The sequence below is a fragment of the Heloderma suspectum genome, chromosome 1 (genome assembly GCF_057233095.1).
Source record: "Heloderma suspectum isolate Gila_16-S chromosome 1, 16-S_ref, whole genome shotgun sequence".
NCBI classification, from domain to species: domain Eukaryota; kingdom Metazoa; phylum Chordata; class Lepidosauria; order Squamata; family Helodermatidae; genus Heloderma; species Heloderma suspectum.
Genome location: NC_139458.1, coordinates 6,778,754 through 7,019,278, shown reverse-complemented (window position 1 = coordinate 7,019,278; position 240,525 = coordinate 6,778,754). Strand labels below are relative to the sequence as shown.

General features: G+C 48.7%; 3 protein-coding genes across 11 annotated transcripts; 2 read left to right on the top strand and 1 right to left on the bottom strand.

Annotated features, from left to right (window-relative positions):
- The first annotated feature begins 32,658 nt into the window (after positions 1 to 32,658).
- TRIM9 (tripartite motif containing 9) lies at positions 32,659 to 122,986 on the top strand. Of its 4 annotated transcripts, XM_084834539.1 has the most exons (14): positions 32,659 to 33,657; positions 76,169 to 76,264; positions 80,133 to 80,255; positions 91,023 to 91,133; positions 93,161 to 93,314; positions 95,865 to 96,022; positions 97,545 to 97,683; positions 101,243 to 101,431; positions 104,889 to 104,894; positions 105,831 to 105,866; positions 110,167 to 110,190; positions 111,773 to 112,076; positions 114,882 to 115,044; positions 115,591 to 122,986. In XM_084834539.1, exons 1-14 carry the CDS (start codon positions 32,791 to 32,793, stop codon positions 115,651 to 115,653), a joined length of 2,433 nt encoding a protein of 810 aa, XP_084690665.1. In that variant the 5' UTR covers positions 32,659 to 32,790; the 3' UTR covers positions 115,654 to 122,986. The 4 variants fall into 4 exon arrangements, 3 of the variants coding, with proteins under 3 accessions (XP_084690665.1, XP_084690657.1, XP_084690644.1); XR_014787799.1 differs by lacking the exons at positions 101,243 to 101,431; positions 104,889 to 104,894; positions 105,831 to 105,866; positions 110,167 to 110,190 and having other exon boundaries at positions 115,591 to 116,600; positions 122,466 to 122,985; XM_084834531.1 differs by lacking the exons at positions 101,243 to 101,431; positions 104,889 to 104,894; positions 105,831 to 105,866; positions 110,167 to 110,190 and having other exon boundaries at positions 95,877 to 96,022.
- Positions 122,987 to 136,391: 13,405 nt separating this feature from the next.
- Positions 136,392 to 179,472, top strand: PYGL (glycogen phosphorylase L). Of its 3 annotated transcripts, XM_084834505.1 has the most exons (22): positions 136,392 to 136,484; positions 136,813 to 136,864; positions 139,106 to 139,366; positions 145,184 to 145,285; positions 146,333 to 146,411; positions 147,132 to 147,235; positions 150,240 to 150,371; positions 151,323 to 151,434; positions 152,398 to 152,480; positions 155,884 to 156,027; positions 156,505 to 156,597; positions 159,361 to 159,507; positions 161,784 to 161,947; positions 162,896 to 163,010; positions 163,561 to 163,662; positions 164,193 to 164,340; positions 167,377 to 167,435; positions 168,429 to 168,570; positions 169,703 to 169,910; positions 176,190 to 176,324; positions 177,110 to 177,176; positions 179,155 to 179,472. In XM_084834505.1, the coding sequence occupies exons 3-22, from the start codon at positions 139,124 to 139,126 to the stop codon at positions 179,353 to 179,355; spliced, it is 2,580 nt and encodes an 859-aa protein (XP_084690631.1). In that variant the 5' UTR covers positions 136,392 to 136,484; positions 136,813 to 136,864; positions 139,106 to 139,123; the 3' UTR covers positions 179,356 to 179,472. The 3 variants fall into 3 exon arrangements, with proteins under 3 accessions (XP_084690631.1, XP_084690620.1, XP_084690608.1); XM_084834494.1 differs by lacking the exon at positions 136,813 to 136,864; XM_084834482.1 differs by lacking the exons at positions 136,392 to 136,484; positions 136,813 to 136,864 and having other exon boundaries at positions 138,992 to 139,366.
- On the bottom strand, positions 178,883 to 211,152 carry ABHD12B (abhydrolase domain containing 12B). 4 transcript variants are annotated; one of them, XR_014787805.1, is made up of 14 exons: positions 211,021 to 211,152; positions 201,572 to 201,705; positions 199,421 to 199,523; positions 198,595 to 198,714; positions 192,785 to 192,815; positions 191,423 to 191,468; positions 191,211 to 191,340; positions 190,121 to 190,158; positions 188,552 to 188,634; positions 187,840 to 187,922; positions 185,588 to 185,666; positions 183,111 to 183,235; positions 180,250 to 180,625; positions 178,883 to 180,142 (listed from the first exon to the last, which is right to left on the bottom strand). XR_014787805.1 is itself a non-coding variant. In XM_084834569.1 (13 exons), the coding sequence occupies exons 1-13, from the start codon at positions 211,134 to 211,136 to the stop codon at positions 180,601 to 180,603; spliced, it is 1,113 nt and encodes a 370-aa protein (XP_084690695.1). In that variant the 5' UTR covers positions 211,137 to 211,152; the 3' UTR covers positions 179,467 to 180,600. The 4 variants fall into 4 exon arrangements, 2 of the variants coding, with proteins under 2 accessions (XP_084690695.1, XP_084690681.1); XR_014787804.1 differs by having other exon boundaries at positions 178,883 to 180,134; positions 180,272 to 180,625; XM_084834569.1 differs by having other exon boundaries at positions 179,467 to 180,625.
- Between the last annotated feature and the right edge of the window lie 29,373 nt (positions 211,153 to 240,525).

Here is a 240,525-nt window from a genome sequence, read left to right as displayed (position 1 = left end):
CGTCCTACGCTGTCCTGGCAGCAAAGCCAAAAGCACCACGATCCAAACGAGAGCTAAGATAGCGGCAAAGCCATGTGCCACAACAGTGTCCCCGGCACCGTCCCGCCTCACGCAATGATGCTCTTGGATGACTCCTCCATGTTAGCCATGTATGGAAGGCACCAATCCACACACGGTGACAGCAAGAGTGCCAGGATGGCATGACTTGATCCCTTCCATAAGGCCTCCCACACCACGGGGCGGTAGGTCAGCTGGACAGGAAGCAGCTGGTGCGCAAAGCAAGCAGCGCACGAGGGTGCAATGCAAGAGCTGCCCACATCTCACTCTGCTGGCAGAGCTGTGTGGCTGGTCTGAGTTGTGTCCTTTGGGAGGCAGGCCACGCCGGGTATTTAGCTGTTCATTACTGCTGCCTGTGATGCTGTGGGTTAGTTGTTTTGCATTTTATAATTAAATAAGGCTGTCAGTTGCTTAGTAACAGTGAGTAAGTTTTTCTAAGAGCTTCTAGTTGCTGATTATTATCTTATTAAGTCGGCCATTTGGAGGTGGGAGGAAACACTGGTGCTTGAATGATGAATAAAAAGTTAGGGGGCCTGTCATGAAACCCTCTCCTACTTTTCTCCCCCCTGCCCCAGTTTTAGCCATATCATGGCCTCTTTGTAGCCTACTGAACCAAAAGTTAAGGTGGGCACAAAAGGTAAGAGGGTCCCTACAAACCATACTTTTAAAGACATTGAATTGTATAATTTCTGTCACACTGTTCAGTGTATTCTGCAATGCAGAAAAGCCCAAGTGCAAGGAGAATGTTCTGCACTGTGGGTGGCAAAGGATGGCAGTGATGATGATGTTGATGATGTTTGGCTGTGTGAATTTTCCCTGCCCTCCTTGTTTTGCACTCATGATCTTAAAGTCATTTGATTATCTGTGCAATGGGAGTTGTTGCTGGAGCAGGAGAATGTGGGTCCAAAGGAGTGCTTTTGTGAGGCTGTGTGGTTCCCCCCCCCAACACTTTGCACTCATGATCTTAAAGTGCCTCAGTTTCCCTTTTCTGTGGTATTCTTTCATTTATTTATTACATTTTGTGAAGGAAAAGGATCCCGCCACCGGGACCAGCCCCAACCTCCCTACGAGGGGAGACCACCCAGGACCTGATCCCAGGGTCCCCTTCCCAAACCCAGCCTTTCAGCCCCCCAAAATACCCAGTAGCCACCCTCGTAAGCCAAGAGGGGCACTGAAATTAGCACTGAGGTTATGCAGAGAGATCACACCAACTAAAGGTTGGATAAAGGTTTATTAAGATCAAAATGAAGGGGTCGAGGGAAAGGGAAGAATGGAAGTAGCAAGTTAAACAGAGGGTACAAAGCTAAATCACTTTGTGATTTATAAATATACAAGGAGCTTCATGAACGCACACCCAAGCCAAAATAATAAATCTACCTGGCCTGTCCATACATACCTAAGCATGGATCTCCCCGGATAGCAAGCAGCCATCTGCAGGTCCAGGACCACCAGGAAGAAGGGAGACCCTGCCTCGACCTCAGCCCACTTTTAAACCCAGGGCAGATTTTCCTCCAGCCAATCATTGGTTCAGCCCCTGGGTGGGCCGCTCTGGCCTCCGAGAGGCTGGAACTCCCCACCACCTCCAGCCGTTGGCACTTTCTAGGTAGCAGGGGCTGCACCTAGCCTTGGGCAAAGGGCCGAGGAGCCTCTAGATTACAAACAATTCCAGGTGGTTACCTCCGACGTGACAGCCTGACCCGATCTTATGGCGGAAGCAGGCTGTTATCCTTGACACATTTCGATACTGCCCATTAGCCAAAGTCCTCTGGGACTGTTCACAAAACAATACTTAAAACCATAAAATACAATAGCATAGTACAATTTAATTTTATGACAGCCACATGGGGTAGGTGAAGCTGAGAGGCACATGGACACAGTCACACAAATTGCTTCCACGCTAGCTGTTTAGTCTGGAGTTGCTATGCTTTGTTCACTCACTTTTTACAGAGGATCCAAACAAGTTGTTGCCCACAGTACTCCAGTGTTTTCTGTGTTACGCTCCCATCTTTTTAAAGCCTGGCTTTGAGGGGTCACACATTTCCAACACCTAACCTGTTTTGTCCTCAATTCCATTTTGACAAAGCTTCTCCGTCTTCCTTCTCTTTCTTTTTAAAAAGAGTTTTCTTTTTGCAAATAAATAAGAATTGCTCTGCTGGGTCACAAAGACAAGGTCCAAGCAGTAAGGATGTAATAATAGGTAGAGATTATACTCAAGAGCTTTGGATCTGGGTCTTTTTGAGCTTTACCTCAAATTAAGCTCTGATTCTGAAGTTTGTTTGCAGGCCTGATTGAATTCATTATCCTGCGCTAGTCCCAAGGCTCAGCTATATGGTTGATAACAGGCATTCAAATGATCCCCTTTCTGGTTAAGCACTTCTGTCTATTTTGACTTGCTGAAAAGAGGAGGCTGCTGCACACCAGAGCATCATGGGAAGAAAGCTTCCTTCTTCAGCCCATCAAGATGTCATAATTCCATCCTCAACTGTGTGATTTAGCCATTCAGGTGTGAATTACGGAGGAAATGAAGATGAATCGAAATAAATTACAGACAAAATGAATTCCATTTCAGGCAACATACATCTCATTGAGAAAGCTGACTAGCTGAAAAGGGCTGGATTCAGTCAAAGTCAGCAGACCTACAAAGATTCCAAAAGGTCTCTAGGGAGGGTAAAAAGTGCACTGGAGGCAATGATGTGACCCAGAAGCCGGCCCTGGGAGGGGCAGAGCCAACAGGATCTCTCCCCGCCCCACGGAATGTCACCCATCAGCCTCATGCACAGGCAGGAAGTGAGGCCGGAACCCAAATGTTTGGAGCCAAATCATAATTTCACCCTCTGGGAGACCAAATGAGACACCTGCCAGTAGTGCTGCCAGCTATATAATTTTGCCTGTTTCTTCACAGCATGCAGTGTGTCTCTTCTCTGTACTTGGGGGGGAAGCCTCTAAGCGAAAAGGAAGAAACTCAGAGAAGAATCTTCCCATGAGGCGGCATTTCAATGGGCTTTCCGCAGCCCTGCTCAAAAGCAGGATACTGGTGGCACCTGGCCACGTACCCTGCCCAGCCTTCCCTGGGCTGGCGCCCTCCAGGTGTCTTGGACTACAACTCCCAGAATCCCCCAGCTGGAGCTGGCTTGGGGATTCTGGGAGTTGTAGCCCAACCAGTGGAGGCGGGTGGCACCAGTGTCAGTAGGGCAATGCATCCGCTCCGGGTTTCAGTCAGAACCACTCAGAAGTCTAAAGGAGCTCTCCGAGGTGAAAAGCTCCCCACTGACATTGAAGCCACCAGGGGCCCAACATATCTGGAGGGCGCCAGGTTGGAAAGGCTGCCCTCCACTATTTACAAGATGGAAGGGCCCCCTGCTTTGACATGTGGCTCATGAGGGTGAAAATGTGCACCCCTGGTCTCTAAAGGCTGCAATTCCTTGAGATCCATGTTGTCAACATTTGCTTCAGCATTGTTGTTTTGTGCTTTCTCCTCATTTCTACACTTACTTGTAAATATAAGCTCCCCCCAAAGGCTGTGTCCTACAGAGCAAATGCCAGAGTACTTGTCTGTGGTGGAAAGTTTGGTTCTGTGTAAACTGCTTAGAATTTTCCTGAGTCTTAGTGACAACCAAAGTGTCTTCTGCAAAAGTGCAAATTCAAACTCAGTTCAGACTGTAGTTTTGGTTTCCTGACAGGGAAGCCCAGTTAGGAACTCTGTGGGACAGTTGACCAGTGGGGGAGTAACAGGCAAATGGTCTGAGTTAAATCTTGAGTGTATGGTCTTTTACACTGGTCGTGCTTTACCCTCTGACCACTGGGTTGCAAAGGTGCACATTCAAACTCTGATCAGACCACCACATTAACAGCCCAGATTCTCCCACTTTGTGGGACAGATGGATAGAGCTCCTTGTACAAAACTGGTAACACAGGGTACTCCAGACATGATGTGACTAGAGCCTGGATAAGGGTTTTAGCTAGGGATTGGCTAAGTAGTGAGAGGAGGATTTAGGACAGCTTTGCACTGCCCTAGTCACCATGGGCGACCAGGAATTCCATGCAGGCGAGTGAGTGTAGAGGTGGAGAAGGGATGGCGTAGGATCTGACCCTCCTCTGTGCCCAGTGTACAAATCAAGCAGGCTACCAGAGGAGAGAAACCCCTTCCTCCCATTGCAGGATGTTGCCTTGGGAAATAGCAGCATGGAAAATACACCCCAAAGCCAAGGACCATAAAGGGAAGAAGAAGTAAAAAAGGACGGGTATGTGCTTCAACTTTTATTCCAGCAACATCTCGCTCACAGCACAGGGTGGATATTTATATCTCTACAGTTTAGAGAGAGCAGAAGAGCTCATTGCTTGGAGATCTTCAGTGCGTATTTTGAGTCTGTTATATAACCATCTAAGAAAAGCAGAAAGACGCGCTTCTCTTGATGTCTTATCCCGAGGGGGGTGTGTGTCTCAAAGTGGATAGCATCATTCAAAGTATTTGAATACAAATTACATGTTAAAATGTTGAATGCACAAATAAATATTCTATGACAAGCATATTCGAATCACTAAACTTGTTGCTCACAGGAGGTACCCTTGTAGAACAGCTGGGCTTTCTTGGACATTTGGAAGGGGAGAAGGTGCTGATAAGAGGGCGCGCCCACCAAGAACTCACTTAGATCGGTTTTCTCTGTTTGCACCAGGTGTGTCATGGAGGTGGTGGGTGGGTGGGGTGTATTGTCGCAGAGGTACTGCTGTCCCTGGGGGTTTGCTCGACCTTCTGGGGCTACCATTGCCCCTGTGTCATGTCCATGGGACTTTTAATGGAGATGTTTCCCATTGCTAAAGGAGTTGCCCTGTGACCCCAGTGAGCATATGTCTCAGGTTACCCACCTGGACTTCACTACGGTGGCCTGGTGTCCTACTTTACAGAAGACAGTCCTCTATTTGAAGCGCTGCCAGAGGACAGTCTTCTTTTCAGCCTTCCCCAAAGGTGCTCTCCAAATTTGTTGGGCCTCAGCTCTCAGAATCCCCCAGCAGGCTTATAGGAGTTGTAGTTCAACACATCTGGAGGGCCCCAGGTTGGGGAAGTCTGCTCTTTGTGAAGGTGTCTTGCATTGAAGGGCTGTCCAGTTCATGCGCTGTGCAAAGATACAGAACCTTAAGAAAGGAGAGCGGGAAACGGCCTTGAAGTTGCCCAACAACTGTTAGAAGTACCTGACTGAGCCTCAGAGACAGAGGTCGCTTGCTCACAGTCGTCCCTACTCTGGTGAGTTGGATGCACTGCTATCTGTACTTACAAATTAACACATGCATATTTTATGCAAATCTGTCCCCTCTTCTGTCCTCTTTTTGGGTGATGCGCAAGCAGCCAGCATAACTTTCAGGCTTTGTGTGCAGAAAGGACCAGAAAGCCAGTGTGATGGAGCACCTCTTCTCAAAGTTCTGGTCTTCAAGACAGGCTCTGCAACCCCATAGTTCTAGGAGGTGGGTGGCATCTGCTGGGTTGGGCCTTTTCTATAGCGCTGCTACAAGCATGGAATGCCCCCCCCCCCCGGGAAAGGCAGCCAAGCAGCACGGGATGCTGAGAAGACCCCATCTCACATGCAAAAGAGGGGTTGGGATAGATTACAGTTCTTGATATGTTCTGAGTTTTCCATTTCGAAAGCATTGACCTCATTCTGTATTGACTTTGTCTGCCCTCAGGGATGACAGCATATCGACAATTCTGACTGGCTACATAGCACAATGGATCACTGTGGGAGGGGCTACTTGAGTGGGTGCAAAGCTGGTCATGTGGCACACACCCTGTCCTCCAAAGCCTCGCTGCCACTCCCTGCCTCCCAGTATCTCCCAAGATTTGCCCAGTTCGCACCATCTGTACCGAACCCGGACTCAGACACAATCTGCAGTTGAAGTCCTGACATTTCTGAGCTTGCAGTGTGATTTGCAGACCCCCCAAAATGCATTCAACAGCATGCGTACATTTGAAAAATGCACATGAAAAATGCATACTTCTGAAAAATGCACACAAATACACTTTAATCAATGGGAGATGAATGCATATATTTCAAAGATGTGCACAACTGATGCATACATTTGGAAAAAGACGCATGACAATATGCGTGGATTTTCATGCAAAAAGAAAAAGCAAAGCTCGCAAGCCAATACATGTTTGAGTTAGAACAAACATTGAGATGGAATTTGGAGTATGTCAGCTAGCTCTGGTTTGCTGATTCACACATCTCTAAATGAAAGCTGAGGTTCTGCTCCTTGGAGGCCTGAGTTCTGTTCCCAAGTACCATTCTCCCTCACGTGTTACCCACAACTGGACCATTCACAACTATTTGCTTCAGTGTTCTGTTTCATTCCCATATAAGGGGGCCCTCTGAAATGACCAAAAAACCTTGGGTTGTTTTTTTTCTTTTTTTGTACCTGATTCCACATTTGGTCTGTTCCAGCAAGATGTTCCAGGGCCCACGGCCATCTGTCTGTCAGTTTGTTTAGGAGAAATGATCTACTCCTGTTGGCTTTGGCTTATGAATTAATTGCCTGTTTACTTAGATTTCAGGAGGTAGGAAGTAACCCCCACAAACAGATCGCCTCATCTCTGGGCCATGCAGCAAAGCTGCCCAGAACCTGTAATGGAGGGGAAAGTGTCATTACAGGTAATCAAATTTATTAAGTAACCTGATAAATTCAAAAACACCCAACTCACAGCTAAGGCTGTGGGGAGCAGGCACAGGGATAACTGAGCCCCTGCTGAAAGAGGAAGCCAATCAGGTGGGAAGGAATAGATCAGTCTTCCCCAACCACCTGCCTTCCAGACTACAGCTCCCATCATTCCTGATCCCTGGCTGTGCTGGCAGGGTATTCTGAGAGTTGAGGTCAAACACCTGGAGATATACCTTCTGCCCACCCCTGCTCTACACAATAGACCTGGGCTGGTTTAATAGTCACTGCCTCTCACCAGAGAACAGGGGAAACTGTCATTTTGTGCTGTGGGGTGGTGGATCTCTCACTGAGAAGTCTCAGCACCCTCCCCAAACAATTAGTGGTATGAAATAGTCTGAAGTTGCAGCACTTGGCTCCACAGCCTTAACCTGAATTATCTTTGTACTCCCCTCCCCCCAACATCCCTCAGCCAAATAACTATTTTCGGACTTTGCAACAGGAGTTACATCGGATGGAAGGTAGAGACCCCTCTCCACTCTGGAGAGTACCTCAGCAGGGTTAAGAATATAAAAGCCCTGCTGGATCAGACCCAGGGTCCATCTAGTCCAGTATTCTGTTCACCCAGTGGCCAACCAGATGCCCCTGGGAAACCCACAAGCAGGACATGAGTGCAACAGCACCCCTCCTGCCCATGTTCCCCAGCAACTGGTGCCCATAGGCACACTACCTCAGATATTAGAGGTCGCATATAGCCATCAGGACTAGTAGCCATCGATAGCCTTTTTTCCCATGAATTTGTTCCATCCCCTTTTAAAGCCACCCAAATTGGTGGCCATCACTATATCTTAAGGTAGTGAATCCCATAGTTTGACTATGTGCTGTGTCAAGAGGTCCTTCCTTTAACTGTCCTGAATCTTCAACCAATCATAGAATAGAATAGTAGGGTTGGAAGGGGCCTACAAGGCCCTCGAATCCAACCCCCTGCTCAATGCAGGAATCCAGGTCAGAGCATCTCTGACAGATGGCTGTCCAGCCTCGTCTTGAACACCTCCAGTGTCGGAGAGCCCACCACCTCCCCAGGTAATTGGTTCCATTGTCGTATTGCTCTAACAGCCAGGAAGTTTTTCCTGATGTTCAGCCGGAATCTGGCTTCCTGTCACTTGAGCCCATTATTCCCTGTCCTGCATTCTGGGATGATGGAGAAGAGATCCTGGCCTTCTTCTCTGTGACAACCTTTCAACTACTTCAAGAGCGCTATCTCTCCCCTCAGTCTTCTCTTCTCAAGGCTAAACATGCTCAGTTCTTTCAGCCTCAATCAGCTTCATAGGACGACCTCAGGGTCTAGTATTATGTGAGAGGAAGAAAAAGTCTCACTATCCATATTCTCCATGCCATGCACAAGTTTGTACACCTCTATGAATCCCAGCTGTTATAATCTTCTCTCATAGGGGAGATGCTCCAGCCTGTTGATCATTTTAGGGCGCAATCCTATGGGATCTGCCCAGGTTACTTGTAAGCCTCTGAACTCAGGGGCTTACAAGTATCCAATGCAGAGTATCTCCTGCTCTGCATTTAAGCTAGCCAGCCCATCTAGCTGGCTTCATGGAGGAGGAGGGAAGGAGGCTGTGGTGGCCATAGGGTTTGTCATACGGCTGTTGCTTGGCTGCTCTCCCCACCCCCCTTGAGAACACCGCCTTTCCCCTGTCTCTGCACTCTGTCTTCTGAGCATGGAGAGGTAGCCAGCAGGGTTCTCTCCACACCAGCTATGAGGGGGAAGGGGAGGGTGCGGGGAGTTAGGTTTCCTGGCTCCGAGCTCAGAGCCAGGAAACTGAACAATCCTATGTCCCCCAGACACTGTCTAGGGGACATTGGATTGCTCCTTCCATTGCCCTGTTCTGCACTTTTTCCAATTCTACAATATCCTTTTTTAGGTGTGGTGACCAGAACTGTACATGGTATTCCAAGTGTGGCCGCACCCTAGATTTCTATAAGGGCAGTATGAAATTGGCTGTTTTATTCTCAGTTGCTTTCCTAATTATGCCTAACATAGAGTTTGCCTTTTTTACAGCAGGGTTATTGTTATTTTTCCAGAAAGGGGGCTTTTAAATCTGGGCTTTTCTAAGATGTCTTTGTTTTTCAGGTTGCAACCCTCTATTGTTAGACGGGGGGATAAAAAAAATTAAGCCTTATACGATGACTAGTCTACGCCTCCCCTTCTGGCTGCAAATGACTTCATAAGCACTCTCCCACTCACCTTCAATGCAGATTTTGACAAGTCATTTTCCACCCACATGCTGCACATCAGTGAAGCTGGAGAACTGTGTGTGCGCGTGCGTGTGTAGGGTAGGATGACAGAAAAGGCATTCTTGGTAGATGAAGGTAGCCCAGAGCTCAGCCACCCTCCCAGCCATAACCAGGGCATTCCGCTGCTGGTCTTGGACCAGCTGCCGGTATCTAGGATTCCAGCGATGTCACAGTAATCCAGTAGGTTAGATTTCCGATGCAGACGTTCTGCTGGTGCAGATAATTAGCCCAAACCCACCTTCTATCCAAGTTGCTTTCTGTCGGGGGGGGGGGAGTGGCTGGACATGAACATTCTTGTGCAAGCTAGCTGGAGAGTTTAGGACGAGGAGTGCACATCCCACTGAATGTTGCTGCCATTGGGTGTGCATCTGATGTCCACCCACATTTCCTGCTACACCAGAAGCTGCTTTAGACCAGCTCAGACTCTTTGTTCATCCAGCCTGGAATAATCTGCTCTGACTGTCAGCAACAGCGGTTCTCCAGGAACTCAGGCACAAAGCAGCTTTCCTAGGACCTGCTATTTGACAAATCTGGGGGTCATCCTTAGAGCCTAAAAATTGTATTGTGACATGGCCTGGCATGTCAGATGCATGCAAAGTGACTCCCTCCTTTAGGCTTTTGGTCATTGATGGGAGACAGAGGGCACTGATGGGCCAGTGATGGTTCCAGGCATCAGAAATGTGAGTTCTGCCTACATAGGAACATCAGAAGCTGCCTTATACTGAGCCAGACCCTTGCTCCATCTAGCCCAGTATTCTCGACACTGGCAGCAATGGCTCTCCAGGGCTTCAGAGGCAGAGCCGCCAAGGGCCCTCTGAGTGACAGGGGGATTGAGACTGGCCCCTCCCACTGCGCAGAGGGGGATCTGCCAGTGACACAGAGCCAGGATTAGCTGGCCTGTGAATGATGGGGGGGACACATGAACTCATTGGTGCAGTAAGTACCCAGTGTGGTGTAGTGGCTAGAGTGCTGGACTGGGAGCCAGGAGATCCGGGTTCTAGTCCCCACTCAGCCATGGAAGCTCGCTGGGTGACTTTGGGCCAGTCACATACTCTCAGCCCAACCTACCTCACAGCGTTGTTGTTGTGAGGCTAAAATGGAAGGATTATGTAAGCCGCCTTTTTTCCTGAAAGAGGAAAAAAGGCGGGATATAAATGTACTACTACTACTAATAATAAAAAAACCCGTTCACCCCAGTAGCTCCGTCTCATTCAGCTGCCACTTTGGGAGTTTGAGGTCAAGGGAAGTATAGAAGTGGGGAAGGAAACTGACAAGTGTCAGTTCAAGACATTATACAGAGAGAGGATGAAATTGACAAGCAGGATTTCAACATGTACAGTTTGGATATTGATCTGTATTGCTGATAAGACAAAAGAAAGTAAAAAGTGGACAGGTGAATGTGCACACTTGCACAGTTGTGAATGACAGAAAAAACATTGAACCCATTTGCATATTTCCAACGCATGGGGGGGGGGAGTTTGCGATCGACTTACGGACATTCCCAAGGGTAATATTTGTATCAATGGAGGACAGACAGCAGTGACAAGGGAGGAGGTAGTAATGACATGGTGAGGAACAGGAGTGTTTTTCCACCACTCTCGCCAGGCAGCTCTGTAGCCGCTTGGGACAAATCACTCACAAGCCACCGAGTCGGGTTCACATGTCATGACAAGCCACGCTGAAACAAGCCACCCTGAACAACTCAACAAGGCATGTGTTCTCAGGGTGGCTTTTGCATGGTTAACAAACCACATTGAAGAAAATGTGCTGGGTGCAGACGTCTCAACAAGCCACCCGGAAACAAGCAAGGGTGACGATGACCCATTGTGGCTTATCGTGTTGTGCGAACAAGGTCACAGACAAGCGTGCTAGGCTCCCTGCCCTAGCACCACTCAGAGCTGTCCATGGTCCTGCTCCTGCCTTCCTGGAAACCTGACTTGCTCCCAACCCTGTAAAAATACAATCCATAGTGGCACCCTGTAACCCAGGCCTCATTGGCACTCAGAGAGTCTCAGCCCTCACCACAACAGAAGCAGAACAGAACAAAGATGGGAAAACCCTGAACCCAGCGTGGAGATGTAACTGTAGGCTGGCAAGAGAAAAAAGGGGAGGAAAACATTATACTGACCTGAATCCCAATAAACTGATTCACATTGCTATTCTGTTTCTCATTCTTCTGTAAGTAAGTTGGTTGTGGAGTTTGAGGACCAAACTATCCATATCTTTAGGTGTAGGCCTGTCTCTGTCCCAAAATCATGTGTGAGTTTTGGTGTGTATAATATTTACAGCACAAATGGGGCGTGTAGTTTGGGATGCTGAGCCCATCTGCAGCCCCTCTCCCCACAGATCTCCCCCAGCCCAAGGACATTCTCCCTTGAAGCCCCCCCAACTTCTGAATCAGGCTGATGTCTGAGGTTACCTGGGAGGGGGATAAATCACTTGGGGGGGTGGTTGGGGGAAGTAATTGACCGAGGGAGAGTACAGCACCCCCAGTTATGAAGCCCTTGCACTTTAAATGGTACCCCACTCTTTGCTTTACATGTGATTTTGGGAAGACACAGACCCGTCTTTAAAAACCCAAGCCTGGTCTACATGAGCAGCAGAATCCTGAGGTGGGAGGGGTGTGCCACTCAGACTGGGAGATGTGGGTGCCATTTTGGAATGCTCCTCCGTGTACAAAAATTCCTGCAAGTAAAAAACTTGCACAACAAAAAGTTTCTAGTTTTGTTTGCACCCTGCTGTGCTAGTTTTCTACTTGCAAGGTGACAGGTTGGTTGTTGTTGTTTTTGCACAGGGGACCACTGGAAAAATGTGATCCCCTGGAGTCTGACATGGTACAGCTCAGTGTACTGACTCTTGTCACCTTATTATGCTGCGTGTACAGGCCAGTCGGCCATGGTCACAAGTTGCTTGGCGCTATAGAGCTAGATGGTCCCAGCCTGCTGGAGCCATAAACTGGGAGCATGAGAAACCCCACCCCCATGCAACATGCTCTTAAAGCAGCATCCGACATGAGCCATACATGCAAGTACAGGAAGCTGGAGTTACTCCTTGCGCTTCTGGTATTTGTGCATATCGATAAAGGTTGCTATTGCCACTCTTGGATTCATCTTCCTGACCTGGAAATCCCCTTCCATCCCATTAAATGCTCCAAATCCATGTTGAAAAAGCAAAGCCCGTTAAAAACTAGGTCGGGTATTTTAATAGTCTTCATTCATCCCGCTTACATTGCTGAATGGATGTTAGAAGTCAAAGCATTGATAATCCATCATGTGGTGCTTTAAGGCCAAACAGTAGATTTAAGCTTCAGACGTCTTCTTTTTTAAAGAAAAAATATTATGCTAATCTTAGGCGACTTCCAGTGATTTTTTTTTTTTTTTAAGAAGAAGCGTGTCTACTGTGTCTTTATTAATTTGGAGAGGAGCAGAGCTTTGTAGCAATCCCAAACCTCATCATTTAGTTTGTTGATATGTTCAGGAATCAGCATTTGCATTGACAGGAAAGAGAGAGAACTGCTCATGGCATGATCCGGGGCCCTTGACTCACCTCACTTCTGTACTGGGCCAATGGTTTCTCACAGTTCCTCAGTGGAGGCTGGTGGCTACAATGTCAGTGGGGTAGTAAATCCGCTCCAGGTTTCAGTCAGAACCAGTCAGAACTCTAAAGTGTGGTGTAGTGGCTAGAGTGTTGGACTGGGAGTTGGGAGATCCGGGTTCTAGTCCCCACTCAGCCATGGAAGCTCACTGGGTGACTCTGGGCCAGTCACAGACTCTCAGCCCAACCCACCTCACAGGGTTGTTGTTGTGAGGATACAATAGAGGAGGAGGGGGAAAAAAGGTGGGATATAAATGTGATAAATAAATAAATGAGGTTAGAGTTCTGACTGGTTCTGACTGAAACCCAAAAGGTTTCACTGTCCCACTGTCATCGCAGCCACCAGCCTGCACTGCAGTTCCTAGAAAGAGGCAGGGAAACTTCTTTTCTGTTGAGGGCAGCACCCGTTTGGACATAATTTGCTGGGAGCCATATGCTGGCAGCACTGGACACAGGCAGAGCCAAAAGGGGCAGGGGCAGCCCTTTCCCCTCTCTCCTTCTGACAACCCCTTCTCTCCCCCACCTTTCCTCCCCAGTGGGCTGCTAGGGGAGGGACAGAGTGCTCTTGTCAGAGGTCTGAACGGTCTGCTTGCAGAAGGCTTTTGGAATGAGGCCGAGGGCTGCATGCATGTTGCCCACCCTTGCCCTAGAGGAACGCTGATTTGCAAGTGGCCAATGCTGGTCAGCAAAGGATGGGGAACAGCCAAGTGCCCAGACAGAGAACGCTAGTAAGTAAAGCGGCATCAGTAGCCTTACTACTGAAGATCTCTGGTACCCCATTGAACCTGGGCCTTCTGCGGACCGTGGAGGAATTTAAAACATGTCCCTCCGATTCTCTCTCAAGGCCTGGTTTATTCCCCAAATGACATAGCTGCGTGGCGGTCTCAGAGAATGCACCCCACTGCCACATTCTATGATGTTATACACTTTTCTTTACGTAGCCTAAGTAGATCTGCACATGCCCAGAGGTTAAGACTGCACAGGAAAGGAAAGGTTCCTCCTATGCAAGCACCGAGTAACTGCTGACTCCTAGAGGGATGCCGCTTTTGCTGGCGTTTTCATGGCAGACTGTAGCGGGGTGGTTTGCCATTGCCTTCCCCAGCCGTGACTACCTTTCCCCCAGCAACCTGGGTGCTCATTTTGCCGAACTCGGAAGGATGGAGGGCTGAGTCGACCTGAGCCGGCTACCCGAGACCCGGCTTCCGCTGGGATCGAACTCAGGTCGTGGGGAGAGTTTCAGCTGTAATACTGCCACCTACCACTCTGCGCCACACGAGGCTCATGACTGCACAACAACAGCATAAATAAGGTAAGCATTTTGGTGAACACTTTGACACTTCCTGTTAATCCTTATCTTAGTCTTTATCTTAGACAAAGCAGCTGCAACGGTCTCCAGCTGGCTCAGCAAGAATGCTGTTGCCTGTAGCACTTCTTGGTCTGGACCTTCGTCATTCCTCAATACTGCTGACGGATAGTCACTTATCTCGTCTTGGCTTAAGGCCTTAGTTCCTGTTACCTATCACATACGGCCTTCTCAGTATTTTTCCCTCTCAGGTATTTTCCGTACTCCGACAATACAGCGCAGGTGTCCTACTGCTGAGCGAGGGACCGGAGGCGGTGCACCATCGGAAGGAGGACAGGCTTTTGCCTAGGAGCTCTTATGCCCGCACTAAAGCCAGGCAGGCAAAAGCTTTCCGCACCTGAGAACATCTTGATATTGTCAAGGGCTCCTTGGCGGCCTCTCTCAGTCTAATCCAGTAGCCAAGTCCAGACACAGACAAAGGGATTTTTTTCAAAGCTTTATTCCTCTTTTACAACTTAACTCTACTGTTAGCAACTAGATATGAGCAGCAGAGTACCTATGCCCTAAGTTGGAACAGTTGGTCCCACTTTGAAGGAGAATCACTGGCAGACCCTGAACTTATGGGCTAGGGAGAGTCCCTCCCCTTTTCCCTTGGATCCTCTGGGCGCAACTGTTGCTTGCGTGCCAACCAGGCACTATGCCTCCTTTCCGCGCCCTCCATTTGGCGCCGCTCCTTGCGTCAGCGTCGCGCGTCCGGCAACTCTGCTTCCCGCACTCTCTCACTCCCGGGACTGCTGTCTATGCCAGGAATGCCGGTGGGAGGAATCTCTGCCAGCTGTTGGCCCTGGGAAGGATGAGCGTGCTCCTTTCCCAGGAGCGGCTGCTCTTCCTCAGAATCAGAACTATGGGATTCTATGGGCTCAGTGTCCACCCTGACAGATATTTTCCACACCCTGCTTTCTTTGTCTGGCAGTGAGACACGCACAAAAGCATCACATCCTGTGCAATTAATCAGGCTCTGGGTTTTGCTGCAAGTACCACTTTCACATAGAGACCACTTATCAATCCCCCTTTTCTCCCCTATTCATTCTGCTAACAATAACAACGAGGAGATCCCTTGCTCTTCCTTGAGAGGTAATGGGCAACTCAATGGCACCAAAGGATGTTGCTGGTGGCTATTAATCATGTCACAAAAGAACCAGCAATGGCTTCCTGGTCCATTCTGAAGCACCCTGCAGTTCAGCTAAGCCTGGCCTGGTTATGCAATACAACAAAGCAGGAGGTGTGTGCGTGAGTGTATGTGCATCTGTGTTTTAAATGGATTTTGCCAAATGAATTGAGCCTCTTTCCTTGGGCCAGCTGAGAATGCAGAGCAGCTTGGCATGGCCACATCAGCTAATTGTCCTATGGCTGGCTTTGTTAGGGTTCTGAAATGCCTGACAACCGAGACACACCTTTTTCCCCTTGTTCTAAATTGGGAGCCCACTTCACTCTTACAGCTGCAAAGTCTTCCTTTTAGAGCATGGACCTCCAGCCCATGGGCCTAAAGTGGCCCATACAGCCTTCCTGGATTCCTCTAGGGGCCAGATCTCAAATCGGGGGGGGGGGTTGGGCAGGGGCCTCACTCCTGTAACGTGGTTCCCATAAGGGAAGCCCCCCCCCCATGGGCAGAGCATCTGCAAAGCATCCGCCACTGGCTCAGTCCTGGTTGCTTTACCCAGATGCAGTGGCTTCACCTGCCCCACATCCTCTCCCCAATGGGAAAAGGGCCATGCACAGTGGAGCTGGTTCCCAGTGGATGTGCTGTGAGGATTATCTCCTAAAATTTAGAGTGTGCAAGAGTCAGCATTATCAGAGGAGCATGTATTAGATTCACCTGAGAAGGAGTGGGAAGGCATCCCTCCCACCCCACGTTGATCACTGATATGCCCAGTATAGGGCGGTATAGCAATGTAATAAATAAATAAATAAATAAATAAATAAATAAATGCCTTGTAGAATAGAAAATTACAAGTAGGTACTGCATTTCCATTTGGAGATGGACCTGGGTTAGAAAAACTAAAGAGACTAAAGACACTAAGGACCAGTTACATGTTATGCATAACAGATAGAAGTTGACTGAAACAGCCTCCTTGTGGCAGATTCTTCCCCAGAAGTCATTCTGTACAGGGCATTTCATGGCATAGATCATCCCTATAATGTTAAGCAGCCTGCCCCAAACTGGTGTCCTCCAGATGTTGTCAGGCTCGGCTTTTTGACACTCTATAGGATATCGAGACAGATCACAGTAGATCAGGTTACACAGATCAGCTTTCCAGAGCTCTTAGTAGAACATGCAGCAGTTATAATCCTCAATAAAGCAAGCAGCCTGGGCAGAGGCTATTGGTACATTGCTTCATTCAAGTGACAGTCCCAAGGCTAGAATCCATGCAGAGTCAGTCTCCCAGCAATAAATTGCAAGGAGAGTCTTAGTGATACAAGACTCAAGGCAGGCAAGCACTCAAGAGTTACCAAGGAAGTATTCTGAGCAATTAAGAAGACATTGTTCTCAGCAAAGGCTTTCCAGCCTGAGCACCACCTTAAGTACAGAGGAGGTGCTGCTAAAGGTTCCCTTCTGACAATCTCTCCCGACAGAGGGATCTGGCCCATAAATGATCACTGCGTCTGATTGGGTATCTCTGTTCCACCCTTTTAAGTTGTCATTGTAACCTGGGTGACATCCCTGAGCTCCCCTGTCCTGTGGAGTCTTCCTCCTGCATGGTCCCCACATTCCCAGGAGGTAAATCAGAGGCCTCCTTCAAGGCTGCATCTTGCAGCTGTGGCTGATGGGGGGTATCACCCTTCTTCAGCCTGCAATGAGATGGGGACCAAAGCAGAGCTAAGTTTCCAGGCCCTGAGCTTCCTATGATTGGACTGGATTCCCAGTCATCCTGCTCAAAGTCCGAATTGGATTCTGGCTCTAAAGCCCTAGGGCCCACAGCACTGCTGGTTGAGAATTATGAGAGCTGTAGTCCAGTTCAGTCATGGGAGGGGGCAATGTTGGAGAAAGCTGACATAGCGGGCTGCTGTTCCACGGCTGATCACATTTGGCAGTGGCACAGGAACTGACCATCTGACGGCGTGAACTGTGTAAAAGTTACTGCACATAAAATGGCAGCCACCTGGAGATGGCTGGTTGACCTGCCACACCATCTGTTGCTTTTGTGCTTCTTGAACCAGAGCTCCCAGCTGTCAAGTTCCGGCACCTTCCTTCCTGGACCACAGCACGCTTGTTTGCTTTGCAGCCAGCAGACAGAGCTCTGTGCTCCAAGGGCAACACTTGGGATGCAGTAGCAGCCTGCTGGAAAGCTTTGTCATATAGAATCATAGAATAGCAGGGTTGGAAGGGGCCTACAAGGCCATCGAGTCCAACCCCCTGCTCAATGCAGGAATCCAAGCCAGAGCATCCCTGACAGATGGCTGTCCAGCCTCGTCTTGAACGCCTCCAGTGTGGGAGAGCCCACCGCCTCCCTAGGGAATTGGTTCCATTGTCGTATTGTTCTCACAGTCAGAACGTTTCTCCTGATGTTCAGCCAGAATCTGGCTTCCTGTCACTTGAGCCCATTATTCCACGTCCTGCACTCTGGGATGATGGAGAAGAGATGCTGGCCTTCCTCTCTGTGACAACCTTTCAAGTACTTGAAGAGAGCTATCATATCTCCCCTCAGTCTTCTCTTCTCAAGGCTAAACATGCCCAGTTCTTTCAGTCTCTCTTCATAGGGCTTTGTTTCCACGCCCCTGATCATCATTGTTGCCCTCCTCTGAACCCTCTCCAGTTTGTCTGCATCCTTTTTAAAGTGTGGTGCCCAGAACTGGACACAGTACTCCAGATGAGGCCTAACCAGTGCTGAGTAGAGGGGAACTAGTACTTCCCAGGATTTGGAAGTGATGCTTCTATTAATGCAGCCCAAAATGGCATTTGCCTGTTTTGCAGCCACATCACATTGTTGGCTCATATCCAGCTTGTGATTGACAACAGTTCCAAGATCCTTCTCGCTTGTAGTGTTGTTGAGCCACGTATCCCCCATCTTGTAACTGCATTTGGTTTCTTTTTCCTAGGTGCAGAACTTGGCATTTATCCCTATTAAATGTCATTCTGTTGTTTTCTGCCCAGCGCTCCAGTCTGTCAAGATCACTTTGAATTTTGTTTCTGTCTTCCAAAGTATTAGCTATCCCGCCCAATTCCGTGTCATCTGCAAATTTGATCAGCATTCCCTGTACCTCCTCCTCCAAGTAACTAATAAGAATGTTGGAGAGCACTGGGCCCACTCATTACCTCTCCCCAGTTTGAGAAGGTCCCATTGATATGCACTCTTTTGAGTCTGTTTCTGTAGCCAACTGTGGATCCACCGGATCGTTGTTTCATCTAGCCCACTTTGAGCTAGTTTGCTCATCAGGAGATCATGGGGCACTTTGTCGAAAGCTTTGCTGAAGTCGAGGTATATGATGTCTACAGCATTCCCACAGCCCACAAGGGAGGTTACTTGATCAAAAAATGAGATCAGATTTGTCTGGCAGGGCTTGTTTTTGACAAATCCACGTTGGCTTCGAGTAATCACAGCATTGTTTTCAAGGTGCTTCCAGATGGATTGCTTTATCATCTGCTCCAGAATTTTCCCAGGGATTGATGTCAGACTGACTGGTCTGTTGTTCCCAGGTTCCTCCTTTTTACCCTTTTTGAAGATAGGGACAACGTTAGCCCTCCTCCAGTCATCTGGCACTTCCCCCGTCCTCCATGATTTCTCAAAGAGAATAGACAGCGGTTCTGAGAGTTCTTCTGCCAGGACCATTCCCCAGCCACCAAGCTGTATATCATGCCCTCTCCTGAGAAAGCTTTTTTCTCAATCTGAGCAGCTTCTCTTGTGTGTAAAGTGCTGCCCGAGTGCCTGCGCTGGCTTCCGATTACTCCTTTCATAGAATCATAGAATAGTAGGGTTGGAAGGGGCCTACAAGGCCATCGAGTCCAACCCCCTGCTCAATGCAGGAATCCAAGTCAGAGCATCCCTGACAAATGGCTGTCCAGCCTCGTCTTAAAGGCCTCCAGTGTGGGAGAGCCCACCACCTCCCCAGGTAATTGGTTCCATTGCCGTATTGCTCTGACACTCAGGAAGTTTTTCCTGATGTTCAGCCGGAATCTGGCTTCCTGTAACTTGAGCCCATTATTCCGTGTCCTGCACTCTGGGATGATCAAGAAGAGATCCTGGCCTTCTTCTCTGTGACAACCTTTCAAGTACTTGAAGAGTGCTATCATATCTCCCCTCAGTCTTCTCTTCTCAAGGCTAAACATGCCCAGTTCTTTCAGTCTCTCTTCATAGGGCTTTGTTTCCAGTCCCCTGATCCTTTGGAGCATGGCCCCTGCCTGTCCTGTGCTCCTCCTAGACTCGCTTATTAGCATGTGTCCTTGACTCCTACCTGTTTTGGACCACTTGGACTGAGAGCTCCCTTGTAGGCCCCAGGACTTGGAGTTCGACATGTGCCCAGGCCTGGCACCTGTGTCAAAAATGGCAGCTCTAATTTATATCCCACTCCTAATTCAACGAGTCCGGTTTGCCACTTCTGCCCCTGCTTTAAATCCCTCATGACTTAATTATTCTATATCTGAACTTCTGTTTGCAGCCAACCAGTTTTCTTCTTCTTTGGGTAGCAGTGGTATGGTGGTAAATGCTGAGGTGCAGGCGCTCCTCAGGACAGCCGCCATAGAGATGACCCCAAGGGGAGTCCAAAAATTCCATGGTGTTGATCCAGATCAACAAGCCAGTTTTCATCTCCTCCAGTAGGTCTTTTGTAAAGTGAATCGGTCTTAATTCCCCATCCAAGGCCAAGCCACCCCAAAATGCTTTGCATTGCAACAGGGAACAATATATTGTTGCTGGGAAAATTCATCCCCTCCCCCCGCTACTGTGAAGATTGCAGCTAAGCTCAGAGAGAATGGAAAAACCTGGGGGGGGGGGAAGGGGTGTGTGTGGGACACACACACAGAATCATAGAATCATGGGGTTGGAAGGGGCCTACAAGACCATCGAGTCCAACCCCCTGCTCAATGCAGGAAGCCTGATTCCCAGATGGTCTCCCATCCCAGTACTAACCAGGGCTGACCCTGTGTAGCTTCTGAGATCAGAAGCCCCTACCAATAAACATAATCCATTATGATAAAATGAATAAAAGTAAAATCCAGAGTTCAAGACAGACCTATGTGAATCCCATAGGTCACTATAAGGAGCCATTAAAACAAACAGGGACTGCATAAGAGGGCCACAGTTGCACCCCATGTTAAATAGCGCCTAAAAGTGGTGCCATTGGGGTTTTCCGCCTCAAGTAACGGCATCTCTCGGCCCAGCCTGGCCCTCTTTCCAAGACTGCCGGTACCACATTCGCCAAGGGAAAGGAAGGCCCTCATCCCATAAATAAATGCAAAGATACGGCAAGGTGCCTCTTTCCCTGGCTGTACACAAATGCCTTTTCTTTTTTACTGCTACTGCAAATCTGTCCTGGAGCACGCAGACTCCCAGGGGGAGAGGGAGAGAGCATTAGATGAGCAGCCATTCTCCTGCAGGTTTTGCCTTGGTAACCGGCATGTTTATAGGCCGCCCCAAGCTGGTCTCCAAAGCTTTTTGTGGTGCTGCTGCTGCCATGGCAACCTCTATAGATTCTGGTCACGGTGTCAGCCTCTCCCGGCCACCAAACCAGGATCTACATCAACCACCGCTCTGCAGAGCAGCCGGCAGGCATGAGCAGCCACGGGGAAAGCTGGCTGGGGGAGTGTCTGGAGATTCCCCCGTCCTCTAGCCCAAGGAACAGGAGCCGGAGAACGCGTCGTTTCGTGCTCCCCGCGCTGGAGGAAGTTCCAGGTCAGCCTTTTAGAGGAGCAGCCATTTCCTTTTGAGGAGAGAGCCACTGAGACTGGCAGTGTCCTGGCAAGATCTGTTTATTCACAAATGTATAGGCAGGCCAGGGAGGGAGAAGAAGCAAACCCCGTCACACACGGTGTGTGTCACCACAGCCAGAGGAACATGGGAAGCTGCCTTCTACTGAGTCAGGCCCTGGGTCCATCTAGTCCGGTATTGCCAACACCGACTGGCAGCCTCTCTCCAGGCTTCCAGGCACAATTCCTTCCTAGTTCTACCTGGAGAAGCCGGGGGTCGAACCTGGGACCTTCGGCATGCAAAGCAGGGGCTCTGCCACAGAGCCATGATCTCTCTCCAAATCAAATAATCTGCTTAGCTCACTCCCCCAAGCAAACAATTTGCCCTTAGAGACCTCAAGGCTTCTTCTTGCCAGCTGGCAGCAAAAACATTACCTTTGCTGGCTACCTTCAAAACTGCCAAAGCATTTTTCTCCAGTCTTCTTCCACTCCAAGCAGGTGGGTTGTGTTTAATACTTATTAGAAGCCAGCAGCCATCAAAGGCCATCCCTGCTCATTGAAGGAAGGATCTTCCAGCTGATTAAGCAATGACCTTTAGCTTCTAGCTGTACAAAATTCTAGGGAGAAGGCCATCTGCTTACTTTAGCAGGACATAAGATACATAAGGTGGCCTTGTTTAAAACAATACATGAAAATGGAATAAGAACATAACAATTACAGAACAAATATTATTAAAAACAGGACCCAATCCACCAGACCCACTTACAGGTTAAAGGCCTTTTTAAATAAAGCGGGTTTTGCCTGCCAGGGGAAGGACATCAAAGGGGGAGCAAAGTTAGCCTCCCTTGGAAGAAAGTTCCACAGCCTGGGAGCAACCACCAAAAAGGCTCTCTCTCGGGTCTCACTCAAATGTGTCTCTGAAGGGAGCAGTCCTGAAAGAAAGGCCTCCCTAGATCTCAGGATCCAGGCTGGCTCACATGGGAGAAGGCGGCCTTTCAGATGGTCTGGTCCCACACCCTTGATTGATTGATTGATTGACCTATTTAACAAGTTAAATAGTTAACCTGCCTTTCCCAAGGCTGGGCACTGTGTAATACAATTTAAAAGCAATGACATAAATAGCCAATCAAAATACAATTTGAATCCAGGACGGAGCAATGGGAGAAGTACTCAGCCTTCCCTGGCATCCTCCTGATGTGTTGGACTACAGCTCCCAGCATGCCCCAGCCAGGGCTGCCCAAGGCCTTCAGAAACAGGTGGGCCTTACCCAAGCGCCTAAAACCCCCGTCAGAGAGGAGCGTACTGCCTGGGGGAGGTCCATGCTGGCTGGGAATGATGGGAGTGGTAGTCTAACTCATCTGGAGGGCACCAGGTCGGAGAAGACTGCTAGAGACGAACCTACATGCAGTGCAAGTTACCAGAGCATGCTGCATCCTTCGCATCCCCCAAGAGCCATCTTTTCTCACCTGCACTGAACACTCTGCCAGCCTCTCCCCTTCCCGGAGGGTATCGAGGAGGTGCAGTGCAGCCCACCTTCGGCTCCTTCTCCTGCAGTGGGGTTGAAAGACACCACACTGGACAACAGGGAGGGTAAAATCTGGCTTTTTCTGTCATGAAATAGGTACAAACCAGCAGCGGCCATTCCAGCAGGCTGTACTGAGGGAGATGAGAGTCAGTGGAGGCTGGTGGCTCTGATGCCAGTGAGGCGGTAAATCCACTTCAGGTTTCAGTTAGAACTCTAAAGAAGCTTGGAGAGCTCCTTGAGATTTCTGACTGAAACCCAGAGCAGATCTACCGCCCCACCGGCATTGGAACCACCAGCCTTCACTAATGAAAGGGGAAGCAGGAACATTCCACCAGCCCTGCTAAAAGACTGCTTCGGATTTTCCTCTTCCTTCCCCATCCCTTCTTCCTTGTGTGTCGTGTCATTTGAGATTGTACACCTGCAGACAGGGGCCCTCTTGTTTTACTGATTGCATGTAAGCCGCTCCGGGTGCCTTTTTGGCTGCGGAGAGGGTTAAAATACTGTAAATAAATGAAAAAACCCAAGAGGAGTCCTGCTGGATCAGGCCAAAGGTCCACCTAGTCCAGCATCTTGCTACTTACGATGACCAACAAGATGCCTTCCAGGAAGCCCCTGAGTGAGTGGAGCCTGAAGGAAAGGGCCCTCTCCCATCCTTGGTCCCTGGTGACTGGCATTCAGCGGCAAACTGGCCCTGATCCTGGAAGTTCTATAGAGCCATATACGACAAGGAAAACTTTTGCACCAATCTTAGCAGTGTATGGTTCATTCTCCTTTGCCTGCAGGGCAGTTAATAAAAAATTAATCATTGTTATCAGTCCCAAAATACTGAAAGAAGCAGAAGTATTCCCAAAGGGTGAGGCATTCAGAGGGAAGGAGACATGTAGCAGCTTAAGCACAACAACGACCCAGACGCGCCTGTCCAAACTAGCTGCCAGCCATGGCAATTATCTGACATGGAGCAAGTCCAACCTGCATTCACCATGACCCCAAAGAGGCTGCCAAGGTGCGTAAGTGATCAGAGCTGCCAACTGCTTAAAAAACAGCATGTTTTGGATAGGCAGCTTCTGTTTGGACAGGCAGATCAAGGAAGATTCGCCCTTCCCTCCAGATGGTCAGATGAGCTTAATTCCAAGCTCCAATCTGTTCTGAAGAGCAGAGGTCTTCAAAGCGGTACTAGTTCAAAGATGGGGATTCAAGTTCCGCTGGAATGATGGAAGCTGCAGTCCAACTCGTCTACAAGGCTCCAGATTGGGGAAAGCTGCTTTAAAGATACTGTCTGCCAGAGATTCCACAGTGTCCCAAGGCAAATTTTTATTCAACGTAATAGGGGATTTAAGGCACCATGAAGGAGCTACAGCAAATGCCTACTTGTAGTGCCGCTGATTTCAAGGCAGATAGGCAGAGTGGCTGGAAACCCCCTGCTCAGAGATAAACTCCTCTGCTAATTAACTACTTGCACCTTTGAATACCTCCAGCGAGCCACGATGATACATTTCGAGTTGGGAATGTTCGACGTCAGAGGAAGCATGCCGAGATTTGCCATTTAAAGTAGTGCTTTTTTATTTTTAGCTAATTTGGTTGCTATGGCAGCAACAAAATTTCAGCACTGGGATACAAGATAAAACTAACTTCTTTCTTTATTTTACTTGGTTGGCCCCCTACTCAATGCATCCTAAAACCCCCACTGTGGAACAGATTGCACAGAATTAGGCAGCCTGTATTTCCTACCTACAGAATAACATGCTGACCCACTTTTCCTTCATTTGTTTCATTTTGTCCACTTTCTCCAGAGTTTCTGGCCCAGCCAGAAGCTCCGATGGAAGCAGAAGATTAAAGCTGTGCTTCAGCATGGTTCAGAGGTGCCTGTGACAGAGGCAGAATACTGCGTACGGCTGTCCATTGGTCAATATGGCAGGAGTGCATCCGCAGTTACCTTTGTTTTCCAGGAACAGCTGTTCCCTGGATTACACCAGTGGTAATAGCTGAACTTCTCTTCTAGCTGTATAGGATAGCCTGAGAATAAAACACCTCTCTCTTTAAAAACCCAACTCTTGGCGCAATTGCCTGGCTTCCCCGTTACATAGAAAGCTACTTAGAACATAAGAGCCATGCTGGATCAGACCAAGGGTCCATCTAGCCCAGCATTCTGTTTACACATTAGCCAACCTGCTGTTGACTGGGAACCCACAAGCAGGACACAAGTGCAACAGCACCCTCCCGCCCATGTTCCCCAGCAACTGGTGCGCACAGGCTCACTGCCTCTGGTACTGGAGGTAGCACATAGCCATCAGGACTAGTAGCCATTGGTAGTCTTCTCCTCCAGGAATGTGTCTAAGGGCCGATCTACACTGTGCCCGCCATCGCAATAAATTTGGTGTCCCATCAGTTTAAACGCTCTCACATTAAAACATGATTATTCACACTCACCCATTTTCCCTGTTGCAGTGCTTCATCGAATGCGTGAGCTTGGTTCACACTCGAGCGCTGTGCTGTTTTCCTGCTGTTTTCCTGCGCGTGCTTGTCTGATCTTGGAAGCTAAGCAGGGTTGTCCCCGGTCAGTAGTGGGATGGGCGACCGCCTGGGAATCAGGCTTCCTGCACTGAGCAAGGGATTGTTCTATCCCTTCAAATGAGACGAAGTTTTACCCCCTTCTATCCCCCACTCCACAATCTTTTTTTTTTCCTAATTCAGGCATGATCTTCGAAGATTCGAAGATGTGAAGCTTCACAAAATCAGGAGCGGGGGATAAGAGGGGGTAAAACTTCTCATTTGAAGGGATAGAACAACCCCCTGCTCAATGCAGGAAGCCTGATTCCCAGGCAGCTACCCATCCAACTACTGACCGGGGCCGACCCTGCTTAGCTTCCGACATCAGACAAGCGCACACACATCCAGCCCTTTGCTTGTTGCTGAGGAAATGGGGGCTGCTGAGGAAGCTATGCGATTGGTATCCGGAATGGGGTACCATGGGGCCGTCAAGAGCTGTGATTGGACAGGAGGGAAATACAAACACTGCCGCATATGGACAGGTGGGGGAGGGGACTACAACCACATACGGTAGCGAAGGCGGAGAATCAGAGCACATTAAGGGGAAATACCGGGATATTAGGGTATTGAAAGCGGGAGCACGGAAGCGGGAAATTCCGGTTCCAATTCGAGGCGGCTACTGCGTAGTGTGAAAGATGGGTGGTGAAACCTCATTGGAAGTGAATAAACCCATAAGTGTAGCTCGGCCCCAACCCTCTTTTAAAGCCATCCAAATTGGTGGCAATCACTACATCCTATGGCAGCGAATTCCATAGTTTAACTATGTGCTGGGTAAATAAGTCCTTTTATCTGTCTTGAGTCTCCCACCAATCAGCTTCATGGGATGACCCCATTGGGTTCTAGTATCATGACAGAAGGAGAAAAATGTCTCCCTCTCCACATTCTCCACACCATGCATAATTTTGTAGACCTCTATCATGTCTCCCCTTACACTCCTTTTTCCAAGCTAAACAATCCCAGCTGTTGTAACTTTCCCTCATAGGGGAGATGCTCCAGCCCCTTGATCAGTTTAGTTGCTTGACTTACCCAACGTCAGTTTTCTAACACAACAAGCCAGGAAGAGACATTCAGGTCTGCCATGGCTGAAGTGGACCAGAGGAGGGAGATAATCTACCTGCTCAACTTCATTACAAAAGCAGGAGGCCAGATTTTAATTACAACTTGATTCAAATAAGTAGTCATTAAAAATGGTGTCTGAACATTTCCAAGAAAGCAACATTTCCAAGACAGTGACAGTGCTTCCAAAATTAATTAGCAGTTGTGGAACTGTTGACCTTTTTCATGCATCTCAGTGTGAGCTGGGAAGGCCCTGTCTCAACCGTTCTTCTGCTATGACCCCTCTCTCTTTAATTTAGGCAGAGGAGAGAAGCCCCAAACAGCATGATAGAGATTTCTAAGATTATGAATGGAGTAGGGACAGCAACTGGAGAGATTTGTGCCCCACAGAATACTAAAACACAAAATCATCCAATGAAACTGATGGCAGCAGATTCAAAATGAGCAATTGGAAGTATTTCTTCATGCAAGACATAATTAATATGGGCAGTGGAGGCGGGTGGCTCCAATGTCAGTGGGGCATTGGATCTGCTCCAGGTTTCAGTCAGAACTCTAAAGGAGCTCTCCAAGGTGCTGAATGGGTTCAGCACCAGCCTCCACTGTGAGAGACCTCTGCCCAAGACTGTAGAGGGTCAAAAGTATTGGGCGAAATGGACCAACAGGCGGACTCAGGATCAGGCGGTGTCATTGCACCCGGCACGGTCCTATTCTGCTTGCGTGGGATCATCCTAGGAGCTGCGCTGGGCTGCAGCAGATGCTGCTCATATCCAGTTTGTAGCAATGTGCATTCAGGAAGCTGAGGATAAAAGGGGTTTTCCCAGAATTCCTTTGGAGAGATGTGTCTCCCAAGAGCACCAGCCTCAAGACGGTGCCCTCCAGAAGGGCTGGATTATAGAACTCCCTTCATTCCCCCAGCCTGCCTGGTTGGGGGTGCTGGGAGTTGTAGTGCAACACATCTGGAGGTCACTGGCTTGGCAAAGGCTGCCCTAGGGATTGGTCCACACAGTGGAGCAGCAGCAGCAAGCCTGATCTTTGTGACGGGAAAGGTGAAAGACCGCCGATTGTTTCACTCTATGTAGAGAATACTGCTTCTGGGCTGTGAAGCATCTTGGAGAGCTCCTTTAGAGTTCTGACCGATTCTGACTGAAACCCAGAGCGGATTTAACATCCCACTGACATCAGAGCCACCAGCCTCCATTGAAAATAGAGTTCATTGTCCTAAGATGCAGTGATGGTCACTGGCATAGCTGTCTTTAAAAACAGACCAGAGAGATTCATAGAAGACAACGGCTATATGCATGTCTGTCAGGTGACCCTCATAGGCCACAACCCTTAATGGCAGCCTCCTAATGTTTTAAATAAATAAATAAAAAAGAAACTTGCGTAGTTAGGAGCAGTGACCAAACGCTGGGGACAAATGAGCCATCTCTGTCGCATCTTGTTCATGAGCTTCCCAGGGAGTCTTTTGGCTGGACACAGAATCCTGGAGTCGATGGACATCTGTTCTGGTCAAGCCAAGCAATTTCTGTGAGTTTATGGGGAATTGGATCCAACTTTATGGAGAACATTTGGCCGACGAATAATTTTGGCATGAGGTTCTCATTGCAGAATTGGGAAGGAGGCATGACTCATGCAAAGCGGCTGAGTCACAGATCTTGGCAAGGAAGGCTGCAAGAACTGAAACTGGAGAGGGCACTCAGCACTACACTTGCAGCGTTTGAGCAGGTGCCCCCTTCTTCGAAATAGCCAACATCAATTTCAGGACAGGCCCACACACTAAGGAAGTGGATCTTTGGTCTGACTGCCGATTCTGCAGGGAAGTGCTGAGCAGACACAATGCCAGGCACTTGTGCTGCCAGATCCCGGGTCCAACCATTCTGCTGGAGGAATTAGGATGGCGCTTTGCAGCTGCTAAGCGGTTGCAGTCTGCATTCTCCCCCCCCCCCCAGCCGCTGCACACACAACCACACAGCTCTCGTTCCACTTCCGTTGGCCAATATTTCACCATCACGGAGGAGAAGGATGGGGAAAGAGCTGGTGGAGCAGCACCAGCAGCACAATATCCTGCAAGAGATGGGCTGGAGACCTTGGCCTAGGTAGCAAGAGGGGCACGCAGGTAGTCCCTCTCCGGGAATCACTTGCCCAATCGGCCATCACTCTACAAGGGCTTTGCATACATGTAAAGTGTCCGCAGCCCACTGACCCACCTCAAATTGCTGTCTGGGTGTCTGTGTTGTCATCATGCTTTTGATCTGCCATCACTTTCCCATCTACCTGTGATGTGATAGGAAAGGCACCACTTTGTTGCCTCTTGACCTGGCCAGCACCTCTTCACTGCTGCATCCAAACTATGAGCAGTCAGAGCACAGCCTGCTTGACTCTCACTCAGTTTCACTACTGAACACTTTCATTCATTGATCCCATATGAAAAAAATAATAATCACAAAACCCCATGGGTCACACAAACAGATGTGCACTGGACCCCCACTGTCTTCTTTCCATATTCATGCGGGTGTATGTGGGGCCAGTCCAAGATAGTTTGGGCCCCCTGCCCCCATCTGCTGCTTCCCTCAGCGCCCTATTCACCAGGAAGCTTGCCTGTACAGGCATCATTGAAATTAACGGGAATTGCACAAAAGCACTATTGGATTGTGCTCCATAGGTCAGAGCTGACCCACCTCCCACTCTGCTGCCACCTTTAAGGACATGTTGTTGTTGTTGTTGTTGTTTTACCAGAGATGGCTAACTTCCATTGCCTTTTAATAAAGCCCGACCTGGTCACGCCACCACTCCAATGTAAAAAAATAAAAACTTTGAAGACTACGATGAGACATTCCTTCTTATGGCCAATGCACCTTATATGTGTGGTATTGTGGTTAGAGTGTTGGAGTGGGACTCAGGTTCAAGTCCCCACTCAGCCATGAAGCTCACTTTGGGCCACCCACCGACTCTCAACCTAACCTACCTCACAGGGTTGTTGTGAAGGTAAAATGGAGAGGAGGAAGACCATGTAAGGCATCCTGGGGTCCTTGGAGGAAAAGTAGGGTATAAATATAATAAATCAGTTAATTAATCACAGGGAAAACTATAAATATTATATGAGATCACTTATTTTCCAGGGTGCAAGCAATCTGGATCTGAGGTATTCTAAAACTAGAACAAGAGTAGTTTCCAAAGCATTTGTTAACATTCAGGCTACACCAGATGTTCTCCTAGTCTGGCCATCCTCGGGGGGGGGGGTCCATGTCCTGCCTGGTTTCCCATTTGAGCTCTTGCTCTCATCACTTACAAAGGAGCCTGTATGAGGGTCAAGAAGCAACAGTAAGAACCAGACATGGAACAACCGATTGGTTCAAAATTGGGAAAGGAGTACGACAAGGCTGCATATTGTCGCCCTGCTTATTTAACTTATATGCAGAGTACATCATGAGAAATGCCGGGTTGGATGAATCAGAGGTCGGAATTAAGATTGCTGGGAGAATTATCAACAACCTCCGATATGCAGACGATACCACCCTAATGGCAGAAAGCGAAGAGGATCTCAAGAGCCTCTTGTTGAGGGTGAAAGAGGAGAGTGCAAAAGCTGGTTTGAAACTCAACATTAAAAAAACTAAGATCATGTCATCTGGCCCTATCACTTCCTGGCATATAGAAGGGGAAGAAATGGAAGCAGTGACAGATTTTACTTTCTTGGGCTCCAAGATCACCGCAGATGGTGACTGTAGCCATGAAATTCAAAGACGCTTGCTCCTTGGGAGGAAAGCTATGGCAAACCTAGACAGCATAGTAAGAAGCAGAGACATCACCTTGCCGACAAAGGTCCGTCTAATCAAAGCTATGGTTTTCCCAGTAGTAATGTATGGCTGTGAGAGCTGGACTATAAGGAAGGCTGAGCGCCGAAGAATCGATGCTTTCGAACTGTGGTGCTGGAGAAGACTCTTACGAGTCCCCTGGACTGCAAGGAGGTCAAATCAGTCAATCCTAAAGGAAATCAACCCTGACTGCTCATTGGAAGGACAGATAATGAAGCTGAAGCTCCAATATTTTGGCCACCTAATGCGAAGAGAAAACTCCCTGGAAAAGACCCTGATGCTGGGAAAGACTGAAGGCAAAAGGAGAAGGGGACGGCAGAGGATGAGATGGCTAGATAGCATCACGGATGCAATGAATATGAACTTGAGCACGCTCCGGGAGAGAGCGCAGGACAGGAAGGCCTGGCGTGCTATGGTCCATGGGGTCACGAAGAGTCGGACACGACTGAACGACTGAACAACAACAACAACTAGTTGGGGAAAAGGAAAATCGGCTTGACAAACACATCTGGCTGAGCCTGGTTAATTTCATTAGCTTCCTGATAGCAGCAGAAGAAATGTCTTCTGGAAAGGCAGGTACAGTTTTTCCTAGAAACTCTCTTTTCTTCCCCTGATGAGCAGACTCTGTGGTCTGAATATCAGCCATTGGTTCTCTGCCAGTGCTTTTAGGATAGGGCGCCTGTATTCCTCTCCCCATCAATGTGTGGGGCAAATGGCAGCTTTGGGGTGAGATTTTAATTGGAGAAACAATGTGCAGGGAAGGGTTAACGCCCCCCCCCCTTTGGCACTGCAGTCTCAATCCAGACCTCTCTCTGAGAGATACACTGCTATGCAGGTAAAAAGCCAAACAAAGCACACAGGCGACCCTGATCCCAGATCTCCCGTAGCACATCTAGTTTGGTCCAAAGTTCAGTGGGCCAGTGCAGGGCTGTGAGGGCCAGAAGAACTGCAAGTAGCCATGAATAGTCTTATCCTCCACAACTTTGTCTTTTCTCCTGAGCAGAGGCAAAGAGGCACTTAAGCCTCAACTTCTGACCCCTAGACATGAAGTCCACCCCATTCTTGTGAACTGCCCAGAGAGCTTCGGCTATGGGGTGGTTTAGAAATATAATAAATGAAATGAAATTCTACCAAGTTCTGAGATTTCAGCTGACATTACTCACACATATTCTTTTGCCATCACAAGGGCTAGAAGCTTGCTTTTAAAGTAGGAAAGAAAAAGAAAGCAGAGATTCTCAGGATGCTGGTCACATCACAGAGTTGCAAGGTACACACTGCCCTGACACAAGAGCAAGGTCTTGCTTCCAGATCAAGGCACTTTTTCTTTTAAAGGCAGACATTACGTGTAGAGCGCATGCACAAAGCGGGTGTTAATGAACCGGGAATTCTATCTGGTTTCATAACCCTTTTCCACACGTCTAACCACTGCTGCATCTCTCCAAGGATTTTAGCAACCAGGGAAGGAATAACTACCATTCTTTTGGCTATGAAAACAGCAACACTCCTCAGGGCAATATTGAACATGACAAGGAGGAGTTGCAGCATCTTGTATGACCCATAGCATTGTCTTGCTGAATTAGAAAGGGCTGAGATGCTGTGTCAGGTAGAAAGCTGCAGGATATGATGGTACATGATCAAAGAGAGGATTACATAGAGAGCAGCTGCACTCTTCCTACTTCCCTATCTGTGGCACGTTTGTGCGCCCATTTGCGTGTTAAACAGATGGCTGAAGCCCCCACATTTCTCAGCCAGATACAGTGAAAAAACAACCCAGTGGTCCACAGAGGTGGCAGAGGGGGAGAGCGAGGGCGGTTCTTTTCTCAGCCAAGGGGAAGCCAGGCTCTGCAGTGGTGGGTGTGGGAGGTGCAGCTAGAGAAGGTAATCAGGATAAGAAACGGGCACCTGGAGGCAACTGTCAAGAGACCTCAGAAATGCACACACAAGGAACCTGCAGCTGATTTGGAAAGAAAACACCTCCTGTATTCCTGCTTAATGTGTCCCCTGGAGTACCTGGCGGTCAAAAGGATGGGGCGGGAAAGAGGGCATTGTCAGATTGTCAGCAGGGAGGCAAACAGGTGTGACCCACCAGAGGCGCCCTTGCCATCAGAACAGGGCACCATCAGAACAGCAAGAAATGGCCAGTTCCACAGTTGATGACTGACTGATCGCTCCGTTACAGGAGGGATTCCTTGCAGGGTGGGCTTTGTATGTGGCACACGCCAATTTCCACGCCGGCGCCTCAGTCTCGTGCGTGGCGGCGGGGGTGGGGGGAGGGCGAGGGAGAGATGCTCTTTCATACTCGCAGGCTTCCCAGAACCCTCCGCCTGGCCACCACCGGGACAAAAGGTGCTGGACTAGGTGGATCTTTGGTGTGACCCGACCGGATCCATGTTTTCACAGAATCATAGAAGAGTAGGGTTGGAAGGGCCCTACAAGGCCATCGAGTCCACCCCCCCCCCGCTCAATGCAGGAATCCAAGCGTCCCTTCTCCCCGCGTGGGCTGGGCCCTTGTGGCCCCGATCCCCACTGCGGTAGGCTTGCAGGGCATCTTCGCCCAGGAGCCTGCATCCCAAAGGCTGGAAAACCCGCCCGGCCTCTCCTGGGGCACCGAGGGCCGTTCCGGGGCGTCCCCCCACCCCACCCCGCACGACGCGCCTCGGGTCCGACGCGCTCTCCGTTCCTGCGGCAGCAGCGGCCGCCCGGCCGCCCCCGCCCGCCCGCCTCGCGCAGGGCCGGGAACGGGCGGGGCGCGGCCCGGCGAGGCGAGGCGGCTCGGGGAGGGGCGGCGGCGGCGCCCGCCTCGCCAATGGCGGCTCGCGCTCGGCGCCCGCGACCAATGGCGCGCCCGGCGGGCGGGGCCGCGCCTGGCCGGCGGGGCGGCGCCGCTGGCCGGCGGCAGACGGGCGGCCGGGCGGGCAGGCGGCGCTGCTCCCTGCGCGCTCCGCGGCGTGACGCGCGCCCGCCCGCCCGCCCGGCTCGCCGGCTGCCGCGCTCGCCGCTGTGCTGCGGGCCGCCGAGCGGCCGCGGCCGCCGCGCGGGGAGCCCGATGGAGGAGATGGAGGAGGAGCTGAAGTGCCCGGTGTGCGGCTCCTTCTACCGCGAGCCGCTCATCCTGCCCTGCTCGCACAGCCTGTGCCAGGCGTGCGCCCGCAACATCCTGGTGCAGACGCCCGAGGCCGAGTCGCCGCGCAGCCGGCGCGCGTCGGGCTCGGGCTCGGGCTCGGCCTCCGACTACGACTACCTGGACCTGGACAAGATGAGCCTGTACAGCGAGGCGGACAGCGGCTACGGCTCGTACGGCGGCTTCGCCAGCGCGCCCGCCACGCCCTGCCAGAAGTCGCCCAACGGCGCGCGCGTCTTCCCGCCGGCCGTGCCGCCGCCGCCGCCGCCGGCCGGCCACCCGCACCTGGCGCCGCCCGCCGCCGCCGCCGCCGCCGCGCCCTTGCCCGCGCCGCGCAACGCGTGCCTGACGTGCCCGCAGTGCCACCGCAGCCTGATCCTGGGCGAGCGGGGCCTGCGCGGCTTCCCCAAGAACCGCGTGCTCGAGGGCGTCATCGAGCGCTACCGGCAGAGCCAGGCGGCCGCGCTGCGCTGCCAGCTGTGCGAGAAGGCGCCCCGGGAGGCCGCGGCCATGTGCGAGCAGTGCGACGTCTTCTACTGCGAGCCGTGCCGCCTGCGCTGCCACCCGCCGCGCGGCCCGCTGGCCAAGCACCGCCTGCTGCCGCCCGCCCAGGGCCGCGTCAGCCGCCGGCTCAGCCCGCGCAAGATCTCCACCTGCACCGACCACGAGCTGGAGAACCACAGCATGTACTGCGTCCAGTGCAAGGCGCCCGTCTGCTACCAGTGCCTGGAGGAGGGCAAGCACTCCAGCCACGAGGTCAAGGCGCTGGGCGCCATGTGGAAGCTGCACAAGGTCGGCCCGGGGGCGCGGGCGGGCGGCGGCGGCGGCTCTGCGCGGGCGGGCCGGGCCCGGGGGCCGCTCCCGGCGGGGCCGGTGGCTCCGACGTCAGTGGCGCCGTGGATCCGCTCGGGGATGCGCTCGCCGCCCGCCGGAGCAGCCGAACCTATTTTGGGGGCGGGGTCCAGCCCCTTGGAGAGCTCCGTGAGAGTTCTGGCTGGTTCTGACTGAAACCCGGAGCGGATTCGCCTCCCCACTGACATCGGAGCCGCCCGCCTCCACTGCCCGTATTAATTATGTCTTGCATGCAGAAGTGCTTCCTGTTGCTCGTCTTGAATCTGCTGCCATCAGTCTCATTGGATGATTTTGTGTTTTAGTACCATGCGGGAGATACATCTCTCCAGCCGCTGTCCCTGCTCCATTCATAATCTTAGAAATCTCTGTCACGCTTTCTCTTTCCCGACTCTCCACTCTTGCTCAATCTTCTTTTCTGTCTTCTCTCTTCTCTTTTCTTGTTCTAAAACAGCCTCCACCAACCCTCCATCCTCCAGATGTGTTGGACTACAACTCCCAGAATCCCCCAGCCAGCATAGCTGGGGGACAGTGCTCTAAAACAACCTTCCCCGATCCAGATGTTTCGGACTAGAACTCCCAGTATTCCTGCTCATTGCTGGCTGGGGGATTCTGGGAGTTATGGTCCAACACATCTGGAGCCTGCTGGGTTGGCAGAGGCTGCTCTAAAACAATCTTCCCCAACCTAGATGTTTTGGACTACATCGCCCAGCATTCCTGCCTATTGGCTGTTCTGGCTGGGGCTGATGGGAGTTGAAGTCCAAAACATCCATAGGGCACCAGGTTAGGAAAGGTTGCTCTGAAGCTCTCTCCAGCCCTCCTTCCGAGGTGCGCCTGTCCACCATGACTCTCTCAAGCCTATTCCCCACCTTGGCTCCCCAGACGTTGTTGGGGACTGCAATTCCCAGCACCCCCAGCCAGCACAGCCAAGGGTCAGTGGCGACGAGTTGTAGCCCAGCAACATTTGGGCATGTGAGGGGAGCCGGGGGTGCAGCGGTTCTTCTCTTCTTCCCTCCCTGCGTCTCTTGACCTCCTTCCTTCCTGTCTACATCAGCCTCCCCCACCCTGGTGCCCTCCAGATGTGTAGGACAGCAACTCCTATCTTTCCCAGCCAGCATGGGGATGATGAGAGTTGGAGTGCAACACATCTGGAGGGCACGAGGGTGGGGAAGGTCTGTATCACATTTCTCTGCTAGTTCTCTCCCTTCTCTCTCTTAGCATTTTATCCTTCCGTCCACCCACCCATCCACGCAACCAGCACCTTTCCTTCTCATCCGCCCCTGGCCATCTGCCTCTCCGGTCCTTCGCTCACCTCAGCTGCCCCCTTCTCAGTCTCCCTCCCCACCTCCAATGCTTCCGCCTGGCTGCTCCCTGCAAACAGCCTTCCCGGTCTTTGCTTCTCTGTGGGCTTGCAGTGCCCCCTTTCCGCAGGATGGATCTGGCCGCCTGTCCTGCCAGCCACCGGACCGTTTGGCCACTTCTTAGGGCACCTTTGGTCACCACGGGATCCAGGCACGGGCTGGCTGGCATCGACTCTTCTGCCTGGGCTCCCCGCCCCCCCGTCCTTTGTTGGCTGCCATTCAAGCGTTTGCACCAAGCTGCCTGCAGTAGCAAGCAACACGGTGTCGTGGGTGGGGGCGGAGTGAATTCTCCATTGGCAGCTGAGTGCTGTGGGGGCAGGGGGGTGGATGGACCAGGAGCAGGGGTGGGATGGGGTGGACAGAGTTACTGCACCCTCAGCTGTCCTTAAATGCCCCTAGAATTGCCCCCTTAATTGCCCCCTAGTGAATTCTCCATTGGCAGCTGAGTGTTGTGGGGGCAGGGGGCCGACGGACCAGGCGCAGGGGTGGGATGGGGTGGACAGAGTTGCTGCACCCTCAGCTGTCCTTCATTGCCTAGAACCGCCCCGGCTTCCCTCGCCTTTGGGTGCTCCCCTGGCAGTGCTGCCACAGATGTCCTTCGCTATCAGTGCTGCTGCGACATGTGGCTCATTGGCCACGGTTGCGGTTGCGGTGCTGGAGGCTGCAAAGGCTGTGCCTGAGACCTGAGAGGAGAGGAGCGGCGCCCGCATTTGGCTCTGTGCTGCTTCTTGGGTCTGATCTGGAGGCTGTGCTTCCTTCCTTCCTTCCTTCCTTCCTTCCAGATGACGAAGGGATGTGTCCTGTTTATCCTGTGCTGGGGGAAGCACACTTTGCATATGCTCCAAGGTGGTCTCCTTGGTACTTTCACGGATGCTAGGGCTGAATACTGGCATTGTTTGTGTGTGTGTGTGTGTGGGGGGGGAGTTCTGGGATTCCACCTGGCTCAAATTAACCCCCTAGATGACTGGCTGGTAAGGAGGGACCGTAGGGGAGAGGAGTGTTACGGCAGTGAGAGATCTGGAGAATGTTGGGGGTTGCTGAGTTTTTGGATGTGGGGGGGAGGCAACACTAGAGCAGATTTCTCTTCTGAATGCTGATCATTCTCTCTGCCCCTGCATGATGCACGTACCTTGGCAAAGTGAGCCCCGCACAACCATATGAAATGGAACTGAACAGGTCTCCAGGCAAGAACAGAGATTAAGGCTGCAGTTCTACCCTCCCTCCACAGCCACCCCTTCCCCCCTTCCCACCCCACCCAACCCCCCACCAGCCCCCCACATCTAGCTTTCATCTAGATGAAAGTGCACAATGGCGACCCTGTCTCTGAGGTAACTAGGGCAGAGAACTGACTGCAATGTGACTGGACGTCCTTTCCTTCCCCACGTACCCTGATGGAACATGTAAGCTGCTGGGCAGCAGTGCATGGGTGCGCACTGACACAATGGCTTGCCCCCTCCCCCACCCCTTCCCTGTGCTGCCCAGACACAGAGCCAGGAATCAGGATGTGGCACATGCAACATGGTATGAGAGGTGGTGGCAGGGACCACCCAGGGACACATTATCCCTGGAGTGGCCACAGAACTTCAAAGAAACTCCAGGTGTGGGGATTATCAATATACGTAAATGTTTAAGTCAAACCTGGATTGTGAAGTGCAACCTTCAGTTTCTAGATGGTGCCTGTTGGCGCATGTGCGGCATACACCCATCACTGTTTGTGGAAACTCTAGCTAGAATTCTACCTGGTATAGCCAGAACTAGTGTTGTGTGTGAAGGCTAAAAAGTGTTGTACCGTGAGAATGGGGTGGAAGTCCCCACTTCATCTCTGCTCAGCCATGAACATGCTAATGACAACAATAATAATGGTTTGCTTCACAGCAGCCTTCCCCACCCTGGTACCCTCCAGATGTGTTGGACTGCAACTCCCATGGTGCTGGTCACACTGGCTGGGGGTGATAGGAGTTGCGGTTCAACACATCTGAAGGGCACCCAGTTGGGGAAGGCTGCTTTACAGTGTTGTCACCAGGATGACTGAGATGCATGTGAAATGCTACATCTTATCATAGAATAGTTATAGAATAGTAGGGTTGGAAGGGGCCGATAAGACCATTGAGTCCAACCTTATTAGTAGCCAAGTCTTTTAGCTTCAGGTCTCTAGTCCATAAAGAATTTGGTGTTTGCAGGGCAGAAGGTGCTGTGGAGAGGGGGGATTTCTAGCCTGTTGAGCCTTGTATTCCAAGTAGCTGCTATTTCTGTGGCAAATCAAACCAAAGATCCTCTTATCTCACTAGCCACATCCTGATTGACTCATGCCACACAAACCAATGATAGACCAAATGTCATTTATTATTATGGCATGAGCATCCAGAAGCAAGAGCATCCTTTATCCAACACTCTTTGGGCGAGGAAGTTCACACCACGATAAAAGTTCACACCACGATAAACGAGTCCCATCTTTCATGCACCAAAGGGACTCTTTGCTGCTATGGATTAAGGCAGCTACATTTCTTGAGTTTGTCCACGGGCCACCCAGCAATTTTTCATTATGAGTAGGGCTGTCACCTGGCATGCAAAGATATAGCTGATTATGGTCTCCCCACCCCTTCAGCTTACTATATTTTTATCCCAGCCTTGCTCCAAGTTGCTCAGGGCAGTGTGAGTGGTTCCTTCCCCATCTGTTATCCTCACAATGACCCCATGAGGTAGGCTTGGGCTGAGGCATTGCAACAGGCATGAGGCTATGTTGAGAGTTCCATGGCTGAGCAGCAAAACTGAACCCAGACTTCCCCTGTCCCAAGCAGCGCTCCCAACATGCCACCGCGGCATCGCTTCACCGAGATAAATTTCTCTGGCTAAGTAACGTCAACAGAAAAGCCGCCTCGTGAAATATGCTTTAATTCTTCATTGCAAGTGGATTTTAACGATCCACTGAGATGTACTGAATTGCATTATTCTTGAGACCATCATTCAGAGATTTATAGGTATATGAATGCATGAATGGCCAAGTGATTGCTATTAAATGGAGTGTTTTCTGTAGGCAAGAGATCAAGCAAAAGTCTTGAGAGAGCTCTTTGGGCGGGACCCAGGATTGTCATGCTTGCAGGGCCAACATCAGGGATCAGCACTGTCAGGTGCCTACCTACCCCCAGTAGCCACACTCCCCCTGCCAGTGAATCCCGAATCCTCCCAACCTGGCTGCTGCTGCACCGTCTTATTCATTCATTCATTCATTTCATTTCTATACCACCCAATAGCCGACGCTCTCTGGGCAGTTCACAAAAACTAAAACCACAAAGCGCAGCATAAAACAATATAAAATAGGAAAGCTTAAAACCACAAAATAACAGTACAACCAGAATAAAACCTAGCAGCAATGCAGAGATTTAAAATCCTTCTTGCTGTCTTAGCCTGTCCCTGTGTCCCCTCTGAGCACGCAAGCAGTGAGAAGAATCATCAGGTCTCGTGGCATCCTCTGGGGAGTTGTTTGTACCAGGTCTTGAGGAAGTGGGAAGGTGAGTGGGCAATAGTGATGGTGAGGAGGAGGAGGAGGCGGGCCCACTCTGAGGGGCAGGCACCAAGAGTGTTCCTTCAAGGGGCTCCCCAAAACCTGGACCTGGCACTGGAGGCGACATTTGAACTTCTCAGCCACTACTCCTGGTCCCCCCTGGATCCATGCGTTGCTTGGAGAACTCAAGGACCAGTAGGATAGTGCTTGGCTAGGGATCTTCTCCTGGCAAAAAGGCAGCTTGGTATTTTTCTAGGACTCGCTGACATCCTCTTAGAGTCCGCTTTAGTGGGATCCTGTTAGCAGGCTTTACCCATGGGAAATCTCTACTGAGCCAATGCAAGAACAAAGCCCTGTTTGCCTTGGCAAAGGACAATATTTGCTGCTCAGACAAGGCAGCTGGAAAAAAAATTCCCGCAATTTGCATCTGCCAAACTCCCCCCCACACAAGTCCTTTCCCTAGTAACAGCGTTTTGCTCTGCTCTGCCTCTGTCATGTCTGGAGCACCTCTGCAATTCCCACAGCCTCATATAATGTTTGTACATTATATAAGGCTGAAATTGGTTACTGGTACCTTGTTCACAGTATGAAGTAGCTTGTTTTGGAGTGCAGGAACATATAAGCTCCAAGTGTACTGGCAAATATTCCAAGCCCTGTTGAGAAGGGAAGGGAGGAAAGAAAGAAAGAGTTAAATATTTCTACAGGGCAGCTTACGTAAAAGTCATAAAGGAAGTTAATGCAGAACTTTAAAAACCCTTTTAAAATGACAGTGTAATCCAAACAGCATTTAAAAAACTGGCAGAGAAATAACAAAGACTAAAGGAAAATAAAATGGTGCCTAAAAGATAAGTGTGATGGCCAATGGAACCTTTCTGGGAAAGGAAGTTCAAAGACAGGGTGTCGCCACTGAAAAGGCCCTGACTCCAGGTGCTGCCTTCCTAATCTTTGAGTGGGGGGCAGGGGGGCGGGTGTCACAGAAGGCTTCTGATGATGGCTTCGGCTATTGGGTGGTATAGAAATAAATAAATAAATAAATAAATAAAGGTCTTAGCAAACAGGTAAGGCTATATGGGAGAAGCAGTCTTTCAGATACCTTAGTCCCAAGCAGTTTCAGGTTCTATAGATTAAAACCAGCACTTCCAATTGCAACTGAATATATACTGGGAGGGGCTATGGCTCTTGCTTTGCATGCAAAAGGTGCCAGGTTCAGTCCCTGGCATCTTCAAGTAGGGCTAGGAAAGAATCCTGCCTGAAACCTTGGAGAGCTGCTGCCAGTCAGTGTCAACAATATTGGGCTAGATGGACCAGGGGCCTGACTGGTTAACAGTGTAGATCTTCAAATATAGGAGGAATAATGACCATTGCACTGGGTCCTTCTTAGCAATTTCACCACCATACTTTATCCCTACAACAGCCCTTGGAGGTAGGCCAGTATTATTATCCCTATATTCTAGAGAGGCTGGGCTGGGGCCTGGAAGCAGACACACCTAGAAAGTGTGCGTGTGTGTCCATGATGGTGGCTGATGTGAAGCTATAACAGTCCCTTCAAGCTGATATTCTTGTAAGGATCCATGGGTGACATTGTCCAGAAGCGACTTTTGTTTTACATCTTTCAGTATAGATGAAACTAGATCACATGGGGTGCAAAGCAGAGACTGCCCAGGGGATTATGCAAAAGTTGGTGAAGTGCTAAAAGAAGGGCTGGCATCTCAGGTTTGCAAGATGCTTGGTGAAAAGAAACAAAACGCCATGGGTGAAATTTATCCAGGAAATCATTTTGCTTATGATTGAATTGCTCCTCACATTTTAGGCCAGGACACAATGCGACTGGAGCTACAGCAGCCCTGTGGACCTTCCTCCACTCTCCCCCAGTGCAGCTAGTACTACAAAAGACCAACATCCAACATTCCTCACCCGCCGCTCCACTTCATTGCTTGACATTTGTCTAAGCATGATGACATCATGCCATGCACTGTGTGCACTGCATGAGCGTCCCAATGCGGTCAAGAGATTAGAGCAGGGCTAGGCAACAAGCTGCCCATGGACAGCAATGCCCCCCCCGACACCTGTCTTGGCAACGGCCAAGGTGCTCTCCCCTCCCACTTTTTTTTTAATTAGCACATTTTCTTACTGGCAGCTGGGATTGCTGTGAAATAGGTTTCTGTACGTGCTGAAAACTGTGGGTTCAAGGGAGTTGTTTAGTGTGCTCTGCCTTGTACTCAGTCTTTTGGTTGGGCGACTTGTCCTTTGCCATGCCTCCATGGCAGCCATTTTGTGGTGGGGCCCAGGACGGTTTTTCAAATGGGCAAATGGGCTCATGGACCAAAAAGGCTGCCTACCCTTGGGTTAGGGTGTTGGATGGATTGGGAGACCTGGGTTTGAATCCTCGGTTGGGCCATGAAGCTCACTGGCTGACCAGGGCTACTTTCTTGTACCCCAGCCTGCCTCACAGCAGGCAGTGGCATAGTGGAGCTAGGGCTTACAGGGCTGAAGCACCCAGACTTTTTTATGAGCAGGGATGATGATGTCACCTCCCATACCCCCCACCCCCGGGCATTGTTCTGAGTTCTCCCTGTTGTAATGCAAAGCCTTTTGGGGTGGCTTGGTCTCAGATGGGCAGTTAAGACCCATTAGCTTCACCAAAGATCTGCTCCTGATGGAGAGGAAAACAGCTAGAACTGGCCTGTTGACTTTGAGATAAACTGTTTTTGGTGCTGGAAAAAAAACTCCTTGAAAAACTTGAGCTCCACATCTTATGCTGCTGGGGGAGATGTTCACCTGGTCCACATGACACAACAGCCTCCCCTGGCTTAATTTACCCAGGGTGCTGTTGCATTGTGCCGGGTGCTAGTGGGCACCATTTTGCATGGTGCCTGTGGGTGCCCAGATTACCATGGCCTTTTGTGTTGTGGGAACCCAGGCAGCAGGGGTTGCTTGAGGGTTAAACAACCTTCAAATAACCCATGGCTTGTTTTAGGGTTATTAGCTGGCAGTGTAGTAGTTCACATGCTTAGCCTTGAGAAGAGAAGACTAAGGGGAGATATGATAGCGCTCTTCAAGTACTTGAAAGGTTGTCACAGAGAGGAAGGCCAGCATCTCTTCTCCATCATCCCAGAGTGCAGGACACGGAATAATGGGCTCAAGTGACAGGAAGCCAGATTCCGGCTGAACATCAGGAAAAACTTCCTGACTCTTAGAGCAATACGACAATGGAACCCATGACCGAGGGAGGTGGTGGGCTCTCCCACACTGGAGGCATTTAAGAGGAGGCTGGACAGCCATCTGTCAGGGATGCTCTGACTTGGAGTCCTGCACTGAGCAGGGGGTTGGACTTGATGGTCTTGTAGGCCCCTTCCAACCCTACTATTCTATGATTCTAAGTACAAATCAAATCAATAAATGCATTTGCAGTAGGAACTGGCCAGCGTTATGTCAGCCTTCTCCACTCTGATGCCCTCCAGATGTTTTGGACCGCAACTCCCAGCATTCCTGACCATTTGCCATGCTGGTGGGGGCTGATGGGAGATGAAGTCCAAAACATCTGGAGGGCACCAGGTTGAGGAAGGCTACACTAGCTTTCCCTGCAACTTGTATGCCCAATGGTCAAGTGAAAAAGACTGTCCTGAAGAATTCATTAACGTTGTGATCTGTTTTGTGGTTATTGTGTGTGTGTGTTTTAAGTCTCTTCTTTGAGTTCCTGTATTGATAGGCTACCCCAGTCAAGGAAACACTCCCTAGACATGCAGTCCAGCAGTGCGGGACACCTGTGGGGGTCTTCCCTCCCTTGAAGAGCAAAGACTGTTATCATCTCATGAAGCTGTTTCGTAGTCGATTCAGGACTGACCCCAAGCAAGGAGTTCCCCAGTCTGGCGCCCTCCAGATAATTTGGACTACAACTCTCATCATCCCTGGCCACTATGGCATGATGGGAGTTGTGGTCTAACACATCTGGAGGACACCAGTTTGGGGAAGGGTGGCCCAGAGTATCATTAACCTACAGAATCCATCACCACAGGAGGTGGTAGTGACCACCCTCTTAGATTGTGTGTGTGTGTGTGTGTTTAAAGCATTAGACAAATTTATGGAGCTTAAGAGCCATAAAGCCAAGATAGTGGGATGTGCTAACTGTCCATAGTCATCAAAAGCAGTATACTCTTGAGAACACATGCAGGAGACAAACATCAAGCTGTGATGTCCTTCTTGTGAGCTCTGAGAAGCATCTCACCAGCCCTGGTGATAATGTCCTCCTCGTGGTACATGTCAGCAAAATTTGCCACATCTGGGGAGGTGTAGAAGGTGAAGCTGTGTGTGTGTAACTGAAAAAATCCACTGGTGTTATCATCGCCAGGGCCAAGATGCTTTTCCTCAAGAGTCCCATTTACAGGGATGCACTGCGCAACTGTAAATGGTTCTATTGGAAATTGTCCTTGATGTACAAACACAGGGAAGATTTATACAGCTGGAGGCTGCTTATCACTCTGCACTTGTGAAACTACTCATGGGTGACTAACCGGTCAATAGATTTGTGGCTGAGAGTGCTGGGGAGAATCACTATTGATGTTCCTACACAGCATTCTTTCGTACTATCAAGTTGTTAAAGATTCCAACTTTGTGTTGGGTTGATGATTGAGGTATCCTGTTGTATATGGGATTTATGTGAGCATTCAGACCTGTAAATTCAGACTTTTCTCTCCCTCATGCCCTCTCTCTCTTTGTCGCACCCCCACACTAACACACACACTTTGTCTTTTGTTCTAATCAATTTCACTTGCCTTAACATTTTCTTAAACAACAGTATTAACAGTTTGCTTTCCAAGACCTCAGCTTACTAGACAAAAGCTAGTCCTTTGTTAAAACAGTTCCTCTGTAGTGGAATTGAAACAAACCTAGCAAAGCCTGAGCTCCTAGAGCACAGCACAAGCCCCTTGCAAGACCTCAGCTGATTGACAATTAAGAGAAACATTGCTAAATAGGAGCAGCTTGTCAGCTCAAATCTAAGCTCCTGGAAGCAATTGAGACTCCATTCAGCCGGCCTTACAGCATGGTTTCTAGGATGAATGTAGGAATATGTTGTGAATGAATGCAAGTATTTAAAAATATACATAGTTTTTCTTTGGAGTTCTATTGTGAACTCTTTATTTTCAGCATGGATCAAGAGATGGGCAGTAAGGGTTTCAGGATTGGAGAGGACATAAATCAGGTGTCTCAAAAATGGGCAAATTCTTATTAGCCAAATATAGAATGAGCTGCTTTATGCAACCCTGTGTGTGTTCTTTTTACAAAGAGGAATTTTGTGCCCAGGGAATCCAAATTTTGCACAGCAAAAAGCTGAATCCTGTAACTTAGCTAATTGTGTATATTTGCTCTGAATAATGTATTATCCTTCTGCTAATCATGGGGAGAGGCAATTAGCCCTGCATACCTGCCCAGTGGAAAAAGCACACCCTCCTCTGCTCTGACTTGAGATTCCACCAAACATTCTGCACACATTTTTGCTGCAATGATGAGGACTAGGAACTTGTCTCATTTTTAAAAAAAATTAACTCCAACATTCTTAGCACATCCCATTCTGCACCTCACACTGTTCTGTGTGCTTATGAGGTGTATGCTTACAGAATATGAACAGGATTCTGCCCAGTGCAAAACTGGTTGTCTCTGTGCCCTTTGCTCCGTATATTTTAGAATTCCCTCTCCATAACTTCACCATGCCTCTGTATGCTCATTCATCACAGGGCTTGTTCACACAACCAAGATGAGGTTCATAGATTGTAATTGCCAGGTTATTTGTCCAGGATTGTCTGAAGACACTGAGAAATTTCTAAGGCTTTTAGATTTCCACACAATATGTGAAGAAAAGGCTATATAATTCACTAGGAATACAACTACTACCTAGGTGACATCTGTAGTGATCACTTTTTTAAAGGAAGCTGAGAAAGAGGCAAAATACAATCTCTGGAGTTCTGTTGTGAACCCCAGTCAGAGGCCTTTGATGTTGAAGAAAACCCATCTCTCCAACTTCTCTCTTTTCTATCTTGTTTTTCAATTGCTTTGACTGAAAGAAAAAGAGAGAGAGCTTTGAATTTGCCCAGGCCATACTCACTGCAGCTGCTCTGGAACATTTGCAAGTTCCACTTTCCCTGGGACACATACAGGAAGGACTGTCAGAACTCTGTAATGCTGCATGTACCAATTTGCATTTTGCCTTCTGATTATTATTATTATTATTATTATTACTATTATTATTACTGGGCGGCTTGTTGTTGTTGTTCAGTCATTAAGTCGTGTCCGACTCTTCGTGACCCCGTGGACCATAGCATACCAGGCCTTCCTGTCCTCCACTCTCTCCCGGAGTGTGTTCAAGTTCATATTCATTGCATCGGTGATGCTGTCTAGCCATTTATTTATTTATTTATTTATTTTTATTTCATTTCTATACCGCCAAATAGCCAAAGCTCTCTGGGCGGTTCACCATCTCATCCTCTGCCGTCCCCTTCTCCTTTTGCTTTCAATCTTTCCCAGCATCAGGGTCTTTTCCAGGGAGTTTTCTCTTCGCATTGTTGTTGTTGTTCAGTCGTTCAGTCGTGTCCGACTCTTCGTGACCCCATGGACCATAGCACGCCAGGCCTTCCTGTCCTGCGCTCTCTCCCGGAGCGTGCTCAAGTTCATATTCATTGCATCCGTGATGCTATCTAGCCATCTCATCCTCTGCCGTCCCCTTCTCCTTTTGCCTTCAGTCTTTCCCAGCATCAGGGTCTTTTCCAGGGAGTTTTCTCTTCGCATTAGGTGGCCAAAATATTGGAGCTTCAGCTTCAGTATCTGTCCTTCCAATGAGCAGTCAGGGTTGATTTCCTTGAGGATGGACTGATTTGACCTCCTTGCAGTCCAGGGGACTCGTAAGAGTCTTCTCCAGCACCACAGTTCGAAAGCATCGATTCTTCGGCGCTCAGCCTTCCTTATAGTCCAGCTCTCACAGCCATACATTACTACTGGGAAAACCATAGCTTTGATTACACGGACCTTTGTCGGCAAGGTGATGTCTCTGCTTCTTACTATGCTGTCTAGGTTTGCCATAGCTTTCCTCCCAAGGAGCAAGCGTCTTTTAATTTCATGGCTACAGTCACTGTCTGCGGTGATCTTGGAGCCCAAGAAAGTAAAATCTGTCACTGCTTCCATTTCTTCCCCTTCTATATGCCAGGAAGTGATGGGGCCAGATGCCATGATCTTCGTTTTTTTAATGTTGAGTTTCAAACCAGCTTTTGCACTCTCCTCTTTCACCCTCAACAAGAGGCTCTTTAGATCCTCTTCGCTTTCTGCCATTAGGGTGGTATCGTCTGCATATCGGAGGTTGTTGATAATTCTCCCAGCAATCTTAATTCCGACCTCTGATTCATCCAACCCGGCATTTCTCATGATGTACTCTGCATATAAGTTAAATAAGCAGGGCAACAATATGCAGCCTTGTCGTACTCCTTTCCCAATTTGGAACCAATCGGTTGTTCCATGTCTGGTTCTTACTGTTGCTTCTTGACCCTCGTACAGGTTTCTCAGGAGACAGGTAAGGTGGTCTGGTACTCCCATCACTTTAAGAATTTGCCACAGTTTGTTGTGATCCACACAATCAAAGGCTTTAGCGTAGTCAATGAAGCAGAAATAGACGTTTTTCTGGAATTCTCTTGCTTTCTCCATGATGCAGCGAATGTTGGCGATTTGATCTCTAGTTCCTCTGCCTCTTCTAAACCCAGCTTGTACTTCCGGTAGTTCTCGGTTCACATACTGCTGAAGCCTAGCTTGTAGGATTTTGAGCATCACCTTGCTGGCATGTGAAATGGTGGCCAAAATATTTGAGCTTCAGCTTCAGTATCTGTCCTTCCAATGAGCACTCAGGGTTGATTTCCTTTAGGATTGACTGATTTGACCTCCTTGCAGTCCAGGGGACTTGTAAGAGTCTTCTCCAGCACCACAATTGGAAGGCATCGATTCTTTGGCACTCAGCCTTCCTTACAGTCCAGCTCTCACAGCCATACATTGCTACTGGGAAAACCATAGCTTTGATTATACGGACCTTTGTCGGCAAGGTGATGTCTCTGCTTCTTACTATGCTGTCTAGGTTTGCCATAGCTTTCCTCCCAAGGAGCAAGCGTCTTTGAATTTCATGGCTACAGTCACCATCTGCGGTGCTCTTAGAGCCCAAGAAAATAAAATCTGTCACTGCTTCCATTTCTTCCCCTTCTATATGCCAGGAAGTGATGGGGCCAGATGCCATGATCTTCATTTTTTTAATGTTGAGTTTCAAACCAGCTTTTGCACTCTCCTCTTTCACCCTCAACAAGAGGCTCTTTAGATCCTCTTCGCTTTCTGCCATTAGGGTGGTATCGGCTACGTATCTGAGGTTGTTGATAATTCCCTGGCAATCTTAATTCCGACCTGTGATTCATCCAACCCGGCGTTTCTCATGATGTACTCTGCATATAAATTAAATAAGCAGGGTGACAATCTACAGCCTTGTCGTACTCCTTTCCCAATTTTGAACCAATCGGTTGTTCCATGTCCGGTTCTTACTGTTGCTTCTTGACCCTCATACAGGTTTCTCAGGAGACAGGTAAGGTGGTCTGGTACTCCCATCTCTTTAAGAATTTGCCACAGTTTGTTGTGATCCACACAATCCAAGGCTTTGGCGTAGTCAATGAAGCAGAAATAGTCGTTTTTCTGGAATTCTCTTGCTTTCTCCATGATCCAGTGAATGTTGGTGATTTGATCTCTAGTTCCTCTGCCTCTTCAAAACCCAGCTTGTACTTCCGGTAGTTCTCGGTTCACATACTGCTGAAGCCTAGCTTGTAGGATTTTGAGCATAACCTTGCTGGCATGTGAAATGAGCGCAATTGTACGGTAGTTTGAACACTCTTTGGCGTTGCCCTTCTTTGGAATTGGAATGTAAACTGACCTTTTCCAGTCTTGTGGTCACTGTTGAGTGTTCCAAATTTGTTGGCATATTGAGTGCAGCTCTTTAACAGCATCATCTTTTAGGATTTTAAATAGCTCAGCTGGAATACTGTCATCTCCACTAGCTTTGTTGTTAGTAATGCTTATTTATTTATTTTTATTTTATTTCATTTCTATACCGCCCAATAGCCAAAGCTCTCTGGGCGGTTCACAAAAATTAAAACCAAACAACACACAATAAAATAATTTAAAATATATAGAACATTAAAACCTCAATATAACAATACAACCACAATAAAACCTAGCAGCAGTGCAGGAGTTTAAAATACAGATTTAAAACAGCAAAGCTAAAAATTTAGAAAGCTAAAATGCTAAAATGCCTGGGAAAATAAAAAGGTCTTCACCTGGCGCCGAAAGGAATACAATGTAGGTGCCAGGCGAACCTCACTAGGGAGCTCATTCCAGAGCCGGGGTGCCACAGCAGAAAAAGCCCTCCTCCTAGTAGCCACCCGCCTCACTTCCTTTGGCAGGGGCTCACGGAGATGGGCCGCTGATGATGATCTTAAGGTCCGGGCAGGCACATATGGGAGGAGGTGATCCTTCAGGTAACCTGGCCCCAAGCCGTTAAGGGCTTTGAATGTTAACATCAGCACTTTGAATCGGGCCCAGAAATGGACTGGCAGCCAGTGCAGCTGGAAAAGTACTGGTGTAATATGAGCTCGCAGGCCAGTCCCTCTTAACAATCTTGCTGCCCTATTTTGGACCAGCTGAAGTTTCCGGACCATTTTCAAAGGCAGCCCCACATATAACGGATTGCAGTAATCCAGACGAGAAGTTATCAGAGCATGGATAACTGTAGCTAGGCTATCTCTGTCCAGATAAGGGTGTAGTTGGTATACCAGCCTAAGCTGATAAAAAGTGCTCCATGCCACTGAGTTCACCTGAGCCTCAAGTGACAGTTCTGGATCCAAGAGCACCCCCAAACTACAAACCTGATCCTTTAGGGGAGTGCAACCCCCTCCAGAACAGGTTGAATATCACCTAGCCGGGCAGACGAACCACCCACTAATAGTACCTCCATCTTGTCTGGATTGAGTTTCAGTTTATTGGCCCTCATCCAGTCCATTACCGTGCCCAGGCACTGATTCAGAACAGCCACTGCCTCACCTGGTTTTGATGAGAAAGAGAGGTAGAGCTGGGTGTCATCCGCATATTGATGGCACCTCAGCCCAAACCTCCGGATAACCTCCCCCAGCGGTTTCATGTTTATGTTAAACAGCTTGGGAGATAAAATAGAGCCCTGTGGAACCCCATGGCACAATTGCCATGGCACAGAGCAATAATCCCCCAGCACCACCTTCTGGAATCGGCCATCCAAGTAGGAGCGGAACCACTGTAGTGCAGTGCCTCCAACTCCCAACCCAGACAACCTATCCAGAAGGATACCATGGTCGATGGTATCAAAAGCCACTGAGAGGTCCAGGAGAATCAACAGGGTCACACTCCCCCTGTCCCTCTCCCGGCAGAGGTCATCCCACAGGGTGACCAAGGCAGTTTCCGTTCCAAAACCAGGCCTGAAGCCCGATTGAAATGGATCTAGATAATCCATTTCATTCAACAGTGCCTGGAGCTGTTCTACAACCACTCGCTCAAGCACCTTGTCTAGGAATGGGGTTGTTGGCCACTGGCCTATAATTGTTAACTTCCTCTGGGTCCAGGTTAGGCTTTTTCAGGAGTGGTCTAATTACCACCTCTTTTAAAGTGGCAGGCACCACTCCCTCTCTCAAGGAGGAATTTACAACCTCCTGGATCCAGTGCTTCCTAAGGCCCACTTGATTTCACTCTCGAGGATGTCGGGCTCAAGTTCAGTGACCGCACTATCATGGCTATCAGGGACATTCAGATCTTTCCTGTATAGTTCTTCTTTGTATTCTTTCCACCTCTTCTTAATCTCATCTGCTTCTGTTAGGTCCCTGCCTTCTTTGTCCTTTATCATGCCCGTCCTTGCACAAAACGTTCCCTTGAGATCTCCGATTTTCTTGAAAAGATCTCTAGTCTTTCCCATTCTATTGTTTTCCTCGATTTCTTTGCATTGTTCATTTAAGAAGGCCTTCTTGTCTCTCCTTGCTATTCTCTGGAACTCTGCATTCAGCTGGATATATCTTCCCCTTTCTCCCTTGCTTTTCACTTCCCTTCTTTCCTCAGCTACTTGTAAAGCCTCATCAGACAGCCACTTTGCTTTCTTGCATTTCTTTTTCTTTGGGATGGATTGAGTTGCTGCCTCCTGAACAATGTTACAGACGTCTGTCCATAGTTCAGAGCACTCTGTCTATCAGGTCTAATCCCTGAAATCTATTCCTCACCTCCACTGTATATTCAGAAGGGATATGATTGAGGTCATACCTGAATGGTTTAGTGGTTTTCCGTACGTTCTTCAATTTTAGCTGAAATTTTGCAAGAAGCAGCTCATGATCTGAGCCACAGTCAGCTCCAGGTCTTGTTTTGACTGACTGTATAGAGCTTCTCCATCTTTGGCTGCAAAGGACATAATCAATCTGATTTCGATATTGACCATCTGGTGATGTCCATGTGTAGAGTCGCCTCTTGTGCTGTTGGAAAAGAGTGTTTGCTATGATCAGCGTGTTCTCTTGGCAAAACTCTATTAGCCTTTGTCCTGCTTCATTTTGTACACCAAGGCCATGCTTGCCTGTTATCCCGGTGATTTCTTGACTTCCTACTTTAGCATTCCAATCCCCTATGATGAAGAGGACATCTTTTTTTGGTGTTAGTTCTAGAAGTTGTTGTAGGTCTTCATAGAACCGATCAACCTCAGCTTCTTCGGCCTCAGTGGTTGGGGCATAGACTTGACTGGGCGGCTTACAGAAGTTAAAACATTAAAATACAATATAAAAAATTTAAAAGCCATTTGCATAAAAGCACACAAACAATATACAAAAACAACATGTAACTAAAAACAACTTTGAACAGTCAGTCATAACTAAAGACACACCCAGGACCCATTAAAACGCACCATGTGCTGCCAAATGCCTGGGAAAAGAGATACGTCTTAACCTGGCACCAAAAAGATAACAATGTTGGTGCCAGGTGGACTTCATTGGGGAGCTTGTTCCACAGATGGGGGGCCACCACTGAGAAGGCCCTCTCCCTTGTTGCCACCTTTCAAGCTTCCTTCAGAGGAGGCACCCAAGGGGGACCTTACATGCTGAACGTAGAATATGGGTAGGTTCATTTTGGGAGGGGCATGCAATCAGACATTGTGGTCCCAGGCTGTGTAGGGCTTTATAGGTTAAAACCAGCACCTTGAATTGATCTCAGAAGTATACAGGCAGCCATTGCAAGTGGTCCAGAGTCGGTCTTATATGTGCATACCGTCTAGCTCCAGTTATCAATCTGGCTGCTGCATTTTGCACGAGCTGCAGCTTCTGAGCTGTCTTCAAAGGCAGCCTCACATAGAGTGCATTGCAGTAATCTAACTTGGAGGTTACCAAAGCATAGGCAACTGAAGCCAGGTTAATGTAAAAGTCCAAATGCACACGTAAATGTATGTGCAGAATGCACCTTCCAAAATACACACACAGTTCACTGGGTCCCTTATCCTAAAACGTTAGTCTTTGGGATTAAACATCCAGGCACTGCAAGACTGGCTAACTGCTCTGTGCTCACTGGAATATCTGCATTATCACTTGCCGTGCTGTTGTGAATTGATTTGGGAGCTCAAGACAGTGGGGGAAGGAGAGCAGCTTCGGGGCAATAATGCCAGCTTTGGAGGTTTCTGGATGCAGAAAGGAATTCCCACACTGTGCAATTAGTTCAAAGCTTTGATCTCTGAGGATTTTGACCATGCCCCAATTATGCTTTTAATAAATGTTTTGCCAACACAAAAGGCACATGGGAGGGGTGGGGGGAAATAGTTAATTCAATGAGAACAAGATCATTAGCTGGTTTTTGCCAGACATATGCCACATGTAGGGATGGATCCAGGCTTAGTCATGCTTCGAGTAGATCCACTGAAATCAATGGGGCACATTAGTCATGACTACCTAAGCCTGGATCTGATCTGTAGGGTTACATGCCCATAATTTTATGGACCATTTATATTTTGAGAAGTTCTTACTGTAAATGCTAATTTTAAAAAACCTTATGAGCATATATGAATCTACCTTCTAATGAGTCAAAGCACTGGTATAGCTAGACAAATATTTTCTCCTCTGACTGGTAGAGGCTCTCCAAGGTCTCAGTCAGAAATTTCCCCCCGAGCCATGTCTGGAAGGGAGACCAGGCCAAATAGAGTGCCACACTCCCTTCCTGGTGCCACCAAGCAGGATTCTTTATTTCCTCCAGCTGCCTCCACCTCTGGGTCTCTTTTAATACCTTTAGGTGGAGTGGGGGTTGGTTTTTAGGTGTGGGGTGGGTAACCCAACAAAAAGAGAGACCACAAACTTTAAACAATGTTTTAAAAGTGTACTGAACATGTATTATTATTTTTAGGGGAAAGGTTTTAATGTCTGAATGGTTACATCACATACACACACATAAAAAAAAAACCCTAAGACCAAGAGAGTAAGAAAATAATCCTGGTTAAATGCATCCAGCTAAACATAACTAGACTGTCCCTATTTTCTCTTAAGTTCTTCCCAACAGTATCCTATCATCCGAGTTCTCAGCTTCTCCCCAGCAGCTCTCTTTCTAATTCTGCTTTCCTTCTTACCTTCTACTTTAAAATTCCCTTTTGGGCCTCCAGTTTTTATGTGTTAAAGCTAGCCTATGGTCTTGTAACTCTGACCAATCAGGAGGGCTCACCTTTACCCTAGATTCCTTCTGCGAAGCTCTTTGCACACATTTCTGCAAACCTGAAGCTACCTCTTTCAAACCTACAAACCCTTCAGTGCCAAAAGGGAAATAACACCCTTCTCTGGCCTTATGTTCAACCTCCTGCCCACTCCCTTTACCTCTTCCACTTTTTTAGACTTGGAGGCACCACAGCCTGAACTTTTGACCTTTGGTTTTAGTAGGCACAGAAAGGAAATTTAACCCCATAATATTCAAACCTAGGTTCGATCCTTTTAACGGAAGATGTTGAGGAGTTGAAACTGGGACCTTCTGCTTGCCAAGCAGGGGCTCCACTGTTGACTTATTTTGGATAGCGCCTTAGTTTGGATAGAGCCTGCCCACATCTTTGTCTCTGGAGTTATTTCTCACAGTGGCAAACAGGGCACTTTACATGACGGTCAAATTACAGATGAATTTATTCACCAGCTCGAAACATTCCTCAGTATGAATCGTCTTGTTTACAACCTTCCCCTCCAAGCACACAACAGGGAATCCTTACAGGGAGAAATGTCACACATGTCCTTCTAGATCCAAGACATGAATGCCTTGTTTTTTCTATCTGAGCCATTTGCTTGACATATGCTGCAGTTAGGGTTGCTGCCAAATTTGGTGGCCTCTGAATTCTCCTACAGAAATTTGGGTCCTCCATCTCAGGAAGAGCCCTGCCTGAAATAGAACCCAGACTTACTGGAACTTGCAGAACACAAGCAAAGGGCCACCTACTCTAGTAACCTGTTTCACACAGAGACCAGCCAAGTGCCTTTGGGAAGTCCACAGGTACGGCATGAAGGGAATCACCCTCTCTCCTGCTGTGGCTCCTAAGCAACTGGTCCTGTTGCCAGAGTACAGAATGCAGGTCCCATATCCTAAGAGGCCTCTACCATCCTCTGACCAGACTGTTGCATGCATGATGGAGATTGCACCCTTTCTTTCATCTCTGCTGTCCCCTGGAACCAATGAGGAAGGAGCAGAATGAGTGTGCAGGTATAGTCTGGATGCTATCACACGGGCACAGACTTCTTGGCATCATGGGAAATACGTTCCCCATGTGCTGAGAGGCCCTCAGGTCCCTGAGTAGGCTGTAACCTGCACTGTGGGGATTACATCCACTGTGCTGCCACATCACCCAGGGCACCGTAGAAGAAATGATGCTCACTCAGTGGGGTGCCACCTGTTTGGAGGCTTCTAAGCATTGAGGTGCCTTCAAAATTAATTTGGGTTCTGTGTGAGTATTGATTTATTACAAAGTGGAGCACGCAATTCAGATTACAAACCTGTTACTGAGTGGGACAGGCAGGTTCTGCCCGTTCTGAGGTTCTGAGTCCCAGTTCTAGTGCTGTCTTGATAGCAGAAATGTGGCATGTGATGCTAAGGAGATTTCACAACCTGTCCCCTCCCAGCACAGAATGTTACTGCATTGACACAAGTTGTCCTGGCTGCATTCTTTGCAACACAAGAAGATAAGATGTGACCCATCCCTTGCTTGTGGAATGACTGTGGCTGTGTACTGATTCCTGCAAATTACTTCCTCCAGTGTCATTGCCCCAGGCCCCAAATCTCTGGAGATTTCAAAGATAAAAACATAACACATGAAAGCAACCTACATCCCAGTGCAGAAATAAGAATGCAAAGGAAATTGTATCTCACTGGTGACAGAGGCCTAGTTCTCATGGAGGTGGTAAACCTGTGTCCAGGCCATTTCAGACTGCAAGTCTGGGTTTGTATGTTTGAATGCACCTCCAGTTAAGAAATAGATACATCCTTGCAAATATAAAGCTAGCATGTTAGGAGGAAGGGGTAAGCTAGAGCACTTCTCCCTGACACAGTAGTTTAGATGCAGAGTGAATATTTTGGTATGAAAGAGTAATTCAGTCATGCAGTCAGAAACGGTACAGCCATCTTGTGACATGTAGCTGGTCACAGTTGACAATAGAATGCTGGACAAGATGGATTTCTGGTCTGGTCCAGCAAGGCAATTCTTAACATTTAAACAAGCGATGGAAGGGGAAGAGGCAGGTGGCTAAATAACGGGGTTGTACAATGTGCTCCAGAGTCAGAAATACCCCTGTCCTGCACCATCTGAGAATCTATCACCTGCTCTGGGCAATGATGCAGGCAAAAAGGCACAACCTGGGACAGGCAATGTCTGTAGGAGCAGTTTTTTTCTTACCTGGCCAGCACCACCGGGACCAGCCCAGGAGCTGGCATTGGTTTCAGGACCACGGAGAGCAGCCCTGCAGCAATAGCGCGGCCAAGTTGCCCCAGCACTGGCTGCGAGCCGCTGGCCGGGATTTCTGGTCAGGCCCAAGAGTCCCCTCTGGCCAGCAGCCTTTTCCTGTAGGCTTCTCTGCAAGAGTGATGGCTGGAGGAGCAAGGATCCGGCGGGGACTACCGCACATGGTCTCCCTGCTCACTAAAGGAGCCCGAGGTCCACTCTTTGGAGTCAAGGGGCAGTGGCAGCTCCTGAGCTTTGCCTGGATGGGGCATGCGGTCTGTGGCAGTGGGCCCCACCTCAGAAGAACCAGGGACTGGCTCTGGTGCTGCTTGGAGTTGTGGACCCTAGAGGCTTCAGTTTCTGAGAGCTCCCAGTCCTGGGCCATAACTGTGCCAGGTACACAGGGGTAAGACAGGTACAGGTGGCATGTGTGTGGCCAACTATCCAAATTGCATAATGAACAGCCAACCCGACTGTGGAAGGCACCAGTTGCCAACCGTTTTGCCTCTTCCTCTTGCTCTCGCAACCGTGCATTACAGCTTATCTCTGCAGGCAAAAGTCACCTTTCTGGGTAAGCTGGTTTCTTTTCAGCCTGTGTCCTGTGTTGGGTAAATATTTTGACAGCTCAGTTGATGAGGCTTCCCGGGGAAGAAACTGATGCCTGGCAAGCTACGTCGCACCCGGTGCCCTTCTGCCCTGAAGATACTTGGATGAGGCCCGAGAACTGGCAGAGCAGTTTGCATGTTGTCAGATAGATTCCTTTCCACCTCCTGAACTTAGGTGAGCTGAACCTGCAGAGAAGCAGAGCAAAAAGAGGCGGTAGCAAAAAGTGGGACTTCAAGCTCCGGCACAATTTGATGAGGCTGGTAGAGGAGAACTCCTTGGTGGATTGTGCCCATCCTTCTTGAACTGTGGGACCTCTGAGCAAGTTATTATTCATGCTGGACGTAGTGGGACTGTGTGTTTTTTTTTCCTGGAGTGTATGGGAAAAGCAGAATCCCTCCCCATTAATAAATAAACAAAGTACTAAACATTCAGGGTTTGTGTAGCTGAGAGCAACAATCCCTGACACACAAAAACGTAGCCTTATTATGCTTGAGGACTTGGGCAACTTAAATTGTTTTAATAAATCTGACTCCATTAGGCTAAGGAGCTTCCAGCTTCCTAACTGGGCCAGTTACATTACAATCCTTATCGTATTGATACTGATGATAGTAAGAAACACATCGTCTGCAATTTACCCAGAGACCACATACCCAGATGCACAGGCTCTGTGTTCTTCATGGCTCATCTCACTTTGATTACCAAAAGGTTGCACTTGGGCGGGGGGTCCATTTGGAAGATTGGCTTCAAAACCCAACTGGCTTATTGCGGACACAGCCTGAGCTGGGGAAAGACGGGGCTGAGGAAGAAAGAGGGGGAACTCCCACAACCCCTGTTCTGTTGATGGGGCCAGAAGCATCAAGGCCACATCTGGGTTGTGGGTAGGGTGGCCACTTCTACATTGCCAAAAAAGAGGAAAAGCCCCACTGGAAAAAAAAACAGGGCCGAAGAAGAGACAGATTCGCATAACGTTTGCATGTGCTAATGTTTATGAATAGATGCAGCTTTAAAAATCATTGCTATAATTTTAAATAGAAATCCAGTCCATCTCACCATTGTGGGGATGATGTGGCCAGGTGACCTCTGTGGAAGAGAAATGCCCCACGATGCCAGAACAAAGATTTTATTGTGGGTGGCGGCGGCAGCCAGGGAAGAGCTTCTGAAGACTCTGGAACAGATGGGAGGAGGTGCTCCTTCAGGGAGACTGCTCCTGAGCCTGGGGCTTTAAAGATCAGCATCCACATTTTGAATCGGGCCTGGAAACCGACTGGCAACCAGTGCTGTTGATGCAGCACTGGAGTAACATGATCAAAACGGGACAGCCCAGTAAGCAGCCTCGCTGCTCTGTTCTGCACTCTCTGACATTTCCGGACTGTCTTCAGAGGTAGTCCCATACATACACACCGCAATGATCCAGGCGGGAAGTATCAGTGCATGGATTATTGTAACCAGGCTTTGACTGTGAGTGAGATGGACATCTGGCCTGGCTGGGTGTAAGGCAGCTTCCTGTGTTCCTATGGCCATTTCTGCCGGTGCGGGAGGATGTTAGCAGCAGAAGCAAGAACCAGACAAGAGGCTTAGTTGGATCAGGGAAGAAGCTGACAATCCAACATGAGCAGTGCAGGCAAAGACTCATCCAGGAGGCCTAGACCACCAGGGGAACGGTCCTGCAGGTTCTGGGTGGAGGAGCAGGCTCACATGATGGGGTTGGACTGTTGCAGCAGCAGGTCCCAGATAGCACTGCAGGGTTTCAGAGTGGAGGTGGCTGCTCTGCCCTTGTCTAGATCTCGCCAGGCCCCTGGTCCAGAGCATGTGTAAGGGTTTGCCTCCTCCTCCTCCAGAGTAGGACCAACAGAAAGGAAGCCTTGCATTGCCAAATGGGTACTGCATCACTGGTTCTGAGCTCCGGGGCAGGCCCCATGTCCCGGCTGCTCCAGGGCCCCAGGGATGACAGAAGAGGCTCTGGAGCTGGGTGGGCATTGCATCTCTCCATACTGCAGCCTCCTTGAGTGGGGTGTCATCTGGTGGGGGGAGAAGGGACAGTTCTTACCTGTTCCTCAGGGGATGTGGACCCTGCGATGGTGCCATCGCAGGATCCTACTTCTCCTCTTCAGAGGAGGTCTCCTCAGATCCATAGTCTGGGCACTGCTTCATCCTCCGGACCACTCCCCACTCCCTGCTGGCCACACTGTCTGGGATAGGCTGTGGCCTTGGGTTGCCAGGCCCCAATCTAGATCTGGAGGGTGCGTTTGCTTGCTTGCTTATTACATTTCTATACTGCCCAATATTTCTGGGCAGTTCACAAAATAAAAGCTTAAAACCATGCAATATAAAAACATAATATAAAAACATCGAAAGAAAACAAAATGTAAAACATCAGAATAAAACTAAAGTGGAAGGCATAGAAAACTAACATAAAAAACACTAAATAACTGAAAAGCCTGGGAAAATAGAAAGGTCTTTAATTGTCGTCAAAATGAAAACATAGGTGCCAGGTGAGTGTCTCTGGGGAGGGAACTCTATTACCACTGAAAAGACCCTCTCTCGCCTTAGTAGCTCCATACCATGCATCAGGGTGTGTGTGTGTGTGTGGGGGGCTGATTTCAGTGGGGCAAAGATTCCATTCTGGGTTTAGGTCCAACAAGCCAGAAGTCTAAAGGAACTATCCAAAGTGCTGGGCCCATTTTGGGGATAGGATTCATCACCTTGGATAGCTCCTTTAGACTTCTACCTGTTCCCGGCATAGTTCTGGCCACCTCACTGAAATTGGATCCACCAGCCCCCCTTGCCATGCATGCTCTCTGGCACATGGCCCCTGAGGCCAGTGCAGGGATGTTGCTAGGTTCTTAAACAATCCAGGGCACAGGCCCATAGCACAAATTTGCATATGCGCACCTCGTGTGTGTGTGTGTGTGGTGTGCTTTCATGTGTGTATGTGTGTGTATAGATTACATACATACATAAGGAGTGTGCGCTAACCCCACCCCACTTCAACTCAGATCCTGATTCAGCATTTTGGAAAACATCCCACTTCTACTCAGGCCAATTTGTAGTTGGTCCACTTCAGCTCAGCACCAAACCTGAGTCAAGGTTTGGAAAAATGAGTCTTTATGCTTCCTTTGACTACCCTGGGAAATTAGAAAAAAAACCTAACTTTTTTCTCTTGGTCAGAACTGGATAATTTCAGGCATAGTAGCCCCCTAGAAGGGGATTACACCTGCCCAGTGTCAGAAAAATAGGTGCAGGGTTTATATTTTGATTTTCTTTTAAAGGGAGCTGCCAATAACGTTTTAACTCCTTGGAAGAATTGGATAAAAATTTCAGGATTCATTGCTCCATCAGAGGAGATCATGTCTGCCAAATTTCAGAAAGCTAGCCACAAGGGTTTTTGTGCAAGGGTGGCCTTGACATTTTGAGGTCTCCAAAAGAGGATGTAGTTATCTCTCTATGTTCCTTGTGGATCATTGTTCTGAAAATTACAGACAGCCTAGAGGTGTCCCTAAGTAAGAAACCGTCAGAGTTTCAGAAGGATAGGTGCAGCAGTTCATGTAGAATGGGAGCTCTCCAATTTGGGGGAGTGATTTGCTTTCCCTTCCCTTTACCCCCCCAAAAAAGTTTTTGAGTAAATTTATATGAAAATAAACAGGTCATTAGTGGCGTCCCCCAGGCAAGAAACCTGCAAAGTCTCCGAAGGATCTACATGCATGCACTTTTTGAATTATTGGAATTTATTTACTTTTCACCAGTGTTAGCAGCAGAAGAACACGGGTGGGAAGGTGCTATTGTACTCATGTCCTGTTTGTGGGTTTCCTGTGGACATCTGGTTGGCTACTGTGTGAACAGAATGCTGGACTAGATGGACCTTGGTCTGATGCAGCACAGCTCTTCTTAATGTTCTTAAAACATAGAGTGCCTCTGAGCAAATGCAGAATGCTTTTCTTTCATCACTAAGCACTTACACTCTCCCTCTACTAATTCTATTCCCCTCCATGCAACCATGCCTCCTCATCCTACCATCTTCCAGCAACTCTTCATAAAAACAGATGCCTTTTTTCATGCAACTCCTCTCTCCCTCCTCCTTGTTATGCACAAGCTCTTATTGTTTCTTCCTCCCCATAACATCATTTGTGCCAAGACTTCACCAGGTTTCAGCCAATGAGTCTGTTTTCAAAACTAGGGGTAAGTTATGGAGAAATTCTGAGCATGTACTAAATGCCTTCCCATCACCACTGAAGGTAGAGTTCATGCAAAATGAAAAAAAACCCACAAATGACAAAACATGCATAGGACTGAGCTGAAAGGGTAGTCAATTCATTAGACTGGAGCTGGGTAGGCACTGTATTAAGGCCACAGTACCATGTTCACAACTCAGGACTTATTTCTGAGTAAACATGCAAAACATCAGGGTGCAAACCTCCCTGCAAAAGTAACTCGTGCTGGAATCCTATGCACACTTTCCTGGGCATAAGCCTCATTAAACATTATGGGGCTTCTGAGCAGGCATACATAGGCTTGTATAAATGAGCAGCATTTATCTCCCCTCCACTTAAAAAACAAACCAAAAACTCCTATTTTTATTAGAGCTTTCGGTTCATAGGAACATAGGAAGCTGCCTTATACTGAGTCAGACCCTGGATCCATGTAGCGTAGTATTGTTGACACTGACTGGCAGCAGCGGCTCTCCAAGGTTTCATCAGGATTCTTTCTTAGCCATACCTGGAGATGCTGGGGATTGAACCTGGGACCGTCTCCATGCCAAGCATGTGCTCTGCCACTGAGCTACAGCCCTTCCTATTGCTGGATAATGGCAACTGACAAACAAAACAGGCCCAGGTTTGTTTCTCTGCGACCATGTGAACCCACTCTTCTCAAAGGCTTGAGTGAGGAGAAAACCCAACCCTCTTGTCTGTTTGTATAAAGTCAAATATAGCTCAGAACTTCTGTTGCCCACTAAAGAGAATTCTCTTTAAGAATACCCCAAGATATGCTCTGGGTGGAATAAAGAAGAGAAAGAAGGAACAGGATAAGGGAGGGAAGAAGAAAAGAAGAATGGTGATTGGAAATACGGGGGCTGGGGGTGGGTAGAGAGAATTCCCTAAGCCAAGTTGCTCCTGTCAGAGAGGTAGTACTTCAGAGGTATTTAGGAGGCTGCAGAGGGTTTGTAAGGATTGTACGTACTTAAATTAACTTGAGGTGAGATGGCTGAGGGCTTTTTCTAATGCTTTTTAAACTGTAGAACCTATTTAAAAGCCCCAGCAGTTCCTTGATCATGACACCACATAGTCCTAACCCTCCTTTTGCAATGACCCTCCTTTCCTACAGCTATTTAGGAGAAATTAAAGTGGAGGTGGAGAAAGAAGTCTGTGGAGGCTGATTGGCTCCCTTGCTGTACTGAAGCCACTAAACTTCCACAGAAGTCAAAGGTTCCAGTTTGGGGCAGTAAAATCAGATGCTGTGTGAAATACCAGTATTTCACATGGAGCTCTTTTTGCCCTTCCTTCTCCCTCTTCAAAATTTCATTGCAAGCTAGGACCCAACAGTGGGCATGTAAGAGCAGAAAAGTAGGGAGAGAGAAAAAACAATGAACAGACTGTGGAAGGAAAGGTGGCACTCTCCCCTCCAGTTTAAAAGGCTGGTGCATTTACACTAGAGTCCCTATTGGTCTGACAAGGGAGCAAGTCCTAAGGCCTCCTAGTAACAGCAAGGCTACTGAACTCAGAGGGAAGAAGCAGGCTTGTATTAAGTAGTACTGTGCATTGCCTTGGATCTGGATTAGAATTCCAGACCAAAGCAGGGTGGTTCAGGCCAAATTGGCCCAGAACCAAAGTGGGTCTGGATTGGTCCGAAGAGGGTTAGATCAATCCAAAGTGGGTCAGATTACTTTAGATTATTCTGAAGCCCAGACAGTCTGTCTAGGAACTGTAACAATTTCTTTAAGATTGAGCCTTGGCAAGTGACATCTAGCTGCCAATAGGGCTGAATTTTTAACCCAGTAGTTTCCAATCACAGCGGGGTGATTGAGAGTGGGGTACAATCCTGCCTCTGTTAGGAAAGGCTTCAATGTTTGGGCTATTTAATTTAGAAGAAAGGCAAATAAAGGGGAACGATTATAAAATTATATGGAGCAGTGAAAGTGGAGTAGTGCAATAAATAAGCTGAGTTCAGTATGTCTTTTTTCCAGGTAATGTGTATTGCAGCCAAAGAGATGTTTAACTTTTTTCTTAATGAGGAGCCTCAGGTCATCCAGTGAAGCTGAATAGTGGCAGATTCAGGACAGACAAAAGGAAAGTACTATTTGCACTTTTTAAAAAAACACCATACACCAGAGATTAGGGATAGTAACTTCCTAATGGTCGCCTTAAACACCTTCTGATTAGGATTGCTAATCCCCTGTGTGGCTTGACAGTTTTTATTTTTTATTTTATGTCATGTTCCTTTGTCCTCCCCCTTCACAATCAACACACTCCAGGAAACAAGGCTTCAGACTCACTACTTTATTAGTTAATGACTAGCTTCATTACAAATGCAGATTTTAGGAAGCTCTCAGACTGCAATGAAACATCTGATCTACACATCTGTGAATATCAACAGAGGAGCTGAAGTGGGTTAGAGAAGTTGCCAGCAGTCTGAGCAAGAACTTCTCAGCCAGACTAGCTTCACAGGGATGCCCCTCCCTTAGGGTGCTCCCTGCTATGTAAGCTTTCGTGATCAGCCAACCTAGTGGGGAGTCTGGGCTCCACCTCTAACTTTTCCCATTTTGCTCTGCAATGGACCCTCAAGTCACACCCCTTGCTCTCCTCTTCCAAACCCTCTGTTCTCATGGTAGAGAAAGGGGGGGGGGCATTCAGATTCAGCCATCTGTGTGTCAAGATCTTGGGAAGATAGCTTTGCCTTATCTGAGCTCACTAGGGTGGGTGCCTCTCCCTGTTCTGGCTGTTCCCATCTGAGTCTCAATCTGAGCTGCCAGACATCTCCACTTGTTTCATTCATTCAGATTCATTCCTGACCTTTAGTCTTTGAGAAAAGGAAACTTTATGCATGGCTAGCACAAAAGCCACTGGACCTAACTGTCTGAAATTTGGCAGGTTCAGTTAGCTCCATAGGAGCTACCAGGTTCCCGAATTCCATGCACCTATATAGAAGCACAAAAAATATAGCTCTTTGCTTTGACAGATTTTTTGGGAAAAGTAAATTTTACCTGTGACTAGCACAAAAGCCACTGGATCTAACTGTCTGAAATTTGGCAGGTTTAGTCAGCTCCATAGGGGCGACTAGGTCTCCAAATTGCATGTAGGCCCCTTCCAACCCTACAATTCCTTGATTCTATGATGTATTTATCATGCAAACTAAAAACATTATGGCTGTTTTGGTTTCCCATGCAAGTGAATGAGAAAATGTAAAAAAAAATGGCAATTAGGACAGCTCAGAAGACCCAGGGCACAGCTCAGAAGATCTGGGGCCCATGCCCAGGGAGGCCTACATCTAACAACGCCCATGGGCCAGCGCTTAAGAGGGAGTCTGGAATGCATCAAGCAGAAAGTAGTTCTCTGTTGACCAGGCAAAGGGAGAAGACCAGGCTCTGACCATTAATGCCAGGACAGACCGATCCAGATGTTTTGTACTTCCTTGCTAACCACAGAGGCTGATGTTGTACACTCCAGTTCCCATTTGTGCCTGTAGAGGGATCTGGGATTGAGTACACAGTTCCAGGTAGTTTAGTTTTCAAAGGACACAGGTGGATAGAACACACACAGAGAGATGAGGATACTGTCTGGGTGGACAGGAGTTGTGTGTGTGCGTGTGCATGTGAATGTGAATTTTCCCTGGGAAAATGGTGTGGGGGAAGGGTTCACAGATCAGATTTGGTGTGAGGCCACTATTGCTTTTTGCTTTTTGGCATCCTTTGTGGGGGTTTCCATTGTGTTGGATTCTAGTTGTGCATTTGGCCATAAGATTCCTGGGTCACCCCAGTAATGGTGGAGGACAGGCCCGGAAACGGCAGATGCAAGGCCGACAGGGCACATTCCGTTCTGCGCTTTGGTTTGAAATATTCAGTCAGATCTTTTGTTCCAGGTCTGTAGGCAACACATAGCCAACCTCCGTCCTCCAAAGGCCTGTCTAGACACTTCTGGCAGTGGCCCTTTGCTATGCTAGGACAGCAAGGGCTGTTTTTCACTGATAGCAAAGACAGGGGAGCGGAAGATTGGGCCAAGACGTTTCAGCAGAGCCTGGAAAGCCGTGGTTGACTTTACTGATTATTTCTTTGCTCTCTAGACTGTTTCTCAACCAAACTCCCAAAATGGTCACAGCTTGAGGAATAGGGCCTTTGTGAATTCTGATATGAACTGACCTGCTCTGCTACTTCCCCATCCACGGGCAGATTGGAACTTAATTATCCACTGCATTTCGCAATTCCCAAGTACTCGTGACACCATTCTTGGCTCAAAAAGTGCATCAAAATGTTCTTAGGAATACGTATGTTAAGGGAGGGTATGTTTCGAAATATGTATGTAAATTTGAATTTTTGTGCAGGTTTTTAAGTTAAAAAATTGCCAATTAATGCGGAAAGAGGACTGAGTGGACTTATGAGTGAGCTCACGCTCACATGCAAAAGCAACACAGACCTGAAATGGACAATAAGACCATCCGTTGCCTTTTAAACTGGCTTAAAATGAAGTTATGTCCATGAACAAATGAAGGCAGGTCAGACCTTCCACGGAGAGGCATCAAGGGAGGGCAGGCCTGTGCGAATGGTGAAGCTTCTGATGGGCAACTCAACTTGCTCAGATTCCCTGTCCTATGGAGAGCGGGAGAGAGATGAGATGAGATTCTTCCTGCCTTCTGCATTCACACAGCTGCATCTCTGACTTACCTCACTGGGAGACAGAGTGCTTTCACTCATCACGTTTTGCTCATCAAGCAAAATGTAATTAAAGCTAAAAGTGGAATATGTGCGGGTGGGGCAGGGTTACATGGATATTCAGCTCATTCATTAAGGACTGGTGCTACACTACGCAAATGCTGTGGAAATTAACAAATGCACACACGGCCCCCTTATGCCTTTTCCCAAAGACAGCAAAATCTCTATGCTGGAAATCTTTTCCATGGGGTGGGGTGGGGGATGTTTAACCCTTTCTCTGCCCACTATGTTCCCACTCTGAATTAGGGATGGACGAATCTTGACAGTTTCACTTACTCCTGCATTCCATTTTTTTACATCTCGAGTTCTTACCATCCTAAATATGAAGAAATCTGAGAATTTTGGTAAATGCTTATCAAACACGAAATAAAATGACATTTTCAGCTGTCCACACTGGCCAGATTCAATAGGAACAGCTTTTCTCAGCATGGAGAGAAAATAGAACTGCTAAAGATGAGGAGCCTGTCAGAAAACAGAGGTGGCCACCCTATCTCAGCGTTAACATGGGTGAATGTTCAGCGAATCAAAGGCAGGCTAAGCACTCAAAGCCCTAGGCCTGGATGGACAGATCTGTCCGTTTCAGTTTCTCCTGCATTCAGAGTCTTTAAATCCTTTAAATTTAAAAGTTCTTTCTGTCTCGAATATGAAGAAATTTACAATTTTTGGTAAATTCTGATAAAAAATGAACTAAAATGAAAATTTCACCCATCCTCACTCTAAATCAGTCAGTAGGTAGATCTATTGGTAGAAGGTAGATCTATTGGTAGAAATCTGAGTGATTTCTAGTAGATTGACAAGGATTTCCAACTCCCAATTGTTTAACAATGAGAACAACAAAATTACTCCCCCCTCCCTTGCACTGCTGAAATGAAGAAAGTAGCGGTGGGGGATAGCCAGGAGTGGATTGTATGTGGAAAAACTATGAGCCCAGTTCAGTTATGGTACTCAGACAAATTCCTGGGCTCTCATACTATGTTTATGTAGGGCTTCCTACAATAAATTTATTTTTGCATCTTGAGAACCCGTTTCTCTTTGTGATCTACTTTGGATGCTCACCTCCTTCTGTTTTCTCTTTCATACTATGAACACACAAGGCCTCAGGCAGGGTCTCCAATCTTTTTGGGTCAGTGGGCACATTTGGAATTTTGATAGGACGTCATGGGCGCTCTCACAAAATGGCTCCAATGAGGGTGGCTTGCCCACTCATAAAGTGGTTGCTATGGGTGGGGGGCATGGCCAGTCCCAAAACACTCATTTCCCAGAAGGCGGACAGGGGATGCTAAAAGATAACGAACTAAGCCCAGGTCCAAGGCAGGGGTGGGGGCTGAGCTCCCAAATAAAGATGGCCCAAGAGGAGCGGTGCTGCCCTTTGCAGCATGCCAGCCTCCTGGCTCATTTTTTTAAAATTAAAAACATCTAAAGAAATAAAGTAAAAACCAGGAGGGGCAGGAGAGCCTGCTGGGCACCAAAAGAGATGTCTGTGGGCACCAAGAGAGGAGACTATGGGTGCCATGTTGAACTCTGCATGGTGCCTATTGAAAGGGACCGGCAGAAAAGGAAGTGGGGCAGCTGCAGAAGTACTGGCTGGCGAGGAGGCTGCCCGTGTGAACGTGTCTGTGTGTTTGGGTGCACGTAAATGGCGTGGGTGAGTGGCAGGTGGCTATAAACAAGTCTTGCATGTGTGTGGTAGCATGGCTGCGTGTGTTTGTGTGAGAAAGCAAAGGGGGAAATGGGCAGAGGGAAGGTATGACATGCGCCCAAAACAATCCCATGCAAATGTGTATGGATCGAGATGGGTATGTTGTATGATCCTCTGTGAAATGTAGGAAGAGCCCCATGGATCTCCCTGGAACAAATGAATGCATCCAGGTCTTCATTCTGCTTCCCTTTTGCATTTGAATTTTCGGGCCCTGGCGGGGTGGCTGGTGGTTATGACTAATCCTCCTCCTGGTTTCTCGCTCTCTTCCTTCCTCCTCCGCCTCCGCCCTGCTCCCCCTTCCTTCTCTCCCTCCCCAGAGGCCTCTTCGCTCTGCTCCAGTAATCTCATTTCTCCCTGAAGCAACACTTGGCATCCAGGCACAAGAGATGGCCTGCTAATTGCAATCTGGGCAGCCTCTTCCCCAACCAGCACGCACACAGTGCCTTCCCAGTCCTTGGCTTCTTCAAGGTCACCTGAGTGCAGGGATCCTTTACCAGCAGCTGCCAAGGACCCCCGTCCCCTGTACCGGAATCCCTTAATGGCTTGGAAAAGGCCAAAGGGAGGAGGGGGTGGGCAGCTTAGCAGAATGCCTATGCAACTACAGCAACAGCAGCAGCAACAACAACAACAATCATAATAAAAAACACCCCAGCAAGCCCTTTTGTCTCCCTCAAGAGCTGCAAGACCCACCCACTCTTTGGAGCAGCTGCCTGAAATCCTCCAGAACGTGGAGTGCTCTGTTGAAAGCTGCTTGCAATGAACAGGAGCCGGTCTGCAAATGTTACAGAGGCTGACGTCATGCCAAATGTGCAATCTCGAAGAAATAATGCACCTCTCTCTCTCTCTCATTTTCTGGTGTACTTTATAGCATCCTGGCTTTCACATTTCCATTACTTATTTAACTCCAGTGGGTAGTTTCAGAACCTTGAACTCGGGATGCCTGCTGGGTTCAAATCCATTGCTTAGGCATCAACTCACTGAATAGCCTTTCCTGGAAGTAGTGGAGGCTGGTGGCTGCGATCCCAGTGGGGCGGTGAATTGCTCTGGGTTTCAGTCAGAACCAGTCAGAACTTTAAAGATACGCAGCACCTTGGATAGCTCCTTTAGAATTCTGTCTGGTTCTGACTGAAGCCTGGAGCAGATGCAGCTCCCCACTGACCAGTCTCCACTGCCCAAAAGTGAGGCAGCCTCCACCTCTGTCCCTTCTCCCTGAAATGGGCATACCTCGTAAAAATGCATCCTGGCTGGCAAAAGCCAGAGGAAACTGGGTACCTTGGCTTCCATGTCTATTTATTTATTCAGAGCATTTTTACCCCACTCTTCAGCCAAAAAGTTCCCAGAGTGGCTTACACAGATTAATAGTGAGACAGGCCCTGCCCTCAGGCTCACAATCTAAAAGGCACGACGCAAAAGGAAAAGGGACTGGGAGGAGGAGGAAAAGAAGCGGCAGCAAAACTCGGTGTTCTTTCCGGCAGGGAGGGGCAGGGCAAGTTTGCTCCAGCCGCTCCCTCTCTGGCTGAGGTCTGGGGCCAGGTTGGTCTCCCCCTTGCCATGATGCTCTTCCTGGGAGGCGGGGAGGACAGCCTCACAGCAGCCCTCAGTCCTCCAGCAGACGGATGACGCCAGAACTTGCCGTCCCAGGAAACTGTTATGTTGTAGTACACAGAGGAACCTGCTATGTCCACAGGTACTGGTGGCTTAGCATGTTCCATTCTACCTGAAATAAATCCCAGCTGTCTGCTGAACTCACGAAAAGGGCAACTAAAGGTGCAATCCTATGCGTGTTTAGACAGAGAAAAGGCCTACAACTCCCAGCTTGCCCCAGCCAACTGGCTGGGGCATGCTGGGAGTTGTAGGCCTTTATTCTGTCTAAATTACACATAGGATTGCACCCTAAAATGATCAGGGGGCTGGAGCATTTCCCTTATGAGGGAAGGTTACAACAGCTGGGATTGTTTAGCTTGGTGAGAAGGAGGGTAAGGGGAGGCATGATAGAGGTGTACAAAATTATGCGTGGTGTGGAGAATGTGGAGAGGGAGACATTTTTCTCCCTCTCTCAAAAAGCTAGAAGCCAATGGGGTCCTCCCATGAAGCTGATTGGCGGGAGATTCAGGACAGATCAAAGGAAGGGCTTCTTCACACCATGCATAGTTAAGCTATGGAATTCACTTCCACAAGAGGTAATGATGGCCACCAATTTGGATGGCTTTAGAAAGGAGTTGGACAAATTCCTGGAGGAGAAGGCTATAAAGGGTACATGACTTCATGACTGAACAACAACAACAGCCTCCAGTACCAGAATCAGTATGCCTCTGTACACCAGTTGCTGGGGACATAGGCCCTGTTTGTGGGTTCTTGGTCCACAGCTGGTTGGCTGCTGTGTGAACAGAATGCTGGGCTAGATGACCCCTTGGTCTAATCCAGCAGTGCTCTTCTTATGTTCTTAAGTATGGAGATTGAATTCAAATGCAGCTGTGCAGACACTTACAACATTTTGCAAAGGCATTTCTCAAAGACAAAAATGGGAGCAAAACAGGAACAAGGTCTAGCTAGTAAATAGGGAATGTATCTGGTCAATAGTGCCTGTTGTAGGCGATGCAATGGGATGGTGTAACTAGGTCTGCATGCCAAAGTCACAAATCCCTTTGCCAAAGAAAGAAGGAAAGAGGTTATTTTTTCCTGTGGTGATGCCATTGCAATATTTACTACAAAATATGAAAAAGCAGCCGCAACAAATGTTGGCTGCGGGGTTTATAACTGGTTCCTATGCATGTTTGTTTGTTTGTTTTTAATTTGATTTCTATACCACCCAATAGCCGAAGCTGCCTGGTTCGTGAAAATTAAAACCACAACGTGCAAATGTGGAACTGAGTTTCACAAAATTCAGTGGGCTTACTCATAAGTAAGTGTGCATAGGTTTGTAGCCTTACAATGTAATCCTATGCATATCTACTCAGGAGTAAGTCCAGTTGAGTTAAATGGGTCTCCAAGGTTAAGTGTGCATAGGACTGCAGCTTCATTCTTGAACGGCAACAATAAGAGTGTGACTTTATATTTTGCTGAGAATTTCCCCTCCCCAAATCAAATTGCCTCCAGTGCTGGAATCTAAATGGCTGGGGAAAGCCACCCCCATCTCACACTACCCCTGATTTTCACTGATTGTATCCAGCGCCTGTATGTCTTGGAAGATTATAGCCCTGAAGCTTCCTGATAATTCCCCCCCCACGCCGCCACCCATGTTTTCTATGTTACTTGTGAGGGGGGGTTGAGTGGGCACAGGCCTGATAAGTGGTGTCATTTTAATTAGAGACCCAACCGTTGATTAGCTCTATGTCTTAATGCTGCTGCTGCAATAAATTAGCCAGAAAAGAAGGGTGGCAAAGGACTGCACTAGACCTTTCTATGGGGGCAACAGTTAGGTCATTTTCCAGTCCATTCAGCTTGCATCTTCACCCCTTCCCTCTTTAATCTCTCGGACACTGGCTCCATTTCCAGGATCGGAGGGGGAAGTGTGTGGTGGGGAGAGATGGATTTCCAGTCACTGCACACTGGATGATCTTTGTTCTTTCTCCAAATTCTTTTCCTGCCTCCTTTATTTCTCTTAAGGCAAACAGAAAAGAGATGGCATGGGAGGTCTGTGTGTGTGTGTGGGGGGGGGGGCGTGAACACAAGAACCTCTCCAAAGGTTAGGATGAATGTTGCACCTGGGGCCGGAGGGGCATTGGAATGGATTTTCCTTGGGATGTGGAATCTTCATCAGTGGAGTTTTTGAAGGGAAAGTTGGACCAGTGGAGGCTGGTGGCTCTGAGGTCAGTGGGGTGGTGAATCAGCTCCAGGTTTCAGTCAGCACCAGTCAGCAGCTTGGAGAGCTCCTTCAGAGTTCTGACTGAAACCCAGAGTGGACTCACCGCCCCACTGACCTTGGAGCCACCAGCCTCCACTGGGTTGGACACACCTCACTGGTTGTTCCATTATGCCGGGTGGGGGGGGGCACATGTGGCCCTGGAGCTGCCTGCAGTCTTTGGCCCAATTGAAGAAGCCCCCGCAAGGGACCAGACCTCTGGCAAGAGGCAGAATGTGAGCAAATGAACGCTGGAGGCTGACTCACGCCGGGTCTGTCCATCTAGCCCAGTTGTCAGGAGCACCCTAGCGGCCTCTTTCAGTACTCTGCAATAGCCAACTCAAGACACAGATGAAAGGATTCTTTTCAAGGCTTTAATCCTTTTACAACTTAATGATTCTTTCAGATGCTATTACCAGCAACTAAGCAATGAACAGCAGAGTAGCCTATGCTCCGGGTAGGCAGTTGGTCCCTGTTTGAAGATGAATCACTTGCAGACCCTGAACTTATGGGCTAGGGAGAGATCCTCCCTCTTTCCCTTGGGTCCACGGGAGGCAGCCGCTGCTTGCGTGCAAAACGGGCGCTACACCTCCTTTCCGCACCCTCCATCACTCATCGCTCCCTGTGTCTGTGTCGAGCATTTAGCAAGCTCCCCTCCCTCACTTTCTCACTGCCAGGGTCACTATCTCAGGAATGCCGGCAGAAGGAATCTCTGCCAGCTGCTGTGCCTGTGAGGGATGAGCTGGCTCCTCTCCCACGGATTGCTGCTCCTCAGAATCAGAACTGCTCTGGGGTTCTATCGGCTCAGTTTCCACCCTGACACCAGTATTGCCAACACTGACCATGTGCTGCTTCCAGTACCTGAGGCAGTAGGCCTATGTACACCGGTTGCTGGGGAACATGGACAGGAGGGTGCTGATGCACTTGTGCCCTCCTTGTCTGGTGGACGGCGGGTTGGCCACTGTGTGAACAGAATGCTGGACCAGATGAAGCCCTGGTCTGATCCAGCAGGGCTCTTCTGATGTTCTTTTGCTGGGGATCAAACCTGGAATGCTCTGCATGCAAAACAGGAACTTTGCCACTGAGCTCCAGCCCTGCCCACTGCTGCATGTGACCCCCAACAGATCACCCTTCAGGGACTGTGTGTCAGGAGCTCCTTGGCGGCCTCTTTCAGTCTACTCCAGTAGCCAAGTCCAGACACAGACAAAGGGGTTATTTTCAAAGCTTTATCCCTTTTACAACTTAACAACTCTACTATCAGCGACTAGCTATGAGCAGCAGAGTACCTATGCCCTGAGTTGGAACAGTTGGTCCCCGTTTGAAGGAGAATCACTGGCAGACCCTGAACTTATGGGCTAGGGAGAGTCCCTCCCTTTTTCCTTTGGATCCTCTGGGCGCAACCGTTGCTTGCGCGCCAACTGGGCACTACGCCTCCTTTCCGTGCCCTCCATTTGGTGCCGCTCCCTGCGTCGGCGTCGCGCATCCAGCAAGCCCTCTTCCTGCACTCCCTCACTCCCGGGACCCCTATCTATGTCAGGAATGCTGGCGGGAGGAATCTCTGCCAGCTGTTGGCCCTGGGAAGGATGAGCACGCTCCTCTCCCATGAGCGGCTGCTCCACCTCAGAATCAGAACTACTCTGGGATTCTATGGGGTCAGTGTCCACTCTGACACTGTGGCCCTCAATGGAAAAATGTTCCAAGTGCTTGTATTATGCAAACGTAGGTGCAAACTAGAGCAGTCTCTCGCCTCGTGTACCCCATATAGGTCTTGCAGAGTGGACCCCTGTTCTTTAGCAGCCAGAGTGGATCTGCCCCTTCCATTTCTCTATCTGACTATTAAAAGCATAAACATTGCATTGCTGGCAGAGGCCAGAGGTCCATCTAATCCAGTTCGTCTGCTTTCAAGCGTGGCCAGTCACACACCTTTGAACACTCTAATGCAGTGCATGAAGTTGGTGGAATTCCCATTTTGAGTATCCCCAGCATTTGGTATTCAGAAGTACAATGCTCCTGCCTGTGGAGGTTCCATTGAGCTATCACAGCTGAGCTAACAGCTGTTAATAGAACTACCCTCCAGGAATTTGTCTAATCTAGCTCTCACCCAATGCAGTGCTCTCCAGATGTATTGGACTAGAACTCCCCAGCCAGTTGGTGATGATGGAAGTTGTACCCTAACACATCTGGAGGGCACAAGGTTAGGAAAAGCTGTGCTAGTTCTAAGCCCCTATGAACATCCTGTGATAGTGAATTCCATACATTGATTACACAGAGAGTGTAAACATGTTCTTCTTTTGTGTGTCCTAACTCTGTTGTTCACTTGCTAAGTCGTGTCTGACTCTTCGTGACCCTATGGACCATAGCACGCTAGGCCATCAATTTCTTAGGGGACCAGGTTCAGGTATTATGGAAAGGAGAGGAAAAGGAGAGGGAAAAAAACTCCAGTATCCACTCTGTCCATGCCATGCATTTGCTTCCATATTTGGCATGCAGGCCAGCATTGGCAAAAGCTCTGCCTTGCTGCTTCCTTGGGGCTTTCTTGCCCATGCCTGAGATGCATCTATGTGATGGAGAACTGGCAATGAAGAAAAGCACAAGTGCAAGGAGAATGTTCTCCACTGTGGGTTGCAAAAGATGATGATGTTTGGCTGTGTGAATTATCCCCACCTTGTTTTGCACTCATGATCTTAAAGTCACTTGATTATCTGTGCAATGAGAGTTGTTGCTGGAGCAGGAGAATGTGGGTTCAAAGGAGTGCTTTTGGGTGACTGTGTGGTCGTCCCCTCCTTCCCTCATTCTTTGCACTCATGATCTTAAAGTTCATGTGCCTCAGTTTCCCCTTTCTGTGGTATTCATTCATTTATTTATTACATTTCTATACCACCCATTAGCCAAAGTTCTCTGGGACCATTCATAAAACAAGACTTAAATACAGAAAATACAATAACATAATAAAATATAATTTTAAAGGCATACATTTAAAACAGAACACAACCAAAGTGGGAACCCAGATCAAAGCCAGGAGCAGTGCAATGATCTAAAATCACAGTGACACAATTTTTAAAGCTGAATAGCTAAACAGCCTGGGCTGCTGGGGATTCAAACGATGGCTCGGCCTCTGGTGACCCCTTGGTTCTGCCCCACCAGCCTCTATGGGCACTAGCCGCCACTGATTAAGGGCCTGATCGTTGTGGAGAGCCGTCCAGAGAGCATTGGCTATTGGGCGGTATAGGAATGTAATAAAGACATAAAGGGCCTGTTGCTCAGTGGCAGTGCTTGTGGATTGCATGCTGAACGCCCCAGATTCATCCCCTGGTAGCTCCCATGAAAGGGCCTCAAAGTAACAGGGCACTGGAAGACCAGTGGAGGCTGGGGGCGCCTATGTCAGTGGGGCAGTGCATCCACTCTGGGTTTCAGTCACAACCAGTCAGAACCCTAAAGGAGATATCCAAGGTGCTGAATGGGTTCAGCACCTTGGATAGCTCATTTAGAGTTCTGACTGAAGCCCAGAGTGGATTCCCTGCCCCACTGACATAGGCGCCCCCAGCCTCCGCTGTGAAAGACCTCTGTCTGAGACTGTGGAGGTTCAAAAGTACTGGGCGAAATGGACCAACAGGCGGACTCAGGATCAAGCAGCGTCATTGCACCCGGCACGGTCCTATTCTGCTTGCGTGGGCATCATCCTAGGAGCTGGGCTGGGCTGCAGCAGATGCTGCTCATATCCATTTTGTAGCAATGCACATTCAGGAAGCTGAGGATAAAAGGGGTTTTCCCAGAATTCCTTTGGAGAGATGTGTCTCCCTAGAGCATCAGCCCCAAGATGGTGCCCTCCAGAAGGGCTGGATTATAGAACTCCCTTCATTCCCTGGGAGCTGGGTGCTGGGAGTTGTAGTGCAACACATCTGGAGGGCACCAGATTGGGGGAAGGATTGGTCAACACAATGGAGCAGCAACAGTGGCAGAGAGCCTGGTCCCTCTGAAGGGAAAGGTCAAAGACCACCAATTGATTCACTCTACCTAATGGATCCTGCTTCTGGGCTGCCTCCAATTCCCTGGAATATAAATCTTCCACCCTTGTCACTGAAAAGCCTCCTGGTCTGCATCAATGCACCTCTGGAATCAGCCATGCACACCATCACCTCCTTGGTGCCCAATTTACATAATGGGGAAGCAATTGATTGCAAGGAGGCCCTGCTCATTGCAGGAATGAGCAATTTGGCAGCCCCTGCTCCATCTGCTGCCTCCTTGATCTCCAGCAATCAAGCTACCACCCTGAGGGAAAGAGCCTTTTTGCTAAGAATGTGCAAAAACTAGGAATAAACTGCAGTTCTGAAGTTGTTGCCTTCTCAGGAGGGTTGCCAACTAGAAATGTCCCGGACATGCCTGGGCCGGATCAGGAATAGTGCAGTGTGTAGAATTGTTTTAACATTTTGAATTTTTCCCTGGACGCCCAGTACCTGGGCTTTCACATGCCCTCTTGGGGCCAAAAGTGTATTTCTGTCTTGGATAAAAGAGCACATTACAGCACGTGCAGAGATATATTCCTGCTATCAAAAATGAGACTGCTCCTTTAAGATGCCAAGATGGAAGGGGTGCCCAGGGGGGCTGCCGCAAAGCTAGGAGAGGGGTGGTCCTCGCCTCCTTATTTCCAGAAATGCTGTTTGAAATGCTGAAGTGCAACGTGTCTGCATGCAAAGGAGCACATTTGGATTTGAGTTTCTTTTTTGAGGACCAGGCTGATGTAAACGGCAGATTTAGCTAGATGTACCTTTCTTGCATTCTGAGGCATGTGTGGCATTGGAGATCTCTAGATGGAAACCCACAAGGTCATTTGCAGCTGCAGACAGAAAATTAGCTGGCTTTGAAACTACATGAATTGTGACCTTTGATTCCATGAGTGTATGTGTGTGTGTGTGCGCGTGCGCGCGCACACACACACTCACACAACACACATGTAACCAGTGGAGGCTGGTGGGTCTGATGTTAGTGGGGTGGTGAATCTGCTCCAGGTTGCAGTCAGAACCTGTCAGAACTGACGGGTTCTGACTGAAACCCGGAGCAGATTCACCGCCTCACTGACATCGGAGCCACCAGCCTCCACTGCATGCAACCCAGTAGCATCCCCATGACTGGTTGGGTTCAGTCTATATTGGCAGTGGAACTCCCCGCTATGGCTACATTATCCCAAGCCTGAATTGCAATAATAAAGAAAGGAAATAACAACTAATAGTCTATATGTAGGTAGTGAGCAAGCGAAAGTGAGTAGCAACAAAAAAACGGTTCTGCTATTAATTAGCCTCAAAAAAGATTATCTTGCTTATACAAATGATACCTGTCAAATCAGTCCATCCTAAAGGAAATCAACCCTGAGTGCTCATTGGAAGGACAGATACTGAAGCTGAAGCTCAAATATTTTGGCCACCTAATGCGAAGAGAAAAGTCCCTGGAAAAGACCCTGATGCTGGGAAAGACTGAAGGCAAAAGGAGAAGGGGACGGCAGAGGATGAGATGGCTAGATAGCATCACCGATGCAATGAATATGGACTTGAGCACGCTCCGGGAGAGAGCGGAGGACAGGAAGGCCTGGCGTGCTCTGGTCCATGGGGTCACAAAGAGTCGGACACGACTGAACGACTGAACAACAACAACAACAAAGTCCCACTTTTAAACAGGCACATCAACATTTTCTTGCAACTTTTGGTGAAAACCATTTATATGCTTTATTCGGGCTTGTTGAAGAAGACAATTCCTCATTGGTTTGGTTAAGTTCTGAGCCCTGGTTCAACCCCTGTTAAGGTTTTCCTGCTCCATTAACGCCTATGGCAAAGTTATGCAGGGCATGCTCAGTTTCATTCCGAAACAAGAATGATGCCAGCACTCCAGTTCTTGCAGAGAGATTCTGTGTTGCAGAGGATTCCGTGTGCAATGCTCATTCCTTTAGTTACGGAATGTGTTGGAATAATGTCACACTAGATATTACTACAGGTGGGGTGGGGGTGGGGGTGGGGGGTGTTAGCAGGCTTCAATGCTTTGTCCTGCCCCCGCTGTGGTCCTGATCTGGTTCCTGCCCCGTGCTTGCAATTTATATTGCTAGAAAGTGATACTGCTGTAATATAAATGGCAGGTGCAGGTTCCCCAATCTGGACTGGGACCACAGTGGGGGCAATGGGTTTAAGTCCAGGGCTAGGATCCTGATGAATATTGAGTCCCCTGCGCTTTTGAGTAAAGCAGAAAAAAGACATAGCTGTTACATCTTTAAAGTAACGCGCAGTTTGACTCTCAGGGAACTGAGGGAGGGGATTGGAATGCACAGGGGTAGAACGGAAAGGTCAGGGCCTCATATCACCTTTGAGCCGAAGGGTTTGGTGCCATAACCTGCCTGGAATCCTGAAGGTACAGGTGTGAGAATGATAGCACTCTCTGAGCATGTGCAGAGTGCACGACCACGTAACTAAAATCGTCCCAGACTTCTAACCTGTACTCCTTCCTTCCTTCCTTCCTTCCTTCCTTCCTTCCTTCCTTCAGAGCCAGCTTTCTCAGGCACTGAATGGACTCTCGGACAGAGCAAAGGAAGCCAAAGAGTTCCTGGTGCAGCTCCGGAACATGGTGCAGCAAATCCAGGTACTGGGCTGAATGTACTAGCCAGGAAGAAGCAGAACTAGGAGTGGGAACTGGGCCAGGGCGAGACATTTTGGTGCCGGTAATGGAGAGGCCAAATGGATCCTTGGCCACTAATTCAACCCAGACCCCTTGTGCCCCAAAGAGCAAGATCGGCCTGTCTGTCCTCCACCCCACTGTCCCCCACCCCACATGCCATCTTTAGTTCAGGCCTATAAATAGTGACTTGCTTCTGGTGAGTCAAGGATCACCTTCAGGAAAGCAAAAGAAGGATGTTTCCCACACATTAAAACATAAAATGCAAACAATAAAACAATGACTATAAACAGCATATAATAAAATCAGCAGCACAGAGTAAAAACACTCCAGCACATAAAACCTAGGTAAAACTAGCAGCAATCTTGCTTTAGTGCAGAGATCTACAAGCACTAACAACAGTTCTTAAAATGTCTGAGAGAACAAAAAGGTCTCCACCTGGTAATGGAAAGACTGTATTGTAGGTGCCAGGCGAGCCTCTCTGGGGAGGGCATTCCACAGATGGGGAGCCACCACTGAAAAGGCCCTCTCCATAGCAGCCACCCCATTTGGCAGCAGCACCTTAGGTAAATATGGGAGGAGAAGCTCCTTCAGGTAACTGGGCCCCAACCTATTTAAGGCTTTAAAGTTAAAACCAGCATTTTGAATTGGTCCCAGAAACAGACTGCCAGCCAGTGCAGGTGGAGAAGTACTGGCATAATATAATCACATCATCCGTTTACTTATTTTATGCATGAGAACATTTTATATGCCATTTTTGGTCCTCAAAAGGCCTCTGAAGCAGCTTGCATTAAAGTAACCAAAACATAATAAAACAAATTCTTTTACTAGCATGGGCACGTGAACTCTTAGCTGGGGGGTTGTTGTTGTTGTTTTTGGTGCTTGTGTTTTCTTGTGGGCTAGTAACTCTAAGGGACACATTTGCTTCGCTCTCTTGATGGCACTTCAAATCTCTTTCCTCTCCTTGCCTCATGATACTACAGGGCTGTAGCCAAAGTGGGGCTTCGATCCACAGGGGAGATTCCAGGCCCTTTCCCCGAGCGTTCAGATTTCTTTCTAATGTATTTATTTAATTTATATCCCACCTTCTGCTAAAAACGGTGGTCATTTTGGCCAACGAGTGCAAAAGCGCTACAACAGCTTTTCTCAACCTGGTGCCCTCCAGATGTGTTGGACTGCAATTCCCATGCTGGCTGAGGGATTATGGGAGTTGTAGTCCAACACATCTGGAGGGCGCCAGTTTGGGGAAGGCTGCACTAGAATCAGTAGAGGCGGGTAGCTCCAGTGTCAGTGGGGCGGTGAACCCGCTCCAGGTTTCAGTCAGAACCAGTCAGAACTCTAAAGATGCAGAGCACCTCGGACAGCTCCTTTAGAATTCTAACTGGTTCCGACTGAAACCTGGACCGGATTCACCGCCCCACTGACATTGGAGCCACCATCCTCCACTGACTTAGAATAACAGACAAGCGCTTCTTTCTTTATTTAAATAAAATTAACATTAAACCGATGCCTGTTGGACACAATGACACCAGCTCCAACAGATTTGCCTGCGTATTCCTGAGGTTCAGGCTGTTCTATATTTATTCCCTCCACCGCCCCAAACCTCTGGCTGGCAGCACAGCCGCCTCCATTGAAACATGGCCTTTATGGGAGGAGGAGGGAGATGTGGGGGCTAAAGCAACGACGTGTGCAAGATGACTGTTCTCTTCACAGCCCCCCATCCACAGCCCCTGCTGAGCCTGATAACACCTCAGTAAATGCGCTTGCTGGGTTAACTCCTAGCAACCCCTCTGGTAGAATCGGGGCTCTCAGCTGGGATTGACTGAAATCGTGGCTACTCGGTGGATGGCTTGCTTTGCTTTTCAGCAAAGCCGGCTCTCCAACATGCACCTCGCCCCCGCCCAGGGCGGCTTTCCAAATGAGCTGGACTGTAATCCATCAAGCCAAGCCAGTGCAGTTGGCAAATCAAAATCCCCGTCCCTTCCTCCCACCCACCCCCCACTGCTCTGCCTCTGATCAGCACATTGCTTTATTCAATTCCGCCCCTAGAAACAAGTTTCCCTGCAAGCTTTCTCACTCCACTTGCAGGCGCTTGATGCAGATGATCCCTCCGGGGACCCATTCCCTCTCAAACACAGGGCTGCCTGCGGTGGATGGAGGCAAGCAAGTGCTTCAGTCGAGGGGATTGAATTTCCAGGAACGTCTTTGAAAAGCGGGCCAGCCTGAGAGGATCTCTTGCTTTCTCCAATCATTATTATATATCGATTTGCTGCATTTTTGCCCCACTCTTCAACGCCCCCCCCCCAAGGTTCCCAGATAGGCTTACACAGATTAATCATAAGACAGTCCCTGCCCTCAGGCTCACAATCTAAAAGACATGACACAAAAGGAAACCGGATGGGGGGGGGGGAGAAGGGGTTTGCAGCATTGCTTTGGCTACTGGGTGGTATAGAAATGTAATAAACAAACAAACAAATAAATAAATAGCACAGCTTTTTCTCTCTGTGTGCTATGCCACCCCATCCCTTCCCTCCCTCCCTCACACACAGACGAAGCAGAAGAGGAAGCGATCCCCAGATGGGCAGTCCACAAAGCAAGAGTGAGCCCTCATTGTCCGCAAAGTGGGATGACCCTGAGAGCTCCACAAAGCAACCTAGGCTGGGGGCTGAATGCCACCCATGGACCGCCGGTTCCCCACCCGGGGTGACCGCTTGAGCATTGCCCCAAAAGAGGAATTGCATCACCAAAAAGGAGGACGCCAATTTGCATAACACCAGCACATGCAAATGTATACATATCGGTGCCAGTTTAGAAATAACGACTATAATTTAAACAGAAATACAATTCATCTCACCATAGCATAGATGTTCAGTCTCCTGTCCGGGCACTGTTGATGGCCGCCCTGCTGCTCTCCCTCCTGATGGCTCTTTGACCTTAAAGCAGATGTGGCCTGGACAGCCCATCAAACAGAGGATACCATCAAACAAAGGAGTGTCCTCCTCCAGCTCTCCAAAACAGAGGGTTGACCTTTGGAAAGCAGATCCTCAAAGAGAGAACCCATCTCAAGATGCTGGAAAATAGATGGTTTTTAAAAACCCTTTTAAGCCCAATGCCTTTCAGCCCTGAGCTTTAAATCGCCTTCTAGGGAATCAGTTATTGTGAACTGCTAGTTATTGAATTGAAGAGATATTTTATTTATTCATTCATTCATTCATTCATTCATTCCATTTCTGTACCACCCGATAGCTGAAGCTCTCTGGACGGTTCACAACAATTCACAAGATAAATTACAGCATTAAAATTTAAATATTCAAAATTTAAAAACAATTTAAACAGTTAAAAAAGAGCTATCATTCAGAATTCTCAGAAGGCGATTTTAAAACTACCCCCGAAGACGGCCCCTAAAAATATCAGACTGAAATAAAAGGCCAAAACATGCCGGCCTTTATTGAAAAGGAAGCTATATTTTCCAGCATTTTGAGGCATGTTCCTGCTACACCTGGCCACCCTATCTCTAGCTTGCCCTAGGGGCGTGCAGTCTAAAATTTGACACAGGCAGCGGAGGAAGGCAGAGGGCGGCAGGAGGAGCAGACGGGCGAGGAGGTGCAGAAGGCAAGCAGTCCTCCTTTTGTGGGCCAGCGGGAGAGGCTGAGCCATCAGATGGTCTCGGCTCCCTGCGACCTGTGGAGCCGGAGAGCACAGCTGCCGTGGGAGCGGAAGATGGTCCGGGCGGGTCCGGGCTGGCTGGGTACTCTGCGGCTCGCCCAGTGATGAGGCCAGTGGGCGCCACATCAGCCCGCCCGCGGCCGTAACTGACAGGCACTTTGCTCTGCAGGAGAACAGCGTGGAGTTCGAAGCCTGCCTGGTCGCCCAGTGCGACGCGCTCATCGACGCCCTCAACCGGAGGAGAGCCCAGCTTCTGTCGCGGGTCAACAAGGAGCACGAGCACAAGCTGAAGGTCGGTCCGGGATGGCGTCACGCAGCCTCCTCCGACCCGGGGCCCTCTGGGTATGTTGGGACTGCATCTGCCATTATCCCCAGCCAGTGGCCATGCTGGCTGGGAATGATGGGAGTTGCAGTCCCAACACATCTGGGGGGCAGGTCAGGGGAGGCTGGTGTAGTGAATGGAGGAGGGGCAGTGGCCCTTGTCTGTACTGGGGAGCAGCTGGCAGAGATGGCTGGGAGGGGCTCCTTTGCTGGGGGGCTTCTCAGGAGATGTCCTGGTCTAGCAGCTGGAGTCTCAAGGCCGGCCTGTGGGCAGCGTGGCCCAGGCTGCATCTTATTTCATGTAAATGCACATGCAAGAACATGAACAACCAGGCAGTGCCAAGCCCGCCCTCTCCTATGTTACAGCTGGCAGGGGAGAGCCCACAGTAGCTCTGTGGGAGAGCCCTGGTTTTGCATGCAGGAGGTCCCCGGTCCAATCCCTGGCACCTCCAGGTAGGGCAGGGAAGACTCCTGCCTGAAACCCAACTTGGAGGGCTTTAAAAGGGGGTTAGACAACTCCTGGAGGAGAAGTCTGTCAATAGCTACTAGTCCTGGTGTCTCTATCCTACCTCCAGTATCAGACACAGTGTGCCCATTTGCTCCAGTTGCTGGGGAACATGGGCGGGAGGGTGCTGTGGCACTCCTGTCCTGCTTGTGGGTTTCCTGTGGATAGCTGGTTAGCCACTGTGTGAGCAGAGTTCTGGATTAGAGGGACCCTGGGTCTGACCCAGCATCAGGGTTCTTTTTATGTTCTTAAACCCTGCAGAGTCACTGCCAGTCAGTGCTGACAATACTGGGCTTGATGGGCCAAGGGTCTGACTTAGCACAAGGCAGCTTCCTACGTGGTTTGTTTTTAATGGTTTTTCCAATACAATCTTCCCCATCCTGGTGCCCTTCAGATGTTTTGGACTACAAATCCCAGAATTCCTGAATTCCTGATCAATGGGAATTGAAGTCCAAAGCATCTGGAGGGTGCCAGGTTCTAGCTGACGTTTGACTAACAGCAGAGGAAACACTCCCTTTGCTTCTCAAGCATTGCAAGATGGGCTTTGTGGCAGAGCTGACTGATACAGCTGGTGGCATGTGAGGCCTGGAGCTGTGTGTGTGTGTGTGTGTGTATGTGTGGTGCTCAGGCAGCGATCCTTGGTGTCAGAGTAGGAGTATTACAAGCAGAGAAGATCCAGAAAGCAGTGGAAGCTGGTGGCTCTGATGTCTGTGGGGCAGTGAATCTGCTCCGGATTGCAGTCAGCACTCTAAAAGAGCTCTCCAAGATTCAGAGTTCTGACTGGTTTTGACTGAAACCTGGAACGGACTCACTGCCCCCCTGACATCAGAGCCATCAGCCTCTACTGCCAGAAAGGTCGGCTGTGACAGCAAAACAGTAAACATGAGTGTAATTGTCCTTAGGGACACTTTTCCCTATGTCCCTTATTTGGAGGGCATGCTTTGCATCCCTGGCCCTGGGCCACCTTTCTGGAATTGCCCCTTGGTCTGACGCTTTGCCTGGACACTTTTGCTAGAAGATCTGGGTCCTCTCCCCCTCCCCCCTCCCCCCTCCCCCAGACTCCCTGAGCCCAACAGAGGGAGGGTAGATCCAGTCCATGCAGCAACCATGATTTCAGGGCTGGGATGAATTAGGAGGAGATACAGGGAGGGGCCTGGAAATTGCTATGGTGACAGTTGCCATAGAAACACCGTGGGATGTGTGGCTTGCTGTGGACCAGTGACAGATAAGCCCAGAGGAGTGACCTTGAAGTGGGAGGGGGCAGCTGGTGGGTGGCTATGTGCAGTTTCCCGAGGAAAGATATGACTCCCTTCTGGGAGGCGGCGTGTGGCGGCACAGCAGAGTTGATTGAAGGAAATTGGCTGACGGAAGAAGGAGTGTGTAATCTCTGCCAGATGTTGTAACAGCATCTCTGCAAGACGGGCAAGGCGAAGGCAATTAGTTGCTCCTAATGGGGTTGACCTGAGCCAGAGGTCTTTCCCTGGGATTGCAGAAGGCAGCAATAAGATGCTTTCTGGTCCAGTTAACCCAGATGTGTTTTGTCTATTCAGCAAAAAGCTACTTTTCCAAGATGTTGATCTGCCTGCTTTCTCTACGCATGTGGAGGCATCAGCCTTGGGGCTTCGGGCTATCCAAGGGTGTCCCCATCTTTCCATTAGGCCATTATCTGTTTGAGCACCACTGGCTTTTTCAGAGCAGAACTCAGCCCACATTCCTCCTTGCGCTGGGAAACAATCAAGCCCAGTGCAGGTTTTTATTGCTGCCCCAGGTGCAGCCAGGCAGGGTGTTCCTGAGCAGGCAGAATGCTCAAGATCGCCTTGCCATGGGCCAGTGGAGGACGATGTCAGTGGGGTGGTGAACCTGCTCTGGGTTTCAGTCAGAACCAGTCAGAACTCTACAGGAGCCAGCCAAGATGCACTTGGACAGCACCTTTAGAGCTCTGACAATTAAATCCTACCATTCATTAGCTAGCTTAGTTTTCTTGGCTGAATGCCAAGGAGTGACTTGGTGACAGTGCACGGCCCTAATCTTTGGGTGGAAATAAGATGCTAATGGCACAGGCCTGGTGAGAGAAGAGAGCAAGAAGACCGCCACCTGCCCAGCACCCACCTTCTCTTGCCCACCTATGGAGCTGGCTGTGCTCCTTCCACAGGGAACAAGAGCTGCTGGCAACAGCCCCATTCTGCTTCTTAGCCAGAGTCCTGTTCAGTGGGATTAGCTAGCTGGGAATCCAGTCATTAATCACCCCCCCCCCAGCTCCCTTGCAGTTCCATGCATGAGAGAAACTTCTGGAAGACTGCATTAAGTCCACTTGCTAGCTAAAGGCTGGGAGGATGGGCAAGGGAGGTGAGGGGGTTGGCAAAGGAGGGCGGGGCTTCCCCTCTGCAGCAGCGGTGCCATGGCAAATGCTGAAGTGCAGACGCTCATCCTGACAGTCCCCACAGCCACACCCCAAGGAGAGTCCAAAAATGCAGGCAGCCTGTGTTGATCCATATCAACAAACCAGTTCTCCCGCTTTTCATGTCCACCAGGAGCAGGTCTTTTGTAAAGCCAGTGGGTCTTAGTTGCCCATTCAAGACCAAAATACTTTACATTACATCAGGGAGAGCTCAAAATAATATATTGTTGCTGGGAAAATCCTAGGGATGTACGAAAGTCACTTAACTTTTTGAAGGGTGACATTCGCGGTGGGGGGGGAGGCGCTCCGTCCTCCCCCTAAAATTCTCTCCGGCTGGCTCCGCTCCACAGAGATTCCGCAGAGCCGCCATCCGGGGCCGCCCGCAGCTGGACATCCGACCGCTGGGCAGCCTGCAGGGACGCAAATGGCGGCTGCCATAGCTGCCGCCATTTGCGTCCCTGTATTTTGCCGTGATAGGCTACGTAAATATTTATGTAGCCTATCACAGCAAAAAAACCACAAAAAACAGCAAACGCAGATGGTGGCGGCTACGGCGGCCGCCATTTGCGTTCCCTTTTTTTTTTTGCTATAATAGGTTACATAAATATTTACGTAGCCTATTATGGGGAAAAAAAAAGGGACCGCAAATGGCGGCCACTACTCCATTTGCACCCCTCTCTTTTGCCTTAATAGCCTGTGTAAATATTTACATAGGCTATCATGGCCACAAAAAAAAGGGAACGCAAATGGCAGCCGCCGTAGCTGCCACCATTTGTGTTCCCTTTTTTTTTGCCGTGATAGGCTACGTAAATACTTACGCAGCCTATCACGGCTTCCGCAGGGATGCAAATGGCGTCCCTGCGTTAGCCGTGATAGGCTGCATAAGTATCTATGTAGCCTATCACGGCTATAGTGATGAAGTGAATGGCGGCCGCGGACGTGGCCACCATTCGCAAGTCAGCGCAAACGGCAGTAGGTAAGTGTCCCGTTTCACGTGCCTTTCGCGGGGCGGGGAGGTGGGGGGGCTTCGTTCCGCCACGGATTTCGGGGGGCCGAATGCACTGGCATTTGGCCTCACCAAGATCTGTGGCGGAATTCTCTGACATCCTAGAAAATCCACCCCCCATACCTTGGTTACTGTGAGGAATGCAGCTAAGCTCAGAGGGAACAGGAAAGTCCAAAGGGGGTGAGGTGGCAGAAGACATCAGCATCCCCGCTAATAAAAAAAGTGCTCATGCTCTGTCCCTGTGAGCCAAGCATGTTCTGCTGTAAAGCCACTGGAAACTAGTGGGAGGGACACTTTGGAGCACAGGTGCTTCCTCTTGCACAGCATTCCATGTAGATGTGTCCAGCCAGAGACACAAAATCAATGAGGATGATTGACTGAACAGTGTGTGTGTGAGGGGGGATCTCTCCCCCCCTCAATCCGTGCCTTACCACTTAACATTTTCTTCTCCTTATTTGTGGGCAAACCATTCCCTGTATCTTGACTAAAGTTTGGTAGGGCGCCAGGGACAGCAAAGATGGCCTCCAAGGCTGGATTCAGTCGACATGATGCTTGTTGGCCATGCCTTGGATGAATGCCTGGGCCACCGAGGTGCCCTACGATGCTAACCCACAACACCAGGCTTGCTTTAGGTATGGGCTGGGATGGTAAACCTGTGGGCCTCAGCCTAATTTCAAAAGCCTTCTGCAAGTGATCAGTTCAGTCTAGGGACGGGTGAGAAATTTCTTCAGTTCACATTTCACTGCAAACTTACCAAAGTCGCACTTCCTGAAGCTAAATACAAGTATTTAAGACCTTGAAATCTGTTCTTTCCTGACATTTACGATGCAGTTCACAAAACCACAATGTGTACATAAATGTGTATGTTTCAAAAAGCATGCATAAAAATGCCTACATTTGAAAGTGTGCACAAAATGCTTTATTCAATAGAAAAACCACTTGAAAAATGCATACATTTGAAAAGATGCGCACATAAATGCATACATTTAAAAAATGTGCTCAAAAATGCATATATTTTGAAAAATGCTCACAAAAATATGAACGGATTTTCGTGCAGACAGGGGAAAGGAATAATTCATAATCCGCTGAGGAAATGGGAGAGAATGAACTTATCAGTGGAAGAATGAGAACCTGAGCAAAAGCAAGCTTGACAGATTTGTCTGTCCCTCGTTCAGCTGTCTGGCAAGAGCGATCTGTAAGTGATCTTACACAGAAGGAGTATTATTAGATGACACTTCAGGTTCCCTCTAAAGAGATGGCTGATTTCCTAAGAGACATTTACATTATCTTTTTCTTTTTTTCTTTTGCAGTTTATATTGGGCTGCCCTGCGTTACACTGGTTCAAATGCTAACATTTTCATGCGCATAGTAATTCCACACCTGCTATTTACTAGAGAAGAAAAGGCTGCACACCAGTCCAAAGAGCTGTTATGCTTCTCCATACCAGAACAAGAGAACAGTAACATGCATTCATCATACTTCAGTGCTGTTCCTGGCAGTGGTGTAGGGGAGCCAGGGCTCACAGGGACGCAGTGGCTGCAATTTGTATTAGCAGGAACGCCGATGTCATCTGCCAAAGACACACACTCTCAGAATTCCCTGTTCCCTCTGAGCTTAGCTGCAATCCTCCAAGTAGCTAGGGGAAATGATTTTTTCCAGCAACAATACATTGTCCCCTGTTGTAATGCAGAGTATTTGGGGTGGCTTGGTCTTGAATGGGGAATTAAGTGTTCTTATGTCCATCAAATTTGAGAATTAAATAGCCACATTTCTATGACTTATTTTTATTTATTTATTGTATCATTAGGACAAGTCATTCTGCAAAGACTACCAGGTTCCATCTGAGATGATACATTTTGCTGTACTCCACAACACAGATGTGCACTTGCTAGTTTTTAACCCCCACCATTTGCAATGAGGACTGTATTTACCATATCAGAACCGTAGATTTTGTTTTTGAATGAAATTAAGTTTCTAGGCCTTATGGACATGGACATACTTAACAACGCCTGGACATGTCTCAGAAGACAGAGGAAAATTTGTGTGGGGCTTCCAGTTATCATAGGTTGGGGCTTTAGGGCTGCTGGAACAGCTTCTTAGCCCTCCAGCAGCCAGCATAATAAATAAATAAATAAATAAATAAATAAATTATTTTCTATCCCACTATTTTTCCTCCTTAAGGAACCCAAGGCTGTGTACATAATCCTCCCTCTCTCCATTTTATCCTCACAGCAACAACCCTGTGAGGTAGGCTGGGCTGAGAGTCTGTGACTGGCACCAAAGTCACCCTGTCAGCTTCCATGGCCCAGTGGGGACTAGAACCCGGATCTCCTGAGTCCCAGCCCAACACTCTCACCACTACACCACACTGGCTCAAATTATGAAAAAAGATAACTATGCTCAATGTGAAAATAATTATGCAAACTATATTTGCATTGCTTTATGTACATCATTTATTTAGAGTGCAGCCTTTGCCTTTTTGTGGATCGGGGTGGTTGTTTTTTGTTTAAAATAATGCAAAATATACACAACCCAGTTTTTAGCCCTATAGAGGAGGGGTGGGCAACTTGTGGCCCTCCAAGTGTTTTGGCCTAAGGATAATAATATCGGGGATGGATTTGACGGTGTGGTCAGGGAGCTAGAGCCAGACATCCTGAAGAGTGAGGTTGAATGGGCCTTAAGAAGCATTGCTAATAACAAGGCAGCAGGAGATGATGGTATCCCAGCTGAACTGTTTAAAATCTTGCAAGATGATGCTGTCAAGGTGATGCATGCCATATGCTAGCAAATTTGGAAAACACAAGAATGGCCAACAGATTGGAAAAAATCAACCTATATCCCCATACCAAAAAAGGGAAGCACCAAAGAATGTTCCAACTATCAAACAGTGGCACTTATTTCACAAGCCAGTAAGGTAATGCTCAAGATCTTGCAAGGTAGACTCCAGCAATTCATGGAACGAGAATTGCCAGATGTACAAGCTGGGTTTAGAAAAGGCAGAGGAACTAGAGACCAAATTGCCAATATCCGCTGGATGATGGAGAAAGCCAGGGAGTTTCAGAAAAACATCGATTTCTGTTTTATTGACTATTCTAAAGCCTTTGACGGTGTGGATCATCACAAACTGTGGCAAGTTCTTGGTGGTATGGGGATACCAAGTCATCCTGTCTGCCTCCTCAGGAATCTGTATAATGACCAAGTAGCAATGGTAAGAACAACGGACTGGTTTAAGATTGGGAAAGGAGTACGGCAGGGTTGTATACTCTCACCCTACCTATTCAACCTGTACACAGAACACATCATGCGACGTGCTGGGCTTGATGAAGCCAAGGCTGGAGTTAAAATCTCTGGAAGAAACATTAACAATCTCCAATATGCAGGTGATACCACTTTGATGGCTGAAAGCGAGGAGGAGCTGAGGAACCTCATGACGAAGGTGAAAGAAGAAAGTGCAAAAGCTGGCTTGCAGTTCAACCTAAAAAAACCCAAGATTATGGCAACCAGTTTGATTGATAACTGGCAAACAGAGGGAGAAAACATGGAGGCAGTGACAGACTTTGTCTTTCTAGGCGCAAAGATTACTGCAGACGCTGACTGCAGCCAGGAAATCAGAAGACGTTTACTTCTTGGGAGGAGAGCAATGACAAATCTTGATAAAATAGTGAAGAGCAGAGACATCACACTGACAACAAAGGTCCGCATAGTGAAAGCAGTGGTATTCCCCGTAGTAACCTATGGCTGCGAGAGCTGGACCATAAAGAAGGCTGAGCGAAGGAAGAGAGATGCTTTTGAACTGTGGTGCTGGAGGAAAATTCTGAGAGTGTCTTGGACTGCAAGAAGATCAAACCAGTCCATCCTCCAGGAAATAAAGCCAGACTACTCACTTGAGGGAATGATGTTAAAGGCAAAACTGAAGTACTTTGGCCACATCATGAGAAGACAGGACACCCTGGAGAAGATGCTGATGCTAGGGAAAGTGGAAGGCAAAAGGAAGAGGGGCCGACCAAGGGCAAGATGGATGGATGATATTCTGGAGGTGACGGACTCAAACTTGGGGGAGCTGGGGGTGGCGACGGCCGACAGGAAGCTCTGGCGTGGGCTGGTCCATGAAGTCACAAAGAGTCGGAAGCGACTGACCAAATAAACAACAACAAAGTGTTTTGGCCTACAACTCGCATCATTCCTCATGATTGGCAATGCTGGATGTGGCTGATGGGAGTTGTAGGCCAAACCTCCTACAACGAGTTGGCCACCTCTGCCATACAGCCAGAGCTATGATGGAAGTGATGAGACATGCCACAGATCACACATACAATCCTTTAAGTAGATTAAAACACTCATCAAACTTACTCAAGTAAATTAGACCTAATTGGGCACAGTCTGATATTCTGTCTTGCGCCAAAGACAATTTATTTGAGGTCATTTGGAGATTTTGCAAAACAAAACAAAAATGTTCATAATGTATTATTAATCCTACTTAATGTACAGACATGTTGGGCTTAAGCTGGCCCTGCTGTTGATAGTAGAAAACTGCTGTATTCTCACGCTATTGCTGTGGCCAGATGTTTTGGCTGCTGCAGGATTCCTGTGTGTAGAGTACTTATGTATTTATTACTAGCAAATGGACCTAGCTTCGCATGGGTGGAAATAGCCCTTACATTGATACAGTGAAGGCAAAAACACATACAAATATGCATGTATTCAAAGACATGTGAACCAAAATGTTTAAGAATTTTCATGCAAATTTTTAAAAAAGAAATTTTTGAAGTTTGGGATGAACCAAACTTAAGACTGGAGAAATTCTCAAAGTTCAAGAGAAACCGAATGAAAGAAACTGAAAGAAGGCAAACTTGACAGACTCGTCCATCACTACTCAGTGATTTTAAAAATGCTCTTTGCATATGCTCAGAGGCCCTTTGGATGGCTGAGGGTGTCAGAGCTTGAGGAGCAAAGGACGTGATTCAGCCCTGGCACAGGTCAAGCCCAGTCCTCATTGGCTACAATTCTGCTTCCCCACAGCCATTAAAGGGGCTCTCCATGCTCAAGAGGCCTCTAAGCCCCCGCTGGGACTGGCCTCGTATTGGGCCCCAGTGCACACAGGCCAAGATGATGTGCCCATGTTGACTCTTCTGTGTCACTGAAGCACTTCCCTTGATGTACCTGCAAGAAATTGGCCAGCACCCTGGGATTTATATGGGGGGGGGGCTGTGTGTAGCAGATGGCGGCTCCTTCGATAATATTCTGAAAAGTGTCGACTTCGAGTGGAGCGGTGAGCAATTTCATTATCTGGGGAGAGCCAGGACCTCGGCTGAAGCCGTAAAGAAGATAAGGAGATAAACTATTTGTTTCCTCCAATCCCATATTTGTGATCTCACATTCCAGTGCTGCGCTCATCTCCTAGAGGAGCATTCCTGGGGAGGCTTGCAATGAAAGGGGGGAAACCCAGTGCTTTGGCTTGGCGTCGTGAGGCTGGAGGCGTCCCAGCCGGCCTTCCAGGGCTCAGAAAGACGGGCAGCACATTCTGGGTTCAGCAAAGGCGATTCAGAACCTTTCACTGGAGAACCAATGAAAAACAAAGGACCAAAAGCTAGGCTTCTGATTGGGCTGGATCTGGCCAGCCCCCAATTGGCCAGTTCTCTCTGCTGGACAGGGCCCAAGCTTAGACAGCCCTACAGCTGAGAAGACTGGCTTGGAGATGCTAGAAGGTCAAGCTGGGGAGCCTCTTCCTCTCCCCACAGTCTGGAGCACAGCACAGCCCCCCCACCTGCCAGTGGCGAAATCAGCCAAACAGCGGAGAGCACCCAGGCGGCCAGAGTGTGGGGCGGAGCCCTCCCACCTTTCCCATGTGAGAAAAGCCCGAGCGCCTCCTTGCTGCGATCGGACTACAGTCGGGCCACGCGGTCTCCTTCGAGCTGATCCACGGATATCTTGGCACGGGGGACAGAGGGTTTCAGCAGCCGCAGGAGTATCGGGGGCAAGACCGTGCTTCCCAGGACCGCAGTCTGGGATCCATCAGCTCTCGGGGATCCAGACTTCTGGATCCTTTTGCTTAGAGCAGATCCATTGAAGTCTGTGTGACTTAAGTTAGTCATGACTAAATTAAGTCTGTATTAATAAATTAATTAATTAATTAATTAATAATCCTGCCCTTTTTCCTCCTGCAAGGAACCCAGGGTAGTGGACATGATCCTCCTCTAAGTCATGACTAAATTAAGCCTGTATTAATTAATTAATTAATAATCCTGCCCTTTTTCCTCCTGCAAGGAACCCAGGGTAGTGGACATGATCCTCCTCTAAGTCATGACTAAATTAAGTCTGTATTAATTAATTAATTAATTAATTAATAATCCTGCCCTTTTTCCTCCTGCAAGGAACCCAGGGTAGTGGACATGATCCTCCTCCTCCTCTCTATTTTATCCTCACAGCAACCCTGTGAGGTAGTTAGGCTGAGAGTCGGTGACTGGCCCGAAGTCACCCAGTGAGCTTCATGGCCGAGTGGGGACTGCAACCCACATGTCCCGAGTCTCAGCCCAACACTCCAACCTCCACACCGCACTGCCCCTCATTGATTTCAGTGGGTCTTCTCTAAGCCTGCATCTAACCCACTATCAACTTGAGGACCAGGGGTGGCCAACAGGAGTCAGAGGAATAGGTGATCCGCTGAGTTTCTTGCAATGCTGATCTTGTGACAATTGATCCATTTGGACCACAGACCACCCCCCCACCCCTCCACCACTAAAGATTCCCCAGCTGTTTCCCCCATGATCAGCAGAGTGACACCACGCCTGATGGCTCTGAATGCTTCTGCCATCTCTGTCTCTCCTTGCAGGTGGTGCGAGACCAGATCTCCCACTGCACGGTGAAGCTGCGCCAGACGACGGGACTCATGGAGTACTGCTTGGAAGTCATCAAGGAGAATGACCCCAGTGGATTCCTGCAGGTTGCGGCTTGATTTTGCCTGTCGCGCGTTCTTAGGGGAAGTGGGTGTCTTTTTCTCCCTGTGGCTCACTGTCTGGCATAATACATCGGGGTGTTCATGAGGAATGCATTCCATGACCCTCCTCCGGCATTCCTCTTTATTAGGGGACTTGGGGCAAATCAGTGTGAAATCGGAGTGGCAAAACGCCCCTCATGTTGACTGCCAGTTGGTGCTTGTGTGTACAGACGGAGAACCCCTGTACCGCAGGCACCTCTGCAATGTATGGGCCCTCCTGCCCTGCTGTGGCTGGTCAAGCTCAGTCCTGGGGCAAATCCATCCAGCAAAGTCAGAAGGCAGGCAGAGATCAGGAGCACAGCATCAGCGGCCAAGAAGGGCAGTGCAGAAGCAGGTTCTGAGGCGGAGCCAAAGTCAAGCGCAGGCAAGCAGTGCGAATCAAGCATGATCCGAGATGCGGGGTCTTATCAGGAGTCCACAGCACAAGAGAGCAGTCTAACGAGTCAGGATCAGCAAAGCGAAGTATTTACTCCCAGGTACCAGGAGCCGAAAGGAAGGTGCTGCCCTTGCGTGGGGCTGCGGCTTCTGCACTGGAGTTTCCAGAGCCCCGCTCAGGACTCAGCCGCAGCAGAGGCTTCTAAAGGAAGTCCTGCTCAGGAGGAGGGTCCTGCTCACGAGGAGCCTTCTTTTGTAAACGGGCACCCCTTCTCACAGCGGTTGTCCTGGCCTGCCTCTTGAGACGCCCTCGCTCTCAGGGGCTAGGTGGTCGCTCGGCTTCCATCTCGGAGACAAGGTGCCCCTCTTCTTGTGGGGACGGACCTGCAGCCAGCCCCCAGGGCCTGGGCTCCTCCTGGTCTGCTTCCCGGTCCTCTGGGAGGGGCCGCTCCTCCAGGCTATTTGTCTCCGGGAGCTCGAGCTCCTCCTCTGAAGGAGCTCCTCCTCTGAAGACGAGTCTGCCAGTCATGGGGCATGACGCCTCCACAGAGCTTTCGCTAAGCGCCCACACTATCCAAATCACAGCTGATTTCCGTTTTACCAGAGCATTCCATTGAGGACATGGTGAGCCAACCTGTTCTCTGCATCACCTCACCTGGGTTGTCTAGCTAGCCTACGAAAAGAACCAGGGAAGGGTTGGCTGTATGTTTGCATGGCGGTTTGAGAAAATAAACCCCTCCAATCTGCTTAACCTTTTATTACTCCAGCTGTGGTCTTCCACTGGGAATGGCGCAGCGCCCAGTGGCTGAGCATATGCACTTTGCATATGGAAGACCCCAAGGCCAGTCCCTGGTGTCTCCAGTTAAAAAGATCCCAGGCAGAGGGCTGGAAAACGCCTCTGTCTGAGTCCTCGGAGAGACTGTGCCAGTCACAGGAGAGGATACTGGGCTTGATAGGGCGGTGGTCCAAGAGCCAAGCTAGATGTGACGTTAAATGCAAAGCCCATTGCCTCGCCCTCGGACAGCCATGTCCAACCTGGCCTCCCGCAGATCTGTTGGGCTGCAATGGCCACGCTGGCTGGGAATGATGGGAGTTGTAGTCCAAAACATCTGGAGGCTGCCAGGTTGGGGAAGGCTGCTTTAAGCTCACATCCACCAGTGTGTATTGTGGCAATGAATTCTGTAAGGCCTGTCCTAGTTTTATTCCACGTTTTGTGGAATAAACTTCTCCTTCCTGCCAACGAAGAGGCATTGCTGCAAAATACATTGTGATCTCTGGCCTTTGTTCACAAAGAATTCAATTAAATATATCTATAACATCTCTAACTGGATTTTCTTGGATACCTTGGTTCTTCCACCTTTGCCATTACTGCCCTCCCCCTCCCCACCCCCATGGGTAATGTTACAAGTTGGGGGTGATGTAGGTAGACAGACCCTCCGCATCTATCAGTCAGGCATGCTGTCTCTGAAAAGGGCCTTTGCATTTTGGCTATCAAGGCTAGTCCCCCCGCCCCCGGGGCCCCAAACAATAAAACTTCTCCGTCTAGATATTTACCCAGTTGCAGCATTTGCCGATTCTCTGGTCTCCTCTGCCTCCAGATTTCTGACGCGCTGATCCGAAGAGTCCACCTGACCGAGGACCAGTGGGGGAAGGGGACGCTCTCCCCACGGATGACCACAGACTTTGACCTGAACCTGGACAGCGCCCCCTTGCTGCAGTCCATCCACCAGCTCGACTTCATGCAGATGAAAAGTAAATGTGTCCTGTTTTGCTCTGCTCCTTCCAAAGCTCGCCCCCTGCTCGCTGGCCTGCCCCCACGTCCTTGCTGGCCCCACCCCCAGGAGGTCAGGGTCCTAAAACACATGGGGACCCTGCTTGTATGCAGCAGGCCTACTACAGACCTTCAGCCCCAGGCTGTGGATGGCGGAGGAGCTGAGCCGGTAGGCGCACGATGGAGCGGGTGGGCCAGAGAATGTGGCCCATGGACATCATGAGGATGTCATCCAGGCCCCGGCTTCACTGCATGCGGGCTTTCCCCGGCCAGGAAAGCCAGGCCCCCAGCCAAGGCACCGAATGGAGGAGTGCTTCAGGGGAAGCCCACAGAAGCTAGGGACTGGATGCTGCCCAGATAATTGCCATTTGCCATGCTGGCTGTGGGCGATGGGAGTTGTAGTCCAGTACATCTGGAGGGCACCAGGTTGGGGAAGGTCACCCAATTCCGTGCTTGTGTGCTGCAATTATGGGCCACAAAGTACACCCAGCCCTGAATACCACGTCAGAGACAAGGGGAAATAAATCCAATGCAGCCGTTGAGCATTTGCCATTCATTCGGAGATCTGTGCTTCTGCCCTCGCGCCGCTGGGCACGTGTTCTCCCCTTGTCTCAGTCGTGCCTGGCTGCCTCGGCATTGAGTCTTCCTCTCCTCTTTGCCCGCTCTCTTGATTTTCACCCAACCAGGGCAGCAGCAGAGCAGAGACACCGTAACAGGCCTAGAGGCTGTGCGCTGGGGTACTCCATCTGCCCCCCTGTGGCACTTTGCAGCCTCGCAAGGCAGAGGAACCCAATGGAGCAGCCAGGGTGTCTGCCAAAGACCTGTGACTGGGTGGGAATTGTAGTCTTGATGTGTTTGGGCCTCACAGAAGAACTACAGTTCCCAGGGTCCCTTTGAGGGATGTTATGAACCAGTTTATTGGGTTAAGGTTGAGGTAATTGTAGCATTTATTTAGCTTTAAAAAAATTCAGACAAACATGTTCAATGCACTTCTGAGCCAGAGTTTTAGTATTATGAAAGGGCAGGGAGAACATCTCTCTGTCCTCTCCCCAGATCCAATAAAATGAGCAAAGCTTTAGCTTGTTTTCTCAGAGTTAACAGGGAATGAGGCCTGTAGACTTTCTGCAGCCACTCATTCATCAGCTGACGGACTGTGGCTGACCTGAGATTCAAACCAGTGGGGACAATCTAGTGAGGGCTGCCATCTTTTCTCTCCCAGCAATACCCCTGGAAGGGCGCTCCATCCTGACATAGCATCATTCAAGCAGAGGTGTTGCAGAGGAGTAAGGCTCAAGGGAATTTCACCTGCTGCTCAGTTTTGTTGTTGTTGTTTATGAAATGTATTAGATGCATTTCTCAGAAAAAGACTGCAGGTGTCTTGAGCTAAAACAGCTAAAATGATTAACAATAAAATAGCAAGACATGATAAAACAGCTGAATTAAGATGCCTGGGAGTAGTGGAAAGTCTTAACCTGGCAAAAAGATGGCAATGTTGGCACCAGTGAACCTCATTGGGGAGAGCATTCCATAATCACAGGGACCACCACTGAGAAGGCCCTCTCCCTTGTGGTGAAGCACAACCATTGACCGCTGCTGAGCAAATGTTTTTACCACTACCATGAAAATTTGAAATAAATGAAATACAGTGTGGCTCCTAGTCAAACCCCACATATTTCAATTTTTTCCAGTAGTGACAAAAACATTTCTCATTGCAGACTTCAGCAGTGGTCAGTGTTAAAATTTGGTGTCAATTGGCTGCTATCTGACAAAGGTACAAAATGTATAGATGAAATCAAGTGTAATTTCTAGCCAGTCTTTTGGCACCTTTTCCACATAGTAGTCAATAGAACCAAACTTCAACATTGACTGCTGCTGAACTCAGCGCTGTGAACAGGAAGACAAACAAACGTTTTCATCGCTACCGGGAAACTTTGAAATGCATGAAATAAAGTGTAGCTCCTGCTCAAGCTTCACAGAATTCAAATTTTCGCAGTTGTGATGAAAACGTTTATTCCTCCTCCTGTTCACATGGTTAACTTCAGCAGCAGAGAATGTTAAAGTCTGGTTTTAATTGGATGCTATTTGAAAAAGTTCTAAAATGTAAACATGAAATAAACTGTAGCTCCTCCTCAAGCATCATGTATTCCCTTGTTTCCATCTCTCAAACCTCCCTTGGGGGAAGCACGTGGAAGAGGGTCTCAGATGCTGGTCGTAGTGTCTTGAGTAGGTTTATACCAGGAGAGGCACCCTGTCAGGTTTCAAGGTCTTGAACTGTGTAAGGCTTTGCAAGTTAAAACCAGCACCTTGAATTGGACTTGGAAACATACAGGCAAGCAGGCCAGAATGGGTGTTCTGTGCTCAGACCATCTGGTCCCTGTGGTCAATCTGGCTTGTTGCTGTCACTAAGTGAAATGCTCCCAAATCTCTTCCCCACCCACCACTGGGACCGAGCCAACTCTGGAAGAACTGGGAGGCTCACATTTCCACTGTGGCTGGTGGTAGAAGTCGGGGTTACACTAATTTCTGTTTAGCTTCTTCCCCAGTGCCAGCCCCCCCAATCCTTCAACTGGAAGAATGTTGCACGCACAACAACAGCGCGACCTTGTCCTGGAAGCAGCCCCCTCTGTCCACGGTGCAAGTGGAAGGATACATCCTGGAGCTGGATGATGGGAATGGTGGTCAGTTCAGGGTGAGTTTTATGGGGGTCATCTGCAGGGTTGGGAGGTCAGAGCAGGAGCTCTGCGTATGCACAGAGTTGGGCATCAAGTCTGGGTGCAAGATGGTATCTGTGGAAAGCCAAAGGGACACAGATGCCTTGAACCCCTTTCCGGGACCGGTCTAAAATACCAGCCTGGTGATTCACATCCATCCTCATGAAAATGAAGGGGGCCCTGCTTCGTGACCTCCTCTGAGCACTGCGAGTTCCAGGGGCAGCCACTATACCAGGGGTGCAAAAAGTGCAGCTCGCGGGCCACTGGAGGCCACCCAAGCCTTGTCTGGCGGCTCTCAGACTCCCAGCATCTGCCTCCACCTAAAAAAGAGAGAGAGAGAGAAAAGGGTGAAGGACCCGTTCTAAGAACAGGCTCTATGTTTCCTGCCGTAGAAACCTTGTTCCTAGAATGTCCCTGGAGTGTCTTAGGAAGCTGTGCTTACAGGCACCTGCCAGAGCATCCTAGAATGCTCTGGGATGCTCTAGGAAGAAGACTTCTATGGCCGGAACCACACAGCCTCTTCCTAAAGCATTTTTTCCTCTCTTTTTCGGTAATTGGGGGTGGGGGGGAGGCTGCTTCAACACCTTGATTTATGGCATGCAACACATGCTGTTGCTGCAAGTCCAAGATCCGTTGCTGCTGGAGTGTATGGCGAGTGGGTGGGGGTGAGTGAGTGGTGGTGTGTGTGTGAATGTGTGCGAGTGAGAGTGTTTTTTCTGGAGGAAAAGGCTGAGCTGAAAACTTCATCTCAGCCCTAAAAACAACAGAACGTGGGCTGGCGGGGAGCATTTTAAGTATTATATGTTTGACACTAATGAGATACGTGCCATATTTTGCTCACCTTGCAAGTTGCAACCCCTTCCAAGCAATGGTAGATACTTTTAGGGTAGGAAGACGTTTGGCCGCTTGGTGAAGGTATTTGGCTGAACCGCGATTTGACACAAAGACTTCCTGGCTCGTCACCTGTGCTCTCAACTACTATGCTATGCCAACTCTTGGCTGCATTACACCACCTCTCCAGAAAAGTGGCAATTACTTTTTGGCCCGTTTCTAAACAGACGCAGGGCTGATGCGCAAATGTTGAAGGCAAATCGATCCACAGGATGTTTGAGCATCTGATGGCCATAGCTCAGTGGGAGACCATGTCCAGAAATCTCAATCCTTGGCATCTCCAAATGAAAGAATTGCAGGTGTGAGGAATTGCAGATACCTGATACTTTGGCCTGATAATGCTATGAGTCAGAGAAGCCAGGAGAAGGGGCAGTGGCTCAGTGGTAGAGCACCTGCTTTGCAGGAGGTCCCAAGTTCGATCCCCAGCATCTCCAGGTAGGGCTAGGAAAGATGCTTCCCTGAAACCCATTGCTGCCAGTCAGTGATGGCAATACTGGCCTAGATGGACCCAGGTTCCGGCAGCTTCTGATGTTCCTAAGCCAATCCTTGGCTGGATGATGGGCCGGTGCTTGACTCTCGCTAAGGCGGCTTCCTGTGTTTGGTGTTTAGGAGGTGTACGTGGGAAAGGAGACCATGTGCACCGTAGATGGGCTTCACTTCAACAGCACCTACAGTGCCCGGGTCAAGGCCTTTAACAAGACCGGGGTCAGCCTGTATAGCAAGACGTTGGTCCTGCAGACGTCTGAGGGTAAGTCACGGATTTTCCTCAGATAACTGGAGAGGCATTTACACATGCACACACACACTGTGTTTGCAGGAGGGGCATCTTCATATTGCTTACTGTGGCCACTTTGGCCTAGTTGATTTGCCAACTCCCAACAACTGGGAAAGAATGGAAGGCAAGTTTCTGAAGTGACCCCTGCTCTTTTTCCCTACCATTCTTAAAATATGCTGCACAAATGGCTGTGTTTTCTTGAGCATGCAGAGAATGTCTCAAGATCCAGAGAGGCTCTTTTCTTTTACCCTTGGGTGGAAAACAGCTCTCCCTATCTCTCTTGGCCCTCCTCTGCCCCCTCAGTGATGCAGCTAGGGCAGGTCCTTGGGGCTAAAGCGCATGATCCTGCAGTCCAGGCAGATGCTAACTGACCACCCAGAGAGCAGTAGCTGATGTAGCAGAGGCAAACAGGCCCAGTATCAGCCCCTTGGCTGGCATATGTACACGCGCATACATATGGATGTAAGTATTCCTATTGAGTATATGGAAAAGAGAATACTTCTGAAGCATAATGAACCACTGACAACCAAGCATGTAATACACATTGTTATTACACTGAAGATTTATTATTAAACTGAGAGGCAGTCATCTTAATTAAACAAGTTGCAGACTAGGAAGTGTTGCGGGAGGGACTGGGGGTGGGGGCGTCCCACCTTTGCGTTCCAGTCTTTAACCCATCGTTTCCCAACCGAGTGCCCTCCAGATGTGTTGCGTTACACCTCCCATAATCCCCCAGGCCGATTATGGGAGCTAATCCAACACATCTGGAGAGCACTAGGTTGAGAAGGCTGCTTTAGCCAAAGTCAGTCAGTATATATACCAGCCTTCTGTTAGTGGGTAGCAAGAATGACTAGGACCCTAGACAATGCCACTTCTTTGAGCATGACAGGCCCTGGGCCAATTAATCCCTTCCTGACGGAATGTGGGAGTAGCTTTCCTGGGGCGGGATGAAACGATGCACCTGTCCTATCTGAATAACATGTGACAAGTCACAGGAGAAGTCCCCACGCTCATGCTGCCTTTCCCTGGGGACAGACAGCACTGATCTAATCACGTCACCTGTCCTGTTCCAGGTGGGCTGTGAGTTTCCAGGAGCTGGGTGAGCTCCGGGGTTAATAGAAAGGATCAGCTGCAAGGAACACCAAGCTGGTCATGCTGGGATACTGCAGGACCATGGGCAGCTCCAAGGGGACAGCAGGAGTTGCTCCAGTGATGCCCCTTGTGTCCCCAGGCAGGGCCTGATCCTTGCCCAATCCTCAAGCAGGGGCAAGGAATTTCAAGAGGCAGCACAGTAGCTTCGAGACGTGAACCGTGGGGCTATCGAGGGCTAAGCGGCACGTGACGTTAAATACATAGTGTGGAGCTTATCCTTGCCATTTTGTTTACCTTAGTGTAAACATGCAGGAGGCTGATCCATATCGGGACCACTGTGCGCAGGTAGGGGAAGCTTAAACCTTCCCACCCAGCCACTTTTTTTCTCCAGATGCCCCCCCCCCTCACCATGGGCTCTAAAAAAAGAAAGAAAATAATTTCCCTTGGCACCAATGGAGGGTTTCTCATTTTTTAGTCCCTGGGGTGAGTGGAGGTGGGGGGGCAGATTTTGCAAAGGAATGTAGCTGGGTGGAAAGGTTTCAACCTCCCCTATGGTGGTCCCAATCCAGATCAGGTCCCCACACACTTACATAAGATAAACAAAATGGTGAGGATCAGCTGCATACTACATGTTTAAGGTAGCGTGTCATTCAGGCCGAAATGCCCACTGTTGGCCTTCTCCAGCGGGGAGGAGAACAAACAGCCCTCAAAGGCTATTGGGTTGATTCAGGCTCCCTCTTGGAAAGGGCCGCGCTCTGCGCCTCCACTCCTCGCATCAGAGTCTGGTCACTCGGCCTCCCCCTCTTCCTCCCCCTCCTCCTGCTCAGGAGCAAAGAGACTGGGAGCGCCCATGCAGAACCGCAGGCCAACTGAACGTGTGGAGTCACTGCTGGAAGTGCAGATCCCAGCAGCAGCAGCAGTGTGGAGAGCAAACCCTGGAAGGAGCATCCATGGGCAGTTACAGGTGGAGCCTAGGAAGCAGGGCCACACCGGCACAAGTTCTAGCACTCAAGCATAAGCCGAAGTCAGAGCCAAGGAGACCGGCAGAGGGATGCTGGAGCAACGAGACAGGCAAACAGCAGGGAAGAAGGGTGGGCAGGGAGATTATTTTCCATTATCGGAATTGTATATTTTGTGGATCTTGTTTATTATTTATTTAAAGTATTTTTATCCTGCTCCTCATCCCCAAAAGGCTCCTGGAGCAATCAGTCAGGAAAAAAGACAGTTCCTGCCTTTTACAATTTCAAAAGAGACAGCACACAAGGAGAAGCGGATGAGGAGGGAAGAGGAAAAAATTTTCAATGGAGCAAAAAGCACACTTGGTAGAGTGGAAAGCAAACTGAAACTGTGTCAGTGGGGCAAGGGAAGGAAAGTAAATGACACAGGAAATGGTTTTGAAATGGGACAGCCCCTTGTTGGTGCATATGCCACTGGAAAATGCAGTACCACCCCCACCCAGAATCACAAATGCAGTGCTGTTGTGATCACAATCTGGGTTGAACTTGAGGGACTGGATACAGTTTGTGAAGGAATTCATGAGGGGAAGTCATCTTTCCTGGGTACCAGTGATGCAGTGCGTGACTCCAGAGTTGCACCCCGCCATCCTCCCCGTTGTAAGGAATCCTGAGACGCATCTCTCAGATTGTGCTGTGCAGAAATGGTTTGTTGTTTCTGCACCATGAGGGCTAGAACGTTGCTCAGTTAGTAAAACGACAACAGAGAGCTAACTGGGGCTGTTCTGATCGCACCCTTGTCACCAGAGAAAATCTCTTGCCATCATGGGCAGTGGCTAGCATGAGCTTGTGGGATATATTCAGTGACTCCTCAGAATTTCTTTCCCAATGTCTTTAACTTGCAGACTGCAGTATCACTCACCTTTTATGGGAGTGTCTGAAAGGAAAAGGGGGTCCATGTGATGAACAGATTATGCAGACAAAAAGGAACTCCGTGTCCAAAACAATGATAAAATTGCAGTCAAAATAATGTACTCAAATTGGTCATTGCTAAAACAATGGTGTCCTGTTGTTTATTTTTCCACCAAAATCTCTGCTCCACCCCTTTGGCCAAATACTGGAGCAGGACATGGGGAAAGCCACCAGAGACCTGTGGGGGAAACAGTGGAGGAGAACCCCCTACCTGTTATAGACTCTTTCCTCTTCGGTAGCCTTTGAACGCATGTCTGTTGAGTGACTTTTGCTCTCCACGGGCGAGGAGCTTGCTCCACGTCTAACAGCAGCGGGGAGCTGCGGTGCCACACCAGGGGCCACGTGTTGTGTTGCGGGGCCATAGCCTTGCGTGGTCTGTGGAAGAGTCGCTTCCTCCCCCCCGCCGCTGCATTTACACAGGCACGGGCCTTGGTGCCCCACTGCTAGAATCGCGTCTCGGGGAATGGCCGAGGAACGGAGCTCTGACCCTGAGTTTGCCTTGATCTTACATTTAGACTCCGAACCGGAGGAGCAGGCCCTGACTTTCCCCGTGCCTCTGGAAAGGCTGCAGCTGCGTAGAGCGAGCCCCTTCTCTTCCACCCTTAACCTGCAAAACAGCTTTCCGGGGAGATCCTACTTTGAGCTCAGATCCTCGTCCCACCAAATGAGCTTGCACTCCTCTTTACAATCTCTGAATTCGGCTGGTGGGTGAGCCGAGCACGCCTGGCGTTACCTCTTGAGCTGCGCTTCTGGACGTCCCCCCTGTTTTTGTTTCGGGGTCCAGTTCTTGTTTTGTGGCTGGTTTGCTCTTGCTTCTCCTTCCTGGATTTTTATTGTTTCTGCCCCCCCCCTCCTGCTCCCACCCCTCGCCGCCCATGGCATCTGTGTCAGATGGGATCAAATGTTCTGTGTTGTCAACGGTCTGCTTTCCGCCGTGGAGGACGCGCCAATGACATAGACGTGTGACGTATTTGTTTCCGTGTGACGGGTTTGTAGACTGTCAAAGTGCACAGGCAAGCAAAGCCCTGGCTTCGTCAGGGAGGTCGCTGCTACTGACAGCCGGGCTTTGTGGTCATGGATCCATGGGGTAGGTTAATCTTCAATCCGGCAAATAATTTTTTTTCATACATCTACAAAGGACAAACAGCATTTAGAGGGTCGTTAAAACAATGACTAGATCCAATATTAAAGATATGAAATGATATTGTCACAGAAGATGCAGAAGTTATCATTGCATTACCCATCATTCAGTCAGGGCACTGTGTCTTCCCAACCTGTAGGGAGCACACACAACACATGCTGTAAGTCCAGCATCGCATGGATGCTGCTGGGGATGTAATTTAATCTGTGCACCCTGGGCATGGAGACTGATGGCTTCTCTCCCCCACTCTGGGCAGATAACCTTGCATGTTTTCTCTGCTTTCACCTTCTCCCATGGAACTCCCACAGCTGCCATTAACATCTATGGGAGAGGGTTACAGGCCTTCCATTGGGAAAACTGTGGAAGTGTGGCCAAAATGGCTCCCACCCTTGGTCACCAGTGTCTGGGGCAAGGGGCAGGTGTTGCCCCCAACCCAACAATGGCTCTGAATGCCACTTCCTTACTTTCTCCCACAAAAGTCAATGGTAGCCATCCATGGTTATGGGCGAAAGACAGCCCATGAAGTGGGTGGGTGTTTCATTAGCCATAGATGCAGGCCAGAATCTCAAAAATAAATAAAGTTCTCAGTTGAAGTCCTCATGAGAAGACATTTTCAGTGGACTTGCATCTGTGGAATGTCCAGGCCAGCCATGGCCAACCTGGTGTCCTCCAGATGTGTTAAACTGCAGCTCCCATCACTCAGCACCGGGTTGGGGAAGGCTGAGGCAGAAAGTCCTGTGCTCCAAGGCAGTGTTTCCCCCGTGTCAGTCCACCACGGATGAACCCCGTTCCCCTAGACCAGGGGTGGGCAGAAGGTAGATCAGACATTTGGGACTTCAACTCCTAGAAACCCCTGCCAGCATGGCCAGTGGTCAAGGATGCTGGAAATACTGCTTTCATCATTGGCCATGCTGGCTGGGAATGATGGGAGTAGCAGTCCAGCACATCTGGAGGGCACAAGGTTGGGGAAGGCTGTTCGAGAAGGTGTTCTGCACCTGGGGCTGAAATCACAGCCTTTGGCTTGCTTCTGCATTTGGCAGCATTAGTGGGCTACAATCAAGCATTGAATCTTAATTCAGGGCCGGCCCTACCATGAGGCAGAGTGAGGCAGTCGTGTCAAGTGGCAGAGGCTGGGAGGTGTCAGCAAGGTCTTGGGGGAGAGATGTGTGGGCAACATGGCCAGCTCTGTGCCCCCTCAGCTAGCCTGCTGCCTTCAGGTCTGGGAAAGGAGGTTGTCCCATTGCCAGTGTTGAAGAAGTCTCATTGGCCAGCCCATGGCTTTCATACATGGAATAGAAGAGGGTACCAGCTTGTCCTTTGCCTCAGGCAGCAAACTGTCTTGGGCCACCCCGCCTTAATTCCTGCACAGGGGCTGCCTCAGACAGCACCCATGCCACCTTGCGCTAACAGCCCTTCCCGTCGCACCTGCGCAACATTTTCAGATTCCTTTTTTTCAGATTCTCCCACCGCCACAAGCTTACGCTGGTGTAACCCCATTGGCATCTGCCTGACACCAACGTAAACCAAAGGAGAATAACCCCGACATATATCTTTTTTTGTTCCGTCCACCACCTACTTTGGAATGAGAAATGACGCAGCATTTAAGTTGCTGGGCCGCACCGAGGGGCCAAACAGTGTTCTCTTTTTTATATTTTCCCCATTGTGCTTCTCTGGGTTTCACATCTCATTGCTTTTGTGCAACTGGCTTTTGACATTTTCCGTTCCTGAATGTTTTGATCTTATGTCCGGTGTATGAAGAATTCATGACTCTGCCTGCTTCCCTGTATGTGGAGTTTGTATCTTTGGAGTAACCTCGTTTGAAGCTGGGTATGAGGTGTGTGTATTTGTGGTGGTGGTGGGGAGTTGGAGGGCTGGAGGGAGAGCGGAGACCTCACACCTAAACTGATACCTTTTGCTTCCGTTTGGGATAGTTATGGAGAAGTTGTATGATGGGAGAAAACCCAAATTGTAAAGTTCCCCATTTCCCAAGTTGATACAAGTCGAATTACATGTAAAAGGCCTCCGCTGAATTGCAGATAAACAGAGCAGTGCAGATTTCTCGCATCCACATGTAAAATTGTGCAACCAGAATTCAAGTCACAAATATATGCATACTAAATTATGCATACCGTTGCTTTAATTGGAAATGTCAGGGCAAGGGGAGAAAATTAAGGATTGTAGCCTATGTTAGTCTTACTTAAGTCCAATTCATTTTACTGGGTCTACTCTAAATTGGACTACCACTGAATACAACTGTATAAACTTAATTCTCAGGATACAAACCTCCATTCTATGCTAAGAACGTCAGGATAGCCCTGCAGCTCGTTTAGTCTCAGCATCCTGCTTCCGAGAGGCGATAACCAAATGCCTCTGGCAAGCCTGACAAGCAAAGCATGAAAGCCAACATTCCCTCCTTTGTCTTCTTGCCCCCTGCACCTGGTATTCTGGGGTATAAGTCCTCTGAACAAGTAGGTCCCATTTACATGTTTAATTGCTGGTTATAGCCCTCCCTGTGGATTTGCTGAAAAGCTGTGTCAGTCACTGGCCATTATCTCACCTTGTAGCAGTGAACTCCATAAACTCATTTTATTTATTTTATTTGTTATATTTATATGCTGCCTTGACTGTAAGGCAGCATACATGACCTTCCTCCTCCTCCTCCTCTCCATTTCATCTTCCCAGCAACCCAGGTTAGGCTGAGAGTGAGTGACTGGCCCAGTCACCCAGTGAGCTTCATGGCTGAGTGGAGACTAGAACCCAGATCTCTGATGTCCCAGGCCAACACTCTAACCACTACACCAAACTGGCTGTGTGAAGGAATACTTGTGTCTGTCCTGAATCTGGTGTCAGTTGATTCCAGTGCGTAACCTTGAATTCTAGTACGATGGGCTCATATGGCAAATGCGATGCACATGGCGGTGAAAAAATTCTAACTTCACATAGACCCTGATGAGGTCTGAGCTGGCAGTGACTAAGACAGAGCTCTTGGGGTTGTGATGGATAGCTCAGCGCAAGCCCAGGGTGCGGCTGCTGTGAAATGGGCAAATTCCAGGATGGAGATCTTTAGGAAAGGAATCGAAAATAAACCTGCCAATATCATAATGGCCTTATAGAAATCTACGGTGTGACCATACTTGGAGTAGTCTGTACAGTTTTAGTCAAGGCATCTGTAGAGCTAAAAAGGTTGCAGAAAAGGGCAACCAAAATGATCAAGGGACAGGAGCAATTCTGCTAGGAGGAAAGGAGAGTAAGGGGAGACATGATAGAGGTGTACAAAATGATGCACAGTGTGGAGAAAGTGGACAGGGAGACATTTTTCTCCCTTTTTCATAACACTAGAACCCAGTGGGGTCATCCCATGAAGCTGAATGGTGGGAGATTCAGGACAGATCAAAGGAAGGGCTTCTTCGCACAGCGCAGAATTAAACTATGGACTTCACTGCCACAAGAAATAGTGATGGCCACCCACATGCACAGTTTTAAAGATAAATCTATCAATAATACACCCCAAAACTAATGTTCTGTACTAGTCATGATGGCTATATATTGCCTCGAGTATCAGAGGCAATGTGACAATACAGTTTGCTGGGGAATACAAGTGGGAGGGCGCTGTCACAAGCTGTCCTGCTTGTGAGCTTCCAAAGAGACATCTGGTATTTATGATTTGATTTGATTTATACCCTGCTTTTCTACCAAGGAAAGTGGTTGGCCACTGTGTAAACAGAATGCTGGACTAGACAGGCCTTTGCTCTGATCCAGCGGAGCTTTTCTGATGTTCTTAAGCCCAGAGGCCCATGGAATGCACACAGCTCTGCTTTTACACCAGGCCTTCTACTTTTTGAGTGACTCTGGCAATCTGTTTAGGCAGCTCCTTTCTGCAAGTGCTTCCACTTTATTTCTGTCACATGAGTCCAGTTGCTGTTTCTTGGTGTTGACATGTGAAATGTAGTATCTCTTTATAGGTTTTGAGACTCAGTCGGGACCTTTCTCCCAATTAGGCAAGTATTTTCCCTTGACTTCAGTGGTGTTTTCTTTGTGTTGGTCACTCGTTTTCCCCCTGACTTTCTTGTTTGTATCTGTCAAAGGGAGGCACTTAGTGTTGAGCCCAAGAAGATGTCTGTTCTGGTTTGTCCAGATTTGTTTGTAACAACCTTGGATGTGGGGAGAGAGACATCCCAAGAAATTCCAGGAAGTGATTTCAAAATGAGAGAGACTAATTATAGCTGGAGGCCCCAAGAATTGGTTCAGTGGAGAAAGCAGACATTAGGCTTCTATGAACAGACAGGATGCTTGCTTCCCCAGTCTCCTTCATTCATGTCAATGGGGGAAATTCCACACACGCCTCCTTTTGCACTCCTGGAGCTTCCACCCTGCTGTTTCATACTGGCCCTGTGGATCCCCTGAAAGGTCAGGGCTTCCCAGGGGCAGAGAAGAAGGATCCAAATCTCAGCAAATTAGGGTTGAACTGGTCTGATCAAGGCAGCTGGCCAAGGGCGGGGTCAGGCAAATGATAGCTCAAAGTGCAAGGAGACATCCACACAGGTTTGGACAGAGAAACAGGTATTGAGGGGGATGAGAAAGTCTATAGGGGAAAGTTTATGCAATCAGGAAGCAAAGCAGGCAAAGGCAAGGCCAATCAAGGATCCAAGTCTGTGAGCAGCATGTGATAAGTGTTCCGTAGCACAAAGTCTGCGGGAAGGAAGGGGAAATTGATATACTGATGGGAAAAGAGTAGTGACCAATCACAGTGAGGTGGGCAAAGCAAAGCAAAGAGCCACAAAAGTTTCTTGGGTCTCAAGAGGTCTAAGGGGCTTTCCACAGAGGTGCAGTTGCTCAAGGCTGCAGCTAAGCATCATTTGAGCCACTTGCCCATGGCTATTAAAGTGGAAGCACCACTTGGCTCAAGGGCATTTAGCTAATATTCATGTATGTCTCATATTTATATCCTGCCTTTCTGCCAAGTAGCTCAGGGTAATGTACATGGGGGTTGCCCCCTCTCTTTCCTCACAATAACCCTGAGAGGTAGGATACTTTTAAAGTTTATTTTACTTATTTTTTTAAAAAAAATAGTTTTTGTTCTATTTTTTATCTTTTTAAATGAAATAAACAGTACCAACAACCTAATCGGTAACTACAGTTTCCCAACAATACAGACATAGCAATAACAAAAAAGAGAAGAAAAAAAAAGAAAACAGAAGAAGGAAAGGAAAAAAAAAATCCATTACACACCAACTTCAAATCCCATTCTACTTATTATTATTATTTATTTATTATTTATTGCATTTATACCCCGCCTTTTTCCCTCTTGCAAGAATTAAGAATTATACCTATAACACTGGCAATATTACAATTCAACAGAGCATAGCTAATCAACCTTACATTTCAATATTCTATCATCAATCTTATAGCAAGGAAGCAGGCCGACAATTAATTTCCAGTAACCATATATTGCCCTTCAGTTAACATATACAGTAATTATAAAGCTTAACAATTTAACCAGTCAAAAATCTTACTAACCAGTCTCATAATAATGATAATAATAGTAATAAAAAAGAAAGGAAATTAAAAAGGATAAATAATAATAATAACAAATCACTAATAAATTTTATAATATTATATAATAATAACAACCTTTCAGCAATCACTAATGTACTTTGTACTAGATATATAAATGAGTGTGCACATTTCTATACACCCTCAAACAGTAAATTTAAGTACAATATATCATATCCATTTTAAAGAGAAAGGATTTAAAAAAAGAAAAAGAAAGAAAAAGAGGCCTAACCTAAATCTTACAGACTAAACATGGCCAGTTAACAAAACATGTTTGTAGATTCCAGTTCATGGAGTGGGACAGAAATCTCACGCATTTTTCCGTATAGCCATGCCTCCGCCATTTCGTGATTCAGAAACTTCTTTATCTGACCTTCAGAAAAAATGCAAAATGTAGCAGGATATTTTAAGTGATATTGTAAGTTCATTTGTTTTGCCAAATTTTTCACCTTGATAAATTGCCTTCTTTTATCAGCAACTTTTTTGGTGTAATCCGGAAATAACTTTATCTTGTTTCCAAAAAAGATTTCCGCCCCCTCTTGCCAAACTCAGGATATAATTTTTTGTGGAGATTCTTGCAAATTGGACTATAATCGTATGACCAGTCCCTTTGGCATTTGGCGCACGGAATGCCTGCTCAATATCAAGTAAATAATCAGATGGCACAGGGAGTATCTCGTGCAAAAGCTTATCTACAAAAGTAGACAAATTTACATAACTAGGTAGATCTTTAATACCAATGATATGTACATTTGCCCTGCACGTAAAAGCCTCCAGTTGAGAAATTCTGACAGAGAAATTGTTGAAAAAAGCTTGTGACGCAGTTTCATTTGTTGCAACTCGATCTTCCAGCTCGTTAACCTTTGCCTCCATTTTTTACCAAGAAGTGTTGATTAAATCCACAGCCCCTTGCAGGGTGGTGATGGAATTTTGAATTGTATCCAACCTCTTAGCCTGTTCAGCAAATTGCGAAGACAAAGTTTTTATCAGACCAAGTAACTCCCCTGTATCTTCGGTTTTTGGAACCTTTGCCAGAGGAAGTACGGGGTGGGTGGGCGACACTCCAGTTACTTTTTTTCTCCCTGATGTAGCCATCCTTCTCTTCAAACAGATCTTGCAGGTCCTCAAATATTGTTAATATTTCTTAAACCATTCCTCAGATATTGTTGGTATTTCTTAATCCATAAGCTACAATGGAGCACGTCAGCCCTAATTTCTCCTCATTAAATAGGAGTTTCAAAACAGCTTTTGAGCGATGATTAAGCTCTGGCAGGCTGGTCTCGGAATCCAGCCCCCCTGCTCCTTCGCAGCGAGGACTAATCTTCCAAGACTTTATCCAGATGCACTCTTTGCCTCTCCTTTTAATTCCAGGGGAGAGATAAAAAGGTTTTTCAACCTTTTAAAAACCTGTTTGAGATAGCGTCCTGCAGAGGCTCCACGGAATGCTGCTAGGGCGACATTGGCTCTGGCCGGAAGTTTATTTTAAATAATAAGTTTATTTTACTTATTAAGAATGCAATCCTATGGGTTGCGCTCTCGATAGACAGAGGACTCCGACGGAATGCTGTCTGTTCTACACACGGCTGGCATGAGCCAGGCAGGCAGGAGGAGGACAGAGGCAATTTCGCCTCCGTTCCTCTGTTTAAATCACAAAAAGCAGCTAGACATGCCTCTGAGCCCATCTAGCTGACTTGCTAGGGCGGGGAGGGGACCAGAGCGGCCATCGGATTCTGTGTATGGCAAGCTTTTCCTTCCCCTCCCAACAGCACACCCCCTTTTCTCCCCTCCTAAGAGGAGGCTGCAGTTGCGATCTCATAACAGCTTTCTGTGGCAGGTGGGGGTGAGGGTGGAGGAGAGAAGATCCACCACCAGATCTCCTCCCCTGTGCTCGTAGCTCTGTCTGTGGGCACACGGAAGGAGATCCGCAGCGTCCTACGGCACTCCAGATGCTGTCTAGGGGCTACTGTCGTGCTCTCTAAAAGTCTGTACATACTGCTTAATATAATGAGATCTCTAAGCAGTTCACATATAAATATTAAAAATCACATTTAAATATATATGAAAAGCAATTTCAACTTCAATAATAATTTAAAACAATACAAGGAGCAGCAAGATGGAGCAGCGAATGATTAATTGCAAGGAATGACATACCCTCTAAGGAGAGAGAGTACGACCAGCCCAGAGAGTGTCATGGCTGAGTGGAGATTCGAACGCGGGTCTCCGTGGTCTACATCCGCCACCGTAACCGTTACAGCACCAGTGTATGTTGGCACGTCTGCACTCAGGGTGGATTGCTGGAGTCGATCACTGAGCTCGGGCAGCGGACCCATCAACCGAGCTTGGATTCAGCTATCATAATAAGTGAAATCTAGGCCTGGCTGTTCTTTTTTATTGGGAAAGGAGAGACAGAAGCATGTTTAATTTCTGTTTGGTTTCTGTTTGAGTTGTGGGAAGACAAAACCATCCAAACAATCAGGGCCCTTTGCTTTGTCCAGACCCTTCCCTCCCCATCTGTACGGCTATGTGGTCTCTGGCGCCATTATGTATAATTACACAAGGTTTCCATTAACACCAAATTGATGTTCCGACTTTGGCGGCAGTGGAGGGAGGAAAGGATGCAGCTGGCAGAAAATCCATGAGCGAAAGCCAGAATGCTCACAGCCGGAGCTTTCGGTCTCTGTATATAAATGCCGATCTTGCTTCTTATCTGTTCTCCTTCATGCATTGCGCTTGGAATGACAACAGTCGATATTAAAAAACTGGTAGCAGGTATGAAACGCTTGGGTGCATGGGGGAAAGGGCGGGTCAGTAAATCGCACTGGCTGGGTGTAGCGGGGTTGTGTGTGTTTTTCTAAATCTGTGAAGCGCATGGATAAGAGAAGTATGCTTCCTTTCTGTGTTGTCATAAGGTGATGACTCCTAACCGAGCCAAAATTATGCAGTTCGAGTTTGCATGTGCCCAGATCACTGCCCAAAAGCCCCATAGGCTCCCAGTGGACACAGTGAAGCTCAGCATTCACATGGCCTCTTCCATTTTCCTCTGCACTGGGACAATATGCAGCACACCCTACTGGGGATCTGTTTTATATAGTGTGCGTGCAACCCTGGTTGCCACCACACCACTGTAGAGTGATGGGAAGGCAGTTGCAAGAAACAGAGTGGGCATGGCAGGGTTAAGTCCTCCCCACTACCTGCCGCTTCTCTCTTGCAGACAAGACCCTCCAAACACACACACACACACACACACACACACACACACATAGTCCCAGCTCTGCTGCCAAACGCCTAATGCAGCCCTCCCCAAACCGGCATTCTTCAAATGTGTTGGACTACAGCTCCCATCACCCTGGGCCAACATGCCCAACAGAGATGCTGGCTGGGGTGATGGGAGTTGTAGTCCAACACACCTGGATGGTGCCTGGTTAGGAAAAGCTGGATGTAGTGCAACCCTGAAATTCTGAGAAGGCCAGATTTTGCTCCCGCTACCAAATTCTGGACTTGCACGGCCATCTTATAGATATACACAACTGTGACGAGAAGGTTTCATGGAGTAATTTCGTGTTGTTTGTGAATCACATGGAAGTGTAGGTATTTACGGGTATGAGATGTTCATTTCTGAACCATTTCAGTTCATCATCCCCCAATGTCTTATACGACCAGAAATATTTGTTGCCCTTCTTGGTATCATCTGAAATCCAAAAGGTCAATGCTTCTTTCTCCACCAAAATATAATGCCACTCAGAATTCCTGCAAGGCCTCGATATCTTGCAAAGTGGCGACTTCCTGCCTGAAATTCAAAGGAAAGTCTTTTTATCTTGTCATATGTGAGGAGAGCCAGAATCCTCAGATGCAAATTGAAATGTTGATGCATGGACTGATAGGCCCTGATCCCACTCAGCGGTGTGCGCATTGCCTGGGGCTGCATTGTGAGCTAAGAGCCCTCCTTGGAAAGCATCCAGACACTGATGGGAGTCCATGCATGCACTGCTGCCCGTCTGTCGTGCTTTTCACATGGTGAGTAGCGCAGTATGTACACAAGGCTCAGTAGCTTCCACTCCATTTCAGTCATTCCATCCACTGGGGCTCTAAATGATTAAGCCGGACTGCTCTGAATAGACATGACTTCAGATGCCTTCTTGTTAAGCCAGCCATTTCCGTGCCTCCCTTTAGACTGGCCCCAGAAACACCCAAAGAAAGCACCTTGTGTGGCCCTTGGCTGAGCTGCAGATCCAAATGCCCCTCCCCGCATGGCCGCGTGCAACTCTTCTTGTGCCATCTGTGTGCCTCTGCTGATCCTGGTCCATCCTTCTGTTCACGATGATAGCTGCTCAACCTTTCGTGTGTCTTGCAGTGGCCTGGTTTTCATTTGACCCCAGCACCGCTCATTCCGACATCATCTTCTCCAATGACAACCTGACTGTCACCTGCAATAGCTATGATGACCGTGTTGTGCTGGGCAAAACTGGTTTCTCCAAAGGCCTCCACTACTGGGAGCTGTCCATCGATCGCTATGACAACCACCCAGACCCAGCCTTCGGGGTGGCCCGCGTGGACGTGCTCAAGGACGTCATGTTGGGGAAAGATGACAAGGCTTGGGCCATGTATGTGGACAATAACAGGAGCTGGTTCATGCACAACAACTCACACACCAACAGGTACGTGGGCCCAAATCGGCTCCTAAAGTTAAACAATGACAACAGTTTCCTGGCCAATACAAACCAAAGGAGAATGAGAGGTCAGGACAAACTGCAAATCTCACATGCAAGTAACCCTAATATAATAGGCATGTTCATCAAATACTATAAAACATTTATAAAATGTGGCTTAAAATGACATGACAAAAGGTGCCAGTAAAAACTAGTAATACATGTCTATGAAATTTTAAACATAACTAAAGTTGTGCAGCAAAATGTGCAGATAAAAGTCCATTTTTGAACCAACTACTAAAAGATATACAAGTGCTGTGAGGACAGACAAAACATCTCTCTATCCTATTACAAGCATTGCAGTATCAAATCACAAAAGCAGTCTGTAGAGTTTAACGTTCTTGTATGCCAAGTGCATTTCAACTGGTTTGGACCGTGTATGTGGACAATGACTGGAGCTGGTTCATGCACAACAACTCACGCACCAACAGGTACGTGGCCCCCAAATCAGCGCCTTCCTCTTGCTCTCAATTTGTTCCCTGGAGACCTTTTTGAATCTGAGTGGTTGGGGAATCAGCCTAGGACCTTCTGCTCCCAAAACATGCAGTCTGTGACTAAGCAGGGCTGTCTAGTGTGTGGCAGAGGCAGTCCAGTGGTTGGGGAGTCTAATGCTGCACCCACGGGCACCAATGTGCCCTCAGACTCCTCCCTTGGCACCTGCAAGGCTCCCCGCTGTTCCTGGTTTTTATTTTATTTTTAAAGATTTTTTTAATTAAAAAAAATTAACTGTGAGGCTGGCTTGCTACAGAGCCAAGTGTCAGGGTGGAAACTGAGCCCATGGAGCCCCAAAGCAGTTCTGATTCTGAGGAGGAACAGCAATCCATGGGAGAGGAGCGCGCTCATCCCTCACAGGCACAGCAACTGGCAGAGATTCCTCCTGCCAGCATTCCTGGGAGAGATAGTGACCCTGGCAGCGAGAGGGCGCTGGAGGGGGGCTTGCTGGACGCTCGGCGCAGACACAGGGAGCAGCGCCAGATGGAGGGTGCCGAAAGGAGGCGTAGCGCTTGCTTGGCGCGCAAACGGTCGCATCCCGAGGACCCAAGGGAAAGAGGGAGGATCTCTCCCTAGCCCATAAGTTCAGGGTCTTCCCATGATTCTCCTTCAAACGGGGACCAACTGCCTTACCTGGAGCTTAGGCTACTCTGCTATCTTTCCCCAGTGCTGTTCCTTGCTTTGGTGCTAGCAACTAGTATTCTGAAAGAGTCATAAAGTAATAAAGGAATAAAGTCTCGGAAAGAATTCCTCATTGTCTGTGTCCTGAGTTGGCTATTGGTGGGGACTGCAAGAGGCAGCTAGGGCGTTCCTGACACCAAGTGCTAGCCCCCAGTGCCATATTTATTTCCAAGAATGCCCCTGGGCCCCATGTCTCTCAACCTCAACAGTCTGCCTTCTGTGAAATGAGTGTTGGAGCAAAAAAAAGAGAGGAGGTTTTGTGTTTTGGAGCTCAGACCCCGCCACCTCTGCCATTTTGTGAATGGACAACCCCCCCAATGGCAGCCATTTTGTGACAGTACCCACATCATTCTCTCCACATTCTAGATGTTCCCACTGACCCACAAAGGTTGAGGGCCCCTGGTCTAGTGTGTGCCCAAGGAAGCGGTCCCTCAGGTATTCCGGACCCAAATGATTTAGGGTTTTAAAGGTAATCACCAGCACTTTGAATGAGGCCTGAAGCAAGTTGGCAGCTACTGTGGGTTGAGCATGTGCCCACTGGCATCCTTGCTGCTGCATTCTGCACTCTGCAGCTTCTGGAGGCTCTTCAAAGGCAGCGCCATGTAGAGCGCATTGCAGCCATCTAATCTTGGTGTAACTAAGGCCTGTGTTACCGTAGCCAGGTCTGACGTCTTCAGGATGCCACAGAGAAGAAGGGGCCCCACACGAGCTAACGCTGGCTCCTATTCTAGGATCCTTGAGACTCCCAGCAGTGGGGTGCTGACACACTGATCATACACTGCATGGCTCCGTTTCGCATCTGAGTAACTTAGTAATGGATTTGCACTCATGCAAACATATTCCTCTTTTATGGGAAAACATGGCAGCTTCCCCCCATGAAGGGAAGAGCCTTCAAAAAGACTTGCTTGGATGTGTCATGAAGCCCGCTGGATCACCACAGGCCAGCTACTGGCCTGGCTTGCACATAGTTCTAGCCCATGGTTTATTTAACCTATGGTTTGCTGCTCTAACCAGGGTTTGCCTGGCAAACAATCAAACAAAACTTGTTTTGCTTTCTCAGTTCCTGAGTTGTTCCTTTCCCTCTTTCTTTGCCCACTCCGCCCTGTATCTCAAATGCCTTAGCAGTGCTGAAGTACTGACATGTAGAGCCACTGTTGTTGTTGTTTTAAACTCATCTTGCCTGCCACCTCTGTAGCCTGGTAAAACAACCCATGAACAACCTATGGTTCTGGGTTCACACAAAACAACCCATGGTTTAAACAACCCAGAGTCCGCAACCCAACAACAAATGATGGGTTCTCTTTCTGGGTTGTTCATGGTTAACAAACCATGATTTGTTAGTGTGTCAGTGTTTGCACATCACGACAACCCAGAATTTAACAACCCATACCACGGCTTAGCATTATGTGTAAGCTAGCCCACTATCTCTCAGACTAACCTACCTCACAGTGATGTTGTGAAGATAAAACGGCAGGAGGGGAGGGGAAAAAACCATGTATGCTGCCTTGAGTTCCATGGAGGAAAGGCAGGAAATCAGTAGAAAAAGAAGAATGAGAGGTAACTTGCTGTTCTTCCTGACAGGACTGAAGGAGGCATCACCAAAGGAGCCACCGTGGGCATCTTACTTGACCTGACCAGGAGGACCGTGACTTTCTCCATCAACGAAGACCAGCAGGGGCCGGTGGCCTTTGAGAACCTGGAGGGCGTCTTCTTCCCTGCTGTCAGTCTGAACAGGAATGTGCAAGTAAGGAGTAGGAAGGGATCTGGGCCGCTGGGGAAAGAGAATGGGAGGCTGCAACGGCATGGAATCAGGTGCTCCCATCCGCAGCTGGAGTGAGGGCCGTGCAGAATGGGAGGAACAGAAGCAGGACTGGAGGCGGGGGGAGAAATGGAGGGAGGATCTATGGGCCTAGAGCATGCGTGGAAAACGTGTGGCTGGATTGTGGCTAACATCAGCCTGCCCCAACCCAGTGCCCTCCAAGTCCCATAATTCCCAGCCAGCATGGCCATTGGCCAACACATCCAGCACACCTGGAGGGCCCCAATGGAGGCTGGCCTACTTTGTAATATATGGGCCTGTCTAATGGAATCACGGATAGTTTGTTGCCTATCCAGAGCCTTTTGGATAAGGCTGACTATATATTATATATAATATATGTATGTGTGTGTGTGTGTGTGTGTGTGTGTGTTTGGCTTTCTGTGCGTGGGGAAAGCAAAGCACCCCACTGTTGTTATGGGATGTAACACACCATCCGGGTTGAACACTGTACTAAGTGGTCTTTGGTTGTAGGTGACGCTTCACACTGGCCTGCCGGTCCCGGACTTCTATAATGCACGGGGTTCCATGCAGTAAGGAGGAAGTGGGTGCCCGCTGGCTTTTTCTCAGGACACATCGAGAGAGCTGCGATTGTTTTCTTCAGGAATTGACCTCATAGGAGCAAGGAGGAGAATATCTGGTCGTCTGGTAACTCCAGGCCAGCAAAAACCAAATTTTAAAAAAGGGGGGTGGGGGGAGGAATCTAGAAATAGAAAGGACAGACCAGACTTTGCACCCCACGGGGCACGGTGACCCCCCTTGGCCTCTTCAGCACCCATGTGCTGTGTGTGTGTTAGCTTTGCTCTTTTTTGCTCTTTTGGCTGATAACAAAGTTCCCAGAGAGCCAGAGATGCGACTGTCAGCTTTTTGGTTCGGTTTTCTGTTTTGGATTTGTCCTTTCTCCTAAATGTGAATCAGATCCCAAGGACGCAACGGTTGCTGTCGAGCTGCTTACATGCCCCGCCACGAGGGACGGCTGTGCTTGGATCACTCCGGACTGAGTTTCCGTATGGCAAACCAAATGCTTCTAGACGCCAGTGGGCGAGCGAGACTTGTTTTGCGCGAAAAGCGTCACTGAGTCCAGTTGACCTTACCTCCACCATTTCTCTCCTCGTGGCCTTTCTCGCTGTATAATCCCTTCAAAAACATTGGCCTTGAATTACCACTTCGTCTACACACAAAGCCATGTGGAATGAATCGCGTCTTGGGGACATGGGCTTTTCTTTTTTCCAGTCACAGCAGCGGGGGGTAAAAGTTGTGTGTGTTTTTACAGGAATGGTACACGGGCTCTTATACTGGAGCCAGGAGACCTGACAACACTCCCTACATTATAGAATTTCACTGTTCTTTTTTTTAAATTCATGAGCTACTTTTTTTGTTCAAGAGGATACTCAAGGCAGTTCAGCACAAACCACAGAACGCTGACATAATAATCTAATCAGTACTGGAAAATAACAATGTTGCTTATGAACGACGAGAGCTAGGTAAGGATTCCTTTGGAGCCTAGTGACTGAGGCCTGGTTCTTCACACCAGGCAGGTCAGCCATCTTTGTTCATCAAGTGTCTGGTATGTTCATATCTAAAATCCGGGGAGGGTCTATTTTTGGCAACTGTAAGTGCATATAAATGGGGGGGGGAGCTGAACCTCTCCCTGCACTTCAATCACTTTTCTCCAGCCCAGCTAGGAGTGAGTCACATTGGGAAGAACTGGTTTCAAGTGCTGGACAATGACTTTGGAATCCCCAGCTCTGCTGCGTGTACCTTTTGTTATTAAAAAAATAGACCCACCCCTGATTTTAGACATGGGGCTCTTTCACACGGCACTTTTATCGCGTGATTGAGATTGCTCCTTCACGGAAGTTTGCGGGCTCTTTACATCACCCTGCTGTGACCCTCGAGAGCGTCTCCTGCACTAAGTGCCCTTTGTTCCGTTTTTAAATAGATCGCAGATAATGAGCTATCAAATTACCCCATTGTGTTTCTCTTGAGTTCCCTCAATGAAAAGAAGAAAAGCGGCAAGGAGAGGAGCCGGATCGATGAAAGATAATGGAAGACTCAGATACAGGGAGAAGGAGCGGGGAGGGGAGGGGGTAAAGGAAGCACGCGTAAAGGGAGCCAGTTGTGATCCTGCATTTAAAACGGAAGCAGAAAGCCCCGTTTTAAATGCAAGATTTTAGGCTGGTGTAGAAATGCCCATGAACAGGGCAGACACATCAGCAAACAAAGATGGCTGCCACCATCACATCTAGCTTGGCCCAGACACTGAGGCAGTCCACCTGGCCTGTCCTCCTTCAGATTGTAGATGAGGGCTCACGCGAATGAATGTCCGTTTATGCATAAATATGTACATATATAATCCCTGCACATAGAAAACTAGGGTGTCAGGGAGAGCCTAAGCTAAGCTCTTTCCCTCTGACATGTTCATTTCCTATGTGTGGGAAATTGTTGTTGTTGTATGGAGGAGCATTCCATCGTGTGAGTTCCTCAGCCTCCCCAGTAGTAGTGCACCTCAGACATAGGCCCACCACCGGAAACTAGAACGGAGATGGATTGGGTGTGTGTGTGCATGGAGTATGCATTCAGATTCCCAAATACTTGACATTGTCACATTTGGAATTCCAGTGGCAGATGCCGGGATTTGAATTTTGAGTACATTGTTGCTTTGGAAGGGATGGTCCACTTCCACTTTAGAGGTGGGGTGCCTACCTGAATGTGTGGTGACCAGACGTGAACTTCAGTGAGTTTTGAAAATCAAATGCCAAATTCTACATTTTCAAAAAAAAACACCCCACAACCCCCCAAAGCATTTCAGCAATATCCCATTTCTCTTCTGGGATGGATTGTTGGATTTAGCAGATATCTACATTGTGAGTGTGATCACTCTCTAGCTCAGGTTAATGGGCTGTTGGTCAAAGCAACTTGGCACTGCAGCTTGTGCCACAGCAAAAGGAGAACGGAGGGAGAGGACCAGCCTTCGTAAGCCTGAAACCAAACGTTCTATGCCTTGCATGTGGAAGAGGAATGCAAAGTTTGCAATAGTGTAACACCGGGGCTGGTTTACACCATCAGCTATCCCGAGATGGCAGCTCCCATAATTCACGTCTGTTTCTCGTTTGTTTACATGATCTCGTGATTAATCTTTGGTGCCACTATTAAAAGTGGGGTGGGGGTGGAAGAGACCCTGGGCTCTCTGGCATGCTTGGGATACATCATTTTTGTCACAACATGCTGGGCGGAAGCCAGACTTCCCCACTAGGGTGCCTAAGGAGACTTCCATTATGTCATCCTTTGGTACTGTAATCAATTGGCCAAATGCTCTAAATCATGGCCTGTGTGCTACAGAGACAACAGGCTGCCCATGTAAGGGTGGTTGGTTGTCAGGAGCAAACGGGTGAGATGTAGCTCCAGAGCTGTAGCCAGATCCAGGCCCAGGAACACAAGCCTAAAGCAAATCCACATAAACTGGAGCCCCCAAGCACAGCCACAAACAGGCGGCCGCAAGCAAGGGGGCTCTCCTGGGGGCGTGGCTATGGGGCCTGCCATGGTCCATGCCTGCCCTTCAGAAATCACCACTGTAGCATTGGCTAGAACAGTCCCAGTGGAGAATGCAGACTGTTCCAGCCAGTGGTGAAGTGATAATCTTTGAAGGGCAGGCGCAGATCATGACAATCCCATTAGCCACATCCCCAGGACTGTCCCAGAGTCCAGGCAGCTGTGTGGATCCATAACAAGGAACCAGTTCTCACAGTTTTCCTTTCCACCAGGAGCAGGTCCTTTGTAAAGCGGATGGGTCTTGAACTGACCATTCAAGACCAAGCCACCCCAAAATACTTTGCATGACAACAAGGATTGCTCACAACAACATATTGTTGCTGGGAAAGTCCGTTTTCCTGTGAAGATTGCTGCAAAGGTCAGAGGGAAGAGGGAATTCTGAGATGGTGGGGTGGCACGTGATGTCAAGAAGTGCCAGCGCTAATCAAAAAGTGCTGGTGCTGCATCCCTGTGAGCCCTGGTTCCACCATACCACTGGTTCTAGGTCTCTATGACCAGCAGTCAAATGGGGCAAACAGTCCAATGATTCAAGAAGGCCCAGCACAGTTCTAGAGAATGGTTTCAGCTGTAGAGCCAGACAGAGACAGTCACGCTGCAGAGGCTGCTCAGCAAGACATCTGGGAAATCCTGATGCACATTGATGATATTTCCCAGAGGTCTTGCTAAACAGACCCAGCAGATAACCAGGCTGAAGCAAGGTGACAAGGTACAGGTGAGACCTGTCAATGCTACAGCTCCTGGCCAGGTCTGCCCCGCACAGAAAGCAATGACGTGACTTGCATGGTCACGTGCTAAGCTGAAGGTGGCCTGCTGCAGGGATGCTGTTCCAGATTGGGAGGGGCAACATACACACAAGACTCACCCTTACATGTATCTCGTGTGTTTTAAGGGCATTGGCTGGGTTTAATTTTAATATTGCGTCATCACTGTAGCAATATTATCGACACAAGCCAGTCATTTTTCTCTGTCTTGCTGCATTTCTGAAGCAAAGAGATTTGTGCCTTTGAGATCCATCCCTGGTGCACAGCCCCATTCAACTGTCACTGTGGTTGCAATCCTATGTACGCTTACCTGGAAGTAAGCACTATCAAACACAATTGTGCTGCAAGGCTGCAAGCCTATATACACTTACGTGGGAGTAAGTCCGTTTGAACACAGTGGGACTTACCTCTGAGTAAAACACACATAGGATTGCACTCTAGGTGTACAGAACCATTGAGAGGCCAGTGATGTAGGTATTCCCCAAGAATAAAATGTGTAGCCTGGAACATGTGCGGTGGGGGAGATATGTGCTCCTGGGCCTTCCTTGAATAGCACCCTTGTTCTCCACCCGTGGGTGGCTGATGTTAGTTTGGGAAGGAATCTTGCCAACCTCCAGCAAACTGATTGCTTCCTACAGATATTGGAACCAAGACGTGGTTGTGGCGGTCAAATTTTGAAGTGCAGAGCCATGCCCACAGGGAGAGTCCAAAATGCAGGCAGCTGTTTTGATCCATATCAACAAACCAGTTCCAGCTGATTTCATCTTTGTCAGGAGCAAGCCTTCTGGAATACCTCCCAATAATATGTTGTTGCAGCTACTGTGAGGACTGCAGCTAAGCTCAGAGGGAACAGGGAAGCCTGAGATGGAGCCGGGTGTGTGTGTGTGGGGGGTGTTCAGTTGATGGCACTGTCCTGGGCACTTTGTCCCTGCCAGCCCTGTCTCCACTACACTGGAAGCAAGCACCATGCATGGTTCCCGTGCCACTTAGGTAACATACAAACCAGCTGTTGAGCTATTCTGATGCTGTGCATAGACCTTTAACAATGGGAAATCCCCCAATTGTCAATTCTAGATAAAGGGACAACAGCTGTGGGGCGGAGAGGACCCTCTTAGGATGTTTAACTTTTCTGCCCAGAGAGCTTCGGCTATGGGGCAGTATAGAAATGAAATGCAATAAAAAATATTTTAAAATGTTTATTCTATAAACAAGCTTTATGTGGCATGACTCCATTTTCCTGGACTGCCTACTGGTGCATATCTCCCCTTATGCCTGAGTGCCGGATGATGTCTGCCTGCAGCCATTCTAGATATCAGCATTTTGCCTTTAAAAAGGCCACGACTAAGCAGATTTAGCATTCCTTTGAGGCTAATGACCAACATGTAAAAGGGCCTAGAAGAAAAGCAGGGATGCCCCATCCTCAGTACATCCACATTCTCAGGAAATTCAATATGCCATGGCTACCTTTCACAGCTGCCACCTCTGGTTTGAAGCTGGGCCAAGCGGTGTTTTATCATCAAAATGCACAAAATTATCTTGATTTTCTTGATCATCATTATATGATTAATCTTCCCTGCATTTTTGTTGGACTTTGTTGCAGTTTTAACCTATGTACGTCCATGCTATTAAATTTCTGCCGAATCAGAAGGAACACCATTGCAATGGGATATTCCTCCACTTCCCGGAAGACCCACGCTACCGCCATCTCTGATTGCAATGCCAAGAGGGTTGCAACATGGATGTGCAGTGCAGTGGGGACTCCACGGGTTAGATAGATGTTCATTTGATCCCTTAGGAGTAGGCAGTTGTATGTTTGCATGCATTTTGGTGTTGCCCTGTTACACTGGGGTAGACCCATGGGGTTTGCCTTGAGGAGACTGACCTGGAGCAGGATTGCACCCAGCAGCAAACTACATAATAAAGCAGCAGGCAGCAACAGACTATCAGCTAACAGGATCTGGGACAGCTCCAAAGTAGCAGAGATGCTCCAGCAAGAGACAACACACAATTGAGCCCTTGTACCTTGATGATATAGGCCTGTGTTTTGTTGAAGCCCCATTCCTCAGCCGAGAGAAGAAAGGAATTGAAAAGAGAGAGACAACACTCTGCCTTGGATTCTGGTAGTCTAATGGCATTTAGTAATCTCCGTGTGTTTTTGTGGCCTGCAGTGAGGGATCCTAGATGGTAGGGAGGTGGACTCGGAAAGGCATCACACCACCCACTTGAGTGGTCAGAGGTTGTCTCAGGGTCGGAGTCCAACATCCTCATTAAGGAGTTCTGTGGCTGTTCCCCCCTCAGACTGCGTTTGGCCCAAGCTTATAGGGGACCTCTTCAGCCTCTGACCCATTGGTTGTGGCCAGGCTGGGAACCCATATTCCACTTTAGAGAAAGCAATCCTCTAAAACAGAGCTGGGCAACTTTGGGAGGTCTGGGGACTATTTTCACACCCTGGACCCAACACAGGTTGCACTCACCCCAGCAGCAAAAAAGTTTTTTAAAAATTCAAGTAATGATTTAAATGGCATCCAGAGTGGCTACAGAGTGCCAAAGGGTCAGAATTAGCTTGTTTTCAAGCTAATTTTTACCCTTTGTGTACTCTGCATCTAGAGAACACTGAAAGGGTCAAAAAGGCTTTAAAATGGCTGCGCCAGGTGACTTTTAAAAACAAGTCAGTATTTTTGGGGGCGGCAGGGGCCACATGCGACCTGCAGGCCATACATAGCCCACCTTTGCTCTAATACTTGTGCTCAAGCACTATTGATAAACTCCACCATCAGATTCTGTTCTGGACTTCGGACTGGCTGGTAATTCAGGCTAACATTATGTACATAGTCCGCGGCCCACGGCCATCCAACGTGGTTTCTGCCATAATATCCACTCTGTGGTCTGTACTACAGACGGCATGCTCGCCTTGCATTTTCTTCAGTTTGGTGATGCTCTCTAGAGGAAGATGGTTGTGTGGAGAGTTGAGATGTTGTTTTCTTTATCATTGTGTCTCATAATTAAATTATTAATAACTTGCTTTAATTTAACCAGGAGTGGAGACAAATCGGGAATGGGCTGAAGAAAAGGATGAAATGTAGTAACGTTACAGAAAAAAGTAAAAAAAAGCAACTCTGGAAACTAAACCACAAAAGATATCTCTGTAAATAAGGACTTGTTCCCATTTAGAATTCCCTCCCCTTAGAACTGATTTTATTTCCTGTTATGATGATCTTGTTCCAGCATTATGTTTACCTAATTTATCGAATGGGTGCTAATTCCAGGTTCATGCTATTTGTGTTTCTGGGCTGCAGAGGAGCTGGGTTGCAGGGTGATGCGGGTCTCCTTGTGGGTTCTGTTTCCTAGGAGGCTTCGTGGCTGGGCCACGGGTGCCCTGATCTCCATAGACATCGGTCCTGCTTCTTTATGATGTTTCTGATGCTTAGACTAGGCTCCTAGTGACTCGTGACACGCTGTTGGCACCGTAATGCGATCGTTAGCTGCAGACAGCTGCCCTTCAGGCCCAAGGGGGTCCCGTGTGTTGTTCTAATAAAAGACTTTAGTCAGACAATTGCAAAGGTTTCCGGCTGCTTTCTTGGATATGTTTGGATCTGGGAGGGGAAAGGGGGATATGCTGAAAGAAGACATCCAGAGAACATCTGCTAGAATCTAACCAGAAGCCCACAAGTGCCCAGAGACAGGGGAGCTGAACCTCTTTAAGCCTGAGGGTTGAATTCCATTTTGGAGAGAGTTGGGGGACTGCATTCCAGTGGTGCATGTGGACAAAAGGGCAGCGCCAAAACTACTCACATGTTGTAGCATAAAGCTCTTCTGGCCAGTAACTTAAGCCACAAGAGAGGCATTTCAACCTTTTAGAATGTGAGAAAAAACTGCACAAAAGCCAGGAAACCACCTAACAATTGGCCATCTGGTAAACCCTGGAGGGCTGACTTGGAAGCCCTGGTGGGCCAGACTTGGCCTGTGAGCTTGAGGTTCAACACCCCTGCCATCGAGTTTTGGCCAACAAATGATGATGATGATGATAATAATAAAAAAATAAAAATAAAATAAAAATAGTAATAATGCCTAAATTGGGCCAGCATAACTTTATATCCCCCGCTCAAGTCAAATGCAGCCCAGCAGGGAGTTATAATAAACTTCCAGTTTTTGCTGCCATGCTGTGCCATTTTTGTTGCCCTCCCACTGTAAAAACGGGGAACTTGGCAGGCCACCCACAATACGGGGCCTTTGGCATAGGTCATCGCTCAGGCTGAGACAAAATGTCCTCCCAAATTCACCACCCCAATTGCAGGTGGATAACATGGGAAAGCCCATTTCTTTGATTTTCCCTGGGGAGCTTTTTGAAATGTTTTGGGGAGGGCTCTTACAGTTGGTAGCAGCAGGGCAGTGGCAGTAGTCTCTCTTTTTTTCCCTTAGTTTTTTTTGGGGGGGGCACCTGTGATAGCAGTGTTTGTCTCAGTGGCTGCCGGCTCCCCCCATAGAGTTGATGATGTAGCTTTGTTCCAGGAGCATTGTAGGTGTAGGGAAATGGTGGCTGTCCGCAGCCAGCCAGTGGTGATTTCCACCGCAAAAAGTTTCTCAAAAAGAAAAGAGAGAGAGAAAGGGAAACTGCCCTTGCTACGCTGTCACCAGTGGAAAGCACCTGTGAATCTTCTTTTTAAACTACCTGTCCCCCCTGAAATCACCTCCCCATCTCAGCCCCCCCCATTAGAGATGTGAAGGCTTGGGGGGGTGACAGAAAAAAATTATGGGAAGATTTTCCAAATCCCCCTGCCCCCAAAAAACTTGGGAAAAATGAGGGGGTTTTTTTAACTGTCTCCCCGCTTTTTCTGCCCCTTCCCTCCAGGCCTCCACTTGGTCTGGCAGGTCAAAAATGCAAACTTTTCGCAAGTTGTGCAGGTGAGGTCTGAATGAAAATGTAGACTTTGTACATTGACAGGTCAGAAAAGACAAATGGTCTGCCTTTCAGGCACAGAATCGGAAACAGGCAAACATGTAAAAGAGAGGAGATGTAACCATTTCAGAAAATCAAGGAACTAGAAGAATTACATTGGTAAACACTGGATGGAAGGATTTGGGGGACAAGGCAAATACTAAGCTACAATGATGCAGCAGGCAAAAACACAAATTAAGAAAACATGACTAAAAACATCTTTTTTAAAGGGGTGTTGGTGTTGGAGAGGGATGGATATCAGATGGCAATTAATTCCACAGGTATGGTGCAGCCAAAGGAGAAGGAAGACAACAAGATCGAGCAGAAGACATTGTCTGATTAAACAGAAGTGCCTGAAGATCATAAGAAGAATCTTGGAAAGTCCCAAGGTACCTACAACACCAGCTTACCCAACCTGGGTGCCCTGCAGGTGTTTTGGGCTTTAACTTACATTACCCCCAGCTAGCATGGTCAATGGTCAGGAATTCTGGGAGTTGTTGTCCAAAACATCTGGAAGACACCAGGTTGGGGAAGGCTATACTAGATGATAACACCAGGAAACCAGGAACCAATTCTAATGAATTGCCACCTTTTTTGTCATCTTTTTTCCTGGCCGAGGTTCCCTGATTTGAAACAGCTACATGACAAGCAGAAATCCAGACGTGAAATTTTTCTAAGCATGCAGATCCAGGGGAACATACCAGGGGTCCAAACATCGTATACATGGATATTTTGAACTGCTTCAATTCAGTGCTTCTCCGACATCAAAGGCCTACAACATTTTGCCGGCGGGAAGGGAGATGCGTGGGGGAAGAGCTCACTTATCCAACCTCCACGGGATCTAACACTGACAGAACTCCATAGGACCTAACAGTGTCAGGAATCATGTCCACAGCGTTCCATAATTTAGAAGTAACTCTACATATGACTAATCTTACAAAGTGTCCTCAATGTTAGAGGGGTTGCTGGTTCCACCCATCAATCATTAGGAGCTCCTCCCTCTGGATTAGAAACCACACTGCTTGAGCCAAAAGCTCCACCCCCAAACGGGGGCAGTAGGAGGCAGCTGGGACTGGTACCATCCACCTCCTTTTCTAGGGCTGAAGATCACCACCACCAGTGTGCCCCTCCATGCCACTTCTGACTGGGCCATGGTTGTATCTGGCCAGATTGGATGGAGCAGGGAGATGCCTGCAGAGCCCATGAAACATGGTGTCTGCCCTCCTGACCCCTGGTAGGGGGCAAATATATTTACAAATGCAGACACCATCCCCTGAAAACTGAAGCTCTCAGATATCCTGTTTGGATTTCATCAGACATTTTTGGGGTGGGGGTACCAAATGTGACTGAAGCTAACTCAAGACCCTTTTTGCTGCACTGTGCAATTCATGGTGTATAAATGATACATCAAGTATCCAGGATCCTCCACAACGGCAACCGTGGCTAGCAAGGCACGGTTCTTGGGTGATGTGCCATTTTAGAGAGTTGTTTCCCAGCATCCTTTGCAACAGTGGAAAGGGGCTCCTGAGGTGTGCCTCTCAAATCAAATGCTGATGCATTGCTAGGCTTGCCAGCTTTGGGGCTGCCCTTAAGAGCGGCTTAGGATCCTAGATCTGGAAGGGGCCTCCAAGGTCATCTAGTCCAGACTCCTACTGGTACAGGACATCCACTCTTACAGTATCCCTGATAGGTGGCCATCCAGCCTCTGCTAAAAACAAACAAAAAACCTCTGATGGAGGAGAGTCCACCACATTCTGGGGCAATCCGTTCTGCTGCTGAACAGCTCGTGCCAGCAGGAAGACCTCCCTGTTCAGCTAAAAACCCCTTTTCTTGTCATTCAACCTGTTGGTTTTGGTCCTACCCTCTGGAGCAACAGAAAACAAAATCATCCATGTCAAAGGCAGGCAGAAGGTAGATTGGGATCTATTGGTAGATTTTTGGTTGCTTTGCAGTGGATTGACAAGGGTTTCTGACTCCCAGTTGTCTAACAATTGCAACAACCAAAAAGCCCAGCAGAGGCTGGGGGCTCTGATGTCAGTGGGGTATAAATCCGCTCCAGGTTTCAGTCAGAACCAGTCAGAACTCTAAAAAAAAGCTATCCAAGGTGCAAAGCTTCACACCTTGGATGGCTCCTTTGGAGTTCCGACTGGTTCTGACTGAAACCCAGAAAGGATTTACCGCCCCACTGACATCGGAGCCACCAGCCTCCACTGACCCAACCCCTGCTCCCTAAATTAGGTTACTGAAAGAACACTTGGGGGAAACTAGGAGTGGATTTTTGTGTGAAAGGCCTTCTGAGCTTGGTTCTGGGACCAATCCCAAATTCCTGGGCTGAGCATGTGCTCAGAGGCACCCTGTTCCTTAATTCTTGGCATTATGTCCACCTGCTTGGTCCCCTATTTTGCACCTGGCTCTGATTAGGGGACCTTGGGGTTCCAGTAAAAAATGAAATAGATCCCACAATTCATCAGCAATTCAGTTCAGGTTCCGGCAGAAAGCTTTGCAAAACAGCCGGCAGCATCATTTTATCACAGCCTACTTTACTTCCCAGAAGTAATAATAATGTCATCCTTTACATTGGGGGTTCATTCGTTTGCTCATCTTCCAATGTGATTTATGCCATCTTCTGTCAGCCTTTATGCATTCAGCGTAGGGCAAACAGGCCAGTCTCTACAGAAAAGAATAAATGGGCAGAAATCTGACATCAGTAATAGCGGTATTCAAAGACCAGTGGCAGAACACTTCAGTCTCCCAGGACACCTTAAAGTGACCTTTCAGGAGCAAAGAAAATTCAAAGAGAGCCAGTGCGGTGTAGGGGCTAGAGGGCTGGACTGGAACTCAGGAGTTCCTGGTTCTAGTCCCCACTCAGCGATGAAGCTCCCTGGGCGACTTTGGGCCAGTCACTGACTCTCAGCCTAACCACCCTCACAGGGTTGTTGTGAGGATGAAATGGAGAGGAGGAGGATCATGTAAACTGCCTTGGGTTCCTTGGAGGAAAAAAAGGTGGGAAATAAATGTAATAATTATGATGATAACAACAATAATAATAGAGATTAGGGCAAGAGACTGCTGAGTTAGAATTCATCAAGAGGGTTAATTCTATCACCAGTGGCTTGAGTCGGGATAAAGGATTTTTATCACACTACATGTGTTAATTGACTTACCTTGTGCCAAGATGCTTGGGGTATCAGCAACTACTGCACTGTGAATAATGCGATTAATGTTAATAATGTTAATAATGTTAATAATGCAATTGCCACTTTTTGCATTTAATTTCCTCCTAACTTCAGTGTTTACAATTCTCACCACCACCACATGTACTGTATATAAACCTGAAACTTCTCATAATACTCCATGCATCTGATGAAGTGGGCTATAGTCCATGAAAGCTTATGCCAGAATAAATATGTTAGTCTTTAAGGTGCCCCAAGACTGCTGTTTTTCCCAGAAGATGGAGCTATGATCATGTTTTATCCATTAGTGATTTTCTACTGGTGCGTCATCAAAAGTGAAATCCTCCCCCCTGGGCTCAGCCTGCCTGAATTCCAATCCAACAGTGAAGAGTTGGACTCGATGGTCTTGTAGGCCCCTTCCAACCCCACTATTCTATGATTCTATACTATTCTATTCTGTGAGTCTTGTGGCACCTTAAAGTCTCACAGATTACTTGAGGCAGAACCTTTTGTGGATGCATGAAGCGGTGTGGATGCATGAAGTGTTATCCTTAGTTGGCAGATGTGCTTCCACTCCCTATTTCCCTCTTACAAGCGGTTTGTAATATTCCTATGCAAAGCTCAAACAACCAATCTCAGCAGTAGCGGTTGGGGATCATTTATACACTTTTACGTGCACCCCGATTCTCAGAGTGCTGAGAGGTTTCACGGGTGCTGTGCTACTCGGGTTTGCCTTCCTTCGGAATGAAGGCATGTAGTGGCTTATTGGCATTTTGTAATATCTACCTTTATTTACAAATATACGGGTTGAGTACAGGGGGAGGTCCACAGCTTAAGCCGCTCCAACAAATGTCCCAAACTTTACTGCTCCCCAGATTTAGGCGGGGGCAGACAGCACCTTCCGAGCTTCAAAAATCCCTGCTCTCAGCTTTCCTCAGGCTTTCTTCACACGGAGCTTTTATCCTGCGATTGAGATTGCTCCTTCACAGAAGTTTGTGGGCTCGTTACATGATGCCATAAACCTCCTGGGCGTCTGCACTAAATGCCCTTTGTTCCGTTTTTAAATAGTTCGCAGATAATGAGCTATCAAATTACCCCATTATGTTCCGCTTGAGTTCCCTCCATCGAAAGAGGAAAAGCAGCAAGAAGAGGAGTGAGATCTATGAAAGATAATGGAAGACTCAGATGCGGGGAGAGGGGAAGGGGGAGTGGGGAAAGGAAGCAGGTGAAAAAGGGAGTCAGTTGTGATCCTGCATTTAAAATGGAAGCAGAAAGCCCTGTTTTAAATGCAGGGTTTTAGACTCGTGTAGAGATGCCCTCAGACTTTCTGGGTCAATTCACATGACATGACAGCCCACCAAGCCTTAATTTAGCTGTGGAGGCCTTTGCCAGTGCCTATGGGTGCCATTTTTTCATAATGCCCATGGGTGGGCAGCTTGCCGTGGGTTGTCGTGTCATGCAAATCCAAGCGGCATGGCTTGTTTGAAGGGGAAAAAAAGGAAAGTTTCCTCCTGTGCAAGCACCGAGTCATTGCTGACCCCTAGAGGGATGCCACTTGCACTGGCGTTTTCATGGCAGACTATAGCGGGGTGGTTTGCCATTGCCTTCCCCAGTCGTGACTACCTTTCCCCCAGCAAGCTGGGTACTCATTTTACCGACCTCGGAAGGATGGAGGGCTGAGTCGACCTGAGCCGGCTACCTGGGACCCAGCTTCCACTGGGATTGAACTCAGGTCGTGGGGAGAGTTTCGATTGCAATATTGCCGCCTACCACTCAAATGCGCCACACGAGGCTCTGTGAAGGGGAAACACCCCTCAAATAACCAATGGCCTGTTGCTGGGTTATTTGAGGGTTGTTTCCCCCTCAAGCCATGCTGCCCAGGTTTGGACAACACGACAAGCCATGCCCAGCAAATGTTGCCAGGCACGTGCCGCTGATTTAAACAAGTTTGCTTTGATCATGCCAGCCAGGTCTCTGTCTACCCGCCAGGTCTTCACACACAGACCTGGATTGCCACATTAGGGGAGGGGAGAGAAATGGGGAAGACAGACTTGCCCCTTCCAGAACAGTCAGTGACCACTGTTAAAACCAGCGACTCTCCTTAACAAAGGGCAGGTGCTTGGCCACATGGTCATCAGGATCAGCTCCAGCAATCCCACAGCTTCAGCCAGTTTGAGAGAGCCCAATTTCACAATCAAAAACCACAGTGCTGGGAAGGACCCCAAAGAGAGCATTTAAACAAGGGGTGTTGACCCTCAGGCCCAGGGGCCAGTTCTGGCTCTCCTGGGGTCCCAAATCTGCCTCAAGTTCCCCAGATGCCATGTTCCTTTCCCCTCTTCCCCCCAATTACCAATCATTTGGTGGTTTCTCTAGTGTGGGTTTTCCCATACCAGCCTCCTCCACTGGTTTTTCCCCCATTCTAAAAGGCTGAAACGCCCTTCCTAAGGCTGAACTGGCAGTGAGAGCTTTAAGCTAAAATATGCTGGTCTTTTGGGCTCTGTCCCTTTTGCCTTCAGCCCTGCTCACCACTGGAATGTAGCCCCCCCCCCACGCTGTTCCAAAATAGAATTCAACCCTCCGGCTGAAAGAGCTTCAACTCACCTGGTTGTTTAACCCAATCCTGGACTTATAACAATAAATGCCAGTATTGTTTAGAAATGTCACAGATCTTGCATTTCATGGCCTTTGGGAGCCCACAAACTTTTATCTGTCAGCCTTTATGATGCCATCAAAATGATCAAGGGGCTGGAGCAAGTCCCCTGCAAGGAAAGGTTACAATGTTCTGGAAAGTTTAGCATAGAAACAAGGCAAGTAAGGGGTAGGGTGCAGGGAGGGGGGGGACATAATAGAGATGTATAAAATTATGCATGGTGTAGAGCAATCTTCTCCAACCTGGCGCTCTGCAGATGTGTTGGGTTACAACTCCCAGCATCCCCAACCAGCATATGCTGGGAGTTGTAGTCAAACACCTCTGGAGAGCACCATGTTGGAAAGGTTGGTGTAGAGAATGTGAAATTGGAGAGCTTTTTCTCCCCTTCTCATAATATTGAAACCCAGTGGAGTCATCCCAGGAAACTGAAAGGTGCAAGATTCAGAACAGACTGAAGGAAGAACTTCCTTACACAGCGCATGAACTCTGTGAATTCTGTGAATTCACTCTGTGAATGAACTTTGTGAATTCACTGCCACAAGATGTAGTGATGGCCACCAATTTTGATGGCTTTAAAGGCGGATTAAGGGCACAATCCTATGCGAGCTTCAACAGAAAAAAGCCCTACAACTCCCAGCATGCCCCCAGCCAGCTGAGCTGTAGGCCTTGTTTCTGTCAGAACATGCATGGGATTGTGCCCTTAATTTTTTTTTAGGATAAGGGCTACTAATGACTACTTGTTATGATGGCTATATATGACCTCCATTCGAGGCAGCGGGCCTCCGAATGCCCGCTGCTGGGAAACACGACCAACTGGCTGGCCACTGTGGGAAACACTGTGCTCAGCTAGTTTAGTCCAGCCTGCGCTTTGATCTGATCCAGCCCCAGGGCTCTTCTTGTGGGTTTTATGTTCTTAAGGTCCAAACTACAGGTGATGGGGGTGGTGCAATTTAAAGGGCCAAAAGGGCATACACGCTGTAGCCGCTGACGCCGCCTTTTGTATACCACCTTATGCACTCAGAGAGGGGGTGAGGGACTCGGTACTAGAAAGGAGAGTGCATGGATAAAAAGTGCCTAAGTATTAGGTAAGGTAGCCACTTAAGAAGAGACAAAATCTCAGGATGTTGGGGCGGGGCAGGGGGGAATAGCTTTATTCCATGAAGTAGCCCAACAGATTTCAGCCCTGTATGATATATATGGGCCTCCTTCAGGAGTCAATATTTCTAAAAATGCCTGCAGAGATGTCTGAAAAAGATATGTCTCACTGCAGGATTCCTCTTGGAGGCGTCTCTTTTTCAGCAATCTTCGCAGGCATTTTTCAGAAATACTGAACCCTGAAGGAGGCCCATATATGTATATCATACAAGGCCAAAACGTTCTGGGCTACATGGAATAAAACTTTTTTTTAATAGCCTGAGACTTTGCCTTTTCATTCCATTGGGTTATTTTGGATGTTCTCCAGTTTTGTCTGAAGGCGGCCACTGAGACGTTACCAAAGGGGTGGGTGGGCAACAAAAGATGGCACAGTTTTGCATAAAATGTGAACTGCTATAATTTCAATAGAAATACAACAGATCTTACAATAGTGGGGAAGACTGTGACCAGGTGACCTGTAGTGCCTGTTCAGTTTGCTGTCCAGATGTTTAATCTGGATGGGTAACTTCAAGGCCCCCGCTGCTCTCTCTTCTCATGGTCCTTTATCTTTAAACCACACTTGGACCAGACAGCCCATCAAAGAGAGGATGCCTCTGACAGCCTTTCAAATAGAGGACTGCCATATACATGTGTGTGAGAGAGAGAGAGAGAGAGATACCACCCAATAGCCAACGCACTCTGGGTGGTTCACAAAAATTAAAACCAAAAAGCACAGGAGAAAACAATATAAAATATAAAAGCATTAAAAACCACAATGTAACAACTCAACCAGAATAAAATCTAGCAGCAATGCAGAGATTTAAAATACAGATTTAAAACACCACAGCTAAAATACAAGGAAGCTAAAATGCCTGAGAGAATAAAAAGGTCTTCACCTGGTGCCGGAAGGAATACAATGTATTCCTCTATCAAGTAGGACACCTGGCCACCCTAGAATAAGGGCTTATGGGAGGAAGGGGGCTTGCAGCAATGAGGGGAAGGGTTCAACCCACAAATCAACAAATTTTCAAAATGTGAATCTGGAGTTATGCATTCCTTAACTTATTTTCAAGATTTAATTTTAAAATTTCATTTTCAGGGACATTTACACACCTAAGATGCCACAAACCTGTTCCAGCACAATCCTATGCATGTCTAGTCAGAAGTAAGTACCAGTGAGTTCAGGGCTTTTTTTTTTTACTCCCAGGTAAGTGTAGGATTGCAGCTTTTGTTGTTTTTACATGCACACTTGTGTCTTAAGTTTTCGGGGGGGGGGGACCATGTAGTTTAGGTTTAATATTAACTTGCCAGCTTTCGATGTTCTACATCCGGTATTTGTTTCGTTTTTAAAAATTGAACACCATCCATAGTTGAGAATGATCTAACCCAGAAATCCTAAATACTAATTAGTTGCAAGTATGAGTCAGGAAAATATACTTGCTAATAATCACATCTCCACCTTCACCACCCATTTAGTCTTCTGATGAGATTCTTGCAACCATTGGAATTTCTGACCACATTCCAATACAGCAGAAATGTAAGTCCAATACAGCAGAAATTATTATACATCACAGCACCAGGTACATATAAATTATTTGATATTAATAATAAAACAATACACCAGAGTTTTCTTAAAGACAGGTTTAGGGCACATCCCAGGCAAAGTGATGCACATTTCAAGTCCTGTTGATTTCAATGGAAAATGTAAGCATGCGCTTGTTTGCCAAACTTCCAATTGCTGAGACATTTCCCCTCAATTAGAAATTACACCTGAAAGGGGCGGAATTACCAGCTTGCAGGGGAGTAAGGCCACGTGTTTCTGCAAGGGCCATTGCTTTGGCATGCCTCCTTCTAATGCAGTGGTTCCCAGGCACACTGGGTCCCCAGAAGTTGTTGGACTACAAATCCCATCTTCCTCCACTAGCATGACTAATCATCAGGGATTATGTGAGTTGTAGTCCAACAGCATCTGGGAAGCCAAAGTTGGGAACCACTGCAGAGTCTAACAAGAAGGCCTGCCCAGAGCAGTTAATCATGGAGAGAGGCACTGGGCACCCTCCTCTGTGAATGGGCACTTTGCACTCTTTGGACCATCCTCTCAAAACGCTGGTCCACTTAACAACACTTCACTTCAGCTGGATTCTGTTCCTCCCCTTGGCAAGTATGAATGATTGGATAATTGCTAGACAGTGAATCAAGCAAGCTGTTCAAACCCAGGTGATTCCTTGTACAAACATTCACACCCATCTCCCAGGAGGTCTGCCTTTATTTCTCCTCCCTTTCTCAGCTTGGTGTTCTCGGCCTTTCTAGTGCAGCCCAAGATCAATCTCACCAGCCTCCTCAAGAGAAGGGAAACGCAGCTCGGAAGTCACCTGCACACTGAGTCTTCTCAGGGGAATTCGGTGCACTCTCCAGCTCTACAACAACCAGCTGGAAAAGGCAAACATACATGCCAAGCCAACAAAAAGAGCCAAAACCTGACACCTGCAAGCACAAGAAGACAGCGTGAAAACCAGTAGGCAATGCTTAAGAGCCGGAGGAAATCCTTGTGGGGCATAGCAAATTTGAAAGAAAATGGGTCTTTAAACAGGCCTTTCTTTATTTCTGGCCTTTCTGTTCCATCTTTCTGTTAGGATAAGGAAGGCTGCAAGTAGAGGAATGATACAATGATCATGCAGCAATCGGAAAAAGTAATTATAACCATCAAAATAAAGCACGGACCAACAAAAAGCAATCAGCCATTTAAAATGACAGCAGCCTAACCTAACCTTATGAGGCAGACCCAAAGGAAGTTGCTGGAAAATATGCATTTTAACGGCCCACCAAAAACCGAGCAGCAATGAGGCCAACCTGACCATCCTTGGGAGACCATCTGTAGTCTCACAACCACAACAGAAAAGCCCCTGTCCATCATGTCTATGCACTATATTTCTGACACCAGAGGGACACGAGGTGCAGTGCCTCCTTGCACTTCTTGGTGGGGGCACCTAGATTTCAGAACTCCCTTTCCTGAATGATATTCTTGCTGTTTTGTTTGCCCTGCAATTTTTGTTGCCTCTATTATGTATTTTAATTATTTTCTGTATGCTGCTTTGGGGGGGTCTATTGGCTTGAAACGATCCCCAAAATAAACACCAGCAGAACGTTACATTAGCATCACAGGGAGACACATCTGAATCGAGTTGTGTGCCCCAATGGACAGACATGGATGTCTAAAGATATGGGTATACTTGTGTATTATGTCTACACTTGGTGTGTTTGCTGCATGGAAGACCACTGTAAGACCTGTACTTCCTACAGCAATAATAATTTGGGAAGTAGCCCATAGACCGCAAGCAATTGGGAAAGTTGTATGTCACGTTTCTATTCAGAAGCAGCCAGAGGCCAGCCATTCTTTGGCAGGTTGCTCTTCTGCCATGGCCGATCGCTCAGGTGCAGCTGAAACCACCCGCTGTTCACAATCTGAACCACTCGTGTCTTTAATCTCTCCCAGGTCCAACATCAGGAAAAGCTTGTTTCTCTCGTCACCTCTAATACCACGGCCTGCGGTCCACCCCTAAAGCAGAATTACTGCGGGTGTAAATGCTGCTGCCAGCCAGAGGACACCCTCTCCTTGACTTCTAAATTCCATTTAGAACAGCCTCTTCTGTCTGCAGTCAGCATCTCCTGATGGGCAAATGGGATCTAAGCTCCCCTTCAGACAATAGTCCTGTCATTGGCTCTTTGTTCAGTTAGGGAGGCTGGGGCAGTGGACTCCCCTGTGCCAGAACAGGTGCGCGAGCCAGCCTAGCTCCTCACCACTGTACTCCTTGGAGCAGCGTCCAGGGATGGGTTCATTTATTCTTCTGATCACTTCTGGAGCAGCCGCCTCCTTTGTCTGTGGCAGGAGAGTATTGTGCCATGAGATCCTTACCATGTTTACTTAGAAAGAAGTCCCACTGAGTGCAATGGGACTTACTTCCAAGTGAGCGTGCATAGCCTCACACAGCCTCGTAAAGCCCTATCCATCATCACACACACCCCCTTACGACAAACCAGGCGCAGACAGCAACAGCTGCCTCTTCGTGGTTAAGGTGCCACAAGACATTTTGTCGTTTTCACTGCAACAAACTAACATAGTTGTCCCTCTAGAAATGTATTTTTGTCTTTACGGCACCACAGAACTCTTCATTGCTTTTACCTTTATTACAGCGTTTTTAATGCAACCTCGTTACTATTTTCACTATTTACAATCTACGATTCCATGATACTATCTCCTCCCTTACAACTAACTGGATGTATTCGTTCCCCCTTATTACAAACTACTTATTCTTATTAGTGCTTTACTATAACCTCTTTCTTCTACTACTGACTGACCGCCCTATGGTAACAGTCTATTTAACTTCCGTTTAACCGTGACCAAGCTCGCTTCCTCCTGCCCCTCTTCCTTACTCCTGAGGAGGGCATCCCCCCCCCCCCCGTTACAATCTACTTCTTTTATGTATTGCTACTACTCCGTTTCTCCTGCTAGCAGCGCATGACCCGGCCCTAAATCCACGCGTAGCCATTTCCTCGGGGCTCCCGAGTTCCCCGCGCGGACTCCAAGTCCGGCCTTCCCACGCCGCCGCCCGGCCGCAGGGCCCTTCTCCGCCTGCACGCTCCCCGCCCGGGCCGGCCTTGCGCCACGGTGCCGCGCCGGCCGGAGGTCTCGAGCCCCCCGGCCCTCCCACACCCTCTGCGGGCTTCCGCCGCCACGTCTGCTCCTGCCCTGCCTTCGGGGCACGGCGAATTCCTGCCGGTGCCTCCCAGCTCCGGCAAGCGGGGCCAGCATCGCCAAACGGGCCAGGTCCGGGGGGGGTGCCAAGGGGGGGATTTTGCGGCGGGGGCGAGCAGCCCCCTCCCCAGCACTGAACAGCCAGGCCCCGCCGCCGCTCCCCTTTCGCGTTCCAGGCAGGGCGGCCGCGGGGCGGGGACTCCTCGGTCCGCCCCCCGAAAGCCCCCCTCTCCAGCGAGGAGGCGGTGCCCGCGCGCGGAGCGGCGTGCGCCCTGGCGAATGGCCGCTTATAAAAAGAGGGCTGGGGGCGGGCTTTGCTCTTTTCCGGGGCGGCTCGGGAAAGCACCTTGTTTGAGATCGAGCCCCGAAGGGCGGGGAGAGAACTTCGTCGCTCCAGGATCGAGCGCAGGTAAGGAGAGCGGCGGCGGCGGGGGGGGGCGCGCTTCCTCCCCGCGGGGGCTCCCAGGTGCCCAGCCGGGCCCGCGCGCGGGGAAGCGGGCGAGGGAGGCTCCCGGAGGGCGCGCCCCGAGGCAGGACGGCTCTTCGCGGGGCTGGGGCGCACAGGACCCCTGTGCGGAGCCGGCGCGCAAGACCCGGGGTAGGAGCGGGGTAAGGGGTCGCCCCGGAACTCTGCTGCTTAAAGAGCTCGGCCACTCCCCCGGAGTAAGGAAGGAGAAGGACGCGCGGACCCCGAAGTACTGAGACCCCCCTGTGGCTGAATGTTCATCGCCCCCTAGGAGTGATCGCTCCCTCTCCGCCTGTCAACACGCTGAGGGAGCGGGGAGCGAGGTAAAAGCGTGGGGAGGTGGGTTGTGACCCGGACCTTCTAACTGAGGTAGTTCTCCTCGCCCGCCCGCCCGCCTGCCTCCCCGCCCTTCCCTCCATCTAAGTTAAAAGTGACCATTCGCACGTGACACTTAAACAGGCTTTTGCGTTGCCCGGGCCTGTAACGCAACTGTGGAAGCCTCCCTCGGCTGTCAGGAATGAAGTTTTTCTCTATGAAAACGGTTCCCTTCCACTTTGCGACCGACAGTCTCAGCTTTTCCCACACAAGGCTTCCCAGGCGGAGGCTGCAGCGATCCTGCGTGCACTTACTGGAGAGTACGGCTCCCTGAACACAATGGGAGTTACTTCTGAGAGAACACGCAATAGAGATGAGCTGCACAGCTGCACGCCGAACCCCACTTAACCGGGGAGCAAGTCCCTCCCCTTGAACTCCGTGAGATTTGCTTCTGTGTCGAGCTGCTAAGCAGGATATCACTGCATGGCCATCCCAGGGGAGCACAAGAACCTGCTTTCTACTGCGTCAGACCCTCGGCCCACCTAGCCCAGTGTTGTCGACGCTGACTGGCAGGGGCAGCTCTCCAGGGTTCCAGGCAGGAATTTTTCCAGCCCTATGTGGAGAAGCCGGGTTGAACCCGGGACCTCCTGCATGCAAAGCTGGGGCTCCACTGCTGAGCCCCCCCCCCGCCCTCTGTGCCGCTCATGAACACACGGCTGTTTCTGATCCAGCCTTCCCCAACCCACTGCCCTCCAGATGTTTTGGGCTACAATTCCTATCAACTCCAGCCAGCACAATGGGAGTTGTCTGGTGGGTCCCAGCGGGGGGGGGGGGTGGAGCGGGGGGGGGGGAGGTGATTTGTCCTGATCCATTGACCAGTTAATCTGGTCTAGTCTTGTTGGTCCTTGAACATTTTCAAACCTGAGGCTGGAACTGTGCTTTGCATTTCCTGCTTTGGGAAAGAGCAATTTCTCCCACCGGCTGCTGTCTTTGGACCCCAGAGGCTCAAAGCCCCAGCCAGAGGCTGTATTTGTTGGGGGGGCAGCACTGGGCTTCTGCCTTTCTGGTGTCCGGCCTCTTGACTGTGACCGACTTTTGATTCTGAATTTTTCTCTCTCTGCCACCTTCTGTCCCAGGTTAACAGCATTCACAAGTGTTGTGTATCAGAGTAAAAAGTGGCTTTGGACCGTGTGTGTATCTTGCACCGCCTGAGCAGCTCTCTTGCAGTGTTTACAGCAGGCCCGTAGCTCAGTGGCAGAGGCTCTGCTTTGCTTGCAGAAGGTCCGAGGTTCGACCCCCGGCGTCTCTAGGTAGAGCAGGAAAAAACTCCTGCCTGGAACCCAGGAGAGCTGTCGCTGCCAGTCAGTGTCACCAGTACTGGGCTAGATGGACCGAGGATCCGACTCGGTAGAAGGCAGCTTCCTTTGTTCCTGGGTTTGTGCTGTATGGATGTTGCCACAAGGCAGAAGAGAAAGGAAATGCGTGTGCCAACCAGTGTAAGGTTTTTCTCAAAGCACAAACTGATCTCGGCATGTGTGCAAAAAAGGCCCAAGGAAGCAAGATCCCTCCTGATCTCTCTCTGTATCTAAAGGGGCGGGGGCGGGCAGAGCTAAAGGTTTACCCCTCTCGTTCTCTGGAGGAAAAGGCTAGTCTAGGACCTTTCTGTCCAACGCGCTCATTTTCTGCGTACAGAGAGAAACGGTGTTTGTGAGAGCATTCTGTTCTGCCATCCCCCATCTGCAGCCTGAAGTGGTAACCACCCGAATCCAGGCTTTTCTTGCCTTTTTGAGAGCTGGGCCCTTTGAGGGGGGTTGCTGACTTGGTCAGTTTCCAGCCTGCTTTGCCTCTTTTAGAGGGCTGTGCTGCTCAGCCGCTCCCTGTTTCTTCGAGGATCTTTATTTAAAGGATATTCCATCTCCCTCTCCTGTCTGCAAAGGAAGGTTGCATGAAGTGGGGCCCTGCCTGCTCCGTGGCCTTGAGTCTGGGACAGACAGCAAGGCCTGATCTCCGCGTCTCCTGCTCCCTTCATAGAGATGGTGCCTTGACCTGCACCCTTGGGTGCCCTATTTAACCTGAGCTCCTTCTGCCCTGGACTCCTCCCTTGGTTCAGTCAGATGTCAGAGAAGGTGGGAGGGAGCTTGGGGCTGGCTGGCTGGCTGCAAGCAAGCCCTGGAAGCCAGTGCCTTCCTGGCTGCTCCGCTGGCGGATGAGGCTGATCGCACAAAAGGTCCCCCATGCTGTTTCTCCAGCCTGCAGACCCGGCAGCCATGTCTCGGCCTCTGACGGACCAGGAGAAGCGGAAGCAGATCAGCATCCGTGGCATTGTTGGCGTGGAGAACGTGGCTGAGCTGAAGAAAGGCTTCAACCGGCACCTGCACTTCACCCTGGTCAAGGACCGCAATGTGGCCACCCCCCGCGACTACTACTTCGCCCTGGCACACACCGTGCGCGACCACCTGGTGGGCAGGTGGATCCGCACCCAGCAGTACTACTATGAGAAGGACCCCAAGGTGAGACGTGGGAGGGGCAGGGCAGCTGGGAGGCAATTGCCTGGCTTGAATGACTGGGTTTTGTTGGGCCCCATAGGGCAAGTTTTGGAATGTCACAGAGCTCTTTATTCTGCATGGTGAAACATTCTGTGGGACTCCAAAACTGTCATACTCTCATGCTGGCCCCCTGTAGCATATTTTTGAATGACTTTGTATGTTTGGTGTTTGGCATTCTTTTGTTCAGGAAAAAATGTGACAGGGAGGGGAGTAATGATGGAAATTTATAAAACAGATCAGCCTTTTCGAACCCAGCACTTTCCAGATGTGTTGGGCTACAAATCCCATCATTCCTCAGCTGGGGATGGTGGGATTTAAAGTCCCACACCTCTAGAGGGTGCTGGGGTTGGGGAATGGCCATGCTGGATAGGATGATGGGATTTGTAGTCCCACACATCTGGAGGGTGCCAGGTTGGAAACTGGCTGTTAAAGATGGCTGGAGAACGCAGGTGGATCTTTTTTGTCCCATGTCCTCGTAGCACGGAAGAGGAACACCTGGTGCAGGTAACTGGCAATAGATTCAGGACAGACATAAGCTGTCTAGACAGGGAGGGTTCTTTCCACCCTTCTTAGATCTATGTGTCACTTCCTCCCTCCTGCCTTTCCAGCCACCAGATTCCCCACTCCCACCTGCATGTCAGGGTTTTTTTTCTTCTCTCAGTCAATGTTTTGTGCTACTGAGTCCTTATGTGTCTGTTTTTAGGCTTCTCCTCCTCCTGAGGTATTTTTTCCCTTAAAGTTTTTTGAGCATCTGCAGACCTCATGGAGAACCTAAGTTGGCTGATACCTCTCCCTTGTACGTGGGTGACGCTGTTTTGACTACAGCCCAACCAGCATGGGAAGACTTGAATCAGAAAGGAAAGGGGTGATTGCTGCATGCACAAGGTGTGTGGTGCTTTGCAGAATGCACAATATAGGCCTGACCCCTCAGCAGCTCCTCTGTTCATGAATGAGGGGGGCTTGATTTCCACCAACTAACCCCTCAATCTGCAGCCCTCCCAGAAAACATCCCACATCCCCCAGGAGCAGATTTTCGAGAGAGGTGATAGGATGGTGCAGAGGGAAATGGGAGGTGGGAAAGCCCCATTGCATGAATGTGTGTACTGGAGTATTATCTCCTGATCCCAAACAGAAATCTGGCAGCCGCATCCTGGACCAGTGGCAGTTTCCAGACTGTCTTCAAGGGCAGCCCCATGTAAAACACATTACAGTAATCTAATCTAGAGCAGTCTTGATCCCAGAGTGTTGGCAACTGAGTGGAAAAAAAGAAGTGGGCAGTGGGCTAGTTGTATATGGGTCCAGTCATAGCCAACCTTTTAAAGCATCCTTCCCTGATGTGGTCCAAAATGCCTGGAGGACACCACAACTCCCACCATCCCTGTTCATTGGCTGTAGTGGCTGGAGTTGATGGGAGCTGTAGCCCAAAACATCTGTGTGAAGGATTGCTGAGGCTAGTCCCAACAACCCTGCAAAGTAGGATGGGCCAAACCTGGCCACAAATCCCCACAATAACCCAGTAGCCTTCCACCCAGGTCAGTAGGCACTGCAATTAGCACTGAAGTTATGCAGAGTACCCCACACCAACTTGAAGTTGGGGAAAAGTTTATTGGAGGGAAAGGGACAAGTGGGAAGGGAAGGGGAGAAGCGGTAGGTGCTACAGGGAAGTACAAGTGAGATTACAATAAACCAAACGCGCTGAAAGCCTTTGTATGCACCCCCAAGCAAAATAACAAAGCTAGCTAGCCTATCCTATGCATACCAAGTATGGGCCTTCCAGGATAGTTTCCAGCCATCAACACATCCAAGAATCACCAGGGCAAAGGAAGACGACCCGCCTCTTCCTCAGTCCCTATTTAAAGCCTGGTCCTAGCAACTCAGGGCAGACTTTGTGTAACCATTCAAAGCTCAGCCCCTGTGCGGACCACCCTCCCCTCAGAGGAGGCAGGGTCTTCCACCAGACCCAGCTGCTGTCCCTTTCCCAAATAAGGCGGACTGAGTTTGGCCTTGAGCAGCAGGGCTGGAAGGGCTAGGTAACAACCAGCTCCAGGTGGCTACCTTGGACGGGGCAGTTCAGCCTATTCTCATGGTAGAGAGTGGGCCTCCATTCTTGACGAACTGGAGGGCCCCACGTTACAGCGGCCTAATTTAAAGCATTACATTATTAGAATAGTAACACATTGTGTTTTTTCATCTCCCAGACGCTTTTTTAGAGCACCAGTGAGCCAGAACACAGGGAGAGCCGCCACAGAAATAGGATGGGGGGGTGATAGCCCTGACCCTCTAGCACTTGTGACCTATACCATTGTGAGGATCGTCCGTAGCTCAGTGGTAGAATCAGTGGAGGCTGGTGGCTCCGATATCCGTGGGTGGTGAATCTGCTCTGGGTTTCAATCAGAACCAATCAGAACTTGGATAGCACTTTGGAGAGCTCCTTTAGAGTTCTGACTGAAACCCAGAGTGGATTTACCACCCAACTGACATGGGAGCCACCAGCCTCCACTGGGTAGAATCCATGCTTTGCATGCAGAAGGCAATCCCCGGCAGCTCCAGTTTTAAAAAATTTCAGCTGCCACCAGTCAAAGTAGGCGAGCCTAGAAAGCGTTTGGCAGAAAGGCAGGTGGGGGATCTAAATCCGCATAAAATAGCTGATAGTCCTCCTTGCGTTGGATCGGCTTAATGATCTCTGAAGCCCAATATTTTAAAACTGTTAATGGCCTTTAATGGGTCTTTAGTCTGGCAGATTAAGGAATAATCCCTTTTGTGACATCAGTTGGAAGCCCTTTTCCCAGTGATGGTGCCTAGTTCCCTGCTGAGAGCTTCACCCCTAATCTGATATTTAAGAGTTATTTTCTTCTTAAAGTCTCTGGCATCAAACACTTTTCCCCACCAATGTTAAGTTAAGAGAACTCCCATTTTTGCCTCAGTAGATGGAACCACTGAGGCAAAATTGGGAGTTTTCTTAACTGAACATTGTGGGGGAAATTGTTGGGACCATCTGCCGAGAGAGCCAGTGTGGTGTAGTGGTTAGAATGTTGAACTGGAACTCAGGAGATCCGAGTTCCAGGCCCTACTTAGTGACAAAGCTCAACTCGGTGGGCCAGTCACTGTTGTTCAGTCGTTCAGTCGTGTCCGACTCTTCGTGACCCCATGGACCATAGTGTCAAGGGCTCCTTGGAGGGCTCTCTCAGTCTAATCCAGTAGCCAAGTCCAGACGCAGACAAAGGGATTCTTTTCAAAGCTTTATTCTTCTTTTACAACTTAACAACTCTACAGGTAGCAACTAGATCTGAGCAGCAGCATCCCTATGCCCTAAGTTGGAACAGTTGGTCCCCATTTGAAAGGCAATTACTGGCAGACCCCTGAATATAAGGACTAGGGAGAATCCCTCCCCTTTTCCCTTGGATCCTCTGGGCGCAACCGTTCTTTGAGCGCCAACCGGGCGCTACGCCTCCTTTCCGCGCTCTCCATTTGGCGCCGCTCTCTGCATCTGCGCCGCGCATCCAACCAGTCTGCTATCGGTGCTGGGTCACTCCCTGGACTGCTTTCTAATCTAGGAATGTTGGTGGGAGGAATCTCTGTCAGCTGTGGGCCCTGGGAAAAAGGGGCGCGCTCCTCTCCCAGGAGCGACTGCTCTTCCTCCGAATCAGAACTACTCTGGGATTCTATGGGCTCAGTGTCCACCCTGACACATAGCACGCCAGGCCTTCCTGTCCTGCGCTCTCTCCCGGAGCGTACTGTCAGTCTAACTGACCTCACAGGGTTGTTGTGAGGATAAAATGTCGGGGGGAGGAGGACCATGTAAGCTGCCTTGGGTTCCTTGGGAGAGGGGAAAAAAGGCGGGATATAAATGTAGTAATAATAATGATGATTTTCTTTTTTAAAAAACTAAACGGAGGCTTCTAATCTGGTCTTTTAGCTCCCAATCAGGAACCGTTGAGGAACTACTTCTCCCAGCTACAGGAAAAGGCAGATCACATTTCTCACAAGAGTGAACTTGGGACAGTTTTGGGATGGATGACTAGCCCATGCTGGTCCCAGCGAGCCATGTGGACTAGTGAGGGACACGGACAGGTAGAAGTGTCCCCTGGAGATTCCACAGAGAACCATGCGGATTAGCCCCCAAGTGAAGCACAAGCCAGTTGTCATTTTATTTTTCTCACATTTCTAGATGAACATCTTAAATATATTATACACATGCGTGCGCGCGCGCGCGCACACACACACACACACACACACACAGAGGTATGGGTGATTTATTTAGTTTGGGCCTTGCTTTCTGATGCAATCATATAAACCCTTAATTTTAACAGGCGCTCTGTGTGTGTGTATTTTCCCCATCTTGAGCCTTAGTGATTTATAAATCTACATTGAAAATCCTTTCTCCAAGTTGTTTTTGGTAATGGCTGTGTTCCTAGTAAAGGGACACATAGTTAAGGGAAAAAGAACCCTCAGTGGGGAAGAAGCTACCAGGCTGATGCATCTGCTTAAATGCCATCTGCATACTGTTTTTATAAGGTGGGGAGCACCCCCCCCTCCAGTCCTCTGTCTGTCTGCTAAGCTCAGCTTCTGTGGTGGTGGAATTTTGTGTGTGCTCTCTCCCTGCTATCCTGAGCAGTGAAGGGTTTACTTTTCCTTGGATGAGTGAGCCCTGAAAACTAAGGGAATCTCTTTAAATATTTGCTTTATTTACAAATATTCAGGTGGAGTAAATAAACACTCCTATAGCAGGTAGCAGAATTGCTGATTATACTGCGTCAAATCAGGTTTATTTATTAACCCATTTTCTGCAGATATAAATGCAACGCTATTCCATAATCCAAAGGGCTCTTGATCCCAAGGCACCATCTAAAACTGTAATTCAGGCCTCAAATTGATTCTCTGCCTGGTGGCCTCCAGATGTGTTAAACTACTCTCAGCATCCCCTGGCTCTGAGAGGCATCATTTTCTTAAAGCTAGATTTCCTGGCCATCAAGAAAAAAAACCCCACATTGAATGATTAAGGGCAGTTTAATAGTCTCTTTGTTAAACTGCCTGGCCTGTTCATTCACACTAATCCAAAACTCATGATGTTACAGTCACAACTGGCTGCTTGGCTCTATAGACGGTTGCTGCATGTTGAGCAACAAAATTATTTGCCCACAAATGAACAAACTGTTGTTGAGCCAGGTTGGGGAAACTGTTCCTGGAAGGCTGAGCACATGGCTGGCCCAGAATGAATTGGGTTTGGGTTTGCTAGCTCAATCCTGGCTAGTGAAATCATCTAGACATGAGTGGACTTTGAGGTCTCTGCACAGTTGGGTCATATAGCTAATTTGTATTACTGGTCCTGAGTCTCCTCTTTTTCTGGAATTAAACCAAGGTCCACCTAACCCAGCAGTCTATAAATCAATCCCAGCAGCCATGTTGGCTGCAGGATGCTGGGAGCTGTAGTCCAGCACATCTAGAGACTATCAGGTTGGGGAAGGTTAGTCTAAGGGTCTTTTCCCCTTACCTGCTACCCCATCCTTTGAGCAGGAGATGCCAGGGGTTGAACCCAGAACCTTCTGCTTGCGTCCCACGTGAACTACAGCCACAATCCACCTTCAGCCCTCCACTCAGAAGTACACTTGAGGCACTCTTGAGGCTTTCAGTTAGCCCTATGGGCGGAGCGTTTCTGTGGGTTCATCCCCTGGTGCAAACAGAACTTTTGTGTGGGGTTTAGTAGCACGGGCAGGTCCTGGTCCTGAAATTGGCACCCACAATCCCGGCAGGGTTTAATGTTGGTTTCTGCTTTCTTTCCAGAGAATTTACTATCTTTCCTTGGAGTTCTACATGGGCCGGACCCTACAGAACACCATGATCAACCTGGGGTTGCAAAATGCCTGTGATGAGGCAATTTACCAGGTAAAGGGGACACCCCAGTCACGCCCCCTCTGGAGCTTATGGACACCCACCCTGACAGGCTACCTGTTCAGACATCCTCTCAGTAGAAGTTAAGATGTTGCAGTGGCAGTTTTACTCATTTACATTTTCCTACAGCACGTTTATTCTGCTTAAAATCCCTAAGTGGCTCATATTATAATACAACATAACAATATAGAAACATGCCTTTTCCTTCATGTCTCTAGTGCAGCCAAGAGAAGGAAATGCTTGCGTGTTTAGAGCAGGCTGATTATGCAGACTGAAGAGGCTGTACCTTGGGCTGCGGACGGCCAAACAGGATATTGTGTTTCGCAAAGTGGTTTCTGCAAGGTGGCCTTCCTGCAATGGGACTTTAACTTCCCCTTTAACAGGGGGACAGAAGGGCTGATTCAGAAGTAATCTTCTTAGGTCGGACCTATTCCCACATGGGCCTTCATAGAAAGGGGTGTATATTTTACAAATTTGGGACCGTCTGGATCTGATTCCATGACTGACTCAAGTTATTCCGAGTCTGTTCTTGAAACTTCCTGAGTTTGCAACTCTGTTGAAGTGTCAGACCCAGGTCTTAATCAGTTCACACCATATGTGTTTTCCTGTGTGTGGACACAGGAGTGACCCCCCTGTTTGCAAAGAAGGAATATCTGAAGCGACACCGGTAGGCAGCTCTGAAAATATGCAGCTGACACGTGTGTGCAGCTTGGTTGAATTGTCGGGAGCTTTGGCTATGCCTTCCTTGCCGTTAGACTTTATTTCCATTACCGGCACTTTGAACAGCCCCGTTCTGTGGAAACAGCAACCGCGTGCACGCACGCACACACTGACACACACACCCCCATCTTGTGCAATTCTGCGATGGCTCTGAACCTGCCTGCTGTGAAAACTGCAAATGTTGGAAGTCTGGACTTCTGAAGTGCAAATGCCGGATTTGCCATCTTTGTAGCTGGGTGGTTGTTGGGCTTTTTTCACCCCTCAGTTATGGCACAAATGCAGTTCTGAGAGCATTTGCTTTATCTCCACATGGTGCTTTAGCTTGGGCTGGACATAGAAGAGCTGGAGGAGATTGAAGAGGACGCAGGGCTGGGCAACGGTGGTCTCGGCAGGCTCGCAGGCAAGTGAGGAGCAGACTCTGTGGAGAATATGGGGCTGTGGCCCAAATAACCTCCACTGAATAAACTGTTTACTTAGGCCAGTGGAGGCTGGTGGCTCTGATGTCAGCGGGGTGGTGAATCCACTCCAGGTTTCAGTCAGAACCACCATTCCTCAAGGCAGGGGTGTGGAACCAGTGGCATGCAGGGAACCCAGATGGCCCCTCGGGGCGTCTCCAGGTGGCTGTGCCCCTCTCCCCAGACTGCTGACAACATGGTGGTTTTCTGGCTTTTGTACAGTTCCCCCCTCCATGCACGCACAGCCCTTCAAAAAGGTTGAAATGCCGCTACTGAGGCTGAGTTGCTGGCAGGAAGAGCTTGAGGCTAAAGTAGGCTCGTTTTTCTGGCCCCGCCCCTCTGGCCCACCCACCACTGCAACGCAGCCCCCTGGAGCTTCTCCGAAATGGCATTCGGCCCTTGGGCTGAAAGAGGTCTGATTCCCCTCCCTCAAGGGGGATGGCTTTTCCCACTGCTGATGGTGAGGTTCTGTGGGCCAGGGAGTGAAGCCAGAATGTCCACCCCTCAGTTTCAGCCCCGAAGATTAGCCTGGCCATTGGGCTCTTTTAACCCCAGCCTAAATCTGCAGAGAGCAATCTGTGGAGAGCTTCTGAAACTGTGTTGGGTTCTGGTGGCGGGGAAACCCTGTCAGGCTGCTGAGCCCAGCTCCGCCTCTCTTCCCACAGCCTGCTTCCTCGATTCGATGGCCACGCTCGGCCTTGCAGCCTACGGTTACGGGATCCGCTACGAGTATGGCATCTTCAACCAGAAGATCAGAGATGGATGGCAGGTACCAGCGAGGCCTCAGTGTGTATGGAAGCTATGGGGTGCTTTCCAAACACACGGCATCGTGCCACTCTGGATGCAGGACAAGACGTCTCTGCTGCTGTGTGCGACTGTCATGCGTGTGGATGGATGTCCTCCCGTGTGTGCGTGTCTCGGAATGTAACCGATGACTGTGGCTTAAAAGCAGCAAAGCTCAGGCACAGTTCTTGTGCATAAGTGAACATGGCTGTATCCTTTTACTCCTTTAAATAAAGTGCAGCATCCATAAAGTCCAGGGGTTTCTGAAAGGCGGAAATCTGACACTCCTGCATGCATAGGAGAAGATGTGGAAGAATCTGGGTGCAATGGCAAATATTTTGTTTCTCCTGGATTGAAAATGTGTGGATTTGCAGGTTTGAGAAGAAAAGGAGCTAGGGGTGGTGTGTGTGTGTGTGTGTGTGTGTGTGTGTGTGTGTGTGTGTGTTAGGCCTTCGCTCTGGAACATGTGAGTTAGTAGTAACAGGATGCTTAAGTGTGTTTAACGTGCCAGCACCTTTCCATTGAGTAGCCACAGTATGACTCAGCATATTGGATTAGAGATGGGACTTTTATTTCAGCAAGGTTTTTTAGGAGCTGGATTTTATTACATATTCTGCTTCTGTGTGCTTTAGTTGCAGATTCTTTTTATGCTGGATTTTGTCTTGTTTTGTTTCATGTTGATGTTTTTGAAAGCTGCCTTGTGTATTTGGGTTTTTTTAAAAAGGCTGGGTATTAATTGGGGCTGGGGCCCTCCAGATATTATTTGGACTACAACCTTCATTATCCCTAACCATTTACCATGGTGGCTTTGGTTGATGGGAGTTGGAGTCTACCAACATCTGGTTCCCCAGCTCTGGTATAAATCAGTGAATGAGTTACTGCACGTGACTTCATAAGGGCTGGGGGCTCCCTTTGTGCATTCCTCCCCACATCATCAGCAGATGTGCTTTTGTTGCAGGGAGCCAGATGGGGGAGGAGCTGCATGTCAAGTCAGCTTCTGAGATGCCCTCAAGGCATTGCCATTTTCCCAGTGTACAGGTGTCCCGACCCTGCTCACCAATTTTTTTTTTTATGAAGCCCCTTGAAGCAAAATATGACTTCTCTGCGTGGAGGAGTATGGATTTACTGAGATACCAATCAACACTGCTGCATCTGTGTGCACATGTAAAGTTGAACTATGCATTTGATGTGCTATTCATGTGTGCACACTATCAGGAAAAAGGGCATCTGGGACTGGAGAACCAGCAGGGGAGAAATAGAAAAAGAGGCATCGGCACTCTTGGTTGGACAGGGAGCGAAAGAGCCTTGGATGTGGTTCACACATGCAGCAGAGTGAGGTGGTAAAATGGATCGTACCACCTCTGACTTTTACGTGGGGGATGTCACCTTTGAATGCTTCTCCACAGAACAAAAACTCCTTGGAAAAACAAACAGCCAGCCACATCAGGTTGGGGCCAGTCCATTCCCAGCTCTGCTTATGTTCTTAAAGGAGTTTCACATGCAAGTAAGCATTCAAAAAATGTGGTCTCCCACCCGAAGTCTGAAGTGAGACAGTCCGTTTGGCCACCTCATCACAGGGTATGTGTGTCTACATCTGTGTCTGTCTGTCTGTGAAAGAGAAACTGGTAAACAGCCAGGTTTGTGAGACTTCTTTCTCTTAAAGGCGTCCAACTAGTGGGTTGGGACAATGATTAATGAAGAATAATCAGATGAATAGACAGCCTGGTCCAAGCCAGAGATTGCACAATAGAGATGTGTAGCTGGGTCGATGAGTCTGATGTCCCTGGCTTGGCTCTCAGCTCCGGCGGGGAGGGACGCAGGGAGTTCTGTTACATCATCTCCAAACACACCGCAGCCCAAAGGGATCCTGAGAACAAAGGGCAGAGTGTCCCTTCTTGGGCTGGGGGAGAGAGGAGAGACCAGTGGAGGCTGGCAGCTGCGATGTCAGTGGGGCGCTGCATCCGCTCTGGGTTTCAGCCAGAATCAGAACTCTAAAGGAGCTCCCCAAGGTGCTTCGCATTCTGACTGCTTTGCACCTTGGATAGCTTCTTTGGAGTTCTGGCTGGTTCTGACTTGAAATCCAAAGCAGATTTGCCACCCCACTGGGATTGGAGCCACCAGCCTCCACTGGGAGAGGCTTCTGCTTTCTGGGCCTTCTTAGCCATGACCATTAGCTGGCCTTTGAAGAAGGGGCCGCAGCTCCTCTGCCTTGCTCTAGTCTCTTCATCTGCATTAACAGGGGTTACCTGCCTGGGGAGCCTGTGACGCCTGTTTTTGACAGAGCTCCACTGCTTCTAGTCCGGGGGTGGAGAGCCTGTGGCCCTCAAAGCTGGCTGGGGCTGATGGGACCTGGAGCCCAGCAGCATCTAGGGGGCAACTGGTGCTCCCACCCATTTTCTAGTCTCAGTTCAACTAGCATTAATATTTGAAGTCCTGCGTGGACTTGGGTCTGGGATGGGTCTGGGATGTGGAACCTCTGGCCTGTGGGCCTAATGTGGTCCCTGGTGTGCAGCCCACGGAGACTCCTGGCTGCTAGGATTTTGCAGGAGTTTTAATGCATGTTACTGTTCGTGGAACCAGTTCTCAGTTGCGAGCACTTTGACCCAATGAAGTGAGGTGATGATGACAATAATAATGATGGATGGATGGATGGATGGATAGATACTGCTAATAACAAAGAGGTGCGCACAGCATTCATCCACCTAGCACGGTCGTGTCTGCGCTGACTTGCAGGAGCTTTCCAGAATCTCCAACTGGGCTTTTTCCCAACTCCGCTACCCTGAGCTCCTGTCTATGGGGACTGACCCTGGGACTTCCTGCAGAGCATGTGCTCTGTCACGGAGGTGTGGGTTTGCAGAGGGCGTCCTAAGCAGCAAAGCAAATGCTTTGCAGGAAGGCATCTGTGGAACAAACAACCAGCCATGGGCATGTGTAGTGGTGGCATTTAATTCTCCGTCCGGATGCTCAGCGGGTCAATTTCCTCGTTACAGGTGGAGGAAGCCGACGACTGGCTGAGGCACGGGAACCCCTGGGAAAAAGCCCGGCCGGAGTACATGCTTCCCATCCACTTCTATGGGAGAGTGGAACACACCCAGACTGGTGTGAGATGGGTCGATACTCAGGTATCAGAGGAGGAGTGCATACTTGTGAAGTGGGGGAGGTTCAAATCCCCTCCCCACAGCTGTGAAGCCCACGGGGGAGATTTGGGTCCTTGCACCTCCCAACTTAAGCCTACCTTGCAGCATCGTTGTGCAGAGGAGAGGAGACCCATGTATGCCTCCCTTGAGCTCCATGGGTATACAGATGGGACACGAATAGCATTTTGCGTGGGTGCGATATGTTGGGGCCAACTTCGGCGTCCAGCTGCCTTCAGGTTTGCACTTCGACAAAACCAGGCCTTTATTTGGTGCTACAGACACCCTGCCCCCTCCCGAGGCCCCCAGATGTGGAAGGAAGTGGGGCGTCCAGTAATGCAGGGGCCACAGGTGAAATCCAGCCTGCCTGGATCCCAGTTGGGCCCTCTGGGATTCCCCAGAAGGCCACGCCCCCTTATCCCAGCCCCGCCCTTTCTCCCGGCCCCACCTCTTCCGCCCAACTGGCTGTCATTTGGTTTCCTGGCTTTCGCACAGTTTTTTCCCCGTTCTGAAAGGTTAAGAAGTCTCTCCAAAGGCTTAGTTCAGTGGAGGCTGATGGCTCCGACATCAGTGGGGTAGTGACTGTGCTCCGGGTTTCAGTCAGAGCTTGGATAATACCTTGGAGAGCTCCGTTAGAGTTCTTCCTGGGCCTGACTGAAACCCGGAGCGGATGCACCGCCCCTTGGCATCGGAGCCACCAGCCTCCGCTGGCTTCGTTCCTGGCAGCAGGAGCTTTAAGCTAAAGCACGTGCTGGTGTTCTCGGCCTCCCCGCCTTTGCCTGGGGCCCCACAAACCACTGGAACACAGGGGCCACCCAAGGCCTTCTCTGAAACTGGATTTGGCCCTGGGACTGAAAGATCTTCTGCAGTGATGGGTCCTGCCTCCTTTGGAGCGATGTCTGTGCGACGCCGACATGACTGAGCCCTCTTTGTACGCAGGTGGTTCTGGCGCTGCCCTACGACACGCCTGTTCCCGGCTACATGAACAACACGGTCAACACGATGCGGCTCTGGTCTGCTCGGGCCCCCAATGATTTCAACCTCCGTGACTGTAAGCACCATCAGCGGGTGATCTCTGTTTGGCTGCAGGAGAATGCATGGAAGTGGCTCACCTTCCTTTTCGTTTATTTAGGTTTCTAGTCCTGTCTGTTCCACTTATTTCTGATGCAAACCTGAGGTGGGGAGGAGAATCAGCCTTCCCCAGCCTGGTGTGCTTTCCAGCAGTGTTGGACTACAAGTGGGCTTGCTGGGGGATTCTGGGAGTTGTAGTCCAGCATATCTTGAGGGCACCAGGTTGGGGAAGGCTGAGCCACGTGTTGGGGAAAGATGCTGCCGTTAAGTGATCAAGGATGCCCTGTGTTAAATGTGTGGGCTGTCCAAGGGCGGAAAAGCCCCGCTGCCCCCTTGCAAAGGGCTCTAGCACCAAGGCCGTCCTGACTGGCATTTCTGGTATTAAACGGAATGCCCCCATGTCGACCAGGAACTGCTGGCCAGCCAGTTCCTTGGGTTGAGCTTACATCAAAGAAAGAACCCCACCCCAGTGGTCAAAGATGCATTGAATGCCTCAAGGCTGCATTGGGTGTTCTGGTTCCTGCTCATTTGTACCTTGCAGATATTCCTTGTAAACCCAGTGGTGGGGCACCATTTGCAGGGTAGTGGTTCACCTTCCCCAGCCACCCCTCTGCTTTCAACTTTGCCCTTCCAGAGTAGCTTTTAAAACCGGTTGCCGCGCTCTAGATGTACATACTTCCTGTGTAAGGTGTGTTTGACTTTCTTTCAGCCCCCTCTCTGACTTCTGAGAATTTAGCAGCTACGCACTTCCAAGCGTATCTCCACTTTCATAAGGGGCTGGAAACTTGGTGAGGGAGTTTAAGAATGAAAGCTGAGATTCTGCACTCGGGGCCACTTTGGGATGTTGTGCAGTTGCGCCATAGGCACAGCACGGGACTTGGCATCCCTTCTGCTGTTCAACCTGTGCAGTGACATCTTGGTTTTTTAAAACTTCTCTTTATAGTTAACGTTGGTGATTATATCCAGGCTGTGCTGGACAGGAACTTGGCAGAGAACATCTCCCGCGTCCTCTACCCGAATGATAATGTGAGTCCCTGGGAATCGAGACTGAGTGCTCCTCTTGGGAGGATGGGGGGCAGGTTGACATGTTTATTGCCTGAAGGAGGCCCCATGTCAGCCCAACAAGGAAGCAACTTGTCCCTTCTTGCAGGCTCATAATGCTAGAGAACAATTTATGTGAATTGTGCCAAAGAAGATCTGGGAATGGCTTTTGTCATCACGTTATTGGCTGTGCAGCAGTCAAAGGCAGTGAACCTGTCTAAAGCATGCTTTAAAATACTGGTAGCCAAAGGAGGAAAAAGGGTGTTCTATATCAACAGCTACCAGTGCTATCCCTTCAGATCTGACCTTTTTCATAAAGGCTACAGCTGAACTCCCAGGTCTTGACCACAAGCTGAAACAAAGCTTAATGGCATGCTGATTCATCTGTTGCACCCAAAACATGGTTTGGGCTGACATGAATGTGCCTCATGCTTCCCCCTCCTCCTCTCCCATCCATCATGCGCGCTCTGCTTTAGTGAGTTACTTCTGCTATTGCATCACCATCGCACAAACCCCAGTGCGCTGCTGCACCCGAACGGGCAAACTCTGGTTTGTACGATCCCTCCAAACCAGGATTGGAAAGCACGGTTTGCGGTCCTGGTTTGGAGGGCTTGCGCAAGTCGCAGGTTGCTGGTTCAGACGCGTTAGCAAACTGTGTTAATTGGTTACTGCCCCATTCATGGGAACCAGAGCACACAAGGGGAGGAGCTGCGCATGAGCTTAAGGCTCGTTTGTGTGATGCCGAACCAGGGCTGGGCGTTGCATATGAACCAACCCTTGGTCATTGCGTTCCGCAGTGCAGCCGTTGTTTCCTCTGTCTCTCCTTGACTGTGCTCGTTACTGTTTGTTGCCTGTCCCTGTCACAAGGGTGGGCCGCTTGTGGCCCGTGAGAGGTTGCTGAACTGCAACTCCCATCGGCCCTAACCAGCATAGCCAATGGTGAGGGATCATGGGAGTTACAGTCCAACAACCTCCGGAAGGACACATGTTGCCCACCCCTGCCTGACTTCTACATCTAGATTGTAAGCTTCTTGGGACACAGATCTGTAAAGCCCTGGTGCGATAATTGTACTATATTTTGTACTGTAAATATGTTCAGGGTAGAAGATCTTCCCTGGAGGTTTTTTTGGTAGAAAAAGGGTTGGGTTTCCATTGCTTGGGGACCCTTTTAAGATTAGAAGGCTCATCGTGAAATAGGCAGTAATGGTAGTTACTGGTCAGCAACTACATACTATATTTTCCCCTCAAGTGTGCAGTGTGCCTTACTGGCGTAATCTTTGCCTTCACAACTCCCCAAGATTTTTGTTATGCCCATTTTAGAGCTAGGAATAGAGGCAGAGATTCAATGATGTGCCTGAGTATCCTCAGAATGGGTCTGAGGGCTGCGATCTGAACCTCTGTGGCTCTGCTGAATCATTGCAGCTTTGGGGGAGCATCTTGGGGCAGAGCACTGGGCCAGAACATCCATTTGGTCCCTTCCTGCCCTTTTATTCTAAAAATGGGGCCTATCTCTAACCCCCAAAGCTTTGGCATCCCATGAGATTAAAAGCAAAACAAAGATTCTTTTGCCTCCTGAGCTTCTGTTCCTGTGTGACCACCATCCTCGTCGTTTCATGAGATCTAGAAGCGTGGTGCTTGAACTTTGGCTCTGAAAGTCTCGTTCCACAAATAGTTATTGGAGGAGCACCCTTGCCTTCTATGACGGGAGGATGCATTTTTTTAAAGACAGGATTGGTGTACGTGTGTGCCTACTGCTTTCTCAGCCTGTCCTGCGCCAGGCATTTGGCCTTGTCTTGCCTAATCCACACTCTTGCAGCCTGCATACCTGGTGAGGAGAATTCTGTGTAGATCTGTAATTTTGGTGATGAGTGTGGCACATTTGGTGCTGTTTCTTCCCACCCACCGACCCTCATGAGTGAATGTTCTTTGTGTTTCCCAGAAATCGTTTTTGTTTAAGCTCTGCTGCCAAGCGGTCTCCCTTAATATATGTCTGGCCCAGTTCTTATTGAGGTAGTAAACTTGTGTACCTCGGAGGTGGGGGCTGACATGAAGGAATGCTCCTCCAAACTTTAAAACAAATCCCTGAATGCAGAACACTAGCATGTCAAGGAGCAGGGTTTTAACCTAGCATGCCCTGACCTGCTTCTTTTCTAGGTGTGGGGAATTTTTGTTTATATGGAGGAGCATTCTGAAGTAGTGCTGCCCCTGCCCAAGTTCACTGCCTCTCTGAGAACTAGGTTAAATTTCCTTTTGCGCTTGAGTTTTCACACCTGTGTCATTGCTTAGCTTAGCTGCTTTGATGGTAGAACAAATATCCAGTGGAAATAGTACCGAACCTTCACACGTACCCCATGAATTTGGAACAATCTGTCCATGTTTCCAGGGCAGGGGAGGCCGGGAAAAGGTAATTTATTCATGTAAATTTCTGGTTGAGGGAGAAATCCAGATTTCATTTCTTGAACAAAGGGGTTAACTTCAGGAGGGGGGTTCAGCATCCCTGCCCTGCAGGAATGGCCTTTTATTTTAAAAGGGTCATACACAACGCCAACCAGGTTTGAAAACTGATGCAAATCCATTGGCTGGGTACATGTTATACATTCCTGCCATGTTTTAACTAGTGCTGAAACCCAAACCTGCCTCAATTCAATGAATCTCCACATTTCAGAATGGCCACCCGCACGCAGGAAGGTAGCCAACCCCTCCATGAAACTCAAAGCTTTTGCTTTAAATCCTTAAAATTTAATTTCTCCCTAAGATTTTAAGTCTGTCATTTGTTATTGTTTTTCTGGCCTGCTTTCATGGCATTTCGGTTTAGGATTTCAGTAGCTGCTGGGTTCAACTCTAGGTGTCCTTTCCCCCTCTCACAACTAAAGTTGAAATTGCCTTTGGCAAAACAGGGTTTTGCATAGTGGGTGGCTAGATTGGCCCATGGACCAGTTTAGGGGACGTTGGAGGGGCAGGGGACCAAGTCCACCCCTCCCTCCCTCCCCCCCCTCCCCATCCTTGCTTAACTGCTGCCAAAAGACTCCTAACTGGCTGAAGGAGAGAGCTTTGTGCTGGCTCACTGCCTTTCCTGCAAGGGAGTGAGGAACTGCTGTAAACAAGCAAGACAATTCAGTCTCTGTGTTTCTTTAGCAGTTCCCTTTTCATTCCTGGAACCAAAAGCGAGGAGGAATTTGGCTCTGCCTAAAATGCATCAGCCACCAGTACAACGGCATAAGAGACTGGCAGACCCCAACTGGCCCACTTCTCCCTGGGCCAAATGCGGCCTGCAAGCTGATGTTCGCCATTGCTAGCGAGCGCCATCAATGGACTCTTCCCCCCACCCATCCTCAACTTGCATTTTGCTTATCAGTGTTCCCTTGGGCCCTTCCTCTCTACCTTGTAGTTTTTCGAGGGGAAGGAGTTGCGCCTGAAGCAAGAATACTTTGTGGTGGCCGCCACCCTGCAGGACATCATCCGGCGGTTCAAAGCCTCCAAGTTTGGGAGTACCGAAAGCATCCGGACAGCCTTTGACTCCTTCCCAGACCAGGTAAGTGCTTGCACGTGGGCAACGTGCTGCTGGTGCGCAAAACAGCTTCTCCTGCCTCTGCTTTGTCTGGTGCTGCGGGCTCACCTGGGAGGCCTGCCTCGGTTATGGAATGCATGCTGCAGCCCCCCAACCTGGTGGCCTCCAGGTGAAGAGCGACAGGTTGAGGAAGGCCGATATGCTGTTGAGCGCTGGTGCAGTTTTGCCATGGTTCTGCCCCAGAAGGTGTGTCACAGCGCTTTGCTCTAGAAGATGCAAAGCAGTAGGAATGGTTGCCTCTGGGTGTATGCAGAGAGCTTTCCCTGCCCCAAGAACCACAGCCATTGCTTGTGCTTCAGAATCCCCACTTGGTCAGGCACCATTTTCCCCCAGGCAGACTTAAGTCCCACTGCCACGTAACCAGCCTGCTTAGGGCTCCAGATCAGTCTTCCTGTTCTCTCTGCTTAACCTCTTTTCACCCCCGGCATGCTGTTCTTTCAGGTTGCAATCCAGCTGAATGACACCCATCCTGCGATGGCTATTCCCGAACTGATGAGGGTATTCTTGGATATCGAGAGACTGCCGTGGGCCAAGGTTTGGAACACTTTATCGGCTCTGTTTGCAGGGATAAGTGTTGCAAGATCCTCGCGCTTTCTGATGCTTTCACTCCACTCAACAGCTGTCTCACCCGTTGCCCAGCTCTGCAATTTCCTTAGCCTCTTCCACGTTTTAAGTCTTTGTCTGCATTTGCTTCCTCTTTCCAACATACAAGCATGTTCACTTTTCATTCACATGTAGTTGAAGTTTCAAATTCTCAAAGTTTGGGGACGCTGGTGTTGCTGGTATTAAGTGTGCCCCCACCCACCACAGTCCACCCAAATACTTGGATGTAATAATAGTTGGATGTAATAAAAACAGGGCAATAATAGTTTTCCTTTTCCCCAGCATTATGTGAGGCTTGGATATATCGAGCTCTTTGGGGGGCTTGCAGGACTGTTGTGCTATTATCATCATCATCAACAACAGCAACTTGTAGGTGTCTGGCCCAAGGGCAAGGGGGGTGGAAAGATGGGTGTCCTCCTTGCATATCAGCAGCTGCATGGGAGCTGCATTTCTGTGAGAAGATCCCACATGGCTGCTGGCCGTTAATGTCCTAGGTTCACATTCTGGCATCTGTCTTAAAAGAATCTTGGGTAGTATAGCAAGGAGAGAACCCTCCACAAGATCCTCAGGAGCTTCCACCAGCTGGAGCAGCCTTCCCCAAACTGACACCCTCCACATGCGTTGGACTCCAACTCCCATCATGCCTGGCTGGCTGCCTACCTAGAAAGGACACTCTACATAGGCAGACTGAGTTGAGGAGTTTCACAAGGGCTCCACCTGCTGGTCACTGATGAGAGGACTTGTTTAGGAATAAAATGTGTGTTTAGGTGAGGGATTTTCTCTCAAGTGTTGAGTTTTCATGTGGAAATGCGGGCCCATGGAGACTCCCATGCTGAACACGTGTGGTGGCTACCCCAGAGTTCTTCATGCCTGGATGTTAATATCTGGAAAGGTCTGAATGGAGCATTTGGATTTTGGTTTCCGGTGAGCCACACGGGCAGGCCCTTTGCTCAAATTCTGGTAACGAGATTGTTTCTTCCGAAACTTGGGATATTCACGAGAAATGCACTTGTGCCCCTGGCCTTGCGATGCTCTTGCAGGGTCCCCGTGGGATCCCATAATAGAAGCCCTTTGACTGCTACCTCTGTGGCCTGGGAAACCCGGGCCCTTCCAGATGTTGCTTCCTGCAGTGTTCAGTTTAGGGTTGCCAGGTCCCTGAGATAAAGGAGTGGGGTGCATTGTGGGTCAGAGGGTGGTGCTTGGGGGCTCTGCAGGAAATTTATCCGTACCATTTGAAGCCAGCAGTTTTAAAATGCAAGCAGAGAGGAAAAAACTATAACACAAAGCCGTACTTTCTACAGGTCCTTTGGGAAAACTTTGAATATTAAAACAGATTTATTTATTCATTCATTTAATTTCCATACTGCCCAACAGCTGAAGCTCTGTGGGTGGTTCACAGATGGGGCACGGTGTAGCACCCAGCACCGTGAATGGGTCTGCTTGAGGGAGGCTCTTCTTTATAGCAAGGGTGGGCAGAAGGTAGCTCTCCCGCTGGTTTGGACCTCAACTTCCAGACGCCCCTGCCAACATGGCCAATGGTCCCTGCCACCCCCCTCAGAAAGGATTAAACAGTGTTATTGTTTATGGGGAAAACACCAGAAAAGTAAAACCTAGCTGCAAACAAGCTAAGTTTGACATTTTCCGATCCCCGTAGCGCTCTGGGCACCATTCATCCCATAATCTTTTTTTGAGTTTTTTAATATATGTACATAAATTTGTATATATCTATACAGTGAATACATATGAAATGCTTATATATGAAAATACAACTTACTCGCATTTATACATAGGCTTCAACAAAAGCTGACCAGATATCCAAATAAGTATCCATTTAAACGTAGTTTCTATACACCACCCGTTCAAATGTTGAACACCTTATAAGGTCCTCAATCCATTGCACTGTAGGAGGTGAACATTTATCCTTCCAATGTTGTAATATCAGTCTTTTAGCTGTCAAGAGGGTGCAGAGAATCCATTTATGCTGACTGTTAATTTCTATGAAGTGGGTAAATAATTTAAAAGAGCGCGTACATCCGTGAATATTAAAGACTGTTCCAGTACAAACTTTATCCATATAATAATCTCCTCCCAAAAAGAAGCAACTACTGGACATTGCCAGGACATACCTTTAAAAGAAGCATTAGCCAAATTGCACTACCAGCAATTAGCCAAGTTAGACAATCCCGTATTAAAGAGACATTGCGGTGTCCAACTGACACAAAACAAAAGTGTTTGCTGAATAAGACGCAGCCTAAGATCCATGGACGCGACAGGTAGACGCCAAAGTGGCGATCCACAGAGCGGGGCAATCCAGTTCTTTGTTCCGTTCTTGCTTAAAACCCTGTATCTCAAATTTATTCACCAATAACAAGTATTTATAGACGTGGATTGCAGGTCCTTTTGCCTGACCAGCCTCAGTCAGTGCTTCCAATCATGACGGAGACTCTAATGCTGTAAAAGCGGCCAAGCCAAACCTAGATACGAACAAATGCTGCAGTTGCACGTACAGTTGCACGTACTTGTTAAATTTGTTACGTTCACTTTTCAGGAGACTGTGGCCTGAAAGGAGAGGGTGGGCCCAGGGGAAACCTCCTGAAGTTGCCCACCCCTGCCCTAACTGGAAATGCTGGAACCCTACCCTCATTCCCCTACCTCCGTTTTCTCCGCTCTAACTCTCTTCCCCACATGTGCCAGGCCTGGGACATCACCACGCGGACCTTTGCCTACACCAACCACACGGTCCTCCCCGAAGCGCTGGAGCGCTGGCCGGTGGAGCTGGTGGAGAAGCTGCTCCCGAGACACCTGGAGATCATCTACGAAATCAACCAGCGGCATCTGGATGTAAGTTGGGCCGCCTGGCAAATTCCCACTCGCTCCGATCTTCTATCTGAATCTTGCCGTTTTGGTACAGTGGAAATAATTTCCCAAACAACCATTTGATTGCACACATTTTTTATTCTATGTTTTGCCCCATCTGCTGGTGATAGTGCTGATGCGCCTGGGGGTGCCATTTTTCACCTTTTTGTTTTCCTGCAAGGGGCCAGGGTTAGAGATATGAAGGCCTGGGGAAAAAATGGAAACGTGGGGGGGGTGGATTTTTTTTCCCCAGAGGACTTTTTGTTTTGTTTTTCTGAAAAATTGAACAGCTTTGGATTATGAAATATTTTCTTTCAGAATTTAAGACGGAGTATTTATACATTGTTACCCAGCCTTTATTCCCCCCAGGATGATTTCAAAAAACTATGTAATAAGAATACTTTTCTAGAAAGACTAGAGATGTAAAATGTCTGAAATAATGAAGCCATGGGGAATAAATGTTTTTAAATCCTGTCTGTAAGATTCCCAGCGTGGTTAGTTCTTTCGTTCCGTATTAAAATTATTGATCTGAAGTATATTTAACTGATAGACATTTATGCTCAGTTTCCTAACATGTGAGTAGGGTCACCATTGTGCATTCATGATGGTAAATGTGCATTTTTGTCAGTTTGAGTTTTGTTCTATAGAGTCCTGTGTTTCTGGGATAGTTCTGGTTAGATGCTAATCTAAAACCCACGTTTGAAAAAAAACACTGTAGGCTATCCAGCTAGTGTCACCAGATGCGACAGAACAGCATTTGGTTATCCCATCTATGTTTCTTATTATTATTATTTTTGAGGTTTGGACGTGTAGAACTCACTGCCACAGTTTTAATAAAGTTCTCAATTAGACCTCACCACTAGGAAGTGTTGCCTCAGCTATAAAACTTTTTAACTTCTGCCACTAGAATAAACCCTCTCTACCAAAAAGAAATTCAGTAGCCTGGTTCCTGTGGCATGGGCATGGGATTGACACTACCACTAGATTCCCATTTTTAAAATGAACAAAAAAGACATTCATTAACAGAAATTATTTACAAAAGTAAATAAAAGTCACTCTTAAAATGATAGGCTGAGTTTACTTAAAGGTTCTTAAATTAAATACGATAACTTACCATTCCTAAGCTCTGCCTTTCCTGGCTAAATAAGATCTCAGTAGCTTTTCCTTCAGATCAGATTTCCCTAAGCTCCACCCCACCAACAGAAACAGGTTTAGGAATTTCCCTAAACTTCTTTACAAATAGAAACAGATGATGTACACCAGTCTTCCTCTGCCTCCAGTTCTTCTTGCTTCTTCTGGTTTCTAGGATGATTCAGATGTTTCAGGGAGTACTTGCTGATGTTCCGTCAGGTCAGACATTAAATAGGAACTTAAAATATGTTATGTATATCTTGGTTTGCACATAGAATTATCATATTTGGTACATTAAATGTAACAGTATAGTTTATTCTGACAATAATTAGAAACTGTGACTTTACTTTTTAAAGTTTTCAAATACAGTGATAATTTTATGAGCGAACCAAGTTATACATAAAATAACTTAAAGAACAGAAAGGCTGCTTTATGTTCCTAAATCAGCCTCCCCAACCTGGTGCCCTCCAGATGTTTTGGACTCCAGTGCCCAGCATTCTTGACCATTGGCCATGCTGCCTGAGGCTGATGGGAGCTGAAGTCCAAAATATTTGGAGGGCACCAGGTTGGGGAAGGCTGCCTTAAAGCAACAAAGTGACTTTAGATCTGTAAAGAGCACTAAAGAACTAAGTATTGCTTATTTTTCAATTTCCCCCCAAATTTCCTTTCCCCCCCAAAAAACGCTGGGGGAACAAACAGTTTTTTTCTATAGCCTCAACGTTTCCGGAAATTTTACATCTGTAGCCAGGGTGAGGCCAGGAAAGGTTTGCCCGTGCATGGATTTGCATGCTGGCTGGGGGATGCTAGGAGTTGTAGTTCAACACATCTGGAGGGCACCAGGTTGGCAAGGTTGCTCTAGCGTCAGGTAGATGAAGGGGGGGGGGAATCCAGAAAGAGTGAAAAAGGTGAGAAGGGGGACGATTTTGTGAAATTTCCCCCTTTCCCTGCCAGGTTCTCTCTTCAAGCCAGAAAAGTTTGTCTTGGAACGTTCTGCACCCCTGCTTTAAACCTTTGCCAGATGTTGTCCAGCTGTGCAGAGGCACCTCTGGCTTGCATACTTGGCACTGTCTGGGCATCCTTCTGAATGGATGGGTGAGTGACAGGACTTTTCCCTCCTTGCACACACTCAGAGAGTCTCAGCGCTGTTTCCAAAGGACGTCGACCGCCTCCGGCGGATGTCACTCATCGAAGAGGAAGGGGTCAAGCGCATCAACATGGCGCACCTTTGCATCGTGGGCTCGCACGCCGTGAACGGGGTGGCCAAGATCCACTCGGATATCGTCAAGTCCCAAGTGTGAGTAGTGGTGTGTGTTTTTGTCTGTGCACAGGGCAGGTGGGATGGGAACAGGAACGTAGCTGCTTGGAGCCCTTGTGTCAAATTGTGAGTTACTTGTGCCTGTTCCCTCTGTCTGCAGCAACGGATTTCTTGTTTTGATTTACTATGATGGTTTATATGACGCCTTCCAGGATACAAATCCTGCCAAGGCGACTTACTTGCTCAACGATAATAACGAATTTAAAAATGGCAACCTCAGGATCCTTCCCTCAGGGCCGTTGGCGGAAGAGGGGCCTGGGCAGGGAGGGTCTAGTTGGCACAGAAGAAGGAGTCCAACATCCGCCTCAAGTACCTCCCTCTTTCTCTCCTGGAATCCTTCCCACAGGGCAGCTGATAGTGGCTTCCAGTCTGGGAAGAGCTGCTCCCTTTGCCATTCCTTGGTGGACTGTTTCTCTGGAGTTAATACCTTTTCTGCTGCCATTTTCAGCTTGGGAGTCCCACGTATAATGTGGCCTCTCTCCCCGATTTCACTTTGTTTGTTTGTTTGTAGTTTGGAGGAACTATATTATTTATTTATTACATTTATAACTCGCCATTTTTCCTCCAAGGAACTCAGGGCAGCTTACGTGATCCTTCCCCAATCCATTTTATCCTCACAACAACCCTGTGAGGTAGGTTAGGCTTCCATCCCTCTGTGGCCACGTCTGTGGGTAGACAGCTGATCCACACAGTGATGACAGGGGAGTCGTCTTACACCACGGATACGATGGACTGATTTAATTGCTCCCCGCAACCCACAGTCACCTAAATGTGGCTAAAGTTGCTTTAGGCACAACACACCATGGCAAGGAACGGGTGAGGGTGGGGTGTGAAGCAAATGCAGCCTGTGGAAAGCCGTTTGCGTCCGCTCTGCCTGCCCGAGAGCTCTTGGCACAAGCCGTGAACTCAGACGTGCTTCTGTTGCAGGTTCAAGGACTTTGCAGAGCTGGAGCCGGAGAAGTTCCAGAATAAAACCAACGGCATCACTCCTCGGCGCTGGCTCCTCCTTTGCAATCCAGGACTTGCCGAATTAATTGCAGAGGTGAGAGACAGTCGGTCAGTTGGTCTGTCTGGCTTGCAACACGGTTCCTGCTCTTAAGTGGAGTTTGGTTTAGGGAAAATCACGTTACTTGTTTTAAAGATATTATTATTATTATTATTAATAATAAATTAATTTATTTTTAAGATAAATTATGTCCTGATGTAATGTAGGCAATAAGCTACAGAGCCTCCTGTCTCAGAGATTTAGGATCACTGCTTGAGTTGTCAACTTATCCTGCAGTTGCCTCTGGTTGAATAGGTTTTGTAGGCTTTTGGAGCACTTCAAGAACCCGTAGCACCTGTTTGACAAGAGGCAACAGTGGGACAAAAGATGTGGGTCTGCAAGCCATGGATGGGGATGCCTCTCTCAACCCACTTCTCAACTCTCTTCAAAAATGATTGTCCCCCCCAAAAGACCTTTTAAAAGGCTGGTGTGGTAGATGCAGTAAGCCATTGTATGGGAGAGGGAGGAGGGAGTCCTGCGGAGAAGGGGCTGTGAAAACCCCCAGAGGGGCTGCCAGCTGTGTCACGCCTCTGCCTTCTTTCTGCAGAAAATAGGGGAGGAGTACGTGAAAGACCTGAGCCAGCTGACGAAGCTGCACCGCTTCGTGAATGATGAGGTTTTCATCCGGGAAGTGGCCAAAGTGAAGCAGGTAAGCTGGAGGAGGAGAGGCCATGCGCTGGCTGGGAATGATGGGAGTTGCAGTCCCAACACATCTGGGGGGCGCTGGGTTGGGGAAAGCCAATGCGGAATATTCTGTCCAGGACCCTGTGAGCTGCTCTCTGCCTTGGTCTAAAGCCCTCCTACTGACCAGAGTGCCAAGCGAGGACTCCTGGCATTTCATTGCAGGGGCAGGCAGCCAGGTTCCCTCCAAATGCTTTTGGACTACAACTCCCATGAGCCCTGGCCAGCATTGCCTGTGGTTGGAGATTGTGGGGCTTGTAGTCCAAAACATCTGGGGGCACCGGGCACCTCCCCCTGTTTCATTGATAGCCTGCCTCCCTTGCATCATGGGACTTAAGGTGGCTTCCCAGGCGGTCTCCTCCCCAGGCACTGGCCAGACCTGGTCTGGCTCGCTTCAGCAAGGGGGCTGGATCTGGTGCCCTCAGGCTGCACTGTGCTGTGCCCGTCCTTTGGCAGCAGCTGTGGCTCTAATGGTCAGGTTCCCATCTCCTCTCCCAGGAAAACAAGGTCAAGTTTGCCCAGTTCCTGGAGAATGAATACAAGGTGAAGATCAACCCAGCTTCCATGTTCGATGTGCAGGTCAAGAGAATCCATGAGTACAAGCGGCAGCTCATGAACTGCCTACACGTCATCACCATGTACAACCGTGAGTGACTGCCGAGCCCCCCAAGCCAGCGGCGCGGCACGTCAGGTCCTGAAATGTTGATGGAGTGCAATGTGCCTTAGCTTGCAAAAGCCAGGCAGGCGCCTTTGCAAGGCCGGGGTGGGGGTAGCAGGCGTGGGGGATGCTCCCCCATCTGTGGGAAACCCAGCTTAAACCCAGGTGGGGCCAGGCGTGGCAGCTTTGGGCCTTGGCGCATGCCTGGTGATAGAATCATAGAATAGTAGGGTTGGCAGGGGCCTACAAGGCCATCGAGTCCAACCCCCTGCTCAGTGCAGGAATCCAAGCCAGAGCATCCCTGACAGATGGCTGTCCAGCCTCATCTTGAACGCTTCCAGTGTGGGAGAGCCCACCACCTCCCTAGGTCATGGGTTCCATTGTCATATTGCTCTAACAGTCAGGAAGTTTTTCCTGATGTTCAGCCGGAATCTGGCTTCCTGTCACTTGAGCCCATTATTCCGTGTCCTGCACTCTGGGATGATCAAGAAGAGATCCTGGCCTTCCTCTCTGTGACAACCTTTCAAGTACTTGAAGAGTGCTATCATGTCTCCCCTCTGTCTTCTCAAGGCTAAACATGTCCAGTTCTTTCAGTCTCTCTTCATAGGGCTTTGTTTCCAGTCCTCTGATCATCTTTGTTGCCCTCCTCTGAACCCTCTCCAGTTTGTCTGCATCCTTCTTAAAGTGTGGTGCCCAGAACTGGACACAGTACTCCAGATGAGGCCTAACCAGTGCTGAGTAGAGGGGAACTAGTACTTCCCAGGATTTGGAAGCTATGCTTCTATTAATGCAGCCCAAAAGAGCATTGGCCTTTTTTGCAGCCACATCACATGGTTGGCTCATATTCAGCTTGTGAGCTGCAACAATTCCAAGATCCTTCTCGCTTGTAGTGTTGTTGAGCCATGTATCCCCCATCTTGTAACTGTGCATTTGGTTTCTTTTTCCTAGGTGCAGAACTTGGCATTTATCCCTATTAATTTTATTCTGTTGTTTTCTGCCCAGCGCTCCAGTCTATCCAGATCACTTTGAATTTTGTTTCTGTCTTCCAAAGTATTAGCTATCCCACCCAATTTTGTGTCACCTGCAAATTTGATCAGCATTCCCTGCACCTCCTCCTCCAAGTCATTAATACAAATGTTGAAGAGCACTGGGCCCAGGACTGAGCCCTGCAGTACCCCACTCGTTACCTCTCCCCAGTTTGAGAAGGTCCCATTGATAAGCACTCTTTGAGTCCGATTCTGTAGCCAGCTGTGGATCCACCGGATCATTGTTTCATCTAGCCCACTTTGAGCTAGTTTGCTCATCAGGATATCATGGGGCACTTTGTCGAAAGCTTTGCTGAAGTCGAGGTATATGATGTCTACAGCATTCCCACGGTCTACAAGGGAGGTGACTTGATCAAAAAATGAGATCAGATTTGTCTGGCAGGACTTGTTTTTGACAAATCCATGTTGGCTTCAAGTAATCATGGCATTGTTTTCAAGGTGCTTACAAATGGATTGCTTTATCATCTGCTCCAGAATTTTCCCTGGGATTGATGTCAGACTGACTGGTCTGTAGTTCCCAGGTTCCTCCTTTTTACCCTTTTTTGAAGATCGGGACAACATTAGCCTTCCTCCAGTCATCTGGCACTTCCCCCGTCCTCCATGATTTCTCAAAGAGAATAGACAGTGGTTCTGAGAGTTCTTCTGCCAGTTCCTTTACTACTCTAGGATGCAGTTCATCTGGCCCTGGAGAGCTGAACTCATTCAAAGTAATTAGGTGTTCCTTGACCATATGCCTATTGATCTCAAGCTGCAATCCTACCCCTTCAGCCTGCCTTTGCCAGGGGTGTCATAGACCCTCTTTTGGGAGAAGACTGAGCCAAAGTAGGAATTGAGCACCTCTGCCTTTTCTTTGTCATCTGTTATCGTTTTGCCATCCTTATTGTCTTTGGATGATGATTTATTGGATGATGTCTTTGGGTGCCGGCCGGGCCCAGAGTGCTCTGGGAAGGCCTGTAGCGCTCTTTCTGGTCCTCTTTCAAAACTGGTGGTTCCAGCTGGGCACCTGAAGTGGGCCCAACCATCCCAGTTCCCCTGCTCGCCCGCCCGCCCCCAAATCCAGCCGATGAGAGGTTGTGAGTCCAAGGAGGTGCATTGGAAGCAATGTCAGGCTGGGGTCGCTCGGGAAGGAGCTGTGCTGAAACCACGGGCCTGGAGCAGGGGTTGGGAACCTCAGGCCCACAAGCCCAATCCTGGAACTCTCTAGATGCCACATGCCCTTTCCCCCGACCACTGATCACTGGCTGGTTTCCGGGCTTTTGTCCATTTCTTCCCCCATTCTAAAAGGTCAAAATGCCTCTCCAAAGGCTGAGTCACTGGCTGTACAAGCTTGAAGCTAAATTACACTGGCATTCTTGGTTTTTGGCCCTGCTCCTTCTCCCTAAGGCTCCGTGCGCGTCTCCAAAATGGAATACGGCCCTTGGGGGGAAGAGGTCCCCCACCCAGGCCAGGGACAAGGTCAGCCATGGTCAGGCGCCTGCCGAAGGCCTACCCCCAGCAGGGCCCCACCGACAAAGCCCCCTAGAGTGGCTCCTCCTCTTTCCCAGGGCAGCGTCTTGTTCACCTGCCTCTAGACAATGGTGGTGTCGAGGAGGAGGAGCAGACGCCACGGCCTCCTCTCTCCCTGGCACGCCGCCAGTCAAGCCAGCAAGCGGGAGCAAAGGCGAGAGAGAGGAGGAGCCAGGGCAGCGGGTGACAATGGTGGTGAGAAGGTGGGCTCTCAGGGAGGGGGCCCAGGGAGGGGGCCTTGCCCGAAGACTCTCAGAAACCTGGAGCCGTCACTGTCCCATCCCTGGCCTGGAAGGAGGGAGGAGAAGCAGCTTGTTGAGTAAAGAGGTGGAGGCATTTCCAGAAAGGCAAAGAGAAATGAGAGGCCAAAGAGTGGAGGTGCTCCTTGGTATTGTGGAGAGACCAAGCTGCCGATGAGAGCTTGAGTGTCTGGATGGAAGATGACGGCCACCTTCTCCTGTCTCCTCTGCAGGCATCAAGCGAGACCCAGTGAAGCTGTTTGTCCCCCGGACAGTGATCATTGGAGGCAAGGTGAGCGATCATAGGATAGCAGGGTTGGAAGGGGCCTACAAGGCCATCGAGTCCAACCCCCTGCTCAGTGCAGGAATCCAAGTCAGTGCATCCCTGACAAATGGCTGTCCAGCCTTGTCTTGAATGCCTCCGGCGTGGGAGAGCCCCCCGCCTCCCTAGGGAATTGGTTCCATTGTTGTATTGCTCTAACAGTCAGGAAGTTTTTCCTGATGTTCAGCCGGAATCTGGCGTCCTGTCACTTGAGCCCATGATTCCGTGTCCTGCACTCTGGGATGATGAAGAAGAGATCCTGGCCTTCCTCTCTGTGACAACCTTTCAAGGACTTGAAGAGCGCTATCCTATCTCCCTCAGTCTTCTCTGATCCATTGTTTGCACCCTGGGATCTTTGGCAGCTTCATTGGGGATGCTGAGATGGCACCTTTCTGACTGCACTTGAAAGACCTTCCTTCCATGAATTTGCCTAAACACCTTTTAAAGTTGACTCAGCCGGTGGCCATGGCCACATCAGGTGGCAACAAAGGCCTTAAATCACATGCCATGTGAGGAAGAACCTCTTTTCTGCCCTGAACCTCCTGCCTACCCACCTCATTGGATGACTCAAAGTTCTAGTCTTAAGAGGCAGTGGGGGGGGGGGGCAGAGAGAGAGGAACGCATCACTGTATCTACTCCCTCCACACCATGCATATTTTTAGAGACATCTGTCATGTTCCCCCTTGAGTCTCTTCCCCCAGTCAACAAAAAAACTACGAAGCCCCGGACATTTTAGCTCTTGCTCTTTGGGACGGTGCTCCAGTCAGTGATCAAAGGTAACAGCAAGGATTCCTCTCCCCAAGGCGAGGAGGGCAGGGCCTTCTGTGGGCCAGGACAGGGGGACCTCCACAGGCCAGATTAGGCCTGCAGGCCAGACATTCCCCATGCCTGCTCTGGAGGGAGGGATCGGGGAGGTAGGTCCAATGGCAACCCTTTAGCCTCTGGTTTGTGTCTTCTTCCTAGGCTGCTCCTGGCTATCACATGGCTAAAGTGATAATCAAGCTGATCACCTCTGTGGGCCACGTGGTGAATAATGACCCCGTGGTTGGGAGCAAGCTGAAGGTCATCTTCCTGGAAAACTACAGAGTCTCCCTGGCTGAAAAGGGTAACGCCAGCAATGCAACGCAAGCCACAATAAATCACTGCAATTCGGCACAGCATATAAACCCAAGAAGCAAATGACCAGAACAGCACAATACGATACAAAATACTAAAGTGATTTCTTTACTTCTTATGAAAATTAAATGTGCTGAAGAGGTTTCCAAAAATATAAACAACATACCCATCAAAAGAGTTTTTAAAATTAGAAACACCTGATCAGTAGAGCGGAAAGCATCAAGGCAGTCTTGGCAAAGAATAGCCTTGTTTTGCCTCCCGAAAGGCCAGAGGAAGGGGAGCCATGCGAACCCCCCATGGAAGGGCATTCCAAAGCTCTGAAGCCACAACCAAAAAGGCCCTGCTTCTTGTGGAAGCCAGTCTAGCTTTTCAAGTTACAGAGGACCTGCAGTTGGGTCTCACTGTGGAGAGTGGGGGATCATATGCCCTAGACTGGTCTGACTCTACTAAGGCAAGATCCGCAGTCTATGCCCAGCTGGGCCTGTCCCTGACACCCATGCTAGCTCACGTGTCCATGCTAATTGGAAACTCATTTTCTGAGTGCTGATCCTTATGGAACCAAAATGGCACCATCCGGGCACAAAAGGAAGGTGTCTGTATGCTCTGGGGGAACCCCAACGTTTGCAGAGCAAAGAATCTTTCAAGAGGGAAACTTGGGCAACCCCTGCCCCCAAACAGCCTAATGAGGACAGAGCATGCTCCGGCCGGACTGTGGCGGGTGGGCGGGGTTGGGAGGGAGGATCCCAGAAGAGGGAAGGGCTGTCTGTTTGGAACTCTGACATTCTGTTGCAGACCTCACTGGTATAATTGCATCTTTTATTCTGCTGGGGTGTTTGCATATGTGTGGGTTTGTTACCTACCCTGCACCCTGTGCATTGGGGTGGATAGAAATGGAAATGATTGAAAAGGAATGTAGCCCAGTGGAGGCCGTTGGTTCCCTTGTCAGTGGGGTGGTGAATCCACTCCGGGTGTCAGTCAGAACTCTGAAGGAGCTCTCCAAAGTGTTATTCAAGTTCTGGTTGGTTCTGACTGAAACCCAGGGTGGATTCACTGCCCCACGGATATCAGAGCCACCAGCTTCCACTGATGTAGCCACTAGTAAGACCACGTCCTCTTGGCAGTGATCCCAGCCACAGATCTGTCGGAGCAGATTTCCACAGCAGGCACCGAAGCATCGGGCACAGGCAACATGAAATTCATGCTCAACGGGGCTCTGACCATTGGGACCATGGATGGGGCCAACGTCGAGATGGCGGAGGAGGCTGGAGAAGAGAACCTCTTCATCTTTGGCATGCGGGTGGAGGATGTGGCGGAGCTGGACCAAAGAGGGTGAGTGTGGCAGAGAGGTGCACATTCGCAGCAGGAACAAAAGTGGGTGGTGGAAATCCCTCCCCATCCTTGGCTACCAAAGCTTCGGATGGCACAAGGTTTGGTCATGTGCATGAGCACACTTCTTTAGTAGTTAAGGCAATATCTGGCACTGTTATCATTATGTTTTTAAATGCTTTGGACAAAAAAATATATTTGAAGTATTTTATCCTGCTCCTTGGCCAGAAAGGCTCCCAGAGCAGTTACTAACCATCCATTAAAGGAGATGGCCACTGCCCGCAGGCTTACAATCTACAAAGACACGGCACTCAAAAGGGATGGGAAAGGAAGAGGAAAAAATGATGTAGTATTTCAGGACTCCTCTTTGGCTATTGGGTGGTATAGAAATGTAATAAATAAATAAATAACACTGGCTGCTGGTGGTGGGAGTTACATAATGCTCAATATACTGGAACGGATGTTGTCAGTGTTGTGAGGTTTATAACACTCATGTATGTCCATACCCCCCTTCATGGATCACTGCCTTGATGTGGCGAAGGGGCTTGCGTAACTCAGTGAAGCCATAAGCTATGCCGTGCAGGGCCACCCAAGATGGACAGGTCATGGCAGAGAGTTCTGACAAAATGTGGTCCACTGGAGAAGGAAATGGCAACCCACTCCAGTATTCTTGCCAAGAAAACCCCATGGAACATATCACAAGGCTAAAAGAGATGACGCCGGAAGATGAGCCCCTCAGGTCGGAAGGTGTCCAATATACTACTGGGGAAGAGCAGAGGGTATTTCCAAGTAGCGCCAGAAAGACTGAAGCGGCTGGGCCAAAGCCGAAAGGACACTCCGCTGTGGATGTGTCTGGTGGTGAAAAGAAAATCCGATGCTGTAATGAACAATATTGTTTAGGAACCTGGAATGTCAGATCAATGAATCAAGGTAAGCTGGAGGTGGCCAAACATGAGATGGCAAGGCTGAACATCGACATCTTGGGAATCAGCGAACTAAAATGGACAGCCATGGGCGAATTTAATTCAGGTGACCATCATATCTACTACTGTGGGCAAGAATCCCTTAGAAGAAATGGAGTAGCACTCATAGTCAACAAAAGGGTGGGAAAAGCAGTACTGGGGTACAATCTCAAAAACGATAGAATGATCTCAGTACGAATCCAAGGCAAACCATTCAACATCACAGTAATTCAAGTCTATGCCCCAACCACTGATGCCGAAGAAGCTGAGGTTGATCGGTCCTATGAAGACCTACAACACCTTCTAGAACTAGCACCAAAAAAAGAGGTCCTCTTCATCATAGGGGATTGGAATGCTAAAGTAGGAAGTCAAGAAATCACCGGGATAACAGGCAGGCATGGCCTTGGTGTACAAAATGAAGCAGGACAAAAGCTAATAGAGTTTTGCCAAGAGAACACGCTGATCATAGCAAACACTCTTTTCCAACAGCACAAGAGGCGACTCTACACATGGACATCACTAGATGGTCAATATCGAAATCAGATTGATTATGTCCTTTGCAGTCAAAGATGGAGAAGCTCTATACAGTCAGTAAAAACAAGACCTGGAGCTGATCATGAACTTCTTGTTGCAAAATTTCGGCTTAAATTGAAGAACGTAGGGAAAACCACTAAACCATTCAGGTATGACCTAATCATATCCCTTATGAATATACAGTGGAGATGAGGAATAGATTTAAGGGATTAGACCTGATAGACAGAGTGCCTGAGGAACTATGGACGGAGGTCCGTAACATTGTTCAGGAGGCAGCAACGAAATCCATCCCAAAGAAAAAGAAATGCAAGAAAGCCAAGTGGCTGTCTGATGAGGCTTTACAAGTAGCTGACAAAAGAAGGGAAGCGAAAAGCAAGGCAGAAAGGGGAAGATATATCCAACTGAATGCAGAGTTCCAGAGAATAGCAAGGTGAGACAAGAAGGCCTTCTTAAATGAACAATGCAAAGAAATCGAGGAAAACAACAGAATGGGAAAGACTAGAGATCTCTTCAAGAAAATTGGAGATCGCAAGGGAACGTTTTGTGCAAAGACGGGCATGATAAAGGACAAAGAAGGCAGGGACCTAACAGAAGCAGATGAGATTAAGAAGAGGTGGAAAGAATACACAGAAGAACTATACAGGAAAGATCTGAATGTCCCTGATAGCCATGATAGTGCGGTCACTGAACTTGAGCCGGACATCCTAGAGGGTGAAGTCAAGTGGGCCTTAGGAAGCATTAGTAACAACAAAGCTAGCGGAGATGACAGTATTCCAGCTGAGCTATTTAAAATCCTAAAAGATGATGCTGTTAAAGTGCTGCACTCAATACGCCAACAGATTTGGAACACTCAGCAGTGGCCACAAGACTGGAAAACGTCAGTTTACATTCCAATTCCAAAGAAGGGCAACGCCAAAGAGTGTTCAAACTACTGCACAATTGCGCTCATTTCACATGCCAGCAAGGCGATGCTCAAAATCCTACAAGCTAGGCTTCAGCAGTATGCGAACTGAGAACTACCGGAAGTACAAGCTGGGTTTCGAAGAGGCAGAGGAACTAGAGATCAAATCGCCAACATTCGCTGCATCATGGAGAAAGCAAGAGAATTCCAGAAAAACGTCTATTTCTGCTTCATTGACTACGCTAAAGCCTTTGATTGTGTGGATCACAACAAACTGTGGCAAATTCTTAAAGCGATGGGAGTACCAGACCACCTTACCTGTCTCCTGAGAAACCTTTACGAGGGTCAAGAAGCAACAGTAAGAACCAGACATGGAACAACCGAGTGGTTCAAAATTGGGAAAGGAGTACGACAAGGCTGCATATTGTCACCCTGCTTATTTAACTTATATGCAGAGTACATCATGAGAAACGCCGGGTTGGATGAATCACAGGTCAGAATTAAGATTGCTGGGAGAATTATCAACAACCTCCAATATGCAGACGATACCACCCTAATGGCAGAAAGCAAAGAGGATCTCAAGAGCCTCTTGTTGAGGGTGAGAGTGCAAAAGCTGGTTTGAAACTCAGCATTAAAAAAACTAAGATCATGGCATCTGGCCCCATCACGTCCTGGCATATAGAAGGGGAAGAAATGGAAGCAGTGACAGATTTTACTTTCTTGGGCTCCACGATCACCGCAGACGGTGACTGTAGCCATGAAATTAAAAGACGCTTGCTCCTTGGGAGGAAAGCTATGGCAAATCTAGACAGCATAGTAAGAAGCAGAGACATCACCTTGCCAACAAAGGTCCGTCTAATCAAAGCTATGGTTTTCCCAGTAGTAACGTATGGCTGTGAGAGCTGGACTATAAGGAAGGCTGAGCGCCGAAGAATTGATGCTTTCGAACTGTGGTGCTGGAGAAGACTCTTATGAGTCCCCTGGACTGCAAGGAGGTCAAATCAGTCCATCCTAAAGGAAATCAACCCTGAGTGCTCATTGGAAGGACAGATACTGAAGCTGAAGCTCAAATATTTTGGCCACCTAATGCGAAGAGAAAAGTCCCTGGAAAAGACCCTGATGCTGGGAAAGACTGAAGGCAAAAGGAGAAGGGGACGGCAGAGGATGAGATGGCTAGATAGCATCACCGATGCAATGAAGATGAACTTGAGCACGCTCCGGGAGAGAGCGGAGGACAGGAAGGCCTGGCGTGCTATGGTCCATGGGGTCACGAAGAGTCGGACACGACTGAACGTCTGAACAACAACAACAACATGTCCATACCACCCTGAGGGTTGTCTGTTGTGGGGAAATCCAGCCCTTTTGGGCCTGACAGATCCCCGCAAAACCCGGGAACTTTACCGGGGTATGTGTGCACAAAATTGCAAGCCAATTTGCACAAAATCATGGTTGTAAATAGCTCGATTTGCACAAAATCGCAGCCATAAATGGCTTGATTTGTGCAAATTAGACCATTTATGGCACAGTTTTGTGCAAATTGCACTATTTGTACAAATCACTATTTGCGCAACCACCCTCCCCCAAACCCACAAGTTGGCCTGACATGTCACACGTCAAGTCAGGCCAGCTTGCGGATGATCAAGCCGGAGGCTGGAGCTGGCAAAAACACGCCAAGCTCCACTCCCCAAACGGCTTCCGTCAACACCCCTACCCTGAATACAGCTGATCCTGAAAGCTAAGCATGGTTGAGACTGGTGACTACTTGGGTGGGTTCCCACCTGGGATTTCCAGGTGCCACAGGCCTTTGGCCGTTGATCTATATTGCATTTCAAATTGTATTCTTGTCTTTACAGAAGACAGAATTGAAGTGCTGGAAATAGCAATACCAAGCATGCATGCGAGACGTTACTAAATGCATCCAAATCTAAAACCCATGTGGGTCGAAGTCAGGGTTGCTCAAACGTCCAATTACGTCCTCCCAGTGCAAGTGTGACCGTTCCTCCGATTACCATCTAACCAGCATTGCCCTTGCGCCCTGGCATGTAATTATTTGGGGGTGGGGTGGCGTTCCTGGGCCTCCATCTTTCTAATTAGGGCATCGTGCTAGTCAGGGAGAGGATAAACTATAAATGAATGTTATTATGATACACAGTCAAGCACCTTCAAGGCCAGGTGTTCCAAAGTTAGCTTTAAAAGGGCCAGCTCTGTCCTCAGGCGTCCAGTCCACATAGAGGTCTATTGGAAAAGAGAGAAGAGAAGTGGTAATTTTGTAGTCCAGGGCCCCGGAGGAGAGATGTGTGGATAGCTTCTTTAGAGGTCTGACTGGTTCTGACTGAAACCCGGAGTGGATTCACTGCCCCGCTGATACCGGAACCACCAGCCGCCACTGATCCAGAGAAAAGGAGCAGAGAGCGAGAGAGACACTAACATGAAATGGAAGCAAGCTGAGGTTTACCCAAGTGGAGAATATCCAGAAATGGGCAGCGAAGAGGGGTTTGTCTGGGTATATGCACATGCACGCACGTGCCCCTGAAAGGCAATATATAAATACTTCATTATTATTGGTACCAAATGTGCCCAGCTTATCACGGTGTGGAAGAGTTTGATACAGTGGAGCGAAGGTATGCCTCTGTCAAGAGCTGGACACACGCACCGCCACCACCCCGTCTGAGTTGGCACCCCTAGGCACGGCCCCTGCCATGGCGGTGCACCCCATGGCCTCCAGAGGGAGGCGTCTGCCCACTCCATTCCCCTGAGGGGGGCTGCCCCACAGCAGGAGGAAGGGCCAGCCAAATAACAGTGGTGTCCTGGTCAGTTCCAAAGTGCGGGAAAAGTCCGTGACAGTCCCCACTGCCACGCCTCCAGGAGAGTCCAAGAAAGCCAGCCCCTGTGTTGGTCCACTTCAAGGAACCAGTTCTAGTAGTTTTCATCTCCACCAGGAACAGGGCTTTGGAAAACCTTAACTGCCTTTTCAAGAGCAAGCCACTCCAGAATACTTTGCATTACCACAGAAAATACATCGTTGCCGGGAAAAATAATTCTCCCTCTCCTCAGCTACTGTGAGGATTTCAGCTGGGCTCAAAGGAAACAGGGAATTCGGGGTGGGGTGGAAGATAAAGTCAGTGCCCTGCTAATAAAACAGGCCTGGTGTGGCCTGCCTGTGAGCCCTGGCTGTACTACACCTCTGCGTAGGACTCGCTCAGGGAAGTCTGCCACTTAGAGATTGAAGGTGGTACCACTGTCTTCAAACACACAGGCACATTTATTAAAATTAATTAATGCTTGGGTACTAACCCGGGGCTGGCTAAACAGCTTGGGACCAGAGTATCTAATGGAACATCCCCTCCCCTATATACCTGCTCCGACCCTTAGGTCACCTTTGGAGGTCCTGCTGAAGGAAGCTAGGCAGGTGAGGGCCTTCTCAGTGGTGGCACCCCACTTATGGAATGCCCTCCCTCCCCAAAGAGGTTTGCCTGGCACTCATGTTGTTATCTTTTCAGCACCAGGCAAAGACCTTTCTTTTCTCCCAGGCATTTTAGAGAGCTAGTTCTAGACGTTTATGGCTATTTTATCTATTCCTATACATCTGTCCATAGGTATTTATGGCTGTTTGTTTTGTACTGTGTTTTATTCTTTTGAACATTTGTATTGTATTTTATATTTTTAACTGTTTGTATGGCACTTTCATCTTTCAATTGTTTGTAATCCGCCCGGAGAACACTGGCTATTGGGTGGATTAAAAATCTAATTAATATATTTAAAAACCCAAATTTTAAAAGGTGTCGCTCTTGGAACAACAAGATAGCTGGGAGGTTTTGTGACTGTGATGCCATGGCACCTGGGCAGCAGTAAGTCTAAGGTCTTTCCCCCCCCATTTTCGACCAGGTACCTTGCTCAAGAATATTACGACAGGCTTCCTGAGCTGAAGCAAGCTATCGATCAGATCAGGAGCGGCTTCTTTTCGCCAAAAGAACCAGACCTCTTCAAAGATCTGGTCAACATGCTGTTCCACCATGACCGGTGAGTGGGAGACCCCTTGCAGATCATTCTGGTTACGCCTTCGATTTGGAAACGGTCGCTTGTCCCCTCTGTAAGTTGCTTGCTTCAATGGGCCAGTCCCAGCGAAGCTGCCTTTTCTCCAGCCCTGCCAAAGTTAAAACTGTGGAGCGTGCTCTCCCGGTCAGCATGCTGGCTCTCCCTCCCAACATCATGTCGCCCTCCTGCGTGACCAAGCAATGGAAACCGGGGTGGAGCTTTGCAGGGGAAGCGGGAGGGGCGGTGCGGGTACAATCAGACCCTGTCCTCAGTGGCTGGGGCTGCCAGGTGCGAGGAATACATGTACCCGCCCCGCCCCCTCCAACTCAAGATCCTTGGGTCGCATGGCAGTCCCTGGGGTGTTGAGATGCTCTGTACTGCAGAGTACAAGATGTTGTGGACAAATAGCCATTGTAGATAAAAAGGCATCCATTGCCATCACAGGTTATCACAGCTTAGGCTCTCCAGATGTGATGGGACTACAACTCCCAGAATCTGGGAATTGTAGTCCAACATATCTGGAGGGCGCTATTTTGGGAAGGCTGGCCTACTTTGTTGTCTTCCCAACAGCATCTGGCTGGCTTCTGTTGCAGCCAAGCTCAGGACTTCATGGCGCTTGGCCTAACCTAGCAGTCAGGTGCCTGTTGAGGACCTTGTATTTTGGGGCAAGATGTTGGACTTCAGCCCCTTCTTACTCTCTGAGCACAGAGAGGCCTTTGGTGCATGCCCTTTCATCATCTTTCTGGTTTCTTCCCTGCACTCCTAAATAGATTTAAAGTCTTCGCAGACTATGAAGCTTATGTCAAATGTCAAGACAACGTCAGTCAGCTCTACATGGTAAGCCGGGTGTGGGGGGAGCCATCTGTGGGGAGGCTTCTGGCTGGCGCTGGGGGTAGGCCAGGCTGGGATGGTTGGCGGAGGCCCAGAGGACAGTAAGGGGTCCCACAAACCAAGAGGGGCTCCTGTTTTTGCTTCACGCGAGGAATCGCTCAGGAAGGATGGAGGCAGAGCGAAGGAGCCTCATGCTATCTTTAACCTTCCCAGGTGCCCTGTACAGAATGTATGTATGTATTTGAAGGTATTTTATACCCCTTCTCTGCCAAAAAGGCTCCCAGAAAGGCTTACAAATAATCAGTAAAAGAAGATACTCCGTGCCTGCAGGCTTACAGTCTAAAAAGACACAACACACAAGGAGCAAGGAATGGGGAGGGAAGACAGGGACAATTAATTCTTTTAGCAGGGCTGGTGGGATGGGCCCGTCTCCCTCTGCTCAGCCTGCTGCGAGCACCACTCCCCTTCAGGGTTCTCCAGTCTGCAGGGGGCTCTGGGGGCAGAGAGAGGGGAGGAGGTTGGGTGTGTGCCAGGGCAGGGGGATGGAGGGACCCCTTGTGAGGACGCTGCAGGCAACTGCCCTTTTGGACAGACGCTCGCAGGTTTCCACAAATTGCAGCTTTTGAGGGGGGGCAGTTTTCTGTGGGGGAAAAGAGCATGGGGTGGTGGATGGGTTTAAATACCCCCTCTCCCCGGCATTGTGGCCCTGATCCAGATCTCGCCCAGTGGTTGCTTTTTCTGTAAACTTCTAGAGGCAATCCAGTTGCAGATCTCCAACCCACTGTCTAGTCTAGCCCCAACTATGCAGACTTTTATGAGCTCACATGCCCCACAAATACCCCCATTTAGCCATTTGTGGTCTGAAAGAGACCCACTTTTGCTGCCTGCCTGGTTGCCTGGAATTTTGTTCATCATCATAGGTGATCAAGCAAACAGTTATTTGAACCTTCCTGTAGCTTTAAACCCTTTCCTTCTGATTCCAACCGTCTGTCCCCATCCATCCATTTTGAAATTCTCTTTAAAGATTTGGAAACTGTTGGCATATTTCACCCCGCCTCACCCCAGATCTTCCAATATCTCTTGACTTTTTGTATGGTGCCTTGATTCCTTTGCTCTTCATTTGCTTTTTCTTCTGCATCCTGTATTTTTTCCATAGTTTTAATCTTCCTCCTTTGGCACCCTCCTTTGAAGGATTACCGACAGGGGTCCCCAAACCTTTTGGGCCAATTTGGAATTTTGGGAGTGTGTCATGGGTGCTCTCACAAAATGGCTGCCATGGCAGGCCAGTCACAAAGTACCACACACCCACACTCAAAGAACGAAACCAAAAGACCAAAAGCAAAAGCACACATGCCAGGAAAAATCCACATCAACCCCCGCCCCCCCCCCCATTAAAAAGTAGGGAAAACACACACCACACCCAAATGAACAAAGTAGCCTCTCTCTCTCTCTCTCTCTTCTCAAATACTGGCTACCTTTCCCACCACACACACACACACATAATACAGACAAAACACTCTTCCTCCCAATTCTGGCTTGCTAGGCCCCGCTCTACTACCACCATAGCTTACATGTGTTTTTCCTAGCTGGCTGAGCACAGTTCAAACCAAAGCAGCCAGTGACCATTTTTATTTTCTAATAATCCTTCTGGGGCCTATGTAAGGGACAGAGACATTCCTAGAAATAAAGATGGTGCTACAGAGCAGTGCTTTGCTTCAGCCTCCTGGGTTTTTAAAATAAATTTTTTTAATTAAAAAAAACTTTAGAAATCAGGAGGGGCAGGGAGCCTGGCCAAGGAAGGTGTCCATGGGTACTACGTTAGGGACCCCAGTTTAGAATGTCAAGTTGTGCCTCAGACATCCCACGCCTAATGAACTGAGGCCTGCCACACAGAGTTGCTTTATGGTTGACAATGTCTTTGCCTGTGGAAATAAGACCTTCAGGATTCCAAAGCCAGGTTCTTGTTGGCTGTTTTCCTTGACAGAACTCGAGGGAATGGACCAAAACTGTAATCAGAAACATTGCTGCCTCTGGGAAGTTCTCCAGCGACAGGACCATCAAGGAATACGCCCGGGACATCTGGAACATGGAGCCTTCCGACCTGAAGATCCCGCCACCCAATGTGCCCCGGGACGTTGCCGACGAGACGCTGGCCAACAACATGGCTGAAAAGATGCATGTGTGAATCTGAGAGAACCCTGATGGTCAGCTTGACTTGTGTAGCGCACTGTACTGTATGTGGTGGACAACGCATGCCCACCCTTGTTTAGCAAAGTAACAGTAGTAAAAGTTATGGCCTCTTCTTTTTTCTTTTTCATTCTAAGCCTTGAGAGTGATGGGAGTTACCTTGTGAATTCTGCAGAAGTGTAGACAAGTTGGGGTGTGTGTGTTCTACAGATTTAAATGTCATGACTTCCCCTTCTCCCTGGAATTCTGGGAATTGTAGGGATGTGAAGCACTTGGGGGCTCCTCTAATGGAAGCATTGGTGCTCTTGCAAAACAAGTTTCCATGATCCCTGGGGGTGGGACGCACACACCTTGCACTAACTTGAATCTGTGGCGCAGACATGCCCCTAGATAAAACCTGCATGTAAGGAACATGGCCAGAAGTGCCAATGGCAAGATTAAGTCATGTAATTGTTGTTTTTAAAGGAAAACAAAGGGAGTTGTCCAGGATGTGTCTCCGTCAAATGAATGTTGAGCAGAGGGCACAGTGCCAGTTTTGTGGGAGGTGTTAAAAAAGTTGGCAAAGCAACAGGAGTCTTAATGTTGCTATCAGGGCCATCTTAGAGTCAAGGGGTGAGCGTTGGAGTCTGCTCCACCTTCGCTATCATCTGTTCCAAATAGCCAGACCAGAGCGCCTTAAGGGATCCTTTGCAGTATCCAACTGGTGCTGTGTGTTCGGTGTTCCATGGTACTAGAGGTTTCTTTTTGGAAGTTGCCCTATGTCAGCCTTCCCACAACCTGGCGCCCTCCAGATGTGTTGGACTACAACACCCATCATTCCCAGCATGCTGGCTGGAGTGATGGGAGTTGTAGTCCAACACATCTGGAGGGCGCCAGGTTGCGGGAAGGCTGCCCTCGGTGTATGAGGTAGCTACATGGCGGCTGTGTGCGTACCCTAGGAAGCTGCGCTAAGAAGAGGAAAGAGTGTTCCGCTCAGTTTGTGCTTAAAATGTCCACGTTTGGATGCTTTTCGCACAAAACCAAAAGTTTTTGCAAGGCTTGAATGGGTAGGAGATGACCCCTGCTTTGCTGTACCCAATCTATGATTGTTCATTCCCGGAAATCCACACAGCAAAATGAAAGGAGACCCACGCTCTCTTCTTTTCCACTGCTGATTTTATTATCCGTGGCAAATCAGTTGGAAAACTGCGTCAAGTCTCCTTGCTGGTGGTCTCCATGTCAGCGGGCTGTTTTGCTGCTGGTGTCACTTGATGCCCTTGAGAAAATTTCTGTTGGGGGAGACGTAGAGAGATGTCTTATTTTGCTCGATTTGGCACCATCCAGAAATCTATCTCCTGCTCACTCAGGCCAGCACCTTGCACAGTACTTTGTGCAGAATGAATCCAGAAGTACGTGCACCCTAGAGCTGAAGGCCAGCTTGGCAATTCAGTATATGTGGATCTGGCAACTGCGTGATTTCACGGCTTTGGCATGTTTTCCCCCTCACTCTAAAAGACTGAAATTCCTCCCCTAAGGTTTAGTACTGGCAGTAAGAGCTTTAAGCTAAAATATGCTGCAGTCTCTGGTCCCGCCCCTTTTGCCTCCCACCCTGCCCACCACTAGAATGCAGCCTCTGAGAACTTATCTGAAATGGGATGTGGCCCTCAAGCAAAAGAGGTTGGGCAGTTCTGCACTAAGGTCACCAGGCAGGGCCTTGCTCCCTGTTCCGCCCGCTCTTTTGCTGGCTGGCCCACTCTGGCACAGCAGTGATATTGCACCCTCCCCACAGAGCCTCAGCAGGCCCCACTCAGTTCTGGTTTCTAGGTCAGCCATTTCGATAGTGTTCCAGCAAGCTTTGGGGGAAAGGCAAAGTTTGGTTCTGGACTTAAGTAATGTTTTATTAGGACCTGCTCCTATTATGGGATTGCAATGATTTCCTCTGGTTGGATCCAGATTCTGTCCTATACAAGCAGAAGTCATGTTGTGCAACCACAACACCCTTTCCCCTGCATTGCACAATAGAGCAGTCCTACTGGAATCAATGGGCGTTGACTACTTAAGTCCCACTGATTTAAATTAGTCTCTTCTACATATGACAAAGTCTGGCTCAAAGCCTGTATTTATATAGTTAAGCCACAGCACAAATTCTTTGGGCAGCTCACAAACAGATACAACATTAACACACAGTATAAAACAACTGAAAAGAGGAGCTGAGCCATGGATTTTTAACTGAGAGGCCCAGACTCAACAACCCTAAGTTATTTAAAAGACCTGGCTGAAAAAGAAGGTCTTCACTTCTTTCTAATTTGCTTTTCAATTTGTTGTTGGCCATCCTGTAATTTTCTTTATGCATGTGCCTGGGGCATAAATGGAAAAATAAATCTCCCAGTCCCTGCCACCTTCTGATCAATGGACCTTAGGCTGATCCCAGCAAGAAGACCAGGGCTGACCATGGCATGGAAGTCACAGATGCAGCTGGCAAGGTGGCTAAAAGGAGGAATGTGCTGAAGGGATCCATTCCAGAGGTCGAGGGGGAGCAGCCAGCTGGCCTGCTCAGAAGCAGCCAAGGGCTGCATCGAGCTTGGGCTACGCTCAGTCCCAAGAAGCTTTGCAGCCAGACCCTTCCTCAGTGCTGGAAGAGAGGCAACAGACCCCTGCAAGAAGGGCGGGGGGTTGCTCTGTGACTAATGCAGGGACTCCTGGGCCCTCTCCCATTCTTGGGACGGGAGGGGCCCCAGCAAGCTGGGAGAGAAGCTGGGGGATATTGCTCCACAGCTCTGCTCTTCGAAGCTTCACTCCCGGCTGGCTGGCTGGCTGGCAGCCCCTGCCAGGGCCAAGGGGCAGCATGGCTGGGCACCTGCTGAGGGGGCCACACCTCAGCAGCCCCCCCCAGGGCCCCCTGGACATGCTCCTCCTCACCAATGAAGCAACAGCTGCAACACAGTCTCCCCGTCCCTCTCAATGGGCACACACAGCCAAGGTGCATTGAGAATGCACACAAAAATTGTGCTAACGGGCACAGCGCTTTCTTCCTGGAGCGGGGGTCACATGTGTCTGAAGCAACCTGAATTTGCCCCAGTCAAGGCTTGCTTCAAGGGGCAGCATGGCCAGGCCCCTGCCAGGGGCCCACCCCCCGCAGCAGGGCCCCACTGACAAGAGGCCCCTGCCCGTGTTCCTCTTCCCCCTGCAGCCTGCTTGTTCCCCTGCCACTCGCTCTGGCCTGGGCAACGGCAGTGGTGAGGAGGGGGAGGAGGAGATGCTGAGGCTTCCTGGTGCTCTGCCTGCCGAGCAGCGATGAGACGCGTGAGGAGCGGCCAGAGCAGCGGGTGGCCCTGGTGCTGAGAAGGGAGGCTCCCAGGGAGGGGGCCCAGGGAGGGCAGCTTGCCCAGGGGCACAATCCAACGCATCGTTGGACAGAAAGAAGCCCTGCGACTCCCAGCAGGCCCCAGCCAGCCAGGCCGCAACACCACAGCCCTTGCAGGGTGCTGCTCATCAGCCCCAAAACTGGCTGCATCTCAGACCCCCTCCAGAGGGACTAGCTCCTTTGATTCGGCACACGGTTGGGGCAGCTCTGCTCTTTCGCTGCTGCTCAGAAACCTGCGTTCTGCCCCTGCAAATGGACTCGCCCAGCCAGGCCTGGCTGGCTGTCGGGCAGTAGGGGTGGGCAACCGTCCCAGCTCAGCTCTCCACACCCCAGGCCGATGAAAGGGAAACAGGAGGCCAGGCCCCGCCTGTGCGAGACGGCCGCTGCTCAGCCTGGCTGGTTGTGCTTACTTCAGAATGGAGGCGATCTCCGGGTGCGAGGAGATGTGGTCGTGTCCTAAACCCATGGCAGGAGGGAAGGAAATGAACTTGACGTTGTCCTTCTTCGTGGAGGCGTTGTACGCAGCCTCAAAGACCTGTGCACGTGGGGGGGAAGGAGAGGAGTGGAGCGCTGGCCCTCAGATCCTGGCCTGACCAGAGGAGTAGGAGCAGCTTCCGCTGATCCAGCGGAGGCTGCGGGGAAGTGGATCCGCTCCGGGTTTCAGGCAGAACCATCAGCTCTGTTAGAGTTCTGTCCAAGGTGCTCCTTTAGAGTTCTGGCTGAAACCCGGAGTGGATTCACTGCCCCACTGACATCGGCACCACCAGCCTCCACTGGGGGCACCACTGGTACAGAATCGCCCACTTGGACTGGCTGTCCAGAGACTCGGGCAGAGACACAACCTTCCCATGGCCTGGCATCTGATCCTTTTAACCAAGGCTAAGCTCAAAAGTGGTCCCTTGAAAGCGTTCATCTTTACATTGGGGGGAGGGGTTCTTCAAAAGGTTTGGGGGGCACTTATTTCAGCAGCATCTTCTTTCTTTCTTTCTTTTGGCCAGGTAGCGGACCTCCTCTCAGCAGCCGCCCAGCCCCCACCCCCTGGGACCATCACTGTCACAGTATTATCATGGGGGTGGGGGGAGGAATGTTACTTGCTGGGAGGGGGACACTCAAGCCAGCACAGATGCTGCTTCTGGCGGCAGCACAGAAAAACGATGTGCCATTTTCAGATTAATTTTTATCCACCTTTAAGCCAAGGGGCGGGGCAGGGGGCTTCCAATGCTTTCCCCATCCCCTATTTTATTCTCAGAACAGCCTTGTGACGTAGGTTGGGCAGAGAAAGAGAGAGTGGCTTGCCCATGAGTCAGAATTTGAACCTGGGTCTTCCCAATACTAGTCTTACAGCTCTAACCATCACCCCACCAGCTCTACCACTAACCGGTAAGCCTCCCTTTTGAAGAATTCCATTTCCATGCCCCAATCTGCCTCCTGAAAACGGAGTGGTGAATTTAGAGGAGGGGGCTTTCTGCTTAATCGTACGGGGATGTGGTAGATTAACCTGAGGCCCTTTTGCATGCACCCTTGACTTCTGACGTCTGGCCAACTTCAGCACCACTTTGCCTGGGTCAACTTGCGTTCCCTTGGCAGGGCTGCTTGAAGTGCTGTTCGCAGAGCCAGGGCAGCCCACCTGGGCCCATGGAGAAGCAGAGGAGGCCCACCAATGCACACTTTTCCCAGGGCCCCCCTCCAACCTGGAGCCGGCCTGGGCTGAAGCCATTCCCTGTAACTTCCGGCAGCATCCAACCTAGGTTCCCTCAGGAGAGTGTGCCTCTGCTTACACATCTGTCCTCCCTGCATTCATACTTTTTAAGGTGTGTAATTTCCAGGGAAGCTCAACTCCCCTCTGCACATCCTTGGTTTCTCACCCCACTAAAACAAGCCTCTTCCCGATGGTCACATAGGGCGAGTCACTGGAATGGTGCAGGGAGGCACTTCATACGGCACTTGAATATCAGAACAACCTGGCTGGATCAGGCCAAGGACCTATCTAAGCCAGGACCTTGTTTCCAATATTGAGCCTCCTGGTGGGAGCCCAGACCCAGGCCATGAAGGCAACTATCCTTCCTTGTTGATTATCTCCCCCCCACAGCATCTGGTTATTCAAAAGCAGACTGTCCCTAAGCATGGAGGTTCTGTTACACTATCATAACTCAAGACTGTTTCTGCTGCTGCTAGGACTTTGTGCCATGAATTTGCTGAATCCCCATTTTAAGATCATCGACATGAGCTTGCGATGAAGAGCCATATCATGGAGCTGCATTTCACACAGGGCCTCACAAGGTGACTGCTCCCATTCCCTCACCCGGTGCTTGTCCCTGGCTGAAACTTTTATGCTGCCTTCAAAGGTCCAAGGTGTTTTGCAGCATTTTAAAATTAGATATAAAGCACACACCCATCTGTCCATAGCTCCCCTCCCCCTCAAAATGAGGGTCATGGTCCCTTTAACTAACATACAGGTCACGCTGGATATTCAGGATCTGGCTGTGTTACAAAGAATTCAAGGCAAGTGGTTGAAGGCTATTAAAGGGTAATTTCTCTGTGTCTGATTATCTTCTTGAGTTTGCAGCCCTACAATTCATTTGTTAGTAGCAACTCGTCTAGGGTGAGGAGGAAGAATCATCCTGGTGACCAAGCAGGGAACTACTGTAAATGGGAAAAGGATCTATTCCTTCCCCACCTTCTTTCAGCATCAAAACATGCCATAGTGACAAGCATAGATAAATGTGGACATATGGGCTAATAAACCTCCATGGAAGCATGAAAAGAGGCGACAGTGTGCTGTGGGAAAATAATGCCTCCCAGTGAGGTATGCAATTAGCAGAAGAGACACTCCATCCATTTCCATTTCCAGTAAGAGCCTTTTTAAAATAGCAATGCTGACAGCTACCTTTCTTCCCAGCTGTATAGGTATGATTCCATCGTCTTCTGAATGTAAGATCAAGAAAGGATTGGACAATACTTTGACACTGTGGATGGGAAAAAAGCAGGTCATTCAACCAAATAATTTGTTTATTGTACCCTTATCTTGCTTTTCAGTCCCCCCGCAAATGGCTCCGAAAACAGGTCACAGCAGTAAAGGTAGGTTTGTCATCTGACTCAAGAAAACTTAGGTCAGTTAGGGAGCAATCCTATGCATGTTTAGGGGGGGCTGCACTCCCTCTGAAAGATCAGGCTCGTAGTCTGGGGGTACTCCTAGATCCATCACTGTCACTGGAAGCCCAAGGCCGCAGCAGCTCCGAGAGCCTTTTACCAGCTTCGGCTGGTTCGCCAGCTACAGCCTCTCCTGGACAGGGACAGCTTGGCCACAGTGGTACAAGCATTAGTAAGCTCAAGACTGGATTACTGCAACGTGCTCTATGTGGGGCTGCCCTTGAGGCTGGTCAGGAAGCTGGGGCTAGTGCAGAATGCAGCAGTTCAGCCCTTGTCAGGAGCTGTCCCCCTTCAGTGCGCAACTCCTTTGCTGGGGGAATTGCACTGGCTGCCTATTCACAACCGGGCCAAGTTTAAGGTGTTAGTACTAACCAGCGTACAAAGCCTTGAACAACTTGGGACCAGAAACCTGAGAGAGCCCCTTCTCCCTTACCGATGTGACCAATCACTGAGGTCATCAGAGGGCATGGTCCTGGTGGTTCCACATGGACCTATGGCCCAATTGGAGTCCACTAGGAAAAGAGCCTTCAGCGTAGTGGCCCCTTCCTGTGGAACTCCCTGCCTCTGGAGGTCAGGCAGGCACCAACGTTATGTTGCTTTCGGAGCCTCCCAAAGACACTGTTATTTCGAGAGGCCTTCCCTGAGTGACCAGTTGCGGTTTATTAAGTTTGGAGTCTGTTTCTTTTAAAATGTTTTAATTGCTTTAATATCATGTTTTATTCTTTTATCTGTTGTTCACTGCTCTGAAATCTTTGATGTGGAGCAACAGACAGAGAGACAGACAATTTAGGCAGCAAAAAGGCTTATAACTCCCAGCATGCCCTGGCCAACCATGCCCCTCCCAGCACTGTCTGAGTCCATGGAGAAAGGGCAAACTGTCCAGGGGGTGGAGTGATGTCAGCGGGTGTCGCCAATTTGCCCCCCACCCACCAAAAACCTGTTCCCCACGCCCGCTGCATGGAATAAACAAGGTCCATACTTTAATGACGTAATAGTAATTTTCCCTTTGCACATCACATGCAAGCATAAGTAGACGTGCACATACCTGTATGTAATGATGCTCCTGACCGCACGGGCTCCATTACTGGGAAGCATGTACTGCTGGCCGGTGCTTTATTACCAGAGAGATGGAGCATGTGTGTGTGTGTGTGGGGGGGGGGAGTCAGTTCGTGCACTTCTAGACCCCAGGCCAGGAAAGAACAGAGTGGCACCAAAGAATACAACCAGTGGCCATCCCAATTCTACACCCATTTTAGCCAGAGTCCTTGCCGACACGATCAACCTGTGTGAGGGCTGTACCACTTCTGGCTGTTCATGTGATCAAGTGCTCCTCCATCCCGCCCCCCCCCACCCCCGCCCAAGGCATCCACAATGACATGCTGGCTTTCTGAGAGGAAGCTAGGTGGGGAACTGTTTTGAAGAGAGGAGCATTCCACCATGTGAACCCCCATCTTGTGGTCTGAAGTGGTACAGCCCCAACATGGGTTGGCCACCTCCATTAGAATAAAGCCTTAGTAGCCGCTAAAACAGCAGAAAGACAAGAGTCTTTAAGGGTGCTGATGGGAGGCAGACACACCCATTGGTTTTCCTCCACTGTTGTTTCTGGGGAAACAGTCACTGTACATTTTCAACAGTGCAATCCTATACATGTCTACTCAGAGGTGAGTCTCACTGAGTTTAAAAAGGCTTGCTCCCCGGTAGATGGGAATCAGATTGCAGCCTCAAGGACTGCAAAAACGTGTAAGACCACTGAGCAGAGAGAATAATAGGGTGAGCGTGCACATAGGCGACCTCACCTCCATCATGGCACCATCAACAGCACCCCAAAGAAACAGACCAAACAATCGTCTGGTTCCAGCATAAACCCTGCCGTTATTAGACAGCGCAATGCAGGACACCAGCTCTGCTCTCAAGCCAGAAGAGGGTATTATACAGGCTACGTCAAAAGCGGGACCAGCTTGCTAAAGCTTCCACACCCTCTGGACTCACTTTTTGTCGTTCGAAAAGTACATGTCGGCTCGTGCCATCGTGTCCAAGATTAAATACTCAAAGCCAGGAAACTTGCGGTAGATCTGGTTTGAGGGAAGAAAAAACTGTGTTAGAAGGTGTGGAGAAAAGAGAAACTGGAAGAGTGGGTAGTTTCCATGGACAGAAATTCCTCAGTGCAATTGCCACAGTAAATAAGTTGACATCACATACATGGAAAACCAAACACCTGCATTGTGCCCTGAACTATAAATGGCAAGGGGGTTAAGGGGCAGTACATATAAATATCCTTGCTGCTCAGGGATCCCTGTTTCCACTGATAGCTGAATTTCAATGGGAGGGAAAGGACCAATCTTCTGCTCCGAAAAAGATCCTCCACACCAGGGGTAAGCAACCTGGTGCCCTCCAGATGTTTTGAACAACAACTCCCACAAACCCAAGACAGCTCTGGCCAATGGTCAGGGATTATGGGAACTGTTGTCTAAAACATCTGGAGGGCATCAAGTTGCCGACCCCTGCTTCACACCATTCCGCTTTCGTACAAACACACATACACACACCGCGCGCGCACATGTCAGCCCAGTTCGCTGCTGGATACGCAGGAGCACTCAGTTCAAGCAAGCAAGACAAGCCGTGCTGCTTGCTTTTCAGAGTACCTCAGGAAACTGTCACATGGATAGTGCCAAATGCATCTGTGCAAGTAAACAAGACTTACTTTTGTAATGGGGATATTGGCAGCTGCGTCCCGGATGTTGGTATAAGGGGCCTCCATCACTATTGCATCCACTATGGTCCCATCTGGGGTGGGGAGGGAAATAAGAGGGTTAAAGTGGAAACATCCTGAGCGAGACAGAAGGCCAAGTCCCTGGAGAAAGGCAGCTTACTTTTCTAGCTTCTCACCCCAAAAAACAAATGAAAGAACCAGTTAAACAAGACACTCTGGTCCGGTAGAAAAAATACAGAAAAGCCTTCAGGCTGAGCAGCCTTGACAACTTGCAACATTAGATTAAGGGAGGGGAGCCCAATTAATCTTCCAGAACAGCCCCACACAGATCCCAAGGAACCAGCATGGAGCCTTATTGCAAAGAATATTTTGGATTGCACTCTCATCTCATCTTTCCCAAGAGCTCAGGGCTTCTGCTGCCATTTATGACTTCCCTTCCCTCTGGGCTTCTGCCCATCCCTCTGAACCAGGCTTCTGCAGCCTGGTGCCTTCCAGATGTGCTAGCTGGCTATGGGGCTCGTAGCATCTGGAGGGCACCAGGTTGGCGAAGGCTGGTCAAAAACTAGGGGCAAACTATGCATGACTTTGCGTGAGGTGATGTGACAAGGAGATGCTTAGCCCCTTCCCCATCGTTCCACTCTAAATCAGCTGGAGCCATTTTTTAAGTTTTCAGCAAAACAAAACAAGAAAAGAAGAAAAGAAAATTGTAGCGACATAAATTTAAAGATATCAATTTCAATGCGTGCCTATGAAATGTGTGTGCATCTATGAAAATATGACATTCTATCTAACAACTATACATAAACTTCAACAAAAGCAGACCAAATATCCAAATAAGCATCCTTTCGGAAGTGGGGTCTGTATACCGCCTGTTCAAAAGTTGAAAGCCTTGTAGGTGTTCAGTCCATTGCATTACTGCACCAGGACATGGGGTCAGCAGAGGAGGATGTAATGGAGGGGGAAGACGAAGCCCAATGCAGGGCTGCCATTTTGGTCGGCAGCCCTGCGTTCTTTGTAATACAATTCTAGCCTAGTGCCCTCAAAGGGCTCAAGTGAGTGGCTGTGTGTTATGTGGACGGGCAGAAAGGAGCACTGCCAAATGGGATGATTTCCTCTCCCCACACACATACAAAGAGAGAATCAGTTGGAACCCATTCACAAAGCCTCTTCTGAGGTGAGGAGCCACGTTCTGCAACTTCTTGCCATGCCTTTCCGCTGTGGAAGGAAGGGAGGAACCACACAAGCATCAAAGGGGGAGTGCAGGTGAGAGGGGCTTCCTCCCCCAGGGGCCCACCCCTCCCACGTGGCTTTTCCATTCAGGTGTTAACAGAGAGGCATGAGAAGGGCCTGGGGATCTGGGAGGTGGATATTGATCCAAGAGAGGGGAGGAAAGTGTACTCAGAAGCACTCTTGCTTAAAGCTTGAACATGCCAAACCATGACATCTGAAACAAATGACAGGGGAAAATCCCGGCCTTTGTTCATGCTGACTCTGCAAATGCACTCTGCTCACTTCCAAGAGAAAAAGTAGAACAGTTCCGCAGAACAGGCCATTCATTACCTTTTTCTTTCAGCTTCTTGGCAGTATTGGTAGAAATTCTACAAGGAAATAAGAAACAAAACCACTCTCAGGCACAAAAGGTACTTTCTGGGGTAGTTGGTCTTCTCATCAAGTCTGGGCTGTATCACTTTGGATGGGGGCAGGGGGCTTACATGATGGAATAAATACCAAAATAAAACCCACACCCTTAACACAGAAAGTGTCAGGGAGAAGGCTAGAACTCTCCTCCTGATATGCTAGCTTTCTATGTGCAGGGATGGATGGTCTGATTTTCTGTATGGAGGAGCATTCCACCCTGTGAGACCTCCCACTACAGTCTGAAGGGGTACAACCCAGTTAGAAGTCTACAACCTCAATGAAAATGAGGGCCTTGCTGTCAATGCAGTTTCTACAGCTTTCTTGTTCTCTATTGTTACACAACACCCTTTGATTAATCTACACGCCCATCTACGAGGGAAGGCCAAGATCAAAAGATAATTGATCGTTAAGCTGTTAAATGCTGTCATGAAATCCCCAGTTCTCTCAGTTTCAGCACTGCAGTTGCAAAACAGGGATCATGCTATTTTATCCTTCAAAGAATTGTATGAAGTCAGGTGGAGAGACAGCAGCTGGCCAGGATCATCTCACGTAGCTTCACAGTGGAGCAAGGACTTCAACCGATCTCCCTAACCCGACTGCCCGCTGGCTTGCATACTGACCTGGCCTCGCAGGACTGTTGCCGAGGTGACTGGCGTCATAACATATGTGGAATGCATTTTTGCATTCTTCCTGGGCATTTTAATCCAGCTTTTATGTTTTAAAAAGGTATTCGATGCGGCTAACAAAACACACATGATAGAGCACATCACCCAACAAAATGACACCAAAAAAGATTAATGGGTTTTTTAAAAGTTTGAAATATTGTCACGACCAGAAAAGCCTTAAAAAAAACCCTCAACAGGCCTTTACGAAAAGACAGTCTTGTCCAGGCTTCCCCAACCTGGTGCCCTCCAGACGTGTTCAACTACAACTCCCAGAATCCCACAGCCAGCTAGTCAAGACCATGCCAGTGCACCTGGAAAGCCCACGGGGCTCCCGATGCCCAACGTACCCCGTGCCGAGGGAGTGTCCCCAGAGGATCACGGTGCTGTTCCCGCTCCGTGCTTTCACCCAGTCGTAAACACACAGAATGTCCGTGGTGAAGCCGCCCTCGCTCGGCTCTCCAGTGGAATCAGCATAGCCTGGGGGGCATCAGATCGCAGGTCAGTCCCCGGCCACCTCATCCGAGAGCGAGGCGGTGAGGATTTCTGCATCGAAACTTACCTCGGTAGTCAACAGCGACAACATGAAAGCCCCCGTCGCTCATCGCCTATTTAAGAAATGAGCCTGCGTGAAACAAACTTCAAACACACAAAGCTTTTTATTTTTAAAGGGGTGCTAAAAACAAAATTGCCAGCTCACAAAACACTTCAGACAAGCCTGCTTGACCTGGGTCACCCAGGCCACTCTTTGTAGCGCACCGAGAAACTGAAAGAAAACAACCCTTTCTCTTCCGCTTTACCTGGCACCCAAAAGATCGCAATGTAGGCACTCGGTGAACTTCTCTCAGTGGCCTTCCATCTCACCTCATTTAGTGGGGGCACCCAGGGAAGGAAACATCAACACAGCCAGCGTGGTGTAGTGGTTAAAGTGATGGACCGGGACTCGGGAGATCCACCTTCAAGTCCCCACGTGGCCAGGAAGCTCCCTGGGTGCCTTTGGGCCAGTCCCTGACTCTCAGCCTAATCTATCTCACTGGGTTGTTGTTAAGAACATGAGAAGAGCCCGGCTGGCTCAGACCAAGGGTCCATCTAGTCCAGCATTCCATTCACACAGTGGCCAACCAGCTGCTGACCAGGAATCCACAAGCAGGACACGACTGCAAGAGCACCCTCCTGCCCATGTTCCCCAGCAACGGGTGTACACAGGCTCACAGCCTCTGGTACTGGAGGTAGCAAATAGCCATCAGGACTAGTAGCCACTGATAGCCTTCTCCTCCAGGAATTTGTCCAACCCCCTTTTGAAGCCATCCAAATTGGTGGCCATCACTACATCCTGTGGCAGCAAATTCCATAGCTTGACTCTGCGCTGTGTGAAGGAGTCCTCCCTTTGATCTGTCCTGAATCTCCCAGCAATCAGCTTCATGGGAGGACCCCGTTGGGTTGTAGTACCATGACAGAGGGAGAAAAATGTCTCCCTATCCACATTTTCCACTCCATGCATAATTCTGTACCCCTCTGTCATATCTCCTCTTACCCTCCTTTTTTCCAGGCTAAACAATCCCACCCATTGTAGCCTTCCCTCACAGGGGAAATGCTCCAGCCCCTTGATCATTTTAGTTGCCCTTTTCTTTTGCGAGGAAAAAATGGAGAAGAAGACTCTGTCAGCCGTCTCCGGTTCCTTGCAAGAGGAAAAAAGGCGGGATATAAATGATGATGATGATAATACCACCAGCAACATGCAACATTATTACCACCACCGACAATGCAGGTATGCCCAGGAACAGCCCCCTGCCCAAGAGAATGCCACTGTACAGAACAGGAGGTGATGGGGCCCAGCTCTGATAAGTGGGGAGCGGCACGAGCCCCACAAGAAGCATCTCAGGAGGATCACAGGTACTCCAAAAGGGCCCCAGGCAACACCTACCTTCACGAAGCGAACTCTGTGACCCGTCGCCCTGAAAGAGAGCAGCGCAGAGATTAGATGCCTCGGAATCCCGGTTGGCGAAGCACGGGGGGGGGGGGCTCTTGCTCTTGCACTCTGGGGTCCCCAGAGGCAGCTGGTCAGCCACCATGGGAATCAGAGTGCTGGACTAAATCAGCCTTTGGTCTGATCCAGCCACAGGGCTCTTTTTATGTTCTCATGTAATCACAGCATTCGTTGATGTTTAAAGCCCTGAATGGCTCTTCAGGGAAAAGAATAAAAGAGGTAGTCCTGTTCTTTATCACGAGCCTTGGAAGGCTGACAGTATAAATATTGACATACATGCAGGTAGACCACTTACAGCTTTTGTCCCTGCCAACATAAGAAAGCCTGAAGAGGTATAACTGGGTTCCTGACCTTCTCCTGGGCTGAGGGAAAAACTAATAGCTCTACTTGCATCTAGGCCATCCTTCCCCAAACCAGTGCCCTCCAGATGGGTTGAACTACAACTCCTATCATCCCCAGCCAGCATGGCAACTGATCTAGGCAACTGCTGTGCCATATATGAAAAATCCTAGATTATGGCAGCAGCATCATCATCATAAACCACTGTGCAGCCCCTCAGCAACATTTCTAGGGCAGTTTACAAAAAAAGTGACACTAAAAAGATGCATCATAAATAAAACACAATCATAACACAACCAAGGAAACAACCATTAAAAGCAGCAGTTAAAACCTTTGTAAACTATCACAACACAGTCAAATGAGGAAAACTAGTTCAGGCTCATACTAGCCACAGAACGAGCAGGTTCAGTCAGAGCCTCTTTTGGGGTTTCATTAGTAGTTGCAGTGAGAGCCCCTGCAAAAAGGCAGGTGACTAGCCACCTTTCCCTTTCTTTTTAAAATGTCCGTCATATTAAACAATACGCTGAGGTCAGTCCAACCCACACAGGGCCCAGGAGGACCAGGCCTCTGGCTGTCGGTCACACACTGGATGAGAAACCATGTGTAGAGGAGCTGAGGTCTTGCAGGAGTTCTGCTTCTGATCATACTACTCAGCTCCTGCAAAGTTATTTCTTGCTTAACCTGATCATCAACGGGGCCGTAACAGGAAGGAAAATGCTCTGCAGAACTGTCTGTGAAACTAATAAGATGCTGAAACAGGCAGATTCATCCTTAGTGCTGCCAGTTTACACAATCGGCGTTGTCTACCCGAGGAACCCCAGGGAGTGTCATCCACTCTTTCACAACTTCCCCTGGGTCGCTATTCATCCCTAGGTAGTGGAACAAGTTCTGCCTCTCAGACGGCGACTGCCCTGCTGATGAGAACGCTTATCCTGAGATGAGAGGTGAAAATTAAGCCACAGCCTGAACCTGTGTTTAATCACCAGTATATCCAATGGAAACTGAATTCTCCCAACTAACCATTCACTGAGCTGCACACTCAGCAATAGCTGAAGAGTCCCCAATGCCTGAGTGAAGGCAGAGATGGCATTTAAAGAGCAGTCATAGAACTTCTTCACTCACAGTGTGAAGCCGACATCGCAATTTGCGTGGCAGACGCATGCGGGATTCCCCAGGCCGATCCAGCAGCCAGGGCTGTGCCTAAGCGGGACTGCGACAGACGCTGGAATCACGCTTACGGACTTCTCGAGAGCGGGAGGGGGCGAGGTTCACAGAATCACAGAATAGTAGGGTTGGAAGGGGCCTACAAGGCCATCGAGTCCAACCCGCTGCTCAATGCGGGAAACCCCCTGCTCAGTGCAGGAAGGTTTCCTAACTGAGGTTCAGTCCTAACAAGTTGAACATGGCTCCCGCTGCCAGTTTTGCACTTCGTCTCATGCTCCACCATTTGGGGGCTTTGCTCTTGTAAAGCAGGGCATGCAGGCCTAGTACTATGTTCTTCCTTCCCTTAAAAAAATAGCTACACATTAATGGTTTTTGGTTTTTTTAATTGCGAAACGGCTTTGCAGATGATGGGGAGAGGGGGCCGGTGACAGGGCCAGCCTTAGGAGTGGGCAACCTGGGCAATCGCCCTGGGTGCAGTGCTGAGGGGGGCGCCAAGATGAGCTCAGTGGCTGTGTTTTTTAATCTACTGTACTGTCAGGAGTGAGCTGGGGTGGCAAAAAGCAATTGTCTGTAACCTTTCTTTTCAAGGTTCTACGGGTTGTTTGGGTACCAACTACAAAAATGATCTTCCTTCGCGTAGCTTTAAAGTATGCTTCTTTTTCAATTTCCACTTTGATGTCATTTGCACACACACCATACAACTTGCAAAACCTTAGGGCTGCCCAGAGGGGGCAAGGGAGCAAATGGGGCATTTTGCCCCAGGTCCCCACAAAAGAAGGGGGTCCCTGCCTCAGTGCCTGCACATACCATTGGCCTCCGCCCTGTCCCTGCCACATTGCTCACCAGAATTCTTGGTATTTTGTTTAAAGTTTTCGTAAAAAGAGACAATGGTATATTAAAGTGTGAGAAGATGAAACTGAATCTCAGCATGTAGTTATGACATGAGGGGACCTCTCCCCGGCCATAATGAAGTAAATATTTTACATAGTTGTGTATGAAAGAGAATAAATGCTAACTTGAGGCTTAAGCTGACTGTAAAATGTATCCCTGAGAGGCTGGGAGGGGGCTGCTTATTAGCTAAGCCTGCAGCCCAGTAGCAAAGGAGTCTAAACCCATCATGGAAAGGGAAAATCTTTATGTCTGGGTGGAAACAAAGATAAGATTGGTCAGGCAGGCCAAGTAGCCTCGGTTGCAAAGTTTGTTGTAAGGAGAAAAGGAACAAGGAAGGCTTCCAGGAGGGATTCAGTGGCAGAGAAGGCGGCCTGTTCTGGTCTCAGGAAGAACTCCAGGCCCATGGGGAAAGAGTTCAAGGAGTGGACTTTTGACAAAGTCCCTCACCAAGGAAAGGCTTTTGACAAAGTCCCTCACCAAAGACTCCTGAGCAAACTTAACAGTCATGGAACCAGAGGAGAAGCCTTCTTATGGATCAGTTACCGGTTAAAGAACAGAAAGCAGAGAGTAGGATAGATGGTACATTCTCCCAATGGAGGGATGTAAATGGTGGTGTCCCACAGGGATCTGTATTAGGACCAATGCTTTTCAACCTGTTCATAAATGATCAGGAATTAGCAGTGAAGTGGCCAAGTTTGCCAATAACACCAAATTATTTAGGGTGGTTAAAACGGAAAGGGATTGTGAAGAGCTCCAAAAGGATCTCTCCAACCTGGGAGAATGAGCATCTAAGTGGCAAACGCAGTTCAATGTATGCAAGTGTAAAGTGATGCACATTGGGGCAAAAAATCCCAACTTCAAGTATAGCCTGATGGGATCTGAGCTAGTGGTGACCGACCAGGAAAGAGATCTTGAGGTTATGTTGGACACCTCAGTGAAGATGTCAACCCAGTGTGTGGCTGCTGTGAAAAAGGCAAACTCCATGTTAGAGTTTTAGAAAATATTAGAAAAGGAATTGAAATTAGAAAAGGAATTGAGAATAAAATGGCCAATATCATACTGCCTTCACACAAATCTAGGGTGCGGCCACACTTGGAATACTGTGTACAGTTCTGGTCACCACACGTAAAAATAGAGCTGGAAAAAGTGACAGAATGGGCAACTAAAATGATCAAGGGGCTGGAGCGTCTCCCCCGAGAGAAGGTTATAACAGCTGGGATTGTTTAGCTTGGAAAAAAGGAGGGTAAGGGGAGACATGATAGAGGTGTACAGAATTATGCCTGGTGTGGAGAATGTGGAGAGGGAGACATTTTTCTCCCTCTCAAAAGACTAGAACCCAGAGTCGTCCCATGAAGCTGATTGGTGGGAGATTCAGGACAGATCAAAGGAGGTACTTCTTCACACAGCACAGAGTAAAACTATGGAATTCGCTACCAAAGGATGTAGTGATGGCTACCAATTTGGATGGCTTTAAAAAGGGGTTGAACAAATTCCTGGAGGAAAAAGCTGTCAATGGCTACTAGTCCTGATGGCTATGTGCTACCTCCAGTACCAGAGGCAATGAGCCTATGTACACAAGTTGCTGGGGAACATGGGCGGGAGGGTGCTTTGCTTTGCAGTCATGCCCTGCTTGTGGGTTCCTGGTCGACAGCTGGTTGGCCACTGTGTAAACAGAATGCTGGACTAGATGGACCCTTGGTCTGAGCCAGCAGGGCTCTTCTCATGTTCTCATGAGTGAGTGTGTGCGTGAACACCACCACACAAGATTTCCAGGCGAGGTGCCACTGGAGAGTAATTTTCTGTGGCAGTTACCTCAGGGAAAGGTGTAGGAGTGGTGTGAGGCCAGGCCTGAAGGGAGGAATCTTTCCTGAGTGAGGAGTGGAGAAGGCTACCTGCAGGCCACAACTGGAAGACCTGGGAGACTGAGCCCCAGGAAGCAGAACGAAGCTCTGCCAGGAGTGGTCTGGAATTTGGAGGAGGTACTCAGGAGAAGCACAATGTCAGGGTGGAAACTGAGCTGATAGAACCCCAGAGCAGTTCTGATTCTGAGGAGGACCAGCAATCCGTGGGAGGAGCCAGCTCATCCCTCACAGGCACAGCAGCTGGCAGAGATTCCTCCTGCCGGCATTCCTGAGATAGATAGTGATCCTAGCAGTGACAGAGTGTGGGAATGGGGCTTGCTTGACGCTCAACGCAGACACAAAGAGCGACGAGCGATGGAGGGCGCGGAAAGGAGGCGTAGCGCCTGTTTGATGCACAAGCAACGGCCGCCTCCCGTGGACCCAAGGGAAAGAGGGAGGATCTCTCCCTAGCCCATAAGTTCAGGGTCTTCAAGTGACTCTCCTTCAAACAGGGATCAACTGCCTACTCGGCGCATAGGCCACTCTGCTGTTCCTTGCTTAGTTGCTGGTGATTAGCATCTGAAAGAGTCATTAAGTTTTAAAAGGATTAAAGCCTTGAAGAGAATCCTTTTGTCTGTGTCTTGAGTTGGCTATTGGAGTCTACTGAAAGAGGCCGCTAGGGCACCTCCTGACACACAACCCCATCCTTTTTCCTGTATCCCAATGTAAGAAAAAAGAAAGCACGTCTATCATGTTGCGCATTCCCTGGGCAAAGAGGAGCTGCAGCTGAGAATGCTCAGATGAAGTCCACATATACAATAATTCTTGCATGTGGCCCCCAGCTTTGTACACGTATGCATAGATCCTTGTAGGGGCAGCAGTAGAGCCCCCAGCATCACGCCTGCATCAGGCCCCATAAACCCTCTAGGTGGTCCTGCAAAGCTGACCGTGGGGGGCTGTGGGACACCAAAGGTACCCCTCACCCAGGGAGCTATTTATCCCTAGGGCCAGCCTTGGTTGGCGACATCATGGGTGCTAGCTAATCAATACCTTCCAGAACTGTCTTTTCCCCAGTTCAGACTGAACTAGGCTTATAGAGCTTGGAGAACTGGGTTTTCTCAGCTTGTTCTCTTTCTCTCTGAGACATGAAAAAGGATTATTGACTAAATGTAGGTGCTTCCAAACCAGATTTTCTGTTCTTAAAATGTTACAACTTTCTTCACCCTACTTTGGAACAGCCATTGCACATTCAGCTTGTTCCTTTGATGCAGGAACTATTCGAATCTATATATATATATATATATATATATATATATAAAATTATAATATAATGAGACAAATAGGGACACATGATAAAATGGGGGGGATAGTAGCTTTGCCCCTCCCATGCATTTAAAAAGCCCATCTCTTTCTGATTCGGTCTGCCTTTGCTGCCACCCCAGCCCAGATAATGTATGCAGGATAACAACAGGGGGCTAATGCTGCCTTTGTGCTTTTCAGTGTTCAACTCACCTGGTACCCCCATTGCCATGGAGATAGATTATGATGGGATTATCATCCGAGAGGGCCTCTTCGTACCAGCTGCGGTCCTTCCCTTCAGCTTCCTTCCGCCTATTGTCGGGGACAGCATGCCTAAGAGAAGAAGCAAAGGGGGCAGGAACGCCTGTTCAACCAGAATGTGGCGTTTTCCATTGTGGATGAGAAAGAGGCTGGCTGCATCTGTCGAGATCAAGGAATGAACGGAGCCAAGAGAATGGCCCATTCATTCATTCATTCATTTCTATATTGCCCAATAGCTGAAGCTCTCTGGGCGGTTCACAAAAATTAAAACCAAACAGCACACAATAAAACAATATAAAACATATAAAACATTAAAACCACAGTATAACAATACAACCAGAATAAAACCTAGCAGCAATGCAGAGATTTAAAATACAGATTTTAAAAAGTAAAGCTAAAACTCAAGAAAGCTAAAATGCTAAAATGCCTGGGAAAATAAAAAGGTCTTCACCTGGCGCCGGAAGGAATACAATGTAGGTGCCAAGCGAACCTCACAAGGGAGCTCATTCCACAGCCGGGGTGCCACAGGAGAAAAGGCCCTCCTCCTAGTAGCCACCTGCCTCACTTCCTTTGACAGGGGCTCACAGAGAAGGGCCGCTGAGGACGATCTTAAGGTCCAGGCAGGCACATATGGGAGGAGGTGCTGACCCAGCTCCCGAGCTACTTTGCAATATGGATCCCCGCAGCCCAAGCTCTGAACCAAAGCAAGCCTCACGGGTAAACGTGCACAGCCGCCGCCACCATGCCAATCAGCTGGCAAAGACATACACTTGCTCACCAAAAGCCGAAGGTGATCCCTGGTTCGGAGGTGAGATAGAAGTTGGCAGTGTGATTCAAATATACGCCGGGGTTCTGGAAATCCACCCAAAAGGGAAAAGCAACTGCAAAAGAATTGCATTTTCAAGTTTGCTTCCTGGTAACGGTCATCATCCTGCCCCACAATTTCTCAGTGCCATATCACGCTGGCGGGGGATATCTGGCATATCAGAAGCTGCTTTAAACCAGTCAGACCCTGGGTCCATCTAGCCCAGTATTGTTGGCCGACTGGCAGCAACGGCTCTCCAGGGCTTCAGGCAGGAGTTTTCAAAGTCCTACCTGGAATTGCTGGGATTGAACCTGGGGCCTTCTGAGTTCAAAGCAGGGGTTCTACCACTGAGCTGCAGCCCCTCCCTCCCTCTGGATGAGAGACTGTGAGCTCTACATCACCGACTTAGGGCGCAACCCTATGCCTGCTTAGACAGAAAAAGCCCTGTAGCAACAGCGAGCCATGTGGCTGGGAAATGCTGGGAGCTGCAGGCCTCCTTCTGTCCTGGTCTTGCACCCTTGGAGTGCTCTAATAGCTACTCCCTCCACCCAGAGGATTTGTAACTTTGTGAGGTGGGAGGCCAGGGATCTCTAAACTCTCAGCACACTCACCACCCTACCGAGTCGGGTGACTCCTTCCCACTCCACCCGACTAGCTCGTTTCCCAGACTTGAACAGGCGTGTCTGTGGCTCCCTTGACCAAGAGAGAACACTGTGGCTGTGTGGACAGAGCCCGCGCAGCGGCAGAGGTATGAAGCCAGCTGAGCATTCTGGGCTTCCAGAAATAATGTAAATGGGTTGTGGTCCCTGACACTTCTGTCAAGCCAAGCAACGCTAAGCGGTACCACAAAATATATATTTATTGCTCAAACAGGATTAGAGAATAACAAAACTATGAAATGACGAAACAAGCAAAATGCAATTAGGAGGATTAGAAGCAGAAATAGCAGCTAGCATATTTCTTAGTAAAATTAAAGTTTTACTCCTCTCAACCAAGAAAGCAGTCATCATTAAGATTTTATAGTGACCTGTCTGGCAAGCATGGTTGGCGGAGCTGAGGTAATCGCGTTTGGTAGGCTTCTCATTCTCCCAGGATCTCTCTGGGCAATTAGATCAAAGCCTTGCTTTTTAGGACTCCTATGTCGATAAGCGCATCCTAAGTTTTAGATGTGGTCATACCACTATTCCTTTCCTGTCAGTTAGGGAAGGGCAGATTCTCTACCTGCTGGTCTGGGTGGGAATCCGCCTGCAGGGGGAGGCGATCCGTCCCTCCTCCTGGAATCCGTCTGAGCCGGCTCCGCTCCGTGGCAATCCCACAGAGCCAGCTGCCGGCTCTGCATCGCTGGCGATATGGCTGGCCATTGCCGTGCCATATTGCTAGCTGAGCGAGGGCTAACTCTGGATGCAAATGGCGTAGCAGACACCATTTGCAGCCGCAAAGCTGTTAGATTAACCTAAATGCAGCCATTTATTTAACCTAAATGCAGCCAAGCTAAGCAACTTTCCACTTCGCATTACTAAGTAACTCACTTGCGACAGCACTCTCTCGTTTTCAATAATACATTTGAGTACTCACAATTATCTCAGCACACACACAGAAGTAATCACAACTATTACTGATCGCATACAGTTAGCATACACAGGTATTTAGGAATAGCACTCCTAGAAAATACGATGGATTCTTATCAGCAATAGATGTTACATTCATACTGTGTGACACTACAATTCTGAGGATTCTTTGGACAGTAAAACAGTATCAAAGAGAGATGTATAAGTCTGCAGTGTAGATATGCCCAGAAAAAGGCCTGTTAAGCTATTAAGCTCCACAACCATGCTAGGGAGGTCATTTTGTATCATCAAAAGGATGCTTGCAACAATAGTTTGAGAGGACCCCTTAAACAAGATGTAGGTCAACCTTGCCTTTTGGTCACAGACATGACTGCATGATCTGGTTTTTCCTCCTACTCCAAGAGTGATCAAATCAGCCTACTTTGAAAATAAAGATGCCATGAATGAATTCCAAGTGGGTCCTGGATCAGTGATTAATTTGTGAAGTATACTAAGATAATGGGGGATTTTCTATTCCATTTAAAGACTAACACACACAAGCAAAATGAATACTTACAAAAATTGAGATAGACAAACTTTCGTAACAGCGAAGGAAATATTCGGACGACGAAGGGCAGAGAGGCATACAAAATAAATACATTCAGTAGCAGCTGCTTAATTTTACTTGTTTGGAGCCATCCCAGAAGTCCCCTATAAGAAAAGGAGTCAAGGTCCCATCTTTTATTATTTATTTTCTTACTTATTTATTACATTTCTATACCGCCCAATAGCCAAAGCTCTCTGGGTAGTTCACCACAATTAAAACCATAAAATATAAGATGATAAAATACAATATAAATTTTTTAAAGTTTAAAACTACAGTATAGAACCTAGCCATACTACAAAGGTACGATACAATTCCATATTTAAAACAGAAATTGAGAAACTAAAATGCCTGGGAAAATAAAAAAGGTCTTCACCTGGCACTGAAGCGAGCACAATGTAAGCATCAGGCGAGCCTCTCTGGGAGGTTCATTTTGCAACTGGGGTGCCACAGCAGAAAAGGCCCTCTTCTTAGTAGCCACTCACCTCACTTCGTTTGGGTCTGGCCAGATACATATGGGAGGAGAAGATCCTTCAGGTAGCCTGGCCCCAAGCTGTTTAGGGCTTTGAATGTTAATATCAGCACTTTGAATCGGGCCCAGAAATGGACCGGCAGCTGGTGCAGCTGGAAAAATATGATCATGTTGGTTAGGCCCCATTAACGATCTCACTGCCCTGTTTTGGACCAGCTGAAGTTTCCAGACTGTTTTGAAAGGCAGCCCCACATATAACGCATTGCAGTAATCCAGACGAGAGGTGATCAGAGCATGGATACCTGTAGCTAGGCTCTCTCTGTCCAGATAAGGAAGTACTTGGTATAGCAGCCTAAGCTGATAAAAGGTGCTCTGTGCCACCGAGTCCACCTGTGCCTCGAGTGACAGTGCTGGGTCCAAGAGCACCCCCAAACTACGAACCTGATCCTTTAGGGGGAGTGCAGCCCCCTCCAGAACAGGCTGAACATCACTTTGGTGGGAAAACAAACCACCCATGAACAGTACCAATGTCTTGTCTGGATTGAGTCCCAGTTTATTGGCCCTCATCCATCCCATTACCTCACCGAGGCACTTGTTCCGAATACCCACTCCCAATTAAGTAGACATATCAACCTGGCTTGCACATAACAGTTAATTATGGGTTATACAACCCATAGTTAACCATGGCCAGAGCACAGTGAGTGAGTGTGCTGCCTTCTGTGCGCTTGTTGCTTCTGCTTTACATCTGGCTTTGTAAACAATGCAGGAATGCCCTGTTTATGGTGAAATAATCCAGAGTTTTTACCCAACAACTAACCACTGATTCAGAACGCCCAGTGCCTCATCTGGGTTTGATGAAAAGGAGAGACAGAGCTGGGTGTCATCTACATATCAGTCACACCTCAGCCCACACCTCCGGATAACCTCCCCCAGTGGTTTCATGTAGGTTTTAAACAGCATGGGAGATAAAATAGAGCCCCGCGGCACCCCATGGCGTAACTGCCAAGGCACAGAGCAATAATCCCCCAGCACCACCTGCTAGAATCGGCCATTCAAGTAGGAGTGGAACCACTGCAGTGCAGCACCTCTGACTCTTGGCCCAGATAGCCTTTCCAGAAGGATATCATGGTCGATGGTATCGAAAGCCGCTGAGAGCTCCAGGAGAATCACCAGGATTGCACTCCTGCTATCCTTCTCCCAGCGAAGTCCATCCCACAGGGCAACCAAGGCAGTTTCTATTCCAACACCAGGCCTGAAGCCCGACTGAAATGGATCTAGATCATCCGCTTCATTCAAGAGTGCCTGGACTTGACTGGCAACCACCTGCTCAAGCACCTTAAAGGTTGTAGGCCTTTAACTTAGAAGGCTTCTTTAAAAGATCGGAAAGATGTATTTATTTGCTTATTTTTTAACAAATGTGTATAGCACCTTTTCCCAACTTGGTCCCCTCCAGATGTGTTGGACTACAACATTCATCAGCACCATCCTTCATGGCCACCAATGTGGATGGTTTAAAAGGGGATCGGACAAATTCTTGGAGAAGGCTCCCAATGGCTACTAATCCTGATGGTTATATGCTACCTCTGGTCTCAGAGGCAGTGGTTGGCCAATGTGTGAATGGAATGCTGGACTAGATGGACCTGGGCCTGATCCAGCAGGGCTCTTCTTATCTTCTTATTTGGAGGAGCATAAAAGCTGCTTTAAGCTGCCAGACTCCTTGTCCATCTATCGCAGCGTTGTCAGGTCTGACTGGCAGTGGCTGGCCAGGGTCTCAGGGAGAAGAGGTTTTTCCTATCCCTCGCTCCCTGAGCCTTTTCACTGGAGATGCCGGGGATTGAACCGGAGACCCTGTGCATGCAAAGCATGTATGCCAGAAACCTCATGCTGGAAATGGTACATAAGGCACCCGTGCAGGCACTTTATCTTCCTCCTTCACATGTGGGCTGATATGGTTAAGCCCTCTCTAGCGAAAGAAAGAAAGAAAGAAAGAAAGAAAGAAAGAAAGAAAGAAAGAAAGAAAGAAAGAAAGAATTCAGGCTGAGCAGGAGAAGTTTGAAAGGGCATCTGTCTTCTCCCTATAGCAGGGATGGACAATCTGCAGCCCTCTGCCTTACTTATTAATTAATTACTTAATTACTTAAATTTCTTAATCGCCCATCTGGCCGGTCACCCAGCCACTCTGGATGATGTACAATAATACAAACATTTTAAAAACAATAAAATTACACATTAAAACCTCAAAATTTCAAAAGACCACTGAAAACCATCTGTGTGGACCTGCTGCAGGAGTAATCGGTATGGGGAGAAAGATGGAGGGAGAGAAGAGAGAGAAAACAAGAATAGGGTGGCCAAAAGAGTGAAAAGGGGGTGGCAAAAAAAGGAGAGAGAAAAGGGGGTGGCAGAAAGAGAGAAAAATTTGGCTTTGGCTTCAGCCCTGCCCACAAATTACACGACACACACACACAGCAACAGAATGTGGCCCTCGAAAAGGTTTCCCAGCCGTGCCTCGTACCATTGTTCAGCAAGGCGAATTCAGAACAAATGGTACAAGTGATTGAATCACCAAAGATTATCCGCCTCCATCACCCCATCGCCCTCTTCCTAGGCTTCTAATGGAAGTTTACACAAGGGAGACCCCAGTGGAACATGAAGCTAATAATCCTAGATCCTGATGCAAGAGTTGGCTCAGCAAAAGTATTGCCCATGCAAACCCCAGCCGATTACCAATTTTGCAAGATTACCCAAGGCTTTCTTAAGAGGGTGCTCTGGGAAGATGTCTAAAACAAACCCACACCACCACCAAGGGACTGTGTCTGAACAAATTTAGATAAAGCATCAACAACATTTTTAAAAATCAAGGTTTAAACAAGCAGGAGGGTGTTATTTTTCTGTTGGCATGGAAACACCACCTCCAAAAGTCATGCTTCCATAGGAACATAAGAAGAGCCATGCTGGATCAGACCAAGGCCCATCTAGTCCAGCATTCTGTTCACACAGTGGCCAGCCAGCTGCCCACGGAAACCCACAAGCAGGACATGAGTGCAGCAGCACCCTCCCACCCATGTTCCCCAGCAACTGGGGTACACAGGCTTCCTGCCTCTGATCCCAGAGGTAGTACATAGCTATCAGGACTAGTAGCCATCGATAGCCTTCTCCTCAAGGAATTTGTCCAATCCCCTTTTAAAGCCTTCCAAATTGGTGGCCATCACTACATCTTGTGGTAGCGAATTCCATAGTTTAACTCTGCGCTGTGTGAAGGAGTCCTTCCTTTTCTCTGCCCTGAATGTTGATATCACAAGCTCTCAAGATGAGGAGAGATGTAAAAATTTAAGAGTGACAGAGGCAGTTTCAAGGCTTCAGCAAGCCTGGAGAGGGGAAAAACTGGTTTACAGGTTCTCAGCCTATTGGAGCAGAGCCAGCTGTAGTAGACATCGCCTGGCTACCACACATAGATAGCGTCACCAACATACCTTCTCCTCCAGTCCCCAGAGATATTTTCCAGCTGTTTTTATAATGGCTGTGATTTTATTCATTTCTTGCTACAGTGAAAAAAGAACTTATGTGCATATAGACACATATTCGTTGATTTAAATTTTAAAAAGAAGAAGGAGAGACCATGAGGGGTGAGGCAAGTCTGACAACTGGTTTAATGTTCCACTTGCATGCAAGGCCCCCTGAATGTTGCAGCTGGTGACCTGGGATAAAAGAGAGGCAAGTCAAAAGGCCCTTGACCCTGCCAGCAGGTGCTGTCTTATTTGAACGCAAAAAAATCCACCAGGTCCAGGATAAGGTTGTTCAGAACATGGCAGTTACATTTTGGGGAAATGGCAATTGATGTTCTAAAATTTTTCCAGCTACATTTAGTTCCTGACAATGACCCAGTTTGCACAATCAAACAACCCATGGTTAACAAACTATGGGCTGTTTGTGAGCGCGCAGGAGTGGATGAGCAGCCTGGCTCCTTCTCGCTCACCTGCTCCTACTTTGCTGAACAACCAAGGAACCCCTCATTCCTGGCTTGTTGTTAGGATATGCAAACCTGGTACTCTGGGACTCAGTCCAGACAAGACATTGGTACTGTTCGTGGGTGGTTTGTCTCCCCAGCTAAGTGATGTTCAGCCTGTTCTGGAGGAGGTTGCACTCCCCCTAAAGGATCCGGTTTGTCGTTTGGGGGTGCTCTTGGACCTAGCACTGTCACTCGAGGCACCGGTGCACTTGGTGGCACAGAGCACTTTTTATCAGCTTAGGCTGCTATACCAACTACATCCTTATCTGGACAGAGCCTAGCTACAGGTATCCATGATCTAATAACCTCTCATCTGGATTACTGCAACGCGTTATATGTGGGGCTGCCTTTCAAAACTGTCTGGAAACTTCAGCTGGTCCAAAAGGGCAGCGAGACAGATCTTATTATGCCAGTATTCTTTCATCTGTACTGGATGCCAGTCCATTTCTGGGCCCAATTCAAAGTGCTGGTACTAACATTCAAAGCACTAAACAGCTTGGGGCCAGGCTACCTGAAGGATTGTCTCCTCCCATGTACATCTGTCCAGACCCTTAGATCATCTTCAGTGGTCCTTCTCTGGGAGCTCCCACCAGAGGAAGTGAGGTGGGTGGCTACTGAGAAGAGGGTCTTTTCTGCTGCGGCACTCAGTTGTGGAATGAGTTTCCCAGAGAGGTTTGCCTGTGCTCATTTTGATGCCAGGTGAAGACCTTTTTATTCTCCCAGGCATTTCATTTTTTTCGATTTGTTTTACTTGGTATTGTATTTTAAATCTTTTGCATTGCTGCTAGCTTCTGTTTGGTTATTTCTATTTTTATCTTGTATTTTTAAACATTTATATGTATTTTATCATCTGTATTTTATTATCTAATATTTTATGGTTTTAATTATTGTGAACCACCCAGAGAGCTTCGGCTATTGGGCGGTATAAAAATATAATAGACAGACAGACAGACAGACAGACAATTTTGTTAAAAAATATTCCCCCCTCAATCATGCACAAACCTCTTCTGTTTTTACATGCTCACTGCAGCAAGATAGATGTTTGCAAGATAATGGAAAGCAGACAACAACCCACTGAAGAAGAATGCCTAAAGAAAACCTGGGACTAACACTAGTCAGATTAGCAGCATTTTAATTTTCCCAGGTATAGCCAAGTACCTGTTTCCACAGCCTGGAAATGGGCTGTCCATTATATATCTAGTTTCCTCAAAATTCTTAATAAAACACAACATGATCTTAAATGGTGATAATGATGTTTTAATCTCATCACACAGACCTGGCTATAAGCATGTATAATGTAGTATAAATGTTTGTTATTTCTGCCATGTTTATGTATTGTGATGTTTTATATGGATAAGATTTTTTGTAATGCATTTTCAATATTTATATACCACTCCACATCAAAAGATTTTGGAGTGGTGAACAACAAAGATAAAATAATAAAACACCATATTAAAACAATTAAAACCTTTTAAAAGAAACAAATTTTGAGCTTAATAAGCTACAGCTGGTCACTCAAGGAAGTGTGTGCATGTGCGTGTGTAAGTGTGCGGGTATACACACACACACACACACACAGGAAAGGGAGAGAGTGCTCAGAGCATGCACTAAGTGCCCTGTCCATACCATTGAGTCAACACAACCAACCCCCACTCCCCCAACTTCTGGGATTAGGTGACAGATGCTACATGGAGACAACAGAGCTGGGAGAGAGGTCAGGGACTAATAAAGGAGTCAAGTGGCTGCGGGAAAACATGTGAGTACTCTGTGCATTCTCAGAGGCACACCCAAAGACGTCATGTCCCTGGGCTGAGCATTAACCCCGAAACTGGTCTTTCGCCCGACTGCCCTGCATTTCCAAGCCTGGCTCAAACGCAGATTGCAGATTTAAAGACGGAGAATGAGGCAGCAACAAAGACAACGCGGGCACCTCCTGCAGCACGGCAGCCCCGAGGATCCTGGACTCCCCCCCCCCCACCTGCCCAAGGCGGTGGGGATTATCAGGCATTATCTGGCATTACCAGGACTCCCATCTCAGCACGCCCGGGGTTGGGCTAGAAAACATATAACGACACGTCCGGTTTCTCTCTCACGCCTCGAAACCTTCAGCCGGCATTTTGCAAGACAGTTATTCCAAATGCAGAGATGAGGAACTTAAACCGGGTCAATATGTACGGGGATCTAGACTAACATTTACAGCGCAACACCGTCTTTGCCGAGCTTCCCCAGCCCGGTGCCAATGGCCATGCTGGCTGAGAATGATGGGAGTTGTAGTCTTCACCACGCTGGTGCCACACCAACCTGGTGCCCTCTGGATCTGTTGGACTACAATACCAAGCATGCCCCAGCCAGCATGGCTGGCTGGCGCATGCTGGGAGTTGTAGTCCAACACACCCAGAGAACACCAGGTTAGCAAAGGCTGCACTACATTATATTGCAAGCAGCCACCTCTATGGCCTCACTGATGGCACTATGCCAGGCAGACGACCAAGGGCAGCAAGAAGCAAATGCTGCCGCCGTTGAGGCACTGGCTCAGTAGGGCAGGAATGGCCGGGGGTGGGGCTGCAACTGCCCCCACCCCCAGCATGCAGTGCCTGGGGCAGCTGCCTCACTTTGTCTAATGGTAAAGCGGGTCCTGGTTAAGACGCCCCTCGCCTCCACACCGGTCTCCTGTTGAAGACTGTAACTTGGGAGGCAGCTTTAAGTTAAAAAAAATGTTGGGTGAGGCAGCACATGAGTAACTTCTTCTGAGCCTCAGGCCTCTAGATCTCAGTGAGGTACCAAAACCATGTCGGAGCTGTACCACTTCAGACCGCAGGTGGGGAATCAAAGGATGGAATGCTCCTCCATACAAAGAGATTCCCCATATGTAGGAAACACAGGTGTCAGAAGGAAAGGCTCTACTCTAGCCGCCTTCTTGACATTATAACTGTCCGTGTGTAGGGATGTTCTCCCCTCCTGCCCTGCATGGGGGAGCTTTCCATCCTGTGACAGCCCTCCCGCATGAGCAGACTGGAGTGGTACAGCCCAGACACAGTTTAACACATCTGGGCCACACAATGCACGGGAGATGTGTGAGCAGTCTCTCTCTCCCCGCTCTGTGGGGGAGGGGGGGAACATATGGTGACCTCATATCTTTTCTCCCGGGGACGGGCAATTTTGAGCAAAAAAAACAGCAGGAAGGGAAGATGTTAGGAACCCGAAGCCTTGCCACTCTTCCACTCCTGGTTGAGCCTCCAAGGCTGCTTTTCAGTTTAAAAAAATAAAAACTGTTGGGAAGCAGTCTGTGCATCCATTGCAGCTGAGAATTCAGCCCACACTTCTTTTCAATTCATACACACACACAAAATCTGTATTTTATTGTCGGCCACCTTGAGTGCCATTTTTTGGGTGGAAAGGTGGGATATAAACTAAATACATAAAATATCTGAAAGTGTCATATATTAACAGCGCAATCCTATGCATCTCTGCTCGGAAGTAAGCCCCATTGAGTTCAATGGGACTTACTCGCCTCCAGGTATGCCAGCTGGGGAATGTTGGGGGCTGTGGGATTTATTTCTGTCTACACATACATAGGATTGTTTTCTGAGTTGGCTTTCAGTGGTTTGCACATAATAAATTGGCCCTAGTGACTACCAAATGGCCAATGGCCATACTGGCTGAGGATGATGGGATTCAAATCCAAACTCACCCTGCAGGCACCAGGCTGGGAAGGCAATAAGAAATTGATGAGGAAGGCATCAACACATCTGGAGCAACTTATGTACTTCTGATGGCACATTTCGCTCAGCACTTCAGCTTGGATCAGGAAGAACTCCATTTGAATCCCCACTGAGCTGGAAAGCTCACTGGGAAACTTGAGTCAGCCCAGCCTACCTCACAGGGCTGGCGTGAGGCTAAAAGCAATGGGAGCACTTCCATTTCCACTGTCCAGCGAAAGGACTGGATGCCAGTGAGAAATAAGGAGGGAAAGGCTGCATCCCACTTCTGACCTAGGCTTCCAGTCTGTTTCTTTCCCAAATGAACGTGATCCCTGCGCAGGGAGAACACCACACGGGAAGCAGCCCAGGCGGGCTTTCGAATCCTGGCTTCTCAGCTCCGCAAGCCCCTTGCGCCTGGCAGCCCACTTTCCCAAGCTAAGCATCTCCGCCACCAGACCAGGAGAACGGTCTTTTTCAAGCGAAGCATCTTTCGACTGAGCAGTCAGTGTAAGTGCGCTTCGGGGGATTTCTTGACATGAAGGAGGGACCGCATCTCTTCTTTCCAAAGGGCTGCGGGGGACCAAAGAAACCTCCTCTCTCCAGCAGAGCCCGGCAGCTCCCCAGGTGTGCTGGGAAGCAAGCGTCGCCGAGGTCCGTGGGCCTCGCCCCCCTCGAAAGCGCGCCCCGGACCGCAGCCCGGAGCAGGCAAGATCCGGCGCACGGGCAGCAACCACCCATCCACGCGCACCGACAAAAGGGGGCCCCATTTTGCCCGTGCCACCTGTGGCTCATCCCACTGCAAGCCTTCCCCCACCCTGGCGCCCTCCGGATGTGTCGGGGCTGCAAGTCCCATCGTCCCCAGCCCCGACGCATCCGGAGGGCGCCAGGGTGGGGGAAGGCGGCCGTCTGTGCCCCCTGCGCCGCCCCCGCCCGCCGGCCCCCCGCGAGCGCGCCGTCCGCGCTCGGAAAGGCGCCCGGGCCGCCTGCACAGAGGCCGCGCTCAGGCGCGCGCGGGAATGGCGCTTCGCCGGGAGGGCGGCGGAGAACGCCGCGCCCGCCGCGCCCGCCCCGTCCCCGGCGCGGGACGACATCGGCAGCAAGCCCGGCGGCTGCGCAGGGCGCCGGCGGGGGACGCGCGGAGGCCTGGCGCGCGCGCGGGGGACGCCAGCGGTCCGCCGCGGGGCAGCGCCCGCCCTCGCCCGCCTCGCCGCCCTCTGCGGCGGCGCGCGAGGCCCCGACTCACCCGGCAGCCCGCTGGAGCGACCCTGCGGGGGACGCGGCCTGGCCCGCGGGGGCGGCGATGCCCCGGCCCTGGCCCCCCGGCGGCGCAGCCGGCGCCTCTCCGCCCCGCCGCTTCATGCTCCGCCGCAGCTCCGGACAGGCGCGGCGCGCAGCCGGCTCTCCGCCGTCGGGAAGGGGCGGCGCGGGGCGGAGCCGCGGCCACGCCCGCCGGCCCTCATTTCCCACGGGGCAGCGCCGGCGGGGCGGGCGGCCGGGACTCGCCTGCCGGCTCGGGGGCGGGCCGGGCCGGGCCGGGCCGCAGCCCACCGCCCTGGCCGCGTCGTGGGCGGGGGCCGGTCGTTACGCGCCGCGCGGGCCTCTGGCGGGTCGCGCGGGGGGGTCATGACTCTCGCCCGTTGATTCATCGAGACTTCTTCATGTCCTGTGTCACTGTCTTTACTTGTTGATTGTGACGATTAGCTATTTCGGAGAGTCATAGTCGGGCCACAGTGAAGTCAGATCAGTTACCAATAACATGCTAACAATGAAATATTAAAAGCAACCCCCCGAAAATTCTTGTGGCACCTTAAAAACTGACAAACTTACGGCATATATTGTCGTGGGCGCAGGCCGCTTCAGCAGAGGCATGAAGTGTTAACCTCTGTTGGTAGGTATAGACACAGAAACAGAATACATATGTTAGTCTTTATGGTGCTGCAAGACTCACTGCTTTTGCTCTGGGACCAGCAAAAAGTACAGACAGCGATAATTACCATATTTACAGTGGCCATTCACAAAACAGATGCTGGGTGATAAAACAGACATCCTTGTAGGGTTGAGCTGATTAACACACGTCGCGTGATTAAAAGCCTTTGAATAGATGGCATGACTAGGAGCCAGACCCTGTGGCTGACCCATTTGCCAACTCTCCCCATATCTACTCTGGCAGCACTATTACAGGACCCAGTAATGCCACCCACAACATCAGGGGTTCATACACCCACTCATCTTCCAGTGCGAGATATGTGCCATCAATTGCCAGCAATGCCCTCCTGAATTGTATGTGGGACAAACAGGCCAGTCACTACAGGAAAGAATGGACATGGACACAAATCTGATATCAGAAATGGCAGTGTTCAAAACCAGTGAGGGACTGCTATCAGAAGAACATCAGAAGAGCTGAACCAGACCAAAGGCCTCCCTCGTCCAGCATCCAGTTCCCACAGTGGCCAACCAGCTGTCCCAATGGGACGCCCACCAGCAGGACATGAGCGCAATGGCACCCCCCTGCCCATGTTCCCCGGCCTCTGATACTGGAGGTTATATATCGCCATCATGACTACTAGCCATTAATAGCCTTAGACCAACTGAGGATATTGACCATCTGGTGACGTCCATGTGTAGAGTCGCCTCTTGTGCTGCTGGAAAAGAGTGTTTGCTATGATCAGCGTGTTCTCTTGGCAAAACTCCATTAGCCTTTGTCCTGCTTCATTTTGTACACCAAGGCCATGCCTGCCTGTTATCCCGGTGATTTCTTAACTTCCTACTTTAGCATTCCAATCCCCTATGATGAAGAGGACATCTTTTTTTGGTGTTACTTCTAGAAGGTGTTGTAGGTCTTCATAGAACCAAGCAACCTCAGCTTCTTCGGCCTCAGTGGTTGGGGCATAGACTTGAATTACTGTGATGTTGAATGGTTTGCCTTGGATTCGTACTGAGATCATTCTATCATTTTTAAGATTGTACCCCAGTACTGCTTTCCCCACCCTTTTGTTGACTATGAGTGCTACTCCATTTCTTCTAAGGGATTCTTGCCCACAGTAGTAGATACGATGGTCACCTGAATTAAATTCACCCATGTCTGTCCATTTTAGTTCGCTGATTCCCCAGAGGTCGATGTTCAGCCTTGCCATCTCATGTTTGACCACCTCCAGCTTACCTTGATTCATTGATCTGACATTCCAGGTTCCTAAACAATATTGTTCTTGACAGCATCGGATTTTCTTTTCATCACCAGACACATCCACAGCGGAGTGTCCTTTCGGGTTTGGCCCAGCCGCTTCACTCTTTCTGGCGCTACTTGGAAATACCCTCTGCTCTTCCCCAGTAGTACATTGGACACCTTCCGACCTGAGGGGCTCATCTTCCGGCGTCATCTCTTTTAGCCTTGTGATACGTTCCATGGGGTTTTCTTGGCAAGAATACTGGAGTGGGTTGTGGATGTGGACTCTACACATGGACATCACCAGATGGTCAATATCAAAATCAGACTGATTATGTCCTTTGCAGCCAAAGATGGAGAAGCTCTATACACTCAATAAAAACAAGACCTGGAGCTGACTGTGGCTCAGATCATGAGCTTTTTGTTGTAAAATTTCGGCTTAAATTGAAGAACGTCGGGAAAACCACTAAACCATTCAGGTATGACCTAAATCATATCCCTTATGAATATACAGTGGAGGTGAGGAATAGATTTCAGGGATTAGACCTGATAGACAGAGTGCCTGAGGAACTATGGACGGAGGTCCGTAACATTGTTCAGGAGGCAGCAACTCAATCCATCCCAAAGAAAAAGAAGTGCAAGAAAGCCAAGTGGCTGTCTGATGAAGCTTTACAAGTAGCTGAGGAAAGAAGGGAAGCGAAAAGCAAGGGAGAAAGGGGAAGATATATCCAACTGAATGCAGAGTTCCAGAGAATAGCAAGGAGAGACAAGAAGGCCTTCTTAAATGAACAATGCAAAGAAGTCGAGGAAAACAACAGAATGGGAAAGACTAGAGATCTCTTCAAGAAAATCGGAGATCTCAAGGGAACGTTTTGTGCAAAGACGGGCATGATAAAGGACAAAGAAGGCAGGGACCTCACAGAAGCAGATGAGATTAAGAAGAGGTGGAAAGAATACACAGAAGAACTATACAGGAAAGATCTGAATGTCCCAGATAGCCATGATAGTGCGGTCACTGAACTTGAGCCGGACATCCTCGAGAGTGAAGTCAAGTGGGCCTTAGGAAGCATTAGTAACAACAAAGCTAGCGGAGATGACAGTATTCCAGCTGAGCTATTTAAAATCCTAGAAGATGATGCTGTTAAAGTGCTGCATTCAATATGCCAACAAATTTGGAACACTCAACAATGGCCGCAAGACTGGAAAAGGTCAGTTTACATTCCAATTCCAAAGAAGGGCAACGCCAAAGAGTGTTCAAACTACCGCACAATTGCGCTCATTTCACATGCCAGCAAGGCGATGCTCAAAATCCTACAAGCTAGGCTTCAGCAGTATGCGAACCGAGAACTACCAGAAGTACAAGCGGGGTTTCGAAGAGGCAGAGGAACTAGAGATCAAATCGCCAACATTCGCTGCATCATGGAGAAAGCAAGAACATTCCAGAAAAATGTCTATTTCCACTTCATTGACTACGCTAAAGCCTTTGATTGTGTGGATCACAACAAACTGTGGCAAATTCTGAAAGTGATGGGAGTACCAGACCACCTTACCTGTCTCCTGAGAAACCCGTACGAGGTTCAAGAAGCAACAGTAAGAACCAGACATGGAACAACCGAGTGGTTCAAAATTGGGAAAGGAGTACGACAAGGCTGCATATTGTTGCCCTGCTTATTTAACTTATATGCAGAGTACATCATGAGAAACGCCGGGTTGGATGAATCACAGGTCAGAATTAAGATTGCTGGGAGAATTATCAACAACCTCCGATATGCAGACGATACCACCCTAATGGCAGAAAGTGAAGAGGATCTCAAGAGCCTCTTGTTGAGGGTGAAAGAGGAGAGTGCAAAAGCTGGTTTGAAACTCAACATTAAAAAAACTAAGATCATGGCATCTGGCCCCATCACTTCCTGGCATATAGAAGGGGAAGAAATGGAAGCAGTGACAGATTTTACTTTCTTGGGCTCCAAGATCACCGCAGACGGTGACTGTAGCCATGAAATTAAAAGACGCTTGCTCCTTGGGAGGAAAGCTATGGCAAACCTAGACAGCATAGTAAGAAGCAGAGACATCACCTTGCTGACAGAGGTCCGTCTAATCAAACCTATGGTTTTCGCAGTAGTAATGTATGGCTGTGAGAGCTGGACTATAAGGAAGGCTGAGCGCCGAAGAATTGATGCTTTCGAACTGTGGTGCTGGAGAAGACTCTTACAAGTCCCCTGGACTGCAAGGAGGTCAAATCAGTCCATCCTAAAGGAAATCAACCCTGAGTGCTCATTGGAAGGACAGATACTGAAGCTGAAGCTCAAATATTTTGGCCACTTAATGCGAAGAGAAAACTCTCTGGAAAAGACCCTGATGCTGGGAAAGACTGAAGGCCAAAGGAGAAGGGGACGGCAGAGGATGAGATGGCCAGATAGTATCACCGATGCAATGAATATGAACTTAAGCACACTCCGGGAGAGAACGCAGGACAGGAAGGCCTGGCGTGCTATGGTCCATGGGGTCACGAAGAGTCGGACACGACTGAATGAGTGAACAACAACAAACTGAGGATAACACCAAAGCTTATGCAGTAATATATTTGTTCATCTTTAAGGTGCCACAAGACTCTTTGTTGTTTCACTGATCTGGGTATAAAAACCAACCGGCCTCTGACATTCTATCACTCTGGTGTGTCTGACCACAAAAAAAGGCCCAACCCAGGATAGGACTATGCCAGAGAGAGGTCGGAGCTATGCAGAGAGTAGCAGAGTTGATACTTCATGGTTGGGGGCTCTGGGAACAAGATGGAGGTTTAAGCTGCCTGCCTCTGCCCCAGTGGTGTCCCTTTATTTTTTTCAGTATAAGTGAATGGTTGCATTCTCTCCTCCGGAGACACCGTTGCAATAAAAAGGCAAATACCTGCCTTCTACTCTCGATACATGATGACAAGGATCAGAAAGGAGGCTGCGATGTTCCTCTGTGTCTAGATGTTGAGAGATATGCTGGACCCCTCGGGGAGGCCAAGCAGGGCTGTTGCTAGGCATGCAGGGATTTGGGGGGAGGGGTGTTCCACCATGTGGGGAGGGAAGGTTTAACCCAGGCATCCCCATCCTTTTTCAACCCATGGGCGCATTTGGGAGTTTGAGAAACTGCTGTGGGCACCACCACAAAATGCCTAATCAGTGGATTGCCACTTTGGTATCTACCTGTCGCATCTATGGATCTTGGGTTGCATCTTATTCAGCAAAAAAATCGTTTCATGTCTCTTGGACACCACAATGTCTCTTTAATAAAGGATTGTCTAATTTGATTAATTGCTGGGGGTGCAATGCAGCTACTGCTTCTTTGAAAGACATGTCTTGTCAATGTCCAGTAGTTGCTTCTTTTGCGGAGGAGGTTATTCTAAGGATAAATTTTGTACTGGAAGAGTCTTTAATATTTGCTGATGTACACGTTCTTTTAATTATTTACTTGCTTCATGGAAATTAGCAAATGTTCAGAATGAATGTATTCTCTGCATCATTTTACAGCTAAAAGACTGATATTATTACAACATTGGAAGGATAAATGCTCACCTCCTATAATGCAATGGATTGAGGACCTTACAACGTGTTCGATATTTGAATGGGTGGCATATAGATGCCACCTTCAAATGGATACATATTTGGATATTTGGTCTGGTTTTGTTGAAGCCTATGTCTAACTGCTAGAAAGCTGTATGTATTTTATACAAATCCATGTACGTATATTTAAAAAATGGGGGGGATTTCAGTTGGGGACCCTTCATGGATGCGATTGGAGGTGCCCATGGATGCTGCACTGGGGACCCCTGGATTAAACCTTCCCTTCCCAGCTGAAATCCCTCTTGAAAATCACTCCCTGCGTGGCAATTAAGCTAAGAAAGAAATCTTCCGCTGGCACCAACGGCCACTCAGGGATCCAGGGAATAGATCCGGGGACCAGATAAATAGGTACGGGGCCAGCAATGCCCCGGGCTCAAGGAACATACAGGCCCCGCCCATCATAATGAACAGAACTTTGCTAGATATAATTAATGTTAATAGGACCACACACACAAAAACACATCACGGAAAAAGTAACATAATCATTTAAATGAATCACAAGTCAAATTAACAGTGTTGCTGCTAGCCCAGCCCTCCCCAACCTGGTGCCCTCCAGGTGTGTTGAACTACAACAGCCATCATTCCCAGCCAGCATGGTCAGTCTATGGTGTGGATCCTCCTTACAGAAGTGCCGCTGCTGCTGTGCATTGTGGGTAGGGTTAACAGTCCCCAGATCTTCCCCCAGGGCCCCATCTTTGTCCTCACACACACAAAACCTTTTCCCAGGGACTGCAGACTCTGGTTGCATCCATCGGCCACTAGGGAGCTGCACCCCCAGCCTCCCCGGAAGAAGATCATGGCAAGGGGGAGACCAACCTGGCTCCATTCATTGGCCAGAGGAGGAGCAGCTGCAGGGAGCATGTTTTGCCATGCCCTCCCTGCCAGAAAGAACACCTCTAAAATCATTGAAACTAAGAACGGGTGCCTGAGCTTTGCTTTGTTTTCCTCCTCGCTCCCAATCCCCTTTCTTTTTTATGTTATGTCTTTCAGATTGTAACATGGACTGTCTTATTATTAATCTTTGTAAGCCTGCCCAGGAGCCATTTTTGGCTGAAGAGTGTGGTTAAAATGTTGGTGCTTACTTCGAAGTCCCATCAGGCTTCCCCAACCAGGTGCCCTCTAGGAGTGCTGGACTATAACTCCCATCACTCCCAGCCAGCCACCTTGGGATGATGGGAGTTGTAGTCCAGCATCTCTGGAGGGCACCCGGTTGGGGAAGGCTACTCCATGTGGAGCCTGCAGGTGATCCCCTTCATGGATCACTGCCTTGTTGTGGCGAAGGGGCTTGCGTAACTCAGTGAAGCCATAAGCTATGCCGTGCAGGGCCACCCAAGACGGACAGGTCATGGCGGAGAGTTCTGACAAAATGTGGTCCACTGGAGAAGGAAATGGCAACCCACTCTAGTATTCCTGCCAAGAAAACCCCATAGAACGTATCACAAGGCTAAAAGAGATGACGCCGGAAGATGAGCTCCTCAGGTCGGAAGGTGTCCAATATACTACTGGGGAAGAGCAGAGGGAATTTCCAAGTAGCGCCAGAAAGAGTGAAGTGGCTGGGCCAAAGCCAAAAGGACACTCAGCTGTGGATGTGTCTGGTGGTGAAAAGAAAATCCGATGCTGTAAAGAACAATATTGTTTAGGAACCTGGAATGTCAGATCAATGAATCAAGGTAAGCTGGAGGTGGTCAAACATGAGATGGCAAGGCTGAACATCGACATCTTGGGAATCAGCGAACTAAAATGGACAGGCATGGGCGAATTTAATTCAGGTGACCATCATATCTACTATTGTGGGCAAGAATCCCTTAGAAGAAATGCAGTAGCACTCATAGTCAACAAAAGGGTGGGAAAAGCAGTACTGGGGTACAATCTTAAAAATGATAGAATGATCTCAGTACGAATCCAAGGCAAACCATTCAACATCACAGTAATTCAAGTCTATGCCCCAACCATGAGGCTGAAGAAGCTGAGGTCAATCAGTTCTATGAAGACCTACAACACCTTCTAGAACTAACACCAAGAAAAGATGTCCTCTTCATCATAGGGGATTGGAATGCTAAAGTAGGAAGTCAAGAAATCACCGGGATAACAGGCAGGCATGGCCTTGGTGTACAAAATGAAGCAGGACAAAAGCTAATAGAGTTTTGCCAAGAGAACACGCTGATCATAGCAAACACTCTTTTCCAACAGCACAAGAGGCGACTCTACACATGGACATCACCAGATGGTCAATATCGAAATCAGATTGATTATGTCCTTTGCAGTCAAAGATGGAGAAGCTCTATACAGTCAGTAAAAACAAGACCTGGAGCTGACTGTGGCTCAGATCATGAGCTTCTTGTTGCAAAATTTCAGCTTAAATTCAAGAACATAGGGAAAACCACTAAACCGTTCAGGTATGACCTAAATCATATCCCTTATGAATATACAGTGGAGGTGAGGAATAGATTTCAGGGATTAGACCTGATAGACAGAGTGCCTGAAGAACTATGGACGGAGGTCCGTAACATTGTTCAGGAGGCAGCAACGAAATCCATCCCAAAGAAAAAGAAATGCAAGAAAGCAAAGTGGCTGCCTGATGAGGCTTTACAAGTAGCTGAGGAAAGAAGGGAAGCGAAAAGCAAGGGAGAAAGGGGAAGATATATCCAACTGAATGCAGAGTTCCAGAGAATAGCAAGGAGAGACAAGAAGGCCTTCTTAAATGAACAATGCAAAGAAGTCGAGGAAAACAACAGAATGGGAAAGACTAGAGATCTCTTCAAGAAAATCGGAGATCTCAAGGGAACGTTTTGTGCAAAGACGGGCATGATAAAGGACAAAGAAGGCAGGGACCTCACAGAAGCAGATGAGATTAAGAAGAGGTGGAAAGAATACACAGAAGAACTATACAGGAAAGATCTGAATGTCCCAGATAGCCATGATAGTGCGGTCACTGAACTTGAGCCGGACATCCTAGAGGGTGAAGTCAAGTGGGCCTTAGGAAGCATTACTAACAACAAAGCTAGCGGAGATGACAGTATTCCAGCTGAGCTATTTAAAATCCTAGAAGATGATGCTGTTAAAGTGCTGCATTCAATATGCCAACAAATTTGGAACACTCAACAATGGCCGCAAGACTGGAAAAGGTCAATTTACATTCCAATTCCAAAGAAAGGCAACGCCAAAGAGTGTTCAAACTACCACACAATTGCGCTCATTTCACATGCAGGCAAGGTGATGCTCAAAATCCTACAAGCTAGGCTTCAGCAGTATGCGAACCGAGAACTACCGGAAGTACAAGCTGGGTTTCGAAGAGGCAGAGGAACTAGAGATCAAATCGCCAATGTTCGCTGGATCATGGAGAAAGCAAGAGAATTCCAGAAAAATGTCTATTTCTGCTTCATTGACTACGCTAAAGCCTTTGATTGTGTGGATCACAACAAACTGTGGCAAATTCTTAAAGTGATGGGAGTACCAGACCACCTTACCTGTCTCCTGAGAAACCTGTACGAGGGTCAAGAAGCAACAGTAAGAACCAGACATGGAACAACCGAGTGGTTCAAAATTGGGAAAGGAGTACGACAAGGCTGCATATTGTCACCCTGCTTATTTAACTTATATGCAGAGTACATCATGAGAAACGCCGGGTTGGATGAATCACAGGTCGGAATTAAGATTGCCGGGAGAATTATCAACAACCTCCGATATGCAGACGATACCACCCTAATGGCAGAAAGCGAAGAGGATCTAAAGAGCCTCTTGTTGAGGGTGAAAGAGGAGAGTGCAAAAGCTGGTTTGAAACTCAACATTAAAAAAACGAAGATCATGTGGCATCTGGCCCCATCACTTCCTGGCATATAGAAGGGGAAGAAATGGAAGCAGTGACAGATTTTACTTTCTTGGGCTCCAAGATCACCGCAGACGGTGACTGTAGCCATGAAATTAAAAGACGCTTGCTCCTTGGGAGGAAAGCTATGGCAAACCTAGACAGCATAGTAAGAAGCAGAGACATCACCTTGCCGACAAAGGTCCATCTAATCAAAGCTATGGTTTTCCCAGTAGTAATGTATGGCTGTGAGAGCTGGACTATAAGGAAGGCTGAGCGCCAAAGAATTGATGCTTTCGAACTGTGGTGCTGGAGAAGACTCTTACGAGTCCCCTGGACTGCAAGGAGGTCAAATCAGTCCATCCTCAAGGAAATCAACCCTGAGTGCTCATTGGAAGGACAGATACTGAAGCTGAAGCTCAAATATTTTGGCCACCTAATGCGAAGAGAAAACTCTCTGGAAAAGACCCTGATGCTGGGAAAGACTGAAGGCCAAAGGAGAAGGGGACGGCAGAGGATGAGATGGCTAGATAGCATCACCGATGCAATGAATATGAACTTGAGCACACTCCGGGAGAGAGCGCAGGACAGGAAGGCCTGGCGTGCTATGGTCCATGGGGTCACGAAGAGTCGGACACGACTGAACGACTGAACAACAACAACTCCATGTGGCCTGGTCTCCTCTGACATCAATCTGCCAGTGGTGAGGCAGGTGTCTATGAGGGAAGAGGGCTTTTCCAGCTGTGGTGCCCTGCTTGTGGGGCTCTCTTCCCAGCAAGGCTCACCTGGGAACTATGCTAACGTCCTTAGGGCATCAGGCAAAGTCCTGTTTATATGTTCGGAGGCATTTCATTTCTGGTGTATTTTCCCTCCTGTTGTGATTGGTTTTCGCACTGCCTTTTTCTGCATTTTTTATTGTGCTTTTACTGTGTTTTTGTTAATAGGTATAAACCACGCTGAACATTTTGAATTGATGGTACAGGCAGAAATATTTTAAATAAGCTCATTAAATCACTAATCCTAACCAGAGGGAACAATCAAGTCTGGCATGGGGCGGCAGGGGCGTCTGCACGTCTGCGATGGCCCTGGGAATCCTCCTTCTCTGCTTGCAAATTCCTACCTTACTTGGGAGCAGGTAGATCCTCCAGCAGATGAGCGAGTGGCGCCAACAGCCCTGGAGGGCTGGGACAGAACAAGTCCATCCTTGCAGCCAGCATGTGCTGGGAATACTGATTTGTCTTTGCCATTGCGACAAAAGACGATGACCTGCACCTCCTCTTATCTGAGCCTGCAGGTGATCCTTACTTGGTGTGGCAAGCAACACTTAGCCTAGCAGCTGGGAACGGGAGAAGCTTGGCAGGTCCCAGCAGGAATTGTCATGTCATTGTCAGAAATGCCATGCAACCTACAGCTAGAGAAGAAGTGTCAATAACCTAGTTTACCCCCCTGCCCCGAAGCAGAACCTTCCACCCCAAAGTCAGCTTTAAGTACTTCGGTGACCTGGGGGGAGATTAAAGGAGAATCCAGGTATAATCTGAACTAGGCACCACTGAGGTGGCCATCTTTTCCTGAGCATTTAACAGCTCCATGTTGAACCTTTGCATATCACCATGTCGTTACACAACACACCACCTAGTCCCGTAACAAGCCACATCTTGAAGATGCCTTTTTCTCTTGTGTACTGCCCCTTCCCATGCCCTTGCTAGATACCTGCTTTTGTTGCTTCCCCATGTCCCACCCACCTAACCACCATCTCTTTTTAATGGTTTCTGCTCTCTCCATTCTGCCCTGTCTAGCTTGGCCCAAGGTTCCCAGGGGACCCAATCTGGGGCAGTTGCACATACTAGAAGGGCAAGGCAGAATCAAGTCTGGCTATGCAGGACAGCCGGCCTTTCAGGACCCTGGACAGAAGTATGCTGGCTAGAACTCACTCATGAAGGCCTGTTGTCTCAGTAACACACAGAGGCCTTGAAGGCTGGCAAGTCTGGACTGGCGGTTAACTCCACTTCCTCTGAGGAGTCATCTATTTCTTAAAGGGCTATTGGCCAGTTCTGCAGCTTCTGGCTACTTCTGCATGCAGGCAGTGAAGACCTCATCAGAGCGGTACTGTCTGAGGATTTAAAAGCACATTTTATTCAAAAACCAAACAAGGTTTGTATTACATTCTAAAAATGTCGTTAAAACATTCTGATTCATTATAACAATTTCCAGAGCCATGTTTGTCTACTGCCGTAAAACCAACAAAAAGTCTTGTGGCACCTTTGACTAACACATTTTTCCTGGCATAAGCTTTTGTGGAGGTGGAGTCCGTTCTGGAGGTGACAGACTCGACCTTGGGGGAGCTGGGGGTGGTGACAGCCAACAGGAAGCTCTGTCGTGGGCTGGTCCATGAAGTCACGAAGAGTCGGAAGTGACTGAACGAATAAACAACAAAGCTTTTGTGGCCTATAGCCCACTTCATCGGATGCAGATTTCGACTCATTATATTTATTTGATGGCACCCTCCTATTGAACTTAGATCACCTTCTATGAACTTATGGATGCTATTGCAATATGCAAAGATTGCATCAGATTAGTTGAGCACCATTCTGTTTGCGGAAAATATGCACAGTTGACAGTACTAAATCTTGTAGGCTTCAATTCAAACAGCCTCTATTTCCTGATGAGGATGGTTGCCAGACCTCAGGATAAGACCATAAGTGCTGTGGTTTTAACATCCTGCTCTTGATGCCTTCCTCTGAAAGGACACATTCCTCAGGGTTGGTCCCAGCACGAGGTTTTGGGCAAGACACTCTCAATGGGCCCCCTCCCTCAGCAAGTCTACCTTCTTGCCCTCATTGTCACGAGCTGCTTTTGGTCCTCTTTCTTTTTTTGCTGGTCCACCTTGCATGCCTTTCACAGAAGCCTGGCACACAAACATTTAGAAGCGGAAGAATTTCCCCACAACTTATATTTTTCCATGCCAGGGGAAGCTTCACCTTCTCAGGCATGGGAATCAGAGGAGGATGTCAACTTTCCAACCAGCCCCTGTGGACGTACTTCTAACAATAGCTTACTGAGCCAACATCTGCAGGTGCAGCTTTTAACTGGCACAGACACACCTGCTAGCATTACCAGATTTCATGCTGTTAAAGGTAATTTCATTTCTATATGGTCCAATAGCCAGGTGATCCCCACAAGGGATGGATGAATCCATCAAGTTCAGTTGCTCTCAGTTTCTCATTTTTCCAATCTTAAATTTGGCTCATCCCAAATGTTGAGAATTTCCCCAAACTTCAAGAACTCTTTTTAAAAAGTTTGCATGAAAATTTGTACCCACTGTTTGCATGCAGTCATGATTACATGGCTGCTACTACTACTGTGAAATATGGATTTAAATTTACCCAGGACCCTATCTAAGCCCTGGCCAGCAAAATCCTTTCCCTGAATTGTACCCAACACATACTCACAATGCTATCAAGTACTTGGCCAGAGCACGTAATACGTGTCCCATGGACCGAGGGTACTGTTGGTATGTGCACATACAAACGATCCAGATGCAACCATGCCCCTCCTGAACAATGGCAGATCCAGGGGTTTTCTACCCTTTTCCCTCGTTGGGGCTCATGAGATCAAAGAGGGGTTCAGTATGTTCTTTGTTGGTAATACATTATGTTCCCAATTCCCAAGACTGACATTTGTTGTAGACAGCCAGTCACCTCCTTCCGACTCCCCAACATCTCCATGATCGTAAAGTGCCATCCTTGTTATCAGAACATCTGCAGACACCCCTCTTTTATTGGCCCATGTCCATCTTCTGTAACTGATACTTGGGCAGTCTTCAGCACATACCATAGCACCCTCATCTGGCCCTCCTGCAATGAAACCATTCATTCTCCATTCACACCTCTCCTTCCTGATCTGGGCTATTCACATGACATGGACTGGTTTAGAATGTTGACCTTTTTACATTTCATAGCGTTCTAAATTAACACGCAGATGCCTTGGGTCACAGATTACATCTCAGGATGTTTATTTATTTATTAATTAAATTTCTTAATTGCCCATCTGGCCAGTCACCCAGCCACTCTGGGTGATGTACAGCAATACAAACAGTTTTAAAACAATAAAATTCTACATTAAAATTCTACATATTTCTAAAAATACCCTAACCCACCCCAAATCCCTGCCTGAACAACCATGTTTTTGATGAGTGGCGGAAGCTCATTAATGAGGGGGCATGGTGGAGTTCCCTAGGGAGGGAGTTCCACAGAGTGGGGGCCACCACAGAGAAGGCCCTCTCCCTCATCCTCACCAGCCTACCTGTCCTGGCTGATGGGACAGAGAGAAGTCAAGAACAAATCCTGCCAGATGAATCTGATCTCATTTTTGGATCAGGTCACCTCCCTTGTGTACTGTGGGAATGCTGTGGACATAATATACCTCAACTTCAGCAAAGCTTTCGACAGAGTGCCCCATGATATCCTGATGAGCAAACTAGCTCAAAGTGGACTAGATGAAACAACGATCTGGTGGAGCCACAGTTGGCTACAGAATCGGACTCAAAGAGTGCTTATCAATGGGACCTTCTCAAGCTGGGGAGAGGTAACGAGTGGGGTACCGCAGGGCTCAGTCCTGGGCCCAGTGCTCTTCAACATTTTTATTAATGACTTGGAGGAGGAGGTGCAGGGAATGCTGATCAAATTTGCAGATGACACAAAATTGGGAGGGATTGCTAATACTTTGGAAGACAGAAACAAAATTCAAAGTGATCTGGATAGACTGGAGCGCTGGGCAGAAAACAACAGAATGGCATTTAATAGGGACAAATGCCAAGTTCTGCACCTAGGAAAAAGAAACCAAATGCACAGTTACAAGATGGGTGATACTTGGCTCAACAACACTACAAGCGAGAAGGATCTTGGAATTGTTGTAGATCACAAGCTGAATATGAGCTAACAATGTGATGTGGCTGCAAAAAAGGCCAATGCTCTTTTGGGCTGCATTAATAGAAGCATAGCTTCCAATTCCCGGGAAGTACTAGTTCCCCTCTACTCGGCACTGGTTAGGCCTCATCTGGAGTACTGTGTCCAGTTCTGGGCACCACACTTTAAGAAGGATGCAGACAAGCTGGAGAGGGTTCAGAGGAGGGCAACCAAGATGATCAGGGGACTGGAAACAAAGCCCTATGAAGAGAGACTGAAAGAACTGGGCATGTTTAGCCTTGAGAAGAGAAGACCGAGGGGAGATATGATAGTGCTCTTCAAGCCCTTGAAAGGTTGTCACAGAGAGGAAGGCCAGGATCTCTTCTCCATCATCCCAGAGTGCAGGACACAGAATAATGGGCTCAAGTGACAGGAAGCCAGATTCTGACTGAACATCAGGAAAAACTTCCTGTTAGAGCAATATGACAATGGAACCAATGACCTAGGGAGGTAGTGGGCTCTCCCACACTAGAGGCCTTCAAGACGTGGCTGGACAGCCATCTGTCAGGGATGCTCTGACTTGGATTCCTGCATTGAGCAGGGGGTTGGACTCGAAGATCTTGTAGGCCCTTTCCAACCCTACTATTCTATGATTCTATGATTCTAAGGCCATCCGAGGCTGATCGTGTTAAGTGGCCTGTCTGGTGTTGCTGGAGGCGCTCCTTGAGATAGGCTGGGCCGGAACCATGTAGGGTTTTAAAGGTCAAAACCAGCACCTTGAATTTGCCCCGGAAAACAACTGGTAGCCAGTGCAACTTCTTCAGCACCGGAGTGATATGATCACGCCAGCGGCTGCCTTTAATCAGGCGAGCCACCGCGTTCTACACCAGCTGCAGCTTCCAGAACGTCTTCAAGGGTAGCCCCACATAATGCGCATTACAGTAGTCTAGACGAGAGGAGACCAGGGCATGTACTACAGATGGGAGCAGATGGTCAGGAAGGAAGGGGCGCAGTCGCCCTATCAGACAGAGTTGGTACAGCGCTGTCCGGCTCACAGCTGACACCTGACCCTCCATGGACAGCTGGGGGTCTAAAATGACCCCCAGGCTGCGGACCTGGTCTTTCAAGGGTAGCCGTACCCCATTCAACACCAGGTCAACATCCCCCAACTTCCTCTTGTCTCCCACCAAAAGTACCTCGGTCTTCTCAGGGTTCAGCTTATTCCTCCCCATCCAGCCACTCACCGTCTGCAGACACTTGGACAGGGATTCCCGGCCAACCCTGGTGAAGATTTAAACGAGAGGTAGAGCTGCGTGCCATCCGCATATTGATGACACCGCACCCCAAACCTCCTGATGATAGCCCCCAGCAGCTTCACATAGATGTTAAATAGCATCGGGGAGAGGATGGAACCCTGTGGCACCCCACAAGTGAGTGGCCACGAGTCCAAAACCTCCTCTCCCAGTGCTACCCTCAGGTACCTGCTGGAGAGCAAGGACCAGAACCACCGCAATACGGTGTCTCCAATGCCCAACCCTTCCAGGCGGTCCAGGAGGATACTGTAGTCAATGGTATCAAAAGCTGCTGAGAGGTTGAGGAGAACAAGGAAGGAGCATTCACCCCTATCCAAAGCCCTCCTCATATCATCTACCAAGGTGACCAAGGCCATTTCTTTCCCATGCCCAGGCTTGAAGCCCTGAAATGGATCTAGATAATCGGCTTCTTCCAAGTGTGTCTTCAACTCGCCTGATTAAAGGCAGCTACCAGCAACATCACATCACTCCAGTGCTGAAGGAGTTGCACTGGTTACCAGTTGTTTTCCGGGCCAAATTCAAGGTGTTGGTTTTGACCTTTAAAACCTTATATGGTTCCAGCCCAGCCTATCTTAAGGAGCGCCTCCAGCAACACCAGACAGGCCACTTAACAAGATCAGCCTCGGATGGCCTTCTCTCTGTCCCATCAGCCAGGACAGCTAGACTGGTGGGGACGAGGGAGAGGGCCTTTTCTGTGGTGGCCCCCACTCTGTGGAACTCCCTCCCTAGGGAACTCTGCCATGCCCCCTCTTTAATGAGCTTCCGCAGTGCATTAAAAATGTGGTTGTTCAGGCAGGCATTTGGGGTGGGTTAGGGTATTTTAGAAAATGTTTTTATTGTAGAATTTTATTGTTTTAAACTGTTTTATTATATGCTGTACATCGCCCAGACTGGCTGGGTGACCAGCCAGATGGGCGATTAATAAATGTAATAAATAAATAAATAATAATAATAAATAATAGCTGCATCGCCACCACCCGCTCAATCACCTTGCCCAAGAATGGCAGATTCGAGACTGGGCGAAAGTTGTTCAGAACTTGGGGATCCAAGGAGGCCTTCTTTAAGAGCAGTCTTATCACTGCCTCCTTGAGGGCTGATGGCATCACCCCCTCCTCAAGAGAGGCGTTCACCACCACCCTGATCCCCTCACCCAGCCTCTCTCGGCAGCTCATAATGAGCCAAGATGGGCAGGGATCAAGTAAGCAGGTGGTCGGCTTTACAGATGAAAGCACCTTGTCCACTTCATCAGAAGGAAGAAGCTGGAACCGATCCCACAAAACCGGTTTGCCACAGGCCGCCTCTCGCTCGCAACTGTATCCACAGCATGTGGAATAACACTCCCAATCCGATCAATTTTATCCGCAAAGTGTCTTGCCATGGCCTCACAGGGGGCCTTAGAATGCTCCAGCGGTTCTGCAGCAACTGGACCAACCACTTGGAACAGCCTCCTGGGACAGCACTCTGCAGGATGCGATAGAGGCAGCATAGTATTCCGTTTTTGCTTCCTTCATCGCCACGTGACAGGCTGAAGATACAGCTCTAGCCTGTGTCTGATCGTCTTTGGAGCGAGACTTCCGCCACTTCTGTTTACAATTCAGGCTTGTATTCAGGGTCAAACTTTGCATTCTGTTTCTTTTCTCACCACATTTGTTGCATTGCAAAAGAAAACTAGAGCACATTATGGTGCCTGAAGTCTACAAGATTATTTACTACTAGCAAGGGGGGGAAGTTACAGTGGGAAGCAATTTTCATTGACAAAAATCAAGTAAAGGTGGATTTAAGAAAGGAAAGAAATTAATAAAAGTGATAATATAAGATATAAGGGAAATATAAGTGGATATGAGGAGACATTAGAAAGACAACTTGAAGAAAAATAGGAAAAATAAAATCACACTGTGTCACTGCTACTACTAATCCTTTTACTGGTGAGGATCGGCGGGGGGGCAGGTGGAGGTTGCTTTCAGAGACGTGGCACACAAGATGGTGCCTCTAGATGTGTTGGACTACAAGTCCCATCACCCAAGCTAGCATGGCCATTGGCCATGTTGTCTGGGGAAGATGGCCATTGTGGTCCAACACATCTGGAGGGCACTAGGTTGGGGGAAGCTGCTCTACCCCTTCCCAGGTTCCTCCCTTGTTATTCTTCATTTCAAAAGCTTCCCCCCGCCCCCCGGATTCCACCAGCTCTTGCTTCCCCAGCAGTCCCATTCTGTTTGTTTTCTGTCACCAAGCACCGGGCCGTCCCCAGGGCGCCTCTCAACCGGTGCATTTTCTGTCCTCTGCCTGCAGCAGGGCTAATGAGCATCCCCTCGGGCTGCAGAAGGCGGAGCACCTGGGACCTCTGGGGTCAGGGTTTGTTAAGGAAAACACCGGGCTGGTGGCCCTGGGGACCCAGGCCAGGCTGGGAGGCGCGACAACATGAGGTTTCCGATCACAAGAGGACATAGCTGGATGGGAGCCGGAGAGCTGGCAAGGCCCTGTGTGCCACCAGGCATGCTACTGTGCATAAGGAGGTGAGCAGAGCAGTCCCACAAACTCACTAGGGGACTTTTCAAGTGGAGGCCTCCTTGCGCTACCCGTCAGAAGGCCCTGAACAGCAACTCCCCCCCCCCAAATTATTTTTTGTGGTAAGAACAAAGATGGAAGAAGCTGTGGGAAAACACAGGAAGGTGATGAGTGAAAAACAATGTCTGCCCCCACCCACATACCATTCTGTGAACTGCCGTGAATTCAGGGTGGTGGTGCTGTAAAAGGCTCATGCAGGAACATCTTTGGTTACCCTAGGTGAGCCTTTCTCTGCCAGTCTTGACTTTTGAGTCCTGAGCTACCAGAGATCCCTCAGTTACTCAAGGATGGTCCCAGTTTTCTGGCACTTCTTCCTGGAACAGGGTTGGGCCCAAGACGTTTTGCTGCCTGAGGAGGACAAGATGGCACCCCACCTCTAAAATTCCACATACCGCAGCCAGCCAGGCTGGCAACAGAATCTTGCTTCAAGACAGGTGACAGGGCACCCCACCCACACCCACACCTGAGGGCAGCAGGCTAGCTTGGAGGGCACAGGGGAGGCCATGCGGCAGCCACTACTGTGTCCGCTGGCACCTCGCCACCACTCCCCACCCACCCCCTGGCATCTATCACCTGAGGCAGCCGCCCCACTCTGCCTCATGGTAGAGCTGGCCGCCGCGGTGGTTTGGGGTGTGTGTGAAATGTTGCTAATAAGCACACGAGTTGTAGCAAATCCAACTCCCCCCACGCATGTTTCCGGAAAGGCCTCCAAAGAAAGGCGACGGCCCGACTGTGGCAGACCTCTGCACATTCCAGGCTGACTCTCCCCTGTAACTCAGCTTATGTACAAGAGGTCCTGTATAAATCAGCTGGAGGAGGCAGGACCAGGTTCTCCTCTGAGTCTATTGATTGGTCCAGGTGACCTGCCCCATAGAAAGACTGGGGCTCTTTGGGGGTGTTTTTTTTTCCTTCACAAGGAACTCCTTGGTGGGCCTCATCCCCAGGTGAGTAGGTGAGTTACTCTTAGGTTCTTGATAAGAAAGGATAAGCGAACTGGTCTGAGGTTTCATTTTATTTTTAAAGCAACTGAATATTTCTCAACTTCTCTCTCTTTCGTTCTTTAATCAATATATCTAATTGGAAACGGGAGTGGATTTGATTCTCTGGCCCGGCCCAGAAATTTTTCTCGCCCATGCACTAGACTGCTTGGCAGCTATGCTAACCTGGTTGTTCAGGAAGTCGAAAGGAAGCTCTGGAAAGGGGCCATGTCCTTCTCCATGTATAAAAGTCATAAGCCTGGGTTCCCACATATCCAGCTCATGAGTTAATAACAATTAATACGCAATAAGAGAATGAGTTATTAAATATTACTATTCAATAAGAGTTACTAATACGAGGGTGATGGCAGCCTATCCCTGGGGTAAATAGACAAAGGTGCCTTGCAGACTGTCCTACGGTGGAGGTGCGTGCATACCGGTTTGTCACATGAGCCTACTAGGATGGCTATTCTTCAGGTTCAGCCCCCCGGCCCTAGAAGTGAACTCTGCAAGTGGGGTGGGGGGGCTTCTTGGCTCCAATGTGCATGCATGCAAACACAGACGCATGATCCTGAAGGCATTGCACAACACACAGCCTGCCCTATGGCAGCTGCAGAGTTTTGTCCTGAATCGTTAAGGATGAGAACCTATTATAGGGCAGGCTTATGTTTTTCTAGCACCTCCTTCCCCAACCTGGTGCCCTACAGATGTGTTGGATATGCTGGCTGGGGATGATGGGAGCTGTAACCCCCAAAGAACCAAGATGCCCTTGCATTTTTAAAACCAGGGCAGTATGAGCTATCGCAAAGTGAAGAATGGAACATTATGAAGGGGGAGAGGCGCCTTCCGCAATGTGCAAGTGAAGCCCTTTCACATGAGCCAGCGTGGTGTGGTGGTTAGAGTGTTGGCCTGGGACTGGGGAGATCCGGGCTCTAGTCCCCACTCAGCAACGAAGCTCACTGACTTTGGGCCAGTCACTGACTCTCAGCCTAATCTACCTTGCAGGGTTGTTGTGAGGATAAAATAGAGGACCATGTAAGCCACCTTGGGTTCCTTGCAAGAGGAAAAAAGGTGGGGTATAAATGTAATAATAAATGTAATAATGTGATTTCAGGCCTCTCTGGGACACACCCAGGAGCAGCACATCTGCCGTGAGCCAGAGCATGCATGCTTGTATGATGCAGATGTGCCAATAATTGCTCATAGCTGCACAGGGGGCTGGAATCTGCAGCTGCAACGACACCCCCAGCCCTGACATGTTCATGTGCAGTGGAGGAAGGCTCCCGTGCAGGATAGTGTTCAGTTATCCAGGTGCCCATTTTTGACTGAAAGCCACGGCCAAACAGGAGTGGTAGCAGAATCCTTCCGGGCCGGGTGTGGAGAACTGGGTAGTTATTTATTTATTTATTTATTTATTTCATTTCTATACCGCCCAATAGCCGAAGCGCTCTGTTACCTTCCAAGGGCTCCTGTGCAAGTTACCTGTGCAAGGTTGACTCCCAGGGAGCAGCTCTGCTTGCTACCAACAGAGGGCAGTGTTGTATATGTCTATAAAATGGTGCCGTTGAATAAAAGTTTAATCTCTGAGAGAGATCTTGAATTAGGGAGTCATCACAAACCCTGAATTGGGGAGGGAATGAAGGTGGATGCTTTAGTACTGGAGAGACTCAACAAAGCATCCAATAGTTTTAAGTGAAGACAAGAATTGGGTTTATCATTCTTTATGTATATTATTTATGCCAACAGTTGCCTAACAAGGGAGATTCACTGGTGTCTCACATGATGCCAGTTTATGCTTATATGGCACAGGAGCTTTTTTAAAAAAAATTGTATAAATTTTAAAAGGAAGGAAAAACAAAGCATTCCCTAATCCATAATCAAATACGTTAACATATTACAGTCCCAAAAAACATGGCACCAAAAGCAATGTCTTATGAATGAAACTAAAATAGGAGCTCTGAACCTGAACTTGCTTTATTATTATCGCTCCCTCTAATATTGATCTCAGGTGGTGAGCGCTGATGGAAATGGAGCTAAACTGGGCCACTGAGAAAGGAGAGAGCGGTATCAGCATGTCTGGAGGAATCCCAAGGTTGGCTTTTTTTTTTTTTAATGAAACCTAAGGAGGCAGGCCCCTTCATGCATCACTGCCTTGTTGTGGCGAAGGGGCTTGCGTAACTCAGTGAAGCTGTAAGCTATACCGTGCAGGGCCACCCAAGATGGACATGTCATGGCGGAGAGTTCTGACAAAATGTGGTCCACTGGAGAAGGAAATGGCAACCCACTCCAGTATTCTTGCCAAGAAAACCCCATGGAACGTATCACAAGGCTAAAAGAGATGGCACCGGAAGATGAGCCCCTCAGGTCGGAAGGTGTCCAATATACTACTGGGGAAGAGCAGAGGGTATTTCCAAGTAGCGCCAGAAAGAGTGAAGCGGCTGGGCCAAAGCCGAAAGGGTACTCAGCTGTGGATGTGTCTGGTGGTGAAAAGAAAGTCCAATGCTGTGAAGAACAATATTGTTTAGGAACCTGGAATGTCAGATCAATGAATCAAGGTAAGCTGGAGGTGGTCAAACATGAGATGGCAAGATTGAACATCGACATCTTGGGAATCAGCGAACTAAAATGGACAGGCATGGGCGAATTTAATTCAGGTGACCATCTTATCTACTACTGTGGGCAAGAATCCCTTAGAAGAAATGGAGTAGCACTCATAGTCAACAAAAGGGTGGGAAAAGCAGTACTGGGGTACAATCTTAAAAATGATAGAATGATCTCAGTACGAATCCAAGGCAAACCATTCAACATCACAGTAATTCAAGTCTATGCCCCAACCACTGATGCCGAAGAAGCTGAGGTTGATCGGTTCTATGAAGACCTACAACACCTTCTAGAACTAACACCAAGAAAAGATGTCCTCTTCATCATAGGGGATTGGAATGCTGAAGTAGGAAGTCAAGAAATCACCGGGATAACAGGCAAGCATGGCCTTGGTGTACAAAATGAAGCAGGACAAAGGCTAATAGAGTTTTGCCACGAGAACACGCTGATCATAGCAAACACGCTTTTCCAACAGCACAAGAGGCGACTCTACACATGGACATCACCAGATGGTCAATATCGAAATCAGATGGATTATGTCCTTTGCAGCCAAAGATGGAGAAGCTCTATACAGTCAGTCAAAACAAGACCTGGAGCTGACTGTGGCTCAGATCATGAGCTTCTTGTTGCAAAATTTCGGCTTAAATTCAAGAACATAGGGAAAACCACTAAACCATTCAGGTAGGGCCTAAATCATATCCCTTATGAATATACAGTGGAGGTGAGGAATAGATTTCAGGGATTAGACCTGATAGACAGAGTGCCTGAGGAACTATGGACGGAGGTCCGTAACATTGTTCAGGAGGCAGCAACTCAATCCATCCCAAAGAAAAAGAAATGCAAGAAAGCAAAGTGGCTGTCTGATGAGGCTTTACAAGTAGCTCACGAAAGAAGGGAAGCGAAAAGCAAGGGAGAAAGGGGAAGATATATCCAACTGAATGCAGAGTTCCAGAGAATAGCAAGGAGAGACAAGAAGGCCTTCTTAAATGAACAATGCAAAGAAATCGAGGAAAACAACAGAATGGGAAAGACTAGAGATCTCTTCAAGAAAATTGGAGATCGCAAGGGAACGTTTTGTGCAAAGACGGGCATGATAGAAGGCAGGGACCTAACAGAAGCAGATGAGATTAAGAAGAGGTGGAAAGAATACACAGAAGAACTATACAGGAAAGATCTGAATGTCCCTGATAGCCATGATAGTGTGGTCACTGAACTTGAGCTGGACATCCTAGAGGGTGAAGTCAAGTGGGCCTTAGGAAGCATTACTAACAACAAAGCTAGCGGAGATGACAGTATTCCAGCTGAGCTATTTAAAATCCTAAAAGATGATGCTGTTAAAGTGCTGCACTCAATATGCCAACAAATTTGGAACACTCAACAGTGGCCACAAGACTGGAAAAGGTCAGTTTACATTCCAATTCCAAAGAAGGGCAACGCCAAAGAGTGTTCAAACTACCGTACAATTGCGCTCATTTCACATGCCAGCAAGATGATGCTCAAAATCCTACAAGCTAGGCTTCAGCAGTATGCGAACCGAGAACTACCAGAAGTAGAAGCTGGGTTTCGAAGAGGCAGAGGAACTAGAGATCAAATCGCCAACTTTCGCTGGATCATGGAGAAAGCAAGAGAATTCCAGAAAAACGTCTATTTCTGCTTCATTGACTACACTAAAGCCTTTGTGTGGATCACAACAAACTGTGGCAAATTCTGAAAGAGATGGGGGTACCAGAACACCTTACCTGTCTCCTGAGAAACCTGTACGAGGTTTAAGAAGCAACAGTAAGAACCAGACATGGAACAACCGATTGGTTCAAAATTGGGAAAGGAGCACGACAAGGCTGCATATTGTCGCCCTGCTTATTTAACTTATATGCAGAGTACATCATGAGAAACGCCGGGTTGGATGAATCACAGGTCGGAATTAAGATTGCCAGGAGAATTATCAACAACCTCAGATACGCAGATGATACCACCCTAATGGCAGAAAGCGAAGAGGATCTCAAGAGCCTCTTGTTGAGGGTGAAAGAGGGGAGTGCAAAAGCTGGTTTGAAACTTAACATTAAAAAAACGAAGATCATGGCATCTGGCCCCACCACTTCCTGGCATATGGAAGGGGAAGAAATGGAAGCAGTGACAGATTTTATTTTCTTGGGCTCCAAGATCACCGCAGACAGTGACTGTAGCCATGAAATTAAAAGACTCTTGTTCCTTGGGAGGAAAGCTATGGCAAACCGAGACAGCATAGTAAGAAGCAGAGACATCACCTTACCGACAAAGGTTCGTATAATCAAACCTATGGTTTAACCAGTAGCAACGTATGGCCGTGAGAGCTCGACTATAAGGAAGGCCAAGCGCAGAATTGATGCCTTCGAACTGTGGTGCTGGAGAAGACTCTTACAAGTCCCCTGGACTGCAAGGAGGTCAAATCAGTCAATCCTAAAGGAAATCAACCCTGAGTGCTCATTGGAAGGAGATCCTGAAGCTGAAGCTCAAATATTTTGGCCATCTAATGCGAAAACTCCCTGGAAAAGACCCTGATGCTGGGAAAGACTGAACGCCAAAGGAGAAGGGGACGGCAGAGGATGAGATAGCTAGATAGCATCACTGATGCAATGAATATGGACTTGAGCACACTCCAGGAGAGAGTGCAGGACAGGAAGGCCTGGCGTGCTATGGTCCACGGGGTCACGAAGGGTTGGACATGACTTAACGACTGAACAACAACAAAAGGAGGCAGGCAAACATGCTCATGTGCATGCGCGTGCGCACGCACGCATGCACGCACACACACACACCAGTGAAGACTCAACACGCTCAGTAGCCACGGAATGTTGAATGTCAGTCAGCTGGAAAATCACAGTCAGTGTGTGTGTATGGAAAGACTAGGGCACCCCCTTGGAGGGAATGGCTGGAACCCTGAACAGGAGCACTTTTTAAGAGATGAAGACACATTGCAACATCTGTTTGCAGGTCCCACTTGTTGTTGCTGTTGTTATTATTTATGTTCCACCACTACATAGAATTAAGCCACATTTAAGACACATGCAGTCGAATGAGAAAAAAAAATATAAAGCCATGCCAATATCCTAAATTTGAAAGCTTGGAGACTTATGATTTAACATAATTTACATGTCCCAATCCATCCTGTATTACCAAAATTTAATAGTTCCCACTGAATATTTACATAATTATTATTCCTATCCCAGTACTGTACCAGCAGTCCTTCTTGGCTTCAGACTCATCCCATAGTCTTTTATCATGGATAATTTTATACCTCGGGTTCCTTCTCTGCTCTTCTGTTGATGCTACTTGCTGCATCCCAATATTTAGTCCCCGAAACTCAAGTGACAGTCCACATGTCACCTATCATTTTACCTTTCTTGGTTTTGAGTTAAATCTTTTCTTTACCCAAGAACAGTACGGTAGAATCCAATGGTATCTCACAGCCTGTTGGGCACAGGGGAACTTCAAGAGCTCGTACATTCTCTTCTGAAATGTCCCAATCTCACCCATATCATGCCAATTTGAGCCATATTTTTCAACAAAAAGGAAAAGTAGCCATGTTGGCTGTAAGAAAATCCTGAAATCCATATTTTTTGGTCATTGAGTTGGCCTAATAGTTATTATGCTAACACAGATTTTGGAAATTCTTTCCCAGTTTGTGACAGGCACAGAGAAAAACTGTTCAACTTTTCAGGAAATTCCATAAGAATTGCCACGGTGTCAGCCCATTAAGTGCTGAAGAGTATTCTTCAGATCAGCCATGTATGCTTTGGCATTATTTAAATCTGGTGCTGCTTTTGTTGAGTTACATGTCGTTCATTGGCATCATGGCTGCTGTAATGAAAATGAATTGGCCGGTTTCCCTTTGTATTTATTGTGAGCATCTGCATGGTGTAGATTCTGCTACGTTAGTATTTTATACAATGTTGTGCCCTGTTATGTATTGCTAATATGAGGGGGAGGAGAGATGAACTGATTTTATTTCACTGATGCTTAAAGAAATGATAAATGAGTTCATTCTTGTACACCAAAAGCTGCTTGAGAAATTTTGAAAAATTTATTTATTTATTTGTGAATTTATTTATTTTGGTTATTCATTGGCTGCTTTTCAGCCAATACTCTCAGGACAGTTTACAAAAATAAATACAAGAAAATACAAGAAAAATACACAATCAATATCTGTGTTAAGACCTGTGCCGGGTTCAGGTTTTCAGGGCCCTTGGGCAAGATGCCCTCACCAGGGGCCCTCGCTCAGTGAGCTGACCTTTTCACCACCATTGTCAGTAGCTGCTCTCGCTCCTCATCCTCTCTCATAGTTGCCACCAAGCAGAGCCAGGGAGCAGGAGGCCGCGGCATCCCCTGCTCCTCCTCCTCACCACCACCACTGCCTGGGCCGGAGCGAGAGGCGGGTGAGCAAATATGTTGCAATGATTAAGCAGAGGAGCAACTCCATGGAGCAAGCACACAGGCAGAGGGAGAAGGTAGTGCTCCTTTTCACCACCACCGTTGCCTGGGCCAGGGCGAGAGGCAGGTGAACAAGCAGGTTGCAACAGCGAAAAGGAGGGGCAACTCCAGGGGGCTCTTGTCAGTGGGTCTGTGCCGGGGTGTGGGACCTTCGCAGGTGCCCAACCAGGCCTACCCTTGGCGCTGGCCCTGAGCAGAACAGATAAACATCCCAGCTTAACAAGGAGATAAAAATCCCAGCCTGGGCAAATGAAAAGGTTCTCACCTGGTGCAAGAAAGAAAATGAAGATGGCTCCAGAGCATTTTGCTCAGAAACAGACGGAAAGCCAGGGCAACTGTTTAAAAACTCGTGAGATGTCCTCCATGACATCCAGTCTCGGCTAATAATCTGGGTTTGCTGTCAGCCGGACAGGAACACGCTCTCCTGCACCATTTTGGAAAAGGGCAGCTTGCCCAAGAAGACCTAACGATCAGAGATGTCCTCGATACCAGACCATCACTACATATTAGAGCAGATGACACAAGTTAATAGCCTCAAATCCTCCTTCGTGGCGATGGGCAATTTCTCTGTTCTCAGGGGCTTCTATATGTGGTGGTGTAGCGCAGCCCGGGCTCATGGGGCACAGTGCCTGCACTTCTTTTTAATTAGCAGGGACGCTGATATCATGTGCTGCCACCCCCACCCCGCAGAATCCCCTGTTCCCTCTGCGTTTAGCTGCAATCGTCACAGTAGCTGGGTGGGGAGGGGGGGGATTTTTTCTCAGCAACAATATGTTGCTCACAGTTGTAATGCAAACTATTTTGGGGTGGCTTGGCCTTGAACGGGCCATTAAGATCCATAAGCTTTAAAAAGGTGGAGGTAAAAACTGCCAGAACTGGTTTCTTGATCCAGTTCAACACAGCTGCCTGCAGTTCTGGATTTTCCTTGGGGGCGTGGCAATAGGGACTGCCAGGATGAGCATCTGCACTTCCAAACTGACCACTGCGCCCTTGTCCATATGCATCAAGGCCAGGAACCATCTTCCCCCTCCGTTGACCAGACGGTCAACGGTATGCGTCAGAAACCGCAGTAGCCACTCACACAATCATCAATCTCTCCACTGCATCCATATGTCCCTGCCACCCACTTTTCCCACTTTTTATCAGAGCGGAAAGCGGCTTCCCCAGCTTCCTCAGCTTCCTACTGAGTACTGGCGTGCTGGGTACTGGCGCCCACTTGGGGGTATGATCAGGCCCCCCTTCTACCCGCAAGGAGTAGGTTCTTTTGTATACGTATACCACCAACACTGACCTTCTTCATAAGGCGGGGCCCTCTTTTTTTCTGCCCAGTGGCCTTTCTCCCTAAAGGCGGGGCCCTCTTTTTCCCATATATTTGCCTTTCTCCTGAAGGCTTCCAATGTGGGTTTCAACTCAATTGCAGCTGCGATACAGGCAGGGCTCAAGTTCCTTCCTCCGCTTCCCAAGGTTCTCTTGCTGCTCGCTGCCGTTTGGGCGATCCCGGTGCAGGCTGTCTCCCATTCACTCGACAAAAAGGTCGGTGGCGCCAAGAAAGGGAGGCGTGCGCCGAGCTCGTCTTCCCGGTGCGGCGATCAAGAGCAGGCAACTGCCACCTCTCTGTCTCAGAGCCTGCCACATCCGAGTCACGGCACCATTTATGTTGCAGAACCCAGAGTCAGAGAGACCACGGAGTGAAGGAAAAAGAGATTCTTTATTTAACACGCGGGCTTAAGGCTGGAATCATTTCCAAACAGCCAGAAGCCCTGAAATACATTAGCACATTGTTTTTATAGACATTGTGACACATATGAAATGGCTCCTCCTCCCCCTCCCGTGTGGGGTTGCAGTCCTCAACATTTCTTTTCCCAGCACCATTGTTTATAATACAAGAACTGGGTTATAGGGTAGCCATGATAAGGAGAGAACACAAGAGAACAGCAGAGAACAAGATATACAATTGTATGACCTTTGACAAGATAAGGAATTCCTGTGTCTCGTCAGCTTACAACAATATATTCAAGGGAGAAAGAGCTCAGCAAGAACATGAAGCATGAGACTGCATGAGGCTACTTAGTCTGACCCCCGATATGGCTGCTACACCTGGCCTCTCTCTGTCTATTATGCAGTTAGAGTAGCAGTAGGGGCTTTGCAGGTATGACACCCCTGTATTGGGATCACATAAGATCATCAAGGGGTGGAGGACAAGGAAGGAAGTCACTCCATGGAAAGTCCTCGAAAGGCTGACAGGCAAGGCAGCAAACGAAGCTTTGGCCCCAATCAATCTTTTCATCTTTAAGGCGCTTGGTTTTGCTGCAAGGGACTAAAAAGGCCACCCCCTCCTTGGAACATGCAGGCTGGCTGTATTTCCTGAAAAGCACCTCAATTTTAAAAATTATTTTTTTAATGTTAACTGTTGCCTCTTCTGTTTCTTTAAAGAGGCCACAGAATCATATCTGGCTTGAAGGAGGCACTTGCAAGCAAGGCTGTCAAGCGGAGCTACTGCCAACTGGAGTTTTCCCTGCAGTTTCAAAAAGCAACATGGCCAGCCAATAGCTTTACTTGAAGTTGGCAACAGTTCAAAAATGCCAGAGGCTGCAACTGTGGGGAAATGCCACTGGCTTGGCTCAAAAGTGAAAGCGACAGGGTTAGAGCCCCATGTGAACTGTGACTCCCAAGCTAAACTGGACTCCTGGTGGGAGGTTTCAGGGACAGCCTTTTACAAAGGAGGGCTGTCTAGATACATCTCAGTTAAGGCACAATCCTATGCATCTTTAGACAGGAAAAAGTCCCACAACTCCCAGCATCCTGCCAGCCAGCCATACTGGCTGGGGCATGCTGGAATTGTAAGACTTTTTTCTGTCTAACATGAGTAGGATTGCATCCTTAGGGCGCAATCCTAAGTAGATAGGTGGCCGCCTCCGACCTTGGAGGTGACCGCCTATCCAAAACAAGGCAGGAGAGGCACGGGGGACTGCTCCCTCTGTGCCTCTCCTGCCTTGCTCTTTTTCGCTAGACAGCCATTTTCAGCTGTCTAGCGGCGGAGGGCTGACTGGGAGAGGAAGCTGCCGTATGACACATTGGATGTGTTGTATGCACAGCTCCACTCTCCCGGCCACAAAATGCCCCCAGCCCCACCCCTTTTCAGTCGCTCCACGCTCCTCCTGCAAGCGCAGAGAATGAGGCTTCTCCACGCCGCCTCCGAGGCAGCGTGGACAAGAGGGGCGGTCGGTTCTTGTATAAATGAGCATATTCTATGGCCCACTAGACAGTGTCTAGCGGGCCACAGGACTGCTCTCTCCATTACTTGTATGCCTTTGCACTGATTAATTAATTAAGGGCACAATCCTA

What these genes read in the sequence shown, in the direction of transcription:
- TRIM9 (XM_084834539.1), top strand. Translation starts at nt 32,791, where the DNA reads ATGGAGGAGATGGAGGAGGAGCTGAAGTGCCCGGTGTGCGGCTCCTTC. An exon ending in CCATGTGGAAGCTGCACAAG is followed by an intron (nt 33,658 to 76,168) that starts GTCGGCCCGGGG and finishes TCCTTCCTTCAG; the next exon opens with AGCCAGCTTTCTCAGGCACT. An exon ending in CGACTTCATGCAGATGAAAA is followed by an intron (nt 93,315 to 95,864) that starts GTAAATGTGTCC and finishes ATTTCTGTTTAG; the next exon opens with CTTCTTCCCCAGTGCCAGCC.
- PYGL (XM_084834482.1), top strand. Translation starts at nt 139,091, where the DNA reads ATGCTGTTTCTCCAGCCTGCAGACCCGGCAGCCATGTCTCGGCCTCTG. An exon ending in TCAACCAGCGGCATCTGGAT is followed by an intron (nt 159,508 to 161,783) that starts GTAAGTTGGGCC and finishes GCACACACTCAG; the next exon opens with AGAGTCTCAGCGCTGTTTCC. An exon ending in CAGTGATCATTGGAGGCAAG is followed by an intron (nt 167,436 to 168,428) that starts GTGAGCGATCAT and finishes TCTTCTTCCTAG; the next exon opens with GCTGCTCCTGGCTATCACAT.
- ABHD12B (XM_084834555.1), bottom strand. Translation starts at nt 211,136, where the DNA reads ATGAAGCGGCGGGGCGGAGAGGCGCCGGCTGCGCCGCCGGGGGGCCAG. An exon ending in GTTTGTCTATCTCAATTTTT is followed by an intron (nt 199,524 to 201,571) that starts GTAAGTATTCAT and finishes ATTCTTTTGCAG; the next exon opens with TTGCTTTTCCCTTTTGGGTG. An exon ending in GGACACTCCCTCGGCACGGG is followed by an intron (nt 190,159 to 191,210) that starts GTACGTTGGGCA and finishes ATTTCCTTGTAG; the next exon opens with AATTTCTACCAATACTGCCA.